Genomic DNA, 264,536 nt, shown 5'->3' on the forward strand with positions numbered 1-264,536 from the left:
CGGTCTCCACGCCGGCAGGGTCGGTTTCACTAGCTGATGCCTTCAGGTGGTCAGAGAAGGACGGGAGGGTTTAAGACATCCCAACGGCTGGTTGCACAGAGGGAGCCTGGTCAGTGCAAACCACAGCCAGGGGCTGCACGCAAGGTGGGCGATTTTGCACTGAAGTGGATTATGGAGCATTGCTTAGTACAGGATATCGCAAAGATTGCACATTCTCCAACAATCTGGAGAGGCATCAGCTCTTCGACCTGCAAAGTTGATCCCCACTTGCGTATAAACCCTATATCTTTGGGCCCTGCAGCCAGCACAGCACATGCAGGGCTGGGCAGAGTGGCTGAGCCGACTCTTTTGGGGAGCAGAGAAGTCCCCCGGGCACAGACATGGCTCAGAAGGGCTCCAAGTCACCCTAACACGATGCTGGGGTCCAGCACCTTGGCTAAAGACATTTCACATATAAGAATCTCCAGGCAAAACGTGCTCAAAATCCACACGCGTAGGACAGGCCAGTACCTGAACCATGAGCTTTGCTCTCCCATCACTGTCAACCCCAGCAAGTTCTCCAGGGTTGCACCAAGCTGCAACCACATCTGGGCTTCTCAAGCCCAACTCGGGGCACGTCTCTGCAGCGCTGCCATTCCCCATCCCCGTTGTACGCCCGCCGACAACTCAACCAGCAACTCTAACTGCAGCAGCTCCAGTACGAGCTGTAAGAAAAGCTCCTGGAGCAAGAAGCTGCACCAGGCCACCTCCTCGGGGCATCAAGGCCTGGCAGGACGCGCATCGCACCATCAACGCTTGCGAAGACGTCCACGCTGCAAACCTAGCTCACACGTACAAAGCAGGGCAGATAATTCCCGACTTCTAGGCATAACTTGCAAGCAAGAGATGAATGGAGCATTGAGCCCTTGGGTGGGAGACAGTGAAATGGATATTTACAGAAGCCACGTGTGCGCGTGTGTGTTTGTGAGGAATGTTAGAGATGCTAATAACTGGCTCTTTGGAAACATGAGGCAAAAAATCTTGCTCATGTCTAGGAATAAGGATACAGGAAGGAGGAAAAAGTCAATATGACCTGAAAATCCCCAGACTGGGATGGGCAGGCAGGCTGGGCTACATGATTTATTCTATTAATAAGCCAGAAAGAAGGGCAGGAATAAATGCTGAATGCATTTTTCGTGGCCGCAGAGGGATGGGAGCCGTGTGTCTAGGGAGGTGTGTATAAGCATCTTTAGCTTACCAGCATACGCGAGGCACAAGCTGCCTTTGACACGGTGATTTTCTCCATGGCTTTTCGGAACTAGGGAGCCAATGAAAACAACGGACTTGTTGATTTTGTTACCGGGACATTGTAAGGGGCTCTTTCAGCCCAGAACTACTGTTCTGAGCATTTCAGCGGTGTCTGAAAGCTCCAACTGCTACCAAGCCTTGCCCAGAGCAAGGGGGAAAAGCAAGCCCTGAATCACATTATCGGAACGGTCCAGGAATCAAAAATCAGGATACCGATTATCAGCTCACAACCAATGCCCCAACTCAAGGAAGCAGCAAAAAGAAAAGGTGACAACACACAAGCCTACAGGCCTTTTAACTCCGGCTTGCAGTGCTATTAGGAAGAGAAACCTCTGGCTTTTTCCTCCCTCTATCAAATTCCTTCAGGTGAGAAACACGAGCACTAAAATGCCTCTGTATTACGACAGCCTGAGTCTGCTGGGAGTGATTTATTTTAAGTAGAGGGTGAATTATGTAAACTAGCCTTCCATAAGCAAGCACTGTTTGCTAACAAAGACACTCCTGCTCCTGTTGCTAGCAGGGATACAGTTTTACAGCTAGTTTTATTTAACAGTGAATCATTACAAAAAAGAAAAGATACAGTTTACTTTTTTTCCTCAGATCTTTACTTGCAGTAAAAGATAGAAAAAGATAGTAAATCAGCTTGGTATAAAACAAACAGACAGGAGAGGGAGGGAGGGATACAAACCAGCCTACAAAGAACACAACCTGGTGGGAGCAAAGGGCAGAAATCTTGTACAAAACTACTGCTTACAGGTACATAAAATGTATAAAATATTACTCCCTATCTGGAGACAAAAATACAAAAGTGGACATTATTTAATTCTTTACTTATACTTAAAAAGGTTATGTACACTAGCGAAAAGAACCAGGTTCAGCGGCTTGGGAAACTTGTCAAACACTCACCACTTCCTCCCAAACCCCATTTGAGAATAAATTAAAACAGTTGAAAGCATCAGCAAAGCCTGATCCAAGACTGTCCAGAGAGCCTAGAGGAATTAGGTGCTCAAGGTAAAGTGTTCAAAAGCAGCGAGGCATCCTGGGGGCCCAAAAATCCCACTTCCGGAAGGTTTTAAGCGCTTCTGAACATTTTACTTTTCCCCACCGACTGAACGAGACCCAGATCGCTAGTCCTCAAGGCTCCTGGGAGTCGCACACTGAATGTACTTAGAGATACCTTTGGAAGCACTTCTGAACTTGAATACGACGCCTGGATTCAATGCAACCTTTGACCTCGTGTCAGCATTTATCCCCAGGCAAAACATGTGCAAAATATCACGGAGAGAGGGTATGACATGGAGCGATTTATATTCATTCTGCTCGGCCGGGGTCAGCTGCACAAGGACAAAGGGGGAAGAATCCACAGCCTCATCTCTTGCTAGGAGGTAAAGCAAGGGCAGAAAAAACGCACACTCGAAACTTTGTTCTTTGTCACTCTGGAAAACATTTGAAAATATATACAAAACGATTCATCGATGCATTGATTCTACGCTACAATAAGTCAAATTTGTACCTGAATTCCGTAAACACTTGATGCTAAAGAACTGGGAGACGAATTCCTCAGGCAGAAAAGTGACTGCAGAAACGGCATCCAACACAAACAAGTTACCTCCACGAGTCACCCGGGTCCTGCTTAACACGCCTGTGGGACACCCTACCTGCCTCCCGGCCCGAAGATGGCTCTTCAGAGGAAGCCCACAGCCACATCTAGTCTGTCCTAAGTACCGAGGGCACAAGGAACAAGTAGGTTATAATCTCAGCATAGGTGACAGCAGGTAGAGTTTGTGACAGGTAAAAAATGCTGGCTTGAGGACAGAGGGAAGATAAGACAGGAGTCAACTGTAGAGGACACATCAAAAAGCCAACATCGCTCATCGGAATCACTTTTCCTGGCCATTTCTGAAAAGGGTTTGCTTCCTTCTTTCCAGTTCCTACCACACGACTGCTGGCAATCCAAGAGCAGCTGCTCGCTACGTGCTGGTTTTTTAAACAGGGCCACCTGTAAGGGCAAACCCTCCCTACATCCACCCCCAAATAACCTCTAGCCTTCCCCCACCCAACTCATGAGCCCCCCTGGTGTGGAGCAGAGCTCTTCCAGCGCTCAGAGCGTCCAGAACTGTGTAAGTGCCTTCCCTTCCCCTGAAATCCAGCCCTCCCCCCGCAAAGAGTCCTGCCATCAGCTCAGTGAGGCTGACAGCAAGGGCCAAAAAAAGCAGAAAAACAAAGTTCCTCGAAAGTCCAAAGCAGCCCCCCTCGAGTCTCAGCACCTGAAATTGCTTGTAAAAATAAGTTTTGAAATAATAAAAAACAAACAAAAAAAAGGCAAGTGTGCTTCTGAACATTTCCGTCGCGCATTGGTCCATGAATGATGTTTTATCAAAAATATCATACAGAGTTCATTTGTGGTTTCTTTGACTGAACCCCCGTGCGGGTCCATGCCTGTCACAGCTCTGACTGCTGAGCAGGGCAAATCTGGGCACTTCTGATACAATCTCTCAAGGAACCAGCTTTCGGCACAACAACATCATAACAGCTTGCGGTGGAGGATTTCCCAGGCCATTCGCTTTCGGAAATAGGGCATGTGTTGCTTTGGGTGGAGGAAAGAGAGAGAGAGAGAAGAAAGAAAACTTATATCAGCATGTCTTTTGCTGTTGAATCTAACAGCCACTTTCCTGGGTATAAGTTTTTATAAACAGTGCCTTTCTTGGGGGATTTTGCTTTCAGATTATTTAAAACAGGACAGCAAACAAGATGAGATCTAGGTAATACCATAGCTTTGATGACATTGTCTAACAACTAGAACTAAAACACTCACACAGAATATTCCCTGGAGGCTGACAATGTTAAGCAACACTGAAATTGCCTTGGGATTTGGGCTACGATGCTCCACTTTCATTGCCAGCATTACTGGGGCCCATCTGTATGGGAGACTGTAGTTTTGTGAGCTATCGCCAACCACATCGGTCACCTGTCCCATGCATTTGGGTATAAGAGAGGACGTGCGGATGGTTTTTCAGGACAGTTTTACACAGTCAGTCAAAAAAACTGCCCCTGGACTCCCACTTACAGCCTACATTTGAAACAGCGCCTTGTGCCAGCTCTACTTGAAGGAACAGTGACACAATCAGCACATGGGCGGGGGAGCACTTTTAACCAAACGGAAAGAAAGTAAAGGGCAAAAGGGAAAAATCGGAATATACACAAATAACTGTCACCCACTTCTGTCTCTCCTCTGAGCACAGGGAGCAGCAGAGCGTGCCGGGGTGGCGGCCAGGCCTACCTGGGTGAAGTTGATGGGCTTGTCTTTGGTAATGCAGTCAGCGTATTTGCAGGCAAACATCCCGCAGTCGCTGCCATTCATCTGCTGCGGGATCTCCTGCAACAAAATGACACGAACCCAAGTGTCATTTTTAGAGGAGCCATTCCCCACGCTAATCCCGAGGGAGGGAGAGCTCCAAGTCAAGGACCTCTCTCCGTGCTATCTAACGGTTCTTAAGGAAGCAGGTCAGGACGGATGGGGGAAGGCCAGCACGGGTAAGCTGAGGACAACAGGGTGGGCAAGCTCCACGCGACAGGAACAGAGGTGGCACTGGGGCTGCTGAAAGCTTCCCTCACTACTTCCACGGAGAGATGGACGGGAATTTGCAGCAAAGCACTCTGCCACTGAGGATCAGGGATTTGTTCACCCCCCACAGTGACTGTGAAAACATGTCACCATCAATAAAACCACCCAGGAAGGGTTTATCCGGGCCCAGATCAAAAGCAAGGACCAAGACAGAGCCTTCCCCGCAAACCTCTGACTGCACAAACCTACCTGGCTCTTCTTACTCAGCAAAGACCAGCCATTAGTGTCGAATTCTTTCCTTTTCTTGTCAAGACTTTCCTGTTTTAAGTATTGCCTGTAGGAATGAGAGAACAAGAAAGCTTACTTAGACGAACAAGGAAAACTAGCCAAGGTCCAATATGCTCAACGTCAGTTTACCTAAAATGTCCTCAGACATGTTTGCAGAATTAACACAAAATGGAAGTCCAATATTTTCTTCTCAGTACTGGCCATTTTAAAAAGGGCTCTACAGACCCATGCTTTGAGGAGCTCTAGGCAATCAAAAGAAGGACCAAGCAGACCTTAAAAACTCATCCCAAAAAAAATACCTGCCAAGCAAAGAGTCAAAACCACAAATAAACCAGTGAGAACAAATCTGATTTATTTGAGAGTGACTCACAGCAGAGAAAAGCTCAGCAGCCACGGGGCTGCCTCAACAGGCTTCTGCAAGCAGAGCGTTACGTTCAAGGAGAGACTGGAGAGGTGAACTCAGTTTGTTACAGCTTCCTGTAGATTAATGCCTCTTGTCTTTTGAGGATCTAATTTGGCTTAAACGTAGACAGCAGCAAATATGCAATAACCTTAAAAGCATCCCAGCAGCTCTGAAACAATCGCCCTTGCGTAAAGCGTCAGAGAACATCACGAAACTCCTCTTCAGGCAGGCGGCAGGTTCAACACGCCGGCAGGCTCTCCCAGAGCTCTTCTCTCAGGATTCCCTTTCGCTACCGGCTTGAGTTTTTCTTACCACAGCAGAACAGTTCGAGAGCGCTTTCAAGCAGAGGCAAGGAAGATGAACCCCATGACCCCGATTTTCTCAAACATAATCAAAGTATTGGGGAAGGAGGGGAACCAACAAGGTGAAAACCCATGCCACAATCAACCCTGAGGTACTTATACAGGAATTGAGTCAAGTGCACTGGATGCTCAGGAAAGAGTCAAACCAACAGCAGGGGAGAAACCAGAGAGAAACAACCCTCTCCAATGACCAGTGCAAGCATGGAGCTGTTGGGAAATTGCACAGAGCAGAAAACAGTGAAGTAATGCAATAAATGAAGGTAGAGAAAGGAAGAGACCCATTGCTCTAGTAAGGGACACCCAAAGATTATTTCAGCAGAAGCAGCTGGAGAAGGCAAGTAGCAGAATGAGCCAGTCATGCAGGGGGGAAGGGGGAGAACGAAAAATACACTTCACAAGGCTCCAGCTGACAAAGAAAAGCAGCAGAACAGCCCCGTTCCAATGCCCGGAACTGAAGAGTGAGGAGGTGAGAAAGCCCTGGCCACCCTTCCTCTTCCTCTCCCACAGGATGGCTCAGAGGTATTGTCACCTCTTCTTTGCCTTAAGAGGCTTCTGCCAGTTCAGCCTGAATCATACCCCTGGACAAAGAGGCAGGAGGTTTTTGTTTTTCCTCTGGGCTAAGATCAGTAACTCCAGGAAAAAGTTTAGAAACTCCACCAAGACCACGTGCAGAGCATACCAAGGCAACTGCTATGCTTTTTCCTTTGCAGATGAACACCTCAAGCCATTTGGCTTATGGGGGAGCTCAAGAGGGGCACAGCCACAAAGTTGGGCCTTAGGGAGCCTCAGAAGACAAGGTGATGAGTCAAAATATTCTCAGTGGCCCCAAAGGAGCCTCCCTCTGTTGCCTACCAGCGTCACTAAGTGACGTTCAGCTTTTCAGACACCCTCTGTTAATCTTAGTTACAAAAGAGCTGGACAGATCTACAGAAGTCATCTTTGCACTGGCATCTTCTCAAAACAGTTTGAGGATTCTTCTCACTGTTGCGGCTGCAATCAGAAAGCTTGGAAAGGAAAAGCAGGGGATTAAATGCTGCTGGCTCGAATGGACGGGTCAAGAGAGCATCTGGCACGGAGAACAGCGGAGAGGAAGGTGGGTTTGGCCGCCAACGCGGGGAGATGCGCCATCCTTCGGAAATCTGATCCACTAAGACTTGGCTAAATCACATCTTGCCATTAGTAAACTCTGAAATGAGATGGAGGAACGGGGAGATGCGACCTGCAGACAAACCCAATAGATAGAGGGTCAGACTTGCTGCCTTGGTGCCACTCAGGGAATTTTTCTATCCTGACTCCAAGTAAGAAATGAAAAGAATACATGTGTTATTCAAAGAAAACTTCAACTGCTTTAGGCAAGTTAGAGGAAAAGCTCCCACAGACCTGGGCGATCAAGGACAGCCAGTATCTGACAGGGGAGACGCTCAAACACTAGCAATTGTCCCCTCTAAAAAACTGTCACAAAGAGGTTTTGCGGAACATAAGACATCAAGGAGGAGAGTTTCCTTTCTGGTAATCCACTGAAGACCAGATCAGTTCCAGACAAGCGTTTTCTATCAGCCTTCAGCAGACGGATGCATGCTCTGAGCCCAGCCTCCCAGCAAAGGGTCTGCCAGCGGCCAGCAATCGCTGTAATTGCTCTTGGGCAGCGCTCTGCTTGGCTGCTTTGACTCTGCTGCAGTTCAGACAAGACAACCTCAACAGGGGGGCAAATCTCAGAAAAAAATAACCTTTCATCGACAGCGAGAAGCCTCCATCTCTCCTCTCCAGAAAAGGGCTAATGGACATGGACGGAGAAGAAACTCCTTGCAACTACTTCAAAATAAGGGTGAACTGAGCCTCTAGTGCTGGACGGGTGACTGGAGGAAGGGAACAGACTATCTGCACCACAATACAAACACCTTGGAAACGTTAATTAGTTAATGGCCTCCTTTCAACTGCAAAGAAAAAGAAATCCTGGCAACTGCTGCCTGTCACAGAATCCTTTTGAATCTTCAGTTAAAAAAAGAGCAGCATCACACAGCCCACTCTGTTCCACATGTTAAGAGATGGGTAGTGAAGTCGCACAAATAAAGAGATGCTTCACAGGAGCAACGAGGATGAGCCTCCAAAGCAACGCGCTTCCGCAAGGACTGGGTCTGCGCATATGGAACGGGGGTGGACAGAGGATCTGAGCGCGAGACTCCGTCTGGCAGAGAAGAAACCGGTGGAGTTTAAACGGTGCCTGCGCTTCAGCGGATAAAGCCATCGGGTGGCTTCTGCACGTCCAATTTCATCTGTAAATACTACAAGCCACAGCTACAATGCTGACACATACAGCAGGCAGGAAATTTTGAGCTGTTTTCTAAGAGACCAAGGAATTAACTTACTATGCATAGTTTGCATTAACTGCGACCATCACCTATGTGATTTCCTAAAAGCAGTCTCTGCGGATCTAGCCTACACATAGACATCGATTAACATCAGGTACTTGTAGCTTAAGAAATACAGCACCAGTCCTGCCTAGGTAACAAGCTTTTTGGAGGGGACTGAAAGAAAGATGTGCTAACTTCAAATTGTGAGACAGTTTAGGGCGGCAGAATTTAATTGTACCTGATGAACTTTGTCAGTACCTCAATGAGAAAAGTTTGACACAGAATTTAATCTAATTGCATGCCAAATCAAAAGCCAACATACCTAAGATCCCTGCCAAATACTGCAGGCTTCTAATCTCATTTTCCTAAACCTGAAAATGGATTTTTGCCCTTACAGTGCTTACACAAGAAAACTGACCATGTCCCTAGGGGAATTGTTGAAATCAATTCTGCAGTGCGCTGCTAAATGTCTAAAAGCCTTGGAAGTACGTGGAACGTTAAGGTAAGAATTACAAGTTTTACTGCTAGCAGGAGACAAGATGATTTCACAGGCATGATTAACTCTGTGCACTATCCCTTGAGATTTCCTCACTGGTGGACACTGGTCCACTAAAATCAAGTTTTTAAAATAACCGTAACAGGTTGGTTTATATCTGATCCAAAACACACAACCCTCTAGCAGAGCTGAGATACCGAGCACTGCCTTTCCCAAGGAGAAAACCCAACAAAACAGAGTCAGCTTTCCTGAAATCCACTCCAGGAGGTCTCTCATCCAAGTCCCAGACACAAAAACAAAGTGTGACAGCCAGTCCATCTGCCAAGCCATAAAAACCTGCGGACCCCACTTGCTCCTAGCCTGGCCAGTGGCCATGGTATTTAATCTGTTACCTTCCCTGTGCCTCAATTTCCCTCCTCTGTAAAATAGGGCTAATCATCAGAAACTCACCACCTTTAGGAAGCTCTAAAGATTGAAAGCATGAAAGGGTCACTAACCATGAATAGGACCTCCGTCCCTTCTTCCCGGTGTGATCCTCCCACTGCATTCAACCAATAAAAGCCTCCTAAAAGGAAACAGAGGGAAAACAATTATGTCCAGGGCAACAGTGACCTGAAATCCTGGGTCTCCACCACTTATCCTGCATGGACTGATGCACCTTGTATCCTCTGGTACTGTCTGCTACCAACCTGAAGACTGCTTCCTCATCCCAGACCCTTAAATGAACTATGGAGAGGATTCCTCGGGCCCCCTCTCACCTCCCAGGTGTCTCATTTCACCAGATGCCTGTGCCTTCTTCATTGCAATCAAAGAAATTCCAGCTGAAGGAACAGATCACCTAGACCACCCCTGCCCAAAGGCAGGCCAGCTCCGCTTGCACCATTCTCCAAGAAAAGTTTGAACGCAAAGGCATGAGCAACACAGCAAAGCTAAGAGGTACCCTGCTCAAAGCCATTTCCAAAGACTTTATATTTTTCCCTTCCATTTTCCCCCTTTAGACCAACACTACAGACCACTGGTGAAAACACAGGCAAACAGCTGTTTTTACAGCCACTTAAATTACCCTGGTGCGTGTAGACTGCGAAGCACCTGAACTGGAAAAGGAAGATGCTAAATAGACTGGAACTGATTAAACGGCATTTGTCTCCTGTCTGTCTTTATCATTATTAACATTCCTTGACTGAATGAGTGACACCTTCCACAGACGCACTCAACCTCAGGCCAGAAGATTTTGAGACTCAAGATCAGATTCCAAAGTCAGCGTTAGAACAAAGCCAAGACAAGAAACAGAACCTAAGGATGACCCAGGGTCAACATCTGAGCAAGTGGAGCTTGCAACTGCTCTTCAGAAGTCACTCTGGAATCTGATTTGTATCAAGCCTGACGGCCCTACGTGACTAGCACCTTCGGAAAAGGGGAGGGTTTTTTCCCCCACCCTGGAGAAGTAGCTCATTTTTATCGCACTCTATTCAGGAGCTCCTTCAGAATATGGAGAAATGGGGAGTGCTTCAGGCTGGCCAACTCTGGATTTGACTTGCCAGCACTGCTTTTCTAAGATCGCTCAGGAGAGTAGGCAGCCAACTCCACTCCCTCCCATACTGCTGCTCAGGAGGCTAAAATCAAGACCGTATTTGCTGTTTGAACCCAGTAAGAACTTCACCCAACTCAGGTTTGGAGATAGAGCACGGCATGTTATGTCCTGGCAGAACTCAATGCAGAAGAGACTCGCACAAACCTTTATCCACATCCTGATGCAAGAGACACTCCAGAACTTGACATATACCATCACTCTCTCCAGAATCTCCTTCTCCAGACAGAGGGCCAAGTTACTGAGTTGTTCCTTGCCACGGACCAGAAGAGCTTCCATCTGAAGCAAGTGGCCAGGAGATGCCACTTCTTGAAACAGCTGCAGGACTAGCGAAGAACCCCTACTTTTTAGGGTCTGAGAAGCTGCTGTTCTCCTACAGAAGATGCACAAGACGACTCTGGCACAGCAGATGGGTAAAGTCTGATGTCTTTAGCAGATGGGTCTGCAACCTGTCTATACCTACAGAGGTAACACCAGCCTCACTGACAGATCTTCTGGAAACAGATGAAGACAGAGCTTCTGTACAGGACTCTCTTGCAGACCAGCTGCCTCATGGACTGTGTCAGCAACACAGGATGAAACGCAAAGCATGAAAAAAAAAAAAATCAAGATGTTCCTATCACTTCTCCTCTCAGGACCCAGAAAGGGGCTGTTACCACAGAAGGGTTTCTACTTCACAATCAGAGCAAATCAAGAAGCTGTTTGATTTTGAACAAGCATAACTCAAACTTAAGTGCTACTCACAACAGTATCCTGCAGGCTTCGCTGTTTATTCCACCCATGGAGTCATAATAGGTGATGGTTTTTTTCCTGAAGTCTACAACCTACACAAAGAGAGACTCGTTAATAACACAACAGGCAAGAGGAGTTCATCTGTCTGCCAGAACACACCTTCTGTGAGTCTCGGCCTTGCTAGAACAAAGTTAAGTTTAGACCATTTCACAGCAATTCCCCTAGAGACATGAAGGATTTCTAAGGACTTCTAGCTCCCTCGGTACACCACAGCCCTCCCCCAAAATCTCCCCCTTGCTGCTGCACTACTTAAGCACTTGAATCTCTCTCTAAATCAGGTTCTCCTCAGAACACCCCAGCAAAACACAAGAGCACTGTTATCCCTATTGTTAAAGGCACAGACTGACGGATACAATTACAGAAGGGTTTGCTCCACCTGACTTAATGCATACTAAGTGGTTCAAGAACTTAGTCCCCCAGGCTATTCTTTGGGGCCCCATGCCCCATTTTTTGCATCATTACCCACCGGCGTGGTGAGCATTGTCTTTCAGAGTAGCTCAACGTCCTTCAGAAGAGGTTTGAACTAACAACGCTGAAGCGGACTAAAAGGACACGTGCAATTTGTCGCTGCACAGGTGCCAGCAGCCAAGAGAAGGGACATAACAAAACAGGGGCACAAGGTGGAGAGAGCTGTAACGTATCAGTCTTCTAAATCTTTCTAAAATGATCCCGTAGCAACGTCTCTAAAGATGAGTTTGTGGGAATGTGGAAAGGAGATCTTTCTCTGGAGAATAAGCAAGCCTTAGGTGAACTTCACAGCTGCCTTTTTTTTTTTTTTTTTTTAAGAACAAACAAAAACAAGTCTTTTATAGGCTAGAAAGACACTAAAAAAGTTACAGCTATTTCTTCGCTCATTCTAGAATTTGATTTTAGCTACAAACATAAATTTTTCCCCCATGCACAAAATGCCTGACAGCTGTTTCACTCAAGGACCAGAAGATTTTAGGTTCAGTCACAGCAGAGTTTATAGGATAATCTGCTCCAGCTCCATTCTATTGTGAATAACTTTAAAACACTCACTGCTAGGCACCAATGCACTCCCAGATGAATAGGCACCAAGAGGAGGTCCACAGAGAAGATGTCCACTTTTTTAGTCCACCGTTTCACTGCTTGGTACCCCGCAGTTTTTAATTTGGTGAAGAAGAAGGTATTGAATGCATGAACTGTTGGCAAACCCTTCTCTTTGCTCCGCTCCATCAGCAAGTTCATGTAGAAATTAATTATCTGGGGAAGAAAAAGCATCCACAATACATTAGATTGTTGGCACCTCTGCAAAAAGTGCTCTGCACATGCAGAAAGGTAGGTAAAAAGTTGTTTTTCCCTCCATCTGTCACTCTGAAGACCTATGTCAGGGGGATTTTGTCAGGGATAAGCGCTGAAAGCTTCAAAAGTCCAAAAAGACTTAGAAATGCAGTCGTATGTATTTAGGATTTGAAATTTTTGTTCTTATCAGGTCCGTTGTCAGTCCAGCTCCTCAATTTTTCTTATTTCTTCAAGTGCATGTTCTACAGAGGGGTTACTTCATCGATTAACTGCTCCAGTGTGAAGCAGAGCCCATAAGTACTTTTCACCCTCAAATCACTCTGACATCCTTACACAAAGAGGAGGCAGACATCTGCTCGTTTTAACATACTTTGAACTGCCAAAGAAGGATGCCTCAAGGGCACAAGATGGACTGCTCACCTCATCGTTGAGCCAGTTCAGATTATTGAGGGTCTGAATGTCTTTCCGAGTGATTGTTAACCGAAAAGCTTCACTGAGGACCTCATCCTGGTTCCCACCTCGGAACACGTTCTTTATTTCTTTTTCCATTTCCTACAGAGGGGAAAAAAACAACATCATCATTGACATGACAGTTCCTGTTAGGCCCATCTCTAAGACTAGATTCAAACCCAAATTTACTCTTTGCTCCTTGAAAGGGACAGATTCCTCTATGAAATGTAAGACAAAAGGGAACAGCTATCTGTTTCTATGCACAGGACTCAGGAAATTCCCTTGATACTACTGAAAAACGCTGTAAAAGCTGTGGGCAACAGCATGCAACTGGGACAAAGCTTTCTAGGAACTTATGTCACAGCAACAAAGAGCAAACTGGCTCCATCTTTGAAAACAGGTTCAGTTCACCTCTTAAAATGGAAAAATTATTTGTCTTACTCACCAGTTCATGCAATGTGATAAATGCAAGTCAGGTTTGAAGCATTAGCAGTAAGAATGATATGGGCTACAGCTTTATTTGAACTAAATTTCTCTGTTGTCTGACTTACCTCAGACACTGATTCTGAGAGCTAGGAATGACCTGTCTGGTCCTTTGCTCCCACCTCCTAAATAGCAGGCCCAAAAAGGCCACCCAACTCGTGCTGCCACTCCAAGCACATACGAAGCACGCTAGCTTCGTATTTAGACTTGCATGATGCACACAAGGATTTGTTCCTGTCCACTAGATCCAAGCTGATTTACCTCAGTGATTTCAGGGAATTCCTCTTCACCATCAGCTGACTTAGCATCTTCTTTCTCTTCTGGGACCACTGTGACAGGAATTTCTTTCTCAAGGGGAACTCGAAGATTTAAATCCACCAGATCCTGCACTGAGTGTTCCTGTTCCTGCAATCGCTGGAGGAGAGACCTTCAGATTACAACATGTCCAAGAGAGCCACCTGCATGGGGGCTTATGAGGGAGCTGCACGGAGCCAGTTGTTCCAGGAGATGCAGAAATGGGCACAAAGGGACAGGATTTACTTTGGCCACAGTACTACTGAGAGCCCTGCCCTGGAAAAGGGAGGCAATGAAGACACTGGGCTTGAAGGAGTACATTTTTGTCATTTCTCTATTTCCAATTTGGTTTTCTGTTCTGTGATTTAACATTCTAACTTGTACAGACTATTTTCAGGAACTGCTCTCCGTTACCTGGCTTTGCAGCTGTAAGGCCAGCGCTTTCTGCTCTTCAATTTGACGCCACCTCTCTCGAGCTCGTGAATCATAGACGCTGGTCCTGAAAAGTAAAGTTTATTTGAACAAATTGAAACTTTTCCTACACGTGAACACAGATGGCCAGAAAACAGATCCATGAAAGGTAAGAAGTGAGCTTGTGAATACTCTACATGTAACACCCAAATGTGCAATCTGCTTATTGGTGGCTGTAGAGGAGAATAAGAGACCTACCACCAGGAATCAAAGGTGCTGAGAGTTTCTCATTGTCACACCTGTTGCTCAGCTCACACATTAACTGGCACAGATCAAGGAGATGCTCCTCCCAGCACATGCCCAACAAACCCTTCCTTTCCCAGCTCTGCTCTCTCTACCCTCCCATCCCAGCCTCATGGCTTCCAAGGGGAAAGGAGGGGCCATTTCAGTCCTGACAGTCAGATGCTGAAGCGATAGGAAACAGAATTAATTGCAGAACTAAGGGTAAAGAGAAGGTATAAGAGAAGGGCCTACATGAGAATTTAAGCCTAAGCCTTCAAGGCTCCTAGAGACTAAGTCACTCACTTTTTTTTTTTTTTAACCTAGGGGAAAAAAGCATTAGAAAGGCAGTAAACTTTTGTAAATCTAACCCCAGGGTTTAGAAAAGTCTATTTAAGTGGTCAGCAAATGAGCAAAGACAAAACAAAACAGAAGAAAAAAAATCAAAATATCGCCAACATGTACTCACAGTTCTTTGATCCACAGTTCTGCCTGGAAGAACGGGAGGCTAGAAAGGGAGAGAAAAGACAAGTATGATTTCCTTTACATGGAAAGTAGATAATTGTCTGAAAACCAATTTATAAGCAGTATCCAGACACCCTTATTCCTAGAGATAATGAGCTTCAGACAGATCTGTCAGTAATTTGCAGCCAGCTCTCAAGAAAGGTTTGATGTATCAAATTCAGACAGTTACTACAGCAAACTGCTCTCTCCTAGTGAGGCATTCAAAGAGTCACCAGTCACCTTTTACTCTGCAATCTCATCTCTCAGTGGAATCAAAAAAGCTACTGTAATGCCCCCACTTCCTATTTTACAGCCTCTTACCTTGGAGCTGGAGTTCTGGAATCCTTTACCTTGAGCAAAATGACAGAGTCTGACCCTAAAGAGAGCAAGATTAAAGAATGATGTTATCCTCACAATGTTATTGATTTTCCCAATTGCTGCAAAATTCTAAGTGCAGTGTGAAGTGGTTTTGCCACACACATTTAGGTTGATAGCTGGAGGTTTGATTTTTCTTTTGTTACCTTCAGACTGTGCGTTAGATGCTGGTAGATTTTCTTGGTGATGCTGGGCTGTGGAGTTATTGGACTCAAAGATATTTGAGGGATAGCTGGACGTACAGTAGAGTGATGGTTTGTGGGACGGCTGCTCCTGTGCTCTGAGAGCACTGGTTGCTGAACTGGCTGGTGCAATATTGTGAGCTTCAAACAGCTTTGAATTCTGGCTGGGCGTTTCTTTCACTAAGGTTTTACTGGCATTTGAACACCTGGACCTAGGAACAATGGAGAGTAAGTTTCCAGCAAATACATGCAGCACTGTCAGCTGGAGAAGCATATTTTACATACTCACAGATGGAAGGGGAACAGTGAGGAGGGTTTGGACGTGGAGAATTGTTTTCCTGTGACCATCTGAAGCAACTGCCTGTAGATCTCTCGCTCTTCCTCTCGAACAGTCTGCAGGGAAATAACCAGACACCTCTAGCCAACATGATTTTAGACAAAGATGCTCCAAATACTAAGCAAGCACGCTTGGTGCAAGCACTTCAAAGGGTCCTGAAGAGTTCAACCGTCAGCTAAGATCAAACTGACTGCAACTTGAAGTGCGAACGTGAACAGAGTTGGAGCCAGTTTCTGCCTGATGTAAGGAGCAAATCCAGCACAGGCAGAGTCAATTAGGGCAGCTTCACCTGCCTCATCTCTCTTGAGCATCATGAAGAGTTTGACTTCAGAAAGAAACGCACATTAATCAGTCTCCTGGCCTTATCTTTACCTCTTCAGCCGTACTGACGAATCGCCTCGGAGTTTTCTTAGGGCTAAGCAGGCTACGGCGACATGGACCGCTCCAGGAAGGACTCTGAGCGGGTTTGATTGGAAATGCTGACGCATGGCAATGATGGTTTGACTTTCCTACAAAACTGTTGGACGTTCCACTGCGAGGAAAGAAGCGAAAGGGTTTCTTTGATTTCATGCTTGTTTTATTAGGAAACACTATACCTCTTTGCCCTCAAACACTGTCAAGATCCAGGCTATCCAACTTCGGTCAAAAACTAGTATTCTGTTTTCCTTTGAAACTATTTCAAAGCCTACGTCTAGGTCTCCCTCAGCTTGATCTGCCACCGTTCCCGATGCCAGGGAACCGGTGACGCTTGTGTGGCCAAAGAGATGCCACCAGGTGGCACTGCAAGGCCGAGGAACCACAGCCTGGAAACCCGACCGAGACCTTCCCGCCAGATCCAACAGCTCTCCCTCTCCTTTGATCCACGGTCCACAAAATGGCTGAACCTTGCCTGGAGACGCAGATCACAACATTGTTTTCAAAAAGGGCATGCTCTCCCTCGCCTTGCTTCTTCCCGCTCCCACAGGTCAGGCTTAACCACTAGCCCTTCAAAAATACACCGGCTGATTTGGAATTCCTCCCATTGAAAGAAATTCCACATACTGCAAACAAATGTTCTCTGCTACAGAGATTTTCAGCAGGACTAAGACTTGTCCTGGTCTAGAGAGGCACCTGCTCCCGGAGCAACACTAGTTTATGCCAGCTGCAAAACGAGCACTGCATTCAGTACCGCGTGCGCCAAGCGCAGTTTCAGCACAATGCTCTGATGTATTATTTCTCTCCCGACTCCCTGGGGTTGTACCAGTGCTCCCACCATCAGCACTCCAAACACACGAGCAAGGTTACTCTCAAAACAATCGCTTTCCTTTTCCCTCAAAAGAGCTTCACAAAGATGCTCTCAGCAGTGATGGATCAAAGCCTTTGTGCTGTTTCTGAATAGCCACTTGGGGCTCAGCTGATCTGCGGAAAACTTAAAACTCTCCCGCTGTGCAGTCAGAACAGAGCTTTTTATTGGCCAGTCAGAAACAAACTATTCTTTTTTCCATATGAAAACACACTATCCCACCTTCTCACATTCCAGCTATCCTCATCAAGGCACTTAAAACAGGACAACTTAAAAAGAGACTGCATTTTTGGATGAACTCAAAATCAGTCTGTTACACTATTAGCTTTCAGGAGAGGCAGGTTACCCCCACACCAAGCACAGTTTCTGCTCTCGGCAGCAGTGTTCACATCCTCTATACGGCATCTTTGTCATGCGTAGGTTAAAAACACTGAAAGGCACCTGGGGACCCAACCAACCATGACCCATTATAAACCCGTGCAACCTTTCCTACGCTGAACTGAATCTGCAATAACACCGACGGTTTGTGTGGGTAAAACCTCCACCCACCCCTCAGGTTCCCAGCAGAGGGTCCTTCGGGGGAAGTTGAAGGCGGAGGAGATGCGGACGCACCTGGGGTTTTTGCGCGATTCGAGGTAAGAGCCTCGATTCACTCGAGGCTTCGGCGGCACAGACCCTAGAGCGGGAACCAGACCCCTCCACTGCCCGTTGGCGCTGGAGCCAAACGCTCGCGGCTCTCCTGGCACCTGGAAGGCCTCGGGACAGGGAACTCCTGCTAGGGAGAAACACAACAGTCAAGAAAGAGCCACGTCTTCCTCCCCACACTGCTGGAGGGAAAAAACAGGAAAAAAAACAATCTATATCCAGGGCAGAAAGCTATGTCTTACCTGGGTTGTAATTGAGGGTGCATGACGCATTGCCAGCTGGGCAAGTGAAGCTGCCAATCTTGTTTGGTAAGAACTGTGCAAAGAGATTAAAAAAAGAAGCGTTGCTCTCAGTTTTTAGCCCCAGACACAACAGAACTACGAAAGGGCATGACAAGCGACAGCTCCTCTTCCTCCCTGATCGCATAGTTATAAATAAAAGGAACTAACGAAAGAATAGAACGGTGTAATAATATACCAGTGCTGGCCCGACAACGCAGCACATTATCACAAAGGCGTCACTCACTTCCCAGTGAGTCTAAAATCAACTCTGCCAGGTAGGATTCCAGTTTTAACAAAAAGAGAAAAAACAAATGTTGTTTCCATCTTTGTATAGGGCAAAAAATCAGTTTCATAGCTCTGCTGGTACTGTCTCCTAGCCAACTCGTCGAGACACGACTGCCTGACGCATGCACATACCTGCAGACTCCACAAAATGAACAAACCTGCGTGTTTTACCTTCCAAGGGATCTGTGTGCACAGACAGGGGCTCGTGTGCAGATTGCACAAGCAATTTCAGTTTTATAGGCTCATTAGTAACCAAAAGCACAAACATGGCTCTTACACTATCTGTTCAGGAAGCATTCGGCGTTATCGAGAGCAGGCAATTAGCGCTACTGTACAACAGAAGAGTCACTGAAACACCCAGCAGAGTTTGAATTCAAAGATTAACACACACCGGTATATTAATTATCCTGTGAGAGCAGCTAGATGCTGCACAGAACAGCCCTGCCCACAGCAGCTTCCAACCCAGGAGGAAGACAGACACCCCAAGGAAACGACGAGAGAAGTAATCAGCCCAGACGAGCAGCTGCCCAAGCACAGCATGCTCCGAGAGGGATGGAAGCAGAGACCGTTAGAGCGAAAAGAAGCAACATCTGGGACAAAGGACGGCTCTGCTGGGGGGGGGGGGTGGGGGGTGAGGAATAAACAGGCTGCAAACCTTGCTGTCCGGCTGCGAAAGCGGATCCCGCAGGCTCACTCTCGACTGCGGAGGGAAAGCCTTGAACATGGAGCTGTGGTTAGTCAGCGCCGCATCCCTGGCTTCCATCCTCATCGGGTCAGCGATTTCGTCTGAGGAAAGAGCCCCCGTGAGCCCCCAGGAGACTCGAGAGCAGAAGTCTCTGCGCGGTCGCGCTCTTGGAGCTTTGTTCTGCTCAGAGCAGAGCAGCTGCGGGCTGGGTTAAAAGGCTTTGCTTTTCCTTTTGTTAAAGATGAACACAACAAAAAACATCAGCGAAAACTAGAGCCCCTTTCATCAGTCCCTGCAAGCCTCCAGCCGGCTCCTCGAATAAGCGCCTGTACCTTGGCGTTGCCTCTAACCTCCAAACACCGTTTCTCTGCAATCGCATAGAGCGACGCGAGGCATCAGGAGGAGTCACAGCAGGACAAAGGGCGCCGGAGACCACGTAAACCCCCACCCCCGGCTCCGGCGGAGCACAGCCGCAGGCACCTACCCATCTCCGGGCTGCTCACATCCCTGACCGGCGCGGCTCGCCCGGGGATCTGCGAGGAGAGAGCGGTTATACCGATAGCAGGCCGCGACGGGCGGGGGCACCGCGGGGCAGAGCCGCGGCGGGGCAGGAACGGGTCTTTCACCGAGCGAAGTGAGGGAAACCGGGGAAAAAAGGGGCCGCGCGGGGTTTTCCACGCAAAGAGCCCCGGGGGCTTCCAGAGGGCCCGTCCCGCCCCCCCGCCGCCGCCGGGCAACGTCGCCGGCGCCCACCGAGCAGCCGGCGCTGTCCCTCCCCGGGGGGAGCGCGGCGGCGGAGCGGGGGGGGCCCGCCGCTGTTGCCCTCCCTCCCCCGGGGTGGAGACGGCCGGCGGGAGCGGCCCGGGGCTCCTCGGGGCGCGGCGGGACCGGCGAAGGGGGGGCGGGGGGAAGGGGGACGCTCACCGGAAACAGAACCGGCGCGAGGCCGCGCGCGGGTTTCCCGGGCGCCTCCGGCAGCTCCCGGCAACGAGGCGGGCGGAAGCGGAAGTCGGCGCTGAGCGCGGCGCCGCCGGAAGTGACGGCGCGCGGAGGGCGGGGCCGCGCGAGGCGGGGACGTGCGCGGCTGTGGGGCCCGCGCATGCGCGTTCTGCGGGGGGGGCCCCCTGGCGGCGCGGATGTCCGGGGGTGTCGCCATGTGGGGGGCCCTCGGGGGGGGGGTAACCTATGGGGGGGCACCCTGTGGGGGGGGTACTCCGTGGGGGGTGTCTCACCCTATGGGGGGACTCACTCTATGGGGGGGCCCTTATGGGGGGCTCACTATGGGGGGGGTCACCCTATGGGGGTGTCACTATATGGGGGGCAACCTATGGAGGGGGCAGCCTATGGGGTTAATCTATGGGGGGCACCCTATGGGGAGCAGTCTGAGGTGGGGGGCTCACCCTATGGGGGGAGTGACTCTATGACGGGGGCACCATATGGGGGGGTGCCTTATGGAGGGGCAACACTGTGGGGGGTATCACCTTATGGGGGGCACCCTATGGAGGGCCCCCAACTGGGGGGAGGCCATCCTGGGGGGTGTCACCCTGTACGGCAGTGTCACCCCCTGGGAGGGGGGGGGTGTCACTCTATGGGGCGTCACCCTATGGAGGGGACACCCTGTGGGGGGGTGTCACACTGTGGGGCAGTGTCATCCTAGAGCCCCACCTGGGGGGTCCCGTTATACGTGGTTCTTGCAAGAGTGAGCCTGTTATAACGTGGTCCCTGCACAGCCGGTCCCTGCACAACCGGTCCCTGCACAGTCGATCCCTGCACAGCCAATCCCATTAAAGCCGATCCCGTTACAGTTGGTCCCTGCACAGCCGATCCCTGCACAGCCGATCCCGTTACAGATGGTTCCCGCACAGCCGATCCCGTTACAGCCGATCCCGTGACAGGCGTCCCCCGGCCATGGGGGCTTTCCCGGACCTCTCCCTGGAGGCCTCCAAGCTCCTCTGGTCGGCCTCGCTCGGCCTCGCCGCCCTCTTCTTCTTCCTCACCTTCTTCCCCTTCGCCCAGAAAGGAGGGGAGCCGCCAGGTCAGTGCGGGCTGCTGCCAGCTCGGTGGGCGGACTGGAACCAGCAGGGAAATCGGACTGGTACCAGCAGTGACTGCACGGCAAGGTGCGCAAACTGGTGCCGGCAAGGAGCTTGGACTGGTCCCAGTAGTGAGGGCAGACTGACACCAGCAGGCACCAAGGAAGGGAAGGGAAAGGGGGAAGAGGTGAAAGGGGAAAGGAAAGGAAAATAGGGGAAAAGAACGAAAGGAAAGAAAGGGAAAAGGAAAGGAAAAAGCAAAAAGGAAAGGAAAAAGCAGAAAGGAAAGGAAAAAGCGGAAAGGAAAGGAAAAAGCAAGGAGGAAATGAATAAGCAGAAAGGAAAGGAGGAAGAAAAAAAGGAAAAGGAAAGGGAGGGAGGATGGGACACGGTGAGAGGGAAGGCACCGTCCTCTGCCTTGGGGGGCTGCTAAGACCCCGCCAGCGCTGTCCCCCGCTGTCCCCCCTGTCCTGGGGCTGTGCCCCATCCCGGCAGACCCCTCCGGCGAACGCCGGTGTTGCGGCCTCCGTGCCTCAGTTTCCCTTCTGCCTCCCCAGTAAACTCAGCCATTTTCCCACCGTGGGGGTGCGAAAAGTCCGAGCTGGGTTTGCAAATGGGGGGGAAACTGAGGCACGGGGCAGTGAGCCCCCACTTCACCCGCGGGTGGCCAGGGCTGGCAGGGTTTGGGGACAAACAACCACAGTGGTGTCCCCCCCCCCCCCGCTGCCTTTTCGCAGGGCTCGGGCGCCAGCTGCCCTGCTAATCTCGCCGCCCTCCCTCCCTCCCTCCCGCCGACGGCCTCCCGATTTAGGGGCTGACGCGGTGGCCGGTGTCGCTTGCGCCACGACGTCCCCCCGCCTTGAAAGGCGCCGGGGTGCTCGGCGGCTCGCAGAGGGCGAGCGGGACGGGCCGGCTCCCATTTCCCCCTTTCCATTGTTTTTCCCAGCGCGGAAGATGGCGCAGCCGCCCAACCCGCAGGGCTACACCAAGAGCCTGGGAGCCGGGAAGGCCATCGCCGTGCTGACGTCCGGAGGCGATGCGCAGGGTAAGGCCGGGCTCCCGGGGGGCTCCCTGCAAAACCCCAGGGCTGATTTAGCCAAGAAGGGGGTTGTTCACATCCAAACACCTCCGAATTATTTGCACCCTCCAAATCCCTCCAAATTATTCGCTCTCAAATCCGTCACTGCAAGGCTTCGAGTTTGCGTCGGGCATTCAGGGCTCGGGCAGGCAGCGGGGGACATGCGAAAGCCCCCGATGCCGAAAGCGGAGCTGGTTTTATGAGGCCAGGAGGGTTTTTAGCCGCTGCGTTGGGCTAAGCGGTGATATCTCCCGCCACGCGGGGAAAGCGCAAAGCGATAAATCAGCAGCTGGAGCCTCGCGTTCCTGCGGCTGGGAATAAACCACTTCAAATGTCTCCGAAGGTCGGGAGACGCTGGGAGAAGCGGCAGGAGGGGTCGGCCCGGGCCCTCCCAAGGGACAGAGTTAAGGGGAATTTCCCCACCATCAAAGGCTGGGAAGGAGCCCTGGCCTCGTTTGCCTTTTTCACTGAGGAAGAGGAAATAAAATCGGGAGACGTGGGAAGAGGGGAGGAAAAAGGTGTCTGGGCTGCCCGGAAAAAGTCAGGAAACACATGAGCTCCGCCAGCCCTGCTTAACCGAGCCAGGGAATTAAAGCAAATGCTGCAAGGGAGCGTTTCCAGAGGAAACTTTTGGGTCTCCCCTGCTTTGCTCGGACCTGTCGGGCATCTGCTTTGCTTCGTCACCCGGCACTTCACTCGCGCCGGCTCGCTGATAGCGCCGGGCTGGCGTGACACGAGTTGTGTCCGTCGCCCACCGGGGAGGCGTCACATGAGCGCGGCGGCTTTTCTGGGAGCGCGGCCGGCTCGGGTTACGGGCTGCCCCCGGCGAAGCTATTTGCAACAGCTAAATGTCAGCGGGGCAAAAATAAAACAGAGCCGGGGAGGGGTGTAGCAGAAGCAGAGGCTGACCCGTCCCGCGCGATGCCGGCGCTCAGGGTCGATGCCGCTGGCCCCGCTCCCGGGAGAGCCGGGAACGGCTTCTGCATCGCTCGGAGCCGGAATCTGGCCATGGCTCCCTGGGAGCCCTGTTTTGGGCTGACACGGCCAGAGCCCGGGATGCACCGAGACTGGGGGTGAGGACCCCCAGCCCACGGGGTTTTGCAGCCGCTTTAAATCGGGGCCAAAACGCCGCCGGCCTTTGTGTCCGCCGCGGCACGGCGGGTTTCCCGCGCTGACGCTCTGCTTCCCTTCGCAGGCATGAACGCGGCCGTCCGGGCCGTGGTGCGGGTCGGCATCTACCTGGGCGCCAAGGTCTACTTCGTGTATGAGGTCAGTACCGCCTCGGCCCCCGGCTCCGCGTCCGCCGGCATTCCCAAAGCCTGGAAGCGCATCCTCGGCAGCGGGTGCCGGTGTCGGCTGCGCACGGAGGGGCACGGCGGAAATCGCAGCCCGATTCGCGTGCCGTGGGCCCGGGCAGGGCTCAACCTCCGCTTCGACCCTAGGGCTACCAGGGGCTGGTGGACGGAGCAGAAAACATCAAGGAGGCCACGTGGGAGAGCGTTTCCATGATGCTGCAGCTGGTGAGGACGGGCAGCTCGACACAGGGATGAAACCCGCCATGAAGGTCACGGCGCTGCCAGGGAGGGGGGCCACGGCCGTGGCGTCTTGACCTTCTCCTTGGCCGGGGCCGGCGCGTAACCAGACGCCGCGGCGCTGGGGTCAGAGCGAAGGTCCGTGCCCGAAAATAACGCGAAACTGGAGCCGGCAGCTCGCATTTCGCAAACAAGCCCTGGCCAAACCCACCTGCCCGCAGAGCATCGCTGTGAAGGGGGACACGGGCCTCAAAACCCCCAAAACAAGGTGGTCTCACCCCAAGCGTAGCATCAGGACGTGGGTTGCAACAGGGGCAGGCCCGGGAGACGCATCCCACGGGTGACAAATTCCCTTGAGGAGTCCGGGGCAATGGGGGGTCACTTTCTCGGCTCCGCCAGGGCGGCACGGTCATCGGCAGCGCCCGGTGCCAAGATTTCCGGACGCGCGAGGGCCGCCTGAAAGCCGCCCGCAACCTGGTGAAACAAGGCATCACCAACCTGTGCGTCATCGGCGGCGACGGCAGCCTCACCGGAGCCGACACTTTCCGGGCCGAGTGGAGCAGCCTCCTCGCCGAGCTGGTGAAGACAGGTACGGCCCCGGCGCCGGCGCAACCGGCCCCCCGCGGAGGTTCGGTTCGGTTCGGTTTGGCAGGGAAAGGGCGATGTTTCCGCCGGACGGGTGGTTTTTCGCAGCCAGGTTTGTTTTGTGCCCCGGAGTTAGTGAAACGCTGAGATTTGCGCTGCTCCGCGGGCGTCTCGCCCCGGAAAGGCAGCCAGGGCGATGCCGCTGGGTAGCATCGCCCGATGCATCCCTCCTCGCGCGGGTGATGCCCCCCAAAAACCACCCCCGTCTCCGACCCTCCTCGCAGGGGGGATCACGGCAGAGGAGGCGAAGAAGTCGAACTACCTGAACATCGTGGGCATGGTGGGCTCCATCGACAACGACTTCTGCGGCACCGACATGACCATCGGCACCGACTCGGCCCTCCACCGCATCATGGAGATCGTGGATGCCATCACCACCACCGCCCAGAGGTACCAGCGCCAGGCGTCCGGTCGCCGGCCTCGCTTCCCGCAGTGGGGCCGAGCCGCCGCGCCCGCCGGGGATAACGCTCCGCTGTGTCTCCCGCAGTCACCAGAGGACGTTCGTGCTGGAGGTGATGGGCCGTCACTGCGGGTAGGTCTTGGAGCAGCCACCCGGCTGCTGCCGACATGCCGGATTTTGGGGAAAAAAGCCCCAACCGGCCTCGTCTCTGCCTGCAGCTACCTGGCTCTCGTCTCCGCCCTGGCCTGCGGCGCCCACTGGGTCTTCATTCCCGAATCGCCTCCCGAGGATGACTGGGAGGACCACTTGTGCCGCAGGCTGACGGAGGTAAGGGGGCACCCGGCAGCGGGTGGGGGCTTACGGGGTGCCCCAGCCCCACGGCGTAACCCCTCCACGCCGCTTCCCCCAGACCAGGCTCGGGGGCTCCAGGCTCAACATCATCATCGTGGCCGAGGGCGCCATCGACAAGAACGGCCGGCCCATCACCTCGGACGACATCAAGAACGTAAGCGGGGTGGGGGTCTCCGTCGAGCCCCGTTTTCCCTCCCGGGGGGGTCCCTCCTGTGCCACGGACCCCCAGGTTGTCCCCGCCGGAGCTAAACCTCTCCATCGCCTCCTCCCTCGCAGCTGGTGGTGAAGCGCCTGGGCTACGACACCAGGGTCACCATCCTGGGCCATGTGCAGCGCGGCGGGACGCCCTCCGCCTTCGACCGTGTCCTGGTAGGCACCTCCGTCCCCGCCGGGTCCCCGGCCGGGCGTCCTCGGGCGAGCGCCGGTGAGCAGTGACCCCCGGCGTGTCCCCGCGTGTCCCAGGGGAGCCGCATGGGCGTCGAAGCCGTCATGGCCCTGCTGGAAGGGAGCCCGGACACCCCTGCCTGCGTCGTCAGCCTCTCGGGGAACCAAGCCGTGCGCCTGCCCCTCATGGAGTGCGTCCAGGTGGTGAGTATGGCACTGGCGGGCGGATTCGCCCGCGGGGACGTGGGGACCGGAGCCACCATCCCGCCTGCCCCGCTGCACCGTGGGCTCTGCAGCCCGTTGCACCGAGTGGCCAAAAATGCTCACGTGTGAATGGAAACAGCGCAGCCGCCCGCTGCAGCGAGCCGCCCCGGCACCCCGAAACCATTTCCACCCTTTTTCCCTCCCCGCAGACCAAAGACGTGACGACGGCGATGAACGAGGGGCGCTTCGAGGATGCCCTCAAGCTGCGGGGCCGGTGAGCGCCTGCGGCCCCTCCGCTGGGGACGGGGGGGTCCTGCCTGCGCCAGGGCTGCCTCACTCCCCTCTCCTCCCCGCAGGAGTTTCCAAAATAACTGGAACGTGTACAAGCTGCTGTCGCACATCCGCCCGCCCTCCACCAAGGTAGGTGCGGGGGCCAGGGGGGCCGGTGCACGGCGGGGGCACCAGTTCGTGTCCCCACCCTGGTTCTTCGCCCCGGCAGAGCGGCTACACCCTGGCAGTGCTGAACGTCGGCGCGCCGGCCGCCGGCATGAACGCGGCCGTGAGGTCCACCGTGAGGATCGGCCTCATCCACGGCCACAGGATGCTGGCGGTGCACGACGGCTTCGAGGGGCTCGCTTTCGGCATGGTACTGCCCTCCCCGGCGCCGGGGCAGCGTTTCGCAGGGAGAAAAGGGATGCACGGGATGGGATGTTCCCCTGAATACCCGCAGCGGTAATATCCATAGGGACGGGCTCTCGGCTCCGCAGAGCCCCCCACGGTCTCCCAAAGGATGGGAATTTGTCCAGCCTGCTCCTACCCCGGCCTCGCGGGTGCCGGGGCGGCTCTCCCATCCGTCCGACCATCGCATTTCTGCTTTCTCCCAGGTGGAAGAGATCAGCTGGGAGAGAGTTGGCGGCTGGACTGGTCTCGGTGGCTCCAAACTGGGGACAAAGAGGTAAAACCTCCCCCCACCATCGAAATCCTGCTGCGTCTGCAGGCAGCTCAGCTGCAGCCAGCCCTCTGCGCTGGAAACAGCAGCTCTGCCCTGGGCAGGCGCTTTTAGCCGCGTCCCCACCCGGTGCACCCGGCCCCGGGGGAGAAGGGGCGTCGGGGCCTGGGCCAGCCGGGACCGAGGTCCCGGGATGCCGCGCTGAAGCTCCTGCTGCTCCTGCCAGGACTTTGCCCAAGAAATACTTTGAGGAAATCAGTGCAAACATCAACACCTTCGGCATCCACGGGCTGATCATCATCGGCGGCTTCGAGGTGAGCATCGGGGCGACGCGGACACGGAGCTGCGCGGCCCGGGGGCCGTGCCGTCACCGTCCCCCCCGCGCCCCGCAGGCCTTCACGGGCAGCCTGGAGCTGATGGAGGGCCGCACCAAGTACGAGGAGCTCTGCATCCCCATCTGCATCATCCCCGCCACCGTCTCCAACAACGTCCCTGGCTCGGACTTCAGCATCGGCGCCGACACCGCCCTCAACACCATCACCACGGTAGGGCCCCCCAAACAGGCCGGCCGAGCCTCCAGAGCAGCCCGTGCGGGGCCCAGGCGTCCCCCCGGTGCTGCCGGCCCCCTTTCTCCCCCTCCCCATCTCGTTTAAGCGCCGCCGGGTTTCTCCCCCCAGACCTGCGACCTCATCAAGCAATCGGCAGCCGGGACCAAGCGGCGCGTCTTCATCATCGAGACCATGGGCGGCTACTGCGGCTACCTGGCCACGCTGGCGGGGCTGGCGGGCGGCGCCGATGCCGCCTACATCTTCGAGGAGAACTTCAGCATCCGCGACTTGCAGGTGGGCGTCCCCGGGCCGAGGCCGGCTGCCCCCGTGCCGGTTGCTGCGCCGGGGCAGCCCGCTCCGCCGGCAGACTGGGGGGGCTGCATTTATCCCCCCCCGGCTTTTTTCCCCGCTGCGTTTCCAAGGAAGGGCCCTGACCTCCCTCTTGTCTCTGGTCACAGATGAACGTGGAGCATTTAACTGAGAAAATGAAGACGACGGTGAAGAGAGGCCTGGTGTTGAGGTAACCCTGGCTGCGGGGCTGCCGGGTGACGGGGACAACCCCTGCAGCACCGCTGGGGGCCCGGGGACGTGCGCGGAGACCTTCCCGTGGCCAACCGCGGGCACAGCCACGCGCGCGGCAGAGACCCGGCGTGCTCGTGCCACCCGCCTCCGTGCTGAGCCCGCCCCAGCCCGGCTGCGCTGCCTCCGCAGGAACGAGCGGTGCAGCGAGAACTACACCACCGACTTCATCTACAACCTCTACTCCGAGGAGGGCAAGGGCATCTTCGACTGCAGGAAGAACGTGCTGGGGCACATGCAGCAGGTAGGGACAAGCCGCGCGGCCGCCGCGCTCCCGGCAGGCTCCTGCCTTGCCCCACGGCAGGGCCGATCCCCCAGGGGCAAAGCCGAGCGCCCGAGGGGCTCCAACGCGGAGGCCCTCGCTCGGCCGCAGCCCCCTCCACGCGCTCGGCGGCTTTTCCCCCGCAGGGCGGCACGCCGACCCCCTTCGACAGGAACTTCGGCACCAAAATGGGCGCCAAGGCGGTGGCCTGGATCACCGGGAAGATCAAGGAGTGCTCCAGGCACGGTAGGGCCCGCGGCGCAGCCGTGCTCGGATGCTTTCACTCCCTTCTCGGCCTGTTTGAAGCAAAAGTCTCCTTTCGCAAACTGGAGCGCAGAGGGGCGCAGGGCCCAGCAAAGCCGCCCCCGCTCTCCCCGACCGGGCGAGACGCTGAGCCGCTGCCGGCCTTCCCTTGCAGGTCGGATCTTCGCCAACACGGCCGACTCGGCCTGCCTGCTGGGCATGCGCAAGCGCAGCCTCGTCTTCCAGCCCCTCAGCGAGCTCAAGGAGCAGACGGACTTCGAGTAGGTGCCCCCGACCCCGCTGCCTTCGCCCCCTTCGCTGCCTCCGGGCGTGGGATGGAGCAGGGAAGAGAGCTGGGAACCGCACAGGGTGGTGGATGGAAAGTCAGGCAGCAGCAAAGGTGGCCATGGTGGAAAAGGGTTTTCTAAAGCGAGAGAAACATCAGAAAAAGAGAGCCGGGTGATAAGAGCTCAGAGAGGCGATTCCCTACCCCGGAGAAGGGGAGCATTGCTAGAGGGAGGGTTAAAAGGGATGGAAACAGCTTTGTGGGCGACGCAGCACGGTCTCCGTCGCGCTGCGGTTGACTGGATGCTCTCCCGGTCCATGTACAGTCGTCCAACCCATCCGTAAGGGCTCGGTGCAGGATTGCCAGGCAAGGTTCAACAGCACATGCTGCACGGGAACAGAGGAATAAACCAGCATTTGTTTACCTGGATGCGGCCCCAGCCACAGTCACCACTTTGGCCTTTCCGGTGCTTTGCACCGGGGAGCAAAACCCTTCACCGCCGCCCTTCCTCTCGCCCTAGGCACCGCCTCCCCAAGGAGCAGTGGTGGCTGAAGCTTCGTCCCATCCTGAAGATCCTGGCCAAGTACAGCATCGAGCTGGACACCTCGGAGAAGGCCCACCTGGAGCACATCACGCACAAGAGGACCTCGCTGGAGTCCAACATCTAAGAGGCCAACGCCGGCGCGGCTCCCCCCTAATGAGTTTTCTTTTCCTTCGCTTCGGGGACCTCCAAATAAAGCTCTCTCCGTTGTAGCTCACTTCTGCGGCTGCGCGCAGCAGCCTCCCGCTTCTGCCGCCCTCGGGGCTGCGTCTGGCCACGCGCCGCGGCCAAGAGATGCCGTCGAAGCAACGCACGCGAAGGGCACCCGATGCACTGGCACAAGGGCGGTTTCCTGAAGCTGACGGTTTCCTCAGGGCAATTTGGGCTTTCGAAAGCCCCGCAGTTAGTTATTTTATGGGGTTTTAAACAGGAAAGTGTTTCCCAAGTGGCTCGTGTTATGGCAGGATGTTGCGTTGACCCAAGAGCAAGCAGTCTGGGTAGAGTTACTAGGACATCTCCTTAGTTTAAATTCGTAAATAAGATGCTTCAATAAACCAGCACCACTGACCGGTGGTTGCAACACAAATGGTGCTTGAACCCTCTGACATTCGCCCACCAGCAAAGTAACAGCACATGTCCCACGCGCACATGTTCAGGCCAGGCACGAGGTGAGGGGGGAACGGGCAGGGGAGAGTGGGATTAAAACGAAAATCTATGCAAAATCCAGAGCCAGCTCTGGCAGCAACAGCGCAACACACAAACCTTCCCATGCACAGCTCACGGCTTGCGGGGAGCCATTTATTTCTGTGAATACAAGACGCGGACACACGAGATACTACAACCAGGCGGCAGGCAGCGGCTCCGTGCCCGGCAAGCTCTGGCAGTACTTCAAGAGGAGATCGCCTCGTTTTCCTTCTTTCGGAGCCTTTTGCCTCTCCGTCCGCAGCTACAGTACGTGCTGGGAACGCTCCCTTTGAGAGCAAAATTTGCTAAAGAGAGAGGGCACTACCTGAGGAATTCTGCTCAGCTTCCCACGCGGACGTGCTGCCAATGCGTTTACACATTACCTTCAAAAATACACATATATACATAAATAAAAACCAACGATGAAATGGTGAGCGGACAGTGCAAAACCAAAGTGGCAAACTAAGGAAGAGCTCAGACGGGTTACTGCACGGCAGGCGGGAGCCAACCCCTCGGGTCGGGATACGGAGCATCCCGCGCTCAGAGGAAAGCTGCTCCCGAGAGCAAGGGGAATCTTTCCTCCGCTTGCAGGAATTACAGCCTCGGGATGCCAAACTTGCAGAGCGGAGAGCAACGAGAGCAGGGCTGCGATCGCTTCCCTGCCCCAGAGCAGTGTTTCAGTAGGGATCAGTCCTGACTGGGCAGCAGGGACCAGCAGTCACGGTAATTCGGCCTGAACGAGCATCTCCGCTGCGACTAACTCGCGCCTTCATCCAGACGCTTCCCTCAGCGTCCCCGGGAGTCGTATGCCGAGCGCTGGGGGCTCCTCTGTCCCACCCCCTTCCCCTTGAACAGGCTGATAGGTCGTAAAATTACAGAGAAGAGGGGAAAAAGACCTCTCCCATGTGTTGAAAGGAAGTCCAGGGTCCTGCCCAAAGCCTCCGGAGCTGCAGACAAGTTCTCCACGTACTGGGAGCACAGGGTGCTGTGCTCAGGCGGCCGCGGCTGTGCCGGGACAGGCGCAGGCATTAGCTCTGAACGAAGGCACCAGCTCACACCACTGCATGACATACTGACCCAATACGCGTGCTGGGGGTGCGCTTTTCCCTGGACTCCCTGCCAACACGTCACCGCAACACCTCCTCCCGATTTCCTGCCTCGAGTCCTTTAGCGAAGGAAGAAGATCCCTTCTAGCTGTTCTTCTCCCCTCACCAAAAAGACCTCGCTCTCGCCAAGGTCTGCCCCAACTCAAAAGAAAAAGAGAATCCAGCAGCTGGGATACAATTTGCCGTTTGTTAAAGGGGGATGTGCTGTCTCATGAGGATGCAGGTGGCTCGAGGCGAAAACCGAAGGGAGGGAGCTCGGGAGGAGCTGAGGAGGCCTTTCCGCTCGGCAGACAGAGGCGGCACCAGAGGATCCTGCTGTCCTGCCCCAAGCGAGCCGGGTCGGACAGAAAAGCGGAGCAGGAGGAAACCCGGGATGGCGACCAGCCGTTGCCTGTCCGTCAGGGAGAGGGGGCTCCGGCATCCGTGAGTCACAAACCAAGCAGTTAATCTGGTCACTCTCGCTGCCCCCACGAAGCGGGGAGGAACGGGGCTGTAAGCCAAGCGCAAAAAAACCCCCGGGCCTCACCTCTGGCTTAGCTAAGGAGCAGCACGTATTCCTTCAGGGACGCAGGCAAAGGCAGCTCCTTCACGGCCTCCGGCAGGAACTGCACGCCCAGGCTGCGGCGCACAGCGTAGCGCGACAGCGTCTTTAGGGTGCCCGGGGCAGAGCAGAGCAGGGTGAGCTTCTCGCAGAGCTGCTGATCCCTGGTTACCTCCCGGGGCATGTTGCCGTTTTTCCGTAGCTCAAAGTGTCCGATAGCCCGGTGGAGAAGGTCGAAGCAGGAATCTTCGCGCTCCGTGCCCAGTCCCCTGACCAGCAGCGCGACCAGCCGCGAGATGGGGGTCTGGCCTTTCAGGTTGACCACCCGCACCTCGGCTCCGAAGTCGAGCAGGATGCTCACGCTCTCCAGGTTGCCCTTCATGGCAGCCCAGCTCAGCGGCGTGTCGTTGTTGTAGTCGCGGGCGTTCACCAGGGCGCCGTTCTCCAGGAGCGACCGCACGCACTCCGCGTTGTTCTTGAAGGCGGCCCAGTGCAGGGGGGTGTCCTTGTTGCCGTCCAGCGCGTTGGGGTTGGCGCCGTATTCGAGGAGGATCTCCACGCAGGTCTCGTCCTTCTCCGCGGCGTAGTGAAGGGCGGTTCGGTTGTAGCCGTCCAGGGCATTAACCTGCAGGAAAAGGGCAAGGGAGGAGACAGGGCGAAAGCAAATTCGCTGGTGAAGGCGCTTCCCAAAGGCTCCGGCACTGACCTAACTCTGTTTGCTCCTCCTGACGTCAGGGAATCACCAGCACCGCACAAAACCCTTTATCCCCACGTCCTAATCTCCATTTTACCAAACGGGAAAATGAGGTGCAGGCGGGGAGAGGGGGTTACAATCTGCCAACTGTCAAGAGGAAGTGCCAAAAATCAGGCAGGAAACCTAAAACTTTTTAATTCTTCCTTCAGGCTTTCACCACAAAACTATCTTCCCTCCCCAGACGAGCCAGTGCCTGTGGGATCTCAGGCACAAATACTTGAACAATATGGAAATGACCTCGCTGCCTGTACGATATAACTTCAGCTGGGAAAAAGCACATTTGCCTTTCGAGGGAGCAGAACAGCTGCTGTTAGCATAAAGCACCAAAGCATTAAACCGGCACGGCTTAAAAACACGGTTGATGGTTCTGTCTCATGGGAAAGGAGGCTCAAACTACGGCTGTTTACCACAGCCCATCGGCAACGTGGCAACGCCTCTCGCGTGCTCACGGCTTCCTGGACCCATTCGTGTTTCTCAAGTGCTTTTACCTCGGCTCCCTTCTGCAGCAGCAGCTCTACGCAGTCCGCGTCAGCCACCATGCAGGCGCAGTGCAGCGGTTTCAGGGTGCCGTGCATGCAGTTCACATCTGCTCCCTGCAGAAACACAGGAAACCGCAGCCAGGATTAGCGAACCCACCTGTTCTTGGCCCGTTTCCACCCCGGCCGCCGTGCCGCAGCGGAAGCGATCCTCCCGCCAGGCGCTTTCAGCTGATGAGTCTTGATTTACCAGCGAGGCCCCCTCACAAAAGGGTTATTAATAGACATCCTGGACACGTAACACTGCTGTGCAACCCACGGGTTTGTTATGAGGTGAGGACGGCGCCAGCCAGGGCTCCTCGCGCTCAGCGTTGTGCAAATACCAAAAGTGCTTCTGGCCACAAAGAGCTCACAGTCAGGCTGACGTCTTCACAAAGCAGAAGCATCTGACAGCACACATACCCAGCTGATCTAGAGCTAATACATCAATTTAATCTTCTCAAACAATTCCTAGAGAAACCCGGATGTCCCAGGGGCTCAGAATAACCCGCGCAGCCGCTCGCCGTCCTCGCTCTGGCTCTCTGCGCTGAAAGGATCCAGCACGGAGAGGCTGCGGTGAGGCCGGCACATCACCCAGGCTGCTGCCAGCAGCAAGCAGGCAGCTCGGCCTCCTTTCCGACAGCGCCGTGAGTGAGTCGGTGGCTGTTTAAAAGCCACCCGCAGGCCTCTAACGCGCTCCTCATGCCTGGAAGCGTTTTCTGGTGGCTCTGCAGCAGGAGACGGCCCTTCGTACCACCCTGCTGCGGAGCGCGCTCAGCCTGGGAGCCTGCCTGCTCGGGAGGGCGCCTCTGAATCGCCGAGCTCACGTAACACACTTTGCGGAGACCTCACGACCCGAAATAGCCCAGCAGCTGCCTGGATCAGTCAGGCTTAACCAGGACTCTCCGCCATTTAAGAGACAGTAATCCAAACTGACGAGGAGCTCCCCGGCTCCCTCCGCGCGGGCCTGAGTGAGGGATGAGCTTCAGCCATATGAACAAAACCCTGATGCTGAAACGCACTCAGGCGACGTACAGGAATCCAGCTGAGAGATAAACCTCACCCTGTCCTCGATCGGAGGGAGACAGAAACCTTCCTGCCGGCACCGAGTCACGGGTCAGCCCGTTAACTCGTGCGCAGGGCTGTTCCACTTCTTCCCTTTCAACTATAAAGGCTCCCCTACTTCTTCAAACAAGTTTCACGGCAGCCCAAAACAACTGCCAAACCCCAGGTGTTTAAAGCACCAAGCAGCCCCAGCAGGGTTTGAACAGCCTCTCGCTGCCCAGCGCTCCCTTCCCGGGGGCCTGAACCACGGCACGTTTATAAGCAACAGCCCAGCGATGCCGTCACGTTCGGAGAATGCAGGAGAGGTTAAAATAGAAACAGCGCCCGGCCCTCTGTTTACAGCGTGCAGCCTCCGGGGCGCTTCACGGGCCGCCCACCTCTACGGGGACCATGTCCTCGGGGAAGGGTCACACCCGGGAAGCCCCGACACGCACCGGGGGGTCGAGCCACCCCCGCACGGGACTTGCGTCACCCAGGCCGAGCCCCGGGGCCCCCGCGGCGGCGCCATCCTGCCTCACCCTGCCGATGAGGTCCTCGACGTTGTCGTGCGGGAAGGAGCGGATGGCGGCGATGGTGCGGATGAGCCGCTCCGACAGCGAGTACTTGCTCTGGATGCTCTGCATGATGTACCACATAGTGCAGGCCGGGCGGCCGCCGCCTCCGCATGCTCCGGGCGGCCTGCGCGGAGGAGACCCTTGAGCCCCGGCAGCCGCCGCCGAGCCCGGCCCCCCCCACCGGACCCGGGGCCCCCCCGGAAGCTCCCCCCACCCCGGGGCTAGGCCGCAGCACCGACATCGGCGCCGCACGACCCCCCCCGCCGTGCCCGGGCGGCCCCATCCCCGGTGTTGGGCCCCAGCGCGGCCACGCCCCCCCGCCACCGGGCCCGGGAGCCCCCCCCATCCCCAGGACTAGGCCCCAGCAGGGCCCCCCGGCGCTGCGCGGCCAGCCCGAGGCGCCCCCGGGCCCGGTGCGAGCTGCTCGTGCAGCGCCGAGCCCCCGGGGCAGCGGAAAGGCGGCTCCCGGCCGCCGTAGAGCCGCGCTCACCCAGCGCGGCCGCTCGACGCCCACCGGGACCGACCGGCGCCGCCACCGCCACCCGGAAGGGGAAGGGGCGAGTCCGGAAGCGAGCCGCAGCTACGGCGCATGCGCAGGGGGGCGTGGCGCGGCTGCCCGCCCCCGCCCCGCCTCCTTCTCCTCCAATCGGCGCCCGGCCTCCGACCCGGGATCCGCCCCCTTCAGGTTCTGCGCCAATCGGCTCTTCGTCTTTCCCCGCAGGTCCCACCCCCCCCGTGCCCTGCTCTCCGCCAGTCCCCTCCTTTGCTGTTTCGGCCGCTTCGCTTCTCACCGGACTCGCCTCCAATCGCCATCCTGGCCTACGTCACAAGCCCCGCCCCCACCCCGGCTCTCCACCAATCCGGCCTCTCCCCGGCGAGCCCTGCTCCCAGCGTCGCCATGGCAACAGGGCCTGGGGCACCCCAGCACCTCTGCGCCCTGTCGTTGCAATGGCAACGGGCCTGGGGTGCCCCAGCCAGGGTGTCAGTGCGCTGGGTGACAAGACGTCACTGTGGTCGGTGACACCAGGATTTCACCACACCGGGTGACACAGGGGTGTCCGCGACACCCCCAGCGGGCTGTCATCACAGCCAGCTCAGAGGAACGGGGTGACCCAGCAGGTGGCCTGATGGGTGACAGCCCAGCCCTGTGGGTGACCCAACACCCTGACATGGTGACAGCCCAGCTTTGGGGGCCCTGGCACCTGGATGGGGTGACATCCCAGGCTGTTGGGGTCACCCAGCACCCCAACACGGTGACAGCCCAGCCCGGCCCTACAAGGCAACAACAGGACTCGCAACACCCTGACCTGCCTTGGGCTCCTGAAACACTGGTTACAGCAGGAGCAGCCGTGCTGGTGTAAGCCCTGGTGCCGGCTGACACCACAGCCAGTTAACACCAGCGGCTCCCAGTCTGGGCAGCCAGTTCACTGGGTGAACAACAGGCGGCTGTGTGGCCCCGGAAGGGTTAAAACCATAGAGCTCCCCCATGCTGGCTGTAAGCGGCCGGGGGAACCGGCGGGGAGCTGTAACCTGGGAGGAACCTTCCTGTGTCGGTGCCGGTGCCGGGCAGGGGGTAAATCCTGCCCGTCCGGAGCCGGGGGGCGGGTGTGGGGCAGGATGGGGCCCGCACGGTGCCGCTGGTGTGGGAAAGCAGGGCCCCGCCGGACCGGGCAGTGCCGGGGGACACGGCACAACCCCGTAGCAGCCGCCGGAGAATCCCCGGCGGGGCCGGCCGAGGGGGAAACCGAGGCAGCGGGGTGCCGGGCGGGACGCAGGGGGATGTGAGAGCCACCCGGCCCCTGCAGCCCTGTGCCGGCCCCGTCCAGCTGCAAACATCTGGGGCAGGAATTGGGGGGGGGGGGTGAGGAGAGACCCCTTGTCCCCTTGAACGCCGCCTCCCAGCAGCTGCATCCAGCTGCGAACATCTGGGACAAGGCAGGATTTGGGGGGACACGGATGGACCCCATCTCTTATCCCGAGCCCCACCCTGACCCAGCCCCACCCAGCTGCAAACATCTGGCACAGGCAGGTCATCGGGGGACGCAGCCTGTCTCTTGACGTGCCCCCCCCACTTCCAGCTGCAAACATCTGGCGCAGGGCAGGATTTTGGAGATAGGCAGAACCCCTCTCTCATCCTGAACCCCCCCCCCACCAGCTGCAAACATCTGGCACAGGGTAGGGTCCCTTTGGGAGGCACAAGAGCCCCCTGCCCGTCCCGTGCCCCCTGCACCCCCCTCCAGCTGCAAACATCTGGCACAGGGCAGGATGCTTTGTCAGGAGGCACAAGGACCCCCAGCCTGCACCCATCCTCCCTGCACCCCCCTCCAGCTGCAAACATCTGGCACAGGGCAGGACACTTTGGCAAGAGGCACAAGGACCCCCCCGCCCCACCACCAGCCCCTTCCAGCTGCAAACATCTGGCACAGGGCAAGATGTCGGTGGGACACAAGGACCCCTGCCCCTCCCGCCCCCCCCACCAGCCCCATGCAGCTGCAAACATCTGGCTGGAGGCGGAGGCATCTCCAACCGCCCCCCCCCCGCCCCGTTTTGCCCCGCGTCCCCGCCAGCCCCATGCCGCCACCACCGTGCCGCACGGCAGGATGCCGGGGGGGGGGGAAGGATGCCAGAGGCCCCCCCCCCCCAGCAGTGCCAGCCCTGGCGTGTCCCCATCCCTGTCGCCGTCCCCGCAGCGGGCGCGGGGGGCCGCGGCGGCCGAGCCACCGAACCATAGAGCTGCGCGATCCGCCAGCTCCTAGAGCTCACGGGCCGCGCGGGCGCTGGGGGATGCCATGCGCCGAGGCCCTTCCGTTGCCGGCCTCCCCGCGCCCCGCCGCCCCGCTCCCGCGCCGGCCCCCCGCCACCGCCGCCCCCCGAGAGACCCCCCCCCCGAAAGGCCGCCCGCCGCCAGGCCGGGCCCCGGCGAGGCCGCCCGCAGCGGTGAGTCGGGGCCTGGGGGCGGCGGGGGGGGGGGGCCGGGAAGGCGGCTGGGTACCGCCGGGGCCGCATCCTGCCACGATGCTGGGGGCTGCATCCTGCCACGACGCGGGGGGCTGAGCCGGGGTTGGTCCAGCCCCACGGCGGGGTCCCCGCGGCCGGGGCGGCCTCTCCATCACCTCCTGGCAGAGGGGGGCCGAAGGGGGGGGCCCGCATCCTGCAGGGCCAGGTTGGGGGGGGGGGTTGCAGCCTCAGCACCTTCCCAGGCATCAGGGAAACTGAGGCACGGGGGGGGGGGGGTTGCCCGGGGATCACCATTGGGGGGGGCAGCGACTGCCCCGGCTCCAACCTCAGTCGCATCCTGCAAAGGCCCCCCCGGGGCCGGCCCCCCCCCGGGTGCCGCGGCGTCACCCCGGCATTCGCCTGCTCTTTGCTCCCGCCGGCGCAGGGCTTCCCCGGCTGAGCGTGCCGGGACCGGGACGGCGGCCATGGAAAGCGAGGGGGAACCGTCCGCCCGCGACCCCCGGGACACTGAGCTCCTGGAGGGCAACGCCGCAGGTGAGCCCCCCCCAAAGCGGCGCCCGGCCCCCCGGGGATGGCAGCGTCCCCTTGGCCTCACGGGGCTCAGGGTGCGGAGTCCTGCCGGGGGGGGGGGGGGGGGGGGTCCCCCACGGGCTCTGTCCCAGCGGCCTTCCCCAATCCCGGGGCGCAGGGATGCCCCGATCCCAGGGCAAATGGATACCCGGATCCCATTGTGTGGGGCTGCGCTGATCCCGGGGGCAGGGATGCCCCATGGGGGTGATCCCACCTCAGGGTGCAGGGATGCCCCGTTCCCACAACATGGGGATGCTCCGATCCTGGGATGCCCCATTCCCACAGCGTGGGGACTCCCTGATCCTGGGGTGCCCCATTCCCACAGTGTGGAGATGCCCCAATCCCAGGGTGCAGGGATGCCCCATTCCCACGGTGTGGGAATGCCCTGATCCCGGGGTGCAGGAATGCCCCTTTCCCACAGCATGGGGATACCCCAATCCCGGGATGCAGGGATGCCCCATTCCTGCAGTGTGGGGGTTTCCCGATCCCAGAATGCCCCATTCCCGCAGTGTGGGGATGCTCCGATCCTGGGATGCCCCATTCCCGCAACGTGGGGATGCTCCGATCCTGGGATGCCCCAATCGTGGGATGCAGAGATACTCCATTCCCATGGTGTGGGGATGCCCTGATCCCGGGGTGCAGGGTTTCCCTTTCCCATGGTGTTGAGATGCCTTGATCCTGGGATGCCCCATTCCCACAGTGTGGGAGATCCCCGATCCCAGGATGCCCCATTCCTGCAGCATGGGGATTCCCCAATCCCGGGATGCCCCATTCCCGCAACGTGGGGGACCCCCGATCCCGGGATGCCCCATTCCCGCAGCGTGGGGATTCCCTGATCCTGGGATGCCCCATTCCTGCAGTGTGGGGATGCCCCGATCCCGAGATGCCCCATTCCTGCAGTGTGGGGATGCCCTGATCCCGGGATGCCCCATTCCCACAGCATGGGGGTTCCCCGATCACGGGATGCCCCATTCCCGCAGCATGGGGGATCCCCGATCCCGAGATGCCCCATTCCCGCAGCATGGGGGTTCCCCGATCCCGGGATGCCCCATTCCCGCAGCGTGGGGGTTCCCGGTACCCCACCGCTGCCCACAGTGCGCAGGGGGATTCGGGCTCTCGGGCCCCTCCGCGGGGCTGCTCACACTCCCGCCGGGGCGCCGGGCGCTGCACGAACCCGCCGCCCCTCATCCCGCGCTCCGGGGGAGCCTCCCCCCCCCCCCAAGCTGGACACTCGTCCCCAGCAGGGACAGGGCGGGCTGGCAGGAGACACGGCGTTGGCTGAGCCGGGAATTAAACCTGGGCTCAGGAGGAGGGTGTGGATGTCCCACTGCTGTCCCCGTCCTGGAGAGGGGACAGAGAAGGGGCAGCGGGGATGGAGGGGATGGAGAAGGGATGGAGAGGATGGAGAAGGGATGGAGAAGGGACAGAGGGGATGGAGAAGGGATGGAGGGGATGGAGAAGGCATGGGGGAGATGGAGAAGGCATGGGGGAGATGGAGAAGGCATGGAGGGGATGGAGAAGGGATGGAAGAGATGGAGAAAGGATGGAGAAAGGAAAGGACGGAGAAGGCATGGAGAGGATGTAAAAGGTATGGAAGAGCTGGAGAAGGGATGGAGGGGACGGAGAAGGCATGGAGAGGATGTAAAAGGTATGGAGGGGACGGAGAAGGGATGGAGGGGATGGAGAAGGGATGGAGGAGATGGAGAAGGGATGGAGGGGATGGAGAAGGGATGGAGGGGATGGAGAAGGGATGGAGAAGCGTTGGAGGAGATGGAGAAGGGCCAGCGAGGCTGGAGAAGGGGCACGGGGGCCAGAGCCCCACGCCTGCCCCGTGCCCGCGTGCCGGCGCCCAGCTGCGCTCTCCCTTGCAGCCCGCGCTGGGCCGGCGAGCACCGCGGCCCCGCGGCCCCCGGCTCCGACCTCCGGCAGCGAGACGCCCGGGCGCCCGGCGAGGCCGCGCAGGAAGGGGCCGGCGCGGCGGCTGGCCAAGGCAGCGGGCCGCGAGCGGGGCCTGCGGCCGCTGAAGGAGCTGCTGGGGCTGCGGCGAGCCCGCCTGCGGCCCACCATCTGCAGCGAGTGCGGCAAGGGCTTCAGCCGCAGCTCCGACCTGGCGCGCCACCAGATCACGCACACCGGCGAGAGGCCCTACACGTGCGGCGCCTGCGGCAAGGGCTTCAGCCAGAACTCCAACCTCGTCACCCACCAGCGCATCCACACCGGCGAGAAGCCCTACGCCTGCGGCGCCTGCGGCAAGCGCTTCAGCGAGAGCTCGGCGCTCATCCAGCACCAGCGGACCCACACCGGCGAGAAGCCCTACTCGTGCGGCGAGTGCGGCAAGCGCTTCAGCGTCAGCTCCAACCTCATCCGCCACCGGCGCACGCACACCGACGAGAAGCCCTACATCTGCGTCGAGTGCGGCGAGGGCTTTCGCCACAAGGCCCAGCTCCGCCGGCACCAGAAGCTGCACGCGGCGTGACGGGGGCCGTGCCGGCGGCGTCGCGGCCCCCGAGCGCCGGGACCGGCCTCGAGCTCCCGGCGGGCGCCGGCGGCGGGGCGGTTCGCCGCGGCGGTTTGCAAAATAACTCAATAAAAGGCGGTTCCCGAGCTGCGGCTTCGGCGGAGCCTGGTGTCCTCGGGCCTCGGGGCTTCGCGGGCGGCTGCTAGCGCGGTTCGGCTCCCGCCGGCCCCGTTTGCACCGTCCGAAATCGGACGCGGTCCCGGGCGCGGTCCCGGCTGCAAAAAGGGTTTTCCCATCGGCGCAGTTCGGAGCTGCCGGGAGCTGGAGGAACACCGGGCGCCCGCGGGAAGGAGCTGCCCCGGGGCCGGGCAGGCTGCCGGGGCGGCCGGGGGCTGCCGCCGCTCCCCGCTCCCCGCGGGCTGGCGGAGGGCTGCTGCGGCGGTGCCCTGCCCGCCAGCCCGGCGCCCGGGGGCAAGCGGAAAGTGCGTCCCGACCGCGCGGGGAAAGGCGGCTCGCGCCCCGTTGCATAATCCGCAACCATTATTTGCACAGGGAAAAGCTCGGCGTTGGAGCCGGAGCCGTTAGACAAAGCCAAGCCGCGCGCGGGGGGGGGGCTTACAGCGCTTTATTTTTACCCATCCGCCCTCCCCAAATCCCCGCTCCGGGGGCTAAACCTGCTCTGCCAAATTCCCAAGCCCCCAAAGCAGCGATTCCCATTGCCGGAGGGGGGGTTGCCCCCCCCACCCCAGCCGGGGGGGTTTGGGGGTCCCAGAGCCTGGTGGGGTGCGACGAGGCCCAGAGCCCCCCCCTCGCTTTTCCCATCTCCGCGCTCGCAAAGAGCCCAGCGGAAAAGCATCCGGCTCGCTCGGCTCCCTGCGAGCAGGCAGCACGGCCGGGGGAATGGGATGACGCTGGGACCTTCCTGTTCCCGGCCTCCCCCGTAAGCCCAGCCTCGCGGCGGGGGCCAGCGCCAGCCCGCGGGACCCCCGCTCCGGAGGAAGCGGCCCCAAAAGCAGGCGCCCCCCCACCCCAAACCCCCCCCCATCCTTCGGAGAGGTGAGTCGGAGGCCGGCGGCGGGCGGGGGGGGGAAGGCGGCATCGCGGGCGAAACCGCTGCCCTTGGCGCCGCGAGCGGGGCGCTCGGAGCCGCCCGGGCCGTGGGACCCCCCCCAGCCCGGACGCCGGGGCCCCCAGCTGTGTCTGGGGGATGGAGGGAGCCGGTGGCTCGGGGCCGGGCGGGGGCCATCGCGCTGGGGCTGGGGGCCCGAGCGGGCGTCCCCGCGTCCCTTTGTGCCTCGCCGGGGGGGAAACTGAGGCAGGGAGCGGGGCGGCCGGACGCGGCGGGGAGGAGCGAGCCGGGCTCGGGCTGTGCCGCTGCGAAGGGCCGGGGGAGGCTGGAAAAGGGCCGGATCCCCCCCCCCGGAGCCATCGCATTAGGCACCTTCGGGGCCCATTGGGTGCTTGGAGGGGGTGCAGGTACCTCTGGGGTGCACCAGGCACCTTTGGGTGGGGGGTACAGGCACCTTTTGGGGTGCGTTAAGCATCTTTGGGCACCCCAGAGCAGGGGGCTGGCACCTTTGGGGGTGCATTAAGCATCTTTGGGCACCCTGGAGGCAATCGCAAGCACCTTTGGGGTGCACCAGGCACCCTTGGGCACCCTGGAGGGGGGTGCAGGCATCTTTTGGGGTGCATTTAGCACCTTTGGGCACCCCGGAGCAGGGGGGCTGGCATCTTTTTGGGGTGCACTTAGCACCTTGGGCACCCCGGAGATGAGGTGCAGGGACACTTTGGGGTGCCCCGAGCACCTGGAGGGAGGTGCGGGCACCTTAGGGTAGCACAGGGCACCTCGGCAGGGGAGTGCAGGCACCTCTGGGGTGCACCTGGCACCTTTGGGCACACTGGAGGGGATTGAGGGCACTTTTGGGGTGCATTTAGCACCTTTGGGCACCTTTTGGGGTGCACCAGGCACCTTTGGGCACCCTGGAGGGGATTGAGGGCACTTTTGGGGTGCATTTAGCACCTTTGGGCACCTTTTGGGGTGCACCAGACACCTTTGGGCACCCTGGAGGGGATTGAGGGCACTTTTGGGGTGCATTTAGCACCTTTGGGCACCCCAATGGGGGGGGTACAGGCACCTTTTGGGGTGCACTGAGCACCTTAGGGCAAACTGCGGGCACTTTTGGGGTGCACCAGGCACCCTTGGGCACCCCGGAGGGGGGGTGCAGGCACCTTTTGGGGTGCAGGGGCACCCGGGGGGGGGTGCAGGCACCTCTGGGGTGCACCAGGCACCTTGGGTGGGGGGTGCAGGCACCTTTTGGGGTGCGTTAAGCACCTTTGGGCACCCTGGAGGCAATTGCAGGCAGCTTTGGGGTGCACTGAGCACTTTGGGCACCCCAGAGATGGGGTGCAGGGACATTTTGGGGTGCAGGGGCACCCGGGGGGGGTGCGGGCACCTTTGGGTAGCACAGGGCACCTCGGCAGGGGGGTGCAGGCACCTTTGGGGTGCACCAGGCACCTTTGGGCACACTGGAGGGGATTAAGGGCACCTTTGGGGTGCATTTAGCACCTTTGGGCACCTTTTGGGGTGCATTTAGCACCTTTGGGCACCCCAATGGGGGGGTGCAGGCACCTTTTGGGGTGCACTGAGCACCTTAGGGCAAACTGCGGGCACTTTTGGGGTGCACCAGGCACCCTTGGGCACCCCGGAGGGGGGGTGCAGGCACCTTTTGGGGTGCAGGGGCACCCGGGGGGGGTGCAGGCACCTTTGGGGTGCACCAGGCACCTTCGGGCACCCGAAGGGGGGGGGCGCGGGCCCCTTTTGGGGTGCATTAAGCACCGTGCGGCTCCCGGGGGGGGGGCGCGGGCCCCTTTTGGGGTGCACCGAGCCGGCGCTGGGGGGGGGGGGGGGCGGCGGAGCCGGGGGAAGCAGCGCGGCGGGGCCGCCCCCCCCCCCGCCGGCGCCGCGGCGGGGCCGGCGCCGGCGCGGAGCCGCCGCCTCCTCCGGGCAGGAAGCGGCGAGAGGCGCCGCCGCCGCCGCCGCGCGGGCACCTTCGCGGCGGGGCCGCGCCCGGTGAGCGCCGCGGGCGGGGGCGGCGGCGGGGCCGGGGGGGGGCGGGTTCCGCCGGCTCCCCCCCCCCCCCGCCTCCCGCCTCCCGCCCCGTTCCCGGGTGCCGCCCGTCCCTCTGCCCCGTTGCACCATCCCGCTCCGCCAAGATGGCTTCGGCCACCGAGCCGGCGGCCCCGGGGCCCCCCCCGAGCGGCCCCCCCCGACCTTTGCAATTGCCGCTGCAAAGGGAAATTTGAGGCATCCGGATCTGCCCCCCTCCCCACCCCCGCCGGATCCGGCCCCATCCCCCCTCCCGCGGGCAGATCCATCCCCTTTTCCAGGACGGATCCGTTCTTCCTCCCTTTCCAGGAACGGATCCGTTCCCCCCCTCCTCGTCCCCCCCCCACCGGACAGACCCGCTTGCCGGCCCCCCCGAGCAGCTGCAGCGGGGGGGGCGGTCAGGGTGCCGCGGGGGTCCCTGCGGGGATGGCGGAGAGTGGGCAGCTGCCGGCCCCGGCGCGGGAACCCGCCCGGGTTGGGGGGTTTCTCCCCAAATCCGCCCCCGCGGCTCCGACCGGGGGGAGCTGCTCGTCCGGCCCCGGGGCTGCTCCGGCCGCCGGCGCGGAGGGGGGCTGGCAAACCCCACTCCTCTGACCCCCCCGTTCCGGCTCCGGCTGCCCCACCGGCGCCGTGACCGGCTGCGTTTCCCCTCCAGGTCTCCGGAGCCGGCTGGGAGAGGTCGGAGCAGCACCGGGACCCACCGACTCCCCTAGGAGCCAAGGTAGCCGGAGCACCGGGAGGTGCGGACCGGAGCGGGGTGTCACCCCCCTTCCCAGCTCCGCACGGAGCCTCCCGGTGCCGGTCACGCGCTTCGGCACCTTTTCCCACCCTGCCCCAACCCGGCTGCCCGGGAATGGCCCTTCCCCAAAGCCGGATGAGGCCAGGGAGCAGGGGGGCACCCGGGGCTCCCTAAATCCCCGCTCTCCTCCTCCTCCTCCTCCTCCTCCTCGAGGGTGGGTGCTGGGGGAGAGCCCGGCACACGGGGTCAGCGGCTCCGGGGTGCTTCCGGCACCCGGGGGATCGCGCCGAGCCCGGCTGCAGGTGAGCGGGCAGCGGGAAGCGGGAAGCAGGCCAAGGCCAAGCAGGAAACGAGATGCAAATTTTTAACGGGGCGGGAGGAATTAACGAACCGTCCGCGCCAGGCCAGGTACCGGGGTCCTCGCGGCGCCCTCGGGAGACGCGGAGCAGGGACAGGCGGCCGGGGGGGACGCGGAGCAGGGACAGGCGGCCGGGGGAGCTAACGGCCGGGTGTTTCCGCGCTCGCTCGCAGGACGCCTGGGTCCACCCGCCCTCCCCATGGAGCAGGAAGAGCCCTGCGTCGTGGAGCTCCACGACTCGGACGACACGGAGATCGTCCGCAGAGTCTACATCGGTGAGGACGGGGGGGCCCCGGAGAGGCGCAGGGGACGAGGGAGGGCGACGACGCCCGCGCCGGGGCGGGCAGGGAGACGTCCGCGGGGGCTCGGCTCGAGGCCGGAGGGTCCCGGCCGCGGGTTTCAGCCCCCTCGCGCGGCCTCTCTCCACCCCGCAGCCGACGACGGCATCGTGAGCGACTGCGAGGACGAGGTGCTGCCGCACGAGATCATCCAGACCGTCATCCCGCACAGCCCGCTGGCCCCCAAGGCCAAGAAGAGGGCGGCGCAGCCGGGCGACAGAGCCCGGCCCCGGGCACCGGCCGCCGGCTCGGGCTGCGGGGCGGCCGCCGCGGCCCCGGGCTACGGCGAGGAGGAGCAGGAGGGAGGCGGGGGGCCGCCGGGGCGGCACCGGGGAGCCCGCCAGCGCCCCTTCATCTGCAACGAGTGCGGGAAGAGCTTCAGCCACTGGTCGAAGCTGCTGCGGCACCAGCGGACTCACACCGGCGAGCGGCCCAGCACGTGCGGCGAGTGCGGCAAGAGCTTCAGCCAGAACTCGCACCTGGTGCAGCACCGCCGGACGCACACCGGGGAGAAGCCGTACCGCTGCGGGGACTGCGGGAAGAGCTTCAGCTGGAGTTCGAACCTCATCCAGCACCAGCGCATCCACACCGGCGAGAAGCCGTACACCTGCGGGCAGTGCGGGAAGAGCTTCACCCAGAGCAAGAACCTCATCAAGCACCAACGCACCCACTCAGGCGCCCGGCCCCACCGCTGCGGCCAGTGCGGCCGCGGCTTCGCCCAGAGCACCAACCTGCTCAAGCACCAGCGGGTGCACGCCGCCCGCAGCCAGCCGCCCCCCTGCCCCGAGTGCGGCCAGAGCTGCCGCGACGGCGCCGAGCTGGAGCGCCACCGGGCCCAGGCCCACGGCCACGAGCCCTACATCTGCGTGGAGTGCGGCGAGAGCTTCTCCAAGAGCGCCACGCTCAACCGCCACAAGCGGGTCCACAAGCCCCTCTTCGTGCACTGAGCGGGGGGGCCGGCGGGGCCGGGCGCCGTCCCGGGGCCGCGATGCCACCGAGGGCGGCTTCGGAGCCGTCCCGGGCACCGGCCACCGGCCCTAACCGCGGCACCGGCGGCCCCCGAATGCCGCCTGGTCCGGCGGCAGCGGGAACGAAGGTCCACGGTGCTTCTCGGGGCCCTGCCCCGGCCACCCCAGCGCTCGCGTCCCGGCCGGAGCCGTGGAAGGCGAGACCTCGGCGAACCCATAGGGGTTGGACCCTATAGATGTATATAGCGCAGGGGGGAGGGGGGCAGGGGGGAACGTGTAAGGTAGAAGCCATATGCCGCTGCGACGCAGCCACGTAGCCGAGGGAGCCAGCGCGTGGGGCTGGCAGCGCCGCCCAGCCGGGCGGTCGGACGTGGCGTGCGGCTGGACGGGGCCTCGGCCGTAGAATAAAGTATTTCTGTTTGGGGGAACGTGGATTATTTCGTGCCTGGGGCGTCTCCGAAGGGAAGAGCCCGGATCCGCCTGCGCGAGGGCGGCGGGGGGAGCGCGGTGCTGCGTTTGGAGGCAAGCAGGGCCCTACTGAGCTCTTACCTTGATGCAAAGAGCAGCGAGAGAGGCTGGCACGCAGATCTCGGGGGTCCCTGCTGCGGGAGTGGGAGGAGCGCGATTCCTCGGATAAAGCCGGTCCGTATCGCGTGATCTTTCAGGCTGGAGCAAGCCCCCTTTTTCGCCTGGCAGGACTCCGCTTTGGGAGGAGTCCCGGGTTGTTTCCCCCCTCACGCGCCTCTCCGCCCCTGCCCAGTCCTGCCTCCCGCTGCTGCAGAGGGCCAAATTCCTGCCCTCGCAACCTTCCCGCTTCGAGAAGCACCGGATGCCGCCTGGGGCCGTTCCCTGCACCTCTAATTTATTCCATACACCGGCAGCAACGCGCTGCTTACAAAAAGGGGAGGGTTTGGCTGGGGCTTTGCTTCCGGGCGCCGCACGGGTTAAGAGTCAACAGCAGAGCCCTGCCGAGCAGGGAGAGTGTTGGGCAAGGGGGGGCCGGGCGGTCCGGGCCCCACCGGCTTTCTTCAGCAGCTCTGCTCTCATCCCGGCAGTGACGCTGGCGAAGGCGGCCCCCGAGGCCGAAGGCTACGCCTTCGTCGTCACGCCCTGCGCGGCCCCCAGGGCCGTGAGCTGCTGGATCTTCTGGCTCATCATTTCCACCACGGCTGCGGGAAGACAAGGCACCCAGGCAGTGAGGGGAGCTGCGCGGGGCCCCCCCCGGAGCAGGGACCCGCAGCGGGCCGTGGGGAGACGGGCCCTTACCCTGCTTCATGGCGTGCTTCTCCTGCAGCGCCGGCTGGATCTTCTCCATCTGTTTGGTCAGGAAGTCGATCTTCCGCTTGAAAAAGTCTCGGGCATCGTCTGCCGTCTGAGGGAACAAAGAATAACAGCTCCAGGCACAAAGTTCCTGCTGCCCTTCGGCTGCGGACAATTCTGTTTATGATCTGCTGCAGAAACGCAGCCAGAACGCGGTCCCTGCCTGACAGCGCTCAGTAACATCCCTCCTAGGGAGGGAGACGGAAGGAAGCTAAATGCACCCAACCCGGACGGGGTCGTACCCCCCCCCGGGATTGTAATTCAAAGCCAGCAGCTTGGTTTCCCCGCCCTGGCTCTGCTGTGCGCACTCGTAAGCCCCAGGCGTGCACACACACACCCCTTACCTTCTCCACGTAGTAGCCTGTTCCTACGTCTATCAGTACGTGCTCGACGTCCGAGAGCTTCCCGGGGACGTACATCTGGCGACGGGGGGTCAAGGGAAAGCGGGGAACCGAGACAACTAAGCGGCTCCGGGAGCAAAGCGCCTCGGCCCAGCGGAGCTGGGAACCGCGGCCCGGCGTCCTCGGCACAGTCACCGCCACGGAGCAACGCACGACCGAACAGCACAGGCCCGGCACGAAGCAGCAGAGCTCAGGTCGAGAGCAACGAGGGCAAAAATCTGTCAGCCCTGAACGCCCCAGCTCAGCCCCTGGCCAGAGGGGAAGGAAGCACCCAGGGGCGCTTGCTCAGAGAGGAACGAGGATCGTCCAGCACCTCCCCGGGAGGCAGGAGAGGCCGTGTCCCCCCTGGAGCAGGCACAGCCAGGTGAAACATCCCCCCAAGCCCCTCGGCCCTGGCAGCTGATGTTCCCGTGTCCCCGCTAGTGAAAGAAGAGTTAACTTCAGGGGACTAGCAGGGCTGGCAAAGGATACAGAGCTGGTGAGCGGGACCAGCAGGTCCTTCCCTGCAGAAAACAAAGCAGAAACGCGTGTTTGAGTGCTGGAATACATCAGCCCATCGCCCGCGGCACGGTGAGGGGAACCCAGAGCAGCAGCGCAACGCTGAACGGCCAGGTCTGGTGCTACAACCACATCCAGCCTCTCCACACACCCCGCGTGCTGAGGGCGCTGCTTAACACCCCACAGGGAAGGAGGCACCACAGAAACAAGTGCCTGGTCCAAGGGCATAAATTGACACAGAGCAGAAGAAAACGCAGGAGTTGGGGCCCTCAGTTGTGCGCTCAAAGCACAGGGGTATCCAGCCCGCCCTCGCGGGAGAAGGAGCCGTCCTTGGCAGCAGCCAGGCCTGGCAGGGCAACATCAGCCTCTCCCGATGCCGCTCAGGCAGCCCGGCCGGTGCTCCGGGGCTGGCAGAGCCAGCAGGGCCGGGGCGAAGGCGTCTCCCTCACCCTCGTTGCTTTTGTTGAGCACGTTGAGGCAGTCCTTGGCTTCCACGTACTTGGTCTGCACCACTTTGAGCTGGGCGATGGAGGACGAGAGGAACTCCACCTCCTGGCGAGAGAGCGCGAGCCCGTGAGCGTCCCCTCATTGCCAAAGAGGAACCGGCAGAGCAGAGGTGTCTCTAATCGAGCACCGCAGACAGACGGACAGGGCCGGGGCATGTCACCTGGCCACGTTCAGCCTCGTCACCCCCCAGCTCCCCCCTGCACAGTCTAACCTTACCCTGCCAGCCCCACAGCCCGGCCCAGTCCAGTCCCATGTGTCACCCCCCAGTCCCTAAGGCATGGTCCAGCCCCACTGTGTCACCCCCCAGCCTGGTCCAGCCCGGCCCAGTGCTCCCCACAGCCCGGCCCAGTCTGGTCCCACTTCAATAACCCCCGGCTCAGCCCAGTCTGGCCCCACATGTCACCTCTCGAGTCATCCAGTCCCCATAGCCCAGTCCGGCCTGGTCCCACACGTAACCTCCCGCTCCCCGGAGCCTGACCCCACCTTGGCACCCCCCAGGCCCCACTCCCAGCTGCTCCCAGCGCCCCTCACAGCCACCTCAGGCCTGGGCTCGCCCCATTTCGGCTCCTCCAACTGCCCAACCCGGCCTCGCCCAGCCCGGCACCCCCCCAGCCTGGCGCCCTCGGCCTCCCGGCCCTGTCCCCCGCCCCCCGCAGCCCCTCGGCGCGGCCCACCTGGTCGAGCTGGCTCTTGAGCACCTCCAGCTGCGGCAGCGACAGCTCCGCCACATTCACCTGCTGCGCCATCTTGGGCCGCCCGCGCCGCTCTAGCGCCGGCCCGACCCTCTCGCTGGTGCTGCCCGCGCCGCTCTAGCGCCAACCCGCGCCTCTCGCTGGTGACGCACGCGCCGCTCTAGCGCCAACCCGCGCCTCTCGCTGGTGCCGCCCGCCGTGGGGCTGCAGCGTCCCCTGGGGGCCGGCGGGGGCAGCACCCATGGACGGGGGGCACCCAGGGGTGTCGCCCCCCAGCAGGGCAGGGGGGGCCTAGGGTGCCCCCCACCACTGGGGGGGACCCAGGGGTGTTTCCTTCTTCCCTCCCCAAGCAGGGCAGGGGGACCTGGAGGGACCCCTAGTACAGGGCCCCTGCCCGCTGCTCCCAGGCAGAAGGGGACCCCAAATGCCCCCCCCAGGGGCTTCCAAGGTGCCCCCCCCCAGGGGCACAGGGGGGCTTCCCTGCAGCACCCCCGAAGAAGGGGTGCCCAAGGCAGCCCTGGAGGGTAGAGACCCCCCAAGCAAGGGCCAACACAGCCCTTCAGCCCCATGGCAGTGGTGGGGGGGGCCAAACAGCCTGCCCCCCTTCCAGGGGTCCCCTGCAAGGGCTGGAAGCAGGGCTGGGCTCCTACACACCTGATTGGAGAGGGCCAGGGGAAGGCAGCAGAGGCCGGGGGGGTTGGGGGGGGCAAGAGCCCCCCATGCCCAAAAAAACACGAGAGCCAGGTCCAACTGCACCAGCTTTATTGTCTCACAACATACAGTGACTGTGTCATATAAAACCACGTTAAAATAAGTTAAGATCCAAGAACAGAGTTACAGGTGTGCACTCACAGCGGCTGACGCCTGTGCAAACACTGCAAGTTCACCACAGCAGCACCCCCCCGTCTCCCTCGGGGGAGGGGGGAAGCCCCCCAGGACCAGAGGGGAGGGAGATGGGCTGGGGCCAGGCAGCGGTGGCCTCACCGCAGGCACACGGGCAGCCCGTAGGCGACGGGGGCTGCGCCGATGAGGTGCTTGAGCTTGGGAGCCTGGCGAGCCTGGGCGACGTAGCGCAGCAGCGGGGCCCCCGGCCCCCCCCGGAGCCAGCCCTGGAGCAGAGCCTCCGCGTAGCGGTCGATGTCGCGGTCCGTCACGTCCCACAGGTTGCCCAGGAAGAGGGGGCTGGAAGGGAGCGAGGGGGGTGCATCAGGGGGGCAGAGGGAAAAGGGGACCCAAAAGCACCGCTGCATCAGTGCAAAAGCTGCAGCAATAGCCCCGAGGGAGCCCGTCCTTGCAAACACTCACCACCCGGCCATGATGTACTTGAGCACGATGCCGGAGCCCTCGAGGCTGCCGCGCACGGCCAGGGCAGCGCTGCTGCAGCCGAAGAGCAGGGCCACGGCGCTGCACTCCAGCCTGGCGATGGCCTGCCCGTCGAGGAAGCGGGCGCCGGCTCCGTGCCCGGCGTAGCTGCGGGGAGAAGGCCCTGGTGAGCGGCCCGGCGAGGCCTTCCCAGCCCTCGCGGAGCGGCCCGCACCGTGCCCCACGCTCACATGTAGAGATCGTGCTCCGAAAGCGCCGCCTGCATCTGCTCCTGGCTCGGGGTGGCTCCCGACACCCCGCTCCAGCCGGGCTCGCTGCGGGAGAGAGCGGGTGAGGAGGGCAGAGAGCTGAGCGCCCCGCTCCTGGGACCCCTCCCCGGGGAAGGGGACACACTCACCTCTCGAACCAGCCCCGGAAACGCTCCTCCGTGTCCGGGAGGTTGTTGTGTGGGTTGAGGATGTAGAAGGTGCTGCCGGGGTTCACGCCGCGGCTCAGCACGGACCCTGCGCGCTGCCAGAGCAGGGACACGGGACGAGTCAGGCCCAGCCCGGAGCAGAGCCCCGGGCCGGGGCACACGGTGCCCTGCGCTCTCACCTGCTGTGCCAGGGAATAGCTGAGCAGGAACCGCAGCGAAGGCAGCCTGGTCACGGGCACATCCCTCAGACACGCCATGCTCTCCCAGGGCAGCTTCTGCAGGTGCTGGGAGGAAGAGGAAGGGGTGAACGGGAGGCAGCAAACGGCCCCGCAGAGAGAAGCAGCGGGAGCAGGAACTCACCTTGTCCAGCACCAGGACGAGGGAGCCGCCGGCCTGCCTGGCGCCGGCTTTCCGCTTCTCCAGGGCCTCCTGCAAGAGGAGCTGGGCCGCGTAGGGCTGAGCCGGGCAGAGCCTGAAGGCCAGGGACTGCAGGTCTTGGGGGGTGAGGAGGGGAGAGGCGTTGAGCACGACCTGCGGGGAGACAGAGCGGGGTGGAAACACGGAAACGGGGATAGCACCGTGCCGTAAGCCGGCACGGGGAGCCAGGCTGGGTTTGGCTGTCCGATCCCACCCCAGCCCAGGCAAACCGGGGTCTCCCCACACACACCTTGAGGAGCGCCGCGTTCGCGTCCGCCCAGCCGCACTGCTGGAGCTGGGCGCACAAGCTGGAGGCCTCCTCGGCCAGACCGGGCTCCTGGCCAGCGGGGAGCAGGGCCCCCTTCCAGCAGCCCAGCACCCGCGTCTCCAGGGTCTCGATGAGGCTCTGCAAGAGGCCACGGAGTCACGGGGGGGCCCGGGCACGGCAGCCCTGGCCAGGAGCTGTGCCGGGTGCCGCCGGGGGGATCGGGGCAAGGGAAGCCTCTCCCCAACCTTCATTCTCCGGTCCAGCTCCGAGCGGCACAGCCACCAGTCTCGCTTGTCCATGCAGCCGCTGGATTCTTTCTGCTCCTTCTGGATGGCGTCGAACTCGCTCAGCACCGAGCTCAGCGGGGCCTGGAGGAGGAACGGAGCTGCGACCCGAGCCCCGGACTCACCCCGCAGCCGAGCTCGCGCCCTCTCCCATCCGTGTCCTAACCTTGGTGAGCGCGGTGAGGATCCGGACGGTCACGGGCGCGCTGCCCTTCTCCAGGCGCGTCAGCAGCAGCGTGTCCCCCACCGAGGCGGGCTGCAGGCTCACGAGGGTCAGCACGCACACGGTCACCCCTGGGAACCGGACCCAGAGCTTAAGATCAGCCCTGGAGGGCTGTGTGGCCTCGGGACTGTCCCCTGGCTCAGCCCCTGCTTTTGGAGCAGCCCTTACCAGGGGGGATCTGCTCCAGCTGCTCCCTGAAGCCGTCCAGCTCCCCAGGCCCCAGCCCCGCGGAGCCGAACGCGAAGAGGCCCTGGAGCCGAGCGAGGTGGTGGCTGTGCGCGGTGGCACTCTCCTCCCGCAAGGAAAGCCCTTGGAGCTGCTCGGCCACATCGGCCGGCGACTTCTTCGCTTTGCTGGAGAGGGAAAGAGAGTCAGGGAAAGAAATCCACCCCGAAACCACCTCTGCTGGGGCTCCAGAGGTTTTGGCAGAGCCCCCTCCCGCTCGGCAGGGCTCTGGGGTTAAAAGCCGGGGAGACCGAGGGGGTTTTGCTCCACGCAGCCAGCCAGGAGGGCGGCGGGACTTACTGCAGCTTCCTGTGGACCGTGCTGAGCAGCTGGTGACGGGTGGTGACCGCGACCGACTCCGAGAGCAGGTAGGCGGTGGAGAGGGGGTCCTGCTCGCCCAGGGACAGCGCCAGGAGCTGGCAGAGCTGGCTGTAGAGGGCACCGGGAGGGCAGTGGCTGATGCAGTCGAAAGCAGCTTTCAGGAGTTCACAGGCCTCGTCCAGGGAAGAGACATCTGGAAGGGGCAAAGCAACAACCGCCCAGTTGGGAGTCAGCTCCTGCCACAGGAGGTATCCGAGCCCTTTGCCAAAGCTCGGAGAAGTGGGAAGCTGTAAGAGGAGCTGGAGAAGGGCTGGAGCAGAGGTTTCCAGAGCCGCCTGCTTGAGGAGCTGGTAGGAAAGGGGACAAATGTAGATTCCCAGCACAGCCGTGAGCTCCCAGCCCCAAACCAGCACCCTGCATGGCAGCGCAGTCCCCCAGCACCCGTCGCTCACCGTCAGCCGAGGGCAGGGAGGAGGAGAGGGTCTCCAGGCGCAGGGGGTCCCCGCTGCCGGGCCTCCGTGCAGCCAGGATGTCCTCGCTGGCGTCTCGCCGCAGCACCTCGTGCTCCCCATCAGCACCCTCCTGGGGCAGCCGCCTCCGGCCTGCGGGAGAGACGGAGCGGCCTGGATCCCGGGGCCGGCCGCAGAGGCAGGGACAGCCCAGCGCCTGGGATACCTTCACCTCCAGGCAGCTGCTGGCACGGCTTGAAGGCTCCCTGCCAATCATCCCCCCATCCCCAGGCAGCTCTGCTCACCTGGGACTCCCTCCTCTTCCTCAGAGGCCCGCAAAACCTCAAAGCTGATCTCAAGTTCTTCCTCCACCTTCTCCTCTTCCTCGATGGTCCTCAGAAGCTCCCGCTCCTCCTCTGCTCTCCTGCCGGGAGCCCGGCGGGTTGTCCGCTCTCTCCTCTCCTCCGTGGCCGCAGCCCTGCGGGAGCCAGCCCGGGCTCTCCGGGGCCGGGCGTTGCTGCCCCGGGAACTGTCCTCCGACGAGCTTGTCTGGGACCCCTCCGTGTCGGCAGCCGCGGATTTGGGGCGCAGGGCTCTCCAGCTGCGGCCCGTCAGCTGGGGGGTCTTGGGGCCTGGGGTTTTGCCAGCTGCCGGGGTCGCCCCCGGTTTGGGATCCTCCACATCGCTGTCGTCGCTGAACGTCACCTAGACCGGAGGGACACGGAGGCATCGCTGCTGAGACGGTGAGCAGCGCTGAGACGGAGCAGCTCCCATCGAGCTCTGCACGCTCATAGCCCCCCAAATCCCACGGCTGCGTCGCCCTCCGGCCTCCTCGCGTGGCCGGGGCAGCAGAGACAACAGCTCCAAAGCTCCGGCTGAGGCCCAGGCCGCACGCAGACCCGTTATCTGGTGCCCCAGATGGGAACAGGGCACCTAACAGCCTGCAACGCACTCAAAACCCTCCCAGCCTCACCTGGCTCGGAGGCAGGGCCAAGCCCCCACCCGCAGAGGGGATGCGGGAGCACTCGGCTGCAGGGATTTACAAGGAGTAGGATGGAAAAGGGAGGGGAACAGCTTTTCTCCTCTTTCCCCAGGGAGCAGAGACCCAGGGGGGTCACGCTGGAGCCCCGTCGCTCCCCGCTTACCTTCAGGCGAGACTTGACTCTGCCCACGGCTCTGGGGGCTTTCAGGAGCCGGGCCTTGCCGGCCGGCGGGGAGGACTCGCTGAACACCGTGAAGGGAGCCCTGGGGCCTGGGGCTGCCGCAGCTGCCGGGGCGCGCGTCTTGGCGGGGGGACAGGGCTTCTGGCGCGGGGTGCAGGGCATCGTCACCGGCCGGATAACGATGGGAGGCACCTCGGTGTCCAAGTCGCCCAGAGCGAAGACGTCGTCCGCATCCGCTGCAGCCAGCGGCTTTGCTCTCTGGCTCTTCTTCACCCTGGGCTTGGGCCCCGGTGCTGGCACTGTCACTGTCACCTTCTTGCTCTTGCTCCTCTGGGGCACAGCCTCGTCCGTCTTGAGCGCCTTGGATGCGACCGACTCTTTGGGCTCCGTAGGAGTCAGCGGGGGCTGCCAGGCCCACGCGCTGGAGAAGACGCCGGCCACGGAGCCCCCGCGCTTGGAGGCCAGGCGGCAAATGGCGGCAACGGCTTTGGCAAGCAGCAGGGTGGCCCTGGAGACCTCCAGGCCGGGCAGGTGAGGCCGCCGGGACGCCAGGAAGGTCAGGCCAGCTTCCAGGTGCTCCCACAGCTTCTCCTGGGGCTGGGGGCCGGCCAGGCTTTGGGAGGCCAGCGTGGCGTAGCCGGTGGCCACGAGATCGTCCAGCAGCTCCAGCGCAGGCAGGGCCCGGCCGGCCGCCGCCGCGGGGCCGCCCCACGGCTTGTCCCGCAGCACGGCGGCGAAGCGGGCGGTCACGGTGGCGCAGCGTCGCAGCGTGGCCCGGAGCAGGCCGAGCCCCTCGGCCGTGCCGCCCGCCGCCAGCTCGCCCTGGGCGCAGGAGAGCAGCCAGCGGAGGCAGAGAGCCGAGAGGGTCAGGTCGGAGCACAGGCAGCAGGAGCACGTGGAGGGGTGGGCGAGGAAGGCCAGGCGTCTCCTCGGCTTGGGTTTCAGCTCCGGCGACGTGGTGAGGGCAGCGGCCTTCTCCGGCCCGCTCACCGTGGCCACAAACTCGAGCGCGGGGCCCTTCAGAAAGCCCTCCTCTTCCCTGGGGGGGTCCGAGCCGGGATCCCGCTGCCTCCGGCCCTCAGGCTTGCCCTTCCGCGGCAGGATCTTCATCTGCCCTTGCTGCTTCTCGCTGGCTTCAAACTCTGCAGAGCGAGGGGAGAGACGGGTTAGTCCGACGCTCTTCCCGCACAGCTCTCCTGAACCGCAACGCCAGCTCCCGTTGCGTTGCCTCTCCCAGGAGGGCTGCCATGGAGAAGGGACGGATATTCCAGTGCTCCCCAGCTTTCAACCCAGTGCTTCTGCTCCCCAGGAGGAGCCTGGCTGGGCCTTTATCACCTGGGGAGGTCACTCGGGCTGAAACACGGTTCGCCGAGTTTTGTGCCCAGCACCAAGCCTCCCTCCACATCTGGGGCAAGGGAACCAGCTGCTCCGGGAGCATCTGCACCGAGCGGATCTTTCACCCCAAAAAGCTGGCACAAGCAGCGTCCCGGGCGCTGCCCAGGCTCAGAGCTCACGTCTACCCCGTCCCCTTCTCTCCTTCGAGCCGGGATGGGAACTCACCGGTGCCGGACTCCAGGAGGAACAGGGCCTGCTGGAGGTCGGAGCGGCTCAGCTCCGGCTCGCTGCGCTGCAGCTCCAGCTGGGCCTTCAGCACGAGGAAGGTGGCACACCTGGGGGGACACAGCACTCAGAGCCCCCCCGACAGCCACATCCCCGGTGCCGCGCTGGAGGGAGGCAGACAGCAAGGAGCTGTGTCCGACCCGGCAAGCTAAACCCACGGGATAACATACCCCAGGACAGTCTAGAGCAGCTGCTTGCTCCCGACAGAGCCGAGAAGCAGCCAACCCTCCCACCGAGGCCAGCGTGGCCCCGTCCACGGGTCCCCCGGGCGCAGGGAAGGTCGCTCACCACCGGATCGCGTGCAGTTTCATTGCCAGCTTGACAGCCTCCAGGCAGAAGGCTTTGGCTTCGCACACCATCTCCACCCTGCTGAGGAGGGCCACGAGCTGCTCCGAGCAGGCCAGCAGGTCGGCCAGCACCTGCCACTTCTGCAGCAGGTTGTCCCCTGCAAGGGAGGACAGGCAGGTGACCAGAGCTGCCCTCCCCGGGGAGGCTGGAAGGACTTGGCTCCTTGCCTAAGGAGCAGCTGCCTTTCAGTCCACACAAGCAAATAAAACCCACCGTAATCCACAAACTGGACATCTGACGCGGTCTTGTGAGAGCCCAGCACGTTGCTGCCCATCAGCAGAAGGATGATGCTACGGAAGAACTTGTGGGCTTCAGTGAGAGCAGTCTCGGGCGTCCTCCACCCTGCACGAGAGTGGTCATGGACATCAGCACTCTGCCTGGCACGAGACCAGGTCATCCCTCCCCAGCCCCAACACAGCACAGTGGGAGAGACTCCAGCAGAACTCTGCAGAGCCAGGCAGACTCCAGCTTCCCTCCTCCTACCCCAAACAGGGGCTTGTTTCTAGCTGATTTGGAGAAACCAAGAGGTTGAGCTTTGCCCCCATCCCCTACAGCTCTTCCACCACTCTGGGGCTCACTGCGGGGTTTTTGACACATCCACCAGGCCCCCAGCAACCCACCTTGAGCAAAGATCTGCTGCCTGAGCTCCGGCGAGAGGCGGGCGGCAGGAAGGCTCAGGTAGACGGCCGTTAACTGAAGGACGTGGGCTCGGAGCAGGTACCAGACCTTTGCAATCTTCTGCAGAGCTGGGTTCTGCAGCACTTCCAGCAGCAGGGCAAGGCCTTCTTCAATCTGGATGCAGAAGCAGAGATCAACAGAGGAGGAAAACTGTCACCATTCAGGGTCCAGGATGTCTCCAGGTCCACCACAGTGGGCTATGGTTGCTAGCAAGAGGTAGTGAGGACTCCCAGAGCGCTGCTGAGCTCCTCTTGCTCTCTGGCCCACATCACAGGCAGAAAAGGGTTTTTAGCCCACCCCAGGCAGCCAGGTCTCCCCGGCGGAGGAGCCCTCGCAGAGGTACCTGGTGGCTGGCGCAGCAGAGCTGGCTGCGGAGCAGAAGGCACGTTTGCTTCAGCAGCAGGTAGGAATTGCAGCTGCTGTCGGCCTTCTGCAAGCAGGACTCCGTCTCCTCCAGGAAGAGCTGGAAGGAGACAACGGCGTGAGGGCTGCGGCCTCGGGAGAGCGGCCGAGTTCACCCAGCCGTGTCCAGCTGCCCTGTACTTGCCTTGGCGTAGCCGGGACACTCCAGCTGGAAGAGCAGCTTGGTGATCTGGCACAAGGCACCGGCCATGCCCAGGCTGTCTCCGAGCGCGCTGCACAGGGATCTGACCAGGAGGTAGCTCTCCAGGGCCTGCAGGGGCTGGCGGCAGGAAAACCCACGCGGTTACGCTCGGAGACGATCTCAGAGGGATGCTACGCGCCTGCGGAGGCTGCTCTGCCTCTGGCTGTCTCTGCTACGCAGCCGGCCAAGCCCGCAGCAGCGTTACCTTGGCCATCAGCCTGTAGAGAGCTGCCATGAGGTACAGGGAGACCGTGGTCTGCTCCAGGCTGCGCACGCTGGGAACTCCCTTCTCCAGGAGCTGCTTCCACAAGGCAAAGGCCTCGTCCAGGCTCTGGGACTGAGCTAAGGACACGTCGCGGGTCTGAGCAGCTTCTCCAGGAAGACCAAGCCACAGCTACCACCACCACCACCACCACCCCTCCCAGCCTGGATGCGCAGGGGTAACAGAGCAGAGAGGAAAAGCAATTCCAGGCATTTCCCTGCTCTTCCATGGGGCAGACCTGCAGGTGAGCATCTCCTGGTGTTCACCTCCCTCCCCACATCAACCCCACTGCCGTTCCTTCCTCGGGCAGAGGAACCTCGCTGGCTGAAGGGGCCTTTTCCCCAACACAGGAGGCTCAGACCTGCCACGTGCTCACCAGACTCTGCAGCCAGATTGAAGGCGATGCCGTCGTACAGGAACTTGTCCTCCTGCAGCTTGTCTTCGTAGTTGAGGTCGTTGGGCTCAAAGTCATCCAGGTGCTTCTGCCCCTGAGCTTTGACTCTCTGCTCCCTCTCTATGCTCTGCGGCAGGTTAGGAGGCAGCAGCAGCGCACGTTAGGAGACACAGGCAGGGCTTGCAGCCCTTGGGGCCCTGCTGGGGCTGCGGGAGGGCTTTTGGTGCCCTCGGCAAAGGGAGAGGGCTGAGCAGGGAAGGGCTGATGGGGGCATTTTCCATAGGCAGGGACTTCAGCCAGGAGGCACCAGGCTTGCCCACACCAGTTGGGCATAACTGGGAGTACTGGCAGTGTGGGGGGTTTCGGGAGGGTGGGGAGCTGCTCTTCCTCCTAACTGCTGAGTTCAGAGGAGATGCATTAGGCAGGTGCACAGAGCAGTTGTGGATCTCCCTAGGATCACCGCAGCTTCTCCAGACCTGGGCCACCCATCAGCAGCTGCTGCAGCTCCCCTTCACTGCCCCTCACCTACCTCCTCCAGTTTGGACTCCAGGGCGCAGATGTACAGCCAGAGCAAGGCCTGCGCTCGGTCGTCGAGGAGCTCGTCCTGGTTCTGGGCAGTGCTGGGCACCGACTCCAGCAGCCGCAAGGCCTCTCGGATCGAGTCCAAGGAGGAGCTGCCAGAGAGAGGGATTAGAAACACAGCCTTCTGCACCCAAAACTCCTGGAGTATTTTAGGGAAAGAAATATATACCCTATGCCTTAAGACACACCTAGATCAGCAATAGCACCCCTAAACCTCTTAAATCCCTCGAGTACCCTCAAAGGCTCTTTCAGGGCTCCCAGAGACACAGGACAGAGCCACATTTGGCAGCAGCTCTCCCAGCACGCCTGTGTCCGCTCACCAGTTGGTGTGCGCCGCGTAGTCGTGATAACACAAGACCTGGGCCAGCTCCACCAAGCCGACGGCCCGCTGGTGCAGGCGGCCGCTCTCCTCCGAGCAGATCTCCAGCAGGTCGCAGACGACGTTGTAGCGCTCCTGCCCCGTGTTGGCCCGCACGGTCTTGTAGGCCTTCAGCTCCTCAAAGAGCACGGCCACCAAGGTCCCCGCGTCCAGGCGGTGCCCCTCCAGGCCATCCTTCAGGGTCCTAGGGAACGGGTGCTGTCTGGGGGGCTCCGCGCACACACAGAGCCCAGAGCGCCCAGGTCCTGCCTTACCGTAGCTGCATCTCCTCGGCCCCCTGCTTCGCGGCTTCTGTTTTGACTCTGGCCCAGAAAGTGATGGGCTCCGCCATCTGCTCCTGGATGCTGCCCCGCAGGGCGGCCAGCCACTGGACGACGGACGCCAGGGCCCTCTCGAACCGGCCCAGCTTGCGGTAGCTCTCCACCTGCAGCCTGAAGCATCTGTGCAGCTGCAGGGAGAGCGCGAACGGCGCGGTAGGACGGGCTCAGCACCCTGCAGAATTGCTCCTCCACCTCCCTCGGCGAGCTGAGACCCACGCTGCAGCCCCTCGTGCGGCTACTCACCCTTTCCGGGGGTATCTCCGGGTATTTATAGGCGTCTGCCATCTCCAGCCTCCTGCAGAAGAGCTCGGAGACGGAGGTGGCCTCCTCGTGAAGATTCTGGCTGTAGAAGATGTAGGCCAGCTTAAACGTGCATGACGCTGTCATGGAGAAAAATCCAAGCATTAAAGGTGCCCTGGAAGGTGGATGTCACCCTCTTCCGTCATCCAGCAGGGACTAACACCCTCTGCCCTAACCCCACAAGCTAGACGCTTTGCGGCACAGGACCTGATGCTCCCCAAGCCCTGAGCTGCCCGGGGTGAGGCGGATGCTGAGCTGCGCCCCCTAACTAGGGGCATCAAGCAGGGGGAAGGGGCCCGGTCACTGTCCTAGGAGGTGGCACATCTGACCCAGGTCAGTGCCCAGGAGCCGGCTCCGGGCTCCCCTGCCACCACGGGGACACTGACCGGTGACGTCGAGGTACTCGGCCCGCTCGCTGGCAGGGAGCCCCTCCAGCGCCGCCAGCATCCGCGCCACGGTCCGTCGGCAAACCCCCACCAGCCGCTCCAGGCCGGGCCACCCGGCTGCCTGCACAAGGGCCACAGTTAGCGGGAGAGAAGCGCGGCGGGGGCCAACGAGAGCCCTCCGAGGGGCTCCAGGCCTCAGCCACGTTGCCAAAAGCACTGGGGAGCCCAGCCTGCCGCCCTGGAACAAGGAGGCTTCCCAGCATCGTGCTTGCGGCTCAGCCAGGGTCTAATGTCCCTACGCTGGGGACCGTCCCCTTCACCGCCGGTACCTGGGAGCACTGGAAGGCGTCGTACGCCACGCTGGTGAAGAGCTGGAGGCTGTGGTAGAGCAGCTGTTTCACCGCAAGCTGCTGTTTAACGCTGTCGGGAGGAATCTGCAGAGGGGAGGAAAGAAAACAGTGTCCTCATGGTCCTGGCGGCACCAGGCACCGGTGGTGGTGCTGGAAAGGACAGAGATGCCAGGCAGAGCTGCTCCACCGGTGCAACAGCCTGCCCAACAAGTCTAGAACACGGTTACCAGCCCTCCCGCTGCTCTGATGAGCGAGACAGCGTGCACTGGGCAGCCTCCCTGCTCCCGGCTGGGGCCTTACCCTCTCCAGAAGCCGGTGGAGGACGCGGCAGTAGCCCTCCGTGAAGGCGCAGAGGCCGAGAACGTCCTCCCGCCCGAAGGGCCTCCGCTCGCTGCTCTTCACGTAGCCGCCGAGGGACGAGACGACCAGCTGGCAGCTCTCGGCCAGCACCCGGACGAACCGCTCCGAGACCTTCGCCGCGGCACCCAGCGCGGCGGCCGCCCGCGCAAAGGGCGGCCCTGCCTCGCCCGCGCTCCCGGCCAGCACCCGGCTCAGCCGGACCCCGGCCTCCAGCAGAGCCAGGGGGTCGTTAAAGGACTTCGCCGAGCTACTCGCTGCGCCCAGAAAGCCGCGGGCTTCCTCCACGGCCTCCAGGGCCTCCCCGTAGCAGCCGCTCTTGCAAAGACGCCGGCAGCGCTCCAAGGTGAGCTCGAAGAAGCACAGGCACCGCTGCGGGCTCGGCGGCTCCGCCGCGCCGCATCCCTCCCGCAGCGCCGCGAGCAAGCAGCCGGCGAGCTGCCGGCTGAGGAAGACGGCATCGTCCGCGCCGAGGGGCGTCCGCCGGGCTTCGAACATGAGGGCGGCCGCGGCGGCCTGGCGAGCAGCCTGGGAGGTGAGGAAGGGAGGCTCCTGCGGCAGCAGGGCAGCCCCGTCCTCCTCCAGCAGCAGCAGGAAGCGCAGGGCCCGCAGACGAGCTGAAAGCACAGCCCTGCCCTCCTCCGGCGCCCGGGTGGCTTCGGCCAGGGCCTCCGCGCCGTTCCACAGCACGCCGAAACCGCTGCGGACGACGGCCGCGAAGTCCTCGGCGGGTGCCCGGCGGGGCCGGTACGTCAGCAGCCGGGCGCGGAGGAGCTCGGCCGCCCTCCAGCAGGCATCGCCGGCCCCCCGGGCCACCGCGTTCCTCAGGAGGTGGTAGAGGATCTTCTCCAGGTAGAGGGGAGCGGGCTGGGGCGTCGCGGCGACGTAGCCCCGGCAAGCGGCCTCAGCCAGCGACACGAGGCTGGCGGCGTGCGCGGCGCCGGGCCCCGGCTGCCCCAGCTGCTGGACGCAGGCTCGCAGCACCCTGTCGCACACCACGCTCTGCCGCGACGGCTGGGTCGGCCCGGCCGAGTCTCCCGGGGCGCCGGCGAGGCATCCCTGGAGGGGAGAGACCGTCAGCGCCCCGACACGCGCTGTCGCGGCTTGGGGGGCCGCCCCGACGCTCACCGTCAGCTCCGAGAGCAGCGCCTCCGTCTCCTCCCGGCTGCACGTCCGCGCCACGAAGTCGGCTCCTTTGAGGCGCATCATCTTGCCGCTGGCCTGCGACGTGGGGGGGACGGGTCAGGGTGGGGGGAGGCCGCACTCCCCCCCCCCCACCGGGGGGTCCCTCATGGCTGCCCGGTGTCACCCGAGCAGAGAGGCAGCAGGGAGCTCGCCCCAGGGCCTGCAGCCCTGCTCCCCGGCCCCACAAGCACTTGCAGCCCCCCAGCCCCCTTCCCAGCCCCCCCCCGTAGACAGCAACTCCCCCAAGCCCCAGCTACAGCCCCCCATAGGCCTGCATGGCCCCAGCCCCACAAGTGTTCATGTATCCCCCTGCAGCCTGCAGCCCCCCCAGCCCCACTCGCATCTCTCAAGTGCTCCCAGTCCCCCCCAGCCCCACTTCCCAGCCCCCCTACCAGGGCCTACAGGCCCCCCAAGCCCACTCACAGCCCCTCAGGTGCTCCCAGTCCCCCCAGCCCCTCTTCTTCCCCTCCACCCGAGGCCTGCAGACCCCCCAGCCCCACTCCCACCCCTCAAATGCTCCCAGTCCCCCCAGCCCCACTTCCCAGCCCCCTCCCAGGGCCTGCAGCCCCCCCCAACCCCATCTCCCACCCCTCAAGTGCTCCCAGTCCCCCCAGCCCCACTTCCCAGCCCCCTCCCAGGGCCTGCAGCCCCCCCCAACCCCATCTCCCACCCCTCCAGCGCTCCCAGTCCCCCCAGCGCCACTTCTTCCCCTCCCCCCGGGGCCTGCAGCCCCCCCTCAGCCCCACTCAGAGCCCCTCAACCGCTCTCAGGCCCCTACCAGGGCCTGCAGCCCCCCCCAGACCCTCAGGTGCACACAGCCCCACCGACCCCCCCTTTGGGGCCCGCTTCCCAGCCCCCTTGGGGCCCGCAGCCCCCCCGGACGCCCCCCACACTCACGCGTCACTGCCCGCAGCCGCCCGGCCCCGGCCGCGCGCCCAGTTCAAATCTCCGCCGCAGCCAATCAGCGCGCGGCACCGCCCCCCCACGCCCGCGCGCTGCACGCCGGGAGTTGTAGTCCGCGCCGGGGAGGCGCATGCGCGTAGGGGAGCTGCCAGCGAGGCACCGGTGTGCACGGACCCTTGTGCAACGGGGAGCCGGTGTGCACACCCGTGGGTGTGCAACAGGGAGCTGCTGTAGCACGGACAGGAGCAGTGCAGGAGGGAGCCACTGTGCACACGTGCAGGTGTGTGACGTGGTGCCTGGGGGCACGGACCCCTTTGCAATGGGGAGCTGCTGTGCGCACAGATGAGTGTGCACAGACGAGTGTGCACACAGACCACTGTGCAGTGAGGAGCCAGTGTGCACACCGATCAGCGTGCAAAAGAAGCCTGTGTGCACAGAGTCTTGCACAACAGGGAGCCTGCATATGGGAGTGGAATGGGTATCAGTGTGCACAGACCTCTGTGCACATTGATGAGTGTGCAACAGTGAGCTGCTGTGCAGGGACCCCTGTGCAAGGGGGAGCTGGTGTGCACACAGATCAGTGTACAACAGGCGCTTCTGCAACGAGGAGCCAGCGTGCAGAGATCAGCGTGCAATAAGGTGCCACTGTGCAGTGATCCTTGTGCAACGGGGTGCGAGAGCAGGGGGATCAGTGTGCAATGAAGTGCTGGTGTGCAGGAAAGCGTGCAACAGGCTGCCTGCGCGTGCAGAGATCCTCGTGCAACAGGCTGTCCACGATGGGCAGAAGAGATCTGAGGAAACACTTTTTATTTTCTTTTTTAAAAACCAGAACAAACAGGCGAGAGGGCTGCCGAGCTCGGCGCGCGGAGCACCGGGGTAACGCAGCCGGCACCAGCAGCGCCTTGTCGCCTCCCGCTATCCCGAGGAGCCCGGCGCCGGGCGCTTCCGATGCTCCGCCCGCCACAACGGCCTTCCCCGCCGCCTCGGCCGCTTGGCAGCTGCACAGGAGAAGACGCGAGGAAGGAGAGGGAGGCAGCCGGGGTTGGGAGGCTTTGGGAATCACCGGTCAGCCAGGGGTTCACCCGCGCTGTTGTCAGCTGTGACGGTGTTCCTACAGCGAGCATTGACCGGTCACAGCCGCTTCCCCTCGCCGGGCTCCGCGGACCCCCTCCAGCAGTGCAGGAGTCTCGGGGTCGGACACAGGCGATCCTCGGTCCCCCGAGCTCACAGCCGCCGCGCACGGTGCCGACTTTGCCGTCGTCAGAGCTCGGGGGAAGACGGGTCCGTCTGTCCCTGCGGAGCGGGCAGCCGGAGCTCCGCGTCGTTGCGGACGACGGTGAAGAGGCTGACGACGGCGAGCAGCGCCATCACCATCAGCACGGAGCAGATGGTGAACATGCTCCTGGTGCCCGTCTTGTAGTCGCTGTCGTGGAGGATGAGCATGCCGAGGCAGGCCAGCAGGTTCAGGGGGACGCGGAACCAGTTCAGCACGCCCACCTGGTCCTTCTCCGGGATCACCTTCCGCCGGAGGAAGCCCATGGCGGGGAAGTAGAGACCGCAGGAGAGCTCGATGAGCAAGAAAGCCAGGAAGGACTCCGAAGGGCTCTCCTGGCCCGGGTTGGTGGAGAAAGTGAGCATGAAGAGGGAGAAGAAAACCATAAGGACGGAGAGCGAGAGGACATGGATGGGCTGGAGGTGGTACCTTTTGGAGATGGCAATCCGATAGAGAGAAGAGCCCACCATGCTGGCTGCCATGAAGCTGGAGAAGACGATGCCCAAGGGTGGGCCGTGAGGATCCAGCACGGGTGTCCACAGGAAGATGAAGATGTAGATGACGCTCTCAAACAAAGCCTGGATGGTGCCCAGGAGCAGCACGCGCCGGTCCGAGAGGAGGCACTTCAAGCCGTCCATGCAGGTCTTGGAGAGCGCCCGCTTCTTCCCGTAGTTCTCGTCCCAGTTTTTCATGGCAAAGATGCCCGTCAGCATGAGGAGGGGGATGGATACCATGAACGGGGCCACCGGGCCCAGGCCCAGCCACTCCGCAAAGAAGTTGGCTACCACCCCGGCCCCGACGGCGATGACGTTGTTCCAGAAAGCAGCTCGCGAGAAGGTGGCGGGGATCCACTCCGCCGGGAAGTCGTAGCGCTCCACGTGCTCGTGGATGTACCAGGCCTCGAAGGCGGAGAAGAGGAGCGCTGTGGACAAGCCGCCTAATATCCTCCCGACCACCAGGACAAAGTAATCCCAGGAGAGCTTGGTGAGGCAGCAGACGGAGTAGGTCAAAGAAAAGAGGATGCAGGATTTCTTGCGGCCCAGCCAGTCCACCAGGGACGTGGAGACCAGCCCGAAGAGGACGCTGGAGGCGAAGCCGCACACGTAGATGATGGCGATCTGCCCCTCCAGGAAGCGGTAGTGCTGGTAGAGCTTGTAGAGGTAGGGGCCCTGCAGCCAGTCGGCGGCCAGGGCCAGGCAGTACACCTGGTAGTAGTCCCGCTGGAAGCGGAGGAAGGCCGGGTTGGTGCAGGCGCTGCCGGTGAGCTTGGAGCGGCAGGCGGAGAGCTCCAAGCCCAAGCACACGGCCAAGAGGACGGCGAAGGCGGCGTAGGCGGTGAAGAGCATGGTGCCTCAGAGCGCCGCGGGCATCTCCGGGAGGCGGCTACCGCGGAGCTCCTGGGGAGGAGAAGAAAACGCCGTGACACCCGGCTGCACCACGCTGCAGGGGCGGCCCTGAAGCAACTGCGAAGCAGCTACGAAACTTGGTCTGAGGAGGAGGAAGACCTCCACGGGACGCTGGTCTGGCCGGTCACAGACCGGTCTCCGTAAAGGCAGCGCCACAAACGCCGTCACTTAGACACGGAGAGCGCAAAGCCCATCCCGCAGCGCCGCCGCGATCGTCCTTCCTCCATCTGCTTCCAAGCAGCGACAACCTGCTCTGTGGAGGCTGCTGCCTTTTCTCCCTCCATTTTGAAGGACAAACTCGACCCTCCACCCCCGTCTCGCACGAATTTCTGCCCCTCTGCCAAGACACGAAGCTGCAGCATGGCGGGAGTGCGGCCCACAGCGACCCACCGCCCTGGCCCGGCCGCGCCACGAGCCCGCCGAGCCCTCACGGACACGGTCCGCAGTGGGGACGAGGCCAGCGGCAGCGCAGCTGGTTTCAGACTCTTTGTGCCTGCCCAGAAAGCCAACGGGTTCAGGGCAAATTGCGAACAGAAAAACTGTTTAAGGGCAGGAAAAATAAAGTCACATCCTGGTTTTTTTAAGCCCTGTGGGGATGGGATCGTCCTTGGGGTGAGAAAAAGCACGTGACACGCTGGGAGGGCTGACAGGCTCCAGATCGGCCTGCCAGGGTTTAGCCTTGCTCCTGCACCAAGGGTCTGAGCAGGTGCATTAAAGCATCCTAAAAACTGAACATCCTAAAAAACCAAAACCTCTGGTTTCCCTGTTCTACCGCCTCCAGCTCTTCCCAGGTGACTTTACAAAAATCAGTAAGTGGAACCGCGGTGAGTGGGGCAGGGAGCCAAGGCCGCCGGCTGGCCCCGGCGCTGGTCCCACTCGCCTGGGCGGGGGGTGGCCTCTGGGGGGCCAGGCGGTCCCGGGGGCTCAGCCGGGCCCGGGCACCGTCCTGGATGTCCCCTGTCATGAGGGAGGAGGGTGAGGGTCCATCCCCGCCGCTGGCAGAGGGGCTGCAGCGTCCCCGGCAGCCCCCTCCCTACGCCTGACCTGGGGCCCCCCAGCTCACCCCACTGCTGCCCTATATGTCCCCACAGCCCCCTGACCTATACGTCCTCACTGCGCTGACCCCCCAGCCCCTCTCACAGAGGCCCCCCCGGCCCCACAGCCCCCATAGGGCTCCTCAGTGGGCCCCCCCCAGCCCCACAGAGCCCCTCCCGGAGACCCACAGCCTCTAGCCCCACACAGTTCCATAGGGCCTCTCTCAGTGACCCCACAGGACAGCCCCACACAGCCCCACAGCCTGCAAGCTTTGGCCCCACACAGCCCCCTTGGACCCCTTTCAGTGTCCCCACAGACCCGGCCCCACGCGGCCCCATAGCGCCCCTCAGGGTCCCCACAGACCCGGCCCCACGCGGCCCCCCCAGGGCCCCCCCGGGGCCCCACGCGGTGCCCCCCCCCCCCGCCCCATGCCACCGCCCGGGCCCCTCCCGGCCCCACCTGCCCCTCTGCGGGGGGAGAGGCCGCGCGCTCCCGGCGCCCCCGCGCATCCACTTCCGCTTCCGCGTCGCCGCGGCCGAAGCCGCCGCCGCCATCTTGGCAGGCGTCACGTGACACGGGCCCCGCGCTCACCCCGCCCTCCCAGAGTGACCTTTCCCCTGTCCCTGACCTTTGACCCCCCAATAACGCCCCCCCTCCCCCAAAATGACGGACCTCCCATCCCCATAACGGTACCACCCTGGGGGGGGATGAGAAACCTGCCATCACCATGGCAACGCACCCTACTGTTGCCACGGCGACTACGGTGGCTGCACAGGGCCAGGCCGAGGCCTGTCATGGCGGCCGTGGGGCAGCCGTGGGGGCCATGGGGTGGCTATAGGGCCCATGGGGCGGCCGTGGGGACCACGGGAAGCCCGTGGGGTGGCCACAGGGCAGTCAGAGCAGCCATGGGGCAACTGGGGGGGCTATGGGTGCTGTGGCAGGGCCGTGGGGCGGCTGTGGGGCAGCCGTGGGGGCCATGGGGCAGCTGTGGGGGCTGTGGGGACCATGGGCCTGCCGTGGGGCAGTCACGGAGCAGCCATGGAGGCTGTGCAGCGGCCGTGGGAGGGCTGTGGGTGCCGTGGGGCAGCCATGGGGTGGCTGTGGGGACTGCAGGGTGGCCGTGGGGCAGCCATGGGGCAGCCGTGGGGCGGCGGCGGGGCCCTCCTGCGCGGCCGCGGCCCCAGCCCCAGCGCTCCGCCCACCTCCTGTTTAATATTTCCTTTATTGCACTTCAAGATTAGACAAAAAATAAACCCTCTGCGGCAGCGGCGCCCTGACCCCAAAGTGCAAAGTTTCACCCACCCCAACCCCCCCCCAGTGCTGATATGTGTCCAAGGGTGCCACTGTCCCCAGGGTGCCATCATCATCGGGGTGCCATCGTCATCAGGGTGCCGTCGTCCCCAGGCCACCATCATCCCTGGGATGCCATCACCATTGGAGGCGCCATCATCATCGGGGTGCTATTGCCACCAGGGTGCCATCGCCCCCGGGGTGTCCCCAAGGCCGTGGGTCATCCCCGAGGCCGCAGGGCACCATCGTCATCAGGATGCCATTGTCCCCAGGGTGCCATCATCATGGGGGTGCCATCACCCCTGGGGAGCCATTGCCATCTGGTGGTGCCATCTGGTGGCACTATCGTCCCCAGGGTGTCCCCGAGGTGCCATTGTTGGACTGCCATCATCCCCTGGATGCCATCGTCATTGAGGTGCCATCGTCACCGGGGCATCCCCAAGATCACAGGCCACCGTCGTCCCCAGAGTGCCATCATCATTGGGGCATCCCCAAGGCCACAGGGCGCCCCCGTCCCTGGGGTGCTCCTGTCCCCAACATGTCCCCAAGGCCATGGGGTACCCCTGTCCCTGGGGCATCTCCAAGGCCATGGGGCATCCTCATCCCTGGGGCATCCCTGAGGCCATGGGGTGCCCCCGTCCCCAGGGCGTCCTTGTCCCCGGGGCGTCTCCATCCCAGAAGCATCTCCAAGGCCATGGGGCGTCCTCATTCCTGGGGCGTTCCTGAGGCCATGGGGTGTCCTCGTCCCTGGAGCATCTCCAAGGCCATGGGATGTCCCCATCCTTGGAGCACCTCCAAGGCCGTGGGGTGTCCTCATCCCTGGGGTGTCCTCGCAGCCATGGGGTGTCCCCATCCCTGGTGCATCTCCAAGGCCATGGGGTGTCCTCGTCCCTGGGGTGTCCCCAAGGCCATGGGTTGTCCCCATCCATGGAGCATCTCCAAGGCCATGGGGCATCCTTGCCCCTGGAGTGTCTCCAGGGCGGTGGGGCGTCCCCGTCCCCGGGGGGGTGGCAGCTCGCGGGGGCTCAGGGCTCGATGGGGAAGGCGAGGAGCTTCTCGGCGTGCTGGCTGTTGAGGCTGCGCAGGTCGGGCAGGCGCAGCAGCAGGCGGGCGAAGAGCCCGGCGTCCTCGGGGCGCCGGCGGGCCAGCAGCGCCCGCAGCGCCCGCAGCAGCGTCTCCTGCAGCGCCTCCACCGCCTCGGCCGCCGCGATGCCCGCCCGCTCTGCGGGACGGGGACGGCCGTCAGCGCCCCGCCGTGCCGCCCCCCCGGCCCCCCGGCCCCCCGCCGCCGCCGCTCACCCGCCGACAGCAGCACCACGGCCATGAAGAGCGCGAGCTCCTGCGCGTCGAGCGCCAGCGCCGCCAGCTTCTCGCTGAAGTCGAACATGGCGTCGAGGAGGGCGCCCATGCCCAGCGCCCGCAGGCTGCTCAGCGAGTAGGTGTCGCCGCTGAGGAAGGTGAGGGCCTTCTGCGCCGGGTGGAAGAGCGCCGAGAAGCGCACCATCAGCACCTGCGGGGAGCGGGCCCGGTGTGCCGCACGCGCTTTGCACGCTCGCGGGGAGGCGTGCATGCGTGGCGTGTGCTTTGCACGCACACACAGGGATGTCTGCATGTGTGGCATGTGCTTTGCACGCTCGCGGGGAGGCGTGCATGCGTGGCGTGTGCTTTGCACGCACACACAGGGATGTCTGCATGTGTGGCATGTGCTTTGCACGCTCGCGGGGAGGCGTGCATGCGTGGCGTGTGCTTTGCACGCACACACAGGGATGTCTGCATGTGTGGCATGTGCTTTGCACGCTCGCGGGGAGGCGTGCATGCGTGGCGTGTGCTTTGCACGCACACACAGGGATGTCTGCATGTGTGGCATGTGCTTTGCACGCTCGCGGGGAGGCGTGCATGCGTGGCGTGTGCTTTGCACGCACACACAGGGATGTCTGCATGTGTGGCATGTGCTTTGCACGCTCGCGGGGAGGCGTGCATGCGTGGCGTGTGCTTTGCACGCATGCAGGGATGTGTGTACGTATGGTGTGTGCTTTGCACACTCACGGGGAGGTGTGCACATGCAGTGTGATTTGCACGCACGCAGGGATGTCTGCATGCACGGCGTGTGCTTTGCACACAAGCCGGGAGGTGTGCATGCGTGGCGTGTGCTTTGCACGCACGTGGGGATGTGCACATGTAGCAGAGGGCTGGGTAAACACACACGGAGATGCACACACAGAGCAAGACGGGGCAAAGACACACAGAGATGCACACACAGATTTGCACACGCACACACCGTGCTGTGCAAACACAGACAAGTGCAAACACGCACGGAGACGGGCCTGTGCCGGCTGCGCTTTGCAGAGACAAGGAGCTACGCGCAAACACGCAGAGCCGCACACGCAGAGCAGTGCTGTGCACACGTGCGTGCACAACCCCAGCAGTGCCGCGCACACGCGTGCACACACGCAGACACACGCACGCCCCCGGGCGTGCTGCACACACGGAGCAGTGCTGCACACACGCGTGGGCACACGCACACACACGCACACCCAGCCGTGCCAGGTGTGCGGGGCAGCGCGGGCACGCTCAGCGCGGCACGCTCGCACGCGGGGCACGCTCACACGCGCGGCACGCTCACCTGGAAGGTGCCGGCCTTGAGCAGCAGCACCTGGTCGTGCTGGCCCAGGGCCTGGAAGCCGGGGATGCTCTTGGCGAACTCCACCACCTCGGTGACGGCGGGCGTGAAGCAGCGCGAGAAGTCCTGCCAGGCCTGCTGCCGGCTGCCGCCCGCCCCGCACCACGGGCTGCGGTTCAGCGGGCAGGCCTGCGGCCCCCGTCAGCCCCCGCCCCACGGCAACCCACCCCTGGGGGCCTGCCCCACGGGTCTGGGGGGGCTCGGACCCCTGGGTGCCCACCCCACGGGCTTGGGGAGGGATGGACCCCTGGGTGCCCACCCTATGGGTTTGGGGAGGGATGGACCCCTGGGTGCCCACCCCAAGGGTTTGGGGGGGACTCAGACCCCTAGGGGCCTGCCCCACGGGTCTGGGGCGGCTCGGACCCCTGGGTGCCCACCCCATGGGTTTGGGGGGGCTCAGACCCCTGGGTGCCCACCCTATGGGTTTGGGGGTGCTCGGACCCCTCGGCACCCACCCCATGGGTCTGGGGGGGCTCGGACCCCTGGGTGCCCGCCCCATGGGTTTGGGGGGGCTCGGACCCCTGGGTGCCCGCCCCATGGCAGCCCACCCCTGGGTGCCCACCCCATGAGTTTGGGGGGGCCTTGGACCCCTGGGTGCCCACCCCAAAGGTGGGGGGTGGCTTGGACCCCTGGGTGCCCACTCCATGGCAGCCCACCCCTGGGTGCCCACCCCAAGGGTTTGGGGGGGCTCAGACCCCGGGTGCCCACCCCATGGGTTTGGGGGGGGGCTCGGACCCCTTAGCAGCCCACCCTGGAGGGTTTTGGGGGGGTCTTGGACATGTGGGTGCCCTCCCCATGGCAGCCCCCCCAGGGGTGGTCTTGGACCCGTTGGGTGCCCACCCCAAGGGCTTGGGGGGGGGTCTCGGCCCCCTGGGCTCGGGGCGGGGGGGTCTCTCGGCCGCTCACCCCCCCCGCGCCTCGGTCTCCCCGGGTACTCACGATGCCGCGGGGGCCGGGGGGCTGCCAGGGGCAGGTGCGGGGGGGGCCGCAGGCGAAGTCGCAGGGGGGGCAGCGCCCGGCGGGCGGGGGGCCGAAGCGGCGGGCGCCCTCGGGGGGCTCGTAGGGCCCCCCCGCCGGGGGCCCGCCGCCGAAGATGGCGCGGTAGGCGCGGGAGACGGCGCCGATGGCCTCCTCGGCAGGGCCGTCGGGGCTGGGGGGGGCCTCGGGGCCCGGCCCCCCCGGCCCCTCGCCCAGGCGCTGCAGGTAGCTCTGCATCTCGTCCAGCAGCCGCTGCTTCTCCCGCTTGGGGATGCGCCCGAAGCGCACGGCTGCGGGGCAGCGCCGCTGTCAGCGCCGCCGCAGCACTGGGAGCACTGGGATGCACTGGGAACACTGGGATGCACTGGGGTGCACTGGGAGATGGACACTGGGATGCACTGGGATGCATTGGGGTGCACTGGGGAGCACCAGAAGCTTTGAGAAGCACTGGGAGCACTGGGATGCACTGGGATACTCCGGGAGATGGACACTGGGATGCACTGGGAACACTGGGATGCATTGGGAGCACTGGGATGCACCAGAAGCTTGGAGATGCACTGGGAGCACTGGGATGCATTGGGAGCACTGGGATGCTCCGGGATGCTCTGGGAGATGGACACTGGGATGCACTGGGACATGGGGGACATTGGGAGCACTGGGATGCTCTAGGAGCACCGGGATGCACTGGGAGCACTGGGATACACTGGGAACATCGGGATGCACTGAGAGATGGGGAACATTGGGAGCCCTGGGATGCACTGGGAGGCGCTGGGAGCGCTGGGAGGCACTGGGATGTGCCGGGAGCGGGGCAGCGGGAGCGGGGGCCGCCCTGGGAGCGGGGCCGCCCCGGGGGGGGGGCGCGGGGGGGCTCACCGTCACGGGACATGCCCACGGCCAGGCACTTCTTGAAGCGGCAGTGCTGGCAGCGGTTGCGGTTCATGCGCACGACCAGGCAGTTCTCGCTCTTGACGCACATCTTGTAGCTGATGTTCTGCTGGATGCTGCGGCGGAAGAAGCCCTGGGGGGGCCGAGGTGTCAGCCGGCCCCCGGCCCCCCCCAGCCCCCCGGGATGCCCCAAGACCCCCCAGGCACCCTTGGCCCCAGGACTCCCCAGACGCCCCTGGGGACCCTCCTGAGACCCCCCAAGACTCCCCAGACCCCAGGACACCCCCGGGACCCTCCTGAGACCCCCCTGGGACCCCCCCAGGAATCCCCAGGTCTCCCTAAGGACCCCCCCAGACCCTCCTGGACCTCCAGGGACCCCTTGGCCCAAGGAATCCCCCAGACCCTCCTGGGACCCCCCCAGATCCCTGGGACCCCCTAGGACCCCTCAGGGGCCCCCCCCAGACTCCCCAGGACCCCTTGGCCCCTGGGACCCCCCAGACCCTCCTGGGACCCCCTAGGACCCCTCAGGGACCCCCCAAGGACCCCTCAGCCCCCAGGAGCCCCTGCACCCCCCGGGAACCCTCAGGACCCCAGGGCTCCCCCCCAGAGTCCCTGGACCCCAGGGACCCCCCAGACCTCCAGGGACCTCTGAGACCCCCCAGACCCCTCTGGGACCCCCCGGGACCCCAGGAACCCCTCAGCCCCCAGGAACCCTCAGGACCCCAGCCCCCCACCCCAGACTCCCCAGGACCCCTTGGCCCCTGGGACCCCCCAGACCCCTCTGGGACCCCCCGGGACCCCCCCGGGCCCCCCCCGGCCCACCTTGCAGCCCTCACAGGCGTGGACGCCGTAGTGGAAGCCGGAGGCGATGTCCCCGCACACCTTGCACAGCAGCACCATCCCCCCCGTCTCTGGGGGGACACGGCGGGCTCAGCCCCCCCTCCGACGCCACAGGGACCCCCCCATGACCCCCCAACCCCTGCAAGAGGCCCCTCTGCACCCCCAGGACCCCCCAGGGACCCCTGTAGCCCTCTGCAGCCCCAAATACCCAGGGACCCCCATACACACCCCCAGAGACCCCCCCAGACCCCACGGGACCCCCCTGAACCCCAGGGATGCCCAGGCACCCCAAGGGACCCCCTCACACCCCCAGGGACCCCCAGAGAACCCCTCGCACCCCCTAGGGACCCATCTGCACACCCCAGGCCCCCCAAAGACCCTTCTGCACCCCCAGGAACACCCTGGCACCCCCAGGGACCCCCCCAGACTCCCAAGGTACCCCTGGGACCCCCAGGGACCCCCCAAGGCACCTGCCCAGGGCCCCCTCCACCCCTGAGGACCCCCCCTCAGAAACCCCCCATTCACCCTCCAAGGAACCCCCTCGCACCCCCTGTGCCCCCCCCACCCAAAGGGGCAGAGGGCACCCGGACGCCTGGGCCCCCCCCTTACTGGCGAAGGTGCTGGCGAGGCCGTTGGGCTTGGGGGGGCCGGCGCGGGGGGCAGCGGGGGGCGACTGGCCGGGCCCGGGGCAGCGGCCGCCCTCAGGGAACTGGAAGGCCACCTTGGGCGAGGGGGGGGCGGCGGGCGCCGGCGGGGGCACCCCCAGCTCGGCCAGCGTCAGCCCCTCCAGGGCGGGGGGCAGCGAGAGCGGCGGCGAGGGGGCCCCCAGGGCGCCGGGGGGGCTGCCCCGCGCGGGGCTGCTGCCCGCCGTCGAGCCCACGTAGAGGATCACACCGCCTGCGGGGGACACGCGGGGGGGGTCACCGGGGGCCCTCACCCGGGCGTCGGGCCCAGGGTGCCCCTCATCGTGGCGTCAGGGCTGCGGCACCCCCTCGCCCTGGTGTTGATCCCAGGGGCCCCTCAGCCTGGTATTGGATTGAGGGTGTCCCCCACCTTGGCATCGGGGCTCGGGTGCCCATCACCCTGGCATCAGGGCTGCAGCGCCCCTCACCCTGGCATTGGGGCTGCAGCGCCCCTCACCCTGATGTTGAGCCCAGCTGCCCCTCACCCTGGCATTGGGGCAAGGGTCCCCCTCACCCTGGCATCAGGGCTGCAGCGCCCCTCACCCCGGTGCTGAGCACAGGTGCCCCTCACTGTGGCATCAGGGCTTGGGTGCCCCTCACCCTGGTGCTGAGCCCAGGTGCCCCTCACCGGGGCGTCAGGGCCCGGGCGCCCCTCACCGTGGCATCGGGGCTGCCCTGCCCGTCACCCTGGTGCTGAGCCCCGGTGCCCCTCACCGTGGCATCGGGGCCCGGGTGCCCCTCACCGGGGCGTCGGGCAGGCGCCGGGCCCCACGTGCGCCGGCGCACACGCGGCCGCCGCGGGCCAGCGACACACGTGTGCCGCCAAAAGTAGGACACGGGGCCGAGCGCGGGGGGGTCGGGGGGGGCCGCGCCGGCGCCTGAACCTCGCACCCCCGACTGCGGGGGGGCCGGGGCCTTCCTGCGCCCTGCTCCGCTCGGGACGGCCCGCTGCACCCCACACTGCCCCCCTGCACCCCACACTGCCCCCCTGCACCCCAAAATGGCTTATTGCACCCCAAACTGCCTCATTGCACCCCAAACTGCCCCCCTGCACCCCACACTGCCCCCCTGCACCCCAAAATGGCTTATTGCACCCCAAACTGCCTCATTGCACCCCAAACTGCCCCCCTGCACCCCAAACTGCCCCCCCTGCACCCCAAAATGTCTTATTGCACCCCAAACTGCCTCATTGCACCCCAAACTGCCCCCCTGCACCCCAAATTGTCTTATTGCACCCCAAACTGCCCCCCCTGCACCCCAAAATGCCCCCCTGCATCCCAAAATGGCTTATTGCACCCCACACTGCCTCATTGCACCCCAAAATGCCTCACTGCAACCCAAACTGCCCCCTGCAACCCAAGCTGCCCCCCTGCTGCACCTCAAACTGCCCCCCTGCACTCCAAAATGCTGCACTGCACCCCAAAATGCCCCTGCTGCACCCTTACAGCTCCCATTACATCCCAAACTGCCCCATAGCATCCTAAACTGCTGCACTGCACCCCAAAATGCACCTGCTGCACCCCAAAATGCCCCCACTGCACCCCAAAATCCCCTTGTTGCACCCCAAAGTGCCCCACTGCACCCTGAGCTGCCCCCTCTGCACCCCACGCCCCCCCCACGCCCTCACTGCCCCCCGTCCCCCCCCCGACGCCCGGTGCAGGCCTGGGCGCGCGGCCCCCAGCTCCCCCCACCCGCTCTGCTGCGCCCGTCCTTGCGCCCCACCTGAGACCCCCCCACCCCATTGCGCCCCCCCCGCCCCATTGCACCCCCCCACCCCATTGCACCCTCCCGCCGTGCTGCAACGAGGTCGCGGGTGCACACGGCAGCCCTGAGTGGGGGGGGGTCACGAGCGGCACCGTGCTGGCGGGGGCCCGGCCGGCAACGACCCCCCCGCATGTGGCGGGGGCACCGGGGCAGCGGGGCAGAGCGGGGGGGTGCAATGGGGAGGGGTGCAGTGGGGCAGAGCTGGGGGGTGCAGTGGGGAGGGGTGCAATGGGGAGGGGTGCAATGGGGAGGGGTGCAATGGGGCAGAGCTATAGGGCACAGTGGGGAGGGCTGCAATAGGGCGGGGGGCAACGGGGCAGAGCTGGGGGGTGCAATGAGGAGGGGTGCAGTGGGGGGGTGCAGTGGGGGGGTGCAGTGGGGAGGCTGCAGTGGGGCGCAACGGGGAGGGTGCAATGGGGCAGAGCTAGGGGGTGAAATGGGGAGGGAACGGGGGGTCCCCCCCCCGGAAACAGCGAGCACCCCGGGGGCTGTGCGAGGACCCAGGCGTCCGGGGTGACCCCCACCCTGGGGGGCTCTGGGCTGGAGCGGGGGGGGACCCGGATCCCTGAAACCGGGATCCTCGGGAGCCGCTCCGGGACGTGGGCCAGGCTCGGGGGGGGGGTGCCCTGGCCTGACCCCCCCTGCGCACCCCCCCTGCGGTGCCCTGGCCTGACCCCCCCCCTTCCCCCCCCCAGGCCACCCGCGAACTGGGTCAATGTCACAGCGGCGGCGGCGGCAGGGGGGGGACATGGGCTGCGAGCGGGGGGGCTGCCGCCTTGCTGGCTCAGCACGTGCACACGCGTGTGCATGCACCCCCCCCACGGGACACGCCGCACACGGTGCACGCACACGCGTGTGCACACGCGCAGCCCAAAGCAGCTGCACGCCCCGCTGCGCCTGCTCCCCCCGCGAGCCCACGTCCGGCCGCGCACGCGCGTGCGACACACCTGCACCTGCGTGCAAACACACCCGGACACATTGCGCGTGCAAATGCATGCACGCAGATGCAAGTGCACACTTGCACGCGCACACAAGTGCCTGCACGCTCGTGTGCTCAGACACGCGTGCACACACAATCGCATGTAGATGTGCACACACGCGTCTGCACGCTCCTGGCTCAGGCGTGCACGCACACGTGCACACTCGCGCTTGCACGCTCACAGGCCGGTGCGTGCACACGTGCACACTCACAAGCGCACAGCACACGACGGCCCAGCTCCAGCGCCACGCGCCATGCACACGCGTGTGCCACAGGGCACCACACACCACTGCGATGTCACCGGCGTGTCACCCAGACACTGCCACATGCCACCGTGCCATCACCGGCACACCGACACGCGCCAACATGATGTCACCCAGACACTGACACACGCCACTGTGACATCACCAAGATGCTGATTGTCTCCACTATGACATCACACCATTGTGACATCACTAAGGCACCAACAAGTGCCACTTTGATGTCACCAAGACCGTGACACACGCGTGTGATGTCACCAAGACATCACTGAGGCACCAAGTGCCACTGTGATGTGATGTCACCAAGACCCTGACACTCACCACTGTGATGTCACCAAGACGCTGATGCTCACCACTATGACATCACGCCCCTGTGACATCACCAAAGCACTAACAAGTGTCGCCGTGATGTCACCAAGACCCTGACACTCACCACTGTGATGTCACCAAGACTGTGACACATGCCACTGTGATGCCACCAAGACACTGATGCTCACCACTATGACATCACACCATTGTGACATCACCAAGGCACCAAGTGCCACTGTGATGTCACCAAGACCCTGACACACGCCACCATGATGTCACCAAGACTCCGACGCTCTCCATGTGACGTCACCAGGCCACCAGGGGGGCTGCCAGCAGGGCCCAGCACGGTGGCACCGCGCAGCCCACGAGCGCCACCGCCACGGGGAGCCGCAGGGGGACGAGCTCCGGCGCCACCGTGTCCCCAGAGTCCCCGTCACAGGTGTCCCCCTGCGCCCCCCGCACCCCCCGCGCCGTGCGTCCCCAAAGCACCCGCGTGTGCACCCGCACCCGGGTGTGCACCGCCCCCGAGGGTGCGCGACGCCGGGGGTCCCCAGGGCGCAGGGGTCCCGGTCCAGGGGTCCCCGGGGCGCAGGACACGTGCAGTTCCCAGGGCGGGGAGTCTGCGGGTGCAGGGGGGCCCCGGGGCGCAGCGTCCCGCGGAGCCCGAGGCTGCTGGCACGGGGTGCCGGGGTGCGGGGGGGCCCAGGGTGCAGGGATGCAGGGATGCCTGGTGTCCCGGATGCAGGGGGTCCCGGGGTGCAGGGATGCAGGGATGCCCGGTGTCCCGGGTGCAGGGGGTCCCGGTGTCCCGGGGTGCAGGGATGCCCGGTGTCCCGGGTGCAGGGGGTCCCGGTGTCCCGGGGTGCAGGGATGCCCGGTGTCCCCGGTGCAGGGGGTCCCGGGACGCACGGGCTCTGGGGATGCCGGGTGTCCCTGGCACAGGGGACCAGGCGCGCAGGGATGCACGGGGTGCCGGGTGCAGGGGGTCCCGGGATGCAGGGATGCCCGGTGTCCCCGGTGCAGGGGGTCTCGGGGTGCAGGGATGCAGGGATGCCCGGTGTCCCCGGTGCAGGGGGTCCCGGGACGCACGGGCTCCGGGGATGCCGGGTGCCCCCGGCGCAGGGGACCCGGCGCGCAGGGATGCACGGGGTGCCGGGGGTCCCGGTGTCCCCGGTGCCGCGGGTCCCGGGATGCAGGGATGCCCGGTGTCCCCGGTGCCGGGTGCCCCCGGCGCAGGGATGCACGGGGTGCCGGGGGTCCCGGTGTCCCCGATGCCGGCGATTCGGGCTTGCAAAGACGCCCGGTGCCCGCGGTGCGGGACCCCGCTGCGCCGCCGGGGCCGGGGCCGGGGCCGGGGCCGGGGCCGTGCCTTACCCGCGCTGCTCTCCATGCTGGCCGGGCCGGGGCGGGCGGTGCGGCGGCGCGGGGCCGGGGCCGGGGGCGGCGCGGCGGGGCCGGGCCGGGGCCGGGGCCGGGGCCGGGGCCGGCGGCGGGGCCGGGGCGCGCGGGGGCGGCGGCGGCTCGCGCTGGCATCGCCGCGGCCCCGCTCATGCGGCGCCCGCACGTGACCGCCCGCGCTGCCCCACTGACACACATTCGCGCGCGGGCACGTGCCGGGCGGCGCCGCGCCGCCTGCACTGCGGGATCGGCGCCGCTCGGCAGCGCTCGGGTCCTCTCGGCAGCGCTCGGGTCCTCTCGGCAGCGCTCGGGTCCTCTCGGCACCGCTCGGGTCCTCTCGGCAGCGCTCGGAAGTGCTCGCTACTGCTCGGCGGCGCTCGGCCGTACTCGGCTCGGCGGCGCTCGGTTCGATTCGGCGGCGCTCGGCAGCGCTCGGTTGCAATCGGCGCCGCTCGGCGCCGCTCGGCTCCGCTCGGGCGGCTTCGGCCCGGCTCGGCTCGGCTCGGCTCGGCTCGGCTCGGCTCGGCAATGCACGACTGCAAGGCACGGCTCGGCTCAGCTCGGCTCGGCTCAGCAATGCATGGCAGGACTGCACAGCTCGGCTCGGCTCGGCTCGGCTCGGCTCAGCAATGCACGGCAGCAATGCACAGCTCGGCTCGGCTCAGCTCGGCTAAGCATAGCACGGCTGCAAGGCTCTGCTTGGCCCGGCAATGCACCGTGGATGTGCACGGCACGGGCACGCCTGGCCGCAAGGCACGGCGTAACCAGCTGCAAGGCGCAGCCCAGCGTGGCAACGCACAGCAGTGCCCGGCGCAGCTCGGCTTGGCACAGCCTGGCAACGCACGGCACAGCTCGGCACAGCTCGCTGCAGAGCACGGCGTGGCACAGGCTGGCGTGGCACCGGTCGGCTTGGCATGGCACGGCCTGCTGCAGTGCGTGGCCGGGTACGGCAATGCCAACGCTGCCTGTGTCAGTGCTGCAATGCACGGCTGCAACGCACAGCGCTGCCCATGTCAGTGCTGCAACACCCGGCACTGCACAGTGCTGCGCCGCAATGCACGGTTGCAATGCACAACGCTGCCCGTCTCAGTGCTGCAACGCCCGGCACTGCACAGTGCTGCGCCGCAATGCACGGCTGCAATGCACAACGCTGCCCGTCTCGGTGCTGCAATGCACGGCTGCACCGCACACCATTGCACGGCCCGGCCCAGCATTAGGGCGCCTTGCACCCCCTGCATGCCCCCCCCCAGGACCCCCGTGCACCCCCCCGGTGCGTTTTGCACGGCCGGGCGCCCCCCCGGCAGGCACGTGGGCGCCGGGTGCCCGCGGCGGGCGCTAAGCCGGCCCGCTGGCACGGGGATTAGCGCCGGGGAGGCACGTGCGGGGGGGGCTGGCGTGACTTCCCGGCGGCACGTGGCCCCGCGCAGCGCGAGAGCGGGGGGGCCCCCGCGGCACTATCCCCCCCCCCGCCCCGTGCATGGCGGCACGGTGCCACGTGCGGGGAGCCCACGCGGCCCGGGGAAACGCGGCCCGGGACCCCCGGCCTCCTGCCGTCCCCACGGCACCGGCAGACCCAGGTCCTCCCTCCCTGCCCCGTGCAAATGCCCCCCCCGTGCAAATGCCCCCCCCGTGCAAATGCCCCGACCCCTATGCAAAAGCCCCGACCCTTGTTCAAATACCCCAGCCTGGTGCAAACACCCCCCCCCCGTGCAAATACCCCAGTCCTGAGCAAAAGACCCCCCCCATGCAAATGCCCTGTCCCTGTGCAAAAGCCCCGACCCCTGTGCAAATGCCCCCACCCTGAGCAAAAGCCCCCCCCCGTGCAAATGCCCCCACCCTGAGCAAAAGCCCCCCCCCGTGCAAATGCCCTGACCCCCATGCAAATGCCCCAGCCCCGAGCAAAAGCCCCCGTCCATGTGCAATCCCCCCCCCAGTGCAGCCCCCCGCTTGCCCGCCCCCCCCCCCCCGGGCTCGGCGGCAGGGGCAGCCCTGCCCGTGCCTCAGTCTCCCCGTGCCCCGGCCCCCCCCTCCGCCCCCCCCGTACTCACCGTGGCCTCGCGGCGCCCGCCGAGGGGGGGCCCAGCGCCGGCCCCCTCACTTGGCGCTCGGCTCGGGGCGGCAGGGTGTGGGGGGGCCCCGGGGAGGGCAGCGCCGGGAGGGGGGGCAGCAGAGGGGGCAACAAGGTGGGGGGCAGCAGCAGGGGGGGTGGCAGGGTGGGGGGCAGCAGAGGGGACAGGGTGGGGGACAGGGAGGGTGGCAGCAGGGGGGACAGGGTGGGGGGCAGGATGGGGGGTGGCAGCAGGGTGGGGGACAGGGTGGGGGGCAGCAGGGTGGGGGGCAGCAGGGGGGGTGGCAGCAGGGTGGGGGACAGGGTGGGGGGCAGCAGGGTGGGGGGCAGGATGGGGGGTGGCAGCAGGGTGGGGGACAGGGTGGAGGGCAGCAGGGTGGGGGACAGGATGGGGGGCAGCAGGGGGGATGGCAGCAGGGTGGGGGACAGGGTGGGGGGCAGCAGGGTGGGGGCAGCAGGGTGGGGGGCAGGATGGGGGGTGGCAGCAGGGTGGGGGACAGGGTGGGGGGCAGCAGGGTGGGGGGCAGGATGGGGGGCAGCAGGGGGGATGGCAGCAGGGTGGGGGACAGGGTGGGGGGCAGCAGGGTGGGGGGCAGGATGGGGGGCAGCAGGGGGGATGGCAGCAGGGTGGGGGACAGGGTGGGGGGCAGCAGGGTGGGGGGCAGGATGGGGGGCAGCAGGGGGGATGGCAGCAGGGTGGGGGGCAGCAGGGTGGGGGCCAGCAGGCAGTGGGGCAGGCCAGGTGGCTGGGGGGGCCGGGGGGCCGCAGGCCGGGGCAGGCCAGCCCCATGGCGGAGCCGCCCCGGCCCCCCCCCGCCGCTGCCGCCGGGTATTTATAGCCCCTAAAGCCGCTGGGCTGCCGGGGGCACGTGGCACCGCGTGGGGCCTTGGGGACAACCGGCGCCAGCGTCACCCCAGCGCCCGGGGTCACCCCTGTCACCCCCCCGTGTCCCCAGCGCCCCCCCCAAACCCTCCCCCCCCCCAGTGCTGAGGCCGGCCCCGCTCGTGACACCCCACGTGGCCGCGGGGATGGCAGGGGCACCCGGCTCGGGGGGGGGGTCCCGATCCCCGGGGGGGTCCCGGTGCCTGGGGGGGTCCCAGTGCTGGGGTGTTACCGGGGGGGGGAGCACTGCAACGTGCAGGGGGACCCGGGGGCACTGGGGGGCCTGGGGGGACATGGGGACATTGGGGTATGGGGGAGCCGGGGGGAGCCGGGGGGGGACAAAGGGTCGGAGGTTTTGGGGTGCCCAGGGGATCTGGGGGTGCCCGGGGGTTGGGGTCCTCAGGGGGGGCAGTTGGGGCACCCATGGGTGCTGGGGGGGCAGGGCAGGCTGCAAGGTTACCATGGGATCAGAGGGGGCTATGGGGCCCTATGGGGCTGGGGGGGCTGCTATAGGGGCCTGTGGGGGCCATAGGGGGCTATGGGGACCTATGGGGACCTGGGGGGCTGCCATGGGGGATGGAGGGGCCTACGGGGACATATGGGGCTGGGGGGCTGCTATAGGGGCTGGAGGGGGCTATAGGGGGCCATGGGGACCTGTGGGGCTGGGGGGCTGCCATGGGGGTCTATGGGGGCCATAGGGGGCTATGGGGACACATGGGGCTGGGGGGCTGCCATAGGGGCCATAGGGGGCTATGGGGACACATGGGGCTGGGGGGCTGCCATGGGGGCCTATGGGGGCCATAGGGGGCTATGGGGACACATGGGGCTGGGGGGCTGCCATAGGGGCCTATGGGGGCCATAGGGGGCTATGGGGACACATGGGGCTGGGGGGCTGCCATAGGGGCCATAGGGGGCTATGGGGCTGAGGGGCCATGGGGGCTTTGGGGAGTTGTGGGGGTCACAGGGAGCTACGGGGGCCATAGGGGGCTACAGGGACCTATAGGGCTGCGGGGTCACTGGGGGTCTATGGGGGCCATAGTGGGCTATGGGGCCAGGCGGGGGCATGGGGGGCCTGTGGGGCTGGGAGGGGGCCATGGGGGCTGAGGGATCACTGTCGGGGCCATGGGCGCGGGTGCAACACACGCGTGTGCAGCGTGGTGTGCAACAATGTCACGCCAGGCTTGGCATGACGCAGGACGTGGCACACACGTGTGTCACGCCAGGTGCAGCACACATGTGCACGCGTGTCATCCCCCCAGCGTGTCACACAGGACCTGACACGTACGTGCGAGCGTGTCACCCCAGCGGAGCACGCATGTGCAAGCGTGCCGTGCCAGGCTCCGCGTGTGTGTGTCACACAGGCCGTAACACGCGTGTGCAACCTGTCACGCCACCCACAGCTCGTCACACAGAATGTGACACATGCGCACGCGTGTCATGCCAGGTCCAGCATGCATGTGCAAGCGTGTCGTGCCCCCGCGTGTGCCTGTCACGCAGGACTAGCGTGTATGTGCAAGTGTGTCACGCCAGGTGCAGCATGCGTGTGCACGCGTGTCACGTCGTGTCCAGCATGCATGTGCCAGCGTGTCTCGCCGGGTGCAGCATGCATGTGCCAGCGTGTCACGGTGGGTGCAGCATGCGTGTGCAAGCGTGTCACGTCGTGTCCAGCATGCATGTGCCAGCGTGTCTCGCCGGGTGCAGCATGCGTGTGCAAGCATGTCATACCGGTGCAGCATGCGTGTGCAAGCATGTCACGGTGGGTGCAGCATGCGTGTGCAAGCGTGTTATGCCGCTGCAGCTGCACATGCCCGGGTGCCCCCGTCCCCGAGCAAGTGGTGGGTGGCTGCGCGCCGTCCCGCCCCCCCCCCCGGCGCCCCGCTGCCCGGCCCCCCCCCCCGCCGCCACCGCCTGCGGTTTGGGAAAAAATGCGGCGGGTTTCAGGGCGGCGTCACATGGCGGCAGCGCGTGGAGGGCGCTGGCCCCGGCCCGGCGGCACCCGCACCCACTGCACCCACTGCACCCACTGCACCCACTGCACCCGCAACTGCACCCGCACCCACCCCACTGCACCCGCAACCGCACCCGGCACAGGGGCCGGCGCCAGCGCGTGCACGCCGGGAGTGTGAGTGCACGTGCGTGAAGGGAGTGTGAGTGCTCGTGCATGGCAGGAGCACCAGCATGTGTGCATGGCCGGGAGTGTGAGCGCGTGTGCACACCAGGAGCGTGAGTGTGAGTGCACACCAGGAGTGTGAGTGCTCGTGCACGCCAGGAGCACGTGTTGGAGCAGGACCATGAGTGGGAGCGTGCTAAGGAGAGCGTGCGAGTGTGCCTGAGTGTGAGTGGGCATCCGAGCGTGAGTGTGAGCGTGCACGACTGCGTGAGTGTGGCACGAGGTGAGCAGTGGGTGTGCCTGGGAGGGAGCGTGAGTGCACACCCACGTGCCAGTGCAAGTGTGAGCACGAGTGTGAGCGCACGCATGAGTGTGGGCGTGTGCATGCGAGCAGGAGCGTGAGCACCAGCGCGTGCAGGGCAGCATGCGCGTGCAAGGCGAGCGTGCGCTGGCAGGTGCGTGGCGTGTTGCCGTGTGTTAGGGCGGCGCATGCCGGAGCAGCACACGCGTGTGCGAGGCAGCCCGCATGAGCGTGCCGGCGAGGCATGCACGACTCCGTGTGCGTGTGCATCTGAGCTGGCACACGCGTGTGCACCCGTGTGCACGTGCCTCAGTTTCCCCATCGCCGCCAGCCGGCACAGGGGGGTCCCGGGGCCGGACGCCTGGGCCCCTGGGTGGGGGGGGCCGTGCCTCGGTTCCCCCCAGCCCTGCAGCAGCGCCGCCCCCCCGGCGGAGCCCCTCGCCCGGCCGCGGCGAGGCCGAGGAGGAGGAGGAGGAGGAGGAGGAGGAGGAGGCGGCGGGAGGCAGGCCCCGGCTTGCGGCCGCCGGAGAGGCGGGACGGGGCGCCCGGAGCCGATTCGGTCATGGAAAAAGGTTTGGTGGAAATACCTCGGCGCCGCCGCCGCCGCCCTCAATGGGGGCTTTGTTCGGCGCGGCGGCAGCGCGAGGGGCCCCGGGCGGGAGGCACCGCCGCCCCCCCCGCGCCCCCCCGCGCCTCAGTTTCCCCCCGCCCCGGTGGGCATGGGGGGCCAGGGGGGGCCCTGCGTGTGCCAGGCCACGGCACAGCTGGGCACAGCGGGGCAAAGGCGTGCGATGGTGTGCAAAGGCGTGCAAAGGCGTGCAATGCCGTGCAACGTTGTGCAAAGCTCTGCAACGTCGTGTAAAGCTGTGCAAAGCTTTGCGACATCGTGCAATGCCGTGCAATGCCGTGCAATGCTGTGCAAAGCTGTGCCACGTCATGCAAAGCTGTGCAATGCCGTGCAACGCCGTGCAAAACTGTGCAACCTCGTGCAAAGCTGTGCAGTGCCGTGCAATGCCGTGCAAAGCTGTGCAACCTCGTGCAAAGCTGTGCAATGCCGTGCAATGCCGTGCAAAGCTGCGCCGTGCCCTGCAACGCCGCGCGATGCCCGGGCGCGCCAAGCAGGGCCGCGCTGCGCCGAGCTGGGCGAGGCTGAGCGATGCGGCGGCACCCAGGGCACCGCAATGCCGTGCAGAGGCGTGCAAAGCGTGCAATGCCCCGGCACGCTGTGCAATGCTGTGCAAAGCTGTGCAAAGCCGTGCAAAGCGTGCAGAGCTCTGGCACACCGGGTGATGCCACGCCGTGCAATGCCAGGCGACGCTGTGCAAAGCCGGGCGACGCCGCGTCATTGCAGGAGCCACCATGACGTGCGACGACGTGCGACGCAGCTGGTGCGGCCCCCCCCCGCCGTGGGGAAGCCCCTGACGACGGTTCCCAGCGCGCGGAGTAACGAGCCCAGATTTAATTAATGCCACCGATGAGCAGCCGGGGGAGGGCCCCTGCCAGGAACCCGCCGCGGTTTCCCCCCCTCCCTGCCAGCTTCCTCCGCCGGGTGCCCAGGGTGCCCCGCGCGGCCGTGCAAGGCTGCACCCCCCCCGTGCAAGGCGGCGGCACCCTCGTGCAAGGCTGCACCCCCCCGTGCAAGGCTGCCCCCCCCCCCCCGTGCACGGTGGCGGGGCGGGTGCACGGGGCCGGCGGGCAGGGTGGGGGCCGGGGCGGCGGGCGAGCAGGAATGCGGCCCGGCGGGTCCCGCCGGCACACGCTGCCGGCCTGGTGTGCCGCACGCTCGCTGCTGCGTGCACGGCGCTGGGCGCCCGGCTTGCACGCTCCGGCGGGGGCTGGGTGCACCCGGGGGGGGGGACAGCAGGGACCGGCCCTCCCAGGAGCCCAGGCGTGCTCGGGCACGCTCCTGGGTGCTCACGTGCTCTTGCACACTCGTGCATGCTTGTGCACGCTCCTGGGTGCTCTCATGCTCTTGCACACTCACACACACACTCACGCATGCTCAAACACGCTCACGCATGCTCGTGGGTGCTCACATGCTCTTGCACACTCGTGCATGCTCGTGCACGCTCATGGATGCTCACATGCTCTTGCACACTCGTGCATGCTTGTGCACGCTCCTGGGTGCTCTCATGCTCTTGCACACTCGCACACGCGCTCCTGCGTGCTCAAACACACTCATGCACGCTCACACGCCCTCGTGCATGCTCACGCACACCCACGTGTGCTCGTGCACGCTCACCCCCCCCATCTCCTACCCTGCGCCCCCTCCCAGGGCGGGCTGGGCCGGGGGGGGGGTTCCCCGCCCCCTCCCTGCCCCGGCCCGGGCAGGGCCTGGGCTGAGGCCGGGCAGCTCGTGACACCCGCAGCGGCGGTGCCCCGCGGTTTCCTGCCGGGCCGGTTATTTTGGGAAGGTGGGAGAGGCCCGGCCAGACGGAAAAGCTGACGGAGCCGCGGGCGGGGGGAGGCGCCGGCGCCCCCGGCGTGCGGGAGGGGCCCAGGCGTCCGGGAGGCACGGGGCGCAGCCGGCCCTGCCTGCCCCTGCCCCTGCCACCGCCGGCCCTGTCCCTCCTGCCACTGCCGTCCCCGTGCCGCGGTGTCCCGTGTGTGCCGTGGGGGGGGGGGTGCCCGCGTGGGCCCAGGTGTCCGGGGGGGGACGGGGCCGTGCAACCCCTGTGCAACCCCCGTGCAAAACTTGTGCAAACCCCCGTGCAAGCCCCGTGCAAGCCCCGTGCGAAGCCCCTTGCACGAGGCGGTGCAAGGCCCAGGCGAGGCCGGTGCAAGGCTTGTGCAAGGCCCCCCCGCGAGCCCCCGTGCGAGGCCTGACGCTGGCTCTCCCCGCAGGCGGTGGCAGCGCCGGGGGGGCGCCGAGGGGGGCCGGGCCGGGCTGGGGAGGGGGCCCCGGCGTCCCCCGACCCCCCCCGCGGAGATGGCCACCCTGGGTGAGCACCGCGGATATGGGGGGGAGACATGGGGGGGGACATGCCCCCCCCCCCCGTCCCGCGACGCCCCGGGGTTGGCGTGACTCCCGCTCTCCCGGGATGCTCCGGGGCTTGGCGCCGGCCCCGGTTCCCGGGATGCTCCGGGAGCGCTCGGGGGCTTGGCGCGACTCCCGCGTTCCCAGGGTGCCGCGGGGCCTGGCGCCGCGCCGCTTCCCGGGATGCCCCGGGAGCTGGGGGGGGGGGGGGGGCGCGTGACGGCGGGGGGGGGCCGCGCTGGGGGGGGGCCGGGGGGGCTGCACCGTGCTCACCGCAGCCGTGCAACCCTCGCACGGAGACCCCCCCCCCATGCAACCCATCTCCCCCCCCCCGTGCCAGCCTCGCACTGCCCCCCCCCGTGCCAAACCTCCCCCCCCCCCCGTGCCAGCCGTGCGTGGAAACCCCCCCCCCCGTGCCAGCGGAACCCCCCCCCCCGTGCCAGTCCCGGTGTCCGGGAAGCCCCGTGCCAGCCTCGCCCGGCGGCTGCCTCCGCCCCCCCCCCCCGGTGCCCCCCCCCGGCCCTGCCCCCCCGCGGTGGGCGGCCCCGGGTGAAGGGGGGGGGGGGCACCGGCACCTGGCTTTAATTAGGGCGGCCGGGGCTAATTGGGAGCTGGGGGCGGGGGGGGGGCCCTGCACACGCTGGCGTGCGGCTCGCACATGCTGGGACACGGGGGGGGCATGGGGGACACGGGGGGGCAGGGGGGACACATGCAGGGGGACATGGGGTGACATGGGGTGACACAAGGATGGCATGGGGGACACATGCGGGGGGACATGGGGTGGCCTGGGGGGCACACAGGTGGCATGGGGGACACATGCGGGGGGACATGGGGTGACATGGGGTGACACAAGGATGGCATGGGGGACACGGGGGGGGACGGGGGGACACGGGGGGGCATGGGGGACACATGCAGGGGGACATGGGGTGACATGGGGTGACACAAGGATGGCATGGGGGACACATGTGGGGGGACATGGGGTGGCCTGGGGGGCACACTGGTGGCATGGGGTGGCCTGGGGACACACAGGACACATGGGGTGACACAGGGGGACACAAGGGTGGCATGGGGGACACGCACAGGGGAACACAGAGGTGACACTGAGGTGGCACAGGGGGACATGGGGGACACGTGGCATGGGGGACATGCATGGGGGTGACACAGGGGACACATATGGGGACACGGAGGTGGCACAGGGGGACACACATGGGGACACAGTGGCACGGAGGTGGCGGGGGGACACGGGTGACACGGGGTGGCACCGAGGGACACGGACAGGGACACGGGGGGAGATGGGGTGGCACCGAGGGGGACACAGGGTGGCACGGGGACATGCACGGGGACCCTGGGCGCCATGGGGGTGACACGGGTGACAGGCGGTGGCGCTGGGCCCCTCACGTCCCCCCTCATTAATGTCCCTGGTCCGGGGGGTGGCGAGAGGGTGCGGGGCGCTGGGAGGGACTGGGAGGACTGGGAGCTACTGGGACAGGTGACAGGGTCGTGGGGGGCCTGGAGGGGAGGTGACACAGGGACTGGGGAGGTGACATGGGGACTGGGAGGGGCTGGGAGGGGCTGGCAGGAGCCTGGGGGAACTGGGAGAGGCCCGGGGACACTGGGAGGGGCTGGCAGGGGACTTGGGGACGCTGGGGAAGGGGTGACATGGGGACTGGGAGGCACTGGGGGAACTGGGAGAGGGTGACAAGGTACTGGGGACACCGGAGGGGACTGGGAGGGGGGTGAGAATATACTGGAGACACTGGAGAGGGGGTGACATGGGGACTGAGGAGGCAGCATGGAGACTGGGAGGCACTGGGGGGACTGGGAGTGGGGGTGAGAAGGCACTGGGGACACTGGGGGCACTGCGGGGCACCAGGAGGGGGGTGAGAAGGTACTGGGGGACACTGGGAGGGACTGAGAGAGGGGTGAGAAGAAACTGGGGACACTGGGGGGCACTGGGAGGGGGGCGAGGGGGCACTGGGGGACACGGGGGGCACTGGGAGGGATTGGAGGGGACTGGGAGGGGGGTGAGAAGGCACTGGGGACACTGGGGGACACTGGGGGGCACTGGGAGAGGGGTGGGAAGGCACTGGGGACACTGGGGGACACTGGGGGGCACTGGGAGGGGGGTGGGAAGGCACTGGGGACACTGGGGGACACTGGGGGGCACTGGGAGAGGGGTGGGAAGGCACTGGGGACACTGGGGGACACTGGGGGGCACTGGGAGAGGGGTGGGAAGGCACTGGGGGGCACCAGGAGGGGGGCGAGGGGGGCACTGGGGGCCACTGGGGGCCACTGGAAGGGATTGGAGGGGACTGGGAGGGGGGTGAGAAGGCACTGGGGACACTGGGAGCACTGGGGGGCACTGGGAGGGGGGTGAGAAGGCACTGGGGGACACTGGGGAGCACTGGGAGGGGGGTGGGAAGGCACTGGGGGGCACCAGGAGGGGGGCGAGGGGGCACTGGGAGGCACTGGGGACCCTGGGGACACCGGGAGGGGGTGGCAGGGGCCCGTGAGGCCTTGTTGTGGGGGGGGGGGAAGAAACCGCCCCCCCTCGGGCTGCGCAGCGCGCATGCGCACCCCCCGCGCGCACCTCCCGCCCCCCCCCTCCCGCGCGCGGCCCCGCCCCGCCCCGCCCCGCCCGGCCCCGCCCCCGGCGGATGCTGCGCGGCGCCGCGTGAGCGCCCGAGCGCTGCGGCGGCGCCGGGGCCGGGGCCGGGGCCGAGCCGGGCCGGGGCCAGGCCGGGCCGCGCCGGGCGGCGGCGGCGGCGGCGCCATGTACGACTGCCTGGAGGCGCTGGCGGTGTCGCGGCAGCTGTACGACGTGACGAACCGCGGGGCCTGCGCGCTGCGCAAGGCGGGCTACGGGCCGCGCTGCGGCGCCCTGCCGCCCTTCGGGTGGCCGCCGCCCGCCCGCCGCTGTACGTACCGGGGGGCCGGGTGTGACACGGGGGGGGAGTGACACCGAGCGGGGGGTGTGTGTGTGTGTGTGTGTGTGTGTGTGACGCTGTGAGGGTGACGCGGGGGGTGTGTGAGGATGTGTGTGTGACGCCGTGAGGGTGACGCGGGGGGTGTGAGTGTGTGTGACACCGGGTGTGACAGACTGGGTGTGTGAGTGTGACTCGGAGTGCGGGAGACTGTGAGAGGCACGGGGTGTGAGTGTGTGTGTGTGTGACCCTGAGCGTGTGACACGGTGTGAGTGAGCGTGTGACACGGTGTGAGCGTGTGACACGGTGTGAGCGTGTGACAGTGAGTGTGAGCGTCTGTGTGACACCGTGCGTGTGTGAGAGACAGGCTGCCAGTGTGTGTGTGACACCGTGTGTGAATGTGTGTGCCTGAGAGGCACGGAGTGTGCAAGAGGCTGTGCGTGTGTAAGACTGTGTGTGACACAGGTGGTGTGTGGGACACTGTGAATGTGTGCGTGCAAGAGGCTGTGCGTGTGTAAGTGTGAGTGACACTGAGAGGCGGTGTGTGGGACACCGTGTGTGTGTGTGACACGGGGTGTGTGTCAGGGTGAGCCTGTGTGTGTGTGTGTGTGCAGTGTGTGTGTGTGCATGGTGTATCCGTGTGTGTGTGTGTGCAGCGCCTGTGCGTGTGTGCGGTGTGTGTGTGCGCGGTGTGTGTGCCGTCACTGCGAGTGTTTCAACTCCCTCTTTGTCTCTGTCCCGGTAACAAAAATTTGGGGAGGGACCCGGCTGGGGGGGGGGACCCTTTCGGGGGGGGGGGGGGCAGGACACCCCCAGCGGGGCCCCGGGGGCTGCGGGGGGACGGGGACCAGGTCCGGGGACAGGGGACGGTGTCCTGGGGAGGGGGACAGGGGTCCTGGGACAGGGGACAGGGTGCTGGGGGGGAATGGGACACCTAGGGGTGCTGCTGCCCCCCCCCCCCATCCCCGCTGCCCCCCCGGGCGGTGGGGGGGGGGATTTGGCCGCCGGCTCTTTCCCGCTGCCGTTTTCATCCCGGGGTTGTTGGATCTGGAAATTTGGCAGCGTTTCGGGAGCAAACGAGGGGGGGGGGGGGGCTGCCCCGTCTGGCGGGGGGTCCCAACGCGGCCGGTCAGGAGCCGCCGGGACCCCCGAGTCCCCCCCGCACCCCGCGCCGGGGCAGCCACCGCCGTCCCCCCGTCCCCCCCCCCCCCCAGCGGGTGCCTCCCAGTGCCCCCCCGCTCGCCGGCCCGACTGGTTCCAGTTGCGGCCTGGCGCACCCCGCCCCGGCGCCGCCCGCCAGCGCCGCGCACCCATGTGGCACTTAACCCCTGCGGGGCCGCCCAAAAGCGCCTGCCCCCCCCCCCCGGCACCCTGCCCCGCGCCCGGGGGGGCTGACGCAAGCAGCCCCCCCCCAAACAATCTCAGGACCCCCCGGTTTTGTGGGGGGGGTCCTACTTCCCTCCCCCCCCCCCACGTCCTCAACCCTCCCCGGACCCAGCGCCCCCCAGCTCCTGGCGGGGGGGTGTTTTGCCCCCCCCATGGCATGTGTCCCCCCTCCCGCATGACTTTGGGCTGCTGTGTTGTTTTTTGGATGGGTGCCCAGATTTGGGTGTCCCCCCCCAAAAAGGGGAAGGCTCAGCCCCAGCACGGCCTGCGGCGGGGGGAAACTGAGGCACGGCGCGGGGGGGGCCCAGGCGTCCGGGCCTGGCGTGTGTGCCCCCCCCAAAACCTCCCCCCTCCCCAAACCGCCCCCCCCATGCTTTCTGGGGGGCAGCGAGTCCATGCAGCACCCCGGGGTGCCCCGATCCTCCCCCCCCACACACACACCCCCGGGGGCGGCGGTAGCGGCCGGGGGGGCCGCGCGCGCGGCTGTGCGTGTCGCGGGGTGCGCGGCGTGGGGGTGTTGCTGGGTGGGGCGCGTGTTTGTGGTTGTGAGTTGTGGTGAGTGTTTCTAGGGCGGGGGAGGAGCCGGGGGGGGGGGGGCCCCCGCGCTGTTTGTTGTCGGGTGACCATGGTGTGCGCCGCCGCGGGGGGGTAGCGCGGCGGCGGTGGTGCACAGCCGGACGGGGGTCTCCGTGCAGGGGGGGTTGCGTGGGCCCGGTGTCCCCTGTCGCGGGGGTGTGCGCACACACACACACACACACACACGCGTGTGCGAGGGGGGGTCCCGTGGGCGGCCCCCGCGCCGCGCCGCGGCAGGAATGCGGGCAGGGAGACAAACGGCTCCGCGGGCCCAGCTGCAAACAGTTTACGGCTGGTTATAAATGGCCTGTTTGAAGCCCGGCGAGGGCAGGAATTTCCTCAATTTCAGCAATTTCGGCTGTTTTTTTTTTTTTTTTTCCTTAAAAAAAAAAAAAAAACAGAAAGCCCGACCCAAAAAAAAAAAAAAAAAAAAGAAAAACACCCCGCCCGGCTCGCTTGTGCGCACAGCCGCACGCGAGGCGGCGGCGCGGGGGGGCCCCAGGTTTTGGGGGGTGGGGGGGGGTCCCGGGCACGGAGCCGGCAGGAAGCTGGGTCGGCTTCGCTTCCTCGCGCCGCCCGCTTTCGGTGGGTGCCCCCTCCGCGGTGACGGTGACAGTGACGGTGATGTCCCCCCCCCCCCAGGCTGGCACCCCGGGGAGGAAGCGCCCTGGCGTGCTGGGAAGGCGGCTGCCGGGGGGGGCCGGATGCCCCCACGGCGTTCGGGGAAGGCCCGCGGCGGCCGGGCACCCGGGAAGGAGGGTGAATCACGGGACGCCGCGGAGCCGGCGCCGCCCTGCTGCCCGCGGCGAGGCGGGGGGGGGCACGGGGGGGGGGGGGGGCCGACGTGTCCCGGCGTGCAGCACTCGGCCCGCGGAGGCCTCTCCGTCCTCCCCTCCGTCCCTTTCTCCGTCCTCCCCTCCGTGCCCTATCGTCCCTCCGTCCCCCATCCCTGTCCCGCCGGCTCCCGGGACGCCTGGGCCCTTCCGTGCCTCAGTTTCCCTCCCGGGCGGCGCGCGGGCGATGCCGAGGAGCCGGGCGCGGGGGGGGGCTCGCGCAGCCCCTCGGCGGGTCCTCAGCGGTCCCTTCTCCCCCTTCTTGCCCCGCCAGCCGTGGAGACGCAGAGCACGAGCTCGGAGGAGATGGTGCCCAGCTCGCCGTCGCCGCCGCCGCCGCCCCGCGTCTACAAGCCCTGCTTCGTCTGCAACGACAAGTCCTCGGGCTACCACTACGGCGTGAGCTCCTGCGAGGGCTGCAAGGTGAGGCGGGGGCCGCGGGGGCAACGGCCGGGCCCCCCCGCGGCCCCCCGTCACCCATCGGCGTCCCCCCCCGCCGCGGCAGGGCTTTTTCCGCCGGAGCATCCAGAAGAACATGGTGTACACGTGTCACCGCGACAAGAACTGCCAGATCAACAAGGTGACGCGCAACCGGTGCCAGTACTGCCGCCTGCAGAAGTGCTTCGAGGTCGGCATGTCCAAGGAAGGTGCGCCGGGGCCGGGCACGGGGCGCAGGGCCCTTCCGGGGGGGCGGGAAGGGCTGTTCCCCCCCCGTTGCGGAGGGTGGGGGGCCCGGGCAGCCCCTCCGGCCGCGTTGTGCTATATGTGGATATCCTGCCGCTCGCGTATCCTGTCCCGGGCGCTGCCGGCCGGGCCGGGGGGCAGGAAACACCACGTGGGGAGGGGGCGGGCGCGGGGGGCACCCCCTGCCCCCCCCCCCAGCGCCGCCTGCCCTGGGTCCCCCCCGGTGACCCCGTCTCCGCCGCAGCCGTGCGCAACGACAGGAACAAGAAGAAGAAGGAGGTGAAGGAGGAGCCGGCCGACAGCTACGAGCTGACGCCGGAGCTGGAGGAGCTCATCCAGAAGGTCAGCAAGGCGCACCAGGAGACCTTCCCCTCGCTCTGCCAGCTGGGCAAGTACACCACGGTGAGAGCCACCGCCGGCACGAGCTGCGCCGGCCTCAGCGGGGGGGGCCGGGGGGGGCCGGAGCGGAGGAGGTGGCGGGGGGCGAAAAGGCCTGGCCGCGGTTGGCACGTTGGTCGCAAAGTGGAGCCGGGTCCTCCATGGATTTGGGGGGTGCCGCAGCCCGGACGCCTGGGTCCCTCTCCCAGCCTGGTTGGGATGGGGGAGAGGACGGGCCCAGGACGCCTGGGCCCTTTTTCCGGCCCGTTTGGGATTGGGGAGAGGCCTGGGACGGAGATACCTGGGTCCTGGAGCCGCCGGCGGGGAAGCCGGTCCCTCCGCAGCGTGGTGGCACGCGTCCCCCCCGCTGAGCCCGGCCCCCTCGTCCCCCCCAGAACTCGAGCGCCGACCACCGGGTCCAGCTGGACCTGGGGCTGTGGGACAAGTTCAGCGAACTGGCCACCAAGTGCATCATCAAGATCGTGGAGTTCGCCAAGCGCCTGCCCGGCTTCACCTCGCTCAGCATCGCCGACCAGATCACGCTGCTCAAGGCCGCCTGCCTCGACATCCTGGTGAGGGCCGGGGGCGGCGGCGGGGCCGGGGGGGCCGCGCGGCGCCTGACGCCCTGCCGCCCCCGCAGATGCTGCGGATCTGCACCCGCTACACCCCCGAGCAGGACACCATGACCTTCTCGGACGGGCTGACGCTGAACCGCACGCAGATGCACAACGCCGGCTTCGGGCCCCTCACCGACCTCGTCTTCGCCTTCGCCGGGCAGCTGCTGCCCCTCGAGATGGACGACACGGAGACGGGGCTGCTCAGCGCCATCTGCCTCATCTGCGGAGGTGGGGGACGCGGGGGGGTCGGGGTGGGCGTTGGGGGGCGGAGGGGGGACATCGGGGACAGGGGACGGGCGCAGGGGGCTGGGGACACCCATGGGGCCGAGGCGTAGAGGAAAATGGGGACGGGATGGGTGCCGGGGGGAGGCAGAGGAGGGATGCTGGAGCTCAGGGGACGCGGGGCCGGACACGGGGACAGGGGCAGAGGGGGGACGAGGGACGGGGACCGGGGGGTGCCGCCGTGCCCCACGCGTGGCCCTGCCCGCAGACCGCATGGACCTGGAGGAGCCCGAGAAGGTGGACCGGCTGCAGGAGCCGCTGCTGGAGGCGCTGAAGGTGTACGCGCGCCGGCGCCGGCCCAGCAAGCCCCACATGTTCCCCCGCATGCTCATGAAGATCACCGACCTCCGCGGCATCAGCACCAAGGGTGAGGCGGCACCGTGCCGGGGAAGCTCGCGGCACCGTGGCGGGGACGCTCGCGGCGTGGTCCCGGGGACGCTCGCGGCGTGGCTGGTGGCACCGCCGCGGGGAAGCTCCCGGTGTCGTGACGGGGAAGCTCACGGCGCGGCTGGTGGCACCACCACGGGGAAGCTCGCAGCGTGGCTCGTGGCACCGGGCTGGGGACACTCGCGGCGTGGCTGGTGGCACCGCCACGGGGAAGCTGGCAGTGGGGAAGCTCGCGGCACCGCTGCGGGGAAGCTCGCAGTGGGGAAGCTCCCGGTGTCGTGATGGGGAAGCTCGCAGCGGGGAAGCTCCCGGTGTCGTGACGGGGAAGCTCGCGGCACTGCCATGGGGAAGCTCGCGGCGTGGCTTGTGGCACGGTCCTGGGGACACTCGTGGGGTGGCTGGTGGCACCGCCATGGGGAAGCTCGTGGCACTGCCACGGGGAAGCTCACGGTGTCATGACGGGGAAGCTCGCGGTGTCGTGCCGGGGAAGCTCGCGGCCCGGCTGGTGGCACCGTGCCGGGGAAGCTCGCGGCACCGTGGCGGGGGCCATGGCTGATGGCCCCCCCCCCGCCCCAGGCGCCGAGCGGGCCATCACGCTGAAGATGGAGATCCCGGGGCCCATGCCCCCCCTCATCCGGGAGATGCTGGAGAACCCCGAGATGTTCGAGGAGGAGGCGGCGCGGCCCCCCCCGCCCCCGGAGCCCCCCAGCGCCGAGGACAGCCCCGCCGCCGGCCCCCCCGACTCGCCGTAGCCCCCCCGGGAGCCGGCTCTGTCCCCCCGCCGGGGGGGGACGCTCACAACTGCCTTCCAGGCCCCCCCCGCGCCGCCGGGGGGGCTCCAGAGACTGACGGAGCCAGGCCCGGGGGGGGCCCCGTGGCACCAGCTATTGCCTTAAGCCGGGGGGGCCGGGGGGGCCCCCCAACCCCAACCTCAGCTTCATGCCAAAGTCCCGGGACACCCCCACCCTGCCACTGCCCCCCCCAGCCCCGGTGCCAGGAGGGGCAGCCGAGGGGGGGCAAGGACGGACAGACGTTGCCCCCCCTTCCCCGAGCGACTGACGCCCCAGGTGCCCCCCCGCTGTGCCCCCCCCCCCGCTGGGGGGGCCCAGGCGTCCGGGACTTTATTTATTCACGTCACAAGACGAAAGGAGACAGGGTGGATCTGGGGGGGGGCACCCCGTTCCCCCCTCGTGGGGGCACTGCTTTTTGGGGGGGGTGCGGACAAAGCTGCCCCCCCAGCCATATCGGGGGGGGGGAGGCTTTTATTTGCTGGTTTCTTTGTAAAATTGGGGATCAAGGGGGGGGGGAGGGAGGGGCCGCTTGTGGGTCTTGCTTTTTATGCTGGTGGGGTGGGGGGGTCCCCAAAATCCCCCCTGGCCCCCCCTTCCTTGTCCCTCGGGCACAGAACACTATAGAGACCAAAGAGGGGGGGCACAAGGCGGCACCCCCCCAAAAAAAACCCCCACCCCCCCTGGGCTGCTGCCGGGGGGGGGGGCCCAAGCCATAGCCACCGGGACCCCCGTGCCGGGGGGGGGCCCTGCCCCATTTCCCCCTCCGCGGCAGCTTTATAAGGGGGGGGCAGCCTCGCTGTGCCCCACTGCCCCCGGGACCAAACTGCCCCCCATGTCTGTTACCCCCAGCCTGGTGGGGAGGGGGCTCTGCCCCCCCCGCAGCGCTGGAGCTGCCCCCCCCATTTCCACCCCCGCCCTGGGGGTGCAGGGCCTTAAGGGGGGGGCCCTGTTACACTACACGCCGTGGGGGGCCCCCCCGGGGCAGCACTTTCCCCCCCTTATTTATTCCTTTGCGTTTACACCGGGGTCCCGGCCCCGGGGGGGGCCCCCGCCCGCTGTCCCCGCCGCCCCCCTGCTGCCCGGGGGGGGCCCGCGCCCATGTTTACAGCCTGCCCGCCCCGGGGTCCCGCCGGCCCCGGCCCCCCCCGCCCCGGGGGGGGGACACGGGCCTTTTCTATTTTTGCAAAATAAAGTGATGGAAACTCAGCGCCCGGCGTGGTCTGTGCGGGGCAGCGGGGACACTGCTGGGGACATCCCTGGGGACACGCTGGGACAGCGGGGGACACTGCTGGGGACACGCTGGGACAAGGGGGACGTCCCTGGGGACAACCCCCAGGACAGTGGGGGACACACCAGGACAAGGGGGACACCCTGGGGATACACCGGGTCAAGGGGGACACCCCTGGGGACAACCCCCAGGACAGTGGGGGACACACCAGGACAAGGGGGACACCCCTGGGGACAACCCCCAGGACAGTGGGGGACACACCAGGACAAGGGGGACACCCTGTGGATACACCGGGACAAGGGGGACACCCCTGGGGACACGCTGGGACAAGGGACAATCTTGGGGACAACCCACAGGATGGTGGGGGACACACTGGGACAAGGGTGGCACCCTGGGGACAACCTGCAGGACTGGGGGACACCCGTGGGGACATGCTGTGACAAGGGTGACACCACTGGGGACACACCGGGACAGGGAACACCCCACAGGACATGCTGGGACAAGGGTGACACCCCTGGGGACAACCCCAGGACAGTGGGGGACACCCCTGGGGAGACCTAGGACAAGGAGGGACAACCCAGGGACCCCCCCGGGACTACAGGGGACAAGGGGACACCCCTGGGGACAACCACCATCGGACGGATGGGGGGGAACACCCCTGGGGACACGCCGGGACGGGGGGGGGACAGTCTGGGGACATCCCCACCGGGACAGCGGGGCGCTGCGGGGATGCGGGTGCACACACGTGTGCACGGACACACGTGGTCCCACGTGCCAGCATCCGCACACGCGTGTGCAAGGCGGGCTGCGTGCACCAGGGCGCGCGGGCCTGTGCCCACGCCGGCGTGCACAGGCGTCTGCGTGTGTGCACGCGTGTGTGCAAGGCGTGCACAGATGTGCACGGCCCTGATGCACACGCGTGTGCACAGACGTGCGCAGACGTGTCCTTGCGCACGCACACGCATGTCCTGACGTCCCCGTGTGCAGGTGTGTCCCGTGCGTGCACACGCGCGTGCACATGTGGCCCCGTGTGCAGATGTGCCCCGTGCACGCACACGCGTGTGCGCGTGTCCCCGTGTCCCCGTGTGCAGACGTGCCCCGTCCCCCCCCCCCCGCGTTCCCCCCCCCCTCCGCTGCTGCTGCCCGCTGCCGCCGCCCGGGGGCGCCGCTGCTCCGCGCCGCCGCCCCCCCGCGGCCCCCGGGCAGGAAGGGAGGGGGCAGCGCCGCCCCCGCTGTACCGCCCCCCCCCAACACCGCCGACTCCCCGGGACCCCCCCCATATACCGCCGGCAGCCCCGGCACCCCCCCATCACGCCGCCCGCAGCCCCCGTGCACCCCCCCCACCCCCGCGCCGGGTGCCCCCCCCTTATACCGCCGGCACCCCCAGACACCGCCGCGCCCGGTCCCCCCCCCATACACCGGCAGCACCCCCGTATACCGCTGCCCCCCCCCCCATCGGCAGCACCCGGCACCCCCGTATACCGCCGCGCCCCGCGCCGCCCTATATAGCGGCAGCACCCGCTTATAGCGCTGCACGCGGTTTCCCCCCCCCGGCGCCCCCCCCCCCCCCGGCGCCCCCCTATACCGCTGCCCCAAGCGCGCCCGGGTGCCGCGACCCCGGGCGGAGCCGGGCAGCGAGGGCGGGGGCCCGGGGGGGGCTCTGGGGGGGTCCCGGGCCCGGCGGGAGGAGCCGGGCACCGGGGGGGCCGCAGCCCGGCGTCCCTGTCCCCCCCCCCGGCCCCCGCCCCCTCCCCGGGCGCCTCCCGCTGTTACCCCGACGGCGCCGCTCCCCGCGCTGTAACGGGGCCTCGCCGGGGCCCCCCCGACCCCCCCGCGGCTAGAAAAGGGCCCCAGGCGTCCGGCACCCTCCCTCCAGCCCGGGGGGGGGGGGCAGAGCTTTGCGGAGGAACCAGGAGCCCCTCCGTGCCTGGGGGGGCCAGGACGCTGGGTCCTTTCCGGGGGGGGGGCCGGGACGCCTGGGCCCCTTCTCCCGGGGGGGGGGGGGGGGCAGGAGCTGGGGCAGGGCGTGGCGCAGCCGGACGCCTGGGCCCGCACCTGCGGGGCGGCGGGGGGGGGGGAATGAAACCACGGGGGGGGGGGAGGCAGATCCCACCCTGCCCCTAGATGCCCCCCCACCCCCTTTGCTCGGGGGGGGGGGGGGGCGCGGCGGCGGGAGGGGCCGGGCAGGATGCGGCCCCCCCCCGGGGCAGGGCTGAGCCGCCCCCCCCGGAGCGGCGCGGCGCGGAGCGAGGGCCATGGCGGTGCCGGGGGGGCTGCTGCTGGCGGCGGTGCTGGGGGCGGCGCGGGCAGGTGAGCGGCGCGGGGGGGGCGGGGGGGGGTCGGGACCGGTGCCCCCCCCCTCCCCGTGCCCCCCCCCCCCCCCCGCCCCGGTGCTGACCGCCGCGCTGCCCCCAGGGCCCTGCCTGCCCCGCGCCCCCTGCGAGGCGTGCATCCGCTCGCAGCCGCAGTGCGCCTGGTGCGAGGACCCGGTGAGTGCCGGGACCCCCCCGGACCCCCCCCCGGGACCCCCCCGGGACCCCCCCGGGATCCCCCCCCCCGCCCCCGGGGCGCTGCCCGGGCGCCCGGCTCCGCGCTCGCTGCCGCCGCCGCCGCCGGGGCCGGTCCCCGGGGGGGTCCCGCGGTCCCCGGGGGGGTCCCGGAGTGCTGGAGGGACCCGGGGTGCCGGGGGGGGGGGTCGTGGTGCCCGGGGGGGTCTCGGGGTGCTGTGGAGGGAGGGGGGGGACCCGGTGCCCGGGGGGGACCCGGTGTCTGGGGAGCTGCGAGGTGCGGGGGGTCTCGGGGCGCCGGCGGGGGGCCGGGGGGGTCCCCGGGGTCCCCCTGTGCCGGGGGGGGTCCGGGGGGGTCCCTGGGGGCCCGCTGTGCTGGGGGGACCCGGTCTGTCGCGGGCTCCCCGAGTGCCGGGGGGGTCCCGTGTGCCCGGGTGTCGCGAGGTCCCAGTGTGCCGGGGGGGTCCCCATGTGCCGGGGGGGTCCCGGTGTCCCTGGGGGGTCCCTGAGGTGCCCGGTCTGCCTGGGGGGGTCCCCGCGTCCCGGGGGTCCCGGTGCGGGGTGCGGCGGGGGGGGGCACGTGGGGCCGCGGGTGCAGGAGGGCCGGGGGCGATGGGGGACGGGGGCGATGGGTGCGGGGGGGCCCCAGCGTGCAGGGGGGGGTCCCGCTGTGCTGGGTCCCGGGTGCCCCGGGCCGGGGGGGGTCCCTCAGTACCGGGGGGGTCCCGCTGCCCGGCCCTTGCTGGCTGCCCCGGGGGGGGTCTCGCCGTGCCGGGGGGGTCCCGGTGCCCCGGGGGGGGGTCCCGCCGCCCGGCCCTTGCCGGCTGCCCCGGGCCCGGCGCTGCGGTTTGTCACCAGGAAGCAGCGAAACCTCGGTGACAAACAGCCGCGGGGCCGGGCCCCCCCCGCCCCCCCGCCCCCCCCCCCCCCCCCGCCGGGCCCCCCCGCGGCAGCGGCAGCCGCCTCGTCTGGCGCGGCCGGGGCAGGGGTGCGGGGCGGGGGGGGGCAGGCGGGGGGCGCAGAGTAATGGGTGCGGGGGGACGTGGGGTGCAGAGCGATGGGTGCAAGGAGATGTGGGGCGATGGGTGCAGGGGGATGTGGGGTGATGGGTGCAGGGGGACGTGGGGTGCAGAGTGATGGGTGCAGGGTGATGGGTGCGGGGGAACGTGGGGCGATGGGTGCGAGGGGATGTGGGGTGCAGGCCGGCACGGTGCGTGGGGCGACGGGTGCGGGGAGATATGGCTTTCGTAGGGGATGTGGGGTGCAGGAGGGTGCAGGGGGGATGCAGGGTGCAGGGGAAGATACGGGGTGCAAGGGCTGGGTGCAGGGGGGATGCAAGGTGCAGGAGGGTGCTGTGTCCAGGAGGATGCAGGGGGGACACGGCGTGCAGGGGCCGGGTGCAGGAGGGTGGAGGGTGCAGGGAAGGGGTGTAGGAGGATACTGGGTGCAGGGACTGGGTGTAGGAGGGTGTGGGGTCCTGGGGCTGGGTGCAGGAGGATGTGGGGTGCAGGAGGGTGCAGGGGCGGGATGCAGGGGGATGCAGGGTGCAGGGACTGGATGCAGGAGGGTGTGGGGGGATGCAGGGTGCAGGGACTGGGTGCAGGGGGATGTGGGGTGCAGGGACAGGGTGCAAGCATCTGGGTGCAGGGGGTGCAAGAGGGTGCAGGGGGGACGCGGGGTGCAGGGGCTGGGTGCAGGGGGTGCAGGGTGCAGGAGGGTGCAGGGGCTGGGTGCAGGAGGATACTGGGTGCAGGGGCTGGGTGTAGGAGGATACTGGGTGCAGGGGCTGGGTGTAGGAGGGTGTGGGGTCCTGGGGCTGGGTGCAAGAGGATGTGGGGTGCAGGAGGGTGCAGGGGCTGGATGCAGGGTGTGGGGGACGCGGGGTGCAGGGGCTGGGTGCAGGGGGGTGCAGGGGGGCTGCAGGGGCTGGGTGCAGCGGCTGGGTGCTGGGGGCCGCGGGGGTTGCAGGGCCGGGGGTGCCGACACCGACCCCCCCTCCGCGGCCCGCAGGACTTCACGCAGGGGGGGCAGGCGGAGGCGGCCCGCTGCGGCCCCCGGGAGGCCCTGGAGCGCGCTGGGTGCCCCCCCAGCGCCGTGGTGGAGCCGCGGGGCCGCGTGCGGGTGCTGGAGGACGTGGTGCTGGGCCCCGGCGGGGGGGGCGCCCAGCTGGGCCCCCGCGTGCTGCACGTCTCCCTCCGGCCCGGTGCGCAGGGGAGCGGGGGGGGGAGGAAAAGGGGGAGGGAGGGGGGAGGGATGGAGGAAAGGGGAGAAGGAGGGAGGGAGGGAGGGATGGAGGGAAGGAGAGAGGGATGGAGGGAAGGGGTGAAGGATGGAGGAAGGGATGGAGGAAAGGGGGAAGGATGGAGGGAGAGAGGGATGGAGGGAAGGGGGAAGGATGGGGTGATGGAGGGAGGGATGGGAGGAAGGGATGGAGAAAAGGGGCAAGGATGGAGGGAAGGATGGAGGAAAAGAAGGGGGAGGTATGGAGGGATAGGGAAAGGATGGAGGGAGGGAGGAAAAGAGGGATGGAGGGAAGGATGGAGGGAAGGGAAAGGAGGGAGGGAAGGATGGAGGAGGGATGGAGGGATAGGGGAAGGAGGGAGGGAAGGATGGAGGGAGGGATGGAGGAGAGGGGGAAGGATGGAGGAGAGGGGGAAGGATGGAGGGAGGAAAGGGGGAGGGATGGAGGGATAGGGAAAGGAGAGAGGGAAGGATGGAGGGAGGGATGGAGGGACAGGGAAAGGAGGGATGGAGGAACAGGAGGAAGGAGGGCCGGAGGGGGGCCCGGCTGGGGGGCTGGGCGCAGGGGGGGTCCGGGGGGGGTGGCGGCGCTGACGGCTCGGCGCAGGCGAGGAGCAGAGCTTCCAGGTGCGCTTCCGGCGGGCGGGCGGCCATCCCGTGGACCTCTACTACCTCATGGACCTCTCCTACTCCATGCGCGACGACCTGCACAACGTGCGCTCCCTGGGCAGCGCCCTGCTCGCCGCCCTGCGCAACGTCACCTCCTCCGTGCGCATCGGTAGGCGCCGCCCGGACGCCTGGGCCCCGCCGCGTGCCCGGACGCCTGGGCCCCCCCCAGCCCAGCCAGCGCCGCCCTGTGCCGCCAGGCTTCGGCTCCTTCGTGGACAAGACGGTGCTGCCCTACGTGAGCACGGTGCCCTCCAAGCTGCGCAACCCCTGCCCCGAGCGGCACGAGCCCTGCGACCCGCCGGCCGCCTTCCGCCACGTGCTCTCGCTCACCGCCAACGCCAGCGAGTTCGCCAGCCGCGTGAGCCAGCAGCGCATCTCCGGCAACCTCGACTCGCCCGAGGGCGGCTTCGACGCCATCATGCAGGTGGCCGTGTGCGAGGTGAGCCGCTGCGCGGGGGTCGCGTTGCGGGTTGCACGGGCGTCGCGCGTAGATTATATAGGGGCTGCACATGGGCTGCGCGGGGGTTGCATTGCAGGTTGCATTGCGGGTTGCACGGGGGTTGCACGTAGATTATATATGGGCTGCACGTGGGTTGCACGTGGGTTGCATTGCAGGTTGCATTGCGGGTTGCACGGGGGTTGCACGTAGATTATATATGGGCTGCACATGGGCTGCACGTGGGTTGCATTGCAGGTTGCATTGCGGGTTGCACGGGGGTTGCACGTAGATTATATATGGGCTGCACGTGGGTTGCACGTGGGTTGCATTGCAGGTTGCATTGCGGGTTGCACGGGGGTTGCACGTAGATTATATATGGGCTGCACATGGGCTGCACGTGGGTTGCATTGCAGGTTGCACGGGCGTCGCACGTAGATTATATATGGGCTGCACATGGGCTGCACGTGGGTTGCATTGCAGGTTGCACGGGCGTCGCACGTAGATTATATATGGGCTGCACATGGGCTGCGCGGGGGTCGCGTTGCGGGTTGCACGGGCGTCGCGCATAAATTATATATGGGCTGCACATGGGTTGCACGTGGGTTGCACTGCAGGTTGCACGGGGGTTGCATGTAGATTATATATGGGCTGCACATGGGTTGCATGTGGGTTGCATTGCGGGTTGCACGGGGGTTGCACGTAGATTATATAGGGGCTGCACATGGGCTGCACGTGGGTTGCATTGCAGGCTGCACGGGGGTTGCATGTAGATTATATATGGGTTGCACAGGGGCTGCACGTGGGTTGCGTTTCAGGCTCCGTTGCAGGCTGCACGTGGGTTGCACTGCAGGTTGCACGCAGATTATATATGGGTTGCACGTGGTTTGCATTGCAGGTTGCATGTGGGCTGCATGCAGATTACGTGTAGGCTGCATGTGGGCTGCACATGGGTTGCACTGCAGGTTGCACTGCAAGTTGCATGTGGACTATACGCGGGTTGCGTTGCAGGTTGCGTTGCAGGTTGCACTGCAGGTTGCACGCAGATTATACATGGGCTGCACGTGGGTTGCACTGCAGGTTCCTTGCAGACTGCTTGCAGGCTGTGCATGGGTTGCACGCAGGTTGCACGCAGGTCGCACTGGGTCACACGAAGTTGCACGCAGGTTGCACGCAGGTTGCACAGGGTTGCACGCGGGTTGCACGTGGTTGCACACAGGTTACACGGGATCACACGAGGTTGCGCACAGGTTGCACGCAGGTCGAACGGGCTTGCACGTGGGTTGCACTGGGTCACACGAGGTTGCACGCAGGCTTGCACGTGGGTTGCACGCAGGTTGAATGGGCTTGCACATGGGTTGCACGTGGGTTACACATGGGTTGCACGTGGGTGCACGCAGGTTTAATGGGCTTGCACGCGGCTTGCACATGGGTTGCACGTGGTTGCACGCAGGTTGAATGGGCTTGCACGTGGGTTGCACGTGGGTTGCACGTGGGTGCCCGCAGGCTGCCTGCAAGCTGCGTGTGGGTGCAAAGCCGGGCGGGCGCGTGCTGGCATGGGCGTGCCGGGGGGGGGGCCACACCAGGCCCATGGCAGCCCCCGTGCCCACGTCCCCCCCCCCCCCCCGGCACGCAGAAGCAGATCGGCTGGCGCCCGGTGACCCGGTTGCTGGTCTTCGCCTCGGACGACACCTTCCACACGGCGGGTGACGGGAAGCTGGGGGGCATCTTCACCCCCAGCGACAGCCGCTGCCACCTGGACGCCAGCGGCGTCTACAGCAAGAGCCACCTCTACGTAAGCGCCCGGCTCCGGGGGGGCGGGGGGGGCCCGGACGCCTGGGCCCCGCAGCCACCCCCCCCCGTGCCCCCCTGCAGGACTACCCCTCGGTGGGGCACCTGGCGCAGGTGCTCTCGGCCGCCAACATCCAGCCCATCTTCGCCGTGACGGCCCCCACGGTGCCCGTGTACCAGGTGAGGGGGGGGCTGGGCCGGGGTGGGGGGCACCCTTGGGTGCTGCCCCCCCCCCCCCAGCCGCTCACCCGGCCCCATGCAGGAGCTGAGCCGCCTCATCCCCAAGTCGGTGGTGGGGGAGCTGCGGGAGGACTCCAGCAACGTGGTGCAGCTCATCTCCGACGCCTACAACGTGAGCAGCACCCATGGGTGCTGGGGGGGGCAGCGGGGGGGCGGTGTGGGGGTGCTGACGCCCGCGGGTGCCCCCAGAGCCTCTCGTCCACGGTGGAGCTGCAGCACTCGCCGCTGCCGCCCGGCATCAGCCTCAGCTACGAGTCGCACTGCGGCGGCCCCCCCGGCCCCCCCCGGCCCCACGGCGGCTTCTGCGCCGGCGTCCGCATCAATCAGCAGGTGAGCGGCGGTGGGGGGGGGCACGGGGGGGGCACGGGGTGGGCACGGCACGGGGGGGGCCCCGGGGTGCCCAGCTCTGGCTGCGGGGAGGGAGGGGGGAGCTGGTGTCCGTGTGTCCCTGCTGCTCTGCAACGTGTCCCCCGGTACCGGGTGTCCGGGCAGTGCCACGTCCGGGCAGTGCCACGCTTGTCCGTGCTGCGCCTGGCCGGGCCACGCTGAGGCCATCCGGGCCGTGCCCTGCTCATCCGTGCTGTGCTCATCCGTGCCGTGCCGTGCTCGTCCATGCCATCCTGTCCGTGCAATGCTCATCCGTGCCATGCTGGCCTCATCCATGCTCATCCGTGCCATGACATGCCGTCCTCATCCATGCTCGTCTGTGCCATGCTGTGCTGTGCTCATCCGTGCAGTCCTGTCCATGCCGTGCCCATCCGTGCCGTGCTTGTCCATGCCATGCTCATCCATGTGATGCCATGCCATGCTCATCCGTGCCATCCTGTCCGTCCAATGCCCATCTGTGCCATGCTGGCCTCGTCTGTGCTGTGCCGTCCTCATCCATGCCATGCTTGTCCGTGCCGTGCTCATCTGTGCCATGCCGTGCTTCTCCTCATCCATGGTCGTCCGTGCCATGCTGTGCCATGCTTATCCATGCTCATCCGTGCTTTGCTTGTCCATGCCGTGCTGTGCTCATCCATGCCATCCTGTCTGTGCCGTGCTCATCCGTGCTGTGCTCATCCGTGCTCATCCATGCCGTGCTCGTCTGTGCCGTGCCGTGCTCGTCCTCATCCATGGTCGTCCATGCCATGGTCATCTATGCTCATCCATGCTGTGTTCGTCTGTGCCGTGCCATCCTCTCCGTGCCATCTTCTCCATGCTGTGCTCATCCATGCTCATCCATGCCACCCATGCCATGCCGTGCCCATCCATGCCATGCTCATCCATGCCATCCTGTCCATGCCGTGCTCATCTGTGCCGTGCTGTGCTCGTCCATGCCATGCCACCTTCTCCATGCCGTGCCCATCCATGCCATCCTGTCCATGCCGTGCCGTCCGTGCCGTGCCATCCATGCTCATCCATGCTCATCCGTGCCGTGCCGTCCGTGCCGCGCGGCGCGGCACCAGGTGAACTTCACGGTGCGGGTGCGGGCGAGCGGGTGCCTGGCGGGGCCGCAGGCGGTGGCCCTGCGGGTGCTGGGCTTCGCCGAGGAGCTGCGGCTGGAGCTGCACAGCCTCTGCGGCTGCCCCTGCGCCCCCCCCCAGGCGCCCGCCCCCCTCTGCCACGGCGGCAGCCTCGAGTGCGGCGTCTGCAGGTGCCGGGGGCGGCGGGAGGGGTCTGGGGGGCGGGGTGGGGGGCAATGGGGCAGGGTGGGGGGCAGGAGAGCTCTGGGGGGCAGGATGGGGGGTGGCGGGGCGGTGTGGGGTAGGATGGGGGAGGTTGGGGGGGTGGGATGGGGGGCGATGGGGGAGGATGGGGGTCCATGGCAGGTTGGGGGGCAGGATGGGGGTCCATGGCAGGTTGGGGGGCAGGATGGGGGTCCATGGGGCAGGATGGGAGTCCATGGGGCAGGTTGGGGGGCAGGATGGGGGTCTGGGGGGCTGGATGGGGGTCCATGGGGCAGGTTGGGGGGCTGGATGGGGGTCCATGGGCAGGTCGAGGGCAGCACAGGGTGCAGTGGGGCAGGATGGGGGGGTGATGGGGCAGGATGGGGGTCCATGGGGTGGGTTGGGGGGCAGCAGGGTGGGCAATGGGGCAGGGTGGGGGGGCGATGGGACAGGATGGGGGGGAGGTCTGTGGGGCAGGATGGGGGTCCGTGGAGCAGGTCGGGGGGCAGGATGGGGGGCAATGGGGCAGGATGGGGGGGTCCATGATGCAGGTCAGAGGGCAGCACGGGGGGCAATGGGGCAGGATGGGGGGGGCGATGGGGCAGGATGGGAGGTCGTAAAGCAGATGTGGGGCGATGGGGCAAGTTGGGGGGGTGGGACGGGGGGGCTGCGGGGCTCCATGGGGCAGGCTGGGGGGGCAGCGCAGGGCCCGAGCCTCCCCCCGCGCTGCCAGGTGCCCGGCGGGGCGGCGGGGCCGGCGGTGCGAGTGCGAGGGGCCGGAGGCGGTGGCGGGGGGCGACTGCCGGCCCCCCAACGGCACGGGCCCCCCCTGCGGCGGCCGGGGCCAGTGCGTGTGCGGGCGCTGCGAGTGCCCCCCCGGCCTCAGCGGCCCCCAGTGCCAGTGCGACAGCGGCGCCTGCGAGCGCCACGACGGGCTGCCCTGCGGAGGTGGGCACGGGGGGGGGGGGGGGCGCGTCCCCGGGGGGGCCCGGCCCCACTGCACGTCCCCCTGGAGGTCCCATCCCCGTGGGGTCCCTTCCCTGTGGTGTGTCCCCATGGGGGGGGGTCCCGTCCCCCTTGCACGTCCCCGTGGAGGTCCCGTCCCCCTGCCAGCATGTCCCCGTGGAGGTCCCGTCCCCATGGTGTGTCCCGGTGAGGTCCCATCACCATGGGGGTCCTGGTCCCCCTTGGCACTCCCTGGGGGGGTCCTTTCCCTGTGGCACATCCCCATGAGGGTCCCATCCCTGTGGCACGTCCCCATGGAGGTCCCATCCGCATGAGGGTCCCATCCCCATAGTGTGTCCCCATGGGGTCCCATCCTCACGGGTCCCATCCCTGTGGCACATCCCCATGGAGGTCCCATCCCCATGGAGGTCCCATCCCTGTAGCATGTCCCCATGGAGGTCCCATCCCCATGGAGGTCCTGTCCCCATAGTGTGTCCCCATGGGGTCCCATCCTCGTGGGTCCTGTCCCCATTGCACATCCCCATGGAGGTCCTGTCCCCATGAGGATCCCATCCCTGTGGCATGTCCCCATGGAAGTCCCATCCCTGTGGGTCCCATCCCCATAGTGTGTCCCCATGGGGTCCCATCCCCGTGGGTCCTGTCCCCATTGCACGTCCCCATGGAGGTCCTGTCCCCATGGGTCCCATCCCTGTGGCACGTCCCCATGGAGGTCCCATCCCCATGGAGGTCCCGTCCCCATAGTGTGTCCCCATGGGGTCCCATTCCTGTGGGTCCCATCCCCATTGCACGTCCCCATGGAGGTCCTGTCCCCATGGGTCCCATCCCTGTGGCACGTCCCCATGAGGTCCCATCCCCATAGCGTGTCCCAAGGGGTCCCATCCCCATTGCACATCCCCAAGGGGGTGCCGTCCCCCCGGGTCCCATCCCCGCGGCGTGTCCCCCCCGGGTGCCGTCCCCCCGGGTGCCGTCCGCGCGGCGTGTCCCCACGGGCGCCGTCCCCGCAGGCCCGCAGCGGGGCGAGTGCGTGTGCGGGACGTGCCGGTGCCGCGGGGGCTTCACGGGCAGCGCCTGCGGCTGCAGCGCCGGGCGGGACGGCTGCCTGCGGGGGGGCCGCGAGTGCGGGGGCCGCGGGCGCTGCGTCTGCGGCCGCTGCCGCTGCCAGCCCGGCTACCTGGGGCCCCTCTGCGCCCGCTGCCCCTCCTGCCAGACCCCCTGCCAGCGGCACCGGTGAGCCGGGGGGCTGGCGGGGGGACGGGGCTGGCAGGGGACATGGGGATGGGGACGTGGGGGAGGAGGGAGGACACAGGGATGGGGATGGTGGGGGACATGGGGGCAGGGATGGGGATGGTGGGGGACATGGGGACATGGGGGGGACACAGGGATGGGGATAGTGGGGGACATGGGGACATGGAGGGGACAAAGGGATGGGGTGGCAGGGGACAAGGCAATGGGGACATGGGGGATGAGGGGGGACACGGGGATGGTGGAGGACATGGGAATGGGGACATGGGAGATGGGGGGACACAGGGATGGGGATGGTGGGGGACATGGGGGCAGGGATGGGGATGGTGGGGGACATGGAGGGGACACAGGGATGGGGATGGTGGGGGACATGGGGACATGGGGGGACAAAGGGATGGGGTGGCAGGGGACAAGGCAATGGGGACATGGGGGATGAGGGGGGACACGGGGATGGTGGAGGACGTGGGAATGGGGACATGGGAGATGGGGGGGACACGGGGATGGGGAGGCAGGGGACATGGGGATGGGGACATGAGGAGGAGGAAGGACATGGGGATGGGGACACAGGGCTGGGGCTGGTGGGGGACATGGGGATGGGGACATGGAGGAGGGGGGACACGGGGATGGGGTGGTAGGGGGACAGGAGACAAGGATGGGGATGCAGGGATGAGGGGCCAGGATGGGCTGGCAGGGGACATGGTGACAGGGGCCAGGGCCAGGGCCGGTGGGGGACATGGGGATGGGGGAGGGACACAGGGACGAGGCTGGCAGGGGCCATGGGGGACAGGGGCAGGGCGCTGGGGGGTGCCGGGAGGGGACGGGGCGGCGGTGACCTGACGCGCGGGGACACGCAGGGACTGCGCCGACTGCAAAGCCTTCGGCCTCGGCCCCCTGCACGCCAACTGCAGCCTGGCATGCAACCGCACGACGGCCCGGGTGCTGCCCGCCCGGCCCCCCCGCGCCGCCACCGACGCCTGGTGCACCGAGCAGGCCGCCGACGGGCGCATCCTCATCTTCCTCATCGAGGGCGACGACGGCGAGGATGAGGATGGGGACGTCACGCTGACCGTCTGGGCTGAGGAGGGTGAGCGCGATGGCTGCGGGGGCCCTGGGGGACGCCCGTGGCCTGAAGGATCCCGTGCCTGGGGGTCCCTGCACCCCCAAGAGACCCCATTCCTTGGTGTCCTGCACCTCGAGGGACCCTGGGCCCTGAAGAACCCCATGTTTGGGGGGCCTGCACCCCAAGGGACCCCATGCCCCAAGGACTTCCATGCCTGGGGGTCCCTGCACCCCAAAGGACCCCATGCCCTGAGGCACCCCATGTCTGGGGGTCCCTGCACCCCCAAGAGACCCGATCCTTGGGAGTCCTGCACCTCAGGGGACCCTGGGCCCTGAAGAACCCCATGCCTGGGTGTCCCTGCACCCCAAGGGACGTCATGCCTGGATGTCCTGCACCTTGAGGGACCCCATGCCCCGAAGAACCCCATGCCTGGGGGTCCCTGCACCCCAAAGGACCTTATGCTTGGGTGTCCTGCACCCCAAGGGACCCCATGCCCCAGAGACCCCCATGCTTGGGTGTCCTGCACCCCAAGGGACCCCATGCCCCAGAGACCCCATGCTTGGGTCTCCTTGCACCCCAAAGGACCTTATGTGGGGGTGTCCTGCACCCCAAGGGACCCTGCACCCCAAGGGACCTCATGCCTGGGGGTTCCTGCCCCCCAGGGACCCCATGCCTGGTGGGGGGGGGGGTCCCTGCACCCTAAGGCACCCCATGCCCGAAGGACCCTGCACCTTGGCTCCCTTGGGACATGAGGTCACGCCGTGTCCCAGAGGACCCCATACCCCGGGCTCCCTGCACCCCACGGGACCCCCATGCCTAGGGGTCCTGGGGGGGGGGGGGTCTGGGACCCCCCCACGCGTGGGGCTGACCCCGTCCCCCCCCCCAGCGGCCGCCGCCGAGCCCATGAAGCTGGTGGTGGGGCTGGTGGCCGGCATCGTGGCGGCGGGGCTGCTGCTGGTGGTGCTCTACCGCGTCTCGGTGGAGGTCTACGACCGGCGGGAGTACCAGCGCTTCGAGAAGGAGCGCCGCCGCGCCCGCTGGAACGAGGTCAGCGGGGGGGGGGAACCCCACCGGGACCCCCCCCCCTCCAAGCACCCATGGGGAGGGCCCAGGCGTCCGGGCCGCAGCGCCCACGGGTGCCCTCTCCTCCGCCCCGCAGAACAACCCGCTGTTCAAGAGCGCGACCACCACCACCGTCAACCCCAACTACGTCCAGGAGTGAGGAGGGGCCGGGCACCCCCGGAGCGGACGGACGACCCAGCGCGGCCCCCCCCGCGAAGCGGCTCCCCCCCCTGCACCCACTGCCACCACCCACGGCCCTGTCCCCGTCCCCCCCGCCTGTCCCTGTCCCCCCCCCTCCCGGCGCTTGCTTTGCTGGAAGAGGTTGCGCAATAAAGGGAGCCGCAGGCTGCCGGCGGTGGCAGAGACCGGGCGCTTTCGTGTCACCTCGCTGGTGGGGAGGGGGCAGGTGGCAGCAGGCGCCGGCCCCTTGGGGACCAATGGCGGTGGGTGCCGGCCCTTTGGGGACAGATCTGGGTCGGTGGCAGCCCCTGGGGACGGCGGCGGGTAGGTGCCAGCCGTGGGGCCGGATACAGCTGGGTGCCAGCCCCGGGGACAGATGGCGGTGGGTGACAGCCCCTCGGGGACGGATGGCGGTGGGTGCTGGCCCTTTGGGGACAGATCTGGGTCGGTGCCAGCCGTGGGGACGGATGCAGCTGGGTGCCAGCCCCGGGGACGGATGGCGGTGGGTGACAGCCCCTCGGGGACGGATGGCGGTGGGTGCTGGCCCTTTGGGGACAGATCTGGGTCGGTGCCAGCCGTGGGGACGGATGCAGCTGGGTGCCAGCCCCGGGGACGGATGGCGGTGGGTGACAGCCCCTCGGGGACGGATGGCGGTGGGTGCTGGCCCTTTGGGGACAGATCTGGGTCGGTGCCAGCCATGGGGACGGATGCAGCTGGGTGCCAGACCCGGGGACGGATGGCGGTGGGTGACAGCCCCTCGGGGACGGATGCGGGTAGGTGCCAGCTGTGGGGACGGATGCGGGTAGGTGCCAGCTGCAGGACCGATGCTGGTAGGTGCCAGCCGGGGGGGACAGACACGGGTAGGTGCCACCGCCTGTGTCACCTCCAGCCCCCCAGCCATGGGCCCGTTCCCCCCCCAAACTCGGGGTTAAACCCATCACCCCCCATTTTGTCAAACGCCGTCGCCTTCGTGGCCGGACGGCGCCAAGAGAAGAAGCAGCGAAGAGGTTAGAAAAGAAGAACAATAACTTTTATTTAAATACCCTAAACGCCACGAAGGAACAGACACCACGCTACCGGTAAAAAGATACGCGTTTATACCGTCTTATAAAAACTACAGTTTAAAAGTGATGCTGGGTTACCCGCTGGGGAACGCGCCCGGCCCCCTCCCGCCCTCCCCTCCTCCCCTTCCCCCATAGCAAAATAAGTGTATTAAAAAAAAAAGACAAAAAAAAAAAGCCATGGGGCTTTCCGGGGCCGCGCGGGGGGGCTCGGTCCGGCCGCGGCGCTGGCACAGCTGCGCTGGGCCCGGTCCTTCCTCTTCCTCGCGGCTCCCCCCTCGCTAGCGTTGGCGCCGGGGGGGTCGTCGTCGTCGTCGGCTCCCGCTGCACTTTTGCCCTCGCCGGAGGCGCAGACGGCGAAACTTTCGGCGGCTGCGGGGTTTCGCTCCCGTTCCTAGTCAGCCGCGGCCCCCTCCTTTCCCACGGCCGCGCGGCTCCGGGGCGACGCGCGGAAACGCGGCCGAGGGAGGGGAGAAACGGCAAAGCGCCCGCGGCGGCGGCGCGAGTCCAGGCCCGGCGGGCGCGAGAGCATCCTGGCCGCGGGAGAGCCGCCGCCGCCGCTCCGGGGCGCGGGGAGAAGCCGGCCGAAGGCGTCTCCCGGGCCGTTGGGCGCCCGAGGAAGTCCCCACCCAGCCGCACGGGGGGGGGGTCAGGCCCCACAACGGCTTCACCTGCCCCCCGCATCTGCCTCCGCCGCCCCACGGCCTCCCCCAGCCCCGCGGGGACACGAGGCGCCGCGCGGCACCGGTGCGGCGGACACGGCTCCTCCGGCCGCCGCGAGCCGGGCCCCGAAGCGCGGCCTCGAATGTCGGCGTGGGGCGGCCGGGCCGGGGGGGTCGGAGCCCGTCTCGCAGCGGCCCGCGGAGGTTTCCGGTTAGGCAACGCCGCCGCGAGCCGGGCCCCGCGCAGGAAACGGCCTCGTCGCGGTGCCGGGAGCCGCCCAGGCACCTCATCGAGCCCGGCCGCGGTCGGCCCCCGCGCAGGGGAGGCTGCGAGGCGCCGGCGGAGCGCGACGGCCTCCTTCCAGCAGCGGCGAGAGGCAACGGGGCAAAACCCCCCCTTCCCTGGCGGCGGCTATGCCGTCTCGGCTCGCTTCGCCCCGAGCGCGGCGGGTCCCGCGCCGCCGGTGCTCCCCCCGTGGATGGGGCTATTCCGTAGGAAAAGGGGGAGCGGGGCTGAGCGGTGCCGCAGGGAGCGGGATGGGGAGGCCGCCGAGGCCCCGGCGCGGCGGAAAAGAGGAAGGCGGCGACAGACGGGCTGCGGGGAGGCAACGGGGACCGCAGGCGCGCGCCGGCAGCCGAATTCGCCCCCTCTTCTCCCTCCCCCTCGCAGGGGCGCTGAGCGGAGGCGGCAACGGCCGTGCTTCCTCCCGGGGAGGCGCGAGTTCGAGTCCCAGCTCCGCGGGGCTGTTCCGAGGCCGACGCGGGCGGCGGGGCGGCAGCGTCCGGGCTGAGCCCGTGCCCTCGGTGTGCTGGCACAGGGGGAGGCTGACCTTCATCTTCTCCGAAAACTTGCTCGCAGATCCATCCTTGGAGGCCGGGAGAGGAGGCAGAGGGCGAGGCGGGAGCGGCCGGGACGGAGCTTCGCTCTCGGTGGAGTTCGTCTTGCCAAGAACCAGCAATTCCTCAATTCGCAGGTGCCAAACGGCCCGTTTGCGGCGGGGGCTGGCGGTCGCGGCCGGGCACAGACGCCTTCCCGAGGACGCTCCCCGCAAGCAGCAGCGATTCCTGCTCTTCTCCGGCGTAGACGCTCTGCGACCGGGACGGCTACGGGCCGCGCTCTCGCCAGGCCGGGCCGCGGCGGCGTTTCGGGTCGGGCCGCAGGTGATCCCCATCGCAGCGGTGCCGGCGGCCGCTCGGAGCGGAGGCCGCGGGGAAGAGGGGAAGAGGGGATCCCGGCGGAGTCGCGTCTCCTCTCCCGGCAGCCCACGAGGGCCGAGCTCGCCCTGGAAGGAGCCGCCGGCGCGGGGAGCTGGACCCCTCCGGGGGCAGAGCCGAGGGTTTCTCCTGCGCGGCGGCACTTGGGGCCGGCGAACGCGGCTGCGTGGTGCAAATGCTGCTCCCTTCGCGGCTCGGGGGCTCCTTCGGCGAAGGGAATCCAGCAGCTCCCTCGCCCCCTCTACTCACCCGCTCGCGAGCCGCAGGGGCTGCCCGGGCCGTTTCGGCCGAGGCTCCTTCCCTCGCCAAGGCAGCGGGTGCCGAATTAGCTCAGCAAAACCTGCGAGAGCCTCGCCGCCTCCGGGACACGCCGCACAGCCCTGGCCCTCCGCTCCCGCCCCGCTGGCTGATCCCAGACCCCGGGGCTCGGTTTCACTTGCAAAAGGCCAAATCGCGGCCTTGCGCTGCCCTCCCTGAGCCGGCCTGGCCGCCCCGCGCAGCACAGGGGCCTCGCGCCCTGCTCCGGCCCCCGGCTGACGGCCTGGAGGCCTCGCGCCGGCCCCGCGCGGATGCCGTGGGGCGATGCCTCGGGGCTGCGGCAGCCCTCGGCCCGAGCCGGCCCCCGTTTTTTTGCTGAGGCTCCACCTCGCCGCCCGCCCGTGTACCGCACGGCTCCCCCCAGCCCTGCCGCCTCTTCCCCGCTACCTCTGCTCGCTCTTCGGAGGTGGCGCGGGGGGTGGGGGCAAGAGAAGCGAACAGCCACGAACAAGCACAGAAAAACAGAAAGAGACTCGAAATGAAAGAGCTGCAGACCTCAGAGCGACAGCGTGCAGCCGAGACGGGCCCCTGCCTTTCATACCTGAATCAAAAGCCTCCACAGCCCTTTTGAACTGTCGCTCTCTCTCTTTTCTTGGAAAAAGGGGTTAAAGAAGGTTCCTCCCCGCTAGACTTCCTACCTGAGCGCCTAGTGTCTGCGTGCACCCGTCCATCGGCCGAAAGGAAGCGGTAAGGGTTTGAGGCAAGTGTCGCTACTTTGTTCTGTTTAGGCCTGCTTGTTGCTCAAAGCCTTTCCTGAGAGGCAAATGGTGGTACTTCAAAACAAAGGGGGAAAACAAAAGGAAGGTTTATACACAGCTGCCTGTGGCTTCTGCTGGTTGGGAAAAGATTCCAGATCATCTTCAGCTTATGTACAGTGTCAGGACCTCATCTGAAAGTCTAGGAGAGCGGCCTGCTCTCCCCTCCCCACTCCGCAGCGGGGAGCCGGAGCAGGCAAAGCCAGACGGAGGAAAACCCAGAGATCCCGTCCGCGTCCCGGCTCTTGCAGGGGGTCATCTCGGCTCCTAGAGCAGCAGCTGCGAGTCGGGGGTTTTGGTTTGGCAACCTTGGCACATTCGTTTGTGTCTCAGCAGCCTGTCTGTCCTGGAGAAGCTCTGCGGGAGACGGGAGAGGGGAGGAGAGGGGGTTACGAGCCCTCGGCGCAGCGGGCAACGTCCCCGACGCGCCCGGGAGCCGGGAGCGGCACCGCGACCCCCCCGGGCCCCCCGCGGCGGGCGGAGGCGGCGTTACCTGCATGCAGCGCTCGCACTGGTAGGGTTTCTCCCCGCTGTGCACGCGCTTGTGGCGCTCCAGGTGGTACTTCTGGATGAAGCGCATGTCGCACACGTCGCACTCGAAGGGCTTCTCACCTGGGGGGCACCGAGGGCAGGCGGTGAGGGGCAGGAGGGACCGCAGCTGCCACCCTCTCCCCCGCCCGACGGCCGCGGCACGTCTCTCCGCTGCTAACTCTGGCACATCTGCCCGCAGGATCACAAAAGCTCTTGGATTAGGCAACCTCCTGCCCCTAACGAGCCAGGTTATTTAATTAACGGAGCCCCTGTGCCTGCCAGGATGGAGTCAATGAGACAGGAGCAGCCAGAGGCCTGCTCGGGGCATCGGGCTCCCTGCTCTACCCAGGAACCGGAGCAGCGACAGCGCGGCGGCCTTCGCGGCCCAGCCCGTTACCCGTGTGGATGAGGATGTGTCTCTTGAGGTGGTAGCTGCTGCGGAAGGCCCCGTAGCAGTGCTCGCAAATGAAGTTTTTGGGGATCCTCAGCTGGAAGGAGCCGTTCTGTTCGATCACCACCACCTGCGGAGCAGACGCAGCCTGTCAGCTGCTGGATTTCAGCCCTTCGCCCTCCTCACTCTGAAATCCTCTCCCCAAAGCCCTGCTTCAGCCACCGGCCTGCCCGCCCCGCGTGAGCCGAGATCGTCCTTCCCCAAAACCCGCCGGAGCCCAGGAAACCTCCTTCTCCGCCATGGCAAACCTGGCTGTCGAGTCGAGATCCTCTCAGCGAGGAGCGGCTCTGTCCTTCGGCGCCGGCCACCCGCTCGCGACGCTGATGACGGCACAGGTAGGGAAGGTTGGTCCCGAGGGGCACGGGCTCCTCAGCGGGACTCCCCCAGCCCCGCTCTGCCCCCACCGCCTCCGCTCCCATTACCTGCCTTTTTAAGGGACTTTTTGGGCTGCGAAGCTTCGGCCGTCTCCTCCTCTTTGCGGCCGCGAGACTTCTCGCCGTCCGGACGGAGACCCTTCGGAGGAGAACACCCAGTTGAGGCCTCCTCCCGCACCCCCGGCTCCTCTCCCTGCGCCGGGAGGAAAGCGCGACCACGGCTGCGCCGCCCGGGGCGCTCGGCCGTACCAGCACGTCCGGGCTGCTTCCTCTCTCCCCGTTCTCTGCCTGCTTAGAGCTCTGTTTTGGCATCATCTTCTTGCTGGCCACCGTGGGCACGAGGCACACGCCCGAGAGGCCCTCGCAGGCCAGGAGGCTCGCCTGCGGGGAGACAAACAAGCAGGCGAGCTGCAGCGGCAGTCGTGCAGCGACCGAGCCGTCGCCCGCCGGCCCGTGAGCAAAGCACGCCGGAGGCCTGCGAGGGACGGGACCGGGCCGTGCTCAACCCCATGCAAGCGAGGCCGAGCCCCCGTCGCGCCCGGGGGGGCTAGAGAGAAGGCGGAGGACCTCATCGCTACCGGGAGCTATGGGAGAGTTTGGATGGTTGGTTCCCTGGAGCTCGAGCAGCGGTTAGGGAGCAGGTTCCCGAGGCCGTGACGTACAGAGGCGTCCGTGCGCCGCCGGGCTGGGGAGCATCTCCTCGCGCCCGGGGTGGCGCGGCCGCGGGGCGGGCAGGGAGGGGACGAGAGCCCGCGGTCCCCAGGCCGGCGGCGAGGGAGCGCGGCGGGGCCGCGGCACCCCTCGGCGTCCCCGCTGCTCTGCTCGGCGGCCGCCGCGGCGCGCGCCGCGGGCGCAACCTCTCCCCTCGCTCACAGGGCTCTGCAGCTCCCTGCGGCGGCGGATCTTGGGGTACAGGTGGGAAAATTGGGGCTCATTACCTGAGCCATCTTGGGTCTGTCTGTCCTCAACAAACGGATTGTAACAATTCTTTAGCCTTAATTCTCTCCCAGGAAAGAATTTTACGGTTAGAAAGACTGTTTCAGTTAATCATTTTTTTGCTGGTCTTGTCCAGTACCCTCCACTTTGCCGACATCTTTCGGGGATCGGGGAGCCCGGTGCCGCGGTGCGTCGAGGCGGGTCCTCCGGGGCCGCGGGGCTGGGCAGGCCGGGGCTGCCGGCGCCGCGCTCACAGCGGAGACATGCCCAGCCCCGCTCCGGGCCGGGCGCCGCGCCGAGCCGCGCTGCGCCGCGCGGGGAGCTGCCGCCGGTCGTCGCCTGCCCGGCGGGAGCCTGCGGGGAGAGGCGGTGGTTACGGGGGACGGGGACGCCGCCGCCGCGGTCCCTTCTGCGCCAGCAGGGACCCGAGGCAGGGGTGGCTTTGCCAGGGGGTGACACAGGGTGTGAGCGGGACAATGTCACCTGCTAGGGGAGATCGGGTGGTGGTGTGACACTGGGCGGGGGGGCATTTGGGGGGAGGAGGTGACCCGAAATGGGGGTGACACCAGAAAAGGGGATGGGGGGGGGGGATGAGATGGGGCAGGGGGGCCATTGGAGGGGGGGAGGTGACCCGGGATGGGGGAGGACCCAGGAAAGGGGATCGGGGGAGGAGGGACGTTGGGGGGGGGAGAGTGACACCGGGTTTGGGGGGGGCCCGGGGCAGGGTGACACCGGGTTTGGGGGGTGTCCGGAGGGGGAGGGAGCGACACCCCTGGGGTGGGGGGAGGGGCAGCCCGGGAGGGGGCGGAGCTCCCGGCCCGGTTCGCCCCTCCCCCTCCCGGCCGGTAAAGAGGGGGAGGGGGAACCGCGCGTGCGCGCTGGGCCCACCCGGTGTCGCCCCCTTCCCCCCCCCCCCCCGCCGCGCCGGTGCCCCCCCGGTTGGCGGGGGGAGGGGATGGGCCGGGGCTGAGACGGCGGCGCGCGCAGCCGGGCCCGGTGCGGAGCGCGGCCGGGCCGGGGCCGGGCCCGCCCCCCCGGGGCTGCGTGCGGGCGGGAAGGGGCGGGGGCTCCGTACCTGCCGCGGCCCCTCCGCGCTCCGCTCCGCGCCGCCCGCCGCACCGACAAGTTTACAAACCGCCGCGGCCCCAGCGCCCCCCCCCTCCCTCGGCCGCCGCCGCCAACCCGGAACCGGAAACACCCGCCCCCGCCGGCGCTTCCGGCCAGGCGGCGGGGCGGGGCGGGAAGCGGCGCCCCGCGCACGCGCACGGCCGCGCGACGACGCCGTGGCGGCCGGCGCCATCTTGGAGCCGGGCGGCGGTTGCCCGGGCGACCGGGGAAGGGAGGGCGGAAGCGTCCACGGCCTCCCGGGGGCGGCGGGGGGACGGCACCATTCCCCCCCCCTTATTGCCCCTTGTGGGGTGGGGGCGTCCCCCCTGTTATTGCCCCCGCGGAGGTGGCTCCTTCCCCCCCCCCCGCTCCCTTATTGCCCCGTGGGAGGGGGCTGCCCTGCCGTTATTGCCCCGGGGGGGGGGGGAACTTCCCCCCTCACAGCCCGTTATTGCCCCTGGGGGGCTCCTGCCCCCCCCGTTATTGCCCCCGGGGGTTCCTCTCCCCACATTGTTGCCCCCGACGGTGGGTCTTTGCCCCCCCCGGGGGGGGGTCCTGCCCCTGTTATCATCTCTGAGAGGGTGCTGCCCCCCCCCACTGTGACCCCTTGGGGGGGGTTGTTCCCTCCTTAATACCCCACTGGGGGCATCCTTTGCCCCGCCCCCTTATTACCTCTGTGCCAAAATATCCCTGGGGGGGGGGAAACACGGTCCTCCTGCTCCCCATCTCCATTAAATACCCCCTGGGGGGGGGGATCTTCCCGGCCCTGTTGGAGGGCGGGTGGTGGGAAGGGAAACTGAGGCACGGCGGCGTCTGAGCCCCTTCTTCGGGGCAAGGGGGGCTTGCGGCCACCGGGGAACCCACTGGCCCCCAAACTCGCAGGGTCCGGGGCTTTCGGGGGAGCATCCAGGGGCTGGGAAAGAGGGATCTCCCCGGAGCCGGATCCCGGCCCGGGGGTGTTACAGAAGCCGGTGGGATGCGGCTGGCGGCACTGAGGGACCCGCGCGGCAAAGCAGGAGTGATTTGCAGCCCCGAGTTTGCTCTCTGTAGCACTTGGGATGTCCTTTTCCCCCCTCCTCTCCTGATTTTTCCCATGGGATGATAATACCGGATCCCATGGGGCTCTGCGGGCCCCCGCTGAGCCTGGCTGCTCCCTGACCTCCCTCCCTGCCGTCATCGTCCTGCGATTGCCGGGCCGGTGACGCGGCTGATAAAGGCTTAATGATTGCCTAGTTCGCCGTCCTGACGTGCCGTCCCCATCCCGCGTCCGCCCTGCCCCGGCTCCGTCGGCGCGTGGCTACGCTGGTGCTCTGCATTCGGCCTGCCCGAGCCCCTCCGGCCGCCCCATGGCACGTTTGAGCTCCTAAATTGCAGAAAAAACCTCTAAAGCCAGTCCCACCTCCTGTTCGTGTACCGTGTCTCCCAAGACGGCGTTATAATTCGTTTTCCTATGTTTTTCTGAAGGTGCAAGGAGCGGGGCTGGTGCCCACAGCCTCCGCTGCGCCCGGGGCTGCAACCGGTTTCACGTTCCCACCTCTGTTCCTGGAAGGAAGGAGCTCGGTTCCAGTCCTCGCCCAGGGGCCTTCAGGTGGCCCTCAGCGTCTGGCAAGCGGCTGCCCGCGGCGGGGATTTGGGGGAAGGCTTGGCAAAACGGCGGTTGGGTTTCTGCCCGGCGCGGGGAACCCGGCTCCTCCACGGCACGTCCCCGTCGGCGGGGTGGGATCAGGGAACGGGGCGCCGGGCCGGGATGCTCCGGGGCACTCCGGCTCCTTCCCGGCGGACCTGAGGGTTTGCTTCGAGCAATGCACGGCTAAGGGGAGCCGAGGTTCCCTGCCGAGGCCCGACGCTCTCCGGGCAACATTAAGACCAACAGGTCACAGTTCAGCCTGCGTCCAAACCGGTGCTGGGTGCGAGGGGGAGGTTTGGGGGGGGGGGGGACACACCTGGGAGTCGCTGCTTTGCGCTCACCTTCTCTCCCTTCCCCCTTTCTGCAGCTCCTCCCTGGAGATAGGAGATATCGGCCCCTTTCGCCGGTGGTTTGCAAAGTCTCTGCTGGCCGGAGCCGTCCGTGTGCGGACGACAGCCGGGAGAGCGTGCCAGCCGCCTCCGGAGCAATCCCGGCGGTGGAGCCGGGCTCTGGCAGGGCGCCGGGCTGGCAGCGAGCCCCTCAGAGCAGCCGGGAGCACCTTGAAGAGCTGCTCCGCGAAGAGCCGCTCGCCGACAGCTTCCCTGCACTTTGTCCCTTCGCCGGACGGTGCCGAAACGGGAGCAGGTAACAGGACGCTGAGGCCGTGCCGGGGGCCGCAAGGGGCACAGGGGGCTGCCGGCCCTGCGGGGAAGGGGCTGCGTGGCGCGGAGGGGACGGGCTCTCCGAGCTGCCGAGAGCTCGGAGGAGAAACCTCGGCTGCCGAGCCCGTGCGGGAGGCAGAGACCCCCAGCCTGGCTCCGGCTGCCCTGGTGTCGGCCCAGCTGCTGTTCTGGGAAACGTCCAGCGCCGCAGGGGGGTTTGGGGGGGTTTCACAGCTGGGATGGAGCTGGGGGAGGGCAGTGCCTTGTCCGCCGTCGAGCTCTCACCTTCGCTCTCCGGGTGAGCGCGGGTTTTGGGGCAGGGAGCGTCTCTGCTCTGGATTCATGGGCGCGCTTGGACTCCCCTGCGTTTCCATAGCGCGCAGAGGCGGTGTGAAAGCAGCGGCTGCTCCCGGTCTCCGGGCGAAGGGACCAAAGTTTGCAGGAACGCGCTGTGGTGGGGGGTGGTTCCCATCAAACTGAGCCCGGGAGGCGAAACCGAGACCTGGCAGAGGGGTTTGAAGTGCGGAGAGCAGATAAAGATGACCTGCCAGACACAATAGGAAGTGCGAAGGTCCAGGATTTCAGCTCAGTCATTTCAGCGAAGCTTTTCTCTTTGATGTGGTGCCCTGACACGGTGAGAAACTCTCTGTCTCGCGGCTGTAGCAGGACTCCGGAAAGGCTTCGCCGTTGTGAAAGTCCCTGTTTGTGCAAAGTGAAAAAAGTAAGGGAGCATCTTTCCATGGCCTGCTGCAGCGCGGCGGTGACGAGGGGAGCGGGGACTTCCCTCCGACAGGTCGTCCCTGGAGTCGCAGGTCCCTGGATCTGGTCCCCAAACTTGGGGAACGGGGGGTTTTGGGGCTGGCCTCCCCGCTGGCTCCGGATCGCCTTCCCAAGCTGCGTGCGTGTGGCCGGGCCGGGGCTCAGCACCTCTCCCGGTGGCCTGTGTGGCACAGAGTGACATCTGTCCCACGTGTCTCCGCTGCCCAGGGCATGAGCAGGAGAGACGGCCCGTGATGGCGGAGAGCAGCAGCTTGGAGCACCCTGGCCTGGATAAGGCAGCCGGCGAGGAGTTCCTGCAGGAAGCCTTCCAGATCCTCCTGGAAGAGGTGGTCAGGAAGGGTACGGATGCGACAGAGAAGGTGAGCCAGCTCCGGAGCAGCAGAGCGAGGAGGGGACCGGCGTGGGGACGGCGCTGGGGCTCCAGCTGGGTTGGCAGGGAGCCACGTCCTGGGCTCTTCTGAGCCACATCTCACAGCAACGTTCGTGCCTGTCCCTGCCCTTCGCTTCCGCCACGGGCAGCCCCGGTCTGGAGGGGACCACGCGGCGGTGCGGGGATGGCCGCGGGTGACAGGAGGCAGCCGGCCTCGCTGGGGCCTGCACTGCCACCCCGGGATGGGCCAGCCGGCAGCTGGGGACAGGCAGCAGCTGGGGACAGCCCTCGGGGACTCTGCTGTCCCCCCTCGCCAGCCAAAAAGCAGGGTCAGGCCACGAGCCAGCCTGGCCGCTCGGATCTGGTCTCCTTCACCCGCCCCTCGCGTGGGGACCTAGCAGAGCGGGATCCATGGCCCCAGCCCGGAGCAGTGCTCCCGGGCCCTGACCCCCATCCCCGCAGGTCTGCGACTGGAAGGAGCCCCAGGAGCTGCAGGAGCTGCTGGACCTGGAGCTGAGGAGCCACGGGGAGCCGCGGCAGAGAGTGCTGGAGCGCTGCCGGGACGTCATCCGCTACAGCGTGAAAACCTGTGAGCGCGGCGGTTCGCCAGGCGCCCCGGGGCGAGCCCGGCTGGCGCTCAGCGGATCCCATCCGGCAGCCGCGCGCGAGGCCGGCTCCCCACCCCGCCGTTCGATGCCCTCCGGGTCACGGGTCCGCCGTGCCCTGCTCACGTCTCGGCCACGCGCCCTGCTGCACGCGCGGCTCTGGACACGGCCCAGCTCATGGCCGTGCCGTGCGCGCGGGTCCCGGCTCGCGCGGGTCACGGTTGCCCCCTCGTGGCTGCGGCCCAAGGACCCGAGTCCCTCGCGGGGCGGCGGTGACGGGGGTCCCGCGAGGACCCGGCCGAGGCTCCTGGCCTCCCTGGGACGTCTCGGAGGCGAGCTGCCCTCGCCTGCCGGCCGCTGAGGCCTCTGCCCGTCTCCCCCAGGTCACCCTCGCTTCTTTAACCAGCTGTTTTCCGGCCTGGACCATCACGCCCTGGTGGGACGCATGATCACGGAGGCCCTCAACACCAGCCAGTACGTGCTTGCGCCCGGGGGGGCACCGTTACCGCACCCAGGGATGGTTAGGTGCCAGCAGCAAGGGGGGTTTGGGGGGGTCTCGTTCCCATCTGAAGGTTTTTGGGGAGCCTGGAGGAATGGGGGCGGCCAGCAGCGCGTCCCACCCCACGCGAGCGGGGCCGGGTTGTGCGTCTTCCAGGTACACCTACGAGATCGCCCCGGTGTTCGTGCTCATGGAGGAGGTGGTGCTGGCGAAGCTGCGGGAGCTGGTCGGCTGGAGCAGCGGGGACGGCATCTTCTGCCCGGGTGCGCGAGGCCGGCGGGCGCGGGTGGGTCGAGCCCTTTCCCTTCCCGGGTGCCCACCCGGCACGGCAGGGATCGCGGTGGGCTTGGTCCCAGCCCCAGCGGCGGCGCGGCCGTGTCTCCGCTCCCAGCCGGCCGTGACCTCCGCGGTTTTGTCCCCTTGCAGGTGGCTCCATCTCCAACATGTTCGCCATGAACGTGGCGCGGTACCACCGCTTCCCGGAGAGCAAGCACAGGGGCAGCTGGGCCCTGCCGCGCCTGGTGCTCTTCGCCTCGCGGGAGGTGCGGAGCTCCGGGAAGGCGGCTCCTCTCCGGCTGATCTCGCGGCGTCCCCCACGCTGCCCGGCTGGACTGGGACGCGCGTGGGGACAGGAGGGGAGAGGGCGGGTTGGGAGAGGCTGGATGCGTTTGGGAGCGATCCCCAGGCTGATCCGCATCTACCCCCCTCTCAGAGCCACTACTCCATCCAGAAGGGAGCCGCGTTCCTGGGCATCGGCATCGACAACATCTACCTGGTCGGCGTTGACGAGAGGTGAGAGCATCCAGGCCGATCCGAGCCGGAGGCCAGTAGATCCCGGCTCCGCTGGTTGGCCAGCTCCCCGCTGTGATTTTTGCTCCACGTCCATCAGGGGGAAGATGATCCCCGAGGAGCTGGAGAAGGAGATCAAGAGGGCGAAAGCCGAGGTGGGACTGGGGGAGAGGGGAGCGCCCGCGCGGCGCTGGGGCAGAGCCGTGCGCGACGGGCGTCCCTCACCGTGGCCTCCTGCCCGGTCAGGGCGCCGTGCCTTTCTTCGTCAGTGCCACCTGCGGCACCACGGTCCTGGGCACCTTCGACCCGCTGCAGGGCATAGCAGACGTGTGCCAGCGCCACGGCATCTGGCTCCACGTGGATGTGGGTGACTTTGGGGGGGATTTGAGGCCACGTGGGTGTCCCGCCGGGTCCCCTGGGCCTCCGCGCGAGCCCGGTCTCCCCCGGGGCGCCTCTGGGAGCAGCGGCTGCTCTGACACCTCTCTCCCTTCCTCGCAGGCCGCTTGGGGCGGCAGCGCCCTGCTCTCCAGGAAGCACCGGCACCTCCTGGCCGGCATCGAGAGGCGAGTACCCCCGGGGCTGGGTCTAGCTGAGCTGGGCCGCAAAGCGGGCTCAGAACTCGCCTTTTAACGCCTCGCGGATCCGGGGCAGAGCCGCGATCTCTCCCCGCGTCCCGCTTGGCTTTTCCCTGCGCCGCGGCCCCGCGCGAGTTGCCGCCGGGACGACGGCAGCGGCGGTGGGAAGGGCTGCGCTCTGCCCCAGCGGCGATTGCTGCTCCGGGCAGCGCCCGCCGGGCTTTCAGCCGCCCCCTGACCGGCTCCGTGCCCTGTCGCAGGGCGGATTCGGTGGCCTGGAACCCCCACAAGATGCTGACGGTGGGTTTGCAGTGCTCGGCCTTCCTGCTCCGAGACAGCTCCGTAGGTCCCGCCGCCCCCGTCTCCCGCAGGCGTTAGCGGGAGGCCTGGCCGGCCCGGGGGCGACCCTGGGGGGCCCGGGACCTCCCCGGGCGCCCGCCCCACGCCGCGGCGTCACCGCCGTCTCTCGCAGGGCCTGCTGCAGCGGTGCCACGGGGCCAGCGCCACGTACCTCTTCCAGCCCGACAAGTTCTACGACGTGTCCTACGACACGGGCGACAAGACCATCCAGTGCGGCCGCAGGGTGGACTGCCTCAAGCTCTGGCTGCTCTGGAAGGCCGTGGGGACGGAGGGGCTGGAGAGACGCGTGGACCGGGCCTTCGCCTTCACCAGGTGAGCGCCGCGAAGGGCACGGGGCGGCGATGCCCCTGAGTCCCCAAGTTTCCCCGACGCCTCGCGCCTTTGTAGCGGGGTTGGTCCCGTCGCTCACGCTCTCGTTTGCCCCCAGGTACCTGGCCGAGGAGGTGAAGAGGAGGGATGGCTTCCAGCTGGTGCTGGAGGTACGGCTGGAGGGGGCCTGGGAGAGACTGAGCGGTGGTGCTAGGACGAGCAGGGACTCCTGGGCTCTGCCCCCTGCTCTAACCACGGCTCAGAGGCTCTTTACGCCTCATTCCCCCGCTTGGTAACTGCCCAAGGGACGCGGACAGGCGTCAGAAGGGGACCGGGAGCTGGGGAAGTTGCCCTGCGATGAGGTTTAAAGCCCAGGGTGTTCCCGAAAGGGGGACGGGGGAGAGCAGGTGCCCCCCAGACCCGCTTTTCCGGAGGCTACGTCTCCGTGCGGGGCGCTCGCCGGGCAGCGCTGCTTCGGGGGCCCCCGCCGCGACTCCGTGTCCTCCTCCCGCAGCCGGAGTTCATCAACCTCTGCTTCTGGTTCGTGCCGCCCAGCCTGCGCGGCAAGGAGGGCTCCGCCGATTACTGGTCCCGGCTGGACAAGGTGAGCGCCGGCGTCGCCCCGTCGGAGCCGCGGGGCCGCTCTGGCCGGCCCCGTTGGCCGCGGATCCGAGCGGGTCGCGTCTCCTCGCAGGTGGCTCCCGTGATCAAGGAGCGGATGATGAGAACGGGCTCCATGATGGTGGGTTACCAGCCGCACGGCGCCAGGGTCAACTTCTTCCGCCAGATCGTTACCAGCCCCGCGGTGACCAGGGCGGACTTGGACTTCTTCCTGGACGAGATCGAGAGGCTCGGCAGGGATCTGTAGGGAGCCCGGGGACCTCGTGCGGCCCCCGCTCGGCTCCGTGGCCGCCTCCGGCTCCTCTTCGCGCTGGAAGGCCATGGCGAAGGCTGGCTCGGGCGCAGACCGCTGTTCCCTGCCCCGTCCTCCGCGAGCCGCTGCCTAACGCGCTCCACCCCACCTCAACGTTAACCTGGGCCGTGATCGTGTTCCCTCGGCTTCTCCCTGATTCATCCCCCTCTCCTCCCTCTTCCTTGGACATCGTCCCAGCCTGAGAGCCTGGAGCGAGGGCGTTCAGGGAGTCGGAAGAGGGGACGATACTGGATATTGGACACTTATGGGCTCGTGCTCCAGCAAAGTCAACGCTTGGCCAGACCCGCCGCCCCCCAGGCCGTGTCCTGCAACGGGCGTCCTGGACGGCAGCGTCTGCGCGTCCGCCCGGAGATGCTTTCACTGTGATTCCGGCAGGAATTTCTCCTGCTCTGCCCAGGGCTGTCTGAACGGCCGAACCCCCCCCTTGGAGCTCCCCGTGCCCCCCGGCTTCTCTGCGTCCCCACGTCACTCCGTCCGGGCAGAGCACTTGGATCAACTCTTAATAAATGTGGAGTAATCGTAGCAGCGGCTCTCCCACCCGCCGGGCGGCTCGGCTCCAGGGGAAGAGGCGTTACGGGGTGTCCGTGGGGAATGGCGGGGCTCCCGGGAAAAACAGGCAAAAATGACCCCGGCGCCTTCCCTTCTCCATCTCCCCTCGTTGCTGAGGGGTGGCAGGGTGGGACCTGGGTCCCCTCCTGTCCCCCAACCCCGGGCTCGCGTTGAACCACTCGCGGGGGACCGCGCGGCAGGGCCCGACCCCAAGGATGCCTCGCTGGGCTACGAGGGTAGGAAAAATAGACTTTTACTGCTCCGTTTTCCGTATGGAAAGAGCGGGCGAGGGAGGCCAGAAGCCTCGCTGCCTCGGTGAGGTCTCGGCTTTGCCCCCAGACCCCCCGACTGCGGCTCGGCGCCCCTCAGGTGCCCCCGATGCTCTGGAGGAAGGCGAGCACCTCGGGGTCCACGTTGGCGCCGGCCAGGCAGGCGTGGAGGTGCGGGGCCGTGGCGTGCCGCTTCTCCCGCCGGAGCCACTCGCGGAGCATCTCGAAGATCTGCATCACCACGTTGTTGGGGTTGTCCTCGCGGATCTGCTCCAGGCGGCTCCTCTCCAGCCCCAGGCACTGGATCCCCACCTCCTGCCACTCCCGGCCCAGTTTTTGGGCCACCTGCAGCAGGTCCCTCTCCTTCAGCACGCGCTGCTCGCCTGCCCGGGGGGGAAACGGGGCACCGCGGCCGTGAGGACGCCCGGCCTCGCCGGCTCCGGCCGCGTCCTCACCGGAGGAGCCCATGGCGGCCCCGGCTCCGGCGCTGTCCTCACCGGAGGGGCCCATGGTGGCCTGCGGCGGCTCCCGCTCCGGCCCGCCGGGCCCGGGAAGGTCCTCGGCGCCGGGGAGCTGGAAGCGCTGGACGAGGTCGTGGCGGGAGAGCTGGCGCAGCAGGACGCCGGCGGTGCGCAGGGCCCGGCCGGGGAAGTGCTGCAGCAGCAGGCTGCAGAGGGCCGGCCGCGTGGCGGGGCGCAGGCGGCTCAGCGGGATCTGCCCCTCCAGCAGGTACTTGAAGGCCTGGAACTGCTCCTCGGGCAGGGCGAGCTGCAGCGCCAGCAGGGTCTCGCGCTCCGCCGCCGCCTCCGCCGCCTCCATCCCTGCAGCGGCGCCCGCGGCGAGCCGGCTCGGCGCCTGCCCCGCGCCCGGCCGTGGGGCCCCGGACCCCCCCCCGGTGCCCCCCAGCCTGCCGTGGGGCCCAGATCTCCCCGGTGTCCCCCAGCCTGCCGTGGGGCCCAGGCCCCCCCCCCGTCTGCCTGGTGCCCCCCAGCCTGCTGTGGGGTCTGGTTCCCCTCCCCGGACCCCCCCAGTGCCCCCCAGCCTGCTGTGGGGCCTGGTTGCCCCCGCCCAGACCCCCTGGACCCCCTGGTGCCCCCCAGCCCCCCACGGGGCCAGTCCCCCTGGTGCCCCCCAGCCCGCCATGGAGCCCAGACCCCCCTGTCCCCCTCAGCCTGCTATGGGGCCTGGTTCCCCCCGCCCAGCCCCCCCAGCCCCCCATGGGGTCGGTCCCCCTGGTGCCCCCCAGCCCACCATGGAGCCCAGACCCCCTGATTTCCACCCCCCCCCAAGCTGGCCATGGGGCCGGTCTCCCTGGTGCTCCCCAGCCCGCTATGGGGCCTGGCTCCCGCCCCCCCGGCCCACTATGGGGCTCGGTCCCCCTGGCTCCCCCCCAGTGCCCCCCAGCCTGCTATGGGCCCCCCCCAGCCCGCCATGGGCCCAGCCCTCCTAGTACCCCCCCCGTCGGTGACCCCACTCTGCCATAGGGCGCGATCCCCTTGGTCCCCCCCCCCGGCCCGCCATGGGGCGCGATCCCCCCGGTTCCCCCCCCACAGCCAGCCATGGGGCCCGGACTCGGCCGGTGCCCCCCCCCAGACCCCCCCGTGGGGCCCGAGCCCCGCCGCGGCGCCCCCGCCGCCCCTCACCGCGCTCCGCGCCGCCTCCGCGCCCGCTCCCACTGCCGGGGGCGGGGCCACCCGCAGCCCGCCAGGAAGCGGGGGCGGGGCCGGGGGCGGGGCCAGAGCGGGGCGGGGCCCGCCAGGAAGGGGCGTGGTCTGGGGAGTGGGGGCGTGGCCAGGGAATGGGGCGGGGCGAACGGGGGCAGTTCTTGCGGGGGGGCGCCTGGGGCAGTTCGGGGGTGCATGGATAGTTCTAGGGGGCTGTGGGGACAGTTTGGGGGTGTGGGGGCAGTTCTGGGGGGCTGTGGGGGGCAGTTAGGGGGCAGAGGGGCAGTTCTGGGGGGCAGAGGGGCAGTTAGGAGGTGCATGGGGCTGCTCTGGGGGGCTGTGGGGGCAGTTCAGGGTTGTGGGGGGCAGTTGGGGGGTGCATGGGTAGTTCTAGAGCGCTGTGGCGGCAGTTAGGGGGTGTGGGAGGCAGTTAGGGGACACAGGGGCAGTTCTGAGGGGTGTGGGGGGCAGTTAGGGGGCAGAGGGGCAGTTCTGGGGGGCAGAGGGGCAGTTAGGAGGTGCATGGGGCTGCTCTGGGGGCAGTTCAGGGTTGTGGGGGGGCAGTTAGGGGGTGCATGGGTAGTTCTAGAGCGCTGTGGGGGGCAGTTAGGGGGTGTGGGGGCAGTTCTGGGGGGCATGGGGGGCAGTTAGGGGGCAGAGGGGCAGTTCTGGGGGTGTGGGGGCAGTTAGGGGGTGTGGGGGCAGTTCTGGGGGGCGTGGGGGGGCAGTTAGGGGACACAGGGGCAGTTCTGGGGGGGGCGGGTCCCAACAAGGCGGGGAGCAGTCTCGAACCGGCGGCCCGCAGCGAAGGAACCCCACACGTCCAGCCCCACGTTTCCGAAAGCCGAGCTGTATTTCGCGTCCCCCCGGCCCGGCGCAGTGGGGGGGCTGCGGCGGGGCCCCCCCGATCCCACCTCATTTAGGGGCCGAGCCCCACCGTGTCCCCAAGTTTCAGGCCCCCCCTGCGATTTTGAGGGGGGGGCCCACAGCAGCCCCATGGGGGGGGAGACTTGGAGCACCCCCCCCCAGCCCGGCTCCGTGGGGCGGCATGTGGTCCCCTCCCGGTGCGGGGGGGCCCAGCGGCGCCCCCCCCTCGCTGCAGCCCGGCGCCCGGGGCGCCCTCAGGCTGGGCTGCCGGGGGGGCAGCGGGTGCCCCCCTCCTGGCCCTCGGTGCCCGCCAGCGGGTGCCCCGTCCTGTCCACGCACCAGCACTGCCCCCGCTTCGGCCCCTTGGAGGCCCGGCACTGCGGGGGGAGCCGCCGTCAGCTGGGGGGGGGGACACGGACCCCCGGGGGGGGTGTGCAGACCCCATGTGGCCACCCAGCCCTGGGGAAACTGAGGCACAGGGGGGGCCCAGATGCACCACCCCCCAGGACACCCAAGCTGGGGAAACTGAGGCACAGGGGAAACTGAGGTGGGGGGGGCCCTGGGTGCACCACCCCCCAGGACACCCAACTTGGGGAAACTGAGGTGGGGGGGGCCCTGGGTGCACCACCCCCCAGGACACCCAACCTGGGGAAACTGAGGTGGGGGGGGCCCTGGGTGCACCACCCCCCAGGACACCCAACTTGGGGAAACTGAGGTGGGGGGGGCCCTGGGTGCACCACCCCCCAGGACACCCAACTTGGGGAAACTGAGGTGGGGGGGGCCCTGGGTGCACCACCCCCCAGGTCACCCAACCTGGGGAAACTGAGGTGGGGGGGGCCCTGGGTGCACCACCCCCCAGGACACCCAACTTGGGGAAACTGAGGCACAGGGGAAACCAGGGCGGGGGGGGGCCCTGGGTGCGTTACCCACGCAGACACCCAACCTGGGGAAACTGAGGCAGGGGGACACCCCCCCCCCCCCCGGGTGCACCAGCCACCAGGTCACCCAACTTGGGGACACTGAGGCACAGGAGGCTCTGGGCCACTCTACCCGCCTGGACACCCAGCCCGGGGAAGCGGAGGCCGGGGGGGCGCTGGGGGCCCAGGCCGGGCCGGGGGGGGCAGGCGGAGGCCGGGGGGGGGTCCCCTACCTGCTTGGTGCGGTAGAAGCCCCTGGTGTCGCAGTTGGGGATGAAGATGTCCTCGGCGCTCAGGTACAGCGAGGCCTTCAGCTCCTGCAGCACCGCGGCCAGGTGCATGCGGCAGGGCGCCTGCGGGGGGGGGGGGGGGGGGCACGCGGGGGGGTGAGCTGGGGGGGGCGGGAGGGTCCCCCCGCTGTCCCCTCCCCGTCCCCCGCGGGGGGGGCACCCACCGTCTCCAGGTCCTGGCGGCCGTCGGCGTGCGGGGGCCGCTCGCGAGCCCCGGGGGGGGCCGGGGGGGGCCGCGGCTCCGACGTGGCGGGGGGCAGCTTGCGCCCTTCCTTGGCTCCGTCCCCTGTGGGGTGGGGAGGGGGGGGCATGGGAGGGGGTCAGCCCCGACCCCCTTTAATGGGGGGGGACCCCACAGCTGGGGGTGCCCCCCCCGGCTGCAGCCCCTCCCGCTGCCACACGAGGGCGCCCAGGCGCCCTGCGCAGCGCCGAGCACCCGGGGCCCCCCCGCGCCTCCCCCCGCCCCAGGGCGGCCGTGGGGGGGGGACGGGAAGGGGGGGGTGTCTCATGGGGGGGGGCACCGGCAAAGCAGCCCCCCCCGCCCCGCGCAGCCCCCCCGGCGTGGTCTCCGGACCGCAGCGGTTTGGGGGTCCCCTGCCCCCCCCCGCCCCGGGGACATGGGGGTCCCCGAGCCCCCCCCGGGTCCCCCCTCATTCCCCCCCCCCGCGGCCCCCCCAGTATACTGGGGTCCCCCCTCCCTTCCCCGGGGATAGAGCCCCCCCGGGTCCAGCCGGGGAGGCGGGGCACGGCCAGGACCCCCCTCCCCGGGGACGTGGAGGGGGGGGCGAGTCCCCGGTGCCCCCCCCGGGACGGGGCTGCCCGTGTGCGGCGCCCGGGAGCACCGCGTCCCCCATCGCTCCCCGACGGGGCCCCCCCGGGCTACGGGGATGCCCCGGCGGCCCCGGCGCTCTCCCGACAGCCGCGTCCCGGTCCCTCGCCGGGGGGGTGGCGGGGCCCCGAGCCCCCCCCTCCGCTCCCCCCGGGGTCCGGGGCTCCCCCGGGGCCCCCGCCCCTCCCCGACGGGCCCCGCCCGGTGCCTCCCCGGGGCCCCCCCTCCCCGACGGGCTCCCCCGGGACTCCCGTCCCTCCCCGACGGGCCCCGCCCGGTGCCTCCGCGGGGGCCGGGGCTCCCCCCGGTGCCCCCCCCCCGGGGTGCGGGGCTACCCCGGTGCCCCCGTCCCTCCCGGCCGGGCCCCGCCCGCTGCCCCCCCGGGGGTCCCCGCGGCTCCTCCCGGTACCTCCGCGGGGCCGGGGCTCCCCGGGCCCCCCCGACCGGCTCCCCCAGGGCCCCGGTGTCCCCATCCCTCCCCGCCGGGCCCCGCCTGGTGCCTCCGCGGGGGCCGGGGCTCCCCCCGGTTCCCCCCCCCCGAGGTGCGGGGCTCCCCGGCCCCCCCCCGACGGGCTCCCCCGGGGCCCCGGTGTCCCCATCCCTCCCCGCCGGGCCCCACCCGCTGCCCCCCCCGAGGTCCGGGGGTCCCCGGTGCCCCCGCCGGTGCCCCCGCGGGGCGGGGGGCGCTCACCTGCGGGGGGGTCGGTGGCGGCGGGGCGGGCGCGGGCGGCCAGGGCGCGGCAGACGCCGGTGCCGCGGAGCAGGGCGCGGAGCGGGGCGCGCTCGCCGGCGCGGGGCAGGCAGCGGAGCCCGCGGGCGCAGCCCGGCGTGTAAACCCCGCACGGCTCCCCGGGGCCGCGCGCCGCCGCGCCGCCGCCGCCGCCGCCGCCACCGGCACCGGCACCGGCACCGGCCGCCGCGGCCCAGGGCGCCGGCGCCAGCAGCAGCGCCGACACGAGCCAGCAGCCCGCGTGCATGGCGGCACCGCGACCCGCACCGGGACCCGCACCGGGACCGGCACCGGGACCGGGACCGCAGCGCACCAGGCCCCGCCGCCGCCCGCTCTGCCCGCGCCCGGCCCCGCCGCCGCCTTAAGTACCGCGCCCGGCCCCCGACCTGCCCCGGGCCGCCCCGCCAGGTGCGCCCGGCCCGGGGGGGCCCGGGGGGGTCCGGGGGGGCTCCGGCACCCCGGGGGGCTCCGGGAGCCCGGCGGAGCTGCCCACGGCGGGGGCCGGCGCTGCGGCCGTGGAGCCCCGGCCCGGTGCCCCCGGGTGCCGCTGCCCCCCCCCCAGCCCGTGGCGGCCCCCCCCGGCCCGGTGCCCCCGGGTGCATCTCGGATCCGGGGCACAGCCCGGTGCGGTGCCCCAGTTCCCCCCAGTGCACAGCCCAGTGTCCCCAGTGCACAGCCCCAGTGCTCCCAATGCCATGCCCCAGTTCCCCCCAGTGCACAGCCCAGTGTCCCCAGTGCAGTGCCCCAGTTCCCCCCACTGCACAGCCCCAGTTCCCCCCAGTGCACAGCCCAGTGTCCCCAGTGCAGTGCCCCAGTTCCCCCCACTGCACCGCCCCAGTTCCCCCCAGTGCACAGCCCAGTGTCCCCAGTGCACAGCCCCAGTTTCCCCTACTGCACAGCCCCAGTTCCCCCCAGTGCACAGCCCCACTTCCCCCCAGTTCAATGCCTCAGTGCCCCGAGCGCACAGCCCCAGTGCCCCCATTGCAATGTTCCCAGATCCCCCAGTGCCTCCCAGTGCAATGCCCCAGTTCCCCCCAGTGCACACCCCAGTGCCCCCAGTGCAATGCCCCAGTGTACCCAGTGCCCCCCCCCGGGACCCCCGCCGGGCCCCTGCACAGCGCCGCCCCCGCCCTAGGGGGCGCCCTCACCCGCAGCGCCCCGGTCACGCCCCCATCCTGACGCCACACCCTCCCGCCCGCCTCGGCGTGCCCCGCCTCCCCGCCCGCTCTACCGGCCTGCGATTGGCTGTGCGGGCTGTCAGTCGGAGAGCGGCGGGTCGCGATTGGTCGAGCCTGCAGGCGGGGGCGGGGGCGGGGAGGAGGAGGAGGAGGAAGCGCGGCGCGAGGTCCCGGATGTGAGTGGGGCGGCGGGGCCGGGAGCCGGCCGGGAGCGCGGGCGTCCATGGAGGGGGCGGGCGGGGCCGCGCCGGTGAGGGCCGCGCCGGGGGCCCGTGTGCGGGGGCGGTTCGGGGGGGGCCCGGTCATGAGGGGCAGTTGTGGGGGGCAGCTGGGGCCCGGTTATGGGGTGGGGGCGGTGGGGGCCCGGTTATGGGGGGCCTGTTATGGGGCGGGGGTGGCTGTGGCGGAGCTGGGGCCCAGTTATGGGGTGGGGGGGGTTATGGGGGAGCGGGGGGCCCGGTTATGGGGGGCGTGTTATGGGGCAGGGGTGGTTATGGGGGCTCTGGGGTCCCGGTTATGGGGTGGGGGTGGTTATGGGGGGAGCTGGGGGCCCGGTTATGGGGCAGGGACAGTTATGGGGGGAGTTGGGGGCCTAGTTATGGGGTGGGGATGGTTATGGGGGGCTCTGGGGGCCCAGTTAGGGGTAGGGGCAGTTATGGGGGCTCTGGGGGCCCAGTTATGGGGTGGGGGTGGCTATGGGGGGAGCTGGGGCCTCAGTTATGTGGGTGCTGGTTACGAGGGGGGCTGGTTGTGGGGCATCAGGGCACCTGGTTGTGGGGGGCTCAGTTATGGGGGAGCTGGGGGACCGGTTGTGGGGTTAGCGGGAAAGGGGGATTTGGGTGAGGCCCGAAGGGAGGGCGCAGGGGTGGAGCGATGGCAGGAGAGAGGACGATGCCCGGCGCGGAGGGGAAGGGCCCGGAGACGAGAGGGCTTCACTCCGCCTGTTCCCCTCTCCGGCAGGTTCACTGTCACCACCGGGATGGATGACTTAAACCTGCACTACAGGTTCCTGAACTGGCGGCGGCGGATCCGGGAGATCCGCGAGGTGCGAGCCGTCCGCTACCAGGAGCGCTTCAAGCACATCCTCGTGGATGGCGACACGCTCAGGTAACCCGGGGCCGGGGCCGAGCCTGGCCGGGCTGGGCGCGCGGAGGCGGGACTGGCGGGGCCGTCAGCTCCCCTTGCCTTTGCTGCAGAGGGACGGAGCGAGGTTTCTAAGCTCCCGCCGGCCATCGCCGTGCTGGATCCGTCCTTCCCCGGCCTCTGAACGGCATCTGCTCTGGGTGTCGCGTCAGCGGAGCTCCGAGGTGGCCCGTGTCCCCCGCGGGGTGCCCTCCTCCTGCGGGCGCGCGGCGCTGGGCGTCGAGGTTCCCGGGAGCGAGGCGGAGGGAAGATGCTCTCCTCCGTGCTGGACACCAGGGGAACGTGCTGGGGAGGGTGGCGGGGTCTCCCGGGAGCCAGAGTGATGTGGGAGTCTGGGGAGGCGCCGGGGCAGAGCGGGAGCTGGCGGGAGGGTCATGGCTGTCTTTCGTCCGCTGCCCCTTCGTGTCCCGTGCGAGGCGGTGAGCGCTTGGCCCCGAGCTGGAGCGGGTGACCGGTGTCCCCGCTTTGTCCCTGCAGTTATCACGGGAACTCGGGCGAAGTCGGCTGCTACGTCGCTCCGCGGCCCCTGACCAGAGACAACAACTACTTCGAGGTGAGTCGCCTCGGGGCACGGAGCGACCCGGCAGCGCCCGGCCTGCGCTGAGACCTCGTCCGTTTGCTCCTGAGTTCCTCTGCTAGACGATTTAAGGCCCGAGGGTGCTGTTTGGGGGACGGATCGGTCCTGAGCGCCCGTCGCGTTGCGCCTGCACTGCAGAGCGTCCTCGGTGTCGCCCTGCAGGTGTCCATCGTGGACAGCGGCGTGCGCGGGACCATCGCCGTGGGCCTCGTGCCTCAGTACTACAGCCTGGACCACCAGCCGGGCTGGCTGCCCGACTCCGTGGCGTACCATGCCGATGACGGGAAGTGAGTGAGGGCCCTCGCGACCCGGGGAGCGGCCTGGGGGTTGTCTGTGTCCCCTGGAGCGGCCTGGGGACAGGGAATGGATCTATCCAGCCCCCTCGCTGGCGCAAGCGAGGCTCAGGGGGGCTGTGTCTCCTCCTTGCTCTTGCTGCCGTTACCAGGGGATAACGGGAGGGGGAAAACGTGCCCCGGCATCTCCCGTGTGCCTGGGGGGGCTGTGCCGATCCCCGGGCCGGGCCGCACCCGACGCGATGCCGCTCCTCTGACCCCGCAGGCTTTACAGCGGCCGAGCCAAGGGCCGGCAGTTCGGCACCAAGTGCAGCTCCGGGGACCGCATCGGCTGCGGCATCGAGCTGGTCTCCTTCGAGGTGCAGACGGCCCAGATCTTCTTCACGAAGAACGGGAAGAGGGTGAGAGCCGCGGGGCTCCTCTGCTGGCCCTTCTCCTTGGGGTTATTTTTAGTCTGCTGGGGCTGGAGTTTGCTTTGAACTGGGGCAGGCAGCGAAGCTGTGGCAGTGCCACCCGAGTCGGCACCGCAGAGGCAGCGTGAGGTGTCCTTACACCGTCCCCAGTCACCGCTGTTCCTGAGCTTGGTGGCTTTTTGCCCCGCTTTCCCTGCCGTGCTGCTGTCTAGGGCGGAGGTTTGAGCTCCCAGAAGCAAAGGAGATGTTGAAACAGCCCCCGCGCTGCAGGGCTCGATGCCCCGCGGCCCGGGCTGGCCGCGCGGTGCAGACCCTCGCTGCCCTCCCTCCGCAGGTGGGCTCCACCATAATGCCGCTGTCCCCCGACGGGCTCTTCCCGGCCGTGGGCATGCACTCGCTGGGCGAGGAGGTCCGGCTGCACCTCCACGCCGAGCTGGGCACCGAGGAGGATGACAGCGTCATGATGGTGGACAGCTACGAGGACGAGTGGGGACGGCTGCACGACGTGAAGGTGTGCGGCACGGTGAGTGAGCCGGGCTCCGGCACTTCCCTTTGGGCAGCGCGCGACGGTTTTCCCTCCGCCCTCCCGCCCCGAGGGCGACGGCGCAAAGCCGGCAGCTCGCTGACCCCCGTGTGCGCTCGGGGTTCGCGTCGTCCCCTGCACCGGGAGGGACTCGGGGGCCCTTGGAGGGATCGGCCCAACACTCGAGCGTGACAAGATCAGAAATCTCCTTGCTGGAGTCTGCGGCTGGGAGGCAGCTGGGTTTCGTGCTGTCGGGGCCCAAATCGGAGCACGTTCGGGCTCTGTGGGCAGCGCATCTGTGTCTAGTCATCTCCCCCCGAGCTGCGGTAGCTTGTTTTGCTGCTGTCCCCGTCGTGCCAAAGTCCCCGTCGGTACCCAGCACCCCTCGAGCCCAGCGTCCCGCTGCGCTATTGAGCGGAGCGAAGAACAAACGAGCGCACCGCGGGGGAGGCGTGGGGAGATGCCCGCAGCGGAGCGGGCCTCGAGCAGCCTCAGCCTCTTCCCGGCCTGAGCGGAGGCGGGCAACGCTGCTCCGTTGCTACTCGAGCTCCTCTTGGATCTGCAGGGCGGAAGCTCTCGCTTTAACGCGCAGCGGACTCGAGGTTGGTCAGGATTTAGGGCCTTCTGTGATCTTTCTACCAGTCCTCTCGGGTCCTGCGAGTGTTTGCACGTGTGTTTGTTTGAGCTTTGCTTGGTGCCGGCCTTTACCCAGCCCCGTCAAAGCCCCGGGGTGGCTGCAGCCGCCCAGAAAGCGCAGCTCTCCCCTTCCCCGGCACGCCCAGAGGTGTTTTCCCAGGCCTGAGCGCGAGTGCGGCTCGGCTAAAACATGCGTCTCGCAGCAGCGCGTCTCCTCTGCCTTCCCGTGCTGGGCTCGGCTCTGCTTGGAAGCGCTCCCGAGCCGTGAAAATGGGTCATTTCCCGTGGACGGAGCGTCTGCAGCCCTGAGCGATCGGGCCTGCTGCTTGTTTATCTGCTGCAGATCTTGGTGTGTTTTTCCCTCGCTAGCTAGAAAGCTTCCTGCCCCCTCCCAGAGCCGGGAGCCGAACCCGGGAGCGCCGCCGCCTCGGCTCCCGCCCCTCCCTTGGACCAGCACCACTGCTGCCTGCCGACGCCTCGGGGCTGAGCTGGAGCTCCGGAGCGCGTGAGCCTGCTGGCTCATCTCGGCCGCCTTCCCGGGGCCGCCTGTCCCTGGGGCCCAGCGGGAAGAGAGCTCGGAAGGGCTCCAGGAATTGCGCCGCTCCACCCAGCGCCGGCCCAGCTGCGGCTCCGCGGACGAGCCGGGCCGCGAGCTCGGGGCTCCTTCGCCGGGGCAGGGCAGCGCCGAAGCGTCCCCGCCGCCTCCCCGGAGCCCGGCGGCCACGGTGACATCCGTGTGACGCGGGGAGAACGCGGAGCCGTGACACGGAGCAGCTGGCTCCCACCTCGCAGCCGAGCCCGGCATCCGGCCGTGTACGTGCGCCCGGGCAAGGCCGACGTGCACACGGCAAGCGATGGGAGCCAGCCCCGGCAGTGCCCGGGAACGGCTCCCTCCCGGCCTGGCTCCGAGGGGACCATCCCGGGGGAGCATCCGTAGCCGCTTTGCAGGATTGGGGCCGCCCTGCCGCGCTCCAGCCCTGTGCCGGGAGCCTCCTGGCACCCGCGGCGCGGGCTCAACCCTGCGGGGCAGCAGCAAGCTGATCTCGGGGTGCGTTAGGATCCGCAGAGGGGCGAGTTGCTTGCTCTCGCCCCGCGACTGGTGTGATCTGGGATTCGTATCCTTTTCCCGGCAGCGCTCCTGGGCCCCGAGGGCCCGGGGAGCTGCGGGTAAACGGGGCAGGGTCCAGTCACGTCCCTGTTGTCCCTGTCGCTTTTGCAAGCGGGCAGCGGGCGCCCGGAGCGCGGAGGCGGCGCCGGCTTGGCCCCGGGGCTGGTGACGGCTCAGTGGCCCCCCCGGGAGCCGGCTCTGCCTCTCGCAGCCCCTTCGGTCTAGCCGAGCCCTTTGCAAAAACAAACCCCAGCCTCGAACCCCCTCCAAGTCTTAAGAGCTTGCAGCTGTGCGCGGCCGGGGCTCGCAGCGAGGGCCGGCTCCGCGCGAGGGTGTGCAGCGAGCCGAGCCGCGGCCTGGCCTGGCCTGAACTCTTTGATCCCGGCGCCGCGCCTGGGACGGATCTGCAATCCTGGGCCCAGGGCCCTTTTCCATCCTCCCCCACTCGCTGCGGACAACAGCTGGCTGCGGAGGGAGGGCCGGAGAGACGGGCGAGGGCCTCGCTGCCCCTCGCGGCCGGCGCTCGGGGGGCCCTGCCTGCGCTCGGCCTGGCCCCAGCCCCTCGCGTCCCCCCCCAGCTCCTCGTGCCGATCCCCCCGGCTCCGGTGCCGCCGTCGAACGGTGCCGGCCGACGTTACGGGGCTATAAACAGAGGCTGGTGCGTTCCTGGGAGCTGGCTCCCCCCCGGCATCTGATGCCGCGCGGCTTGGCGGGGTCGGGGACGCCTGGGTCCGCATCCCCGGGCTGCTCCGGGGGCCGAGCATCCTTGCTCCGTGCCTCAGTTTCCCCACTTGTAAAGCAGGGAGTGGTTTGCCTGGGGAAAGGGTGAGGATCGTTCACATCCCCGGGGAGAGCCCGGCCTGTGCTGGGGTTACCGCCGCGGGCTGGAGCCGCCTTTCCCTCCGCTCTCGCGTGCTGTGGCCGGGTCGTTGCGGCCCCCCGGTCGCGGCCCCCTCGGCGACGGCCGGACCTCGCGCTCGAAACGAGCCGCCCCCGCGGCCGGACGCCGCGTCCCGGCTTATCTCCGAGCGGGGAGACTTGCCCGGGTTTCTTGGCTGGGACGGCGCGTCCCGCCTCGGCCGCTCGAAGCCGTCGCCCCCGTAAACCGCGGCGAGTGCCGGCTCCGGGGCGGGGGGGGAGCCGGGGCCTGGGTTTGCCCCCGTCGGCCTCGCGAAGCCCTCGCTGCCCGCGCGGCTCCCGCTGGCAGGAAACGAAGGCGCCCGGGGGAGGAATGCGAGTTATGCGCCTTCGCGTGATCCGGCTCCCCCGCGGAAACGGCCGCTCTGCCTTGGGGCGGCTCCCGCGCGCCCCTCACCCCGGCGTCTGGGCGGCTCCAACTGCAGCCGCGTGCGTGCCGTGGGGCAGCTCGCGCCGTCACCTGTCCTCGCCGCCGGAGCTTTGCGTGAGCTCCGGGTTTTGTTTAACTTTTATTTCAAGACTTGGCTATTTTTTTTTTCTTTTTCCATTTTTCCTCTCCGGCAGGGGAACATTTTTTCGGACGTTCCTCCCCCGGGGTTGTTCCGCCTCGGATCGGCTCGTTCCGCGGCCTGGCTCCTCCGGAGCCGCGCGGCCTTTCGCTCGGGGCGTCCGCGGAGGCCGAGCGCTGCCGAGAAGCCGGGAGCGAGCGGAAAAACGCGGGGGACAAAAGCGGCCGCCGGCGCGGCCGGGCTGGAATGCGGCCGCCGGCCAAAGCAAACCTCGTGACGCAGGGCCCGCCGCGGGAAGCCGCCCGGCCCCGAGCCGCGTAAACATCCCGGCCTCCCAAAAAACCCCGCTCGGAAATCCCCCCGGCTTCCCGGCGCGGCCGGGGAGGAGGCGGCGGCCCCCCCTTGGGTGCCCGGCCGGCGGTGGCTGGGGGGGCTCGGGGGTCCCGTGGTCCCGGCGGTGGCTGGTTCCCCTTGTCCCCCCCCCCGGTTTGGGACCAGCGCCCCTCTGCCGTCCCCGGGGACCTGGCGTCTCGCCCCGGGGGGGTCGGGGGGGCCACACTCACGCCCCTGTGCCCCCCCCCAGCTCCTGGAGTACGTGGGCAAGGGCAAGAGCATCATCGACGTGGGGCTGGCCCAGGCCCGGCAGCCGCTCAGCACCCGCAGCCACTACTTCGAGGTGGAGATCATCGACCCCGGCGAGAAGTGCTACATCGCCCTGGGGCTGGCCCGCAAGGTGAGGGGGCGCGGGGGGGCCCCGGCGTCCGGGCTGCCCCCCCCCCGACCCTCCTCTTCCTCCTCCTCCTCTCTCTTTGCCGCAGGATTACCCGAAAAACCGGCACCCCGGCTGGAGCAGGGGCTCGGTGGCCTACCACGCTGGTGAGTGCTTTGAGGCCGGGCGCTGGGGGGGGGGTCCTAGGTGCCCCCCATCACCCGGCCGCTCCCGGGGGTCCCGCTGGCCGCCGTCCCCCTCCCCGCGGGCCCCGGCGTCCCTCCCTCGCTCGCCGCCCCCCCCCGCGGCCCGCAGACGCGGTTTGTTGCTGTTGTTGTGGTTTCGCCCTCCCCAAACCTGGCCCCCCCCCGGCCCCCCCCCTCCCCGGCCACCGCCCAGGCCGAAATGTCAGCGCCTGCCGGATGCTGGCGCCCGGCCCGGGGGGGGCTCAGCCCTTCGGCCTCCTCCTCCTCCTCCTCTTCCTGGAAACCCTTTCCCAGCCCCTCGGGGCATCGCGTCCCTGGGAGCCCAAGCCGTCGCTGGGCCGGGGGGGCCGGGGGGGCGCCGGGCCCGGTGGCATCTCTCGCTCCCTGCCAGACGACGGGAAGATCTTCCACGGCAGCGGTGTCGGGGACCCCTTCGGGCCCCGCTGCTACAAGGGCGACATCATGGGCTGCGGCATCATGTTCCCCCGCGACTACATCCTCGACAGCGAAGGTACGCGGGGGCCTGGGGTGGGGGGGCTCTGCCCCCCGCGGTGTCCCCCCCGCCCCGGCTGAGCCCCTCTCCGTGTCCCCCCCCCCCCGTTCCCAGGGGACAGCGACGACACCTGCGACACGGCCGAGGTGAAGGCCAAGCCGCGCGGCGTCAGGAACGTCATGTACCTGCACCAGGAGGAGGAGGAGGAGGAAGAGGAGGAGGAAGATGACGGCGAGGACATGGAGCAGGAGCACGAAGGCAAGAAGGTGGTGGTAAGAGCTCGGCCGTGCCCGGGGGGGGGGCAGGATTGGGCCCCCATCTCCCCCCCCCAGCCATGCGTGGCCTGACTTGGGGGTCCCCCTCGTGCTCCTGGGACCCGGCCCCCGTCTGTGGGGCACAGCGGAGCCCGGTGCCAGGGCTGGGGGGCCGATGGCCCCGCTCCGTGCCCATTCCCCCCCACCCCGAGCACTGGGGGTCTCCCGATTCGCCCCCAAACGCCCCCCCGGCTCTGTGCCCCCCCCCCAGGTGTTCTTCACCCGCAACGGGAAGATCATCGGCAAGAAGGACGCGGTGGTGCCCGCCGGCGGGTACTTCCCCACCGTGGGCATGCTGAGCAGCGGCGAGAAGGTCAAGGTGGACCTGCACCCGCTCAGCGGCTAGGCGGGGGGGCCGCGGGGGGGCTACGCGGGTGCCCCGCCGCCCTGCTGCCCCCCCCCCGTGCCCCCCGCCAGCCCTTCGCACTTTAACGCCTCTGCCCCGTGTCCCCCGGCCGTGGGGCACCCCCTTTTCCCCGGGGTTATCGCGGGGGGGCACCAATCCCCCCCCCCCGGGGCCCTCACTGCCTGCCCGTGCCCCTTTGCAAGGGCACTGGCCCCCTCTAGGTCACGGTTCCCCCCCCAGTGCCCCCCCCCCAGGGCACGGGGCAGAGTTAAGGGTCCCGATTTGCCCCCCGCCACCCCCTTCATGGTGTCACTGTTACCCCCCACCCCGATTTTGTGAATGTAAAATGCCCCTCTGGGCCCCCCCAACCCCTCGAGGGGCAGTGCCCCCCCCCTCCTTCCCCAGGCACCCGCCCCTGCCCCTGCGGGGGGGGGACACGCTGCCTGGCCCCCCCCGGCCCTGTGCTAGGGGCAGGGCTGGGCCCCCCCGGGCAGGCGCTGAAAGAAGGAGGCTCCGAGACGGTTGTTTTCTCTGTTGGCATTTGCACATGGTCGGACAAGGAGGAGACGGGGGGGGGTCCTCGCGTCCCCCCCCCACATCGTGATATAGCTCGGTGCCCCCCCCATATATAATATATATATATTAGAGACGTCTGACTAAAGCTCATATAAATCCTTTCTTACACAAAAATAGAGGCTCTCTGCTTTATTAGCACCCGGCTGGGCGGCGAGGCCCAGCCGCGGCGTGGGGGGGGGCCGGCCCTGGGGGCTGCCCTCCCCCGGGGGGGGGGCAATTTGGGGGGCAGCTAGCCCTTCCCGGGGGGGCCCAGGCAGCCCTGCATCCCCCCCCCAATCCATCCTAGCCCCCTTCGCACGCTGCCTACGTTCCCGGTGGGTGGGCAGGAGCAGCCCGGGGGGGCCGGCGGCACGGCCCCCCCCCCCGCCCCGGCCAGGGGGGCCGCTCACTTGCGGTGGGTGCCCAGCATGACCTTGGTGATGAAGGTGACGATGGCGGAGGCGGGCTGCTCGGGGTCCAGCTCGGCGAAGAGGTGGCAGGCGTTCTCGCAGGGGGCCCCCGGCTTCTTGGCCACGAAGCCGAAGATCCTGGCGGCGGGGGGGAGGGACACGGGTGGCGGCGGGGACCTGGCGCTGGCCCCCAGCCTGGGGACCCCCCCCCGGGGCGGGCAGCCACGCGGGGGCCCCTCCGCTACTTACTTGGAGGTGGTGCCGTCCGGGTTCGCCCACCTGCGGGCAAAGAGGCTCGTTAGTGGGGTGCTAATTAGCCAGGACCCCCCCACACTTTGTCCCCCCCCCCAATGGTACCTGCGGTCCTGGGGGTCCGTGTTGCAGTAGGTGACGTTGCTGACGGGGTAGTGACGCCGGAAGAAGAGCCTGGGGGGGGGACGATGGGGTGGGTGGGGGGCAGGTGGTGCCCCCCAGTGCTGCAAAGGGCCCCCCCAAGGGTGATGGGACCTGGGGGTGCTGCAGGGATGGGGGGGGGGAGATGGTACCCAAGGATGATTGTACCTGGGGGGGGGGATGATACTGGGATTGGGGGGGTTGGTGCCCAGAAGGTGATGGTACCTAGGGATGATGGTACCTAGCGACGATGGTACCCAGGGAGTGATGCTGGGATTAAGGTGGGGTTCGGGGCCCAGAGAACGACGGTACCCGAGGATGATGGTACCCAGGGCTGCCATCAGGGTACCACGTCCTAGGGGTGGTGATGCTGGGACTGGGGGGGGGCTTTGGTGCCCAAAGGATGATGGTACCCAAGGATGGTGGTACCCCAAGGATGATGGTACCCCAAGGACGATGGTACCCAGGGACGATGGATGGTACCAGGAGGTGATGCTGGGGGTGGGGTTCGGGGCCCGGAGGCTGCTGGTCCCCAGGGATGCTGGTGACGGCGGGAGGGTGGTACCCGGGCGGGGGGGGTGATACCCAAAGGGTGGTCCCCGGGGGGGGGGCAGGAGGTGATGCCGGGGGTGTCACTCACTTCCGCTGGCTGTCGGTGAGGGTGATGCCCTGCGCGGACACCTTGAAGTGGACGGTGCAGGCGGGCGGGCGGGGGCTGGCGGCCAGGACGGTGCTGGTGGCCTTGGCCACGGCCTGGGGCCCCGTCAGCGACTCCGTCTCCACCGAGCTCAGGTACAGCACGCTGCAGGCTGGCACCGGGCGCAGGCTGGCACCGGGGGGGGGGGGGACCCCCATCCCTGTACCCCCCCCGTCCTGGTTCCCCCCCCCCCCAAAATCGCGGTACCCACCGGCTCCCTGGCGCAGCAGGTCAGCGGCCGTGCTCATGTTGGGGGGCACGGGCACCTCCAGGCTCTCCTCCAGGGGGTCTGCGTTGGGGGGGGGGGGGACAGGCTGGGCCTCCCCATGGCCAGGATGCCTGGGCCCCCCACCCTGGGCTTGGGGGGGGGAGAAGGGGACCCCCCCCCCAAGAGGAGGAAGACTTTGGGGGGGGGGGTGACAGGACACGTGGGGTCCTGGTGCTCCTGAGTGAAGGGTGCAGGGGGCCGGGGGGGCACCCCACAGCAGGGAGGCTGGGTGCCCCACACCGGGGGGGGGGGCACCGGGCCCCCCCCCCACCTACCTTTGCTGGGGATGCGGAGGGCGCAGGGCAGGGAGATGGGGGTGATGGAGTGCTGCAGCACCAGGGCGGGCAGGCTCCCTGCGGGGGGGGGGGGGGCGTCAGGGGGCTCCCCAGGTCCAGGACACCCCCAGGCCCCCCCCCCCCGGCTCCAGGCCCCCCCCTCACCGAAGTGGGGCTCGTTCTGGCAGCCCTTGATCTTGACGCCCCGCGGCCCCGTCTCGATGAGGAAGTGCCGCACCAGCTGCTCCTGGGGGTCCCCTGCGGCGCGGAGGGGGCCCGGCTCAGCGGCGGCCCCCCCCCGGACGCCTGGGCCCCCGCTGGGCACAGGGCACCCGAGGGTGCTGGGGGGGGGGGCACCAGGATGCCCTGGGCTCAGGGCAGGGGGGGGGGGACACAGGGTGGCCCAGGGGAGATGTCTGGGGACATTGGGGGGGTGTTGGGGACACCTGGGTGTGGGAGGTGTTGGGGACCATGGGGGGGGCAGGGGGTCCAGGAGCTGCTGGGGGACACAGGGGGCTTGGGGGGGTGCCCAGAGCTTGGGGAGGGTCTGGGGGCACCAGGGTGCTGGGGGGGGCTGGGACTTGGGGAGGGTCTAGTTGCACTTGGGGGTCTGGGGGGGGTGCTGGGGCTTGGGGAGGGGCTGGGTGCATGGGGGGGCCCAGGGGGGTGCCTGGGGCTTGGGGGGGGGGGGTCTGGGTGCACCAGAGGGCCTAGGGAGAGTCTGGGGGCACCAGGGTGCTGGGGGGGGGGGGGGGACTTGGAGAGGGTCTAGTTGCACCTGGGGGCCTGGGGGGGTGCTCAGGGCTTGGGGAGGGTCTGGGTGCATGGGGGGGGTCCGGGGCTTGGGGGGGGATCTGGGTGCACCGGGAGGGGGCCCGGGGGGGGTGCCCAGGGCTTGGGGGGGGATCTGGGTGCACCGGGGGGGGGCCCGGGGAGGGTCTGGGGCTCAGGGAAGGTCTGGGTGCACCCAGGGGCTCAGGGCCGTGCCGGGTTGGGGGGTGGTGGTGACACGAGCACCCAAGGGTGCCGGGGGGGGGCGGGGGGGGGTCCCTTACCCTTGCCGTGGGTGACGCAGTTGGGGGGCGGCGCGGCCACCTTGAGCGCCAGCCCGTAGGCGCCCTGGAAGGAGTTGCTGTCGCGGATGAGGAAGGCGCCCGGCTCCTTGGCCTTGAGCAGGGCGATGGCTGCGGGGGGGGGGGGACAGCGGTGGCCCTGAGCCGGACGCCTGGGCCCCTCCGCATCCCCCCCCCCCCCAAAAAATATCCCCCCTACCTTGGTCCCGCGAGAGGCCGGGTTTGTACCAGAACTTGGACGTGTCCTGCACAAACCGGACGGTGCTGGGCGCCTCCGGCCGGGGGGGCTCGGGGGGGGCCGGGGGGGCCGGCGGGTGCCGCTTCTCGGGCAGGGGGGGCTGCGGGGCCGGCGGCTCGCAGTACGCGGCGGCGGGCGGGAAGGCGGGTGTCGGGGAGCCCGGCGCCTCGCCGCCGTCGGGGCACCCTTGGGTGCTGAGCGGGGGGCTGCCGGGGGGGCTGCGGGCCGGGGGGGCCGGCGGCTCTGGCGCGGGGGGGCTGGCGGCCGGGGCCCACCGCAGCGAGCTGGGGCAGTCGGGGCTCCCGCGCCACGGCCCCCCCTCGCCCGGGCTCCTCCGCTCTGCGGGGGGGAGAGATGGGGGGGGTCGGGCGCCGGCCGGCCCTGCTAGCCCCCCCCAACCTGCACTAGCCCCCCCCCGTTGCCCTGCTGTGGCTACCGGACCCCCCCCCCCAAAACCCCCACTAAACCCTTTGCAGCCAGTAGCCCTCCAACAAGCCCCCACTAGCCCCACTGCCTCCCATTAAGCCCCCCATTAACCCCTCGGAGGCCAGTAGCCCCCCCCAGGCCCCCACTAGCCCCTATATGGCCACTAGACCCACTAATAGCCCCTCTGTGGCCACCAGCCCCCCCCCCGACCCTCATTAGCCCTTTTATGGCCACAAGCCCCCCCCCGACCCCTATTAGCCCCTTGGTGGCCACCAGCCCCCCCCAGAACCTCAGTAGCCCCTTTGTGGCCACTAGCCCCCCCTCCAGCCTCTCACTAGCCCCTCTGTGGCCACCAGCACCCCCAGACCCTCAGTAGCCCCCTGCAGCCACCAGCCCCCCCCCCGACCCCTATTAACCCCTCTGTGGCCACCAGCCCCCCCCCCCAGACCCTCATTAGCCCCTTTATGGCCACAAGCCCCCCCCCCAGACCCCTATTAGCCCCTTGGTGGCCACCAGCCCCCCCCCCCCAGAACCTCAGTAGCCCCTTTGTGGCCACTACCCTCCCCCCCCCCCAGACCCTTATTAGCCCCTTTATGGCCACGAGACCCCCCCCCCAATCCCTATTAACCCCCTATTAACCCCTCGGTGGCCACCAGCTCCCCCAACCCTCACTAGCCCCTTTGTGGCCACCAGCCCCCCCAGCCCCTCAGTAGCCCCCCTGTAGCCACCAGCCCCCCCCCCAGCCCCTCAGTAGCCCCTTTTTGGCCACCAGCCCCCCCCAGCCCCTCAGTAGCCCCTCGGTGGCCACCATCCCCCCCCCAGACCCCTATTAGCCCCTTTATGGCCCCCAGCCCCCCTCCCCAGACCCCTATTAGCCCCTCTGTGGCCACCAGCCCCCCCAGACCCCTATTAGCCCCTTTATGGCCTCCAGCCCCCCCCCCAGACCCCTATTAGCCCCCTGTGGCCACCACCCCCCCCAGCCCCTCAGCAGCCCCCCCCCGCCCTGCAGCCCCCCCCCCCCCCCCCGGCGCCCCTCACCGTGGGGGCCCGGCTGCCCGGGGATGCCGTAGCCCTCGCGGGCCTCCAAGCCCGGCGCCTCGTAGCCCAGGCGGCCGCAGGCGGGGGGGGCGTCGGGGGGGCCGAGCCGGGGCGGCAGCAGCAGCAGCGGCGGCGGCGGCAGCACCCAGCCGGGCCCCGAGCGGCCGCAGCGGGGGCAAGCGGCGGCCTCGAGCCCCTCGGCGGCGGCGGCGGCGGGGGGGGGCGGCGGGCGGGCGGGGCCCCCCCAGGGCTCGGCGCCGCGCTCCAGCCGCAGCCCGTAGAAGGCAGCGGCGGCGGCCGCCAGCCCCTCGCCGCGGCCCCGGCAGTCGCGGCACGGGCAGAGCGGCGGCGGCGGCGGCTCCTCCGGCGGCGGCCGCTCCCGGCAGCCGCAGCCCGGCGACTCGGGGCAGCCGGTGCGACCGGGCCGCCGGGGCTCGGGGCTGCCGTCGGCGCGGCGCCGCGGGCCCTCGGGGCTGGCGGCGCCCGGGGGGGGCGGCGGGGGGGCCGGGCGGCAGGAGCAGCGGCGGCGGCAGGGCCGCGGCGCCGGCGCCTCCTCCTCGGGGCCCGGGGGCTCGGCGGGGGGGAAGCCGAAGCCCCCCAGCAGGCGGGCGAGCTCGCGGCGCTCGGCGGCGCTGGGGGGGCCCGGCTCGCCCGCCGCCCCCCCCGGCCGCTTCTTCTGCACCCGGGCGTAGGGGCTGCCGTCCAGCGGCCCCCGCGTGTGCGACAGCTCTGCGGGCGACAACGGGGCCCCCCCGGGCTATTGCCACCCGCCCTTTGCAAGGCCGGGTGGGGGGGGGGGGGCCCGGCTTGTGACCCCCCCCCCAAAAAAAAATAGCTAGCCGTGCGGGGGCCCCGGCGTCCGGGCGCACCTTCCAGGCTGTCCTCGTGGCGCGCGTTGAAGCCCTCGTACGAGTCCCAGCGCACGGCCGGGTCCGAGATGCCGTAGTCGACGGTGACGGCGGGGCCGTTGCGCAGCGGGTCCCAGCCTGGCGACGGGGAGCCCCTGGGTGCCCGGCCCGGGGGGGCTCGATGGTGCCCCCCCCCCCCGGTGCCCCCCCCCCTCACCTTTAATCTTCTCGGGGCTGGAGGAGAAGACGAACTCCACGCTGGCCTCGAAGGGGAAGCGCTCGTCTGTTGGGGGGTGAGGGGGAGCTGGGGGGCAGCACGGGGGCTCTGCGCCCCCCCCGCGCCCCCCCTGCACCCCATCGTCCTCCGCCCGCCCCCCCCCGGCGCCCCCCCCCCCACCTCGCCAGGCCTCGTCGAGCTCGTCCTTGCCGAAGCGGAGGCGGGTGCCGTGCACGGTGCAGGTGTGGAACTGCACCCGGAAAACCACGGCGCGCTCGGCCCCGCGGCTCTGCTTGTGGTAGCATTTCACCTGGGGGGGCACGGGGGGGGGATGTGAGCACGCACCCAGGGACGCGGCCCCCCCCCCGGCGGCACGGCCCCCCCCCCGGCGCCCCCCGCTCACCATCACGTCGCCCTTCAGCAGCAGGGCCGGCTCCAGGGTGATGCAGAGGCTCTGGGTGCTGGAGGTGCAGCTGCGGGTGCGGGGGGGGGTGAGGGCTGGGGGGGCCCCTGCGCCCCCCCCCTCCCCGGCCGGGCCGTACTCACTAGACGCCCGACGTGTAGACGAGCTGCATCGACTGGTAGATCTTCAGGAAGGGCTGGAAGCCTGGGGAGGGGGCCGGGCATCAGCTGCGCACGGGGGGGGCCTTGCACGAGGGGGGGGGCGGCCTTGCACGGGGCCGAATCGGCCCCCCCCCCCCCCCCGCGCACGGAGGCAAGTCCCCCACTGCAGAGCCAGGGCTGCGTGTCTGAGCACCCTTGCACGAGCACGCGGTCTTGCACAAGCACCTTTGCACGAGCACAGCACTGCACGAGCATCCTCGCACGAGCACACGAGCACGCAGCCTTGCACGAGCATCCTTGCACAAGCACATGGCCATGCACGAGCACAGCACTGCACGAGCATCCTCGCACAAGCACACGAGCACGCAGCCTTGCACGAGCATCCTTGCACAAGCACATGGCCATGCACGAGCACAGCACTGCATGAGCATCCTCGCACAAGCACACGAGCACGCAGCCTTGCACGAGCATCCTTGCACAAGCACATGGCCGTGCATGAGCGCAGCGCTGTACAAGCGTCCTTGCACAAGCACACAGCCTTGCACGAGTGTCCTCACACAAGTGCATGGCCATGCACGAACACGGCACTGCACGAGCATCCTTGCACGAGCACATGGCCTTGCACAGGCATACAGCCTCACACAAGCATAGTCTTGCACGAGCACACAGCCTTGCACGAGCATCCTCGCACAAGCATAGTGCTCCACAAGCATCCTTGCATGAGCAGCCTTGCACGAGCATCCTCGCACAAGCACACGGCCGTGCACAAGCACAGCACTGCACAAGCATCCTTGCACGAGCGTATGGCCTTGCACGAGCACCTTTGCACAAGCACACGGCCGTGCATGAGCACAGCGCTGTGTGAGCACCCTTGCACGAGCGCGTGGCCTTACACAAGCACATGGTCTTGCACAAGTACACGGCCTCGCACGAGCATCCTTGCACGGCCAGCTCACCCCGGCCCGCAGAGGTGTGCAGGCCGCTGAGGGCCGGCGGGGGGGCCACGGTGCGAGGCCGTGCGAGGCCGTGCGAGGCGTGCAAAGCCGTGCAAAGCCGTGCGAGGCCGTGCGAGGCGTGCAAGACACTCACCGGCGCCGGGCTCGAAGCCGGGCAGCGCGGGCACCACGACGTGGTGCAGGAACAGGGTGTCGCTGTTCATCTTGATGCCGCCCGAGAGCAGCCCGCTGAAGTAGCTGATGTACCTGGGGGGGCCGGGGGGGTGCTGAGCACCCAGCACCCCCCAGCACCCCCCCCAGCACCCCCCCAGCACCCCGCTTTCCAGCATCACCCCATCATCCAACCACCCCCCCACCCTGCGACCCCCCCAACCACCTCAGCATCCTGGGATGCAGGGCCTGGCCCCCCCCCACCTGCCCCCTGGGGGGGTCCCCGATGGGGGTCCCCACACCCAAAGCGCCCCCCCCCGGCACCCACCTGCGCTGCGAAGGCTGCAGGGCCGCGGCCACCTTCTCCTCGCAGAACTTCCTCATGGTGAGGGTGCCCAGGGCCTGGTCGGCGCTGGGGGGGGGCGTCAGGGCACCCGCGCCCTGCCCCCCCCCGGCCCCCCCACCCATCCCGGCCCCCATTCTGCCCCCACAGCCACCCCAAACCCCCTGGCCCCCCCCAGCCATCCCAGACCCCCCCATAGCCCCTTCTGCCCCCACAGCCACCCCATAGCCCCCCTGACCCCCACCCATCCCAGACACCCCCATACGCACCCCAGAGCCCCCCCAGAGCCCCCCATACCCACCCCATAACCCCCCCTTGATCCCCACCCATCTCAGACCCCCCCAGACCCTCTTCTGCCCCCATACCCACCCCATAGCCCCCCTGACCCCCCCATCCCAGACCCCCCCCATGCCCCCCATACTCCCTTCTGCCCCCATACTCGCCCATAACCTCTGCCTGTGCCCCCCTGTGCCCCCATATCCTCCCGGCCCCCCCCCGGCAGCCCGTGCCCCCCTGTAGCCCCATACCCCCGTGCCCCCCCCGCCCCGGACCTGGCCGAGATCTTGCTGTAGTGCATGTAGGCCGCCACGATGACGCCCGTCTTGCCCTTGCTACCCTGGGGGGGGGCACAGAGGGGTGTCAGGGCCCCCCCCGCGCTCCCACCCATCTCCTGCCCCCTCTGGGAGCCCCCCAGCACCCCCAGCACCCCCCAGCACCCTCAGTGCCCCCAGCACCCTCCGGGAGCCCCCCAGCACCCCCAGGGACCCCCAGCACCCCCGTGCCCCTCTCATCCTGCCCCCCCAGCAGCCCCAGGCCCTCCCTGCACCCCCCAGCACCCCCGGTCCCCCCAGTGCCTCTGTGTCCCTATTGCCCCCAGCACCCTATTGCCCCCAGCACCCGCTGTATCCATCTCTCCCAGCACCCCCAGTTCCTCCCAGCACCCGCTGTATCTGTGTCCCCCAGCACCCCCAGGTCCCCCCAGCACCTCTGTGCCCCCATAGCCCCCAGCACCCACTGAATCTGCGTCCCCCAGCACCCCCAGGCCCCCCCGGCACCCCTGTGCCCCCAGTCCCCCCCAGCACCCACTGTATCCATATCCCCCAGCACCCCAGTCCCCCCCAGCACCCGCTGTATCCATCTCCCCCAGCACCCCAGTCCCCCCCAGCACCCGCTGTATCCATCTCCCCCAGCAACCCTGGTCCCCCCCACCACCTCTGTGCCCCCATTCCCCCCCAGCACCCCAGTTCCCCCCAGCACCCACTGTATTCCTGTCCCCCAGCACCCCCAGTTCCCCCCAGCACCCCCAGGCCCCCCCCCCAGCATCTCTGTGCCCCTATTGCCCCCCAGCATCACTGTATCTGTGTCCCCCAGCACCCCAGTCCCCCTCCCAGCATCCCAGTAACCCCAGCACCCGCTCTATCTGTCTCCCCAGCACCCCCAGGCCCCCCCCCAGCACCCCCAGGCCCCCCCAGCACCTCTGTGCCCCCATGGCCCCCCAGCACCCACTGTATCCGTGACCCCCAGCATCCCCGGTCCCTCCCAGCACCCCAGTAGCCCCAGCACCCGCCGTATCCCTCTCTCCCAGCACCCCTGCCCCCCAGCACCCGGTGCCCCCCCCGGTGCCCCCCCCGGGCGCCCACCTTGCAGTGCAGCACGGCCACGTGCTGGGGGTGCGCCCGCAGCCAGCCCTCCACGGCCTTGCAGATGGAGCAGAGCCGGTCCAGGGGCGGCGCGTGCAGGTCCGGCCAGCCAAAATCCTGCACCTGGGGGGGGGCGCGGTGTCAGCCTGGACCCCCCCCGGGACCCCCCCCACCTTGGGGACCCCCCCCCCCGGGACCTCCCCCCATCGCTCACCTTGGGGTTCAGGCGGGCGATGTCGCGGCGCTTCTCCGACAGGTTGAAGAGCTGTGGGGCAGCGGCGGGGGGGGGGTCAGCGGGTCCGGGGGGGGCACCGTGGCCCCCCCCCGGCGCGGGGCGCACCGTGTACTTGTCCTGGTGGCGGGAGGTGAGCATGTGGGCCACCTCGCGGAGGTGCGCGCGGTAGCGGCCCTCGTCCAGCGCCGCGGGGAAGAAGACGGAGATGATGCGCTCCGTGATGTAGGTGAGGTCGAAGTCGAACTTGCGCTCCATCACCTGGTCCAGGCTGAAGCTCCTGGGGCGGCGGGGGGGGGGCGTGGGGCGTGGGGGGGGCCTGCCTGGGACCCTGGGCCATAGCACCCCCCCCGGCCATAGCACCCACCCTGGGGCATTGCACCCCCCCCTCCCCAGGGCCATAGCACCCACCCTGGGGCATTGCACCCCCCCCCCCAGGCCATAGCACCCACCCTGGGGCATTGCACCCCCCCCCAGGGCCATAGCACCCACCCCAGGCCATAGCACCCACCCTGGGGCATTGCACCCCCCCCCCCAGGGCCATAACACCCACCCTGGGGCATTGCACCCCCCCCCCGGGCCATAGCACCCACCCTGGGCCATAGCACCCACCCTGGGGCATTGCACCCCCCTCCCAGGGCCATAGCACCCACCCCGGCCATAGCACCCACCCTGGGGCATTGCACCCCCCCCCAGGGCCATAGCACCCACCCCGGCCATAGCACCCACCCTGGGGCATTGCACCCCCCTCCCAGGGCCATAGCACCCACCCCGGCCATAGCACCCACCCTGGGGCATTGCACCCCCCCCCAGGGCCATAGCACCCACCCCGGCCATAGCACCCACCCTGGGGCATTGCACCCCCCCCCCAGGGCCATAGCACCCCCCCCGGGCCATAGCACCCACCCTGGGGCATTGCACCCCCCCCCCAGGGCCATAGCACCCACCCTGGGGCATTGCACCCACCCGGGGGCATTGCACCCCCCCCCCGGCGATAGCACCCACCCCGGGGCATTGCACCCCCCCCCCCAGGGCCATAGCACCCACCCTGGGGCATTGCACCCACCCCCCCCAGGGCCATAGCACCCACCCCAGGGCCATAGCACCCACCCCGGGCCATAGCACCCACCCTGGGGCATTGCACCCCCCCCCCAGGGCCATAGCACCCACCCTGGGGCATTGCACACCCCCCCCCAGGGCCATAGCACCCACCCCGGGCCATAGCACCCACCCTGGGGCATTGCACCCCCCCCCCCCCCCCGGTGCCCCCCTACCTGGGCAGGGTGCTGCGCTGCCTGGCGGAGTTGAGGGACTTGGTGGAGCCCTGGGGGGGCAGAGCGGGGGGTCAGGGGGGGGCCCGGCCCCGGGGGGGGTCCCGCGTCCCGGGGGGGGACGGGGATGGGGATGGGGGGGGCACCCACCAGGTTCTCGCTGCGCCGCGCGGGGGCCGTGTTCCTCCTCTGGGGGCAGAGAGGGCCGTGGGGGGAGAGCGGGCGGCCCGGGCCCCCGCCGTGGGGCGCGGGGGGGCCACCCCATGGGTCCAGGGTGCCCCACGGTGGGGGGGGACGTCCCTGTGCCCAAGGGGACCCCACGGCGGGGGGGAACGTGTCCCCCCCCCCCCACGGAAGAGGCCCCCCAGCACTCACCAGCTCAGGGGGGGGCAGCGCTTGGCACGGCGACGTCACCTGGAAAGGGGGGGGGGTCACCCCGAGCGGGACCCCAAAGTGGGACCCCAGCCCCACAGCAGGACCCCATAGCGGGACCCCATAGCAGGCCCCCAGCCCCAGAGAGGGACCCCTGAGAAGAACCCCAGCCCCATAGGAGGACTCCAGCCCCACAGCAGGACTCCATAGCAGGACCCCAGCCCCATAGCAAGACCCCATAGTGGGCCCCCAGCCCCACAGTGGGCCCCCAGCCCCAGAGAGGGACCTCACAGTGGGCTCCAGCCCCACAGCAGGACCCCATAGCAGCCCCCAGCCCCATAGCAGGCCCCCAGCCCCAGAGAGTGACCCCATAGCAGGCCCCCAGCCCCACAGCAGGCTCCCAGCCCCAGAGAGGGAGCTCAGAGTGCGCTCCAGCCCCGTAGCAGGCCCCCAGCCCCACAGCAGGACCCCAGCCCCAGACAGGGATGCCATAGCAGGACTCCAGCCCCATAGCAGGCCCCCAGCCCCATAGCGGAACCCCTGAGCAGGCCCTCAGCCCCATAGCGGGATCCCTGCCCCATAGCAGGACCCCTGAGCAAGCCCCCAGCCCCACAGCAGGCCCCCGACCCCACAGCAGGATCCCATAGCAGGCCCCCAGCCCCACAGCAGGACCCCATAGCAGGCCCCCAGCCCCATAGCAGGCCCCCAGCCCCGCAGCAGGACCCCATAGCGGGCCCCCAGCCCCATAGCGGCCCCCTGAGCAGCCCCCAGCAGGAGCAGGGCCGAGCCCCCCGCGGTGCCCGGGGGGGGCACAGAGGGGCCCTGTGCGTGCGGGCGCAGGGGGGGCACAGAGGGGCTCTGTGTGCGTGGGGGGGGCACAGAGGGGCTCTGTGCTCGCGGGCGCGGGGGGGGCCCGGGGGGGGCGGCGCTGGCGGCGGGCGCAGGCCGCACACAGGCAGCAATTGATGGCGGCGGGGGCGAGGGGGGGGCCGGGGCTATATATAGCGGGGGCCGGCGGCACAGAAGCGTCCCCCCCCCGCTCCCCCCATAGCGGCGGGACCCCTCGCTTTACCTGGGGGGGGGGCGGGAGGGGACAGTCCTCCGTCCCGGGACCTTCGCACTCCCTCGCTCCTGCCCTGCCCGGGCGGACGCCGACCCCGGCCCCCCCCCGGCTGGCTGCGTCCCCCCCCCGTTGCCCCCCCCCCCCCGGCCCCGCGGTTTGTCCAGCTGCAGCCGCTGGCCGGGGGCCAAAGCAAACGTTGCACAAGCGCCGCAGGCCGGGGGGGGGCCGCGCGGGGGGGTCTGCGTGTTCCCCCCACCCCGGGGGCTCGGGATCAGCCGGGGGGGGCACATGGGGACCACGCACCCCCCCAATGTCCCCCCCGATAGTCCCACCCCGGTGCTGTGAGCTTCCCCGGGACAGTGCCGCCCCCCCACTGGGTTCCCACGAGCCCGGTGACCCCGGGACCAGCCTGGGACCTGGTGGGGACAGTGGGGGGCGGGGTCACCCCCCCGGGCTACCAACCCCCCCCCTCGGGCAACCAACCCCCCCCCTCGGGCAACCGAACCCCCCCGGGGCAACCGACCCCCCCCTACCTTGGCCTCGCATCGCTTGTGGCTGGCGATCTTGCACACTGCGGGGACGAGAGGGGTGTCAGGGCCCCCCCGGGCAGAGCAGCGTGTCCCCCCCCCCGGCCCCCCCCGCGTCACCTCTGCAGAGCAGCCCCTGGGCCTCGACGGGCTCCTTGCAGGCGGCGCACGCCCTCCTCTTCCTCAACGCCTTCTCCCTGAAGCTGTGCGGCTCCGGCGCCTGCCCGCCCTGCGGGGACGGGTGCTGGTGGGCGCGGGCACCCATGGGTGCTCGGGGCTCTGCCGCGGAGCCGGGGCCATGTGGAGGCACCCACGGGTGCCCGGGCATGCAGATGCATGGGGGTGCGTGGAGGTGCGCTGCACCCATGGGTGCCCAGGGCAGGAGGATGCATGGGGGTGCATGGAGGCACCCATGGGTGCTGGGGCAGGCAGATGCATGGGGGTGCATGGAGGCACCCATGGGTGCTGGGGCAGGCAGATGCATGGGGGTGCATGGAGGCATGCTGCACCCATGGGTGCCCGGTACATGGATGCATGGGGGGCACAGAGGCACTCTGCACCCATGGGTGCCCGGGGCTCTGCCACGGAGCCAGGGCCACGCAGAGGCACCCATGGGTGCTGGGGCAGGCGGATGCATGGGGGTGCATGGAGGCGTGCTGCACCCATGGGTGCCCGGTACATGGATGCACGGGGGGCACGGAGGCACTCTGCACCCATGGGTGCCCGGGGCTCTGCTGCGGAGCCAGGGCCATGCAGAGGCACCCGTGGGTGCCAGGGCAGGCGGATGCATGGGGGCACGTGGAGGCACGCTGCACCCATGGGTGCCCCACATGCAGGTGCACACGGAGCCGCAGAAGCAAACGCTGCACCCCTGGGTGCCCCGAGCCGCCGGCCGTGCCCGGGACACACGGACACAGGGACACACGGACACAGGGACACAGGGACACACGCAGCACGCGCCCGGGCCCCGTCCTGCCCCACACCGACCCACGGGGCGAGGGAAACTGAGGCAGGCGACGGGACAGGGCTGGGGATGAACAGCCCCGCGCTGTCCCCTGGGTGCTGCGTCCAGCCCCCCCGGCCCGTCCCTGTCCCCGTCCCTGTCCCCGTCCCCGTCCCCGTCGCGGCCGGGACGCCGTGTCCCGCTGCAGGAAGCAGGGCCGGGGCCAGGCCCGGGGGGGCCGCGGCCAGCCCAGGAAACGGGGCCCCGGGGGCAGGACCTGCCCGCCCCCCCCGCGCCCCCCCCGCCCGGTTCCCACGGCCCCGCCGCGCCTGGGAAAGGGACCCGTGGGAAACGGGGGAGCGTGGGAAAAGGGCTGGGAAAGGGGGGGGGGGACACGCGCAGCGCTGCAGCCCCCCCCCGGCAGCCCCCTCCCCACGCACCCCCCCCACCCCCCCCGGGCCCCCCCGCGTGGAACGGAGCCAGCTGAGACCTGGCCAACTCGTGTCGCATGGGGGGGGGCGGTGGGCGAGGGCGCCCCTGGCGGGTCGCGGCAGGACCCCCCCCAGGACCCCCGGTGGGGGGGGGGCAGGTGGGCGACCCCCACCCCGGGGGGGCAACACCGGGGCGGGGAGCAATACGGGGGGGGGGGCACAATACCGGGGGAAGGGGTAGTACGGGGGGGGCAATACCGGGAGGGAGAAAGTACTGGGGGACGGGAAGCACCGGGGAGGGGGGGGGGCAATACCGGGGGGGGGGGAGTATCGGGGGTGGGAGTACCGGGGGGGGGGCAATACCGGGGGAGGGCAATACCGGGGGAGGGGAAAGTACGGGGGGGGGAAGCACCGGGGGAGGCAATAGCGGGGGGGGGCAATAGCGGGGGGGGAGTATCTGGGGGGGGAAGCACCGGGGGGCGGGAAGCACCGGGGGCGGGGGGCAATACCGGGGTGAGCGATACCGGGGGGGTCCCGTAGAGCCCCTCGACGTGGCCCCCCAGGGATCCCCCCCCGCCCCCCGGGGCCCTACGTCACCGCCCCCCGGGACTCCCCCGCCCCCCGGGGCCCTACGTCACCGCCCCCCCGGCCCCCCCCCCGCCGCCGCCCCGTCCCGTACCGTGGCGGTGGCGGTGGCGGTGGCGTCGCGGCGGCCGAGCGCCCGCAGCAGCGTCCCCACGGCGCCGCGGGGCTTCATGGCGGCGGAGCGGAGCGGCCCCGGTCCCGGCCCCGGTCCCGGCCCCGGTCCCGGCCCCGGGGGCGGCCGCGCCAGCCCCGGTTTCCGCACACACAATAGCCGCTTCCCGTGCGCCGAGGCCGCGGCGGGGGCCGCCGGGGGGGGGCCGCGGCAGGGCGGGGGCCGGGCGGGGCCGCGCCGCCCCGCACCGCCGCCCGCTGAGGCCCCGCGCCGTCGTGACACCGGTGGCGCCCCGCACCGCCGCTTCCCCCCGCCGGCCGCCGGGCCCCCCCCCCCACCCCCCCGTGCCTCAGTTTCCCCGTCCATCCCCGTCACCCCCCCGGCTCGCACCCCCCCCCCAAAAAAAAAAACCCCGTGGGAGCCGGGGCGGGGGGCAGCGGCGGGGCCGAGGGGCCCAGGCGTCCGGGCCGCTTCCCCCCCCCGCCGGGGCCCGGAGCCCCCCCGGTACCTTCATGGCGGCGGGACCCCCCGAGCCGGGGCGGCCCCAGCGCTGCGGCCCGGCGGAGCGGCGAGGCTGCCGCTGCTTCCTCCTCCTCCTCCTCCTCCTCCTCCTCCTCCTTCCCCCCTTCTCCCTCCTTCCCTCCCTCCTTCCCTCCCTGCCGCTCCGGCCCCTCCTGCCGCCGCCCCGGGGGCACCGGCGCCCGTTAACCCCTGCGGCCCCGGGCAGGACGGGGTTAACGGGGGGGGGGGCAGCGGGGGGGCCGGGGTGCCCCACCCCGCCCCGCCCCGTCCAGCCCGGGCTCCATGGGCAGCGCGCAGCTCCCCAGGGCCCTGGGCCACCCAGCCGGCGGCAGCCCCGGGATGGATGGAGGGAGGGATGGAGGGAGGGAGGGAGGGAGGGAGGGATGGAGGGATGGGGTTTAGGTTGCAGGAACTGGGTGTGGGATGGAGGGATGGGGCACGGGATGGATATTCAGGGTACAGGATGGAGGGATGGGGTACAGGATGGAGGGATGGGTACAGGATGGAGGGATGGGGTACGGGATGGAGGGAAGGGGTACAGGATGGAGGGATGGGGTACAGGATGGAGGGATGGGTACGGGATGGAGGGATGGGGTACAGGATGGAGGGATGGGTACAGGATGGAGGGATGGGGTACAGGATGGAGGGATGGATACAGGATGAAGGGATGGGTACAGGATGGAGGGATGGGGTACAGGATGAAGGGATGGGTACAGGATGAAGGGATGGGGTACAGGATGGAGGGATGGGTACAGGATGAAGGGATGGGGTACAGGATGGAGGGATGGATACAGGATGGAGGGATGGGTACAGGCCGTAGGGAGGAGCTGGCTATCGCAGGGGCACCGGGCTCTGCACCTGCTCTCAGCTTTCCCAGGGGAATTTCCCCCTTTCCCCACCGCGTCCCGGGGGAGCCGGAGCGGTGCCGGCAGTGGCCCTGAGCGCGGTGCCGGGGAAACCGAGGCACGGGGGGGGGAGGGGGGGAAGCGGTGCCGGGGGGGCCGGCGGGAGCAGCCAGCGGCCGGGCCTAGCCGGGATCCATGCGGATGGCCGCCCCGCTGCCGCTCGGCTCCGTCGGCTCTTCCTGGTTCCGGCTCCGGCCGGGCCGTCGGCCTTGCCGCGACCGCGGAGCGCCCGGCTCCTCGCCGCCCCCGACACCCCTGCTCCGGGCGGCAGCGCCGGGGGGGCCCAGCGGGGGCTGCCTCCAAAAGTGCCACGAGCGTCCTCCGAGCCCGGGGGAGCAGGGGGTGTCCCGGGAGCGGGGTGGATATCCCGGGAGCAGGGGGTGTCCCGGGAGCAGGGGGTGCCCTGGGAGCAGGGGTGGATATCCTGGGAGCGGGGGGTGTCCCAGGAGCGGGGGGCATCCCAGGAGTGGGGGGACCCCCATCGGTCCCCACCACTGGGGGGGAAGTGAGCCAGGTTTTGGGCACCCCGATCCCCCCCTCCGGCTCCTCACTCCGCAGGGGGTCTGCGCCGACCATCCCCCTGGCCTCGGGGCTGCAGCCAGCCGCCCCAGTGACCATCCCCCTGGCCTCGGGGCTGCAGCCAGATGCCTCTGGCGACCATCCCCCCGGCCTCAGGGCTGTAGCCTTGCCTGGACGGCCTGGCGACCATCCCCCTGGCCTCGGGGCTGCGGCCTGGCACAGGCCTCACCTCCCGCCCCGGCCCGGCCCCCCGCGCTGCCCCGGCGCCCGGCTCTTCCCCCCCCCCCCCCCCCGCAACGCACCTGGGGCGGCCGCGGCCCCCCCGCGCCCCGGCTCCCGGGGGGCAGCGAGCAGCAGGGCCGGGCCCAGCACCGGGCGCCTCCTCCCCGGCCCATGGGATCCTCCCGCCGCCGCCGCCGCCGCTTATTATTTTCCCCTTCTTTTCCCTCCCTCCCAGCGCTTTTTTTTTTTTTTTTTCCTTCCCTTCTTCTTCTTCGGGATCTTGGAAACTGCCGTAAAAAACTCCACCTCCTCCCGGCCTCTTCCTCCTCCTCCTCCTCCTCCTCCTCCTGCGCGGAGGCTGCCAGGCGCCCGCGGCCGGTGCCCGGCGCAGGTGTCGGGGGTCCCGTCCTCGTCCCCGAGCTCGGGGGGCTCCTGGATGTCCCCCCCGCCGCGACGGGGGTCTTGAGCGATGGCAGCCCAAAACGGGGCTGGGTGCCGGCGTGCCAGGCGGCTGCATCCCGCCCCCGGCTCCTGGGATGGCTCGAGTTTGTGGGGACTCGATCCCCAGGCGGCTGCATCCCGCCCCCGGCTCCTGGGATGGCTCGAGTTCGTCGGGACTCAAGTCCCAGGCGGCTGCATCCCGCCCCCGGCTCCTGGGATGGCTCGAGTTTGTCGGGACTCGATCCCCAGGCGGCTGCATCCCGCCCCCGGCCCCTGGGATGGCTCGAGTTCGTCGGGACTCGATCCCCAGGCGGCTGCATCCCGCCCCCGGCTCCTGGGATGGCTCGAGTTTGTGGGGACTCGATCCCCAGGCGCGGCGGCCCCCAAGCCTGCACTGGCCCCTTTCGAGCGGGGCCGAGGCGCTGGGGGGAGGGAGCCCCGCTGTCCCCCCCCCGGCGCCCGCCCGCGCCCTGGGGAGGCTGGAATGAGGCTTGGCCCGGACCCGGCCGCCGCCGTCCAAGCGCGAGGAGCGAGCACAGAGCGGCCATTGTGCGCGCCGAGGAGGCCGAGATAGTGCTGGTTTCTCCTGCAAAAATACGGCCTGAAATCGGGCCCAAGGTGGTGGTGGTTTTTTTTTTTTTTTTTTTAAAGAAACAGAAGCAACAAGGCTGCCGGTGTTCTCCGGCGAGCGCGGCGGCTCCGGGAGGGACGCGGCGGCCCCGGGACGATGCCCAGCCTGGGGCCGGTCCTGCACCGCCACCGGCTCTGGCTGCGGTTTTGCACCCCGGGCCCTTCGCGCCCGCTGCAGCCGCCTCCGTCTTGCAGGCCGCCGCGGCAGGGGATCGTTATCACCCCCGGCTTCGAGATAGGAAGCGCAGACAGAGGCCGGATGCAGGTACTTGATCCCATCAGCTCCGAGCAGGGAGCCAGGAGTGAGATCAGCGGCTCGGGCCGCGCTCCAGCCCAGCGGAGGCGGAGGTTTGCACCGGGGGCTCGGGATGAACAGCGGCGGGGCAGACGGGCCGGTCCCCGCAGCACCGGCACACGGGAACGGAGCCGCTAACGCACCTCACGGGCTGCGGGAGCCGGGGCTGGAGGACGGAGGGCCCGGCGTCACGGAGGGGAGAGCGGAGGCGGGAGCCGGGGCTGGAGGACGGAGGGCCCGGCGTCACGGAGGGGAGAGCGGAGGCGGGAGCCAGGGCTCCCCGCACGGAGCATCTCGCGCAGCGGCTGCTGGGTTTCCCCTCCGCTCCTTCCCCGCCTGCAGCCAGGAGGCTTCGGGGATGGTTTGGACCAACATCCCCTCGGGAGGCAGGAGGGCAGCGCCTGCCCCTCACCCTGGCCTCTGGTCGAGGACGACCTCCAGGACCGCGGGGGCACCGCCAGCCCTGGAAGAGAGAAGGACCTTACTCAGCTCGCACCAAAGCTGCTCGAGGCGCCAGGCCCGGCTGCCGAGGCCCTTCCCTGGCCCAGGTGGGTTTGCCGGAGTCGCCTTCCTTAACCGGAGCCCGCGGCCGGATCCCGGCAGGATCTGCGAGGAGCAGAGGGAGGGTGAGGGACAGGCCAGGCTGGATTAAGGCCACCCTCTGGTGGCAGCAGGAAACCAGTGCCGAGAGCAGAGCCCGGGGACCTGCCACCTGCAGGGCCCAGCGGACCTTCCTCGAGGACAGGGCTCAAAAAAAGGCAAAAAAAGGCAAAAACAGCAGCTCTGAGGGGCTCCCGCTCTCAGCGGCAGCCAGGAGAGGAGCGAGGCGAGAGCTCGGGCCCAGCCCGCTGCCCCGCAGCACCGGAGCAAGAGACTTGCAAATGATTTGGGCATTAAAGGGTATTTTAAAGATTAGTTTTATTGGAGGAAACGAGAGAAAAAAAAAAAAAGCAAATCAGGGTGGGGGGTTTACATAATAAAAGACATCTCCCAGGAAGTCCACGACCGATTACAAATCATTTTCATAGAAGATATTTTGTACAAATTTTACATGTTATCTTCAGAACGTGTAAAATGCAGCGAGTGAACTTGTCCTGCCAGCGAAGGGGGGGGAGCGGCGTGCGGCCCCCTCCCCGGTGGGATTTAGCGATGACCCTCCGAGCCGAGCGGTGCCGAGACCGACGGCAGCGCCGCGGCGGGAGCCCAGCTCTGCTCCGGGGCGGATTTTGAAGCACAGCCTACGTCCTGCCTACGGCACATGCTGTCCCCTTGGTGTCATGGTTTCTTGAACTAGCTAAAAAACCCCACGTCGCTGAAATCACCGAACGGCGGCCGCTGCAGGGACCTGCTGGTGGCTCTGACCGGAGAGGCAAGAAAGCGTCTCTCCTCCTCCCCTCTCCCCAGTAAAGGGTGACAGTCACCTCGCATGCACGTGCTTTGGAGCGTTGGCCACATCACAACGCGGATATCTACCCTGCCGACCACGTTTTGGACCCCACGTCCCCCCGCGGCCCGCACAAGCCTTGTGCCACGAGCAGGCGCTGACCTGGCCGTCGGCTCGGAGATCTGGTGAAGGTGAGAAGTTCTGCTAAAGCATTTCCGATTTTGAGATCATGCCAATTCCGGGCTATTTCGCTACGAGCGGTTCAGGGCTTGGGGAGCATTGCTCCTGCCACGGAGCGCCAGCATCTGCTCGCCCGAGGGACGGGACGCTGGAAAAACAGATGTTGGGTGAGGAGAGGTGAAACTCCCCAGCACCGCACTAGCTCCTCACGCCCAGGATAAGCAAGGAGGAAGAAGAGGGAGAAGAGAAGGTGCCCGAGGGGATGCCGATACCTTGTAGGAACGGACGCTTCCACCTGCTGCCACGTTGCTCCCTGCCAAGCTGGAGGAAGGGCATCGAGTCCACGCTCCAAAATACCAGCAGAGCCTCCGTGAGCTTGGCTGCGCGCACAGGACTCGTGGTGCTCCGGTCGTTCCTGAACGAGGTATCGGACGCTTCCCCCTCCCCAGGGAAAACCTGCCTTTCCTTTCCGGACGGGATGGCCCCAGCCGAGGCATCCAGCAACTCGGAGCCCAGCACAGCTGAGGCACCCAACGCGCAGAGACAGGCTGGATCCACGCTCCCCCTCCCCGCGCAGAGGCCTCACCCCGCGCTGGCACGGCAGCCTCCTCCCCGGCTGCGCGGGGCAGTGCTCAGCGCTGCGCTGGAGAGGAGACAGCGCCTCGCAGCAAGCTAGAAGAACCTCAGACTACATATCCCTACCTTCAAGGTGATCTTTTATTTAAGGTAGCGTTGCAGAATTCATCCATTTTAGGCTAGCAAGAAGATGAGGGAGAAAAGCCAGTTCTTCCTTAGCTGCCCTAGTGCTCAAAGCGCTCACGCCTCTCCGGAGTCCCTGGCTACCGCGGTCTGCGTCCGCACTACCTGACAGGACCTAGGCTCTAGCCACACCGGAAGCTGCTCCGCGTCCTCGGCTCTGGGACAAGCCCGAGGTGCTTTCCTTTGAAAAACCTGCACTTCTCTCGCTACTCTTTGTAGAGGTTTCTCCAGTTAGTTCAATACTTTAAAGGCTGCAGCAGCATGCAAGAGATTGTTTCCTTTTTTGTACTTTGCGTTTGATTTTTTTTTTCTTTTAAAAAAAGTTTAAGAAAGGTCTCCAGGAGATGTTGAGTTTTAGGTTTTATTTCTGTCTTGTCTGGATAGAGGTTTGGTTTTACTCTCCAAATGATCCCGGGTGGCAACTGGTTAGGAGACAGCGCAGGGCCTGGAGATTTTACTCAGCGCATTCTTCATCTTCGCCATCATCTTCGCCATCTACTGACAGAGCAGCATACTTGCTAGCGTGGCTGAACTGCTGAAAGAGAGGGGACCAAGAGACATATATTATGTTAAGACTCCAGGCAAAGCATTCAGTCAGTTATTCTACAGTCTTTGTGAAAGGGCGGTCAGACCCCTGCCTCACTATGCAGTGGGAAAAAAGAAAAAACAAACAGGTCTAGAAGAAGGGGCCCATCTTCTGGTGATTTAAGACCAGGACTCGGCCCAAGCGCAGGTACTAGGGCAACACCAGGCATAATCCAGCACATCATCGAAACAGGAGTCGGAGGTGCTGAAGTCTGGTCAGACTCATTATTTCCACAGCTCTCCCACCGCCCTGTCTCCCTTCAAGCCTCCTGCCACCCGAGATTTAAAGATCCCAGACGCAAACAGCAATAATTTGCACACAGGGGCTCTAAGGCACAGCTGGGAACCGAACCCAGGTATTCCAAGGCCCAACCCAGCCCCGAGGCACAAGCCCAACACTCCTTCGCTGACACCACTGCTTTTAAAGCTGCAGCTAGCAGGCGAGATGCTTACGGAGGCTGGGTTCTCATCAAGTTTCTTTGGCTCAGATGCAGGTCTTGAGTCATGATCCTTTCTGCTTTCTTTCCTGTAAGAATCAGAGCCCAGTTAGGTCGAGGTGCTGCTGGAAGCAGTCAGCTTGCTACCAGGCTACACCCGCACTCGCTAGCCCAGTGCAGGGCGACTGTGTTGAGGGCAAAAGGAAACAGCCTGCACCTCCCAGCAGGCAGGTCAGCAGGGATTTTATGCAGCCCAGGTCTTAACCCAGTACTGATCTGCACCCAAACACAGCATTATCTCTCCTCACAGAGGAGCAGAGTCTCACAGATTGCAGTGCTGGGGGGGAAGGGAGGGCAAGTCTAAGTGCAGACCTGCCTCAACGGCTGCATGAGCTGCAGACGGGTTGGGCTTGGGGATATCCTGCTTTCCAAACTCAGGGCTCACATGCCGACGGCTCAGGAGCCAGGATTTTGCTGAAAGCCTGCGTGGATGCTGCAGCGAGCGCCCAGGGCCACCTACCTATCTGAATCTCCTGGGCCACGGCTGGAGCTCCCGCTTCGGACCTTCGAACCACCTTCCTTCCCACCGTCCAGTTTGTTCTCATCTCCTGAAGGGGAGAAAGGCCAGGAGGTCTCACATCATCCCCTCCGGCCGCCAGAGCCCTCAGACGTGCCACCACGAGCTGAGGGAACTGAGGGCGGCTGGACGCCGTGCGAGGAATGCTGCTCCATCCCGCCTCACCTTCGCCCCATCCTCCCGCACACCACCCTGCCTCCGGCCTCACATCCTGCTCTGGGCTTCCGCTCCCGGGAGCGCTGGCAGCCCGAAGCCCCCAGGCCAACGTCTGGCATCTGTGCCCTTTCCCACACAGGAGACAGTTCTGCCAGCTCTGCGGTTCCTACCTACTTGGCACTTCCCTAGAATTGCCTTCCTCGTCCTACCCACACGCTTCAACGGAGAGAAACGAGCCCTGAGCTGGTCCCTGGATGAAGTTTTAAGATCGCGTTTGCTTACAGAGTTTCAAGTCATGTACCAGCCACTCCTAGAGCCGGGAACATCTCACATTCCTACAGCCGAGCGCTGCAAGCTCTCTTCTCTCACAGGGCAGTGCGCTGGCACACTGCCCTCAACCCCGAGCGCCGGCATCAGCCCTGTCTTACCTTTCCTGTGAGCATTCTTCGGCGGTGCCCCATCTTCCAACTGCAGGCTTGGTGCTGTCTGGCTGCCACTGGGGAATAAAGGACACAACTGTGAAGACCTGGAGAATGAGATGGCTGATACCAGGGAGAGCCACGTGCTGCCTGGGGAGCCTCGATCCCTGGGCAAGAGGAACACTAACTACCATCGGGACAGACCAGACTGTGGCAGCTTCAACAGCCTCCTGGCACCGGGGACCTAGAGGGTTAAGGCCAGGCCACACTCCAGAGCCTCTTCCGTCCTGGCACTAACCTTGTAGGAGAGTGCTGCTCCGAATCAGAGCTCTGCGAGCGGCCAGGGGGGTTACTGCTTCGCTTCACCCAGGCGTTCTCCTTCGGTGGTGGCGCAGGCATCACCTTCAGAGGCTGCTTCTCCTCTCGAGGTTTGGAGGTGGGAGATGGGGCATCGTCCTCTTTAGTGAAGGTTTCATTCTCCAAAGATTTCTCGCTCTCCCTCCTTCGTGTGGCTGCAGGGAAGACGGAGGCAGTGAGCAGAGCAGCAGGACAGGGACAGTGCGTAGGCTTTGTGACAGATGCACAAACACTCCCAGCCACTTCTGGTCCCCCACTGATCCGCAAAAGACATGTTTGAATGTAGGATTAGTCGGAAAGAGCACCTATGTACAGCGTGTGCTGTGAGCTAGAATCCTGGGGACGTGGCTTTCGGCCATAAGCTGCTGCTGTGTGACAGGCAGGGCCGGGCTCAGGGCCACCGCGCCCCCGACTTACTTCTGCCTGTTGGGCCGGTTCCCACGGAGGTGCCGGGGGGACCAGAGTTGCCAGTCTGCGAGGACTCGCTCCCCGTCCGCGATCGCTCCTGGTTCTCTTCGCTTCGCCAGCTGGGATGCCTGTGCCGGGGGAGAGGAGGTCGGACGGTGCGCTAGGGAGCCGCTGGGGCAACGCGGGGAGGGGCACGCGCACGGACAGGACCCAGGTGGGGAAGATTTGCAAGTGGGAGACGTTACCAGCACCATCCCCAGGAGAAAAATCAAAGTGGAAAGGTAGAAACAAGCCCACAGCAGGATCAACCTTTCGCTCCCCAGCCTAAGGGACCACCCAACTCCCTGGACATCATCTGAAATACCTGGATGGCTCCTTTTACCTACGGGACAGATTTTAAGCCCAGTAGCCCACCTTAGGGCAGCCACATCCCCTAGGTCAGCACATCCCTGGCAAAGCCTCCCTCTGCCACAGCCCTGCTCCCTGCCCACCTCTCTCGGGGCCGTCTCTCTATCCGCTTATCATCCTCCAGCTGGCGTTGCAGCTTCTCTTGCTCCTTCTGTAGTCGTTCTTCCACCTCGCGCTCCCTGGCAGCCGTGTCCACGGGCTTGGCCCCCCCGAAGATGGAGGCAGCCCGGCTGGACTGGGGCGCAGGGGCCACGGAGGTCTCCTCCTCCTTGGGTGCGCTCCTGGGCTTCAGGTTCAGTTTCGGCCTCTGAGTGGGACCTGGGAAGGAGGTTGATCAGGGTGAGCGAGCACGAAACCCACCCCAAACAGCTCTCAGATCTCGGTTTCCCTCCACCCTCGCAAGCAAAGCCATTACCTCTGTCCTCACGCCGGAAATCATCCCGGCCGTAATCATCCCGTGAATTCCACCTGTCCATCCGGTCATCCCGCCGGTCATAGCGGTCTTCGTAGCGGTCACCGCCCCCTCGGTAGTCATCATCCCGGCGATACCCGCTGCCAAAGGCCCTCCTGCCACTGCCTATCCTGGAATCATAGCCTGCGGGAGGAGAGGAAACCCTGCTCGGTTACTCCTGACGCTATGCTACCCCCGAGGCTGGCTGGGTGCAGAGGAGGCCGCCTTCCCTGCAGGCTACTGTCTTCTACACACAAAGGCCTGCAAGTTTGGGCCACACCAGGGCTCTGATAAGGACTAGGGCAGGGCTAGGCACACCAAAGATTAAAGGTGCCTGAAGGGGAAAACCAACAGTTCATCTTCCACACCCCCTTCCCCAATTACAAGAGGGGAATTGTGCCACGTTGGACAGCTTGTCAACATAGCTGGTGTCACCAGTGGAATTCAAACTGTACGGGCAGCAGCTCATCCTCACCCTCTCCTCCCCGGCAGTCTTTCTGGAACACCTTACCTCGGTCATAATCTCTACTGCGGTCGTCGTAACGATCCCTGCCCCCAAAGCCACGGTCCATATCCCTCCGTGGGCCATCGCGGTACCGATCATCATAGCGATCCCGATACCCTAGAGGCAGGGGGAGAGGGCACAGGATGAGCGAGGCAGCTCTGGAGAGCCTGGCGCTTCTAACACACCGCCCCAACACGTTATCTGCCGTTTAAGAGCTCAGATGGCAGATACCGGCAAGGATTTTCCTGTGCTCACTACTGTAATCGTCACAAACCCCACGCAAAGCAGGAAAGTCTTCTACTCTTCTCCTGAAGGGCGACAGCAGAACTGACCCATTTGCCCTTACAATAATCCCTTCAGAGAATTAGCTATGAGTGGCTGCTCTGCTAGTGTCCAGTCACACGCAGAGCACAACAAAGCACACCTGGACATCAAGATAATGCTGATTTTCAGGGGAAACAATGGAAACGAGGAAGAGCTAGCCATATAGAAAGATACAGCAGATTTGGCTCCTGAGAAAGCTCTGTTCTGCAGATGCAGGGGAAGCAACCATAAAGTCCCGCAGGAAATCTGCTTGACAGGGAAGAAGCGGAGGGAAGTGCCTGTGATTATGGATGACCTGAGCAGACACCAAACAGAAGAGACTGGAACCCCTTTCTGATGCAGAAACCTTAGGACTACTCCAGAGGAGATGTAAATTCCTACAGAGAAGTAGTTATGTCACCCTTCTCTCTAGCAACAAGCTGACTTCATTATCTTCAGATGCCCTCAAGATGGACCAAAGAACCTCAGGTTAAAACCCATTGCGTTAGGACAGCAAGAGAACAAACACGCAGCTTTCTGCCAACTCACTATCTCCAAAGCTGTCGTCGCCCCTGCGTGGCGGGTAATCATCAAAGCTATCGGTAGTGGCAGGACGGGCCCTCCAGTCGCTCTCGAATCTCTCTGAGTCACGGAAGCGATCACGATCCCTGCCGAAGCAGCGATCGTCCCGATCTGCAGGGGAAGGGAAAGAAATTTCAGCATGCAGGCAGCTGAGAGCAGCTGTAACTGGTGAATTGAGTGAGAGTTCAAGTTCAGCATGGGCAAAAAACAGTGATTTAAAACACTGAGGACAGTCCAGCCTCTCTGAATTCACCACTTTGCTTTCCTATTGATGTATCAGGAGGAACCGCCAACGCTTTGAAAAGACAACAGCCCTTGGCTGATGCAATTAGTGAGATACGGACAGTATACGGGTGTGGGAGGGACCAACACAACATTATTAGATAAGTGCCAGCAGGCAAAACATCCCAGCTGGGTCCTTCGGCAGAGCAGGCAGGAGCTGAGCCCAGGCCCTGGCCTAAAGCAAGGTTCAGACCCAGTGTTCAGCCTGAAGGACTCCGAATCTCATGCATGTTTGCTGGGTCAGAAAGGCAAGGCTGCCAACTAGCCACCTGTGCCTCCACATCTCGAGCATATGGCAGATTGATCATGACGACAGTGATTCGTCTTCCTTTAGTCAGGCTGCTCAAAAATTCAGCGCAAGACGTGGTTACTGAGTCAGCCGATGTGAAGAGAAGATTGTGACCTAGTACGATATTCACCTTTATCCTGAGCTTGATCAGCAACATCCACTCGTATTCTTCTGTTCCCTAGAGACTGAAAACAACACCGAGAAATCAGCCTTGCAGCCTGAACAGCCGATACTGGGATGATGCCTAAACACAGACAGCGCACGCAGCGGACACCTTTTACAGCACAGGGGGTTCTCCTGGGGACTTGATAGCCCTAAACAGAGCTTTCTTCCCCACTTAAGTCTTTCTCAAGCAGGGGTAGCACCCTCTCTACAAGCAGACACTTCATAACGCATCTTCAGCACACAGGGTGACACAACACTGGGGGCCACGTGCCTGATCTGAAAGGATGACATCAGGGGACTTGCACACACCAGTCCTCTTCCATCAGGTTTCAACTCACCTCTTCATTGAGGCTCAGAGCCTGGAGCAAGGAGTCTATGTCTTCAAATTCAGCATATCCAAAACCTTTCAACCTCTCCGGATTGGTAGGCTCCCGTGGCAAACGTACAGCACTTATCTGCAGAGAAACAGAGGGGAAAGTTTTGATTAGACTGTGGCTCTTTGGTGTTAATAAGATGCTTCGAGTCCACTGGAAAAGGATCAAGTTATTGGCGACCACATAACACATTACAATCAATGGCTTGAACAAATCCTCTCAACAATGAGCAGGGAAAGGGAGGATTAACTCCTCCTTCAAACACACAAGAGGTTCCCTCTAAAAGTGCTACTGTCTGATATTTGTTTGGAGAGAGGAATTTGGTCCTGGCAAGAGGTCTCTAGCTGTCAGCCTCGGTAAGCGCAGATTTCCAATAGCTCCAGTGAGAACCAAATTTTGAAGGGTCAGCCAAATTCTGCAGGGTCAGAACAGCTCTGTTCGGAGGGCAGTGGGTGGTGCAGAGCAGCAGCAGCATTAGCAGGCTGCACATCTAGCTAGTCTGTGCCCCCAGTGCAATGTTTCAACCTGATCAGACACGGGCTCCTCAAGCCCTTGTACCCTTCCCACTTTCATAGCTTGTTTTGGGCTCATGAGAAACTTCTTGCTTAAAGGCAGTTTCTGACCTGCCCAGCAAAGATCCTTCATGTCGCACAGCACAGGTCCTCTGCCCTTTTATTCCCAGCTGCAAGGAGAACTTGCTGGGCAGAAAGGGAAGGTTAGGCTAGGCTGTATGTTGCAGGGGGACATATACATCTCTGGTCACACAGTACTGTATGCTTTAAGCTCTCAGCATCACTTCCAGGCCCTATCAGATGTCTCCTGCACTAATGCCTTCTACTGTCTTTCCCCACTGGAGTTAAGTTTCCAAAGCACGGCTGCTCCCAGGTCACTTCCTGCTCAGAGGCCTGGGAAGCAGCAGACCATGGAGCTCATTATGTTCCGGTAAAAGAAAAGCATAAATTGCATTCAGATGAGCCACATGTGAGGAGCCATCACTCACACGAGCAACAGGAGTGGCTGGGCAGGGAGCTTAAAGCCACTGATGTGGAGCAGTGACTGTTCTGCAAGTGGGAAGGCAAAGCCCAGGAGCAAAATCCGTATTTATCATTTCGCTGCAACCCCCTGCCACTCCGCACAACGTCTCTGCAGCGAGAGGGCTCGGACTGCGAGGGGGCAGCGAGGCGGTTTGCTTCCTGCTGCAGCGAACAGGCGAGTGGCCAGGGAAGCCTGGCTGTGCTGCTCAGACCACCACGACAGAGCTCGAGCTGTGTCCTAACACCCTCAGGACGGCACAGGGCTGTCTCAGACACCAGCAGGCAGCACAGCTGCACGTTGTCATCGGAGATGACTCCACAAGGAAGATGCCTTCCTCCCCCCCAGCAGCCGGGCACCCACCTGCTCTGTTCTGGGCACTGCTCAGCTGCGAGCAAGACACACAACAGCCTCAACACCCCGGACTCTTTGCACGTTGCCCCTCACTTTCCTGCGCAGCACCTGACCCAACTATGTAGCACGAGGAAAACGTTTGCCTAGAGTTGGCTGGGACTGTGGCTTCTCAGTTCCCTCCCACTCACGGCTCCTGTACAGGAGTTTCACCCATGCTATTACTTCCCAAGGAGGAGTGGATGCTGCCTCAGCAGGCACAAAAGGTTAGAAAAACAAGCTGAAAATAGAAGATAAAGGTAAGCAGTGTCACTCTGCCCGCGAGGAACAATCTGCTGCAATCAGCACAGCACACTGTCGTGCGGGTAACGCTGGATTCGAGACCCAGTGACGTGGTGAGCTGTATTTCATACGCTGACCTTCAGAGGAAGGGAAGTGACCATTTCTCATTGCTACTTGCTCTCTCTCCTTCACCCTCCCTATCTCCTTCCTGAATAATCCAAGGGCTCAAACATTGTTAAAACTGGGAAAAAAAAATATTTTCATGGCAGCTCCAGTCTCCCTGGGAGCATCTTCTATTCTCAGCCACGGGGCAGGAAGCATCTTGAGCGAGCTCCAACTGGGAAACTCCTTCAGATTCACGCGCATCCACCACATGCTCGCAGGAGGTGTCAGCCCACACTGACTCGATCCCTGCAGTCCAGCCCGTCAGAAAGCCGGACTAAAAGCTCTGCTGCCAGCTCGCCCTTCTGCTTCAGGGGAGAAAGAAGCAGGAGAGACGTCCCAGCAAAGGAGCTGCCTCCCGAAGAGGGGAGAGGAGCCCCAAGCGATCTGACAGCCATGGCAGGGCAACACTCCCTCTGAAGGCGGGCCTGGAAAACTCCCTCCACAACCCACTCCAGACGCAAACACGCCTTTTGGGAGCCATTTCAGCTGACCCGCAGCAAGATGTCATGGAGCAACAGGTACCAACACATATTACGTGATGAGCCTGAGGAGCCAGGGCACAGGAGCTGCGCGCCAAAGCTACCGCAAGAACATTTCTGGAGCATCTGCTCCGTCACATTTGCTTTAAGACTGGGCTGGGCTGGTCAATTCAGTGTGCAAACCTGTATGTCCTCACTACCCTACCCAGCGGGGTAGGAACAGGGGTTGCGCCATCCAAATTATGGCATTTACGGTCCACGGCTCACTGTTACACCCACAGCACCACCCTGCCACACAGCCCGGACTGGCAGAGAGCTCTTCGAGCCACGCTCTGAGCCGTTACTCACGTTGAGTCCTCTGAAGAAGTCCTTGATGGATTCTTCCGTCACGTCATAGGGCAGGTTTCCCAGAAAGGCGGTATAGGGGGGTGACTTTGGGAGGCGGCTTCTGTCTATATTGGGTTCCCGAGCAGCCCGTGGGGCGGTGGGCAGGATGGAGCGGTCGATCGGAGGGGCCCGGTACACATCGTCATCGTTACTATGCCAAGTGGTGGAAACTAAGAGAGAAATTTTGCAAGTCACCCAAACAAAACACAGCTAGAGACCAGTTACTGTAAATGCCACATCCTCACCGTCCCGCCAGGTGCAAGCGGCAGCAACTCACCTACTTTACAGCTAAGGAGCTTCACGTTAAAGCCCTGAAGTTAATCTGATATGGCTGAACTGTCTGACAGTCCAGTAACGAGAATGCAACAGTTCTCGATGCACTAACGTGACCTTTCCTCAACGCATGCAAGAAGAAAACTGCACAAAAGGCAGAAGAAGGTGCAGCCAAGAGCTAGCCACCAAGGAGAAACCGAGACAGGCTAAAACTGCAAGGGAGAATGATCATTTAGACTGATGACCTGCTTAACAAAGCATTAAGTCCTCCCAGGATTAATTCTTGTTTAAATTACAGCACGTCTTGTGGAAAAATACCACAGCTTGATATTAATGTTATCAGAGGGAAAACTCACTGTAAGCGCTGACCTGTTCCAGCGGGTCATCACCCTCACTACTTAACTTCTCTGTTTTGCTTCTCACGTGAATTTGCCCAGCCTCCACTTCTAGCTGCCAGTTCGCGCTACATCTTTGGCTGTTAATGCTAATAAAAAGCTCTTTATCCAATTTCTGTTCCCCATGTGGGTGCTGTAGGCCACGGTCACATCTCCCTCCCCGTCACCTTCTCTAGACTGTGAGCCCCAGTCACAGCAAGAACTTGGTTCATTCTCTGAGCTTAATTACTACCCAGAAAAGAAACAACTAGCAAATTTCATAATGCTTCAATGTTTTATTTTGGATCATCAGCTGTTAAAGGATATGGTCAACTGACTCAACGTCAAGCTGACAAATCAGAAGTCATTAGAGGTGTAGTTACCAACACTCCACACCCAGCCTTCTCCCAAACTGACCCCACATAGTGCTGCCAAACACAGCAAGGAAGCCAGAAGTGGAGAACATCTTCCTTTTATGCTGCAAGCCAAGAGACTTTTCAGTGTTTTACTGTTAAAGAGCTGTTTGGGAGCCGCGTACTCCTGAGAGCCGGGAAATGACAGTACCATCTCCTTCCAGGTCATCTGTCTCGTCGGCCCAGCTGACTGGTTTGGGAATATAGGTAGGTCCACCGCCACCACCACCGTCCTCTGCCAGAAAGTCCGTCAGAGTGAGGGTCTTGCCCTTCTTGTTCTTCTTCTTAGCTGTCAGAGAGAAAGAGAGAAGGACCAGGGTAAGCCATGTCCTGGAACAGCCTTGTTCTGTTTTGGTGAGGGAACAAGGACTAGTCTGAATGACTTACGGGTGTCAGTGGGGGACACAGCTTTGAGCTGCTCTGGGGTGACCTGTCATCTCGGACAGAGAACATCCCAGAAGCGGAAGGGACAGGAAGAGATCAGACAGCTCATTGGGAAGCTGGACACACACCGCCACACCCAGAGCACCACGAAATCCGCCCCTTTGCCAAGCAGCATTAGCCCAACTCCGCCTGCCCGCGAGCCCGGAAGGCCGTTTCCCAGTAATTCCTGTCCCATGTTCGCCTCCCACCTCCTGACACTCCCACGCTATTAACTAGGAAGTCCTGGCTTTTGCTGCAGCCTGGCCACGTCCAGCAGGGAGGCCACGTCCAGCAGGGACGTGACACACAAGAGATTCGTTTCATCATGTTCTGTAAAACCCTGAGATGGAGCAAGATCCTCCGGCGGAGGCGACTGCTCCTTGCCAAACACCGTGACCTCTCCCAGCTCTCCTCCCCGGCCCTCTCACCTTTACTCCTTTCCTCAGCCCAAAACAACACTCAAAGGAATTCAGTCCTCAGCACCAGGCTCAAACACATCTCCCTGCCCAATTTTCCTGCGCTAACATAGATCCTGTGCTGCTCCTGTAGAAAAGCCCAGGGCACCAGCCACTGCCTGCGCAGAAGCCTCCAGACTCCAAACCAGATCTGAGCCATCGCCGCGTGGCCGAAACGCTCCTCGACACAGACACGCAGGTCACCCGATCCGCACTCGGTGAACGGGTGAGCGTGGCAGGAAAATGCCACCTGATCCTTCTTATTTTTAAATTTTTAGGGGACAACAGCCTCAATCTGAGCACAAGACAAGCTCACACTCGGGGCTCCTGTCACTTGCAGCACGCTCACGCTTTGCCGGTCAGCTGTAGGCACAAGTCTCCCCATGGCGCTCGGCTGTTTATTTTCAGGGAGGAGGTGATAAAGAGAAGAGCAGTCTTTGCAGGGATAGCTTCGACCAACACGTCTCAGGCTACAAGCAGCGAGAACCAGAGCTGCGGCGAAGCACAGCACAGCGATCCCACGGCCAGTGCCAACTGAGCTGGCTCCGGAGCCAAAAGCTGGCCGGCTGTCCTAGCCGACATCTTAACGAACATGCCGGGGCCAAAAAGCAAACTGTTTACACGTCAGAAAGCCATTACGGATCAGACGCAAGCTGCTTTGCTGCTTTCCCAATTCCTGCAGGCTGGGGATTTGGGATATTTTGGCTCTGCAAGGAGCAACTGCAAGCGACCGCAGCTCCGTACATGGTTTTCCGTCAAGGCTTTGCAACCATCTGACAAAAGACGTGAGCGGCGATGGGCTCCAACAACTTCGAACAGCTCCAGCGAATCCGGACTATTTTTAGGACGACGGGTGTGATGCAGTTACAAAACTGGTGTTTTTCCTTGCGGGAAGCATTGCTGCCCCCCCGCGGCCCCGTGCGGCTGGAGCGCAGGCCGAAAGCACGTTTACCTGCGAAACGGATTTACAGGCAGAGCCCAGAGGGCACTGCCGAAAACCAAAAACCTCCTCAGAGACACGAGCAAAGCGGGTCTCACTGGAACGTAACGCTAGGTCATTTCAGCCCCCCAAAAACCCAGATGTGCAAGAGGTAGTTAAGTGCTTTTGGCTGTGGACAGACCTCACTGCAGCACGCCGCGGCCACGAGGAACGATACAAAACTACGTCCTTTTCAGCTGCAGCACGTTAAGTTGGAGCCTCGTACACGGCCAGTTCGCCCCGCTTTTGTTTAAACCGCATCAAAACACACATTTACACTCTCACACAACTCAGAAAAGCGGGAAGCGGTCTTCGGTTTGAAGAGTTGCCTTAGGGCTGAGCGTGGAAGATGGGGCAGGATTTCAGGCAGCGAAGGAAGCTCTCAGAGCAACCTCAGCCCCGCTTTTTCAGGAGCACGCCGTGACTTTGGAGACCCAGTCTGAGGGTTTTTATGAAGCACTTCAGTGCTCACCCTCTGGAAGAAAGAAATGCCAGGCCACTTTAAAAGATACTACAAGGCAAGCAACCCAAACCACTAATTGCTTTGGAAAACGTACGCTCTTATCTTTGCTAAGAACAAATAATAAACTTTGGCACTCTTGGACGTCACACAGATATCTCCTACCAGCCTCCTGGCAGGGGAGTGTGAGAATTAATCGGTAAAGATATTGCAGCACCCTTAACAAACATAAAAATCACAAATTTGGAGTTTTACAGGCTACTAATTTGCCATCTCTAATTAGCCAACACTTGCCTGCCATTCGTTTGCTCAGAGCTGGAAGAGCGAGGGATTGGTCGGAAGAGCAGCTAAAATGGTCCTTCCACAGCGTTTCTCCATGAGCATCAGTGTAACGACTGCGAGTATCTTCTGCACAAACTTGGCGTGGAAATAAGACGGTGAAGAGCTGCAGGTACACAGTGACTGCCTACGCGCGACACCAGTGCTGACTCCTAGCCCTCGGACCTCCTGATTGTGTTATTCTCTTTCCTTTTGTCCTCAAGTTCGGGTTTTAGCTCAGCAAGAAACCTCACCCCGCTATGTCAGCTGTGTATCGCGGAGATGCAGCCGTTCCACCCTCCTGGACACACTCCGAGCATCTCAAATACCTTACAAGAAAAATCACTGCCTGGAAACGCTAGCGGAGCGCTCACGTTCTCCACCACACTGTCCCCAGACCTTCGTTTCACACATCTCCTGACCGCAGCCTCCCAGGTAGCCAGGCCCTACAGATAACAGTGTACAAGAGAGGGCTGGGCAACAGGACGCGAGTCGCCCTAACTCGGGCACCCCGCGCCCCAACCCGTCCTGCCGAGCACGTGTCGGCTCTCAGCAGGGCGGCCACGGCCTCGGGGCATCCTCTGCGCTCCTGACACGCAGGCTGAGGAGTCCTGCGGAGCTTCACTCGTCACCGGGGGCTCCCGCGGGGCCGAGGAGCATCGTACGTCTGCTCAGGGCGTCGAGCTGTGCTCGGCCCCACTGCCGGACTACAGCTCCGTCCCAGGCGGTGCTCACGGTAAGGTTGTGACTAACGAGCAGCACGGGATGACAAACAGCAATTAAAAAACGCCTCTGCTGTCCCTGGGTCCTACCGGTCCCGGTGGCTGTCGCCCCTGTGGCTCTGACCACGCGTTGGGACAGTGGCCCTACGCGCCCTCGGAGCTGCGAGCATGGCACCGCGCTCTTCCTCCGAGGCCGACTCACCCGGGGTGGTCGCGCTCCCGGGATACAGCTCTCCGCTGACCTCACCGCCCAAGGAAATCTGAACACCAACCCCCAGGGTCGAAATACCAGAGCGAGAGCCACGTCGGACCCTCCCCGAGACCCCGGCTGCCACCAGGGCTCAAGGACAGCCCCACTCGAGGCAGCCCGGCCACCGCGAGAGGAGCTAGATCCTGGCTTCTGTCTTTCCTCTTCAATTCAGCCTTTTCCTCAGGGGCAGCAAGATCGTGATAGCGCTCGGGAGAAAACTTTTCCAGTGCTCGGTTTTCTTCCCACATCTCAGGCCACTTCCCTTTCCCTCCCTGCTCTCACAGACATCACAAGCTACATTTTAGGATTCAACGTGATTGCAGAAACTTCCGTTTCGGAGCCCAACGCCTACCCAGATGCTCTGGGGAGAGACCGGCTGCAGAGGGCGAGCCCAGGGCCACCCACACCCCTCACCGCCCCGAAAGAGCCGGCAGTGTCACCAAGCCACCTGGCTCGGTGGCATCTCCGCAAGGTCCAGCACCAAGCACGGCATCAACGGAGCGACTCCTCCGAACCAACCACGCACCTTCCTCCGCTGCCCACGTGGGAAAGGGGCAGCGCGGAGCACAGCAAGGGGGAACGCGCTCGAACCCCTCGTCCCGCCCCCCCAGCCCAAATCCTGCAGCTAAGTCGCACACTCCGAGGGGCTTTCCTTTTTCTACGGCCTCATTCGGTTGCCGTGGAAACAGCAGTGAAATCACACACTCAGCACTGTGACTTCACACCTATGTTAAGGGGAGAAAAACGCCTGGGAACACAAGCGGGTTTTGTCCGGTCACAACACAGGCGCGACAAGCACGTGCCCACCGCACCGCCAGCCCCGCTTCGGACAGCGCTGCGCAGCCGCCACGGCCCCCAGCCCCCTTCACACCCCCTCAGCCACCCCGTATCCCAGCGAATCCCCCTTTACAGCGTCTGCACCGGGGACGGCCGAGCCGAACTCCCCCGGCAGCCTCCGTGCCGGTGGGGCGGCGAGGGGAGGCACAGAGCAGCCAGACGCGGGCCCTGGCGAAACGAGGCGCGTCGCCGGGGTCCCGAGGCACAAAAACTCTTCCAGGAGCTGCTCTGTGCAGGTCACGGACCAGACGCTGCAGCAAGACTCGTCCGAAACACGTTTACCGCGCGGGTCGTACAATCTGAGTTTCCGCATACGAAAAATTCGAGCCGTGTAGCCACTTCCCACCTCGGCCCCTCGGATGCCTTTGCTGCGACGGAAAGCGCCCTTCCCACGTCGACGCCTCCTGCCCCGGAGCACCAGCACCCCGGGGACCACGTAAAACACGGCGCGGGATGGCGAGAGGTGCCTGACCTCAGAGCGCGACACCCTCGAGCTCCCCAGCGTCGCGTGAGCGGCTGCATTTCGACGGCGACTGCTCTCGTTCAGGGACCTTCCCCAGCGCCGGGAGCCTCGCAGCGCCAGCGCACCGCTGGACCCCCACATTTTGATGCCAATTTTTAACCTCATCTTGAAGGTTTAATCCACAAGCACGTGCCCAAAGCTACAGGGACTGCGGATTTCAGTCGGGTTACTCCTTTGGAACAGTTAAAGTTCCCTTTGCCAAGGGTAAACTCATGGAAATATGACGTCAGGCCCGGATAAAAACGCTGGGAGATAAGCGGCAGCGACCTACTGCGGTGACTGCCTGGAAAAACGAAGCAGAAATGCCCTCCTGCCAGAGACAAGTGTCATTTGCACAGACAGGAGGCTAACAGTATGTTTTAGAGCCGGGCGGCCCTCCCCGCCGCTGCTCCCGCGGTGCCAGCGATGCCTTCTAACGACAACGGAGCCACTAACGAGCAGCCACCGGTCTCCAAAACCTGCAGGCTGGCTGTTTGCTCAATTTGCATCAAATGGCTGACAAGTCCCAGGCAGGAGCTGACAGGATGAAGCAACTTCGGTTGCAGAATAACAGCGCCGCTTCATCTGTCAAAGCCCCGCACGGCTCGGGGAAACAATGCAGGGAAAATCCACCTGGACAAAAGCCGCCCTGCTCGTTAGCTTTTAACCCCGTCGAAGGGCGGCCGTCCCCCTGCGAGGCACCGGTCCTCCTGGCAACCGCCAAGAGCCGCGAGGAGGTTTTGACACCTACCAGCGAAGGAACTGGGTCACAAAATCCTGCAAAGAGTCCGCCGACCGCTATCTGCGACAAACAAAATCCCGTGCCTCTGCTCGAGCTCGGAGCCCCGAGATGCTGCAGTTTTGTTTTGGACTTGGAGGCAGGCTCGCGGGGCTGGGGACCCGTCTGCGCAGCCTCAGATAAGGGCCTGGAGCAATTCCCCACGAACCCACCCTCAGTTACCAAGAAATGCAAAGATATTTGTTATTAACCCTTCTCTAACACAACATAAAGGGTCATTTATTATTGCTGCAGCTCTGCAAGCCAAAATCTCACCAGTGAACAGGCTGCATCGCTCTTGCTCACTAAGTGCTTCCCCAAGCACAGCCAAAAATAACGAGCAGGCTGCAAGGGAACTAACTGTACTTAATGCAGTCACAAACAAGCAATTTAAGGAAGATCAATCAGGTACAACCAACATTTCCTCTCGCATTTAAATGCACTATCCCGGTTTAGGTTTTCCTTATTTTACTCGTAAGGGTCTTGCCAGGCACATGCATATTCTGGTGCCAGGTTTCAGCCAGCCGCAAGCACAGTGGCTTGGGAAGCCACAGAAGGGAGGAAAGAAAGCAAGCAATTTCAGCATTTCCTTCTCCTGCTGCTTCGCTACGAAATACAGGACCTCACAGTCCTGCTGGTGGGACTCCAAATGGCGCCTGCGAACCGAACAGAGCGTCTCAGTTTTGGAGGACTGCAGTTCCAATCCGTGCCCCTGATATTTTAGTCTACAGTGAAAGCAATGTTCTCGCAGTAAACATGTGGTGAATTCAGCAGCATGTATTTTATTCGGAAAAGGAAAGGGATGGAATATTGCTCAGTTTGGAGAACATTACTGTTTGGGAAAGGGAAAATAACCTGCCTCTTTAGACTGGTGCCTTGATCTTATTATACACATCAAGCACTGCACTACCACCATCTTATGAAAAATAAATGCAACGAAAAACATGCATGCTCTGCTGCCTCTCCTCCTGGGAGCCATGTGGCACAAAGCCAAGTGAACCAGCACCGCGGGGCTCCCTGCGCGGCCGGGGCTCTTGCTCTGACTGCGACTGGAGGCGTAAGCAGAGGAATAGGTGAAAAATAAGCTGTCCCGCTCCCCCCCCCTTTATTTTTTTTAAAAGGTCTCTGGCTGGTCAATTATGAAACCTCCGTATAACCCCAAAATGAAACGACTTCTGCTCCACGCCTCGCGTGCGGGCACTGACTGCGTGCCAGCAAGCGCCCACAGACCAGAGGGCCCCGACTGCTGTCAGAGACCCGCCAGGGCCAAGACTGCGCCCTCAGCGTGGCCGTTAACCTACTGTCGCCCCTGCGGAGGTCGTGCCCTGCCGGCTGTTAACTCGCGGAGGCAGAATAGCGAGGGGCCCCCGCGGGCGGCGCTCCCGGCCCGAGCGGGCAGGAGGCGGCCGGGGCCCGCAAGGAGACTCAAGGGTAGCTGCTCCCGCAGGGCGACGCCTGCCACCATTTGCCGCAGCCGGCTGCACGGCCGCGGCTCGCAGCCCCAGCAGAGCGGGCCCGGGGCGGGCGGGCGGGCGCGATGGGGCGGCGAGGCCGGGCCCGGTACCGGCCCCCCCCCCCCCTCCCCGCCCCGCCGCAGCCCCGGGCCCGGCCCGACCGCGTGCGAGCCGCGCACCCACGTGGGTGCCGCCCTGCCCTGCCCCCCCCACCCCGGCCGGCCAACCCCGCGCCTGCGCAGTGGCGCGGCCGAAGGTTCCATCTGGCTCGCTCCCTCCCTTCCCCCCCCCACCCGCCCCGCGATCCGTCAATCACCGGCGGCGGCGCGAGCCGCCACCACCCCCCCCGCCTCGCGCGGGCGCGCGCGCCCCCCCACCAATAGCACGCGGGCGCGGGAAGGGGGGGGGCAGCGCCGCGCGCGCGCGCCGTCCCTGAGGGGTGGGGGCGGGGTGGGGGGGAAGCGCCCGGTCCGCCGCCGCCTTTCCCCCCCCCCGCCCCGCCTTTCGCCGCCGCCCCTCCCGCCACTGTCGCCCGCCTCCCGCGAAGCGGCGGCGCCCGGCGCGGCGGCGGGAAACCCATCGGCGCCGCCGCGGCCAGCGCGGCCCGCCGGGCGGCCGCCGCCGCCGCGCACCGCTCACCTGAAGCCGCCATGTTGGGAAGAGGCAGAGAAGGCAAAGGACCCGGATGGAGCCGTCACGTGATTATGAGCGGCCCCGCCCCCTCCCCCGGCGGGGGCGGGGTGCGACGCGGCGCGGGGTGTATTCCGTGCGGCGCGCGCGGGCGCGGCTGATTCTGTGGTTGGCGTCGCCGCCCGCGCCGCGACCGGCCGCAGCTTCCCTGCGCGGCTCCCGCCGGCCCTCGTGCAATGCACCATCACCCCCCGTGCACTGCCAGTCCTCGTGCAATGCACCATCACCCCCCCGTGCACTGCCAGTCCTCGTGCAATGCACCATCACCCACGTGTGCACTGCCAGTCCTTGTGCAATGCACCATCACCCCCCGTGCACTGCCAGTCCTCGTGCAATGCACCATCACCCCCCGTGCACTGCCAGCCCTCGTGCAATGCACCATCACCCCCCCGTGCACTGCCAGTCCTCGTGCAATGCACCATCACCCCCCGTGCACTGCCAGTCCTCGTGCAATGCACCATCACCCACCTGTGCACTGCCAGTCCTCGTGCAATGCACCATCACCCCCCGTGCACTGCCAGTCCTCGTGCAATGCACCATCACCCCTCACCCCCCCGTGCACTGCCAGCCCTCGTGCAATGCACCATCACCCCCCGTGCACTGCCAGTCCTTGTGCAATGCACCATCACCCCCCGTGCACTGCCAGTCCTTTGTGCAATGCACCATCACCCCCCGTGCACTGCCAGTCCTTTGTGCAATGCACCATCACCCCCCGTGCACTGTCAGTCCTTGTGCAATGAGCCATCACCCACCTGTGCACTGCCGGCCCTCGTGCAATGCACCATCACCCCCCGTGCACTGCCAGCCCTTGTGCAATGCACCATCACCCTCCTGTGCACCACTGGCCCTTGTGCAATGTAGGATCACCCCTTGCAGTGCACCATCAGCCCTCGTGCAATGCATAATTGCTCTCCCCGTGCACTACCAGCTCTCGTGCAATGAAGGATCATCCGTCCTGGACACCCCTGACCCTCGTGCAATGCATGCTTCCCCCTTCCCACACACCCCTGGCCCTCGTGCAGTGCACGATCAACCCTCTTCCCATGCACCGTGGACCCTCATGATACCTGATCATCCCACCACGAACTGCTGGTCCTTGTGCGATGCACGATCATCCCCTGTGCACTGCCCTCCCTCGTGCAATGCACGACCACTGTCTCACACGTATCGCCCCTCGTGCAATGCACGATCATCCCCTGTGCACTGCTGGCCCTCGTGCAACGAATGAGCCTCCCCCCTGGACCGCCAGCCCTTGCAAAGCGCAGGAGCGCCGTGCTGGCCCTCGTGCGAGGCACCATCGTCCCCCTCGTGCAAGGCACCATCGTCCCCCTCGTGCGAGGCACCATCGTCCCCCTCGTGCGAGGCACCATCGTCCCCCTCGTGCAAGGCACCATCGTCCCCCTCGTGCGAGGCACCATCGTCCCCCTCGTGCAGCACCAGCACCAGCGCAGTGCCAGCCGTCCCCGTGCCGCGCCGGCGCGCGGGGGCAAGGCCGTCGCTCGTGTGCACACACACGAGCCGTCTTCGCCCGCACACCCGCACGTTGGGCCTCTCCACCCCCCTCCATCCGTCTGTCCGTCCGTCTGTCCATCCACCCATGGGCGGGAGGGGAGCGGGAAGCGCGGCTCAGCCACGGGATGGCGACCGGAGCTCGGGAATGAGCGGCGTGGCGGCACGGCGAGGCGAGGAAGGCCGGCGGCCGCGTCGCTGGGCACCCTGGCACGTTCGCCCAGGGCGGGAGGTGCTGACCCCTCCTTTAGCACCCGTGGCTGGGTGCTGGGGCCAGTCCCTGCTGCTCCTCCCCGGCCTGCCGCCACCCTGCTCGGCGCGCACAGGGCACCCGGGGCTCTGCAGGGCACCCCGGGGCTCAGTGGGACACCCCAGGGCTCTGCGGGGCACCCCAGAGCTCTTCAGAGCACCCCGGGGCTCTCTGGGACACCCTGTGGCTCCTTGGGATCCCCAGGGCTCTGCAGAGCACCCTGGGGCTCAGTGGGACACCCCAAGACTCTGCAGGGCACCCCAGGGCTCTCAGGACACCTTGCAGCTCTGCAGGGCACCCCAGGGCTCTTGGGACACCCTAAGGCTCTGCAGGGCACCCTAGGGCTCTCCAGGACACCCTGGGGCTCTCTGGGACACCCCAGGGCTCTGCAGGGCCCCCCAGAGCTCTTCAGAGCACCCCGGGGCTCTCCGGGACACCCTGTGGCTCCTTGGGATCCCCAGGGCTTTGCAGGGCACCCTGGGGCTCAGTGGGACACCCCAAGGCTCTGCAGGGCACCCCAGGGCTCTCCAGGACACCACGGGGCTCTCTGGGACACCCCAGGGCTCTGCAGGGCACTCCGGGGCCCAGTGGGACACTCTGAGGCTCTGCGGGGCACCCCAGAGCCCTTCAGGGCACCCCGGGGCTCTTCGGGACACCCTATGGCTCCTTGGGATCCCCAGGGCTCTGCAGGGCACCCCGGGGCTCTCCAGGACACCCTGGAGCTCTGTGGGGCACCCCGGGGCTCTCTGGGACACCTCAGGGCTCTCCGGGACACCCCGGGGCTCTTTGGGACACCCCAGGGCTCTGCGGGACACCCCGGGGCTCTTTGGGACACCTTGGGGCTCTGCAGGACCCTCTGGGACACCTTGCAGCTCTGCAGGGCACCCCGGGGCTCTCCGGGCTTTTTGGGGCACCCCAGGGCTCTGCGGGGCACCCTGGGGCTCTTTGGGACACCTTGGGGGTCTGCAGGACCTTCTGGGACACCTTGGGGCTCTCTGTGACCCCCAGGGCTTTTTGGGGCACCCTGGGGCTCTTTAGGGCACCCCGAGGCTCTGCAGGAGGGTGCCGGCCTGGCCGTCGTCTGCTCTGGGAGCAGCTCAGGACCCGGGTGGTCCGGTACCGCGGAGCATCGCTTGGCAGGATGGGTCCCCCTTAGCGAGTCCCAGCGCCCTGCTCAGGCCCGGACACGGATGCGGGCACGGACACGGACACGGACACGGACACGTTCCCATCCAGCCATTCCTCATGCGTCCACACAGGTGCTCCTGCCTCTCGCCAGCCTCCCGCGCCTCGGTTTCCCCAGTCTGGAGACGCTTCCACGCCGTCCCCGACCCCCCTCCATCCCAAATCCACAGGGACACGAGGATAACGGGACATTTTATTGCCGTGACGGCGATGCCGGGGGCGTCGGGCGGGAGCAGGGTCCCCGCGGGGCGTCCGACGCGTCTCCTCCGCGCCGGCCCGCTCAGTGCGTTCGCACCTTCACCTCCTTGGTCTCCGACACCACGGTGCCGTCCACCACCTTCTGGGTGGACCTCTGCACGGTGGAGGTGGTCTCCTTCTCCAGGGCGTCCCGCAGGCTGCGGGGCGAGGAGGGGCCGGTCGGGGCAGAGCGGGGCACCCGGGGGTGCCTCCCTCCCTGCACCCGGGGCGCAGGACGGGTCTTCTCCCACCTTGCACCCACCAGAGGTCCCGGCCTCCCTCCTCTCCCCTCTGCCACCCCGAGGGACTCCAGACCCAAGCGATGACGGAGCCAGAGCATCCCGGACCTGCCGAGAGCCGCCCGGCCCCATCCCAGCATCCGGGGGCTAAATCCCGCCGGATCCCGCTCGCCGGTACCTGAACTCCTCTCCGCCCTCCAGCAGCTGCCGGTAGGTCGCGATTTCGGCCTCCAGCTTGTCCTTGATGTTGAGCAGCGCCTGGTAGTCCTCGGCCTGGCGCTGCAGCTCGGCCCGCACCTGCGCCAGCTCCGCCTCGGCGCGCAGCAGCAGCCCGTTGAGCTGCTCCAGCTGCAGGGCGTAGCGGTTCTCCACCTCCAGCAGGTTGGCCTCCAAGCCGGCTTTCTGCAAGCAGACCCCCGGTCTCACGCAACGGGGACCCATTTTTGCAGGTTCTGCCCCTCTTTCGGGGACGGCAAAGCCCCAGAGGGGTTTTTCTCGCTGCCGCGTTGCTGGAGCTCATCCCCACGGCTGCGGATGGTGGTTCGTGGGGTCCCGTAGGGCCTGGAGGGGTGGTTTTGGGGGGCTGCTGCTGCCTACCTGGTTGCGGAGGGACTCCAGGTCGATCTCCAGGGTCTGGACGGTGCGGCGGAGGTCCACCACGGTGCTGCGGGCCGTGTCCAAGTCCTTGCTGCTCTGCGTGATCTCGATGGTGCTCTCGGTGATCTGGGCAGGGGAGGACACGGCTCGGGGGGTCACGGACGCCACCCGAGGTGCAGCCCAGCCCCAGGGGATTGGGGCCCCCCCGCGGGAGAGGTGCCCCCCCGGGATGGTCCCTGATGCTGGACCAGGACCCCCTTGGGGAAGGTGCCCTCACGGCATCTGGCCCCAGTGGGGAACATCCCCATGTCAGATTGGGGTCTCCCAGGCAAGTGCCCCCCCCTCGGATTGGGACCCCCCCGGGTGAGCATCCCCACACTGCACTGGGGGCTGTCCCCCACCTTGGGCTGATGTCCCCTCCACCAGGCCGAGACCCCCCAGGACCAGCGGGGCACCGGACCCACCTGCTGCCCCCACTGCTTCTCCAGGTCCTCCAGGTTCTTCTGGGCCAGCGCGTCGTACTGCGCCCGGATCTCGGCCATGATCTTGCCCAGGTCCTGGGACTTGGGCGCGTCCACCTCCACGGTGAGGGCCGAGTCGGAGATCTGCGCCTGCAGGCTCTTCACCTCCTGGGGACGGAGAGGGGCCGGTACGAGGGCCGGGTCCCCACCGAGCCGCGGCTCCCGGCCCCGCGCCCGCCCCGGCCCCCCACGTACGTCCTCGTGGTTCTTCTTCATGAAGATGAGCTCCTCCTTGAGGGACTCGATCTCGCCCTCCAGCTGCAGCCGGGCCATGTTGGTGTCGTCGATGACCTTGCGGAGCCCCACGATGTCGTTCTCCACCGAGAGGCGGATGGCCAGCTCGGCCTCGTACCTGCGGGCACGGCGGTGAGCGGCGTCCCCGTCCAGCCTGAGCGCCCTGCTGTCCTCGTCCCCAGCCCGTCTCCATCGCCCTCCTCATGTCTGTCCTTGTCCCCATCTCCAGCACCGTCTCTGAGTCTGTCCTCGTCCATGGCTCCATCCCGTCCCCATTCCCATCCTTGTCCCCATCGTCATCCCTGTCCCCGTCCTTGTGCCCATCCCATCCTGGTCTCCATTCCCATCCCATCCTCATCTCCGTTCTTCTGCCCAGCCCCGTCCCTGTCCCATTTCCCATCCCTGTCCCCATTCCCATCCATCTCCATCGTCATCCCTGTCCCCGTCCTTGTCCCCATCCCATCCTGGTCTCCATTCCCATCCCATCCTCACCTCCGTTCTTCTGCCCAGCCCCGTCCCTGTCCCATTTCCCATCCCTGTCCCCATTCCCATCCATCTCCATCGTCATCCCTGTCCCCGTCCTTGTCCCCATCCCATCCTGGTCTCCATTCCCATCCCATCCTCACCTCCGTTCTTCTGCCCAGCCCCGTCCCTGTCCCATTTCCCATCCCTGTCCCCATTCCCATCCTTGTCCCCATCGTCATCCCTGTCCCCGTCCTTGTCCCCATCCCATCCTGGTCTCCATTCCCATCCCATCCTCACCTCCGTTCTTCTGCCCAGCCCCGTCCCTGTCCCATTTCCCATCCCTGTCCCCATTCCCATCCTTGTCCCCATCGTCATCCCTGTCCCCGTCCTTGTGCCCATCCCATCCTGGTCTCCATTCCCATCCCATCCTCATCTCCGTTCTTCTGCCCAGCCCCGTCCCTGTCCCATTTCCCATCCCTGTCCCAATCCCCATCCCTGTCTCCATCGTCATCCCTGTCCCCGTCCTTGTCCCCATCCCATCCTGGTCTCCATTCCCATCCCATCCTCACCTCCGTTCTTCTGCCCAGCCCCGTCCCTGTCCCATTTCCCATCCCTGTCCCCATTCCCATCCATCTCCATCGTCATCCCTGTCCCCATCCTTGTCCCCATCCCATCCTGGTCTCCATTCCCATCCCATCCTCACCTCCGTTCTTCTGCCCAGCCCCGTCCCTGTCCCATTTCCCATCCCTGTCCCCACGTCCCCTCCCTGTCCCTGTCCCCTCCCTGTCCCCACGTCCCCGTCCCACTCTCACTTGACCCTGAAGTCGTCGGCGGCCAGGCGGGCGTTGTCGATCTGCAGCACGGTGCGGGCGTTGTCCACCGTGGCGTCGAAGATCTGCCGGGCGGGGGGGGGGTTAGGGGCGGCGGGGGCCCCCCCGTGCCGCTGGGCACCCGCCAGCCACGTCACCCCGGGCAGGTGCGGCTCCCGCAGCCGCGGCGCGGGCAGGGGACGGCGACGGCACCCGGCAACGGCCGGATTGGCGGGACCTCGCCCCGGAAAAGCGGCGATAAAGCCCGGCCCTGCGGGGCGGGGGGGGCCGGGGCGCTGGCGGTGGGACGGCCCCGAGGGAACCCGGGCGTCCGGGCGGGCTCAGCTCTTCCCCGGTGACCTTGAGCCAGCGGGAGAGGTCGAACGCGGTCTAAAACACGGGGCGGACACGGGAAGGTGTCGGGGACACCTGCGCCCGGCTTTGGGGGAGGATCGGAGCCGGCGTTTGGGCTCATTTACCCAACGAGCGGGGTCTTCAACCCCCCGCGCACAAGTGTTCCTGGGGGGCTCAACGCCAGGTTGCGGTGGGCTCCGACACTGACTTGCCCCGCGGCCTTGGGCATGTCCCTTCGCCCGCTCGCGGCGCAAACCGCCCCGGGTGCGCGCAGCTCCGAGCGCGGCCCGACCCCGCCTCGGCGCGGGCTCCCGGGGGGGGGGGGTTGCGGGGGGGGGGAGCCGCTCCCGTCCCGCGGCCGGGCCCTGCGCGGTGCAAAGATCGCCCTGCCCCGCCGCCGCTTGGGTTAATGCCTAACCCCGGGCGGGGAGGGCCGGCGGCGGCCGTGCCCATGCGCCCGGCGGCTTTGGGGCACCGCCCGTCGAACGCCCCACATCGGGGTCCCGGTGGGGCTGAGCCCCGCTGCCAGCTCATCACACCCGCCGGGGGGGCGGCGGGCGGCGAGCGGGGCCTCACCTTGCCGCGCAGGTCCTCGATGACCTCCCAGTAGTGGCTCCAGTCGCGGGCGCTGGGGCCCTTCTTCTGCATGAAGTCGCGGATCTGGACCTCCAGCCTGCGGTTCTCCTGCTCCAGGCTCCGCACCTTGTCCAGGTAGGTGGCCAGGCGGTCGTTGAGGTCCTGCATGGTCTCCTTCTCGCTCTGCACCGCCCCGGCGCCCGACAGCAGCAGGCTGCCGCTCATCCCGGCTCCGTAGGCGCCTCCGGCGCTCCCCAGGCTGCTGCTCCTGGACACGGAGACCCTGGAGCCCGAGCCGCCGGCGCCGGCGTAGACGCTGGCCGCGCTGCTGATGGGCGCGAAGCGGCGGGTGCTGACGATGCTCTGGCCGCCGACGGGCCGGTAGCTGCTGGAGTAGACGGAGCTGCGGGAGAAGCTCATGGTGCCGGCGGGAGCGACGGAGCGACGGAGTGACGGGAGCGACGGGAGCGACGGAGCGACGAGGCCGCGGGCGAGGGACGCGGCGGGCGGGCGGCGGGCAGGATTTATAGCCGGGAGCGGGGAGAGGCGCAGGGCGGCCCCACCTCCGGGCCAGGGCCGCCGCGCCGGGAAGGGGGGGCCGGATCCGGCCCGCGGCTTTTGTTGGTGCCGAGGGGCCCCGCTGGCCCGGGGCGGAGGGAGGGGGCGGCTCAGCCCCACGCGCACCTGGGGGGTCCGGGGCGGCTCAGCCCCACATGCACCTGTGGGTCCAGGGTGGCTCAGCCCTACGTGCCTATGGGGGTCTGGGACAGCTCAGCCCCATGCACACCTGTGGGTCCGGGGTGGCTCTGCCCCACACACCCATGGGGGTCCGGGGCGGCTCAGCCCCATGCATCCATGGGGGCCAAGAGCGGCTCAGCCCCATACGCCTGTGGGGGTCCCAGGGGAGCTCAGCCCCACATGTCCATGGGGGTCTGAGGCCGCTCAGCCCCATATGCCCAAGGGGTCCTGGGGTGGCTCAGCCCCATAAGCCTGTGGGGATCCCAGGGGAGCTCAGCCCCATATGTCCATGGGGGTCCAGGGCAGCTCAGCCCCACATGTCCATGGGGGTCCCGGGGTGGCTCAGCCCCACACGCCCATGGGGGTCCGGGGCAGGGGGATGGGTGGGCCCAGCCCCACACATTTGGGGACCCCGGGGTCCAAGCAGCCCCCCACTACCGGCTCTCCCCACCGGCGCGTGCCGGTCCCCCCGTTAGACCCCCGTCCCGGGGGGTGCTGGGGACCCTCCACGATTCAACTGGGAGGTCCCGCCGGGGCCGGGGGGGGGCCCTGGGGAGGGTCCCGGGCGCTTTCAGCGTGCCGGGAGGGGCTCGTCCTGCCGAACCGGCTCCAGGAATCCGGCCCGTCCCCCCCCCGGCCCCCGGGCGGTGGGATCCCGCCGCAATCTCAGCGCGGGACTCTGCACCCCGGGGACCCCCCAGGACCCCCCCGGGCTCCCCAGCCGGCTCCGCGCGGCCCCCCGCTCCCCGTGCCCGGCCCCCCTCCGGCCCCAGCCCCCCGGAGCCGCCCGGCCTGGCCCTTATCTGCCGCCGGGGTGATTTATGGCGGCCGCAGCATCGCGGGGCGGCACGGACGCGCCGCACATTCCTGCTTTTATCTGCGGGAGCATCGGCCCTGTTTGCTCCGCGGGGCCGGGCAGACGTGCACGGAGATGCCTGCGCGTCCCGGCAGCGGCAGCCCCCCGGCTTGGCCCCCCCGGACGCGGGGCGCGTTGCAGGACACGTCCCCCCCTCCCGCTCCTCGGGGGCAAAGAGGGGGGCGAAGACTTTTCCAGGCTCTGGAGCATCCCGGGGGCCCTGCAGCGGTGTCCCCCCGCTCCGGGCCGGCCTGTGCGGGAACACGCACCCCTGCACGAGCACCCGCCTTCGCCTCAGTACACGCTTCTTGCAACGAAATGCAGCTCTGTGGAAACGCCGTCGCATAAATGCGTCCCTGTGCACGGACACGTCTGTGGGAACGTGCACCTTCGTGGAAACACCGTTGCGCGAAAATGCAGCGTTGCGCGAAAATGCAGCATTGCACGAAAATGCGGCATTGCACGAAAATGCCCCTTTGCACCACCGTGCCCTGCAGCACGTGAGGAGGAGCACGCGCAGGAGCGGGGGCGATGCCCGGGGCCGGGAGCGGAGGAGCCGGGCCGGGGGCCGTGTGAGGCCGCAGGGGGTTTCTCGGGAGCCCGTTGCCGCGTTTCCGCCGGAGCGCTCCCGTGACGTGTCCCGGGGATGCGCCGGGGAGCGGGTGCTGTTTGCTCTGGCCGTGAGCGGGTGAGTCACGGCGCGGGGGTGTGAAGCTGCTCCCGGCCCCCCGCTGCCGTGGCCTTGGCCCTTCCCGTGCGCCGAGCCCGGGCCGCACCCAGCACCGAGGCCGCTGCCGAGGAATTGCATCCCTGCACGCTTCATCCCTATGGCTTCCCCTCCTTCCTTCCTTTCTTTCCGTCCCTTTCTCTCCTCCCGTCCCTGCCCTGCCCGGGCCGGCTCCCGCCTCCGTCCCTCCCCGCCGTGGGATCCCGCCGGCTTGTGCCAGTGCAGCGTCATGCGAACGCGCCGGCGGTGCCGCCGCTCCGGGCGGGAGCAGAGGGGGCCGGAGGGGACCGGGGTGCCGGGGGCCAGAGGGGACCGGGGTGCCGCGGGCTCGCCGGGACGGTGCTCCTGGCTGCTTCTGACCCCGGGGCCCGACCGTGTCCAACCGGGTGCTCGGTGGAGCACGGGGGTCTGATTCTGGGGTCCTGGTGTGGGCCGATCCCGGGGTCCCGGCAGTGTCCAACCCTGGGATCCTGGTGCTGGCTGATCCCGGGGTCCCGGCAGTGTCCGACACCGGGATGTGGGTGCTGGCTGACCCCAGGTCCAAGAGGGGTTTGACCCAAAGGTGCCAGCAGTGTCTAATCCCGGGATCCTGGTGCTGGCCGACCCCGGGGTCCCAGCAGTATCCGATCCCGGGATCTGGGAACCAGCCAACCTTGAGGTCCCAGCAGTATCCAGTCCTGGGATCTGGGAGCTAGCCAGCCTTGGGGTCCCAGCAGTATCCAGTCCTGGGATCCTGGTGCTGGCCGACCTCATGGTCCCAGCAGTATCCGATCCCAGGATCTGGGAACCAGCCAACCCTGGGTTCCCAGCAGTGTCTGATCCCAGGGTTTGGGCAGCATCCAGCCCTGGGATCTGGGTGCTGATGGACCCCGGGGTCCCAGCAGCATCCAACCCCGGGATCCCAACGCCAGCCAGTCCCAGGGTCCGGGCAGCATCCAGCCCTGGGATCTGGGTGCTGGCTGACCCCGGGGTCCCAGCAGCGCCCAAGCCCGGGATGCCAGTGCCGGCAGCGCCAGGGTCCCAGCAGTGTCCGGCCCCGCGGCTGCCCCGAAACCCCCCCACCAGCCTCGGCGCCCGGTCGGCACCGCATTGGGGCTGGGGGGCTGCTCCGACGGTGCCGGGGGGGTCACGGAGCCTTTCCGCCTCTCGGCTCCTCCGCGGGGGGAGCCGTGCCGGGCCCGTGGCCGGCGGGGGTGGGGGGGCTGCCCTGGCCCCCTTATCGGGCACATTCCTCCCCGCGCCCCACGGGGGTGATTGAAGATCTGCAAACAGACCCAGCCCTGACCCCCGGCACGTCCCCCCCCGGCTCCCGACGGCCACCGGGGCTCCAGCGGGGCCATAAGCCGGAGATTAAAGACCTGTCACTGATAAGGCCCCGCCGCGGCCCCCCCGCGGCCCCCCCAGCCCCGATCCCTGGCTCTTTGCAGGCGCCGGAGCAGATGCCTGGGGCTCCCGTCCCAGGACGGCTGCAGGATGCGGCCCTGAGACCCCGGCCAAGCCCTGAACCACCGTGTTTTGTGTTTTAAGGCACCTGGCCGCCCCGCTCAGCCCCCCAGGGAAGACCCTGCAAAAGCAACGTGGGGCCCAAATCCCCCCTTTATTCCAGGGCAGCGCAGCCGTCCCGGGGTGCGGCGCGGGGGCGGCCGGGGCTGTCCGGCCCCCCAAGGGTTAACGCGCGCGGCGGCCCCCCCGGTCCCGCTGCATTCCTGAGCGATGAAGCCGCAGCCGGTGCCATCTCCGCCGCGGGAATTTCCCCTCCCTCCCGTCGGGAGCGGGCGCGAAAGCTCCCTTCCGAAAACAGCCTGCGTTTAGATGGAAAACAGCGTCGTGGCGGGGCGCGGGCGAGGCGGCGCGGCGGGGTCCCGGTGCGAGGAGCCGCCGTGGCCTTTCGGGTCTGCCGAAAAGCTGCCGACGCCTCGGTGCATCCCCGATCCCTTGTGCCATCCCCAATCCCTCGTACCATCCCCAATCCCTCGTACCATCCCCAATCCCTCATGCCATCCCCGATCCCTCGGTGCCATCCCCGATCCCGCTGGCCCAGCCCCGAGTCCCTCGTGCCGGCCCCAATCGCCCTGTGCCGACCCGGGCACCGTGGGAACCCCCCCGTTTTCCAGCTCCGGGTGGGATTTGGCGGCTGCGGGTGGGTTTCGGGGCGTCTCCGTGTCTGCCCTGGAGCTCTGGTGGGTGCCCCCCACCCCTGGGTGCCCCCATCGACCCCCGGGTGCCTGCGGCCTGTGGAGTCTCTGATGTCTCGTAAGGGTTGTGCACCCACGGCAAGCCGGCGTGGAAACACCACGCAGCCTCACCCTCGCTGCCGCCCCCGGCCGCGGGTCCCCCGTCCCCCTCCGGACCGCGTTCGCCCCGCGGAGCCCCTCTGCAGCCCCCGCGGGGCCGCGTTGCACCCCGCAGCGCCCGGGAGGCTGCGTTTTGGCCAAGGCGAAGCCGCGTCGCCCCGGGGCCCCGGCACCCTCCCGCGGCGGCGGCACCGGGTGCCGGCAGAGCCGGTGGCGTCGAGCCAGGGCCGGGCGGGCGCCAGCCCGTGAGCACCTTCCCCGTGGCCCTGCCGTGCCCAGCACCTGCCTCCGGCCCCGCCGGGCCCAACCCACGGCAAACAAAAGCCGGGGCGGGCGGCTGGATGCGGCCCAAGCCGGGGCCTCCCCCCCCCCCCCCGCCACGCACCCATCCCCGGGGGGAAGGCGCCGAGGGGCTCCGGGGCGGGCGGGGGTCTCGCATCCCGCGCCCGGCGCTGGCGCCTGCCCAGGACCCCCCTCCCGCCCCGCCGCGGCATCGCGGTGGGGAGCAAAGTATTTGCCTGGGTTGCAAATTCCTCGGCGATAAGGCAGGCGGGAGAGGCTGCGGCGGGAGGCAGCTCCACCCGGCCGGGCCGCGGCTGCCTTCATCCCCGAGGAAGAGGAGGGGACGGCAAAAACATGTCCCCCCCCCCCCCATTTTCTGGCCCCCGTGGTGGCAGCCCCTTTCTGCCCCCCACCCCAGGGCGATGGGCAGTGATCAGCAGCGAGCTGAGCCGGCAGCACGCGGGGCGTCTCGGCGTGGGGGGCGGATGGAGGGATGGAGGGATGAAGGGAGGATGGCGGGATGCGGGGTGGATGTGGCTGTGCAGGGATGGAGGGATGGACGAGGGGACAGGGCTGTGGAGGAGGGAGGGAGGGATGAGTGCGTAAAGGTGGGTCTGCCCAGGGATGAGCGGGTGCATGAAGGGTGGGTGGCTGGATCTGTGCAGGGATGGATGGATGGATGGACGGGTATTTAGAAAGACGAGTGGATGGCTGGGCCTGGCCAGGGATGGATGGATGGATGGATGGATTATCCAGAATGATGGCTGGATCTGGCCAGGGGTGAATGGATGGATGGACAGATGGATGGATGGATTATCTAGAAGGATGGGTGGATCTGGCTGGGGATGGATGGACAGATGGATGGCTATCCAGGAGGGTATGTGGGTGGATGGGTCTGGCCAGAGATGGATGGATGGATGGATGGATGGATGGATATCTAGAAGGATGGGTGGATGGCTGGGTCTGACCAGGAATGGATGGATGTGTGGACGGACGGATGTCTATCTAGGAGGGAACCTGGAGGGATGGGTCCGGCCAGAGATGGACGGATGGGCGGTTGGACCCGCGCAGGGAGGTGTGGAGGCGGAGGAGCACATGGATGGATGGGTTTCATCCGGTATCAGCCAGAGGCCCGGCTGGACTCCCCGGCTCTGCCCTGTCCCCGCCCCGTCCCCGGCGGTGACCCGGAGATGGCTCTGCTGCTGCTTCGAGGAAACCGAAAAAAAAAAAGCGAGCGCAGAACCTGCAAATCCCTGCCTGCGGGTGCCGAGCGCCGCGCGTGCTGTCTCGGCCCGGCGCCCGCCGCGCCGCGCGCGGGCAAGTCCCGTCGTGCCGAGCTCCCGCCGGGCCACGGCTGCCGGCACCTGCCGGGAGAGCGGAAAAGCCGCCCGGGAAGCGGCCGCAGGGGCAGCCCGCCGCGGCCGGGGAGCGCGGTGCCGTCCGGGGGGGAGCGCGGTGCCGTCCGGGGGGGCCGCGCGCTTCTCCGGGCTTTGCCGGGACGAGCCGGAACCGGTTTTCCTCTGGAAATCGGCCTCGTGCAATTTTCCCCGGCTGCTTTTGAAGCTCTTGGCCAACCTCAGACAAACATGGTAGATGGGAACGGTCTCCGGGGCGGTGAGTCCCTGCGCTTTCGGGGCCCGGTGGCAATGGGGAGCCACCGCTTTCGCCCGGCTGGAGGGAAACCCTGCGTGAGCACAGCCCTTATTAGACACCGGAGAGTCCACATCGCCCGGAGGGAGAGAACCCGGGGGCATTCGGCCTCCTCGGCCCAGCTGCTGGGGGAACAACCTGGCCTTTCCCCCCTGTGTTGTATAAACATGCTGCCTGTCGTGCCAGCCCGCGGGGCTGGACGGGGACGGGAAGAGGGAGGTGGCGGTGGCCTGATTTCCGGGCAAGCGCGTGACCGCCGGGCCCAGGTGAGGACCGGGCACCCGCTGCCGTCGGCCCCTCTGCTCCCGGGGGGGATCCGGCACCACTGCAACCCCCCAAAATGCCAGCCACGAGGGGCCTGGGGCCGGGCGTTGTGGATCCCGGTGGATCCCGGCGGATCCCGGCTGCTCCGAAGGGGTTAAGGTGGTGCAGGTGCTGCGTTCCTGGGCTCGGCCTCGGCCCTCCCTTCCTGCTCTCCTCCCCCAGCTCCCGGGATATAAACCCGGAGCGCACACCCCGCCCTGGATCGCCGGGCTCCTGCCTGCTCGTCCGGCCCGTCCGGTCCCTCCTCCGCCCTCCGGTCCCTCCTCCAGCCCCTCTTGCAACCCTCCAGCCTCTTCTGCAACCTCCTCGCCCATCCTGCAACCTCCTCGCCCATCCTGCAACCTCCTCGCCCATCTTGCAACCTTCTCGCCCGTCTTGCAACCTCCTCGCCCATCTTGCAACCTTCTCGCCCGTCTTGCACCCCTCCTCTCCGTCCTCCCCGTCTCCTGCCTCCACCATGTCCATCACCGTCTCCAGGAAGACCGTGAGAAGCCCCTCGGCCGTGCCCGGGCGCTCCTTCAGCTCCCACTCCTACACCTCCGGCCCCGGCGTGAGGATGAGCGCGGCCTCAGCCTTCGGCTCCTACGGCGGCAGCCGCTACGGAGCGGGTCTGTCCCGGGGTCCGGCCGCGGTGCCTGGCGCGGGGGGCTCCATCACGGCCGTGAGCATCAACCAGAGCCTGCTGACGCCCCTCAACCTGGAGATCGACCCCAACATCCAGCGGGTGCGGAAGGAGGAGAAGGAGCAGATCAAGACGCTCAACAACAAGTTCGCCTCCTTCATCGACAAGGTGAGGTCGGGCACGGCCGGGGGTGGCACCCGGCCACCTCCTCCGCGCCGCCGGCCCCGCGCCAAGCCCGAGGGGACCGGCCCCGCCGGAGGGACCCCCGGCCCCGAGCTGCGTTCCCTGCAAAGCTCTCGGAGGTGTTTTGCAGGGTTTGGTGCCTTTTCTGCCTCTGCTCCGCCCAGACCTGCTCCCGCGGTGGGCTGGGAGACGGGCGAAGCCCGGCGGGAAGGGGGGCGTGGAGGGACGCACGGATTTACCGGTCACTGTCCTGGGAAAGGGGATGCCTGGGCCCACTGGGGACGTCTTTGGCTCCCTGGGGGACATCTGATCCCCTCAGAGACCTTCTGGCCCCCTTGGGGACATCCTAACTCCCTCGGGGACCTCCTGGCCCCTTTGGGCACATCCTGGACCCATCAGGGATGTCCTGATCCCCTTGGGGACCTCCTGGCACCATCAGGGATGTCCTGACCCTCTTGGAGATGTCCTGACCCCCTTGGGGACCTCCTGGCACCATCAGGGATGTCCTTACCCTCTTGGGGACATCCTGACCCCCTTGGGGATATTGTGGCCCCTTTGGGCACATCCTGGTCCCATCAGGGACATCCTGACCCTCTTGGGGACATCATGGCCCCTTTGTACACATCCTGACCTCTTTGGGGACATCTTGACCCACTTGGGGACCTTGTGACCCCTTTGGGCACATTCTGGTCCCATCAGGGACATCCTGACCCCCTTGGGGACATCAAGGCCCCTTTGTACACATCCTGACCCCCTTGGGGACATCTTGACCCACTTGGGGACCTCCTGACCCACTTGGGGACATTGTGACCCCTTTGGGCACATCCTGGTCCCATTGGGGACATCCTGACCCCCTTGGGGACATCCCACCCCTCCTTGGGGACATCCCAGCCCCTTTGGGCACATCCTGGTCCCATCAGAGACATCCTGCCCCCCTCGAGGACATCACACCCCTCCTTGGGGACATCCCGGCCCCCTTGGGCACATTTTGGCTCCCGTGGGGGTGTCCTGCCCCCCTCGGTGACATCCAGCTGGCCTCGGGGACACGCTGCCCGCCCGGCGCTGCAGGGGAGGTGGCAGCAGAGCCGCAGCAGCAGAGCAGCCCCCAAGACCCCCATCTCCCACCTCCTTCCCCATCGCCGGGGGAAAGAATTAACGCGGGCATCAATTAGCAGGTGCCCCCCCGGGGGGGGGGGTTTCCTCCCGCCGCGGCGCGTTTCGGGGTGCCGGGGAGCTCCGGGCACGCGGGGTGGCAGCGGTCCCGCGGCGGGGGGGGGGGGGTCCGGCGGCTCAGCGCGGTCCCCCCCGCCCAGGTGCGGTTCCTGGAGCAGCAGAACAAGGTGCTGGAGACCAAGTGGGCGCTGCTGCAGCAGCAGCGGGGCGCGCGGAGCCGGGCGGGCGGCCTCTTCGAGGCGTTCGTCGGCGGCCTGCGGCGCCAGCTCGACGGCCTGGCCCAGGAGAAGCTGCGCCTCGAGGCCGAGCTGGGCAGCATGCAGGGCTTGGTGGAGGAGTTCAAGAGCAAGTGAGGCCCCCCCCGCGCCCCCCCACCCCGGCTGCACCCCCGGCCCCGGGCGCTCTGCAGGCGCCCGCGGCTGCTGCGGGGTCCCCGGGGGCCACCAGCCACCTCCCCCCGTCGCCCGCAGGTACGAGGAGGAGATCAACCACCGCACGGAGAAGGAGAACGAGTTCGTGCTGCTCAAGAAGGTGAGGTGCTGGGCTGGGGGGGCCGGCGGGGCCCTGGCCGCGGGCTCACGGCTCCGGGCTCTCCCCCCGCCAGGACGTGGACGAAGCCTACATGAACAAGGTGGAGCTGGAGTCCCGGCTGGAGGCTCTGACGGATGAGATCAACTTCCTGCGGCAGCTGCACGAGGAGGTGCCGACTCTCCCCCCCCCCCCCGCATGCAAAACTGGGGGGAAAAAAAGGGAAAACAGCCCCGGCGTGGCAGCACGGGGCCGGGCCCACCCGTGCGGCGAGCTGCCCGTGCTCAGCCGTGGCCCCGCCGCGTCGCAGGAGCTCCGCGAGCTGCAGTCGCAGATCTCCGACACCGCCGTGGTCCTTTCCATGGACAACAGCCGCAGCCTGGACCTGGACGGCATCATCGCGGCGGTGAAGGCGCAGTACGAGGAGGTCGCCAGCCGGAGCCGGGCCGAGTCCGAGAGCATGTACCAGGGCAAGGTGAGGCAGCGCGGAGGAGCCGGCCGCGTCCCCGCCGCAACGCGCCCGGCCCCGGCGAGCTCCTGCAGCGCGAGCGGCCGGCGGGCGATGGAAGCGCCGGCTCCCTCCTCGCCCGGCACCCTGCACCCCTGATCCCAGCCTTGCAAAACCCTGCCTGCCCCGGGGCCGGCGGGTCGCTCCGCTCCAAGCTTGCTTATACCCTGGCTTAAAACCGGACCGTGGGGAGCAGCGGCCGCGGGTCCGGCCCCCGCGGCGTCCCCGGCGGGGGGGGGACCGGCTTTCACGGCTGCCGCCTCCCTCCCTGCCCGCGCAGTACGAGCAGCTGAAGGTGACGGCGGGGCAGCACGGCGACGACCTGCGCAACACCCGCGCCGAGATCAACGAGCTCAACAGGATGATCCAGAGGATCCAGGCGGAGATCGAGGCGCTGAAGAACCAGGTGTGCGGGCGCTCGGCGGGCAAAACCGGGGCGGGGGCATCCTCCGCCGCCGCTGCCCCGTCCCTGCATCCCGGGGGCATCCCTGGGCTCGGACCCCCCCCCCGGCATCGTGTCCGAGCCCCTTTTGCACACGGGAGCACAGACAGGTCCCCGCTCCCCCCCCTGGAGATGCAGCCCCAAAGCCCCCCATTAGCTCCAGGCTGAGCGGGGCGCTGGGGGTCCCGGCCGAGCCGCGGCCGGCGATGCCCCTTGCAGCCTGCCCGGGCGCTGGGAGGGTTTTGCAGCCCCCCGGGGCAGGGGAGACCCCCCAAGCCCCCTTTCCAGGGGGATTAAGCCCCCGGCGGCTCCTTGCAGCGGGCCGGCCTGGAGGCAGCCATCACGGAGGCGGAGGAGCGGGGCGAGCTGGCCCTCAAGGACGCCAAGGGGAAGCTGGCCGAGCTGGAGGCGGCGCTGCAGAAGGCCAAAGGCGACATGGCCCGGCAGCTCCGCGAGTACCAGGAGCTCATGAACGTCAAGCTGGCCCTGGACATCGAGATCGCGACCTACAGGAAGCTGCTGGAGGGAGAGGAGAGCAGGTGGGACCCCGAGGACGGTGCCGGGGCACGCAGCATCCCGCAGACCCCAAAACTGGGATGGGGGGGGCCTCCGGGGCGCAGAGCCGGGGATATAACCCCCGCGCAGCAAGGAGCGCCTCGCCGCCCTCCGCCACCGCCTCGCCGCCCGGCCTCGGTCATGTCCTCTAACCTCCGCGCTGCTGCTTTGCCCCCGCAGGCTGGAGTCCGGCATGCAGAACCTGAGCATCCAGACCAAGAAAGCAGGCTACTCGGGTAAGGCTGGTGCGGGGACACCTGGGCCCCCTCGGTCGCCCGGTGCTGCCGGTGCCACCGGGCCCGGGGGGGGCAGAGGCGGGTGCTCAGCGCCGGCCCCGCTGCTTCTCTCGCAGGCGGCTACGGCGGCGGCTACGGCGGCGGCTTCGGCGGCTCCTTCTCCAGCAGCAGCTACTCGGCACCGGCCCCGGCGCTGGAGAGCTCGGTCGTCACCAAGTCGCGAGCCATCGTCATCAAGAAGATCGAGACGCGGGACGGCAAGCTGGTGTCCGAGTCCTCGGACGTGGTGCCCAACTGAGCGCCCGCCGGCGCCCCGGCCGCGGCCCCCCCCCCCTGCCCCGCGCATCGCCCCGGCCCCCCGCCTCCGTCCCCGTCTCCGCGGTCAATAAACCGCTCCATCCGCCGGGCGCCCGCCGTGGTCCTCTTCTCGGGGGTGCTGCGCTGCTGGGGGGGGGAAACGGGGCGGGGGGGGTCCGGGGAGAAGCGCTGTCCCCGTCCCGCGGCGCTCGGCTGGTTCTCGTGCTGGTGCTGCACAGGGCAAAGCCGGTCCGGCACGGCCGCGAGCGCAGCGCCCGGCTCGGCAGCTGCCTGTTTGCAGGCGAATCCTGCTGAAACGGGCTTTTCCGCCCAGCTCGGTCCTTAAAAACACGTATTTTCCCCCATTCCCTGCAAAGACCTGGCGGGGACCGCAGGCGCCTTGGGAAACATCCCGCGGGCGACGGCGCTCGCTTGGGCGCTGCCGGGATGAAGGATAAAGCCGCGGCAAAGCCGGGTTTGTGGCCGGGTGCCTGAGCCGCGGGGACGGGGACGACGTCCCTGGTGAAAACCAGGGTGAAGAAATGCAGCAGCATCGAGCCGCGGGGCACAAAGGGCCGCGAAGTACCCTTTTCCCGCTGGGAAGTTTGCCGGCACCGCCAGGGAGGAGATGAAAGCTCCTGCGTCGGGCAGAGCCGGGGGTGGAAACGCGGCACACGCGGGTGTTTTACCGAGAAAAGGCAACGACCGGCGGGGAAGGGGCCATGACCCCCCTGCTTTTGGCATCGGGGGAGTTTTGGATCAAACCGGGTCAATTCTGCCGCGTTTTGCTAAAACCACCATCCCTTCCGGGAACCAGGCCTGGGACTCCCAGCTCGGGGATGGGCTCGGCTGTGGGAGCTGGCAGCGTTTCCCATGGCAGAAACACCCGTATTGGGGAGCTTCCAGCGAGCCCCCGCCCGGGGGGACACGGCCTCAGCACGTCCCTGGGTCACCCCGGGGATTCTCTAGTGTCTAGTAGGAGGGTTGAGCCTGGGGGTGCTGCCTGAGCCTTTCGAGGGAGGAAAATAATGGGAGCCTTTCCCTTCGGCTGCCGAAAAGCCGTGGGACCGCTGCACCTGCAATGTCTGCTCTGCCAAATGGGGACGGCTCGGCCAGGAAGGTCCCGGTTTGGGAGGGGAGGAGGGGACGACGGGCAGCGTGACCGAGACCCCGTCCTTCCTTCCCGGCCTCTTCCTCCGCCGCCGGGCTCCCTTTCCAGCCCCGTCTCCCCATTAAAAATAATCTCACGTTGCACAAAGATGCTGCGCCCTGGGGAAGGCTGGGCTGGGGCTTTTCCCCCCTCCCCGGGGCCCGGAGCGCTTTCGGCTCCCCGGGGAAGCAGGAGCGTTGGCCCAGGCTGGAGCCGCCGAGGGTGAAGCCTGCAGGGAGGTGCCGGCGGGGCAGCAGGGCCGGGGGACGCCGGGGACCGTCCTGCAGCCCAGGACAGCGTGGGGAGGCATCTGCACCCATCTCTGCCACCAGCACCTCCCTTTTCCCAGCGGCATCCCAAAATCCCTCCAGGCAGCAGCGATATTTGATGGGATTTCCCCCTGGAGCCCCTCGGAGAGCTGCAGCTCGAGGCCCCGAGCTGCCAGGGGATTTGACGGGGGCCATCGGAGACGTCGGTGGCAGAGACGCGTGTGCAAGCAGGGTGGACACACGGGGGGACCCCGGCTCAGGGGCCCCCCGGGGCCGTGACCATCCCCCTTGCAGCCGGCCCCAGGGAGTCCCCGGGGACCGCGGCCACCCGGCCCGCCGGGGACTTTGCCCTTCAGTTAATGATTAGCCGCCGGCTCGCCTGGGCCTGGCGCCTCCGGCTCTTCCAGCCCCCCCGGGTCCTTTAGCTGCAGGGGCTGCAAATCCGGGACCGGGGAGCAGGGGAGCAGGACGGCCGGGCCCGGGGACGAGGCGAAACCTCGCGGCCCAGCGCCGGGCTGCTATTCCCGGTACGGAGGTGACACCTGGTGTCTGCACCATAAAGCACCGCTGCAATTAGCACTTGCAGCTAATTGACGGGCTCCTGGCAGCGGCGGGGACTCTGCTGCCCTGCGGCCCCTGTGCAGCAGCCGAGATGCTCCCAGGCCGGCAGCCGCCGGGCTTTGAGGCCTCCGCCCCGCCGGCCTGGCCGGGGGGACCGGGGGCTCCCTGCGAAATACGTGAGGGATTTGGGGGCCTCGGTGGCCACCAGAGGTTCCCCGAGAGCCGCGGTGCCGCGTCCTGGGGACGCCTCGCAGGCCGGCCCGGTGGGCCCGAGCATCTCCGGGTACCGCGTCCGGGCCGGGCTGAGCCCAGCTGAGCCCCGTCGCAGTTGCCCTGCGGGGCTGAGTGGGTGCAGCTGCGGGAGCCCTGGGCGGGGTATTAAGCTGCCCCCACTGCCCCCCCCAGCCCCTTCCCTGGCTCCTCAGCCCCACTCTGGGGGTCCTGGCTCTGCTCCCGGCTCCTGCTCCCCGCTCTGGCTCCTGCTGCATCTCCTCGGGGTTTGTGGTACCGGCGTTGCTCGGTTGGGGCTGTCCGAAATGGGGGTCTGGGTGGTGGGTTGTGGGTTTTGCTCCATTTTGCGTTGGGTTGGAGATGCTCAGGGTGCAGCTGAGATGTGGGGGGGGACTGAGCCCTGGCACAGACCTGGCCCCCTGCTCTGGGCTGGGATTTTGGCTGTGTGAAGCAGCTCAGGGCTCAGCTTTGCCCCCGGGGTGTGCCGGGTGCTGCTCACCCCCAGGGCTGCAGAGAGGCTGCCGCAGGGATGGGGTCACCCTATTTTTGGGGTGCTGGTGGGGGCTTGGTGCTGCTTTGGGGCGTTTTGTGGGTGCCGTGGGGCAGCAGATGCCCCAGGGAGGTTCGTGCCCGGGGCCCGGCTGCAGCAGGGCTTGTGCTGGCCCTGGGGGCCGGTGCCCTGCTCCCACCCCCCCGCAGGCCTCCTGCCAGCGGCCCGGCGACGCTGGAGGGCGGCAGAGGAGCGGGAACGGCACCCAGCTCCATCCCGGAGCAAGGCCGGGTGCCAGCTCCTGCCTTCCTCGGGCAGGGCCCTCCTCATCCTCCCGGTGCAGGAGGCTCCCAGGACCGTCATCCTGGTGGTGGAGAAACCCTGGGGCTGCCGGACTCCTGGGCCCCCTTTGGGCCCCGGGGGGATCTGGCTGGGGTGGGGGACGGGGGATGAGCCAGGACGCCTGGGTCCTGCCCCACGGTGGGGGGTGAAACGGTGCTTGCACAGAGCTGGGGGGCAGCGGCAAGGTTAAACCTCTAAAATCCCCTTTTGGGGCCGAGGGCTGGTGTTTGCACGGGGCGAAGGGGCCGGCGCTGGGCGTACGGAGTCGGTGCGGTGCAAACCTGCCTTGGGGGGAAACTGAGGCACGGGGCTGCCCGCAGCATCCCAGCTCAGCCCCGGAGCAAGCTGGGGTCCGGGGTGGGCCACGCTACGTCCAGGCAGTGCTGCTGCCTGCGGGATCCCTGGTGTGCGCTTGTTTTAATTAAAGGTGTGATTTAATCCCGGCTGCCTCCCATTAACGGCCGTGGGGAGGAGCGTGTGTGCAGGGCTGCCATGCTCCGGGATGCCCTGGCCTCCCTGGGGGGGGGGAATGGATTTGGCCCTGGAGATGGATTGGGGGGGGGGGGGGCGGACTCCTGGGCTTCCCCCAGGTTTGGGCTGTAAATCTCAGCGACGGGCACAAATCGGTGCTGTGCTGCACCACGATGGGGAAACTGAGGCAGGGGCCGGAGGCTGAGCCCTGGCGCGGCTGCGGGGCCGCTCCCAGAGCTGGAGAGGGGGTGCAAAACCTCTGACCCCCCCAAAGCAGAGCCCCAGCTCGGCCCTGACACCCCTGCCCCAAATAACCCCCTTTTCGGGGGGGGGGGGGAGACACCCCAAAAAGCCGCCTCCACCTCCCGCAGGGCGCCGGGAGCCCGTGGGCGCTGGTGCAGCCGGTTCCCGTGGGCACGGCCGGGCGGCACCGGGACAGGCCCCGGCAGCGCGGGCACCCGCCGGGACGGGCACGGGCGCCGCGGGGAAGGAGGCAGCGCTTGGGTGCGCGGGGCGCGGTGCTGCCCGGGGCCTGCCGAGATGAGAGGTTTCAGCGCTGCCCTGCGCCGGGGGGGCCGGTGGCCTCGGTGCTCCCCGAAACCCCCTTTGCTGCCGCCCCTCTGCTCCGGGACCCGCCGTTCCCACCTCTTCCCCTTCTCGCCGGGCTGGTGGCAAATAACCCCCCCGGTACGGGTTGGAGCCCCCACCCCGGCGCTGGCCCTGCTCCCTGCGTCTCGCTGCACCGAAGCGTTCCTGGTTTTGCTCCTCGCTGGGAGAAGGGACCTGGAGAACCCAGCAGGAGCCAAGAGCCCTGTGTTTGAAGTGCATCGAGTGTTTTCTTGCTGGGTTTTAAGCACCCCGGGGTGCTGGGTGTCTCGCCGGGATGGAGGGCTCGGTCCCGGCATCCCCAGTGGCTCGAAACCATCCACCGCCTCCGAAAAGCTGCAGCTGCCCGGGCTGAGGCTGGAGCAAGCGGTGGTTTCGGTGCCCCGGCTGGGGAAGCTGCGGCTCGGACGCAGCTTGGGCTTCGGGCTCCCGTCCCCGGTTGGCAGGATTTGACCCTAAAGACAGCCCTGGGGGGTCGGGGGGGGGGGGGTGAACGCAGCAGGAGAGGAGGGGACCCCGGGGGTGGCCGCGTGCCCCCGGCCGGCTGCGGGGCCGGGCTGTGGTGCCGGGGCAGGCTGATGCCTGACTCAGCTCGTTGCACGGGTGGTGGGGCTGGGAGGGGCCCGTGAGTCACTGGCACAGACATGCCGGGGCCCTGCGTGTGGCCCACGGGCAGGAGGGGCCTGGCAGCCTGGGTTTTTCGGGGGGGGGGGTCTCCCCAGGCAAGTGATGGGGGATTCTGCTCCTTTCGGGGTGTCCCAGCCCGGGTTTGGGTGGGGGTGCAGCGAGAACCAGGACGCCTGGGTCCCTCGGCTCTGGGCTAGTGCAGCAGAGCAGGTCCCTGCCATTTGGGGACCCTATTTGCAACCTGCTTGGGGGGGGGGGCCAGGACCCAGGGTGCCTGGGGTGTCTTGGGTGCCTGGGGCTGAGCCGGGGGTTCGGGTCGGGTGCAAGCGGCAGCACTTTGCACCTCCCTGGTGTTCCCCACCGGCGAAGGGACCCGGCACCCCCATTTCTGCCTCCCTGAGCCGTTTCCCTCCTGCAGCAAGAGGCAGCCGGCTGCGGGGTCGGAGCCGGGTCCCGCGTCCGGGTGGGCTCCCTCCTCCGGGGCCGGGCACACGCGTGTGCCCCACGCCGGGGGCCCTTGGCTGGGGCGCCGGGCTCCTCCGGCCCCTTCACTGCCAGGGCCGAGGTGCGGTTTGGGGCAGGAGCCCAGCAGCAAGACTCGGCTTGCCGGGGAGTTTTCGCCTGTAATTAGCGCCGAGGCAGGAGCCGCCCCAAGCTTGTCTCTTCGCGTTTTCGCACGCACACCCCTCGCTGCCTTTCGGGCCCCTGCGGGGAGCTCAGGCTTCCTGGATGCAGCGGATTCGGGGCAGGGAGCTGCCCTTTGCGCGGGGGCCAGGCCGGTGTCCCCCGGGAGCATCCGTGGGGAATCGCGGCCGGCACGGTCCGGGGAAGCCGGGGAGGGGAGCGAGACCCCGGGCAGGGCTGCGACCCGCCGGAGGGGCTGGCACGGGGTGTCCCGGCTCCCGTGCGCGCCGCTGCCCTTAGAGGGTGCTCTGGATTTGCATTCCTCGGCTGTGGGGCCCCGGGGTGGCCTGGGATCCCGGGAATGGCGGGTGCGGATGGATGCATGGACATCCCCGCAGTGCTTGCAGTGGCACCAGCCTGGGGACCGAACCCAGAGGGCTTTCCAGGCCCCTTTGGGTCTCATCAGGGCGTTTTCACTCTCCCTGCTTTATGGGGCTGATTTCCCCGGGAGAGAGGGTGAAAAGCAAGGGGATGCAGCGGTCAGGTCCTTATTTTAGCCTATTTTGTCCCTTCTTGGCAGCGTTGCAGAGGGCAGCCCCAGACGGCAGCTCCTCCCTCCCGTTTTGGGGTGAATATGGGCAGGAAGGGAGCTCGCGCTCTGCGTAACCCGTCCCTGGGGTGGGAGCTGCCCCCGTGGGTGCTATTCCCGGGGTGGCGGTGGCGGGAGGGTGGTTTTTCCCCCCGGGACGCGGGAGCGTGGGTGGGGGATGCGTTGCCACCTCCAGCAGCCCTCGCCTGTATTTTTGCAACATCGTCCGCGTCCCCGGGTGCTTTCGAGGGACACGCGGGAGGGGAGATGCTCGTGCTGGGAGGGGGGAAGCCGATGGGACGGTGCGGGGTGGCGATGCGGGGTGCACATCGCCGTGCACCAGGGTTTATCCCACCAGCCTGTCCCTGGGCAGGCCGGGGATGGATTCGGGCTCATCTCCTCCAAAAGCAGCCCCAGCTCCATCCCTGCGAGCAGGGCATGGGGTGAGTTTGCTGGAAATGCATTTTTTTGCTCCAGCGCCGAGTTTGGGGGGATGCAGAAAACTTCCTCCTGGCTCACCGGGCCGGATCGGCGCTTTTCCTGGGAGTTACGGCGCATCAAAGCTCTTCCCTCGCCTGGCTCGGCAGCGACCAGCCGGTTTGGGGAGTTTCCCTGGTTAATTCTAGGTGAATCTAGCAACGGGCGATAACGCGGCCAGGGCGATGCTGCTGCCCCCGATCTGTGCGGCATCGGGAAGCGCCAAAAACCCCGGGGCTGGCGGAGGCGGCGGGATGCCCGGCTGGGCGAGCGATGGGGACGGCCGTCCCCTCCTGGGGACCGCGGCGCTGCCGGCAGCTCCCTGCCCGCCGCTGGCTCCCTGCCCGCTGATTCACTCGCGGGCGCGTTGCTTCAGCGCCCGTCTCCCTGGGCGGCCGTGGGAACCGGCGGCATCGGCCCCGGCATCCCGGGCGGAATGAGCATCGTGCCGGAAAGGCGACGCGGGGCTCTGCGGCGGGTCGCGCTTGCGGAGCCGCTGCCTCCGTGCAGGGGCTTTAGTGGGGTTACTCCAGGTCTCGCACGGGTACGGAGAAGCAATTTCTCTGTGTGAGGTTGTAAATCACTGCGGCTGCGTTCAAGCCCGGACCTATACTGATTTACACCGGGAGGGTCTCCCCTCCAAAACCCCGATTGCTTTAACTCCGTTGAACCCGCAGAAGCTCCCAAATCCAAGCGAAGCCCTCCGGGTTTCGTGGGGCCTGGGCTTGGATCTTGCTAAAGGGGGATACGCTTTCCCGTTTGCCCTGTTTTTCCAAAATGCTCCTTTCCCTCCAGTTGCTTCATGCAAAAGCCTCAGTTTAAAAGTCTTTAACTCTCACGCCCTGGTTTGGAGGAAAACAAGGGCTTATGAGATAGGAGGAGGACTTTGCAAATCTGCTCCTCCACCCAAGCAAACCCCCAAACATTAGTCCCCCTCCAGCTACCAAGCCAAGGAGCAGTATAAAGGAACAAAACCCCTCTCTTTGCTCCGTGGCTGGCAGATTTGCAGGGCTGGGCACCTAAAACCACCTTTTTCCAGGTGCCCCCCGGCAGCCCTGCGGGAAGGCAACGGGCCGCCTGGTTCCCGGGCCCGGCATGTGATGGTGCCCGGCTCTCCTGCAGCGTTTCGTGTGGTTTCCCCGTGCTGTGCAACCTCGCGGGGCAGCGCGTGGGGCGGTTACGTTAGTGTTGCACTGTGCACGGTGTGGCCAAGCGCTAGCGAGGCTGCTCGGGTGTTTTAGTCCTGATTTTTGGAGTTGGGAGCGGCCGGACCCTCGGCACCGGCTGCGCTGCCCCTTTGCTGCGAAGGGAGGAAAACGGGGCTGGGAACCGCGAGGAGCATCCCGGGAGGGCTGCTGAGCACGGTGGATGTTTGGGGGAGCTTTTACATTTCTGCGAGGCTCTCTGAGGCCTCCAAACCTTTTTCCCCCAACCGTTTTCACTGCAAATGTGTCCCAGCCCCGAGCAGAGCTGCTGTGGTGCAGGGGAAGGCGAGCGCTGGAGGGAGATGCTCTGTGCCGCGACCGCTTCCAGCTCCGGCACGTGTCTGCGTGGCTCCTCCCCGGCTCTCCTGCCTGCCCCAAAGCCGCTTCAATGTGCAGTTCCCCACGTAAGTGGGTTTAGCATGTCCCCTTCAGCTCTAAAATTGCCCCTATGTACTGGTGTCCCTGTCTGCCCAGCTGGAGAAGGTGCCGAGAAAAGGGATTTGGTTTCGGTGATGCTGCAGCAAAAGCTCCTGCATCTGCTGCCCGGAGGAACCTCTCCGGTCTCCAGCGTGTTTCCCAGGGGCAATTCTCCTCCCAGACGATTATTTTCCCTCCAAGGATGTGATTTCTGACCAGTCTCGTTCACGCTGTTACTCCTGGGTTGGATCCAGGGCTGAATAACGCTGCGGGTTTTATTTCCTTCCTGGAAGGAGCCGCCAGCCCAGCCGTGCTGCGGCCGCATCCTGCCCTGGACGGTCCCTTTCCCTGAGTGAAAGTGGTGACTTGTCCCGGATCGCTTAGCACGGCGGCCTGGGACTCAGGTCGGGGAGGACCCGGGACGAGGAGGCCACGGCGAGCGGGCGGTGGGTCCGGGCGGTGCTTTCCCCGTGGCTCGTGCCCGGATGAGCCGCGCGCGGGAGGATGCGGTTGTGCTTCTGGGGGTGTTGTGGCCCGGGGCAGGGTGAGAGCGGGTCATCTCGAGGGCTGCACCCCATTTTCACGTGCTGAATCGCCCAAACACGCTCCCTGTGGCTATTCTGGGGAAAATACACACTCACCCTCTGTCGATTTTTGTGGGAACCGAGTCTCGTTTCCACCTCTGTTTCAGCAAGAGGGAACCCGAGAGGCAGGGCTGGCCGGGAACAGGCATTCTCCCGGGGTGGGAAAAGTCCTTTTTCCCCGCCACCCTCTGCTGGGTTCACCCATTGCCCTCTGGGCAGCCAGATCCCGCGCGTCCCGGGATAACGCTGCACGGATGGAGAGGGATTCGCCTCGAATGCTGAATGACAAGAGCTTAATTCCTGGTAATGGGTAGGGGACAGCGGGAGAGGTGGCAATCACAGGCAGTGCCAATGCTCCATCGAGCAAATGCATTTAATCGCATCATCATAATAAGAATTATTGTTATTATTATTGCTTACAGAGGGCCACCGATTCCCAGGAGAAGGTGTTGCCTGTAAGCTATGTGTTAGCAAAATCATTTATTGCATCGAGAGAGGCCCAGGCGAATGCCCAGGGCTCTTTGCTACATGCGATTGCAGCTCTGACGGGACTAGGTGTGCCGTCAGTCTTCTGCAACAGGCGTCTTTGATCTCTCTCGGGATCCACCTTGTTATTTCTGCTTTGTGATTCCCAGCTCAGGTCCCAGCCCTGCAATTTGCCTGTTGAGTTAATGCGGGTTTAGCAGCCATGAGGCTTCTGCTTCTTACTGTTTGATGAAACGGGGTTTTTCTTTATTGATACAGTCTTGTTGCACCTTTGGGGTGAAACCTGCTAAATCTGGGCTCTCCAGTCATGTGCTGTGAGGGATGTTTTGCTTTGGGTGGAGCTCTGCTTGCAGCCGCGCTCAGGTCTGAGCGTTGCAGCGGCCGAGGGCTGGGGAGCACCCAAACCTTGCTGCTTCCAGCATCCCGAGGCTGGTCTGCAGAGGTCCTAACAGGAGATGCCGAGTGCCACCAGCTACCGTCAGGAAAAATCCCAACTCCTGTTGAGGCACCGGCTTAGCCAAGCACCAGGGCTGTCCCACTGCACAGCACTTAGGAGAACCTCGGCCTGGACGTGCTCCAACGTAGATGTCTACCTAGGGGCAGATGGATGGCCTAAGCACGCCTGCTCCTCTGAACCTGGAAGGCCCTCGTTCGGCAGCTGCCCTGGTGCCGCTGTCTGAAAGCGGGTGAGGGATGACTCGTTGCATGGGTGTTGCTCTACGGGAGCCACCTGCCCCCGGTGTGGCGTGGACGGAGGCTGTGGGTCCCAACCCTGCTGCTGCAGCTCCACCGCTACGGGGGTCTGGGCTTGGAGCAGCCATGGCTGGGTTTTTGGAGGCGTTAAGCTGCATGTCTGTGGATGTAAATATGCCAAACTCTTCTGCCGTGGCCTTGGAGCCCCAAGCGAGTCTCAGGAGCTCATTAAAGAAATGTAATTTTGCATGTTACCAGAGCAGCAAAACCTTTTGGGATCAGGTTTCACCTCTGGGCTACATTTAGGACACGAAGAAACTGCCTTTAGCTGGTTATTTATATCTTTCCATGGGAAGAGCCTATTTTCTCATTGCATCTTCTCCTTTAGGCCTGGCCTAGCAAAGCTCTTGCGTGTGTGTGTAGCATTGAGAGTGTGCCCGCTGTCTTTAGGCAGAGGTGAAATACCTCCGGAGGTGCCTGCGTGCGAGGGCATTGCTGGGGAGCAGTGGGAGCCGACGGCTGGACCTGTGTGGCGGAGCACCGAGGTCCTGAGCGGTGACACTGCGTTAAGCCAGGCAGTGACCTGATCCAGAGATCTCGCCCCGGTTTCCGCCTAGGAAAGGAGTCTCAGCTCTGAGTTGGTCCTTAAGAGGGGGACTCGTGTCTTCTCCCTTCGGAAATCTCCAATCTCCGCTGCATGCGACGTGGGTTTTACAGCAACGGTGGTTCTCGTAAGGGCAGGGGTGTTTCTGGAGCGGGACCTCTGCTTTGAGCCGCGGGTGAGGCTGAATGCAGGCGATTAGCGCGGGGCCGGCTCGTCCCACGGGGCTCGTTTCGGCTCCCCGCCCTGTGGGTTTGGGAGGCAGCTCTGCTCCGCGGCCGGCACCGCCCCGGCACGCTGGTCCCCAGGCTTTGCCGTCGCAGCCGCAATGGTGACTTTGTCCCCGCACGTGTCCCCGCGGTTGGGGGGTGGCAGGGAGCCTTCGGTCTCAGCAGCGCTTGGCCCGACGGCTGTGGGCGAGCGCAGAGGGTGAGCTCTGCCTTCCCGAGCCTGCGGTGCTGCCGGCTGCTTGCACTCCTCTTCCCTCTGCCATGGAAAGGTGGAGCCACTTCCCAGCATGTGGATTTTTCGCCCCTCTCCTTTGGAGCCAGCTCCGGGGTGTCCGAGACCCCCTGATCGGAGCAGCCCAGCAAAGCCTCCTTGCAGGAAGGTCTTAGGAGCAAGCCCTGGGTGGGAAACCCCGCTGTGCCGGCTGCATTTTCCCATCCCACCCGTCACTGGGACCCTGCGAAGGGGTAGGACGTGTCTTGGGCACAGCAGGGCACTCTGTTCTTGCTGAGCTCAACGATTAGGTGCTTGGGCAACTGCCTCAAATGGCAGTGAATAAGCACGGCGTGCCAGGAATTAGTAGTGGAGCCACCCTGGGAACTCCCGGCAGCTACTCTCTCCCTCTGCGTTGGCTAACTGGGCTCAAACAGGTTCATTCGGTTTTTAGCAGATCTGGTTGCACAACCACGGGAAGAGGCAGCCGCCGCCTCCTGTGAGCGCCGAGAGCAGAGTTCAAGCTGCCTTCGGCACGCTCCGCTCCTCGCGCGGGGCGGTGGGACCCGGCCGGTCCCCTTGCGAGCTGGGAAACCGGGGATCCGGGGGCCCTGGTGTGGGAAGGGACTTCTAGGTGGGACCGGGAGACTTTGCACTGCTGAGACTTGCAAATGCTCCTGCCGAAGAGGAGCACGAGCTCCCCGGCTTCTCCCTGCTATGCAAATTCCCTTGGGCTGGAAAACTTGCAGTTCCATGAATGCGCGATGAGATTTGGGAGGAAAAGCCGGCCCTTCCCGGGGCGGTTTCCTGTTTCGCCCCCTAGATTCCTCTGCGGGAGGGATTTAACTCTGGACCCGGACCCAGATTTGCGTGTTTGCAGAAAAAGCTAGGAGCGAATAAACTCGGCGCTGAAACTGGTTCCCCCAAACCTCTCCCACAAGCATCTCCAATAAAAGAGATAATTATAGAGTGCGCAGCGTTAAGCTGGCTTTTACTGTCACGGCTTCAGCTGCAGCTTGTGGTTTTGGGGGAAGTCTTGTATTTTTTTTTAATGGCAGGATAAATTGGGGTCCTCAGTTTGAAGGCATCTTCAGACACCTCTGCTAATTAAAATATAAATTAAAAGTGCTTAAGTAATTAAGCTGTTTTTTAAACAATGAGTTTGCCAAGGGGTAAGTGCAGGAGTGGAGGTGGCTTTAGCGGCGGAAAGGAGGAGAGTGGCTGAACTCGATCACCCTTGAAGTGCCACGAGCTGGGCACGGGCCATCGCGGCTGGAGCCCCTGGGCGGAGGGAAGGACGGGGCTGAGCTGCAGTCTCCTCCAGCAGAAGAGACTTTTGAACATTCCCGTTTGGAAGCAAAATTTTAGGTTTGGCTTTTTTCCATCAAGGGTGGCAGGGGGAAAATCTGGGAAACCTGAAAACCCAGCCCTGGCTCTGAAAATCCTCTTTTCCCCCTAGTCAAAGCTGATGTTTCAGCCGCATTTCAGTTAGAAATCACCTCCCTCCCCTCCCTTTTCTGCGTTGACAGCTACAGCATTCCTCTCTTCCATGGATTAAAAGATCCCGGTGGAAGCAGATCCCCGCTTCATTGATGAGAGCCGAGACACACGGGGAAGAAGGAATTTGCCTCGGCAGTTGTGCTGTTCTTTCGTTTCTTTTCTAACCTCACCCAGGAGCCTCGGGGCGCTGAAACAGCCAAGCCTCTCTGAGGACGGTCGCTCGGGCATCTCGGGGGCGAAGGCTGGAGCTGGGCTGTGGTCCTGGCTCTGCTGCTGGAGCCGTGCGGGACAGCCAGCAGGTCTGCCAGGCCGCGGTCTATGGTGTAAGGTGGTTATTTTTAGGGCAACACTGCTGTTTTTGCCCTGCCAGATCCCCAATGGGCTGCGTTTGATCAACAAGGAACCCAGAAAGAGCAGAACAATATCTGAAGGGCTTCCAGTCTAGGCACTGGCATGATGCAAGGACTGGGACCTGCAGTCGAGGACAGAGCAGAACTTACTGGACTGGTGACAGCACCTCAATCCTAATGAAGTACAGGGGAGGGAGTGAAGCCAGAGAAATGCTGAGATACTGTGGCCTCTGCAAACCCCTTTGGCCTTCCAGTCAGGATACCAGTTGCTTCCCGTGTCTTTTCCCGAGTGGTCTGCAATGCCTTTTAAAATATTTTAAAGTTTAGCGTTATCTCAAAGTAAAGAATACATAGTTTTATAACCTGGCCAACGACCGATGCTGTTGGGGCTCCCTCTCCCAGTTGTGAAACAGTTTTGGACAAATGAAGTCAAATGTTCTCTGAGCAGGAGGTTGAACCGGAGTGCATCTGAGGGTGTGACTGAGAAACAATTTTTTTGTTGGAATTCAATGAAATGAGCACCTGCCACAAGGCTCGGAATGAGTGATATGCATGAAAGAAGGGTCTCCCTTGGGGTGAAATGTGTCAGGGAGTTTGTATTGCTTTGTCATTGCCAGAAGAACCTCAAAAAGCTTGTGATGAGTTGACAGTTTCTAGCAAAGGAAATTTGATTTGAAGATGTGTTTCCAATACCAACAATAGCTTTGTTTGTTCAGCTCTCCAGGGAGTGTTTTGAGGCAGGTCATCACGGTGGCAAAGGGAGACGAGGGGAGGGCATCACGCCAAGCACACCTAAAACAATGAATAGAATAAAAAATGACATTTTTCTCCACTCCCCTGTCACCCAGCCAACTCCCTGAGCACATAAAAAGGAGAATTTGGGCATTGCTCTTACAGGACTTTCCTTCTCTTGCCTCTGAACTTGCTTCTGGACACAACACCGCTAAGCTCTCCTCTCTTAACGGGTTTACAGCTGGGGACCCACCATGTCTCGCCAGTCGTGTGGTCTCGGCAAGGGATTCAGCTCCAGCTCTGCTTGCTTCGGAGGGGGGAACAAAGTCACGTTCAGCTCTGTGTCCCGTGGAGGATGTAGGGGGTCTTCTGGGAATGCTGGTGGCTTTGGTAGCAGGAGCCTCTATAGCTTGGGAGGGAGCAAAAGTACCTCTCTGGGGGGATTTGGTGGAGCTGTTGGTGTCTGTAGAGGTTATGGGGCTGGTAGCCAAGGAGGCTTTGGCTTTGGTTATGGAGCTGGGGGGAGATTTGGTGGCGGTTATGGCGGTGGGGCAGGAGGTGGTTTTGGTGGAGGCCTTGGTGGTGGCTTTGGTGGCTTTGGTGGTGGTGTTGGGGGGTTTGATGGGAGGGGAGCTCCCGGCTTTCCCGTTTGCCTGCCGGGCGGCATCAAGGAAGTGACGATCAATCAGAGCCTGCTGGCCCCACTTCATCTTGAAATCGACCCTGAGATCCAGAAGGTCCGAGCGCAGGAGCGGGAGGAGATGAAGACCCTCAACAACAAGTTTGCCTCCTTCATTGACAAGGTGAGAAGGGGGTGACTTTCTCTGCGGTTTGGGGAGATTTTGGTCTTCTCATAGCTCATGTTAACTGCAATTGCTGTGACAACCCTGAAGTGCCAGTTGTGCACAGATGGCCCTAAAGACTGCCCGCAGACAGATGAGGTGGACGGTAGCTGGAGAAGTGACTTTCCCAAGGTTTTAGAGAACCAGGACTAGGATCCCTGGTCCTTAAGATCGTGATGCTGGTGCTAAACCGTGGGACTGTACACCAACACGCAGAACATCCTCAGAGGAGTCCCTGCTGATTGGCTCCGTCTGCCTGTGGGCTTAAGGCCTTCTGGGTGTTTTCTTTCAACTTGCTAGTAGTCCAAATGCATCTTGGAGGAGAGAATGCCGAAGCTATGAATTTCAGCATGTTTCTCCAGCTTGGACCCTGTGAGTACGGAGAGGAGAGGCAACTCGCCTTTGCCCCCTCAACTGAGAGCTATGAGAATAAATTTTCCCAGTTATCCAGTGGGACCCTGGAGCAGGTTAGGAACTCACTGCTCACCAGAGAGGAGAGGAGCAGAACGGTTAAACTTTCTAGATGTAGGCAGCATGGAGAAATGTCAGTGGGAAGACGGTCTTGGGAAATAGTTTGACTCTTTCTGTCTGTCCCCTGCAATCATTTAGGTCCGATTCCTAGAGCAGCAGAATAAAGTCCTGGAGACCAAGTGGAAACTCCTGCAGGAGCAAGGCCACGGCACAGGCCCCAACGGCAGGAACATTGACCAGTTTTTTGAAGCCTATATCAATGCGTTGAGGAAGCAGCTGGATGGCCTCGCAAATGAGAAGCACCAGCTGGAGGCAGAGCTGAAGAACTTCCAAGATCTGGTGGAGGATTTCAAGACCAAGTATGTTGTTCTCTGTAGTCATGGTGGTTCAGCTGTGCTGAGGACCTCGTGGGAATTTTTCCAAAACTTAGGCTGTGTGGGCTTAAATTCTGGCCTGAGTTAATTTATAAGTGTCTAAGCTCTGTCTGATTTCTTAGGAAGCCTGATTATATTTCACCAGCTGTGTAAAACTGCATATGGAGCTGGTCAAAACTTGAAACTTTTATTGGCACTCCTCTTTCTTTGCATAGAAAGGGGTGAAAAGTAGAAACTAAACTTTGAACAGTCAGAAAATTCAAGGGCTTGTAAGAATTCTCAATGTTTCACTTGTGTTGAGGATCAGAAAATATAAAAGACAAGTTTTAGTGGTTTTCATCAGCTGTGAATTTTGACAGTAGGCAGTGATTCTTTCAAGATTTTTCTCAATCTGTATTTGTTGTCTGAGTTATGCTTGTTACTAAAGCAGGATTACCTACTCTTCGTCTTTCCCACTTAATCTGTTATTATGATTTAATGAACTAATTAGATCAGTTGCTAAATCCTGCTATAACTTCCTCATGGATCACTTCAAGATTAGAGCTTTCTTTAGAAAGCAGAAATGAAAGAAAAGAGATGCTTTTCCTGGTATTACTAGACTAATTTGTTCAGCCAGAAAAGCAAGAACAAAGCCTAGAGAAATCTTTCCACTGAAAGAGATAAGAAAAGCAATTTGATAGACAAAATTGAAGGAAAGTAGGTCCAGGGTTCATCAGGATCAGCCATGTCCCTTGCTTTACTGAGGCTGCAGGTGGAAAATTGACTTTGTTTTGGAGATCATCTCCACAACTCCATGCTCTGCAGCAATTACCTGCCAAACTGAGCAGTTCAAAATATTCAGGATGGCCTACGTTGGGGGCCCGAAGGTCCCTAGGGCCAGTGAAAGTAGCTGGAGTGGCCAGAGCCAACAGGACTAGGTTTAAGGAGCTCTGGTTCCTGTTTGCACACCGCCTTTCAAGAAGGTATTTGAGATGGCAGGAGTCAGTGGCTCATCTGGAAAGGTGAAGTGCTGGTGCTTGTCCATAAATCTTGCTCACGGCAGGTCTATTTTTGCCCCATTCATTAGTCTGAGGCCAACGGTGTCTACTTGCCAGCAGTGGCTGCAAGAGCCAAAATAAGCAGACAGATTCAATCTCCCTTATTATAATCAACAGGTATGAAGAGGAAATAAACAGAAGGACAGCTGCAGAGAACGATTTTGTGCTCCTGAAAAAGGTAAAGTGCTTGGTTGAATAAACATAAATGAGGAACACAAAGCACTTGGAATCATGAGGGCAGATTTTAATTAAACTTGTCCCTAATTAGAACAAGCAGAGCATGAAGGCAGAGCTGATGTCAGGATAATCTTATAATGGAGCAGAGGAAGAGCAAAATGTTAGGTGCTAGTGTTCCTGCTACTTGGAGCGAAACAACCAAATGTGTAAAATATGTCTTCATCTGCATGTTCAAAACGCTGCTGTTTTCTCCCCCCATGCAAAGACCCCTCTTTGTTCAGAGAGTGCCTTATTTCATCATTGATTTGTATTTATGTTGAAATCGCTTGTGAGCCCCAGGCCTAAACCAGGACCCCTGGAAGTAAGGTCCATAGAGAAACGGATTGGCACCAACACCAACGGGTTCACAATTCGGTACTAGGTAACAGCAACGTATCAGGTGGAAAGACTTGCTTCCAATTTCTGCTGCAGGATGTGGATGGGGTCCATATGAACAAGGTCGAACTCCAGGCAAATCTGGATGCTCTGGCAGATGAGATGAACTTCTTGAAGTGTCTTTATGAAGTGGTAAGTGGTCCAGCTGTTCTCCTGACCACAGAATGCTTCTCTAAATGAGTTCTCTCCATGCTTTGCACCGTGAATGCTCCTATTTCTTGCCTTTTTTGCATGCCTGGACAATGTTTTTAGCTGCCTTTCTGCCTTCCTCTGCTAGACCAAACAGCCTAATATTGGTGAGCCTGTCCCCATGTTTATACCGGTGGACAATGAGCAAAAGGCTTCTTCTAGGTGTCTCACATTTTCAACCAGAATTGTCAGACACTTGAAAACATTTAGGCCTCTGGAGGGGGTAGGGGATCCCAGAAAAGAAAAGGGTTAAATAAGGATGGAGTGTAATGCTCTAAGGACAGTATGTAAAGCCAGTGCTGATGTGAATTGCAGGAACTGTCCCAGGTGCAACAGCAAGTATCCGACACTTCTGTGGTTCTGTCCATGGACAATAACCGAAGACTGGACCTCGACAGCATCATTGCAGAGGTCAAAGCGCAGTATGAGGAGATTGCCAACAGGAGTCGGTTGGAGGCTGAGTCTTGGTACCAATGCAAGGTAAGTGTTCTACGTGTCGCTCATGAACATGGATGGCTGAGGCTGGTGGAAGAGCTACCACTGGTTTCAGCGGACTTGGAGAACAAAAATAGGAGTATTTAACACTGATTCGGGGAGCTTGGAGGGGAGATGGGGCTTTCTAAGGTTCTTTGTAAAAACTGCAAAGAGGAGGAGTGGAGCACATCTTCATGCCATGTCTTTGCTAACCTAGGTCTTGCTGGTGCGTACCCAGCAGGAAACCTAGGCTGCAAAGGGCAACAAGAGTCGGTTCTAAACTAAAGGCCATGCCTAGGATTTAGCTGGGCTTATGCAGCCTCTACTGGGAGCTGGAATATTGCTGATACTGATGCTAGACTTGAGCTAGTGTGTGCCTGTTTACCCTGGCTGCTGTGTGCTGGTGTGGAGAGTTGTTGTGGGGAACAATTCATGTCGGACATCAAGTGCTCCTCTTGTTTCTGCCCATCAGTATGAAGAGTTGCAGGCTACAGCAGGAAAACATGGAGACAGTCTTAAGGACACAAAGACTGAGATCTCCGAGCTCAACCGCATGATCCAGAGGATACGGGCTGAGATCGAGAATGTGAAGAAACAGGTAGGGGTTGCATTTTCTGAGAAATGGGTGTGAACAGGTAAATCCCTTCAGGGCTTCCCTACAAGCAAATGCTCTTGTAATAGTGTAAATAGAAAGGAACTAGCTGTATCTGGGAAGAGCTGAACCCAAATGATCCGGGCATAAAACAATGAAGGGCATTGCATGTTTGGGCATCACAGCTTCTGAACCTCTATGGCTGGCTGCCCCTGATCCACTCATCAGATCCATGTCTTGCCCTCCAGTGTGAAACTCTGCAGGCATCTGTTGTGGATGCTGAAGAACGTGGAGAGGTGGCCCTCAAGGATGCCAGGGCAAAACTGACTGAGCTGGAAACAGCCCTGCAGAAAGCCAAGGCAGATCTGGCCCACCAGCTCCGGGAATACCAAGAGCTCATGAACGTCAAGCTGGCCCTGGACATTGAGATTGCGACCTACAGGAAGCTGCTGGAGGGAGAGGAGTGCAGGTCAGTGGGATACATAATTTGTTTGCATCCTGCTAAACTGAGGGGAAGGACTCTGCACATGTCCCCTCTGCTAAAATAACATTAGGCCATGGACAATGGCTATGCCATTAAGGTTAAGGTCCTACAGCTGCTGTTTATGCCTTGGTCTGATAGACCAAGCCTGGCTGCATGGAGAGTTGTACCAGTGCAGATGCGCTGGCTGGAGCTGACAGTCTGTCTCTTCCTTGCAGGATGTCTGGGGAGTGTCAGAACGCTGTGAGCATCTGTAAGTAGCACTCCTTGCTCTGGAAGGAGCATGGCGGGCTGTGGGTTGTGCTCCAGGACCGCACGTCTGCACTGGAAGTAATCCCACCCCTTCTGTTTGTCTCCGCAGCTGTGGTGGGCGGCAGCAGCGCCGTGGGAGGCGGACTCGGCGGCGGGCTGTGCCTTGGAGGAAGAGGCGGAGGAGTTGGATTTGGAGGTGGCAGAGGCAGCTATAACTTAGGCAGTGGTGGCTTCTGCTCTGGTGGGGGGTACAGCTTAGGAGGAGGGGGCTTTGGCTCAGGGGCAGGAGTCTGCTCTGTGGTTGGAGGGTCTGGCTCAGGAGGAGGATCTGGCACCATCCTGAAAACCACCACCTCTGTGTCGACAAGCTCTGTGAACCGGCGGGCCTAGGAAAGGGAGCATCTCATCCCTCCCTGGTACCCAAAGGAGAAAGGAGCCAACTGGCATGGTGACCATTGCTACCCATCCATCACCAAGGTGACGACCATCTATTTTGGTTTGAACCAAACACCATCATCCTTTAGAAACTGCACAGAAAAGTAAAATAAGGCAACTTGCTAATGACCGAGTTTCTCAACAGTGTTTGGGGTTTTATTTGCCCCCTTCCGCAACGGCTTCTCACTTCTAATGCTCCCCCTGAGGCACTGCAAAAATGCTGATTTATCAGAGTGCTGAGCACAGTCATCTGAAACGCAGGACCTGCCTGTGCACTGGAAAGCCCCAAACACAACCAGGATAATGGTCTAAAGCACTGTGGACCAAATAAGGGACACTCCACCAATGACAGGTAGCTGGGACTGGTCCATGTGCAGCTACCAACAAAACTTCAAAGAACTCTTCTATAAAGTCTATGCAATGGCTTGACTTTTAAAATCTTGTGCTGGATCCAGATGTGGTGCAATTGTAATCAACTATACATCAGCCAAGGCTCTGACTCCAAAACAAGAATTTCCTAATGATGACGAGTCCCAGCTGAAAAGGCATCTTACCCCACTGCAGTTTTGTCTAAACAAGATACTGATAGTTTCTCTCATTTTCTTTAGAAGCAATTGTAAAATGTTCTGGTTTTACTTTTTCATTGTGATCATGGGAACACTTGTGCTTGTTTGCTTAAGTCTTTTCCTTTGGCAGAAGGCATATCCTATTAAAGAGCAGAGGCAGCGAGTTTGTGTGGTTTCGTGTTGTAACAAGACACCTCTTTTGCTGAGATCTGAAAGTGTTACCTGACTTCCCTGTGCCCTTTGAAGTTTGCATTTAAAGGAACCAATGCTAATTTGTAGCCTGTTTTCCTGCACCTTTGTCAAATCTCACCCCTGAGCCTCTTGTGTAGTTTGTCACTGGCAGAAAGGGCAGAGATCTTGAAAACTGCTGGGTTAGGCTCAGTACTGCCTGTGAAATGCAGGGTTTTCGTGACCTACATCCATGGGAACCAGCTCCTTTCTGGTGGGGTGACAGAAGAGGATGATCCAGCTCTGAGTCAAGCCCCAAAGCTTAATTGTTCTCACCTTCCTATTCTTGGGTGCGTAAAGGCATTTGCTCCCTTTAGGGAGCAGAACAGGCTGTTTTGGACTCGTAGCTACCAGCCAGCTGCTGTTAGGAGCCTGCTCCCTTCCCCTTTCTCCTCCTAAGCTCTTTCCTCGCTCAGGTTTGCCTGCTGGGGCTGTTCACAAGCTCCTCCAACTCCCAAATCACTGTCTCAACGTGCTCCACTGGGGACAGTGCACAGCCTGCACACATGATTCCCTGTCCCCCAATATTGCTGTCCCCACTTTCTGCCCCAGTGGCAGGGTGAGCTAGCCAGCTGGTGCTGTCATGATAAAAACCACTTAGTGCCATGCACTGTCTTTGATGCATCCTATAAGAGATGGTGCCCAAGAGGGAAGGGTGATTGTCACTCCTCCAGCTCATTCAGTGATCTCTGCCATTCCTCAGTATCCATGATGTTGGAGCCTACTCTGCAGTTTTTTACTCTTTCTTTGCTCTCAACTCTGCACACTGCTCAAGCCCCCGGGGGGTGGTGGTGGATGCAGAATCCCCCATTTCCAAGGAATTGCTGAAAGATGCGAGGGCCCAGGCACAACAAGTGACTTGTCCCGGGCCCTTTCAGAGAGAGCAACAGTTCTGCTCTTGTGTTATTTCTGTCAGGCTTTGGTGTCGAGCTGTGTTCTGTCTCTGATGGTTTTTCTTGTCTGGTGGGCAAGAAGCATCATGCTGTGTCTAGTTTTCTGTCAAGCCTGGGGATCTGCAGGTTGCTTTTAAGGGATCTGCAAAAGATCACTGGGAACAGCTATCTTCCAGCCCTCTGCCCTATCTTTCTGCGGAGTTCAGAATATTTTTGATGACCTGTAAATGTAAGTATTGAAAACCACTGGTGTGGTTCGACTGCTTTCTCAGGAGACCTTGAATCATGTCCCTGGTCAACTGCAGACTTGCTCTGTGATCTGGATGAGTCACTTCATTTATCCCATGCCAGGTTCCCTGTTTGTAAATGTTCAAGAAATAAATCTGCTAGTGACTGTGGAATGTCTCAACTTTGCTAACGAAGGCATGTACCTACTTGGATGGGGATATTGTTTGGGCAACGATAAGTATTCTAGTAAGTTGTAAAGTGACCTGAGATGGTGTTGAATAAGGAGACATCTACTTCCCTTGGAGTTAACCAGATCTAGCTGCCTCTGTGTAAACTTGCCTCCAGCAAATGACTGGCATAAGGGCAGCGTGAAGAAGAAACAAAAGGCTCTGAGATGTGTACAAATGCTTTATTAAAGCAGACAACAAAAAGCCCTTTCTTTTGTTCTTATGATTGCCGCAGCAATCGGTTGAAAACTCTCCTGAGTTGGACTGAGATATGACATAGCTGTTTCAGCCTTTCGTTAGAGGAGTGAAACATTTTACTTGACCTGAAATAAATTTTGTTTCGCTTCTTCGTGCTTTCCTTTCATTTTAAATGTCTCTGGTCTAAAGCACACTTGCACAGTGAAAATTCTCTTAGAAAATGTGAAGAGCACATTATTGAAAATGTAGAAGTTAAATGCTTGCTTTCTTTTTCTTTTTTTCCCCCCCCCTTCCAGAAGCTTTCCCTGTCTCTGGTTGAAGACATCCGTAAATTCAGTGCATAGGAACTGGCAGCCTGACAGCAGTGTTGCTGCTGAACTGAGCCTTTTCCTCCAAGTGTGCAAGGGTTGAGTGGCTTTTCCTGTATTCCTGCCCATGTGTTTTCCTTCATTAGGCTTTGGGTACAAAGATGTTGTTTGAGATCACTGGTGTCTAAGCTGTCTATTGCGTTTGAACTGGATGATGATGTTGACACTCAAATCCCTGTTTGATTTCCTAAATTTGGCTAGAGACGTGGCAGTGACTCAATGAGCATGTTATCTAAACGCGTGCACTTGGGACTTGGGCATTGTGCTGACTTAACGAATCTCCGCCTGTCAAGCGCGGCTGGGAACGTGAAACTTTATGATCGTGTCGTACTGCCTACAGACAAAAAACATAACCACGTATTTGGTAATCCAAAGGGAGGCAAGGGAACAAATAAGTCACTTGTTAAATGTGTCCGCGTCTGTGTGTGCGCACATATATAATTATATCTCTAACAGCTCTAAACCCAGAGCACCCTCCTGAACTTTGCGGTATGGTGGGGAATGATGGCATGCATTCGACTGATTAACCAAAAGCGGAACCTGTTCACGGCTCGGATCTGCGGAGACTGGGTTGCCAGGTCCCACTTGCTCTTTGCCTCTCCTTTGGACGGGAAGGACTCCCCTTTCCTGTCATAGGGATGGCTGCTGCGTTCTGGCCAGCAGAGATATTCAAATGTTCATTAAGTCTTTTGGATAATGTTTGCAGTGACGCTTGAGGCAATATTTCAAAACCACCCACGCGAGTTAGGAGTTTGTCCCAACTGAGCCGCCTAAGAGACAAAGTCTTGCTGAAGACCAGCAAGCCATGTGGGACTTCCTCAGGCCACAGGTTTAACATGTCTTTAAACTATGCTGTACAGCTACCAAATCCCCAGTTCTTCTCACCTCTTTTGTCTCACAGAGGCTGTGTTATTATTACATGTATTTTTTTAGCCGGATTTATTCCTGATCGGCTTCCCCACGTGTTCCCGAATGCCATGCTGGTGCTGCGGAGGCAGGCGTGGCTGAGCAGCCTGCAGAGGGACAGTCGTGTTTTTCAGTGGCATTGCCAGTTTAACTGCAGGTTAAGCTGTGGCCTGGGTGCCCGAGGCAGTTTTGAAAATGGGTGTCTTGGCAATATTTTTAGAGGTATTTAAACATCTAAATATACTAAGAGTTGCTAGCGTGGATTTTCAAGATGCATTTAATTGCCTGTGTCCGATGGGAACTTCTGAAAAGCTTGTTAGACAGCTATCAGCACAGTTAGATGCCTACATAACCAGAAGATTTTTTGGACTTCAAAATGTTTGTCAGTAAAAATGTAAAAAATGAAAAAGTGAATGTGATTTGTTAACCAGGCTTCTACAAAACCAAAGGACAAATGCATGATACTTCACAGGGTTATCATTGCAAGTCTATCTCATAAGCTAATTCTTTATCATTAAGGTATCAAAACTAGAGTATTTTAATAAGCTTAAAAAGGTTATCTATCCATATTCCTGAAGGAGGTTAAAGACAGCTTACAAGTGTATCTGTCTGTCAGTAATACATTTGCATATCAATAACAAAGCCTGATAGCTAAAAAACATGCTTTTCCTTGTGTGAACATTATTGTGTATGCTGTTCTCTCCGTTTTCATATGCCTCTACAAACAAGCTTAGCTCTCTAGCATCCTCTACCTAACTAATTGCATTTACATAGTTGCAATATTTATTATGTGGTCAGACTGACTTTTCCTCCCTCCTTCTCTCTGCCTTTTCTCAGAGCTGTCTGTCTGTTCATGCTTCCCAGTGCAGCAGCTGAGTGCCTGATGTGTTCTCTGACTCTTCTCATGGTCAGGTATTTCTTGAAGCCTTCAGAAAATCCCAGAGGAACTTGCCATCTGTGATATTTGTGGCATTTCTCTGCTGGTGCAGAGACCATCTCAGCATGCAGACTCTGGGATTCACTTTCAGAAAGACTTTGGTTCAACAGCAAAAGAAATTCCAAGCACCAACCATTGCTGCGGGAACAGCTGAAACATCTCTCTGGTAAAGTTTTATTTATCAAAAAGATGCAGAGCCTCATCAAAATGCAATTTGCTGAGCCCTGGCTCTAGATTGAGAAACTACTTCTCAAAGCCAAAGGCAATTTTCCACGTAAAAAGAAGACTTAGGGTGTAGCATAGGTGTGTTTTGGGAGTTGTGAAAGCCATGCTACAATTTGGCATGAACGGCAGTGCTTGCCTGCCATGGGGCTTTGGAGTGAAAGATCAAAATAAAGATAAACATAAGCAGGGAAACCAACCACAATGGATGAAAGGTTAGAAAAAGACTAGTATATCATAGAGAGACTGTTAGTATGCCACAAAAGTATAAGACTACCATTTGGTAGACACTGTTGTATCTTTTTTAAATTCTCTTCTGCATTATAGGGTGTGTTTTTGGGTAGGGTCAATGTTTGGCAAATTGAAGATGAAAATCTGTAAACCACGCCAAGCTGATGAAGACAATAACTGTCTCCTCCTTCACGCCCATGCACACCCAGCCCACCTCCAGAAACAGATAAAAGGAAGCATCTACTGCCCTCGAGTCAGAGGGACTCACTTTCCTTCTCTCTGTAGTCATCTGCTGTAGCACAACTGCGTTGATCTTCTCTTCTTGGTTTTTGGCTCTGCTTAGAAGAAACAACCATGTCTCGACAGTCTGCCTGTAGAAGCTTTGGAGGCGGGAGTAGAAGGGGCTACAGCTCTTGCTCTGCCATCGGCGGTGGCTTTGGAGGAGGTGGCAGCAGAAGCAGGAGCAGCTACAGTTCATACTCCACGTCCAGGGGATTTGGAGGTGGTGGACGTTGTGGAGGGTTTAGCAGCAGGAGCCTCCATAACATAGGCAGCGGCGGAAGGATTGCCGTGGGTGGATGTTATGGCGGTGGAGGATATGGAGGCAGAATTGGCTTTGGTGGTGGCTATGGAGGACTGGGTGGCTACGGAGGAGGACTGGGTGGTGGAGGAGGACTGGGTGGCTTTGGTGGAGGAATAGGTGGTGGAGGACTGGGCGGCTTTGGTGGAGGACCAGGCGGCTTTGGTGGAGGACCGGGCGGCTTTGGTGGCCCGGGCTTTGGTGGCCCAGGCTTTGGTGGCCCTGGCTTTGGTGGCCCTGGTAGAGGTGGCCCTGGAATCCAGCCAGTGCAGGTTGACCCAAGCCTCCTACAGCCAGTCCATGTTGAGATTGATCCCCAGATCCAGCAAGTGAAAAACCAGGAGAAGGAACAGATCAAGACTCTTAACAATCAGTTTGCCTGTTTCATTGATAAGGTGAGAGGACGGGATTATTGTGTCTAATTAAGTGTCAAAACTTGGAGGAACTTTAATGTGCTGCAGAAATGTCCTTTTCAGCTAAATATCGGTAGGCCAGGAAGCTTGAGAATAGTTTTTTATTTAGTATTGCCAGGGAAAAGATGAGAATCACTCTTCCATATGAGATCAAAGCTATATCTTCAGGGCTTTATTCTAGACTTGCACTAGACTCAATTAATAGATTGTTCTTGCAAGCAGGTTAAACGCCTCCATATACCTGCACATTTCACGGACAAACTTGTACTTCTGTACTGTTCCCTTTCCAGATACCTTCCTCCTTTATGTTAAGTATTCCCTAATGTAATTTTGTTCTATTTGTTTGTCTTTTTAAAAATTTATTTAGAGTAGAAATCTGAGATATTTATACTGCCTGCTTTGGAAATGTATTTGGAGTTGGTGCTGCATTTAAATGCTCCTTTGACTTGAATATGTCTTAGAAACTCCTTCCTTTTCCTGATCTTGCAATTTACTCAACAATAGAAAAAATTGTCAGGATGTTAACTAGCTCCTCCACCATCGTGCAAAGGAGAATCAGCACCCTTTTTATGTGATGAACCGAGTGCCTTGGCTGCTGCTGCTGTTTGGAATGTGATGGTTTCTCCCTGTGTTGGGTTTTAGGTTCGCTTCCTGGAGCAACAGAACAAGGTCCTCTCCACCAAGTGGGAGCTCCTGCAACAGCAAGGGCCTTCTGGGCCAAGGAAGAACCTCGATGTCATCTTTGAAAGTTACATCCAGAACCTGAGGAGGCAGCTGGACTCAATCTTGGCACAGAGGGGACAACTGGAATCAGAACTGCAGAACATGCAGCAGTACGTGGAGGATTACAAAACCAAGTAAGTGCAGTGAGAGTAACACAGAAAGCAACTCAAGCAGTTGGCAATGGCAGCCTTTACCTCCCAGGTCATTTTTCTTCACATACGTACTTTATATAGCAATTATAGACATCACTCTTTCAGTCCAAATATTTTTTGTTCGTTTTGGTTTAGTGGCCTTAGATAGGAAAGTTCCGTAATCTCAGCTTGTCTTTTTACTCTCCGTAGGTATGAGGAAGAGATCAACAGGCGCACAAGTGCAGAGAATGAGTTTGTGGTGCTCAAGAAGGTGAGTCACACACACTACACGATTAGCACTTGAATACTAGGCTCTATCTGTGCTTCCAGGGGATTCCCTTTGAAAGGGAAGTCCAAGGGAGACTGTAGGATTGGTCAACTACTACTGGAGTGCTTTTTCTTTGTGCAACTGCATGGCACTGTGTCATGGCTGTTACCCTCAGCAGAAACAACAGTTTGTGTCGTCCTGAAGGATTTCCAAAAAGAGATGAAACTATTCTCTGGTCTTTCCTTCAGGATGTGGACAGTGCCTACATGACTAAAGTAGAGTTGGAAGCAAAGGTGGGATCTCTGACTGATGAAATCAACTTCCTGAGGTGCTTCTACGAGGAGGTAAGGAGCTTTCACTTCCCCTTAGGTAGCTGGGACTCTGATGATGTATTTTCCTTCAAAAGAATCTTGAGGCTGGTTTGGGTCCTAGGTGGGTTTACTCAGGGAGCAATACAGTGTTTTGTAATTGCTAATTTGTGTCTGCTCGTATTTTGATGCTTTGCAGGAGCTGTCTCAGATGCAGACCATCAGCCGGGACTTGTCCGTGGTGGTGTCCATGGATAACAACCGGCACCTGGATCTGGAGAGCATCATTGAGGAAGTCCGACGCCAGTACGAACAGATTGCTCAGAGCAGCAGGGCTGAGGCTGAGGCTTGGTACCAGAGCCAGGTGAGTTGTGAGGCAGCTGAGGAAGCCTGGCTGATGGCTAGAGTCCGCAGATGGTTTAGGACAAAATGAGAGATCTCAAAGGGAATCTCTTTAAGCTAGTGGTACAGGCATCCATGCAAGGAAGTCTCAAAAGGAAGTGTGTTGCTTTTGAGGGACCTAGCTGATTTTTCAAGGAGTCCAGGATCTTTGTGCAAGGTACAATACTCAATAAAGATGACCAAAGACTTACCCTAACTGGAAAATGCCAGCCCAAAATAGCTCTTCTGAAGCCAAAGGATGCATATTAGTATAATTAAGACCTATCTCAAAGTTCAAAAACACAGCAGAAAGTAATTATTTGAGTCTCAGAACCATTTTTTACATTGAGCCAGGCATCAACATCATACTGACCACTGTCATAACTGCTGGTAGTAGCATGTGAGCAGCAGTGAAACTGTTGACAAATCTTGTCTAGGCACCAGGAATGTTTCACTGAAGTTGTGCTTTGTCTTGGTGCCATCAGTATGAACAGCTGCAGAGCACTGCTGGCAGGCATGGGGACAGCCTCCGCAACACCAAGATAGAGATCCAAGAGCTGACCAGGAACATCCAGAGGCTGCGGGCTGAAATCGAGAATGTGAAGAAGCAGGTAAGGCTTCGCGAGCACCTCCTTGTGCACTGGCATCAGGTTGGGTCCCAGAGGAGCAGCGTTGGGGGGCCAGGATGGTGCAGCAGGAGCGTGGTCACTGAACTGCAATGCTTTTGGAGGACCTTGCTTATTCCTGCCTCTTTTCCATCCAGTTTGTGCCTTGGGGACTGCTCCAGTGGAGGGGATGTGGAAGGGAACTGAGAAACTGCCTTGCTTCTTTCACAGAACCAGCAGCTGCAGGCAGCTATTGCTGAGGCAGAGGAGCGGGGTGAGATGGCCCTCAAGGATGCCAGGATCAAACTGGAAGAGCTGGAAAGTGCCCTGCAGAAAGACAAGGAGGAGCTGGCTCGCTTGCTGAAGGAATACCAGGAGCTGCTGAACATCAAGATTGCCCTGGATGTTGAGATTGCCATGTACAGGAAGCTGCTGGAGGGAGAGGAGAGCAGGTAAGCACTTGACCTTTGAATATATGAGAGGGATATCATCATCTGTGCTGGAATCCTTCAGTTTTGCAGTTCTTTTCTACTTCCAGCATGGCTATTCTGATTAAAATGGGTAAAATAGCTATTTGTCCTTTGGATTACATTTGCGGGGGAAGGTCGGAATTGATGATGGGCATACTGTTCGCTAAAGATGGTACTACTATGATTTTCTTTCGTGCTAATTTTTCAATGAACCTTAAGTCTGGAAGAAACTCAATGTAAAGGGAAATTGTCCCTGCCTCCTCTCACTAAATAATTTAGTGATCCCAAAGTGGTTAATTACAGCTGGAAAAGGAAAAAGAAAACAACCACAAAACCTTGGAAAAGAGTTATATAACTTCTCAGGTTTAGATGCCATGTATTAAATAACATTTGCTAATCTCCCTTCACAGGCTCTGCGGCGATGGCATGTCCAACGTGAATGTCTGTAAGTATCTGCATTTGTTCAGTTGCGAGGTAGTGGTGAGCTGTGTCACCTAGGACTCCCGCCCTACGGTTGTATAACATGTAACCTGTGCTTCTCTTCCAGCCGTGGTAGGCAGGACCACCATCTCTGGAGGCAGAGGAGGCTTCGGAGGAGGCAGTGGCATAGGAGGAGGCTTCGGAGGTGGAAGCGGCATCGGAGGAGGCGGCTTCGGAGGTGGAAGCGGCATGGGAGGAGGCTTTGGAGGTGGAAGCGGCATAGGAGGAGGTGTTTGTGGAATAGGAGGAAGCTACGGAGGTGGAAGCATCGGAGGCAGCTATGGAATAGGAGGAGTGCACAGTGGTGGCTTCTCTTCTGGAAGTGGAAGAGTGTGCGGCTCTGGAGGAGGTGGCAGCTTCGGCTCCAGTGGGGGATCCTCCTCTGTACGGAGATGTGTCACAACCACCTCTGTCAAATCTTCAGGAGTAAGATTCTGAGCCCTGAAGTCAGTTCAGAAAGTGAAAGAAGCATCTCCTCTCTTCTCCTGGCAGTAGCACAGCCTCCTTAAATCCACCTCTGGTATCCTGCCATGAAACGAACTGTGTCCCCCATGGCCCTCCACACACCAGCTTGTCTTCCTGGCTTGTCCCCAGGAAGGCAGTCTCGTGGCAAGGCCATGCCCTCTTCAGAGTCCTGGCAAGCTGCTGGCTAGCCCCAAGCCCAGGGACGAAATAAGTCCGAGCAAAGCAAAGTCTCACTTGGGGATACCCAGAACGGAGAGCTGATTTAAAGGAGGGAAACGCTCTGCCTTTCTTGCTGTGTTGTACATTTCTGGCTGCCTAGTGGCAAATGTGTATGAAAGTCCTCTTTGCTCCTCTTCCCTCATGTTTGCTCCTCTTCCCTCATGTCGCTTCCTAGATGGCCATATCTCTGGGGTGCTTCAGTGGGCAGCACAGCCTGCTCCTTCCACTCGCTTCCATGGCAGGTGTGGGGAAAGAGGGTCTCCATCCTCAGCAGAGCTGGGGAGGGAGCAAGTTCTCTGCAGATGGCCAGAGGGATTAATTGCCCTGGAGTGGAGCAGCCGGGCAGGTTTACTCACCTGGTAGCCCCAGGAGCTTGCTCGAGAGTGGTAGTGGCTACCACTTCCACCTCTCCTTGCTCTGCGACACCTGCTAACACCTGATGCACGCCTGGCCTTTCTCCAGCATGCTCTTTCCCAAGCATGCTCCTCAGCGTTAGGCACTCTTTGACATGGAACAGGATGCACTGTGCCCACCTCCCTTCCTCTTCTGTTCATGGTATCTCCTACTTCCTCGGGATGTTGCCACTCTCAATAAATTGCAGAGAACATACGTGATGTCTATGTGGTCTTGTTTGAAAAGTCACTGCTATGCAAGCTGATTTTGCCTTGGGGAAGCCACTTGAGGGCAAACTCTGGGTTGGTCTTCTGTTCAACACTGTCACGTTGGGATGGTGTTAGGAGGGAACGGAAAGGGCGTGTGGAGGGAGCTAGGCGAGTGCGTAGGCACTGGGGATGCCTCTTGACTCTTACCGGTCATGTTAGAGCCGAATGCAGAAAATTATGGGCTTTGTGCAGGAGCACTGCCAGTGCGTCAGGGCTACACCAGTGGAGATGCAAAGATGATGATGATGGCAATTGGCAGGGGGAGGAGGGAGCGGCAAGAGATCAGTCTGCTCTTGTTAGTTCTTCTGAGCTTCCTGCATCAGGGTGGACTTTGATTAGTGTCAGGAGAAGGTGGCAGTGGCAGAAGTCTTATGGGCAGTGGTGGCAGGGCACCTTTCCTGCAGCTACCTGTAAGCACTGGTATGGATGTAGGCCAAGCGGCTTTCCACAGGCACACGGGAAGGCTTTGGCCAGGCCGGCCGCAAAGCCCAGCACTCTGTGAGCTCCCGGAGTGCTGGAGGAGCACTGACTCATCTTGCCCTGCATTGCCTGGCAGTGGGAGCACGAGGGGCTGGGAGGGGACAGGTTGTCTCAACGTTGCTCCTCAGGTACCCATTGGCTCTCTGAGAAGTCAGCTAAGTCTCCAAAAGGTTTTTCTTTCCTTGGAGAGCAAGTGAGAGGGAGCTTTGGTCTGGCTCCAGGAGGGTGCCTGGGAGCAGGATGTGAGCGGAGCGCTGATGTGTCTGATCTGTGCTTCAGTTCTTCCACCACAAGACGAGATCAAAGGGACACAAACCACTTCCAGCAGTGGTTCAGGACTCCCACAGCAGCTGCTGAGAGCTGCCAGTGTCCCTGTAACAGGCCAGGAAGCCGTGGACTTAGGCAGAGGTCCTGGCAAGGCTGCATGCACTTGCAAAGGGGAATGGTGCCAGGGCTCTTGGAAGAGGGCCTTCTACTCGCTTCTGAGGGCAGCAGAGCAGCGCCGGAGCTGGGAAGCCTGGCTTTGCTTGGCCAGAACAGGCGAGGATGAGAAGGCAGTGCCTTTCAGAAGAGGGGGTTGTGCCACGAGTGCTTTGGGGGTTGGCTCAGGGGAAGAGTCAACTGCTGTGGTTCTTAAAAGAAACATAGGCGTGATAGTTAGCCTTAAAATCTGAAACTGCTGTGAGGAATCACTGTGGTGTCCTCCTCTATGCTTCCCTTGTGTTTCTTGCCAGATTTGCTTTGCTGTGTGTGACGTGAAGTTGCAGCCTGGCTTGGTCTGCTAAAGCTGCTCTTTCTGCAGGGTTTCTTTTGCCCAGTGTTGACGCTTTGGCTGTGCACAGTGCCTTGCACAAGAGATCTGAAGGGATGGCTGGAGCCCAGGCTGTCTATCGAGTTTTACCTGGAGGAGGCTGATGCGTCTCCAGGTTGGAAATAATCCGCTAATTTTCTCTGACGATGTCACAGTGACTCAATCTGTGTGCGCAGAACATGGTCAGCATCTAGGCATTTGGCTGACTCAACAAATCTTCCCCCTGGTCGTGGAGCTGCCATGTGGGATGTTATGAGTGAGTTTATGGAGAAAATCAGCCACCGTGTGTTTGTCAGTCTGGAGGGAGGCCAAGAGAAGAGGCAGCCTGGTTTTTCTACTGACAGCTCTGAGCTACCCTGAGCACCTCCCAGGGACTGCACGTTTGGAGGGGACGATAACCACCATCAAAGAAGGCCCTCCTAAATTAAGACACTTTTGAAAGGGAAGGAGTCTCCTTCCTGCTGTAGAGGTGGCTGCCCATTCCCCAGCTGCAGCCTGTCCAGAGGGCATGCCACCCACATCTGGACAACCCTCAAGGGCACCGTTCTCTGCTCTCCGGTACCCCTTTCTCTGAAGTGACCGTGGCATCTAGCAGCCTCTGTCCCACTGACCGTCAGTGGTGGTTATGTTTCGGACTGCTGCAATGGCTTTTGCAAGTGATTCTCTGGGTTAGGTTTTCCAAGACTTTAAACATCTGTGAGTGAAGGCTGATGCCTTGTGATACTTTCAAGCAGCACTTAGTTGCCTCAGTCTCATGGGAGATTTTGAAAATTCCTAATGCACATATATGTTCATATATGTTTTTTTGAATACCTTTACATACCTCTTTATTATTGCTTTAAATCTTTTGAAGGGCTGTAATGTGTATTTCCTCTATCACTTATTGCATTTTAGGGCTTACTAAATAAATACTACAGGAAATGTAAGGAAAGTTACTTCTTGATTCATACATTGAACTTAAGGATACATTTGATTAATAATATTCAGCTGGAGGGTACCTGTAGAATGCCTTTTAAATAGACTTTACAGACCTCTGTCTTTAACTGGTGTCTATAATCTATTTTTTCAGAACATTGTACATCACTATCATTCTGTACTTTAGACCCTAAGGTGGTGCCTTATGAATCATTATTTAAAAGTTCATACACATGCAGTCAAAAAAATGGGATTCTTTCATGTCAGACTTCCTACGGAATACAGTTCTACAGTACGTCCCTTATGCAGCACTGGATTTGAAAATGAGGAAATATACAACGCCTTAGAAGCTGAAATAATTCCATTTCTTAACATTTTTTTTCTCCTTAGTTGTCTCATCTTTAGAAACAGTCAGGTAAATATACAGTCAGCAACATTCATCTGAGCAGTAGGAACTCCACATGCCCTGAATTATTCATCTATCTTTCCACTTCTTGTTTCTCTGTCCCCATCATCATCACCATAGCAGTTGTCCGAAGTATCCTTTCAGTCTTCTGCAGGCAGTCATTCCCCATCACCATCGCAAAAGCACGGAGCAGGAGCAGGAGCATTCATGTTGCCTTGTTCATTCTGCTCCAGTGTCGTCCAAGATCCCCAGTAGTCAGTTATCAAAGAATCTGGGAGATAGAGTTGGAGGGAATTTAATCCACTTGGAGAAGACACTCCCATCCAAAGTGACGCTACGCACACTCCAAGGAGTGGTAATTCCCTTCTAGGAGAAGAATATGCTGATTTTCTTCAAACTTTGTTGTCATGAATTCCCATTCGAGATTGAGAAACCTTTTCTAAAGTGCCAAAAGCAATTTTACACACAGAGAGCAGATTTAGGGTGTGTGTAAGGAATTGTGAAAGCCATATTATAGCTGGGATTTCATCAAAACTTCTCCTTTCAGTGGAGCTTTGAATAGAAGGATCTAGATCTGGAATTATTGGGAACCATTAATAAAGGCTGGGAAGCCAGTGAAGGGCTGCAGAGAAGTGCATCATTGTAAAAGATGGTTTCCAAGATGTCATAAAGATAGAAGAGTCCACTTAGTCACTGAGACCTGTTTCAATGTTCTTGTTCTTTTATTCCTTCTGTATTGCAGGGCGTGTCTCTAGGCAGGCCCAAATATGGTAAAGCTACATTGAAAATCTGTCAACAGCACCATGCTGATGAAAATAGTAAATTGGTTTCCACCTTCACGCCCATGCACACCCAGCCCACCTCCCGCAGAGGATAAAAGGGAGTGCCTGAAGCTGTGGAGTCAGAGAAGACTGTGCACACTTCTCTCTGCACTCATCTCCTTGCTGTTCAGCTCTGTTGATCTTCTCTTCTTGGTTTTTGGCTCTGCTTAGAAGAAACAACCATGTCTCGACAGTCTGCCTGTAGAAGCTTCGGAGGCGGGAGTAGAAGGGGCTACAGCTCTTGCTCTGCCATCGGCGGTGGCTTTGGAGGAGGTGGCAGCAGAAGCAGGAGCAGCTACAGTTCATACTCCACGTCCAGGGGATTTGGAGGTGGTGGACGTTGTGGAGGGTTTAGCAGCAGGAGCCTCCATAACATAGGCAGCGGCGGACGGATTGCCGTGGGTGGATGTTATGGCGGTGGAGGATATGGAGGCAGAATTGGCTTTGGTGGTGGCTATGGAGGACTGGGTGGCTTTGGTGGAGGAATAGGTGGTGGAGGACTGGGTGGCTTTGGTGGAGGAGCATGTGGCTTTGGTGGCCCGGGCTTTGGTGGCCCGGGCTTAGGTGGCCCAGGCTTTGGTGGCCCTGGATTGCCTGGAGGCATCCACCCAGTGCAGGTTGACCCAACCCTGCTGCGACCAGTCCATGTTGAGATTGATCCTCAGATCCAGCAAGTGAAAAACCAGGAGAAGGAACAGATCAAGACTCTTAACAACCAGTTTGCCTCCTTCATCGATAAGGTGAGAATTTAGGCCCGTGCTTGCCTGCAGGTAGGCTCTTTCAACTTTCCTGTGCTGTGGAAAGGGAATTTTTTTCTCATCAATAGGTATTAAAATTAGCAGGACTGATGCCTTAGTAAGAGGTTATTCTTAGGTTATTATTAAGGTCTTATTAAGTACTACTGAACAATGGACAAAGTTTCATGTTAATAGAAGATTAAAGGCAATATCCAGAGGACATTCTGAATATTCTCTTGCCCAGGCATCTCTTCAGCTTAATTTGTGGAAGTTCCGGTGATTCAGGGTTAAGTCATCATGGTATATTTAGTTATCCTACACAGGTCTCGCTACTGTGCTTCCCTTTTTGATAAAACCTTCTTCTCATGGAACTGATCCTATAAACATTGTGTTAAATATCTTTCTAGCAGTCCTGAATTAATTTCATTTCAAAGAGAAACCAAAGAAATACAGATTCCCTTGTAGGAAAATATATGTGCAACTAGACAAAAATTTCGTTGTTTTCTTGACTCCAGGACTGTAAAGAAATAGCCATGTCGGGAAAAAAACCCAACAAACATGTCATGGAAACTGGGGGTGCTACTTTCCTATTGGCAACTGCTAAATGTACCAAAGTGAAAAGCTCAGAATAACTTGAACTTTAATAACGCTGGTGAAACTTATCCACTTCAGGACCTCGGATAAACATTTGAATCAGCTGCAGTTCTGTTGGGCATTTGAGAACTGATTCCCTTAGCTGCCCAAATAAGCACAATGCTTGAGGAGATCCCGGGGTGAACAGCTCAAACTCCCCTTTGTGCCTTTCAGGTTCGCTTCCTGGAGCAACAGAACAAGGTCCTCTCCACCAAGTGGGAGCTCCTGCAACAGCAAGGGCCTTCTGGGCCAAGGAAGAACCTCGATGCCCTCTTGGAAAATTACATCCAGAACCTGAGGAGGAAGCTAGAGTCTCTTCTGGGACAGAGGGGACAACTGGAGTCAGAACTGCAGAGCATGCGGCAATACGTGGAGGATTACAAAACCAAGTAAGTGCAGGGATCTAATATGGGAGAAGTAACCAGCAAGGCAGGAGAGCTAAGGCAGCTCTGAGATTTCAGCACTCTCTCCCCTTTGCCCTGGAGTGCTGGAGAGCAGGGACAGGGGTTTCTAGGGTGGGCGGTTCGACTGCTTGACTGGCGAGCAGTGCAACCGACTCAGCTTGTCTTTTCCCCTTCAACAGGTATGAAGAAGAAATCAACAGGCGCACCGCTGCGGAGAATGAGTTTGTGGTGCTCAAGAAGGTGAGGGGCACCACGAGTGTGTGTGTGTGTGTGTGTGTGTGTATGTTGGGGGGGACAGGTTGGAAAGGCATTGGAAGGAGGCAGTGCGAGGAAGGGCAGCTTCCAGCCGGAGGCCCTGGCTGCCAGCAGCTCTTCAGGGATTGGAGGAAAAGGTTCTTTACCCGTGTGCTCTTTCCTTCAGGATGTGGACTGTGCCTACATGACTAAAGTAGAGTTGGAAACAAAGGTGCAAACTCTGACTGATGAACTCAACTTCCTGAGGTGCTTCTACGAGGAGGTAAGGAGCTTTCCCTTCCCTTGGATGGCCGGAGCTCTAATGAGGCGTGTTCTGACTAGAGGCCCTGCAGTTTGACTAGGTGCCCGTGTGGATTTACTCTGGAGAGTCACTTGGGCTCCCTGCAACTGCTGCTCTCTTCTCACCTCCTCAGAAGTTCAGGTTAATTCCTGTCTTGGTTGCAGGAGCTGTCTCAGATGCAGACCATCAGCCGGGACTTGTCCGTGGTGGTGTCCATGGATAACAACCGGCACCTGGATCTGGAGAGCATCATTGAGGAAGTCCGACGCCAGTACGAACAGATTGCTCAGAGCAGCAGGGCTGAGGCTGAGGCTTGGTACCAGAGCCGGGTGAGTTGTGAAGCAGCTGAGGAGGCTCAGACGCTCACTGTGGCTCACTGCCTCCTCGCCGCATGGCAAGGAAACGTGTTGAGGTCTCTGCAGCTTGTGTCACTCAAGGGTTGCTTTGTCTCTGTGCTGTCAGTACGAAGAGCTGCAGAGCACTGCTGGCAGGCATGGGGACAGCCTCCGCAACACCAAGATAGAGATCCAAGAGCTGACCCGGAACATCCAGAGGCTGCGGGCTGAAATCGAGAATGTGAAGAAGCAGGTAAGGCTTCGCGAGCACCTCCTTGTGCACTGGCATCAGGTTGGGTCCCAGAGGAGCAGCGTTGGGGGGCCAGGATGGTGCGGCAGGAGCGTGGTCACTGAACTGCAATGCTTTTGGAGGACCTTGCTTATTCCTGCCTCTTTTCCATCCAGTTTGTGCCTTGGGGACTGCTCCAGTGGAGGGGATGTGGAAGGGAACTGAGAAACTGCCTTGCTTCTTTCACAGAACCAGCAGCTGCAGGCAGCTATTGCTGAGGCAGAGGAGCGGGGTGAGATGGCCCTCAAGGATGCTAGGAGGAAACTGGAAGAGCTGGAAAGTGCCCTGCAGAAAGACAAGGAGGAGCTGGCTCGCTTGCTGAAGGAATACCAGGAGCTGCTGAACATCAAGATTGCCCTGGATGTTGAGATTGCCATGTACAGGAAGCTGCTGGAGGGAGAGGAGAGCAGGTGCCCTTCTTTGTTTGTATCTTGTTGAATCAGCCTTAAGTGATTATACTATGTTTCTGTGAGTAAAATTTGGCATATACTGGGGTTATATTCCTTATTCTTCATGATGTAGTTCTTTACCTTCACTATAAATGTTGGCCCATCTCTGTTATAAAAATGTAAAGTTCAGTGTTGCCAATTGGGTCCAAAAAAATATGGAAATTCAGAAAGAATAGAGAAAATATACTTAGTAAAGATAGGCAGCATTATCAGCTGAAGAGGCCTGCACTTTCTCTAAGATTAACCGGTATTGTTTCCCCTCATAGACTGTGCAGCGATGGCATGTCCAACGTGAATGTCTGTAAGTATCTGCATTTGTTCAGTTGCGAGGTAGTGGTGAGCTGTGTCACCTAGGACTCCCATCCTACGGTTGTATAACATGTAACCTGTGCTTCTTTTCCAGCCGTGGTAGGCAGGACCACCATCTCTGGAGGCAGAGGAGGCTTCGGAGGAGGCAGTGGCATCGGAGGAGGCTTCGGAGGTGGAAGCGGCATGGGAGGAGGCTTCGGAGGTGGAAGCGGCATAGGAGGAGGTGTTTGTGGAATAGGAGGAAGCTACGGAGGTGGAAGCATCGGAGGCAGCTGTGGAATAGGAGGAGGAGTGCACAGTGGTGGCTTCTCTTCTGGAAGTGGAAGAGTGTGCAGCTCTGGAGGAGGTGGCAACTTTGGCTCCAGTGGGGGATCCTCCTCTGTACGGAGATGTGTCACAACCACCTCCATCAAATCTTCAGGAGTAAAATACTGAGCCCTGAAGTCAGTTCAGAAAATGAAAGAAGCATCTCCTCTCTTCTCCTGGCAGTAGCACAGCCTCCTTAAATCCACCTCTGGTATCCTGCCATGAAATGAACTGTGTCCCCCATGGCCCTCCACACACCAGCTTGTCTTCCTGGCTTGTCCCCAGGAAGGCAGTCTTGTGGCAAGGCCATGCCCTCTTCAGAGTCCTGGCAAGCTGCTGGCTAGCCCCAAGCCCAGGGACGAAATAAGTCCGAGCAAAGCAAAGTCTCACTTGGGGATACCCAGAACGGAGAGCTGATTTAAAGGAGGGAAACGCTCTGCCTTTCTTGCTGTGTTGTACATTTCTGGCTGCCTAGTGGCAAATGTGTATGAAAGTCCTCTTTGCTCCTCTTCCCTCATGTTTGCTCCTCTTCCCTCATGTCGCTTCCTAGATGGCCATATCTCTGGGGTGCTTCAGTGGGCAGCACAGCCTGCTCCTTCCACTCGCTTCCATGGCAGGTGTGGGGAAAGAGGGTCTCCATCCTCAGCAGAGCTGGGGAGGGAGCAAGTTCTCTGCAGATGGCCAGAGGGATTAATTGCCCTGGGGTGGAGCAGCCGGGCAGGTTTACTCACCTGGTAGCCCCAGGAGCTTGCTCGAGAGTGGTAGTGGCTACCACTTCCACCTCTCCTTGCTCTGCGACACCTGCTAACACCTGATGCACGCCTGGCCTTTCTCCAGCATGCTCTTTCCCAAGCATGCTCCTCAGCGTTAGGCACTCTTTGACATGGAACAGGATGCACTGTGCCCACCTCCCTTCCTCTTCTGTTCATGGTATCTCCTACTTCCTCGGGATGTTGCCACTCTCAATAAATTGCAGAGAACATACGTGATGTCTATGTGGTCTTGTTTGAAAAGTCACTGCTATGCAAGCTGATTTTGCCTTGGGGAAGCCACTTGAGGGCAAACTCTGGGTTGGTCTTCTGTTCAACACTGTCACGTTGGGATGGTGTTAGGAGGGAATGGAAAGGGCGTGTGGAGGGAGCTAGGCGAGTGCGTAGGCACTGGGGATGCCTCTTGACTCTTACCGGTCACGTTAGTGCCGAATGCAGAAAATTATGGGCTTTGTGCAGGAGCACTGTCAGTGCGTCAGGGCTACACCAGTGGAGATGCAAAGATGATGATGATGGCAATTGGCAGGGGGAGGAGGGAGCGGCAAGAGATCAGTCTGCTCTTGTTAGTTCTTCTGAGCTTCCTGCATCAGGGTGGACTTTGATTAGTGTCAGCAGTGGTGGCAGGGCACCTTTCCTGCAGCTACCTGTAAGCACTGGTATGGATGTAGGCCAAGCGGCTTTCCACAGGCACACGGGAAGGCTTTGGCCAGGCCGGCCGCAAAGCCCAGCACTCTGTGAGCTCCCGGAGTGCTGGAGGAGCACTGACTCATCTTGCCCTGCATTGCCTGGCAGTGGGAGCACGAGGGGCTGGGAGGGGACAGGTTGTCTCAACGTTGCTCCTCAGGTGCCCATTGGCTCTCTGAGAAGTCAGCTAAGTCTCCAAAAGGTTTTTCTTTCCTTGGAGAGCAAGTGAGAGGGAGCTTTGGTCTGGCTCCAGGAGGGTGCCTGGGAGCAGGATGTGAGCGGAGCGCTGATGTGTCTGATCTGTGCTTCAGTTCTTCCACCACAAGACGAGATCAAAGGGACACAAACCACTTCCAGCAGTGGTTCAGGACTCCCACAGCAGCCTGCTGAGAGCTGCCAGTGTCCCTGTAACAGGCCAGGAAGCCGTGGACTTAGGCAGAGGTCCTGGCAAGGCTGCATGCACTTGCAAAGGGGAATGGTGCCAGGGCTCTTGGAAGAGGGCCTTCTACTCGCTTCTGAGGGCAGCAGAGCAGCACCGGAGCTGGGAAGCCTGGCTTTGCTTGGCCAGAACAGGCGAGGATGAGAAGGCAGTGCCTTTCAGAAGAGGGGGTTGTGCCACGAGTGCTTTGGGGGTTGGCTCAGGGGAAGAGTCAACTGCTGTGGTTCTTAAAAGAAACATAGGCCTGATAGTTAGCCTTAAAATCTGAAACTGCTGTGAGGAATCACTGTGGTGTCCTCCTCTATGCTTCCCTTGTGTTTCTTGCCAGATTTGCTTTGCTGTGTGTGACGTGAAGTTGCAGCCTGGCTTGGTCTGCTAAAGCTGCTCTTTCTGCAGGGTTTCTTTTGCCCAGTGTTGATGCTTTGGCTGTGCACAGTGCCTTGCACAAGAGATCTGAAGGGATGGCTGGAGCCCAGGCTGTCTATCGAGTTTTACCTGGAGGAGGCTGATGCGTCTCCAGGTTGGAAATAATCTCCATATCTTCTCTGAAGACATCAGACTGACTCAATCTGAGCGTCTTATCTGTGTGCGTAGAACATGGTCAGCATCTAGGTATTTGGCTGACTCAACAAATCTTTTCCCCGGTCGTGGAGCTGCCATGTGGGATGCTATGAGTGAGTTTATGGAGAAAATCAGCCACCGTGTGTTTGTCAGTCTGGAGGGAGGCCAAGAGAAGAGGCAGCCTGGTTTTTCTACTGACAGCTCTGAGCTACCCTGAGCACCTCCCAGGGACTGCACGTTTGGAGGGGACGATAACCACCATCAAAGAAGGCCCTCCTAAATTAAGACACTTTTGAAAGGGAAGGAGTCTCCTTCCTGCTGTAGAGGTGGCTGCCCATTCCCCAGCTGCAGCCTGTCCAGAGGGCATGCCACCCACATCTGGACAACCCTCAAGGGCACCGTTCTCTGCTCTCCGGTACCCCTTTCTCTGAAGTGACCGTGGCATCTAGCAGCCTCTGTCCCACTGACCGTCAGTGGTGTTTATGTTTCGGACTGCTGCAATGGCTTTTGCAAGTGATTCTCTGAATTAGGTTTTCCAAGACTTTAAACATCTGTGAGTGAAGGCTGATGCCTTGTGATATTTTCTAAGAACGTTTACTTGTCTTATGGGACTTTCTGAAGACCTAATGAACAGGTATATTCAGCCTTGGAAGCTTAAAGACTGTATAATATCTTGGACTTCTGAAATGCTTAGATGGCTGTATAGTACATTTTCTTTGACATTTATTGATGATTTTTAGTAGCTAATCTCTAGGAAGAGAGATAAAATACATATTTTTCTAAAAGTTCATATATGTAACAAAAAAATGTATATTTGACTAATGAGACCCATGAGATATCCTCAAGATTTCTTACAGGTGAACTTCCTACTTCATTCCTAGGCAGCTTGTGCACATAATAGTGAACATTATTTTTCAGTAGTTTGAAGCTGAAGCTGATGTCCTAAAAATACATTTTTCTACAGTGAATTTAGTCTGGAAGCCCCCATCCCCACGCGCCGCCAACTAATTTTACTGTAGCCTAAGGTGTCCTTGCCATAAATCTAAAACACACTTGATATACAGCAACATTCTTAACTGTAGCTACTTAACGGAGCCTCAGAGCTTCTTCCTCCGTTTATTTCCCCCTTTTGGAAATGATCAAATATGACAGATTCAGCTACTTTCTTTACTTACCAACTTAATTAAAAAAATTTATCTTAAAAAGTCATTGATATCTCTGCCTGTATTTCTCTGCTATTTGTCTGTGTCCAGTCATCGTTACCACATCAAGTGCCCGAAGTGTCATTCCATTCCTCTACAGGTTCGGCATTCCCTGTATCCACTGGAAAAGCATAAGGAAGGAGCTTGGCCATCCGTGTTCTCCTGTTCATTGTGCTCCCGAAGTGTTCGCGGTCTTGGTACTTGGTAATCGCAGACTCTGGGAGACACATTCTACAGGAATTTGTTCTAGAAGAAGGCACTCCCTTCCCAAGCGATGGTAAGCAGAGGAGCTAAGCACCTCCTTACTGGTTAAAAAAGAAATGCTGACCCTTGTTAAATGTTAATGTATGACATTCTTGCTCTACATTGGGAAACTGCTTCCCGGAAAGCAATCAGCAGTTTTCCACATAAAAAAGAGAGTTGGGGTGTGTTTGGGGGAATTGTGAAAGTCTCATTCTAGTTGGTTTTGACAAAAGGGCTTGCCTGACATTGTGCTTCAGTGCAAAAGATCCAGATCCAGATAAATTGAGAAATTGTTAAGAATGGATGGGAGGAAAAGGTGGGAGGAGGGATGAACATGACTACATCAGTGTAAACGATATATTTCCAGATGCCATAGAGATATGAGAGTCCACTTACTCATTGAGACCTGTTTCACTGTTCTTGCTCTTTTATTCTCTTCTACATTGCAAAGTGTAATGCTGGGTGGAGTCAACATTTGGCAAAAATCTTTTAACCGCATGAAGCTGATGAAGACAATAAATTTGCTTCCTCTTCACGCCCATGTAGACCCAGCCCACCTCCTGGAACAGATAAAAGGGAAGGCCTGAAGCTGTGGAGTCAGAGAAAACTGTGCACGCTTCTCTCTGCATTCGTCCCTCTGCAACACAGCTCTGTTGATCTTCTCTCCTCAACTCTGCTTAGAAGAAACAGCCATGTCTCGGCAGTCAATCTGTAGAAGCTTTGGAGGCGGAAGCAGAGGGGGATACAGCTCTTGCTCTGCCATTGGTGGTGGCTTTGGAGGAAGTGGGGGCGGAAGCAGGATCAGTTATAGCTCGTTCTCCACATCCAGGGGAACTGGAGGCAGCGGACGTTGTGGAGGTTTTAGCAGCAGGAGCCTCCATAACATAGGTGGAAGTGGAAGGATTTCCATGGGTGGCTCTTATGGCAGTGGATATGGATGTAGAATTGGTGGCTTTGGTGGAGGCTATGGAGGAGGAATTGGCAGCTTTGGAGGAGGTGTCATTGGTGGAGGAATAGGCAGCTTTGGTGGCTCTGTGAGAGGTGGGCCTGGGTTCCCTGCAGGCATTCAACCAGTGCAGGTTGACCCAACCCTCCTGAGGCCAGTCCACGTTGAGATTGATCCTCAGATCCAACAAGTGAAGTCCCAGGAGAAGGAACAGATCAAGACACTTAACAATCAGTTTGCCTCTTTCATTGACAAGGTGAGAGGATGGAACTATATTCGTTTGGGAATGGGGACTCTCAGAAACTTTCCTGTGCTGCGGAGGGGTACATATTGTCCTTCGCAGCTCGATGTTGGCAGGTCTGGAAGGTTGGCAGTGATCTTCTCATTGAGTTTTCCTAAGGAAATGTGAAAATTTTACATCCACAGGAAAATCAAAGGACTTTTTCTACAGTCGCCCGGTCCAAATGCTTCCTTAGCTTTACTCTCTAGTGTTCTCTGAGGAGCCAGGCCAAACTGATAATCGTAGACTCAACTATCCTAAGCAGTTCTTTCCAGTCGGTTATTTTTCAATGATAGTTTCTTCTCAAGGAATTTACATTTCGAATGTATGAATGAGTTTTCAATTTATTCCTGACAGTGTGGGATTTTTTTTCAGCTAAGTACAGACCAATGTTCTGTAGCTTGTCTGCACTGGGAGAAGGTTGGTTGTCAACATGTTCACAGTCTTTTAAATATAAGAGATATGTATTGAATACTCTTTGTATCGGATATGTGGAATGTTCTCTGATATATAGACACATCTAATTTCATTCTTTGGAAGGTTTTGGAAGAATTATCTAACACTTTCTAAAACTAATGAAGGCCAAATGTCATATTTTGGAAAAGTGTAAAACCCTAACCTTTCCTACAGATAATTGAAAAAAGAGGAGAAAGATCTTATATGGAAGGGAGGAATCTTCCTATTGGAAGACTGGCTTTCAACCACATACGATTCTGTTGGGCATTTGAGAACTGATTCCCTTAGCTGCCCAAATAAGCACAATGCTTGAGGAGATCCCAGGGTGAACAGCTCAAACTCCCCTTTGTGCCTTTCAGGTTCGCTTCCTGGAGCAACAGAACAAGGTCCTCTCCACCAAGTGGGAGCTCCTGCAACAGCAAGGGCCTTCTGGGCCAAGGAAGAACCTCGATGCCCTCTTGGAAAATTACATCCAGAACCTGAGGAGGAAGCTAGAGTCTCTTCTGGGACAGAGGGGACAACTGGAGTCAGAACTGCAGAGCATGCAGCAATACGTGGAGGATTACAAAACCAAGTAAGTGCAGGGATCTAATATGGGAGAAGTAACCAGCAAGGCAGGAGAGCTAAGGCAGCTCTGAGATTTCAGCACTCTCTCCCCTTTGCCCTGGAGTGCTGGAGAGCAGGGACAGGGGTTTCTAGGGTGGGCGGTTCGACTGCTTGACTGGCGAGCAGTGCAACCGACTCAGCTTGTCTTTTCCCCTTCAACAGGTATGAAGAAGAAATCAACAGGCGCACCGCTGCGGAGAATGAGTTTGTGGTGCTCAAGAAGGTGAGGGGCACCACGAGTGTGTGTGTGTGTGTGTGTGTGTGTGTGTGTGTATGTTGGGGGGGACAGGTTGGAAAGGCATTGGAAGGAGGCAGTGCGAGGAAGGGCAGCTTCCAGCTGGAGGCCCTGGCTGCCAGCAGCTCTTCAGGGATTGGAGGAAAAGGTTCTTTACCCGTGTGCTCTTTCCTTCAGGATGTGGACTGTGCCTACATGACTAAAGTAGAGTTGGAAACAAAGGTGCAAACTCTGACTGATGAACTCAACTTCCTGAGGTGCTTCTACGAGGAGGTAAGGAGCCTTCCCTTCCCTTGGATGGCCGGAGCTCTAATGAGGCGTGTTCTGACTAGAGGCCCTGCAGTTTGACCAGGTGCCCGTGTGGATTTACTCTGGAGAGTCACTTGGGCTCCCTGCAACTGCTGCTCTCTTCTCACCTCCTCAGAAGTTCAGGTTAATTCCTGTCTTGGTTGCAGGAGCTGTCTCAGATGCAGACCATCAGCCGGGACTTGTCCGTGGTGGTGTCCATGGATAACAACCGGCACCTGGATCTGGAGAGCATCATTGAGGAAGTCCGACGCCAGTACGAACAGATTGCTCAGAGCAGCAGGGCTGAGGCTGAGGCTTGGTACCAGAGCCGGGTGAGTTGTGAAGCAGCTGAGGAGGCTCAGACGCTCACTGTGGCTCACTGCCTCCTCGCCGCATGGCAAGGAAACGTGTTGAGGTCTCTGCAGCTTGTGTCACTCAAGGGTTGCTTTGTCTCTGTGCTGTCAGTACGAAGAGCTGCAGAGCACTGCTGGCAGGCATGGGGACAGCCTCCGCAACACCAAGATAGAGATCCAAGAGCTGACCCGGAACATCCAGAGGCTGCGGGCTGAAATCGAGAATGTGAAGAAGCAGGTAAGGCTTCGCGAGCACCTCCTTGTGCACTGGCATCAGGTTGGGTCCCAGAGGAGCAGCATTGGGGTGCCAGGATGGTGCGGCAGGAGCGTGGTCACTGAACTGCAATGCTTTTGGAGGACCTTGCTTATTCCTGCCTCTTTTCCATCCAGTTTGTGCCTTGGGGACTGCTCCAGTGGAGGGGATGTGGAAGGGAACTGAGAAACTGCCTTGCTTCTTTCACAGAACCAGCAGCTGCAGGCAGCTATTGCTGAGGCAGAGGAGCGGGGTGAGATGGCCCTCAAGGATGCTAGGAGGAAACTGGAAGAGCTGGAAAGTGCCCTGCAGAAAGACAAGGAGGAGCTGGCTCGCTTGTTGAAGGAATACCAGGAGCTGCTGAACATCAAGATTGCCCTGGATGTTGAGATTGCCATGTACAGGAAGCTGCTGGAGGGAGAGGAGAGCAGGTGAGATCTGCTGTCATCGTAGCCTCATAGAGGAACTGTAACTCCTTAGGATGGACTCAGATTTCATCATCTGTCACAACCCATGTAAATCTGGACTCTGATTTGATCTTATTTTTTTTCCAAGTTTTTAGATCCAAAATAGAAACAAGGCCCTGAGAGGGAATATGTCCCAGTGTTTTTGGCTGGGTTTAAAAGGAACAGAAAATATACTTAGTACTTGGGAAAGTGCAGTGTAATTCTTACCTGAAGTGTCTTCTATTGTATTAGATCAATAACCTGTATTCCTTTCCCTACACAGGCTGTGTGGAGATAACCTGTCCAACGTAAATGTCTGTAAGTATCTGCGCATTCTCTTCCTTGCAGAATGGCTTTTATGCTGGGTTTTGTTAGGACTCCCAGGCTGCCATGTGATGAATAATGAGCCTGTGCTTCTCTTCCAGCCGTGGTAGGCAGAACCACCATTGTTGGAGGCCGAGCTGGAGGCTTTGGAGCCGGCAGTGGCATGGGAGGAGGAGTATGTGCAGTCGGAGGAGGAAGCTGTGGAGTGGGAGGAGGAATTATCAGTGGTGGCTTCTCTTCTGGAAGTGGAAGAGTGTGCAGCTCTGGAGGAGGTGGCAACTTCGGCTCCAGTGGGGGATCCTCCTCTGTACGGAGATGTGTCACAACCACCTCTGTCAAATCTTCAGGTGTAAAATACTGAGCCCTCATCTCGGTCCTTCAAAGGAAAGCAGCATCTCCCATCTTTAGCCAGTGGTGCAGCCGCTCCAGTCCAGCGCCGGTATCCAGCAAAGAAATGAACTGTTCCCCTTACAGGTGACAGCTTCCTGAAATCACCCTGCCTCCTCCCCAAAGGGAGCTTCATAGTAAAACACTACCCTGTCGGCAGAGCCCGGCTCCTGTCTGAGCCCTTCCCGTCTCCAGGGATGAAATGTTTACAGCCCCATTAAGATATATCTCCCTTGCGGATACCAGACACTGGAGAGTTCATCCAAGGGCCCTGCCTCTCTTGCTGCCCGGTTCCTGCTGGCTGTTACGCCTTGGCTGCTGCGCTGGCTGAGTAGGAGGGTGTATAAAGCCGCTCTTTCCTTTCCCTTCTTAAGTCTCCTTCTGAACGGCCGTGTTTTCCTTGCGACTTGTGCGTGTCCTGCACGTTGTCTACATGCCTGTTTTAGCTATATGAGGAATTTGTGTAAGCAGAAGAAATGTTGTAATGCCTCATAGTCAGAGGTAGGAGTGAGGAACACCCATCTGGAGACAGCCATCTTCCCTGGGGGAGTAACTTGGCAGCTTTAATATTTTAGAGATTCTTTTCCCTCTTCTCCTTTACACCTGACATACGTATGGTCGTATTGAAAACCAGCCTGACGCAATGCTTGCTTCAAAACCTTTCGTTACGTCAATCTTATTGCACTGTTGCTTTCTACCAATGCCCCATTTCCTCTGGATTCTTTCGTCACCAATAAACTGCAGAGAATTCAAATGATATCTTTGTGTCATAGTATTATTTAATGTTCCCTGGGAGAAGAGCCCGTGGGGGAAATGTGTTTTGTTTTTTGGCATAAGGAATAGCAATGCAATGCTGTGGCAGAGGGGTCTGTCCTGCAGTGGAAATTACTGAATACAGATTTTCTGCCCCAGCCGAATCCACTGAGGTGTGTTAGGAAAACACGGTCCACACCATTGTACCTGGTTTACTTCCTAGAAGCAGAATTATTTGGGGAGAAGGGTTTTCTTTTTTTTTTTTTTTTTTTTTCCTCAAGTGGTTGTGAGATTGGAAAGGGAAATAGTCAGGTTTGGGTCAGGTGGGTTTTACATCCCCTGAAATAGAATGACACTGATAAAAATAAGCCTGGATGGTAGTGCACAGGGTCCATGCACACCTGGTCTCCAGGGGAAGAAAGGTCCAGCAAGAAAGGCCTTGCTAGAGACGTGCTGCTGCTGCGAAGCGCGGGAGGTGGGGCCTGGGGGCTGCTCTCCTTGTGGAAGCACCGGGAGATCCGGTGGGGAGTAAAACGGCACTAAACCAAGTAAAACTGGCAAAACAAGGTGCAGCTCTTTAAACTGGGAGGACAAGCAACTGCTTACCTGCAGAAGAAGCAGCGGGGGTGCTTCGGGGCTGTGGGAGAAGGTGGTCCCTGCCCGAGCACAGCTGCTCCTCTAGCCCGGGCGACGCGGATGTTTCTTCTGGCGTGGGACACCCCGACCGTCGCTCTGACGGGCCCCAGAGAAGGGGCTGGGGGGCTGGGGGGCGGCTCCTGCATGCAGGGCTTGGCAGGGGCTGCCTTCTCGCCAGGCCGACGTGGGGAAAAGCCCCCAGCGTCTCCCAGGCCCGTGTCTGACGGAGGTGCGGGGCAGGCCCATGACTTGGCGCAGCGGCCTACGAGCCCCCGGCCCTCTCCCTTCCGGCCGCAGACTCCCCCGCCCGCCCGCCCGCCCGCCCGCTGAGGCGCCGGCCCCCGCCACGGGGGCCCCTGCGACGCCCTCGCCCTCCTGCCCCGAGCGCGGCGGGAGGAGCGGTGTGAGGAGCGGGGAGCGTCGCGGGGAGCGGGGCCGGACGCCCGTCGAGCGTCGGGGTTCTCGGACACCTGAGGCGTGAGGGGACCGCGACCGCCGAGAGGGACCAGGCAGTGGGGGCGGGGCAGGTCATGGCGGGGGGCGGGGGGAGGACGTGGCACCGGGGCAGGGCAGGTGTCCTGGCTGGTGGGATGGGGCGGTTTGACCGTGGTGGGTGTCCTGGCTGGTGGGATGGGGCAGTTTGACTGTGGTGGGTGTCCTGGCTGGTGGGATGGGGCGGTCAACACCAGCACTTAACATGGCGGCCGGCACAAAAGCTCCCAAGGCACCGCTCCGAGCCGGCCCACGGTGCGATGGGCCACGGGCCCCTGCGCTGCCTGGAGCTCCACCCCGGCACGTTGGAGGCCTCGACCGGGCCGCGAACGTGCAGGCCTGCAGTGTGTGGGGGGTTTATTCATTTATAAAGAGTGTTGGCCTGTATTTCCGTGGCCAGGCGAACCCCGTCAAGGCATCTTCAGCCGGCACAAGGGCGAGTGGCACCCTCTGCCTGACAAGCGGGGCTCTTACATGGGCACTGGCAGCCTGCACATGAGCGGTGGGAAGGCCTGGAGGTGGTTCACGGACAGGAATTACTCATGACGAAAGCAGTGTGAAAACATGAGACACAGCCTCAAACCTACCATTATAACTTCAGATTGCCCAGCCAGGTTAGTTATTAGCCCTCCATAAATGATATCGCATTGCAAGCAAATTAATGTGATTAATGCTTGGCTGGATTCTTCTTAAGGTTTGGGAGGAGGAAGATTTGGATCAGTAGGTGAATCAACCCTGACTGTACTACTGTACCTGTAGCATCTTGGGGCGGGCTGAGTGTTTACACAAAAAAGTATGGGAATGGAGCAGATCTTATTTATTTAGAACTGGAAAATTCCCCTAAAAAAAACACTTTGTATTTAGACTAGTACCTCCTTCTGTTCTTTTTAAAACCATCCGTAACATCCTCTTTTCTCAGTCACCCAATAATTTCTCTAGTCTCCTTTCAGCTTGGCTGGATTTGATTGCTGTCTAATCTCTGCTCCGCTGGCAGGCCTGGCTTGCCCTGAGCAGCAAAGGAAATCTGGGTTCTCCCACAGCACACCACATGCCTTCCACCTCCATCACCTTCCCTGACCTGCGTAGGCCAGCTCAAAGCCCTTCCCTCTTCTGCAGGGCGTAAGGGCTCAGCAACACAGCCAAATTTCATTCCTAGTGTCTTCCTAATGATGTGGCTTGCTACACAGCCATAGCAAATGCTTCTCTCTCTCTCCTCTTGTCCCACACAGATAAAGAGCATTTTTGAGGACAAGTGCTCCCCAGTTTAGGCAGGAATTTGTAGGTTGGGATGGGAGAGGTCAAGAAGTCATCTCCTAATTCCTTGTCTCAGTGAGAAGTCCAAGGACAGTTACAGACTGAGATGGTGCAAAGTCCTAGAGCGTTCTTGGGGACTTCCTTAAGAAGAGAGTAGAGAAAGGGAAGATCTCCAGTGTTTTGAAAGCAGCCTCTTGTAAATCCAGGAAGCCAGAGATACCACTGTGCCTCAGACAGATCCCTTCTGCACGTTTTCCTGGTGCTAAATGACCCGGCTGAGTGCTCAGCCCAGACCAGCCAGCTCCATGCAGCAATATATGCCGTGAGCTGCTTGCTGTTGCTCCAGCTGCAGGCTCCGTCCTGCAGAAAACCACACACTTTTATAAGTTTCCTCAGTTTTTCCTGGAGAGGGGCCAGGCTGTAACACGGAGGTGCCAGAGTTTATCTTTCCCATCTGCTGTGCTCATGAAAAATGGAGTAATGCTAATTGCTCAGGTGCATCATGCTTGAATCAAAGATTTCAACAGCCCCAGACTGGGCTCCCCTTCATTTGCCCCATGGAGCATTTTGATAGCTGCTAGCTCTAGTTAAAAAGTAGATTCATATTTGTAGCAAAGGGGTCTGTTTTGTTTGAAAGCAAGTGTGAAACAGCCTCAGTGTGATCAAGCCATGACACCCGTTCATTTATCAACACTTTTTGGTAGAGCCGTTGTCATTTTTAAACGTAGAGGATGAAAAACTACAGAATTTATTTTTGGTTGTTTTTAAGTTCTGGTTTTCTACAGGGAAGGACTGAGAGATGGGGTTCATCCTGCAGGCCTGCTTTAAGGCTTAGAAAAGGAGACAGTAGCCACTAAGTCACTGGAAAAGTCATAGAAGCTGAAGCCTGTGGAATGAAAAACCCAAAGCTGGTGCTAAAGAGACCCTGGCTGCATTTTTAGATCATTTTTGGCTTGCAAAGACTGGAGTTCAAAGTGAGATGGCGAATGTCTTACTCGTAGAGTTTTCCACTGTGTCTCCATCATTCAGTCCTAGTGACAGAGGGTTGTGAGATACAATGTGGGATTGATGGCCTGTTCAGCACCAAGGGGTTTAGTGTAAGACCACCGGTGGCTGGACACCTGGGGACACAGAGGACCATCAGGCCCTAGCTGGTAGGAGTCAGAGCACTCCTTCCACTGCAGCATGCTCAGCTCCAGTCAAGCATTGCTGAGGCAGAAAGGAGATCCTGCCCTCAAGGATGCCAAAAGCAAACTGGATGAATTCTGCTAAGCCCTCAGTGAAGCCAGAGAGGAGCTTGCCCGTGCACTGAAGGAATATTAGGACTTGTCATGAAGGCCCTAGACATTGAGAGGACCATGTGCAGGAAGCTGCTGAAGGAGAGGAGAACAGGTAGGTAGGTGTCTGTTGTACAACCCTGTTTGTGACAGGTGAAGTGTTCTTTATGCTGGAGCAAGGAAAGAAATATAATATGCTTAACATTTTATGAGCTTATTGGGGAATGAGTCCAGGTGACATTATATTGACTGTAATTAGAGCTGTAATGAATTTTTAATTGTTAGTAATCACGTTTATTATGGGAGGGCCTCAGGAGCAACCAAGATTGCTTACCTTGGGTTGGGTAGAGTGAGAAGACTCACCCATTTTACAGTCTTATCGGGCAGGATAATGAACAGCTGGTAGGCAGGAAATATTTGTCTTTCTGAGTGGCATTGCTTTGTTATCACCTGAGAGGCAACCTGCCTCTGCCTCCTCGATACTGCATTTACATGGCACATACCTGCAGAGCAGTCCTGAAGGATGAGATGTTGAGGGCAATGGATCTGAGCTGCAGAGAGGTTACAGGACTCACTTAACATCATCTCAGCTAACTCTTCTTCCATAATCCACCTTTCACAAATCATTGCAGTCTTTCTTTCTGCAATAGGCTGTGTGTAGAAAATCCCATAAATATCTGTAAGCATCTTGTATGTTCACTTTATTCCTTCAAAATTCATGGTAGGTTTAAAAGCCTGGCTGGAATTCCTGGCCTGGTGTTCACTTTTAAGATTCTTCCCTTTCTTTACAGCTGTGGTGGGTAGGAACCCCAGAATCTCTGGAAGTAACTTGCAAGCTGGAATAGGAGCTGGCGTTATCTCTGGTAGCAGAAGGCGTGGATACAGCTGCGGAGGAGGCAGCGCAACCAAGTTTTAAATGCTGAAATCAGCATCCTTATCTCCATGTCTAATGGCATTGGCAACACCCCCAGCTCACTCGCTTTCAACTCGACTTGTCTATTCAAGTTCAAAACTAGCTCAAATACTAACTAGAAACCCTACTGACCTCTGCACCTTCTCAAGTGAGGCTGAACTCAGCATATCAGGACAGCAGCAACAGGTCCACTAAGTCTCTGGGCTTGAAGCAGATAGGAAAGAATTTTAAAACCCACCAGGCAAGGACCTAAAAGCTTCTGTAAGGAAACACATCAACAAACATATTGAAAGCTTTACAACTGCCAGAGAAATTGGGACAGGTAGAGCAGGATTTGCCAAAATTCAGCTTCTGGAAACCATATCATCGGTGTTAGGTGCTGACAGCAACCCTCCCTCTTCTTCTTTGTCACATCCACTCTGGCTTGGATGCATTCTGCCCTTCATCTCACTCCCACACTGACAAGCTCTGCCCCAAGAACTGGCTGATATTCCCTTAGCTTTATACTCATGACCCCACGCTCCGCATCTTCTGACTACTTCTGTTGATGGTGGCAAGCAGGCCATGACATGACAGCATCCACTTTTAGCTAGAAGTATGGATGGAAGAAAGTCTGCACCTCCCGTAGCCTGGGGACCAGGGCTCACTTCTTGGCGCTCATGATGAAGACGGCGTAGACATGGCCACAAAATGCCACTGGAGGGCTTGCAGACTGTAAGGGACACTGTCCCATTCCCATACACACCCGAACGTGTTCCTGTCCCCGAGGTGGATGACAAATTGACTGTCCTAGAAATGATGGGTCTGGCTGAGATGTGAGTTTCAGGTTGTCTAGAAAAACGGTACCTAAAGCAAGGACTGGTTTTATTCTCAGTGTAGCCATTGCTTACAACTGAAAAAACAATGGAACATGAAAGGACAAGCAATGTGTTGCATTTGCAAATAACCAGGCTTGTGACAGATCTGCCTGTGCTGCAGGTCCTCAGCCTTGCCTGATCTGTAGAAGAACAGGGGCCAGAATCAACTAAAATAGACATTGGTCCCTGTATCGGACTCAGACAGCCACTTCATTCTGGTCCTGGAAGTTCTCAGATCAGCCTCTTTTCCCTCTTCCCCACAAAACCACTCTCTAAAGTCACTAGAAAAAAATTTCTAAATTTTCTGTGTCCCACAGGTGTTTGAAACCTGCTGGAGTAAAGGCTGGGCTGGCAGCCAATGAACCAAGCCTCTCAGCTGGTCTGGATTACTTACTTTTCACTTCAGCTGAGCCCTGTTCCCTGCAGATATATAGGAAAGCAATAGCTGAGCCTCTGTTTGGAGGTTTCATACCCCACCTATCTCAGCAAAAAATTTTTTTTCCTTGGGGGTGTGGGGTGTGCACTGCAGCCTTATCCATTTGAAGTAAATAGATACAAGTCAGCAGCAGAACATTAGAGTAAGGGAGTTTCAGTAGTGGCTCTCAGACCTTTGGGCTGAGAAAGAAATGGCTACTGTGGCTTTGCAGTGGATTTTTCTATGGTGGGAAGAGAAGTGCTTCCAAGAGGTGGCTGTTGGAAGCTCTCAGCTAAGAGGGGGGCTTTGGTGCTGAGTGTTTCTAACATTGTATGGCTAATCTTGGTGACAACAGGTTGCTTGCTTGGAAAAAGATATGATAATTTCCCTTTATCTCAACTGCTGGCATGCAAGAAGTCACCATCAGCCAAAACTTTGTGGAACCCCTCAGTCTAGATACTGAACCTGAGATCTGGAAGGTGCAACAGCTGAAGAAGGAGCAGATCAAGACCTTCAACAACAAACTTGCCTCCTTTGTTGATAAGGTAGGACCTGTAATTTATTCACTCTTACATAAAAGGACTCCTGGTGGGATACAACACTCTGGGGTAGATGGAGAGGTCTTTTTTTCTCTACTGGAATAACAGCAAGGCAAATGGGGCTTTGGACAAGGGAGTTTACTTAGTGCTTGGATCTGACAGCCTGTGATGGCTGAGGTTACTCACACCAGGCTGCCAAAGCACTGGTACATGCTCTTCAGCTGCTGAAATGTGTCTTCTGGGTGTCAGGTCTGACTTTTGGAGCAAAGGAAAATAAAAGTCTTGGTGACTAAACACAGCCTGCTTTAATGGCAGCTTTCCTCATGGAGGAAGAGGAACTTTGGGCCTTTGCTGGAGACCTATCAATTTCCACAGGTAATTCCTTGCTGGTATCTCGGGTGAGAAAGGAAGGCTGGATGAGAAAGTTCAGAGCTAGAAACAGGCAGGACCTTGTGGAGAAGACCATGAGGAAAGCCCTGGGTCACTCATCCACACAGGGAACTCTGCCCCAAAATAGCAATGTGATGCATCAGGCTCTGGGTATCCTTTGGCCATGCTGAGGGCTCGGTGGTTATTTTTACAGCGAGCTGGGCAGTTCACTGCTGCTCTAGGCGGATTTTGGAGCACAGAATGTGGTGAGCACCACTAGAGGGCTCAGCAAAGACTTTACGTGTGTAAAAGATGCTGCTCAATTCTTTACTGAACAGTGTTAGTTAGCAATCTGCCTCCTTGTAAGGTGCAGCAGGAGAGAGCCAGAACATCTGTTCACCTCAGAAGGCTTCTTGGTGACAATGTGTGACTGGAGAAGAAAATAGAGAGGAGCATTTTTTGGAAATATCTGCTTTGCACTTTCTGTACTACAGTCCAGATCCTTACAGGTCCATTTCTGCCCCACAGCCTGCTCATGTCCCTTCCCTCTCTCCTAGCAGACACAAGGAGGAAATCAGCCCACACCCGGCTTCAGAGGATGGGTTTGTGGTGCTGAAGAACTTCCTTGGAGCCCTTTTCAGGTGTGAGAGAGAACCTTAGGTGGCATTGCCTCCTGCCAGCCATGTTTTTCTGTAACACAGAAGGCTGCTGGTGCACTGAGACGGCTGCCTAGGCAGTGGCAGGTGCTGCCTCGGTCCCTTCACGTGCCCCTGTTTCTGCACCCGATGGCTGGCCCTTGTATCACACAGTTTGCTGCTGTTTGGGTTCACAGTTCTACTTGGTTCTGCTCGTACAACACCTTGCACAGATCACTTCTGGCCCTGACTGAGGTTCCCAGTAACAATAAATAACTGTAGTGAAACCTTCTGTTTATAGCTGATTACTTCTGGCATGGGGAGACTTGAGGGCAGCGTGATTTGGGGAAGGTTTTTAGAAGCAACTCTAAAATGCAAAACATCAGTTTGCAACTGGCTTGGCTCTTTCCACCGGTGGTGTGTCTTTGCCAGTTGTTCTGGTGTGCAGATCTGTCCCAGTTCCTCCAAAATGAGATTCTGCCTTTGAGCAAAGTGCAGCTGCAGGCCAGGGTGGAAGTGACTGAAGGATGAGATAATTCCTGATATCCTAATACCTGGGTTCTGGCCCTCTCAGGCCATGTGACAATGCTGATGATCTGCCAATGTGAACAAGAGCTGTGGCATGGGACAGCCCTGTCTTCCAACAGAGCTGAGTGCTCAGGGGATTTTATTTTTTTTCCCCAAGCCAGAGGTTGTATGTGGACCCAGGAGAATTTTCTTGTCAAATGACAACTTTGATGAACAGCAGCTCATCGTGGATTCCTCTCAAGGTGCCAGGGCTGCCCACAGTTGTCATTTGAAATCCCGTATCCCTCTTCCACAGTATCAGCCACAGGATCTGAAGGATGTGAGTGACCAAAGCAGTCTTAATAGATCTTAGGATTCTCTCCCACCTAAGACAAGTCAAAGTGTTGCCCTTTGCTGCTTGCCCCAAGTCCCACACACTTGCACTGTGTGCAGTAATAACCTCAATGTCAACACTGGAATGGTAAATACTGCTGCAGAGCAACTTGGGCCTCTGAGCAAACTGTTTCCATCCCTAGCACCTCCCTGCGACTTATAGCCAGCATGCTGACAGTTCCCTTGTGCCACCAGACAGGCAGCCAAATACTAAGTTCTTTCCAGATGGTTTTTCTGGATCAGAGAGAGAACTCAGATGTGGCAGCCTAAACCCATCGCTAGTGCTGTGCACGCCAGCAAGCAAGCACAAGGTGTCTGGGTCCCCAAGAAGCGCTGGTGGGAGGTAATGACGTGCTGTCCTCCCTGGGTCCATTGCACCATGAGCTGGAAGAAGCACCACTGTGTTGCTCGGCAAGCTGTGCTCAGCCAGCTATGCAAAACCTCCTGGCCCCGATCCGAGCAGTGGCCTCTCCGGCAGTTGGTATGCTCCAGTAATGATTGGACACTATTCTGGCATGCACCAAGAGCAAAGCTGCCGCCAGGCTCAACTTCTTGGGAAAAAGCTGGATTTAGAGCTTGGCCTGCAAATGATATAGTGCAATTGCTGTTGTGAACTGGAGCTTTTAATTGGGAAATGTTGTGAAATGACAGGAATTCATTTATTTGCGAGGGGCATGCTAGATGCCAGGCTTAGCACACTTAGTGTCTGGTCAAGGAAGGGAAAGATGTGGGACTGAGAAGCTGTGAGGTGGGATGAATCTTTTGGTGGCAGTACCAGTTTATGTTGATTTAAAGTGCTCATGAAATATGGTGTCTCATGATACCACAGGTCTGTGGAAAAGATGAATGCAGAAAAATCTCTCACCTTTATGTGGCAAATTCTAGGTTACTGATTACTGGTCCTCATCGTGTCTGTGACAAATGGGACAACTGTAAGCCCTGGAGAGACTGGGAATGTGGATTTGTGGAATTTGGCATGTCTGGAACTGTGGAACAGCTCTGTATCAGAGATTGCCCCAGAGGTGGGAAGGGGGCTGCAAATTTTTCCATTGGAACGAGATTTTTTTTTGGGGGGGGTGCTTTGTGAAGGCAGCTTCAGCAAATGTACGTTGGCATGATACACTTGGCAGAGCCTCTCTGATGGAAGAGTCCTCTTGGAAAGGAAGCACCGTTCTTTAAAGCAGTGCTATCATCTGTAAGGCGGTGGTAAAGAGATTCCTCCAATGAAACTTTGGCTGTTAGTCTGTGGAAAAAGAGAGACCTTCAAGAAGGGATTCCCTGGATAGAGGGAATCACTTTCTGGAGGTGGTGATGTCTTTTCACCAGTTTTGCAGAGAACCTAAATGACTAGATCAGCCAAAATGCTTCCATTTAGAGGTGGATGTTACAGGAGATGAAGCCTACACTAGGTGACTTTTCTATGGGCCCTTCCCTTGCTGGGCAGGAGGTCTAGTCTGAGAATAACCAAAGCTCTGGTCCTTTTTGTGTTGCTTTACCTGTTCTCAATCTGTTTTGTTGTCCTGCAGATAAAGTTATTGCAGATGCAGAGATAATTGTAGCAATTGAGGTGTCAATAACTCCAAAGAGTGATTTATTCAGCTGATCAGTCTGACCTTGATTGGATTAATTATCAGCTCTAATCCAACTGGGAGGCCAGCCCAGGTGATATGTAGGCATGATTGTGTGGGTGTGGTGAACATCTCAGAACTAATGATGCTCTGCTCAGAGAAGGCAGTGCTGGGACCCACTTTTCTTGTAGGCTGCTAATCATGTTGTTTACTGGATTCTGAATGTCTGCCAGAACTATGCACAGCTGTTATTTGAACTTCCTTTTGGGGTGGGAGGGATGTTATTAAAACTCTTCTCAAACATAAACAGTGTCTTTTGATGCCTACCTTAGCCCTCTTAGTGTGCTTTCTACCTGGGAAAAGATGAAAAAGCAGCACAACTCTGACCAAGTGTGTTATTGATTCCTTGTCTAGCTAGGAAGGACAGATGCACTGAGTAAACTTTCCTGTGAAAGGCATTCCTTGGATGTGCTTAAATTTTGTAAAAGTGGAAAAGATTACCTGGGTGTTTAATGCTTTTGGTTGCTAAAAGAGTCCTTGCAGATGGGGCTGTGGCTTGGATGAATGAGAAGTCTCCCTCAGGAGAGGCCAGCTGCTCTCTTCTGGCTAGATGATAATATTCAGTGGGTCAGGTGGCAGGAAATGAATCCCACCATGAACAGCTAGTTCCTTTGGATCCAGGTTTGGACCAGATTTGGTTAAGCTGTTTGATCCGAGGTCCTGCTAAAGTAGTGCCCAAGGACTCAAACTCTCGAGATGCACTTCCTTGTGAGCACTGATAGCTAATGTTAATGGCTGCAGTTTCAGCCACTTCCCTAACTTAATCCCACTGAAGATCTTGACTGTGAAGCTCTGCTAACCTTTTTTTTCCCCCCTACTTACATCACGGATGCCATGTTTATTGCCTATTTTTCTGCTGGGCAGCAGCTGCATGTAGAAAACAGTAGTGTTTGCTCATGACACCCAGTGCATTTAACCCACAGTTCAACCCAGTTTCCTCTTCACCCTCCTTTTTTTTCCCTTCTGCCTGTATCACTGCTCCTCCTGAAACCCTTTGGAGATTTCATCTCTGCTTTGCTCCAACACTGCACGCCCCAGCTCGAGGGCATCAGCCTGCGCAGCTGCCAGAGTTCTCCTGTGGCCAAAAGCCAAGCTACTGTGTGCCGTGTTGACACGCGTGTTCTGCTACTGCCCAGCTCTGCTTTCCCAATCCATGGCCCTACTACAACAATTGGGTTGTAGCTTTCATACCTTCTCCCGTTACTCAATACAGCAAAGAATCTTTATTTTGGCTGAGGTTTGTTAGCTGTGTGTGCAGGAATCAAGACTTGCTCAGTCTTCAAGAGATCTCAGGGGATAAGAGGACACTATTTTGCACTAGGTTAGCCAATAAAGTGGAAAAAAATAACAAGCTTCTACTTCTTCCACTCCCTGTAGTTATTAATAATATTAATAACAGCAACAGGAAAATTACTTCATTATTTTCACACATTATATTAAATTGATACTTTCACATTCTTGTAGGGGAGGTAAGAGATTAACAGATATTGCAAGCATGATGAGAATTTTCTGAACAGATCATTTAACGTTACAGGCAGTTACAAGTAAGCTGCTGATTTGTTTACCTTCCTGTTAATCTAAAATAATTAGCCCTTTATTAAAATAGCCATTAATCATTTGTTAACGGGACTGCAAGGTAAAATAATACTTTGTTTTGTACTGGAGGAATACCTACTGGTCAAGACCTGAGACTAAAATCCAGCGTTAATACAGGCCCCCCATTCAAACACAAGTGTCTCAAAGGTGAGACAGAGATGGGAAGTGACTCACCCTCAGCCTTGCCAGATGAAGTTCATCCTGCCTAACTTGGCTTTCTGAAAGTCAAATGTCTAACCTGAAGCCATCATGTAGTCTCCCTGCACAGGCGAGAAAGATGCTGCTCCAGAGGCAGCTCTCCTTTCTTCTTCTTTGTCCCTCAGCGTCTCCTCAGCTTGGCTTGCTGTCATTCTAGTTATGAACTGAGCAATTGGTTCCATCCACTTTTCTGCTGGTGGTTACAGGTTGATTTGTGATGCCCTTGATACCTTCGTCTCTACCTTACTCTACTTGCTGTCCTTCTTCCTCCCAGAAAGAAACATGCAAGCAGTGATGCAGTGCTGTTTCTTACCATCTGAAATGCCGTGGTCCACAGGTCACTTCTGCACGTCCATATCCTAGAGCAGCTCCTGATGGAGGGGCCAGCGACAAGTACTGCGCCAGACTCCTCATCTATCTGCTGAGCTTTTTGTTTGGACTGGCAACCTCTGCCCCACCCTGATCCTAACCTCCGTCCTGGTTCTGTGCAACTCAACCAACTCATTTCCCCAAAATGCTTCTGTTTAGCAAAGAGAAAAGTGGGTTTTTTCCTCTCCTTCTTTCCCAAACATTCCCAATCAGCTGAACTCGGTACCGACTTGTATCAGTCTCTGCAGGACAGAGCCCTTCCATTTTAGGCGGTTCTCAAACATCCTCTAATTATACTTTTCAAGAAGCTTCAGGGTTTTACTGTGATGGGTCAATAGCTCATGTAATTCTGAACGTGCCCTGATATGGGGTTCAGTTTCTTTCTTGAGCAACTGTGGTCTAATAGCGATTTCCAGTCTCTCTCAGATCTAGATTTGGAGGAAGGAAACTCCATCTGATTTACGTATCATTTGGTACATATGTGAGATCACATTCATGCTCTGTCACTGAAGTGTCTGTGTAACTGGTATTATATATTGCTGCAGGTAAGATGCTATCCAAACAGGGGAACCTCGGAATTAAAGTAGCATAATCATTTGGCTGAATCTCAGCAATTCACTTTTCTGTGTCACTACAAGATTTTTGACATGTTTCTTCCTTTTTTCCTCACCACAAAATCTCTTATTGCCTTCACTAGCCACAGAAAAATATTCTCTAGTCTCTGAAATAGAATGTGGGAGAAAATGAAAGTTTATGGGATGAGAATCATTTTTCTAAATATGCCTGTGATCACAGCCCAATTTTCTGAGTGACTTACGGCCCTGCTTAAACAGATACTTAGGCAACTAGCTGTCAAGACCTACTATTCCAGTGCTATGTATATATGTTTATATCCTTTATCTGGACAGCTATTAAATCTAAGTATTGTATTTAATAACTTGCTACTGTATTTGTGTCCACTGTATTAGTGTGCAGTAGCTGCCAACTTCCTTACTGTACTTATTCATCTGTGCTCAGCTGATGCAGCTTGTAAAGATCAGGGATTTGCATCCCGTGGCTACACAAAGTAGCTAGATCTTCCTTCTCAGTTATCTGCAGGATTTCAGTCATTTAGGCTTCCTATTTTAAGCTGATTTAAATGGTCCTGGAAAAATTTAGAGGTGTTTTCTTGAGTACTTATTACTCCCAGGGCAGTTTTGGGGTGGCCCCGTGGCTTAGATTCAGTGGATCAGTTTTAAGTTGACTTGAGTCAGAATGAGATAGATGTGGGCTGGGGAGGCTGCCCGGTTCCTGGGTCAGTGGTACTCAAGAAGTTAAGCTTGGGTCTGTGAACAGACTTTATGGTTTGAAAATGTAAATCCTTGGTGCAGTCTCTCAACAGCCCTTCTCCAGCAGACCCATGCTCAAGTCGCATCACTTTCACCATCCCAAAATTAGCAGTTAAGTGAGTTTTCCTGGTTCCCCTTTGGTCCATGGAGGGAAATAAGAATATTCAGAAAGGAACACTCATGTCACCTGTCTCAGAGACCTCTCTGCGTGGGAGGAATAGCCCATAGAGGTTCTCTACTCTCAACTGTAGAAGCCCAGACAATCTATGGTAAATGAATAACTTCTGGGATTCAATTTAAAGTTGTCTTAAATCATAAAAAGCCAGACCAACTCACATGGCTATTTGAATAGCCCCTAAAGAATTCCACTCCCTAGTAGACTCTGATTATCCATCTCTGTGGTAAGGATGTGTGTTGAACCTGTGGTTCTTTTGGCCCATGTGTGTTGGGAACTGTTGTGCTACTTTTTGAAGGGATCAGAACAGAAGCTATCTGGACACATCTGAGAACAATACCAACTCACTGCAGGAAAGAGGAAGGTGTTGCCGGATGCTCCCCTTCATCTGCAGGATGTGTGAACATCTCTCTGAGCCTGGGTATGTTACTGTTCCTGGAGCCAGCTCAACGGGTTCAGGTGTGGCTTGGTCTGTTGTGCCAAGGCTGAACTGTGCCAGTGACAATCACAACAACCACCACCTACATGCCATGCTCTTGGATTGTGTGGCACATGGGCAGGATGGCTGCTTTTTTGTGCAGGGTTTGCAGGAGGCCTTCTCAGTGGGGACTCTGCTCCCTCAGAGGTCGATGCAGTGGTTCTAGATGTCTGAACACTGCCTGGCTTACTTCATGCAGCCAGTTTACGTATGCTTTTTGGGCAGTGATTTTGTACAGACATCTGTCTAACCATCATTCCAAATTGATCTGGCTTGTTTGGTCTGTGGGTGTTCCCTCCCCTAGGTCATAACACTTCCTTGCAAGATCCATGATTTAAACTATTGCCTGATGCAGAGTACATTGGAACAAGACACACTCAAAATGAAAGGAGCAGGGATGAAGGTGAATTACATCTGAAGCAGTAGGTCACAAACTCAACAGGTGAAAAGCACTGAGCCTTTAGAAACTGTTGTACTGCTGCCAAAGAATCATTAGGGCAAAGGGGACTCTTTGGCTCAGATCTTGCAAGGAAAATCATGGGTTGTGTTCCACTGGGTCTCAGCTCCTCCTGACAAGAAATCGCATATTGTCATCCTGATCTTTCTAATTGCTCCTTGGTCACACAGAAGTTTTAGTCTCTGCAGTTTTCAGACACAGTTTGTCCCATGCAGAATTTCGCACAGAGCAGATACAATTCTGAGAGCATCTTTCAGCTTGACAGAAACTTATTCAGATAAAAATAAAAATATGGGACTGACAGAATATTTCATCCTTGTGATGAAATTCTTGGTGGAATTCTGCATGATGGATACTTTGCTGATCCTTTCTTTTTGGCTGCTTGAATCTCACCAGCAACTTTATCACAAGAGCATCTCGAATACTTAGGAAATGTGGGACTGAAGGAGAACAACTTACATTGGTTTATCTTGGGATGGACCATCATCTAGAAACTATTGAGCCAAACTGAAACAGAAGAGGAAAGATCTTGTGTCCAGTCCTAATATTTTGACAAATCTTACCCCAGATGGGTTGAAATGGACCCATTCCCAGATTTTTCCCCCATTCACTTTTAAAATCATCATCGTTACACAAGCTTTTGTTTACCACAAGCCGCCTTTCCAGCAGGACACGTGATTCTCAGTCCAAGTCAGCTTTTTGTATAATAATTTGGGGAAAGAGGGGAAAATGAGTGGGATACTTGGTTCAAATTTTCATAAAAATATAGGTAATAAGTAAAGTTTAGGTACAAAAAAGTAGCATAAATGGGAGGTCTGGGCTACTAGTAGGCCACTCCTGGTCTAAGGCTTTAAGAGATCAAGTTTTTAGGGGGAAATAGTGTTTTTCATTTGCCTGTCTGGGAAAAACTCTGTCTAATGCTGTACCCTTCATGTGGTTGCTGAGTGTCCAAAAGCTTGTCCACTTTTAGGTAAATCAGCTGGTCTAATAACAGCTGTTACCTCTCCCTACAAACTTCTCCTTTCAGGGGCTTACAAGGCACTTCCCAAATGGAGCCAGAGCAAGGATTACAAAGCCCGGACCACATAACAGCTATGTAGCTGAACTGTTTGTGCTATGGCTTTATCCCCAACCTTTGGAAGGAAGTGCATCCCTTCAGGTGAAGCCCAGCTCATCCTCATGTTGTGCAGGGGATGAAGGAGAGGTGCTTGCCGTTGGGAAGTTGTTCCCAGTGGTGCTTTGGGTGACAGTGTATCACATCTCCATTGTCATCTTGAGGTATTGGTCAAAGCTGAAGTCTCCCAGTGGCGTTGCCTGCAGCGCGACTTGTCTCTCAAATGCTCTTTAACATGTCCACGGCCGTTTGCCACACCAAAGTGTGCTCGGACTGGAAAGATGGAGTCCTGCACAGAGGCAGGGAGGGGGTGGAAGGATGGGTCGGATGGATGCACAGTGGGAGAATCTGGGTAGAAAAGCTTGGATGGAGACCAGCTCTATACTTCATGCATAGCATCATATACTTGATGCATAGTGTGCACTTCAGGTGATACGGTGAAGGAAGCTGAGCACCCTCCGCTCTCCCCACAGTCAGTGAGGGCTATGTGAGGGCTATATGGAGGCTTGGCATCTCATAAAATGAAATGCCAAAAGAGGGGAAAAACGAGAGAGAACAAAGCATAGTAATGTGCATTGATAACTATGCAAACTGTAATTAATGATGGAGGGCAGGCTAACTAGATAAGGAAGCCTCATCTGAGCAAAGCTTGTGAGTCAAGCAGGATTTGGAGAATTTTGCAATTCCTCCATCAGTGTGTGGTGTTTACTCTGTTGCCCGTTCAAGCAGCCATTAATTGCTGCCTGATGAACCGAACCCAGTAATAAAATTAACAAACCTGCTGATTACCATGGAATGGAGACCAACTCCTCCATAAGATATAAAGGAGAACTTCCATCTCCCCTGGCAGAGGAGTTGAGGCTCCTTCACTCTCACTTCTCCTCCTGTTTTACAACCTCCACCACCCGCTCTCTTGCCTTCTCTTAACGCTCTGAAAGCGACGCTATGAGCCGACAATTCTCCAGATTTGGGGATGGGGGTTTCAGTTTTGTTCACTGTGGCAGGCTGGGTAGTGGGCGAAGCTCGTCTGCTGTAAGCTTTTGCGACGACAACAGAGGAGAAGAAAGGTATGGTGGTTATGGGTATGGCAGCAGGAGTCTGCATAACCTTGGTGGGTTTAGGAACGTTTTTATCTGTGGAGGCTACAGAGGAGGAGGAGGAGGATATGGAAGGTGCCTGGGATTTGGTGGCAGGAGACATTTTGATATGGGCTTTGGCAGAAGAGGATGTCCTGTGGGAGCTTTTCAAGGTGGTGAAGCAGGGCTTGGTGGCATCTGTGGAGGAGGTTTAGGCAGGGAGGCACTTGGAGGTGGCCTTCACAGAAATGCCTTTAGCGAGCAAGGGGCTGGACGGAGTTTTGGGCAGGCTGGTGTTAGTCGACGCATCAAGGAGGTCCATGTCAATACCAGCCTGAGGCCAGTACACGGACAAATTGACCCTGAGCTCCAGAGAGTGCGGTCAGATGAGAAAGAGCAGATTAAGACTCTCAACAACAGATTTGCATCATTCATCGATAAGGTAAGTCCCTGTTGTCTTTTTCCTTCTTATCCAGGAGGGGGAGATAGCAGGGGTACTGCTCTGCTTGGGAAAGGTGTGGGGACAAGTGCGGCATTAACACCTCTGATCCTTTTGCATCTTTTCCTCCAAATTTACAGCAATGGCTGGATTCCATTAGGCCAGTACAAAGTTCTTAATAGCTTGTTGTAAACTCTGCTGCATGAATCACTTATATTTAGCCCTGGGATAAGTATCTTCAAGTCGTCTTTTGTGGCAGGATGATAATGAACTACTGGCATGTCACTGACATGTTAATCCATTTCCCTTTTGAGGAAAAGGAAATCTGCAGGGCTAGCAATATTCCAGGGCCTGAGAATTGTTCATGTTAGGAGGAGAAATGGGTAATGGACATCATTGATATGTTTCTGTTTTTTTCCTCAAGCAAAGCAAAATACTGCATTTCTTCAAACCACAAAATGGCAAGTGATTTCTTTGCTCGGAGTTCCTAGCCTCTTTCTGCTAGCCAGGGGTCCCCAAATCTTCTTTACCTATTTCCTTGGTTTACACTACAACTCTTTCGTCTCTGTGCCTAGTGTTATCTTCTCATTCCTTTCTACTCACAGACACAGGAACAAAACACTTCCACCCACACAGACCTCGCATCTGCCTTTGGGTGGTGCCGTGTGTCTCTATAGGGTGGAAGCTGGTATTATTTGTTACATGTGAGGACTTAAGGACTTCTGGTATTACCTTATAGGAAAGATGTTGGTTACACCTAGAAGTTTTAAGCACGCTTAATCCTGAAAAATATGAGGGTTTTTGACTCTTTTTGAAACATTCTGGATGTCAGCTGCCAGGTTAACGGCCCGTTCAGCATCCCCTCTAAAGAGATGCTATCCTTCTGGTTTTCTGAAAATGCCAACTCTGAGTGTTGTAGGTCTTCCTAACCTTCTTCTCTAAGTCAAGATATATCTAGAAGAAGAGTCATCCTGTGTGTTCTCCTAAGGGGCTAGCCCTTCTCACGTATTTGGATGTGTAAGGAACTTGAGAAACAACTGAAATCTCCCCCCACCCCAAACATCCTCCCAAAATATTGTGCATTTAAGAGATGAAAAACCAGCAGAGATCAGAGTGAGGATCAGCTTTGAGAAGCAGCAGTAAAATCATACCCTTCTTAGGCAACAGATTGGATAGTCCCCATATTTACCTAAACTGTCTCATGTGCTAGTATCACAGTTTTTACAGTTGGTCCCAGCTCACTAAACCTCTAGATGTTACTGTGGTGGAAATATTAATTAGTGTTGGTTTTGCTATTGTTAATAGAGACTAATGCTGCTGTCAGTGCTTCCCCCAGTGCTTTCCAGTGGTAGAGACGCTCTTTTGTTTTGGCTTTCAGGTTCAACGCCTTGAGCAGCAGAACCAGGCTCTAGTGACCAAATGGGAACTTCTGCAGCAACAAAGCCTCCATCCAGAGGAAAGGAGAAGTATCGCCTCTTTCTTCCAGTCTTACATCAGCAACCTGCAGAGGCAGTTAGAAACTCTCCAGAACCAAAAGGAACAGCTGGATCCGGAAGCATACAAT

General features: G+C 62.7%; 24 protein-coding genes across 50 annotated transcripts in view; 12 read left to right on the top strand and 12 right to left on the bottom strand.

Annotated features, from left to right (window-relative positions):
- Positions 1–1,810: 1,810 nt before the first annotated feature.
- Positions 1,811–19,893, bottom strand: SENP1 (SUMO specific peptidase 1). Of its 5 annotated transcripts, none has more exons than XM_026120479.2 (18): positions 19,813–19,893; positions 19,373–19,421; positions 18,859–18,989; positions 17,880–17,952; positions 17,605–17,764; positions 16,083–16,242; positions 15,663–15,766; positions 15,338–15,585; positions 15,138–15,192; positions 14,782–14,820; positions 14,037–14,121; positions 13,590–13,742; positions 12,816–12,947; positions 12,153–12,356; positions 11,085–11,164; positions 5,102–5,186; positions 4,568–4,663; positions 1,811–3,874 (listed from the first exon to the last, which is right to left on the bottom strand). In XM_026120479.2, exons 2-18 carry the CDS (start codon positions 19,374–19,376, stop codon positions 3,812–3,814), a joined length of 1,872 nt encoding a protein of 623 aa, XP_025976264.2. In that variant the 5' UTR covers positions 19,377–19,421; positions 19,813–19,893; the 3' UTR covers positions 1,811–3,811. The 5 variants fall into 5 exon arrangements, 3 of the variants coding, with proteins under 3 accessions (XP_025976264.2, XP_025976263.2, XP_025976266.2); XM_026120478.2 differs by having other exon boundaries at positions 17,605–17,767; XR_010385368.1 differs by lacking the exon at positions 1,811–3,874 and adding an exon at positions 9,250–9,317 and having other exon boundaries at positions 4,627–4,663; positions 17,605–17,767.
- A 580-nt stretch (positions 19,894–20,473) lies between these two features.
- Positions 20,474–29,140, top strand: PFKM (phosphofructokinase, muscle). Its single transcript, XM_026120477.2, has 23 exons — positions 20,474–20,923; positions 21,868–21,966; positions 23,195–23,268; positions 23,442–23,519; positions 23,931–24,120; positions 24,401–24,566; positions 24,664–24,708; positions 24,795–24,903; positions 24,986–25,081; positions 25,204–25,296; positions 25,390–25,515; positions 25,725–25,789; positions 25,872–25,935; positions 26,015–26,161; positions 26,400–26,470; positions 26,691–26,778; positions 26,857–27,009; positions 27,142–27,306; positions 27,471–27,532; positions 27,724–27,835; positions 28,000–28,099; positions 28,272–28,377; positions 28,903–29,140. The coding sequence occupies exons 1-23, from the start codon at positions 20,797–20,799 to the stop codon at positions 29,048–29,050; spliced, it is 2,484 nt and encodes an 827-aa protein (XP_025976262.1). The 5' UTR covers positions 20,474–20,796; the 3' UTR covers positions 29,051–29,140.
- A 546-nt stretch (positions 29,141–29,686) lies between these two features.
- Positions 29,687–34,738, bottom strand: ASB8 (ankyrin repeat and SOCS box containing 8). Its single transcript, XM_026120482.2, has 4 exons — positions 34,633–34,738; positions 34,107–34,266; positions 32,497–32,601; positions 29,687–31,879 (listed from the first exon to the last, which is right to left on the bottom strand). Exons 1-4 carry the CDS (start codon positions 34,731–34,733, stop codon positions 31,247–31,249), a joined length of 999 nt encoding a protein of 332 aa, XP_025976267.2. The 5' UTR covers positions 34,734–34,738; the 3' UTR covers positions 29,687–31,246.
- Positions 34,739–36,696: 1,958 nt separating this feature from the next.
- On the top strand, positions 36,697–46,065 carry LOC112996063 (zinc finger protein 771-like). The gene is made up of 7 exons (XM_064498420.1): positions 36,697–37,079; positions 37,525–37,634; positions 39,542–40,142; positions 41,037–41,184; positions 43,890–43,974; positions 44,505–44,606; positions 44,766–46,065. The coding sequence occupies exons 2-7, from the start codon at positions 37,565–37,567 to the stop codon at positions 45,614–45,616; spliced, it is 1,857 nt and encodes a 618-aa protein (XP_064354490.1). The 5' UTR covers positions 36,697–37,079; positions 37,525–37,564; the 3' UTR covers positions 45,617–46,065.
- A 413-nt stretch (positions 46,066–46,478) lies between these two features.
- Positions 46,479–49,191, bottom strand: PFDN5 (prefoldin subunit 5). The gene is made up of 6 exons (XM_026121367.2): positions 49,038–49,191; positions 48,306–48,408; positions 47,830–47,861; positions 47,302–47,376; positions 46,904–47,009; positions 46,479–46,806 (listed from the first exon to the last, which is right to left on the bottom strand). Exons 1-6 carry the CDS (start codon positions 49,107–49,109, stop codon positions 46,727–46,729), a joined length of 468 nt encoding a protein of 155 aa, XP_025977152.1. The 5' UTR covers positions 49,110–49,191; the 3' UTR covers positions 46,479–46,726.
- A 609-nt stretch (positions 49,192–49,800) lies between these two features.
- ESPL1 (extra spindle pole bodies like 1, separase) lies at positions 49,801–62,893 on the bottom strand. The gene is made up of 31 exons (XM_064498724.1): positions 62,806–62,893; positions 61,852–61,944; positions 60,667–61,782; positions 60,346–60,450; positions 60,017–60,137; positions 59,574–59,710; positions 59,265–59,458; positions 58,952–59,194; positions 58,579–58,723; positions 58,032–58,176; positions 57,599–57,735; positions 57,337–57,471; positions 57,133–57,252; positions 56,732–56,903; positions 56,325–56,453; positions 56,052–56,208; positions 55,704–55,813; positions 54,126–55,285; positions 53,286–53,685; positions 52,984–53,133; positions 52,511–52,724; positions 52,154–52,338; positions 51,929–52,056; positions 51,724–51,846; positions 51,461–51,616; positions 51,154–51,324; positions 50,973–51,077; positions 50,776–50,888; positions 50,609–50,692; positions 50,361–50,525; positions 49,801–50,237 (listed from the first exon to the last, which is right to left on the bottom strand). Exons 2-31 carry the CDS (start codon positions 61,930–61,932, stop codon positions 50,036–50,038), a joined length of 6,603 nt encoding a protein of 2,200 aa, XP_064354794.1. The 5' UTR covers positions 61,933–61,944; positions 62,806–62,893; the 3' UTR covers positions 49,801–50,035.
- Positions 62,894–63,601: 708 nt separating this feature from the next.
- MFSD5 (major facilitator superfamily domain containing 5) lies at positions 63,602–67,108 on the bottom strand. The gene is made up of 2 exons (XM_064498749.1): positions 66,985–67,108; positions 63,602–65,481 (listed from the first exon to the last, which is right to left on the bottom strand). The coding sequence occupies exon 2, from the start codon at positions 65,428–65,430 to the stop codon at positions 64,072–64,074; it is 1,359 nt and encodes a 452-aa protein (XP_064354819.1). The 5' UTR covers positions 65,431–65,481; positions 66,985–67,108; the 3' UTR covers positions 63,602–64,071.
- A 620-nt stretch (positions 67,109–67,728) lies between these two features.
- Positions 67,729–78,888, bottom strand: LOC135323842 (nuclear receptor subfamily 1 group D member 1-like). 5 transcript variants are annotated; one of them, XM_064498740.1, is made up of 8 exons: positions 78,568–78,887; positions 73,808–74,095; positions 73,181–73,269; positions 72,347–72,491; positions 71,435–71,763; positions 70,439–70,604; positions 69,115–69,283; positions 67,729–69,037 (listed from the first exon to the last, which is right to left on the bottom strand). In XM_064498740.1, the coding sequence occupies exons 1-8, from the start codon at positions 78,581–78,583 to the stop codon at positions 68,629–68,631; spliced, it is 1,611 nt and encodes a 536-aa protein (XP_064354810.1). In that variant the 5' UTR covers positions 78,584–78,887; the 3' UTR covers positions 67,729–68,628. The 5 variants fall into 5 exon arrangements, with proteins under 5 accessions (XP_064354810.1, XP_064354809.1, XP_064354812.1 ...); XM_064498739.1 differs by having other exon boundaries at positions 69,115–69,325; positions 78,568–78,885; XM_064498742.1 differs by having other exon boundaries at positions 68,697–69,037; positions 70,439–70,624; positions 78,568–78,888.
- A 2,583-nt stretch (positions 78,889–81,471) lies between these two features.
- Positions 81,472–95,890, top strand: RARG (retinoic acid receptor gamma). 3 transcript variants are annotated; one of them, XM_064498752.1, is made up of 8 exons: positions 81,472–81,480; positions 92,924–93,072; positions 93,155–93,296; positions 93,578–93,735; positions 94,107–94,283; positions 94,352–94,556; positions 94,819–94,977; positions 95,574–95,890. In XM_064498752.1, exons 2-8 carry the CDS (start codon positions 92,956–92,958, stop codon positions 95,747–95,749), a joined length of 1,134 nt encoding a protein of 377 aa, XP_064354822.1. In that variant the 5' UTR covers positions 81,472–81,480; positions 92,924–92,955; the 3' UTR covers positions 95,750–95,890. The 3 variants fall into 3 exon arrangements, with proteins under 3 accessions (XP_064354822.1, XP_064354820.1, XP_064354821.1); XM_064498750.1 differs by lacking the exon at positions 81,472–81,480 and adding an exon at positions 89,704–89,848; XM_064498751.1 differs by lacking the exon at positions 81,472–81,480 and adding an exon at positions 92,506–92,575.
- A 3,289-nt stretch (positions 95,891–99,179) lies between these two features.
- On the top strand, positions 99,180–111,244 carry ITGB7 (integrin subunit beta 7). Its single transcript, XM_064498733.1, has 15 exons — positions 99,180–99,326; positions 99,432–99,505; positions 101,534–101,726; positions 102,372–102,542; positions 102,631–102,872; positions 104,506–104,664; positions 104,745–104,840; positions 104,923–105,012; positions 105,090–105,230; positions 106,349–106,536; positions 107,283–107,497; positions 108,520–108,742; positions 109,612–109,841; positions 110,704–110,864; positions 110,977–111,244. Exons 1-15 carry the CDS (start codon positions 99,272–99,274, stop codon positions 111,037–111,039), a joined length of 2,301 nt encoding a protein of 766 aa, XP_064354803.1. The 5' UTR covers positions 99,180–99,271; the 3' UTR covers positions 111,040–111,244.
- Positions 111,245–112,067: 823 nt separating this feature from the next.
- Positions 112,068–118,590, bottom strand: ZNF740 (zinc finger protein 740). Of its 3 annotated transcripts, none has more exons than XM_064498763.1 (8): positions 118,438–118,590; positions 117,502–117,716; positions 116,676–116,807; positions 116,479–116,565; positions 116,301–116,372; positions 115,999–116,122; positions 115,564–115,682; positions 112,068–115,427 (listed from the first exon to the last, which is right to left on the bottom strand). In XM_064498763.1, exons 2-8 carry the CDS (start codon positions 117,517–117,519, stop codon positions 115,338–115,340), a joined length of 642 nt encoding a protein of 213 aa, XP_064354833.1. In that variant the 5' UTR covers positions 117,520–117,716; positions 118,438–118,590; the 3' UTR covers positions 112,068–115,337. The 3 variants fall into 3 exon arrangements, with proteins under 3 accessions (XP_064354833.1, XP_064354834.1, XP_064354835.1); XM_064498764.1 differs by having other exon boundaries at positions 117,365–117,716; XM_064498765.1 differs by lacking the exon at positions 116,301–116,372.
- Positions 118,591–119,328: 738 nt separating this feature from the next.
- CSAD (cysteine sulfinic acid decarboxylase) lies at positions 119,329–126,501 on the top strand. Of its 4 annotated transcripts, XM_026122550.2 has the most exons (18): positions 119,331–119,818; positions 119,934–120,057; positions 120,464–120,741; positions 121,135–121,392; positions 121,746–121,897; positions 122,371–122,497; positions 122,897–122,987; positions 123,169–123,275; positions 123,439–123,554; positions 123,725–123,804; positions 123,902–123,956; positions 124,048–124,164; positions 124,300–124,364; positions 124,637–124,718; positions 124,849–125,048; positions 125,164–125,215; positions 125,560–125,649; positions 125,740–126,501. In XM_026122550.2, the coding sequence occupies exons 5-18, from the start codon at positions 121,772–121,774 to the stop codon at positions 125,911–125,913; spliced, it is 1,482 nt and encodes a 493-aa protein (XP_025978335.2). In that variant the 5' UTR covers positions 119,331–119,818; positions 119,934–120,057; positions 120,464–120,741; positions 121,135–121,392; positions 121,746–121,771; the 3' UTR covers positions 125,914–126,501. The 4 variants fall into 4 exon arrangements, with proteins under 4 accessions (XP_064354817.1, XP_025978335.2, XP_025978339.2 ...); XM_064498747.1 differs by lacking the exon at positions 121,135–121,392 and having other exon boundaries at positions 119,329–119,818; positions 124,637–124,676; XM_026122554.2 differs by lacking the exon at positions 121,135–121,392 and having other exon boundaries at positions 119,332–119,818.
- A 264-nt stretch (positions 126,502–126,765) lies between these two features.
- On the bottom strand, positions 126,766–128,535 carry LOC112996849 (uncharacterized). The gene is made up of 3 exons (XM_064498766.1): positions 128,441–128,535; positions 127,295–127,618; positions 126,766–127,180 (listed from the first exon to the last, which is right to left on the bottom strand). Exons 2-3 carry the CDS (start codon positions 127,614–127,616, stop codon positions 126,894–126,896), a joined length of 609 nt encoding a protein of 202 aa, XP_064354836.1. The 5' UTR covers positions 127,617–127,618; positions 128,441–128,535; the 3' UTR covers positions 126,766–126,893.
- Positions 128,536–129,295: 760 nt separating this feature from the next.
- Positions 129,296–132,462, bottom strand: IGFBP6 (insulin like growth factor binding protein 6). Its single transcript, XM_064498761.1, has 4 exons — positions 132,056–132,462; positions 130,700–130,821; positions 130,479–130,598; positions 129,296–129,705 (listed from the first exon to the last, which is right to left on the bottom strand). Exons 1-4 carry the CDS (start codon positions 132,339–132,341, stop codon positions 129,583–129,585), a joined length of 651 nt encoding a protein of 216 aa, XP_064354831.1. The 5' UTR covers positions 132,342–132,462; the 3' UTR covers positions 129,296–129,582.
- A 916-nt stretch (positions 132,463–133,378) lies between these two features.
- On the top strand, positions 133,379–142,150 carry SPRYD3 (SPRY domain containing 3). Of its 3 annotated transcripts, none has more exons than XM_064498753.1 (11): positions 133,379–133,448; positions 134,233–134,379; positions 134,893–134,968; positions 135,155–135,279; positions 135,551–135,686; positions 136,033–136,221; positions 139,976–140,125; positions 140,211–140,268; positions 140,699–140,818; positions 140,915–141,072; positions 141,326–142,150. In XM_064498753.1, coding segments are annotated over exons 1-11 (1,296 nt in total). In that variant the 5' UTR covers positions 133,379–133,446; the 3' UTR covers positions 141,461–142,150. The 3 variants fall into 3 exon arrangements, with proteins under 3 accessions (XP_064354823.1, XP_064354824.1, XP_064354826.1); XM_064498754.1 differs by having other exon boundaries at positions 140,915–141,066; XM_064498756.1 differs by having other exon boundaries at positions 133,409–133,522.
- TNS2 (tensin 2) lies at positions 142,151–159,501 on the bottom strand. 3 transcript variants are annotated; one of them, XM_064498726.1, is made up of 27 exons: positions 159,336–159,501; positions 155,137–155,245; positions 155,023–155,060; positions 153,430–153,468; positions 153,205–153,243; positions 153,058–153,107; positions 151,892–152,063; positions 151,766–151,816; positions 151,552–151,674; positions 150,463–150,527; positions 149,897–149,980; positions 149,552–149,664; positions 148,445–148,505; positions 148,302–148,371; positions 148,079–148,208; positions 147,899–147,964; positions 147,703–147,819; positions 146,834–147,562; positions 145,331–145,708; positions 145,114–145,242; positions 144,224–144,316; positions 144,059–144,136; positions 143,727–143,804; positions 143,459–143,627; positions 142,783–142,851; positions 142,675–142,704; positions 142,151–142,563 (listed from the first exon to the last, which is right to left on the bottom strand). In XM_064498726.1, exons 1-27 carry the CDS (start codon positions 159,426–159,428, stop codon positions 142,422–142,424), a joined length of 3,315 nt encoding a protein of 1,104 aa, XP_064354796.1. In that variant the 5' UTR covers positions 159,429–159,501; the 3' UTR covers positions 142,151–142,421. The 3 variants fall into 3 exon arrangements, with proteins under 3 accessions (XP_064354796.1, XP_064354798.1, XP_064354797.1); XM_064498728.1 differs by lacking the exon at positions 159,336–159,501 and adding an exon at positions 157,596–157,727; XM_064498727.1 differs by lacking the exon at positions 159,336–159,501 and adding an exon at positions 157,070–157,304.
- A 3,790-nt stretch (positions 159,502–163,291) lies between these two features.
- EIF4B (eukaryotic translation initiation factor 4B) lies at positions 163,292–180,930 on the bottom strand. Of its 2 annotated transcripts, none has more exons than XM_064498634.1 (15): positions 180,816–180,930; positions 173,150–173,287; positions 171,900–172,108; positions 169,207–169,323; positions 168,834–168,888; positions 168,100–168,243; positions 167,254–167,364; positions 166,707–166,886; positions 166,375–166,609; positions 165,893–166,011; positions 165,417–165,630; positions 165,128–165,195; positions 164,487–164,574; positions 163,983–164,055; positions 163,292–163,476 (listed from the first exon to the last, which is right to left on the bottom strand). In XM_064498634.1, exons 1-15 carry the CDS (start codon positions 180,826–180,828, stop codon positions 163,399–163,401), a joined length of 1,842 nt encoding a protein of 613 aa, XP_064354704.1. In that variant the 5' UTR covers positions 180,829–180,930; the 3' UTR covers positions 163,292–163,398. The 2 variants fall into 2 exon arrangements, with proteins under 2 accessions (XP_064354704.1, XP_064354703.1); XM_064498633.1 differs by having other exon boundaries at positions 163,292–163,479.
- A 3,061-nt stretch (positions 180,931–183,991) lies between these two features.
- Positions 183,992–188,349, bottom strand: KRT18 (keratin 18). Its single transcript, XM_064498362.1, has 7 exons — positions 187,843–188,349; positions 186,916–186,998; positions 185,600–185,756; positions 185,348–185,512; positions 184,884–185,009; positions 184,465–184,688; positions 183,992–184,205 (listed from the first exon to the last, which is right to left on the bottom strand). The coding sequence occupies exons 1-7, from the start codon at positions 188,260–188,262 to the stop codon at positions 184,091–184,093; spliced, it is 1,290 nt and encodes a 429-aa protein (XP_064354432.1). The 5' UTR covers positions 188,263–188,349; the 3' UTR covers positions 183,992–184,090.
- A 6,488-nt stretch (positions 188,350–194,837) lies between these two features.
- KRT8 (keratin 8) lies at positions 194,838–199,367 on the top strand. Its single transcript, XM_026118745.2, has 9 exons — positions 194,838–195,503; positions 196,832–197,040; positions 197,162–197,222; positions 197,296–197,391; positions 197,530–197,694; positions 198,008–198,133; positions 198,488–198,708; positions 198,905–198,960; positions 199,077–199,367. The coding sequence occupies exons 1-9, from the start codon at positions 195,171–195,173 to the stop codon at positions 199,256–199,258; spliced, it is 1,449 nt and encodes a 482-aa protein (XP_025974530.2). The 5' UTR covers positions 194,838–195,170; the 3' UTR covers positions 199,259–199,367.
- Positions 199,368–212,866: 13,499 nt separating this feature from the next.
- LOC112994419 (keratin, type II cytoskeletal 4-like) lies at positions 212,867–219,191 on the top strand. Its single transcript, XM_026118751.2, has 9 exons — positions 212,867–213,506; positions 214,155–214,375; positions 215,545–215,605; positions 216,076–216,171; positions 216,544–216,708; positions 217,175–217,300; positions 217,543–217,763; positions 217,994–218,028; positions 218,137–219,191. The coding sequence occupies exons 1-9, from the start codon at positions 212,958–212,960 to the stop codon at positions 218,415–218,417; spliced, it is 1,755 nt and encodes a 584-aa protein (XP_025974536.1). The 5' UTR covers positions 212,867–212,957; the 3' UTR covers positions 218,418–219,191.
- Positions 219,192–223,703: 4,512 nt separating this feature from the next.
- Positions 223,704–229,118, top strand: LOC112994416 (keratin, type II cytoskeletal 3-like). The gene is made up of 9 exons (XM_026118748.2): positions 223,704–224,441; positions 225,102–225,316; positions 225,524–225,584; positions 225,830–225,925; positions 226,089–226,253; positions 226,756–226,881; positions 227,107–227,327; positions 227,756–227,790; positions 227,893–229,118. The coding sequence occupies exons 1-9, from the start codon at positions 223,821–223,823 to the stop codon at positions 228,261–228,263; spliced, it is 1,911 nt and encodes a 636-aa protein (XP_025974533.2). The 5' UTR covers positions 223,704–223,820; the 3' UTR covers positions 228,264–229,118.
- Positions 229,119–232,696: 3,578 nt separating this feature from the next.
- Positions 232,697–237,585, top strand: LOC112994418 (keratin, type II cytoskeletal 6C-like). The gene is made up of 9 exons (XM_064498361.1): positions 232,697–233,344; positions 234,149–234,363; positions 234,558–234,618; positions 234,800–234,895; positions 235,078–235,242; positions 235,376–235,501; positions 235,727–235,947; positions 236,253–236,287; positions 236,390–237,585. The coding sequence occupies exons 1-9, from the start codon at positions 232,787–232,789 to the stop codon at positions 236,728–236,730; spliced, it is 1,818 nt and encodes a 605-aa protein (XP_064354431.1). The 5' UTR covers positions 232,697–232,786; the 3' UTR covers positions 236,731–237,585.
- A 3,521-nt stretch (positions 237,586–241,106) lies between these two features.
- Positions 241,107–245,831, top strand: LOC112994417 (keratin, type II cytoskeletal 6C-like). The gene is made up of 9 exons (XM_026118749.2): positions 241,107–241,702; positions 242,542–242,756; positions 242,951–243,011; positions 243,201–243,296; positions 243,479–243,643; positions 243,777–243,902; positions 244,128–244,348; positions 244,647–244,681; positions 244,789–245,831. Exons 1-9 carry the CDS (start codon positions 241,193–241,195, stop codon positions 245,046–245,048), a joined length of 1,689 nt encoding a protein of 562 aa, XP_025974534.2. The 5' UTR covers positions 241,107–241,192; the 3' UTR covers positions 245,049–245,831.
- Positions 245,832–251,715: 5,884 nt separating this feature from the next.
- The window catches only part of LOC112991444 (keratin, type II cytoskeletal 4-like), a 39,440-nt gene continuing 26,619 nt past the window's right edge, over positions 251,716–264,536 (top strand). For 3 of the 7 annotated variants that reach the window (XM_064498355.1, XM_064498357.1, XM_064498354.1), the window contains exons 1-3: positions 252,105–252,216; positions 259,707–262,975; positions 264,351–264,536. The exon at positions 264,351–264,536 is cut by the window's right edge and continues 32 nt beyond it. In XM_064498355.1, coding sequence (XP_064354425.1) covers positions 262,403–262,975; positions 264,351–264,536 — 759 coding nt within the window. In that variant the 5' untranslated portion in view covers positions 252,105–252,216; positions 259,707–262,402. Of the gene's footprint in view, positions 252,217–259,706; positions 262,976–264,350 lie in introns of all 7 variants that reach the window. The other 4 variants (XM_064498356.1, XM_064498353.1, XM_064498358.1 and 1 more) reach the window with 4 other exon arrangements.

This window comes from Dromaius novaehollandiae, chromosome 28 (genome assembly GCF_036370855.1).
Source record: "Dromaius novaehollandiae isolate bDroNov1 chromosome 28, bDroNov1.hap1, whole genome shotgun sequence".
Taxonomy (NCBI): Eukaryota; Metazoa; Chordata; class Aves; order Casuariiformes; family Dromaiidae; genus Dromaius; species Dromaius novaehollandiae.

Bases quoted from the DNA above. Each gene is read 5' to 3' on its own strand.
- LOC112996063 (XM_064498420.1), top strand. From the start codon at position 37,565: ATGGAAAGCGAGGGGGAACCGTCCGCCCGCGACCCCCGGGACACTGAG. The intron at 37,635-39,541 runs GTGAGCCCCCCC...TCTCCCTTGCAG, and splicing joins CCTGGAGGGCAACGCCGCAG to CCCGCGCTGGGCCGGCGAGC. The intron at 43,975-44,504 runs GTGCGGACCGGA...GCTCGCTCGCAG, and splicing joins GGTAGCCGGAGCACCGGGAG to GACGCCTGGGTCCACCCGCC.
- PFKM (XM_026120477.2), top strand. From the start codon at position 20,797: ATGGGGGCTTTCCCGGACCTCTCCCTGGAGGCCTCCAAGCTCCTCTGG. The intron at 23,520-23,930 runs GTGAGGACGGGC...CGGCTCCGCCAG, and splicing joins TTTCCATGATGCTGCAGCTG to GGCGGCACGGTCATCGGCAG. The intron at 27,533-27,723 runs GTAACCCTGGCT...CTGCCTCCGCAG, and splicing joins AAGAGAGGCCTGGTGTTGAG to GAACGAGCGGTGCAGCGAGA.
- PFDN5 (XM_026121367.2), bottom strand. From the start codon at position 49,109: ATGGCGCAGCAGGTGAATGTGGCGGAGCTGTCGCTGCCGCAGCTGGAG. The intron at 47,010-47,301 runs GTAAGGGGTGTG...TTGTTCCCTCAG, and splicing joins CAGGCTACTACGTGGAGAAG to ACGGCAGACGATGCCCGAGA. The intron at 46,807-46,903 runs GTAAGGGCCCGT...GTCTTCCCGCAG, and splicing joins GAAGCACGCCATGAAGCAGG to CCGTGGTGGAAATGATGAGC.
- ASB8 (XM_026120482.2), bottom strand. From the start codon at position 34,733: ATGCGCCGTAGCTGCGGCTCGCTTCCGGACTCGCCCCTTCCCCTTCCG. The intron at 34,267-34,632 runs GTGAGCGCGGCT...TCCTCCGCGCAG, and splicing joins GCGTCGAGCGGCCGCGCTGG to GCCGCCCGGAGCATGCGGAG. The intron at 32,602-34,106 runs GTGAGGCAGGAT...GTGTTTCTGCAG, and splicing joins TCGAGGACCTCATCGGCAGG to GGAGCAGATGTGAACTGCAT.
- LOC135323842 (XM_064498739.1), bottom strand. The intron at 72,492-73,180 runs GTGGGCCGGGGG...CGGCCCCCCCAG, and splicing joins ACGCCTGTGAGGGCTGCAAG to GGCTTCTTCCGCCGCAGCAT. The intron at 71,764-72,346 runs GTGAGCCCCCCC...GCTGCCCCGCAG, and splicing joins CGTGGGCATGTCCCGTGACG to CCGTGCGCTTCGGGCGCATC.
- MFSD5 (XM_064498749.1), bottom strand. From the start codon at position 65,430: ATGCTCTTCACCGCCTACGCCGCCTTCGCCGTCCTCTTGGCCGTGTGC.
- IGFBP6 (XM_064498761.1), bottom strand. From the start codon at position 132,341: ATGCACGCGGGCTGCTGGCTCGTGTCGGCGCTGCTGCTGGCGCCGGCG. The intron at 130,822-132,055 runs GTGAGCGCCCCC...CCCACCCCACAG, and splicing joins CGCCACCGACCCCCCCGCAG to GGGACGGAGCCAAGGAAGGG. The intron at 129,706-130,478 runs GTAGGGGACCCC...CTCCCCCCGCAG, and splicing joins GCTTCTACCGCACCAAGCAG to TGCCGGGCCTCCAAGGGGCC.
- RARG (XM_064498750.1), top strand. From the start codon at position 89,704: ATGTACGACTGCCTGGAGGCGCTGGCGGTGTCGCGGCAGCTGTACGAC. The intron at 94,557-94,818 runs GTGGGGGACGCG...CCCTGCCCGCAG, and splicing joins CATCTGCCTCATCTGCGGAG to ACCGCATGGACCTGGAGGAG. The intron at 94,978-95,573 runs GTGAGGCGGCAC...CCCCCGCCCCAG, and splicing joins CCGCGGCATCAGCACCAAGG to GCGCCGAGCGGGCCATCACG.
- ESPL1 (XM_064498724.1), bottom strand. From the start codon at position 61,932: ATGATGCGCCTCAAAGGAGCCGACTTCGTGGCGCGGACGTGCAGCCGG. The intron at 57,253-57,336 runs GCAAGTACAGGG...GTCTCCTTCCAG, and splicing joins AGTGTCCCGGCTACGCCAAG to CTCTTCCTGGAGGAGACGGA. The intron at 53,134-53,285 runs GTGAGCAGAGCT...TCTCTCCCGCAG, and splicing joins GGAAGAGGAGGGAGTCCCAG to GCCGGAGGCGGCTGCCCCAG.
- LOC112994419 (XM_026118751.2), top strand. From the start codon at position 212,958: ATGTCTCGCCAGTCGTGTGGTCTCGGCAAGGGATTCAGCTCCAGCTCT. The intron at 215,606-216,075 runs GTAAAGTGCTTG...TTTCTGCTGCAG, and splicing joins ATTTTGTGCTCCTGAAAAAG to GATGTGGATGGGGTCCATAT. The intron at 217,764-217,993 runs GTCAGTGGGATA...TCTTCCTTGCAG, and splicing joins CTGGAGGGAGAGGAGTGCAG to GATGTCTGGGGAGTGTCAGA.
- LOC112996849 (XM_064498766.1), bottom strand. From the start codon at position 127,616: ATGGAGGCGGCGGAGGCGGCGGCGGAGCGCGAGACCCTGCTGGCGCTG. The intron at 127,181-127,294 runs GTGAGGACAGCG...CCCCCCGGGCAG, and splicing joins GGCCACCATGGGCCCCTCCG to GCGAGCAGCGCGTGCTGAAG.
- TNS2 (XM_064498726.1), bottom strand. From the start codon at position 159,428: ATGGGCCGGGGAGGAGGCGCCCGGTGCTGGGCCCGGCCCTGCTGCTCG. The intron at 145,243-145,330 runs GTAGGGGGGATA...CCCCCCCCGCAG, and splicing joins CGGCCTCTCGCGGGACCAAG to CCATCGCCCTGCTCAAGGCC. The intron at 143,805-144,058 runs GTAGGTGGGGGG...CCCCCAACGCAG, and splicing joins CCTCCGCATCCCCAGCAAAG to ACCCCCTGGAGGAGAGCCTG.
- KRT8 (XM_026118745.2), top strand. From the start codon at position 195,171: ATGTCCATCACCGTCTCCAGGAAGACCGTGAGAAGCCCCTCGGCCGTG. The intron at 197,392-197,529 runs GTGCCGACTCTC...GCCGCGTCGCAG, and splicing joins TGCGGCAGCTGCACGAGGAG to GAGCTCCGCGAGCTGCAGTC. The intron at 197,695-198,007 runs GTGAGGCAGCGC...CTGCCCGCGCAG, and splicing joins AGAGCATGTACCAGGGCAAG to TACGAGCAGCTGAAGGTGAC.
- LOC112994418 (XM_064498361.1), top strand. From the start codon at position 232,787: ATGTCTCGACAGTCTGCCTGTAGAAGCTTCGGAGGCGGGAGTAGAAGG. The intron at 233,345-234,148 runs GTGAGAATTTAG...TGTGCCTTTCAG, and splicing joins TTGCCTCCTTCATCGATAAG to GTTCGCTTCCTGGAGCAACA. The intron at 235,502-235,726 runs GTAAGGCTTCGC...CTTCTTTCACAG, and splicing joins TCGAGAATGTGAAGAAGCAG to AACCAGCAGCTGCAGGCAGC.
- KRT18 (XM_064498362.1), bottom strand. From the start codon at position 188,262: ATGAGCTTCTCCCGCAGCTCCGTCTACTCCAGCAGCTACCGGCCCGTC. The intron at 185,757-186,915 runs GTGAGAGTGGGA...CCGTGCCCGCAG, and splicing joins GCCGACGACTTCAGGGTCAA to GTACGAGGCCGAGCTGGCCA. The intron at 185,010-185,347 runs GTGGGTCCGGTG...TCCCCTGCCCAG, and splicing joins AGAAGCAGTGGGGGCAGCAG to ATCACCGAGAGCACCATCGA.
- CSAD (XM_026122550.2), top strand. From the start codon at position 121,772: ATGGCGGAGAGCAGCAGCTTGGAGCACCCTGGCCTGGATAAGGCAGCC. The intron at 124,365-124,636 runs GCGAGTACCCCC...GCCCTGTCGCAG, and splicing joins CTCCTGGCCGGCATCGAGAG to GGCGGATTCGGTGGCCTGGA. The intron at 125,049-125,163 runs GTGAGCGCCGCG...GTTTGCCCCCAG, and splicing joins CGGGCCTTCGCCTTCACCAG to GTACCTGGCCGAGGAGGTGA.
- EIF4B (XM_064498633.1), bottom strand. The intron at 164,575-165,127 runs GTAAGACAGGGC...TCTCCCCTTCAG, and splicing joins GAAGAATGCTCACAGGAAAG to GAGATGAGAACAAACTGGAC. The intron at 163,480-163,982 runs GTAAGCATCTCG...CCTCTCTTTCAG, and splicing joins TTGATGAGAACCCAGCCTCC to CAGTTCAGCCACGCTAGCAA.
- SENP1 (XM_026120478.2), bottom strand. The intron at 14,122-14,781 runs GTGAGTACATGT...TTTACTTTTCAG, and splicing joins GAACTGTGGATCAAAGAACT to GACCAGCGTCTATGATTCAC. The intron at 12,948-13,589 runs GTAAATCAGCTT...TCCCCTCTGTAG, and splicing joins AATTCCCTGAAATCACTGAG to GAAATGGAAAAAGAAATAAA.
- SPRYD3 (XM_064498753.1), top strand. The intron at 135,687-136,032 runs GTGAGAGCCGCG...CTCCCTCCGCAG, and splicing joins TCACGAAGAACGGGAAGAGG to GTGGGCTCCACCATAATGCC. The intron at 136,222-139,975 runs GTGAGTGAGCCG...GCCCCCCCCCAG, and splicing joins ACGTGAAGGTGTGCGGCACG to CTCCTGGAGTACGTGGGCAA.
- LOC112994417 (XM_026118749.2), top strand. From the start codon at position 241,193: ATGTCTCGGCAGTCAATCTGTAGAAGCTTTGGAGGCGGAAGCAGAGGG. The intron at 242,757-242,950 runs GTAAGTGCAGGG...CCCCTTCAACAG, and splicing joins GTGGAGGATTACAAAACCAA to GTATGAAGAAGAAATCAACA. The intron at 243,644-243,776 runs GTGAGTTGTGAA...CTGTGCTGTCAG, and splicing joins AGGCTTGGTACCAGAGCCGG to TACGAAGAGCTGCAGAGCAC.
- LOC112994416 (XM_026118748.2), top strand. From the start codon at position 223,821: ATGTCTCGACAGTCTGCCTGTAGAAGCTTTGGAGGCGGGAGTAGAAGG. The intron at 224,442-225,101 runs GTGAGAGGACGG...GTTGGGTTTTAG, and splicing joins TTGCCTGTTTCATTGATAAG to GTTCGCTTCCTGGAGCAACA. The intron at 226,882-227,106 runs GTAAGGCTTCGC...CTTCTTTCACAG, and splicing joins TCGAGAATGTGAAGAAGCAG to AACCAGCAGCTGCAGGCAGC.
- ZNF740 (XM_064498763.1), bottom strand. The intron at 116,373-116,478 runs GCAGGTAATGGG...TGCCGTCATCAG, and splicing joins CCAAAAAGTCCCTTAAAAAG to CGTCGCGAGCGGGTGGCCGG. The intron at 115,428-115,563 runs GTAACGCCGCCT...CGTCTCCCGCAG, and splicing joins AGTGCGAGCGCTGCATGCAG to AGCTTCTCCAGGACAGACAG.
- ITGB7 (XM_064498733.1), top strand. From the start codon at position 99,272: ATGGCGGTGCCGGGGGGGCTGCTGCTGGCGGCGGTGCTGGGGGCGGCG. The intron at 101,727-102,371 runs GTGCGCAGGGGA...GGCTCGGCGCAG, and splicing joins GCACGTCTCCCTCCGGCCCG to GCGAGGAGCAGAGCTTCCAG. The intron at 110,865-110,976 runs GTCAGCGGGGGG...TCCGCCCCGCAG, and splicing joins GCCGCGCCCGCTGGAACGAG to AACAACCCGCTGTTCAAGAG.